Below are 243793 nucleotides of genomic sequence, written 5' to 3'. Positions count from 1 at the left end.
TTAAAAACAAGGCTCTTTTTTTCTTCATTTAAACATTGATTTCTGCTTTTAATTCAGACAGCATTTTAAATTTGAGGCCAATTTCTGACAAGATACTCAGCTCAGAGGTCAAAGCATAGAAGACAGATTTCAAAGCATTTTTTTATAACAGAAATTAAATAATAAGTATAGCAATGCGAATTATTAGATCTCTTTTTGACATCTATTTCAACCCATCCATTGAAAATTCTGTGAATAAGCAGGCTACTTGTTTATGAAACTATGAAAACGGGGAGGATTATAGTTGTGTTGGCAATATAAACAATAAACACTAATTGATTTATATACTATATATATATATATATATATATATATATATATATATATATATATATATATATATATATATATATATATGAAGAGTTCAGATGCAAAAACCTCTAAATGCCATCTGAAATTTTCATCTAAAATTAGGATTTTTATCAAGCTCCTATGCTTAGGTTGAGTCATTTTACTTCAATGGCAATGTGCAGGTCCTTTTCCAGGCTATTAAAGTGAAATAACTGAACATAAATATAGGAGCCTGAAAAAATTCCTAATTTTAGATGCAAATTTCAGATGGCATTTAGAGGTTTTTGCATCTGAACTCTTCATATATATATATAATCTTTACCAGCTTCAACTGTCGTAAACACTCGAGGGTGTGTTTACGACAGGCGCCCCTGCTTTTCACGCTCGGGAAACCCTTCTGCGGCCTCTCTGACCAACGCTCGAGCACTGAACGGTTCGTCCCTCAAGCGGTTCTCATCAATATACTCTTTAAAAGGCCATATAAGCTTTAATTCATAGTTTATTATTCTGTTTTCATTCCAGAATCATGCCAGCAAAAGGTCCCCTACAGTCTGTCCAGGTGTTTGGACGTAAAGTGAGTTTTTGAAGGCAAAATGTTTCTCGTGTTCAAGGGAGCGGCGTTAGCCGGATATGCTAACAGATGTAACTGTTACGCGGCTGTAAATGCCTGCGATGCCAGAGTTGTGTATAGTAAATGGAAGAAACAAAACAGCTCGATGTCGTAAACAAGTAAATGTATAGCCGTTTAAAATATAAGATAAACCTACATTCCTGTTAGAGAGACAGAATGGTGAGGGTTGTGTTGGGAAAGGCTGTTAGCTGACACGTGGGGCACTTCAGCTCTTGCACGTATAGCTTTAATGAATACAAAACGGTTGCTTTTGCATCTGATCTCCATGTTTTCTGTTGCTTAGTAAGTTAGATGATATTTATGAATAAATACGAGCCTGTGGTCTCTTTGTCTGTCTTGCTAACTGTTAACTCTGAACTGCGCTGACTGCTTTAGATAACAATACTAATCTAACTGCACAATGCGACGTGTTTCCAGTAACTTTACCAAGGTTGAAGGGAGCTTTTTATTTTGTTAGTGACCTGTCAAGTAATCTCTTAATAGTGTCGTGTAGTTTAAATTGTGTAATAGCATGAATTTTTAAGTTGTTTCTGACTTCTGAATTGGCTGATCTGTGTCTCATCACTGTCAAACAGAAAACAGCCACTGCTGTCGCCCACTGCAAGAGGGGAAATGGACTTATTAAAGTCAACGGAAGACCTCTTGAGATGATCGAGCCTGCCACCCTGCAGTACAAGGTGCAGTTATCACAGAAATCATGCATGTTCATTCATTCAGATCTCTAGTTGAGTAAACTATCATTTGTAAATGTCATTCACGTGAATGTAGACTGATTCAGATTCATTGTTGACATGGTTATTCTCCTGTGGAAGGCAAAGGTGGGCTTTTAAAGAATGTTCACAATGCCTCTTTCAGTATAGTGAAAATGAATGAGGATGGGTGCTGTCGGTCTCCAGTTTGGCACAAACACTGTAGCTTTTTGTTAGAAACAACAGAGTTTAAGCTTATTTTCTCTGAAAAGCATAACATCCTCAGAATTTCAGAACTTATTTATTAAAGAAATAGTAATTGAATTGAGACCTTTAGGTCTTGTTTATACGCATGTGTACTAACTGAACATGGTTTTGTTTAATTTAGCTGCTGGAACCTCTTCTGCTGTTGGGCAAGGAGCGCTTCGCTGGCGTTGACATCAGAGTTCGCGTGAAGGGTGGTGGACACGTCGCACAGATTTACGGTTAGTGACGTGTAAACTTTTTGCTTTTGGTTGTTTCCTATCGTAAAAGTCGTTGTGCGTAGGTAAACAACGCATGGTTGGATTCCTCCCCAAAACTACTAGTATAAATACTTCGGTTCTGATATTAACATGTTTTATTCTTCATGCAGCCATCCGTCAGGCCATCTCAAAAGCACTGGTTGCCTATTATCAGAAATGTAAGTGTGGATCATTGTGGTCATAATGGAAGTGACATTCGTGTAAAAATTTTAAATAAAAATTCCTATTTCTCAATTTTTCCCTTTTTATAGATGTGGATGAGGCCTCCAAGAAAGAGATCAAAGATATCTTGATTCAGTACGATAGGACCCTGCTGGTCGCTGATCCCCGCCGCTGCGAGTCTAAGAAGTTCGGTGGACCTGGAGCTCGCGCCCGCTACCAGAAGTCCTACCGTTAAAATCTCTCTGCACATTTTCATATAATAAAACTGAGGGGAAAAAAACATTCTGTGGTCTCCAGTTATGTTCTTAAGGAGTCTTGACTTTCTCGGTTCAGTGCCTTATTGGTTTAATTTCAAACAGGTCGCGTTGTGGACATACCATCCTCACTCAGTCTAGTTATCTAACTAACACTTGTTTGAAATGATAGAAAATCGGAGTACATTTTGGAGAAACCCGCAGGAAATAAAATGACTGGTGTTTCTCTGTCTCAGTAATTGTAAACTAAGTTACAATTGTTACAGGTTTGCTGATTTGTTTTCATTGATTATGATAGTAAAAACTTAAGAGAGATGCGTATATGCTGTGAAAGGACTGGGATGTGAACTATATAATGCAAAATAACTGCTAATAACTTGATTAATAAACGTGAATAATATTGAACCACGTACTAGCAATATTACTGCCATAAAAGGATGAACAACAGATAGAGAATAGTAAATATAACAAGTTGTTCTGAATTCAACATTTGTTAGAGCACCTAATGGACTAACTTTAAAATATTCTTATGGTGTTTCCTAAAGCAGCGCCATCTATTGGTGCTGGACATTACATACAAATGTTTTTTTTGTGTGTGTGTAACACAAGAGGGCAGAACATTACCTTTTGAGCAATTTAGCGTTGAGAGCAATTGATTTGGAACCGACTTGAGTTTGAGTACAATAACGTGGATATGTTTAATTCAGAAAAATCAGAAACTATTGCAGTACATTTGAAATGCTCCATACAGAGTATAGCATTCTGGGAATAAAACTAATGAAACCAAAATTTCTGTTCTGTTTAGTTTTGCAAATGTTATGCATATCAGTTTATAACGTTCAGTTTCAGTGTGTAATCCAGTGAGATTGATCGAATTACCTATAATGCCAGTTAAAGCAATGTGTATTTTACATCCACATCAGGGAACCAAAACTGAATAGACCTATCAATGTTGAAGCTTTTGACACTGTTATATCCCAACAAATATCATTGAAATGTATGGTTCAGGTCAGCCAAAATAACCTAGTAAGAACTGATGATGACTGATATCTTAAATTTCCTGAAAAACAGGCAAAGCATTTATGTGATCACAAGGGAGGAAACATAACCGTAATACATCCAGATTAAAGAAGCATGCATGTTTTCGTGGTTTTGGTGGTTTTAATCCCTACAATACATCCTCAGTGTGATTCAGCAGTTGATATGTTGTGTGGCTTTAGCAGCCACAAAGATTCTGGGTAAGACAGTAACAGCTAATGAAATAAGAGTTGGCTTGCTGTGCACTGCTCAGTCTGATCTTCACTTGGCTGGTATTGACCCATTACTGGCAGTTGGATCACCAAGTGGACGCAGATGGCGAAGACACTGTCTCCCAGCTCTCATCTAATATTTGCATCCTGCTAATTTGCCCAAGGATGCTGGTTGCATTCCATTACAGACTGAGTCATGTGGATAAAATGTGTTGTTAGGAAGATATTAAACTGATTAAAAAAAAAAAAGCATGAGTTTGATCCTATGATGCGGTCTTAAAACATGTTAACTGATCAATTCATGCTTTAGGGCAGGCCTTGAGATCAGAATGAAAATGAACAATTTTCACTCTAACTGCTTGTGCACCTGCTTGTTTGTGAAATCTGCCTACAAACGTTTTCAAGGGAAAAAAAGATTAATCATAATTACAGTTCGCACATTAGAAACAATTGTAGTTTGTCATGGCACATATAAAATATTTGGAATAGACGAAGTATGTGAAATATTGTCCTTTCATAGAAACTCAAACTGTATGATCACCGAAAGGAACTCATTAGCATGTTTACCTGAGAGGTGAACGTGATTTCACCTAGTACAACATGTTCTGGAACAACATTCCAATCAACCAATCAGAATTGAGGGATAACTTTTCAGGAAAAGTCTGTTTTAGGCTTACATTCAGGGTTAGGTGCTTCTACACTCTTGTTAATCAGCCATCATTTCACACTGATTTTAGGAATAAATTATGGGTAGGGTTAGGTTTAGAGCTAGAGATTGGGTTAAGTCTATAATATTGGACAGTTATGTTGATCCAAAAGACGTTGATCAAGGAACATGTCTTACTTGGCAAAATCACGGCGACCTTACCTGAGAAGACGGTAATAACCTAAGAGTCATTGTCAGGTTATGAATTTAACTTATGCACAAAATTAGAATATTACATAAAAACATTTGCAAATAAAGTTTCCATCCCATCTGTTCAAAAGAACAAAATCACCAATTTCTGCAAACTGATCCAAAGTATCAATAATAAAAATGAAATTTGCTGCAACCAGTTTTGCAACCAACCAGAAGTTAACCTACATTATCACTTGACTTGCACCAGACGAAATGCAAAAAACGCTGTCATGTGTGAGGTGATTACAATAATTTCAAATCATTTCAAAATGAATAAATTAACATTTTATATGATGCATGACATGATCTAAGGTAAGACTTTTTTGATGCGCAAGATGAATTTATTTTGTAATTGTGTTTTGATCATAGTTTATGTACAGCTTTGAAAAAATTAATAAATATCTGACTTAATTAATTTTTTTTTTTTTTTTTATAATTTATGCACATCTCAGCATTTCCGTCCATAGTTTTATGTGATATCTCAAAAAATTGCATTTAAATAGGTGGATAGAAACATACATATTGAAATATTGCACAGACATGGTGGATAACTTAATATGGATGCAATAACTGCTTTGTGTTGTTAGCTGCATGCAATGTCTCCTCCTCATGTTGCTGATGAATTTCAGCCGGAGTGAGTCCTGACCTGAGGTCAGAATTAACCACAGAGTGCAAACGATTCCCCACTACTGCTGAGCTTCCTGGACAAAGACATGAGAACTCTGCAGCTGTTCGCATGGAACAGAGGAAGTGCATGGACAAAAATGGACTGAGCCAAACTTGGGGATAGATTCCATGCTGGTATCTCTTAGTTAAACAGACAGAGAGACCCCCATATGGTGGGTTTTGGATGCTAGTATGCTGGTTTTCCTAAAAAAGAAAAAGATGTTGGTCAAACCACTCCAAAAAAACTAAGCAGGCCTTTAGACTGAAGTGGGCATCATGAGAAGAACTTTTTTACCAAGCTGTTACAAATGCTTTCAATCAGGAACATTGATGGAGAGTTATAATGATGGATGGCAGTTGTCTTTCAGAAATATTAGCATTAATACAGGAGATTGGCACAAAAGAAGACATGGTTTTGTTGCTTACTGTGGCGCTGATAGTCAGGGTAGGGAAGGTTACTTTTAAAATGTAATCATATACATGTATGCATTATTGCAAAAGTTATTCTTAATAATTTTCTTTGTGTGGAGTGTGTGCAGTCGCAGTTTATTGCATCAATTATCATGTGTCTTTTTGATTAGCTCCCACCTCAGTGTTATCCACTTTAGTTATTGTTTTTATATTTAGTGCTTTCCACTGTCAATTTTAATTAATAGTGCATCATGCACTTTGTTTACCCTAGCAACATTTTGACAAGTTTTGTACCTGCATGCACCATTCATATGTAAAATTATAGTTAATATTATCCATTATGATAAGAAGGCCAAAGTCTGCAAGCCACATACTTACAAACTTGCCAACATCACATGTGACTGATTGATTATGCTCATTACTCCACAGGACGTTGCATTAGTATTAGTAATGATCTCAAGTTTACATTTATTTAGTAATTCATTGCAATTAATTTAAGACAAATTCCCTGTGCATTTACTATCAAAGTGGTTTTATTGACATGCCAATGCATTAGAAACATCTATATAAAATTACCATTGTACACTACTGTTCAATAGGTTTGGGGCCAGAATTTTATTTATTTATTTTTTGAAAGTCTCTTAAGCTCACCAAAGCAATGTCAAAGAACTTTTCAAATGTAACTATTTAAAATTTTAAAATGTAATTTATTCCTATGATAACAAAGTTTCTTCTTCTTATTTCTATTTCAGTGTTGAAACATTGATTTAATTGAATAAAAAAAATTCAGGATTTTTTGATAAATAAAAAAGTGAATGAACAGCATTATTTGAAATATTTTTTTGATTACAAATGGCTTTACTTTCACTTTTGATCAATTTAATGCATCCTTGTAAGAAATAAATAAATGAATAAAAAAATATATATGTTATACACACACACATTTTTATTATTATTATGCTATTATTCTGCTATTTACACTATTTAATTTCTAGGACTTGTTGAGTTCTATTTTGCAGTGTCATCTTCCTATTACCATACCATAGCATATATATATATATATATATATATATATATATATATATATATATATATATATATATATATAAATTTTCTTCCTAGTAATAACTCTCAAGTTTTAACCAACATAACACACAAAGACGCACAACCGTACAGTTGTTTGAGTGTGCTTAAACTGGTCTACTAAGGTTAGTGTGAAATATATCCTTGCAGCTTTCTCTGTGTCTTTGCATCTGCTTTTCGTCAATATCTGTTCAGAGAATTGTCCTCCTCCTCCGCACTCCCTCTCCTACCACCCCCGCTCTGCTTTCTCACTGTGTTTTTATCTGTATTTAACATCTCTCTGGCTCTTATCAAGGCAGCTGTATCACAGTTTTGTAGGCAATCATTGTAACCGCCATCTTGTTGTAGGAATACACACACTTGTGTTCACTAATGCAGCCCTTGTGTGTTTATTAAGAGATTAAGCAAAGCACTAGACTTAAGTATTGATTTCAAACCATTTACATTAAAGATAGAGTACTTGAAAGACGTGTGCCTGGTTTAGTCAGCTCTGAGCTTTATTTGCATCACTTGCTTAAAGAGACAAGATTTGTGGGTGATCATGTGATAATGGCCAGACCGGCTGACTTAATACATCTGACAAAATATGCAGTACATCGCATACTGTGTGGAATACTGTATCCCACAATGCATTGCGCTTAACGTACATTTTCCAGTGTGACAGAAGCGATAACAACAACCTTTACCCATTACTGGATCAGGATGCCAAAGCAAAATATATATCTTATATACCGTATTTTCCAGACTACAAGTCGCACTTTTTTTCATAGTTTTGCTGGTCCTGCGACTTATAGTCAGGTGCGACTTATTTATCAAAATTAATTTGACATGAACCAAGAGAAAACATTACCATCTCCAGCCACGAGAGGGCGCTCTATGCTGCTCTGTGCTCCTGTAGTCTACACTGAAGACATAGAGCGCCCTCTCACGGCTGTAAACGGTAATGTTTTCTCTTGGTTCTTGGTTCTAAATAAATGCAACTTATAGTCCAGTGCGACTTATATATGTTTTTTTCCTCGTCATGACGTATTTTTGGACTGATGCGACTTATACTCAGGTGCGACTTATAGTCCGAAAAATACGGTATAAAGAATAATAAATACAATTTTCTGCAGGGTACATAGTTATGCTAGTACCTGGCAACAAGAGACGTACAGCATGGTTATTCAAATCTTGCCCTGGAGGGCCAGTGCACTGCAGAGTTTAGCTCCAACCCTGATCAAACCCTAAACTCTTGGAGCTAAACTCTGCAGTGCACTGGCCCTCCAGGGCAAGATTTGAATAACCCTGACTTTACAGTGTTCTTACCCAAGAAAGTATGGATAGTTAATGGCAACAAATTAAGGCAATTTCTTATAATGATGCTAGATTTGGCGACTGTTTGATATTGTACAATTGTTTTCTAATGAGATCGGTTTGGAGAAAATGTAAATATTTTATGAAGTGGTGATTTTGTTCTACTGTATGCTAATCGTATGATTTTTGGAGGCTCCACTCCACTCCCCAATTTGTTAAATTGTGCACACGATTTAGCAAATCGAGGGAACAAATTAGTAAATCTTAGCGCATTATTAATAAATCAAGTGAACATAATAGTAAATCGAGGGAATGCAATAGTAATCGCGTGCACGTTTTAGTACATTGAGGGAACGAATTAGTAAATCGTGCACACGATTTAGCCTACTATTTCCTGCATGTCATGTCCGTATAATTCAAACCTTTATAACTTATTTTATTAATAAATTTACTGTTTGATATTGTAGAATTGTTTTCTAATGAGATCGGTTTGGAGAAAATGTAAATATTTTATGAAGTGGTGATTTTGTTCTACTGTATGCTAATCGTATGATTTTTGGAGGCTCCACTCATAAACCTCATTCTTATGAATTAAGCACCAATTTGCCAAAACGCAACATAGTTGCGAATTCCATGAGAATGATGTAACACTGCACTATACTACCGAACTGTAGCATCCTCAGTACTATTTGACATACTATTTTGAGAATAATTAGCTGTATATAATGAACTATTTCAGTATTTCCAGCATAACAAAACCCACATGGCCTGGTGCTGTTAGTCTGCCGTCCCTATCAGCCTCTCCGAAACGATCTCCAGACACTTCTCACAGAACTGCGTAAGTCGTGGTATTCCTGAGGCTACGTCAAGCCCCTGTGTTCTGCCCCATCATCATACTGTATATCTGACCCAGTTCATACATGGAGAAAAGGAGATATCTGCAGAAGCATAAACGGTGATGGCATTAGCTCGCCACCTACAGAAGTGAGCTTGCGCAGTCCGTCCGTTTCAAGCTCCGCAGTTAAACGGTCACCCAGTAAAAGGCAGGAGAATGTCATAAATACAGAACCAGCCATATATGGTATTTTCCTCTGTGTGCACAGTGCTCTGGAAACACATCACCTGAAGAGCCGACCCGGTGACCCCTCGCTGTCACTGCACTAGACGATGGGTGCAGATTTACGCTCGCCCTAGCGCTTTCCTAGGCCTGCCATGTGGTCTCGTTTGACCGTAATAGGTACTGCAGCGGGAGGAAAAGTAATTGAAGTTTCTCTCTGCGTTCGAAGGTCTGCCAAGTGTGGAGGTGGGGGCTCACTTTAGTGAGGGATACAGTGCTGCTGTTGGCATGGCAATAGGGAAGCACTGTTTGGGTATGGCTTATTTAGCAGAAAAGCGACATCCCAGAGAGAAGATGGAGAGACGGTGTGAATAATTGTGGATCGCTGCTTGCCTGCCAACAGAAGTAATGGGTATAGCAACAGTACCTGCCTTGATGCATTTCCCAGTGACTGTCACTCCATCTGACCCTGTACAAAGTTCAAAAGCATGAACTTTTAATAGACAGAGAGATTTTTTTAATTAAACAAGAATGTCAAAGACTTTCCGAAATTATTGATAATCATCTATAGTTCCTCCTTTTTGACATTTTCAGCAAATGTGTTGTGCTTGGTTGCCAGGGTATTGCAGTTTAGTTGCTACAGTGTTGTATCTGTTTTTAATCTGTTATTTTGCAGTTGCTAGGGTGCTCTAAGTGTTTTCTGGCTGGTTGCTAGGTGGCTGCCTGGTCTGCCAGTGAAGGTTGTCCATCCTGAAGTTGAAAGTTGTGAGATAACAGAAATAACAACAGATCTTTTTGTAATTTCACATACATCCGTGTTACACTTGCGTAATTTGTTGATGCAGTCGGTTTTATCCATCTTTTGTTGATTCGATCCACTTGGAGTTCTGCATATGTCACCAGAGAGAAGTTTGTCGTTTTCACCCTAAGATCGAGTGAGGGTTTTTTTTCTACTTAATGAAACGCAGCAATAGACGAATCCTTCACAATAAAAATCAACAACATATAACATTAATAGGAAGGGTGAATTTCATGCCAACGTTACAACTTATTTTTAAGTGGTTTGTTTAAATCCCTAACACTTAGGTACGAGCACTATACTAACAGGTTTGCTTTTTACACAAGTGAGTGAATGAACAGCTCTTGTTTGTCACTTTTTAAATAATTTGTAATTAAAAAGATGCTTGTAATCTAATAGAATGCACTGTAGATTTGTAAGAGCTAAATATAAAACAAACAATCTAAAAGTGCCTTTGATTTAGGATTTTTCAAATAGGCATCAGAGTTAACACGAAATAATCCTTGTCCAGCATGGAACAGCAGTTTATATTGCGCTGTGCTTGTGTCGAGTCTCAGACGGGCTTCTCAGAATGAGCCAGATTTAGCTCATCCTTTGTTAATTTAGTTATTTTATGTTTGCACTCGACAAGTCGCTGCCTGCAGAAGCAGCTGTCCCCTACACTAGGTTATTGAGTTCATCTTGCTTGACCAAGAATCATGTGGAAGATGTGCAGTGGCATGAAGAAAAGTTTTCACTAAAACCTATATATATATATATATATATATATGTATTCAAGTACTTAACATCCCATTTAGGGTGATTTCACACTAGCACTCGTTTGGGGTCGTACCAATTGTGAAAGCATCCTTACTATGTAAAAAGGGCATTATTTTTGACAGAACCAGAATCAAGTATTCCAGTGGGGTATATACAGTCATGTGATTTATTAACAAGCTTGCTTACTGTCTGAAAGTATGATGAGAAAATTGTCCCTAATATTACCTAACCTGGTTTCTCAGTTTAGTCATTTCTGTGCTGTTTATCTAATGGCAGCAGTACAGTGGCCTGTGGAAACGTTATGATTCATATGACCCTCTTCAAATTCACAAAAACCAACCTACTGTTACAGCTTATGAGGAAACACCATGCTATGCCAAGTTTTTGTGTGCAAGGACTGAATGCATAATAGAATAGAAAAGAAATACTCCCCATAGACATTTACATTTTACAAACATTTACAGTTAAATTTTTTTTTATGTTTTTACAGTTGTAAATTATGGCACAATCAATTTAATTTAACTGAATACATAAATAACAAATGAATTGAAAAAGGGAAAAGTGCAAATAAAATTATTTACTTTAATGATGTTAATTCTACAATAAATTGTGCACACGATTTACTAATTAATTCCCTCAATGTACTAAAACTTGCACACTATTACTATTGGGTTCCCTCGATTTACTATTGCGTTTCGTCAATTTGTCAAATTGTGCGCACGATTTAGCAAATCGAGGGAACAAATTAGTAAATCATGCGCATTTTTTATAAATCAAGTGAACAAAATAGTAAATCGAGGGAATGCAATAGTAATCGCGTGCACGTTTTAGTACATTGAGGGAACGAATTAGTAAATCGTGCACACGATTTAGCCTACTATTTTTTTCCTGCATGTCATGTCCGTACAATTCAAACCTTTATAACTTATTTTATTACATGGAAGAAATTTTTTAATAAATGATGACACATGATTGATTTTTATATGAACTATTCCTCTAAAATCATCCAACTGGACAGAAACATGTAGAATTTAGCGTGTTGTGTAAATACATTTTGACTGTATTCTATCCATTTAAAATGCACTTTTTTGTTCTGCTTGTTTTACACAGCATACCCCTTTATCAGTAATTATAGTGAGCTTGTGTGAAACTGGGCCATCTCCTCATAGACTCCGCAGGAGCTCTCCTTAAAAGGCTAGGATGGATGATGTCGACTGTCTTTTTTCAGTTCCTCTTTCTCGCTCTCTCCCTCTTTTGTAGATTTGAGAGGCCCAGTTAGCTTTGGGAATCTCATCATGCACATCAGAGAAACTCATAATATGATGACTTACGGGAGAGGAGGTGTGTTAACACACACATATACGCAGATGGTCATGGTCACAAAAGAACCGTAGAGCTCCATTAGCTGAAGTGGGAGAAAGACATAACCGATATATCTATTTGAGAAATGTTTTTTTTTTTTTTGTAATAATGCTGATCCAGATTGTAACCATGTATTGTAAAATTGGCCCATTTGACTCCTGTTCTATATACTCCAAGTCTTCTGAAGCCATTTGATATCTTTGTGAAATGCACAGACTGAAATGTAAGTCATAATTCTCCGATAATCTTCACTTTAAGTGTGCCGTTAACCAGTGAGTTAAACTGAGGCTTGATTTGTGAATGAATCATTTACACCGTCTTTCAAAAGGATGCAAAAGTTTTGCGAACTATGCCTCTAAGTTTTGTGGTGAATAATTCATGTTTCTCAGAGTGACTCACACAGTGGTTCTGGCTCATTTGCAGTTTTGGATTGAGCTCGGGAAGAGCATGTCATTAATAAAACCATAAGCCACTGCAGCTCAAGCAGATCACAGCACCACTGGACAGGGTCAGCAGGTGCACTTTTATATTAGGGAAGTGAAATGACTTCCCCCTCATTGCAAAAGAACAGAAGAGCACAGTCAAGAAGAGCACATGTCTTTAGAACAGATATATCACAGCTCTGAAAAGTGAATTATGAGAAAATAAGACTCAAAATGTAAATGCAAAAGTAATTGTTTTAAGAAACAAATAATGAATTAATAAAAACCACAAACTGATTTTCCGCATGTTATGTGTTTTGTAACTTTGACTGTGGATTGCTTGATAATGTCAGGATAATTTGGCATAAATCTGGACTATAGGATTGTTAGCCTTAGCGAGCAAGTTTGAGTGGTTGTGCTATGCTAACATTGATTGCTGGCTAAACTTAAAGCCACCATAAAAACAGCATTCACAACCCATTTTACTATACTATACTATAATATACTATACTATACTAGATGTGTTGTATTTCAGTGCAAGCACAGCACACAAACCAAGTTAGCCATGTTCAACGGTTTTGTGGTTACATTAAAGACCCTCAAAATTAAGTTTGGTGGCTTTTAGTACAAAGTCCCAAGATTGTTTATTCCGGAACAATGGAGCCAAAAAACAAACAAAAAAACAAATGCTAACTCCAATTTCCAGGTTTTAAGGACCTTCAGGACTCATGGCCTAGTTCTTGCCTCCAACTATGTAGCATTAGTAGTACATCATAGTTCAAGGCTTTGACAACAGCTATTGGCTCTATAAAAAAAGAAAAGTCCTTCAATGTCCCCCTCGACTTCCTCTTTCAAGTTTATATGTCAACAGAAGAAAATGGAGTCTTCAACTGTGGCCAACACTTTTAGCCACCATAAAAGGGTCTGTGCATACATTCTTAAAAATAAAGGTGCTTCAGGCTTCCAAATAAGAACCTTTTTGTCTAAATGGTTCCATAAATAAGCATCTAAAGAACTTTCCTGTTTCACAAAATGGTCTTTGTGGCGAAGTAAGAGGTGGTTCTTGAAAGAACATTTGACTGAATGGTTCTTTGTGGAACCAAAATTGGTTCTTCTATGGTATGGCTTGAAGAAGCTTTTGAAGCATTTTTTATTTTGAGAGTGTAATAAGGATGAACACAATGAGAATTCAGACTATAGTTGCTAACTAAGCTAGTGCTTTCAAGATTTCTCACACACTTTTCCCACCAGGACGTTTGAGCTGAATGTGAGAATGTCCCCCTTCAGTCTGGAGGACGTATTATGTGTGTGTTTCTGTGTCTGGGAGCAACTGCACCTTGGGCCTTACGATGCTCTTGTCTGAAGTGTGTGCGAAGACTGTTATTGTTTCCAGTGAAGAGTTCAGAATCTGCAAGCCATCTGCTGTTATCTCTGGAATGCAGGACTTCGCTCATGGACATATATGTACCAGGGCGCTGACGTTTCTGCTATTTTTAGGCGCTACCCGCCGCTGGAGGTTGTCTTTATGATGTCATAGCACCTCTCAAAATATATCCGAATGTTTATCTTGGGCTGCTCTTTGGGCTAGCTTCTCATGTCATGTTTTGTTTGTGTTTATTAGTGATTTTAAAAAAAAATCACCATTATGGGGGTTTCTCACATGTACAGTTTTCATTTTCTTCTGGTTGTAACATGGAAAAGATATTAGTTTGAGTTATAAAAACTAGTATTAGTTTGTGGTAAACGTGCTAATTTTGTGAGAATAATATTATTACTTATGGTGCTTTATGAATGACTTGTTGTTGTATGATTTGACTGTTTTGTTTATTTGGGATCAGAACATAACGTCCAAAGAGAGGAGCCTTATTGAGTCATCCCAAACAAACCCATCCCCATCTTAGGAAAGCTTATGGCACAAAATTGCTGTCCCAACTGCTATTTGATATGTAAAATACATCTAATATATTTTGTATTTATTTTTATTTCTTTATTACATTGGCATTCATGTAAAATACTAAATCTTTATTGCATAATACAAAAAAAAAAGAAATACTAAATCTAAATGTCATAATATGTCAGTTTAGTCATGACAGAAATCTTTATTCAACAAAGATGCATTCAGTTGAACAAATGTGAAAATGTACATCTAATTCATAAAATTACTAAATCAAAACTTAAAAAAATTAACACGTTAACATATTTATACATAAAGTGAATTAACTCTCTTCTTGTGAAAAAATGGTATTGTTTGTAATACGTTTGTTAAACCTCTTCAAGGTGAAGCTGGTGTTTAAATTTCTTGTGCACTATGTGAGTACTACAGTTATCTGTGGTATGTATGTGTATGCTATTTCTGTTTTGCTGTTGGAGTATATGAAGTGTATAATTATATGTTTGCTTTTTATTCTTCGATTTATGTGGTGTGGTATAAGGTGATGTATGTGTTTGTATATTTTGTTTGGCATATGCATCTGTAGGTGTGCATTTGTTAGCACTTCTGATTTACGACGTGCTGACAGTGGAAGTGCCCGAGGGAGTTCGAGGAGTAGCACAATGACTGGTTCTGCAAGTGGCATTTCACACACACATACACACAATAGTGCAGTCAGGAGCAGATCAGAACTTGTCACAGGCCACTGATAGATTCCACTGCAGAACTGAGAGGCGTCAGTCTGCAGCAGATACACAAGCCGTGAACTCTCTGCCCGCTGTCATTGGCCTGAATGACCTTGCTCTGTGATCTAACAACAAGTTATATGTCTGTCCATGCTGAAGTCAAAAATTCTGTGCAATGAGAATTTAGCTATTTCACAAATACAGCTTTTAAATATAGCCTATATAACTTAAGTATATACTTGTAAATAATAAAAGGGAATTCAAATTATTTATATTTAATTTTCGAGTTGTGATTCAACTTATGAGACTCTCTGTGCAATTTCAACCACAGCCAACCTTGACCCAGTTTATGCAAGTGACTCTATTTTTAAACTCTGTCCTAAAAATGTCCTTATGCACCCTAACTGTGCCTCTCAGTTTGATCTCGCCAACTAAAATCACTGAGTCAGAGTGGGTTTAGTGGGTTTGTCTTGGAAATATTCAGACCTGTTATTGGCCCAAGTGAAAGAAGTAAATATGATATGGTGTCTTCACTGATTTTTTTTCATCTTCTTTAGCGTCCACCAGTTTTCTGATAACATTAACTGTATTTTCAGAGCACATGGTGCGGAATGTGTCATGTGTCAAATTTTTGTACTTCCTAGGGGTTTCGAAAAATCCCTAATTCTGAAGCCCAGAGAATACTTCAGCTATGCCGAAGCTCGGCTTTACTGCCAAATGCATAGCCTTTCAAAGTGCACTCCATTTGAACACTAAGCTTCATCTCTGTCCAATGTCTGTGTTATTTCTTTCCAGAAGGTATGACGGATAAAAATGTCTTCATACACCTTTTAATTAGTTGTGAGTATTTCTTAACCATCTCACATAAGCTCATTTCAACATGGCTGTCTCTTTATGATGCACGTCAGTAGTTTGTTGTTGACGTTCCATCTCATCCATTTAGCATGCCTTCAGCATGCACATTGGACTAGCACAGTACATTCAATTGTCTTACTGTTCCTCTTTACTTTACCACATTATCCAATGAATGAACAGTTCATTGGTAAGCTTGGTCCAAGTGTGGGTGAATGTCAGCTCGAGAATAAGAACGACAGGAGCTCTGGCGTAAAATAAGGGAAGGCTCTATTCTATTTATACCTGCAGTTAGAGTAGGAGGCTAGCGCTGTTACCAAGTCATGCAAACGTTTCCTGTTTAAAACTGGAAACATGTTACTGTAATCTAATCATTCAGTAGTGGGTAAAATAACTAACCTACTAACCTAACCACAGAGAATCTCAGGCTCAGACAGCACGCCTACAGACTACCCACTGTCTGCTCAATGACCGTCTGATGCATATTCCAAACCTTAAGTTTGCAGGTTAGTGCATTAATTTTTGAACCACTCAAAGCTCTATGTACGTTCAAATACTCTGCTTTGAGTTCTGCTTGTGAAGTAATAATTAAAAACTAGTATTATTTGTTTTATTTTTGTAATATGCTAAAAGGTTACCTGGTTCTATAGCAGGTAACTGTGAGCTGTTTAACTGTTGGCACCAGTGATTTGTTTCAGAGAATGACACCTGGGTGTAGGAAGGAGAATGCATCAGTTTCCTGACCTCTGACTCTTCGCTCCTCGGAGAGACCTGACGACAGATGACACTTTCATTGTTGCATTGTATATTTTCTGATGAGCAACATATGAGCTTTCCGAAAAAGTTGTACTGAAATACAGACTGACCCCTTGAGACAACACTGATTGAAACTGGAAAGAGTTTTTACCAAACATCCATCCAAATGGCCATCTCTCTTCCCTTGAGATAAGTAGCAGCAATCAGAGGAGCTCAAGAGCTCTTCAGCAAGAAAGACTCAAAACACACTCTGCTGGTGCCACTTATCATCCCAAGCCGATAACACAGGTATACACTAATGTGCAAAACTGCTATTGTTTATGTCTGAGGCACTCTTAAGCAGAAGCTCATTAGACTTCACAAATTGCTGTTGTCTTTGCCTGCACCCGTTCGCGTGAATACACCAGTGATTGCTAATGGAAAGGATGATGGATGTAGCTGGTTCACATTCTGCTCACTGCACTCTTGAGGAGTTTGTGCAAGCAACGGTAACCATGGTAATGAGTGGGCATAAGTGCTTAGCAAGAAACATAATTCTGTAGCTGAAAAAGAGACTCATTTGGCCTTGCAGTGCGAGCCTGCTACTGCTGTCCGTTCTCCTCTGGATATACACTATAATTAGCTCACATCTCAATGAAACGAGGTTATTCTATCCATGTCTGCAGTAGGCTGTCACCTCAATGTCTGCCACCTTGAGAAAAAGTGCATGCTGAGTTCGGTATGAAGTGTACTTTATACAAGTATGAATGGAAATAATTTCAATCACCCTGTGTTCAGAAATGTGTCAGCATACATTATGTAATTCAAAAATGAACATTCTGTCATCATTTACTCACCTTCATGTTGTTGAAACCTCATGTATTTGTGTTCTGTGGAACTTCTAAGAAGATATTTGGAAAATGGCTCATATTCCATATACAGTGGCTTCGGGAACAGCATGAGGGTGGGTGAATGATGACAGAATTTTAATTTTTAGGTAAACTATCCCTTAAATGTTAGTTAAACTGACAAAACATTTTTAGCTTGCTAGCTAGATGCCTGAAGGTAACTCTATAGCCCTCTTCCTACTGATGTTTGTTACTGTTACTGATAATGCTAAAGGGATGTTCACACCAAGAATGATTAAGGCACATTACGGAATGATATTGTTGGAATCACATTCAGAATGTTATGTATTTTTTTTCAGTTGACAAATGATGAAAATATTGACAGCCAATCAGAATTCACCTGAATGTACAGAGCTTTTTTAAAGTGTCAGATAGCTAAACTGTATTGCACCATTATAGACGATAATATATTTACTGTTATAACTACATTTATAAACTGAACAAAATGATAAATGCAACACTTTTGTTTTAGCCCCCATTTTTCATGAGCTGAACTGAAAAATCTTTTGAGACTTTTTCCATGTACACAAAAGGCCTATCAAATTTTGGTCACAAATCTGTCTAAATCTGTGTTAGTGAGCACTTCTCCTTTGCCGAGATAATCCATCCACCTCATAGGTGTGGCATATCAAGATGCTGATTAGACAGCATGATTATTGCACAGGTGTGCCACCATAAAAGGATACTCTAAAATGGCTGATAAAATTGTCTTTGTACTCTTTATACGAAAGTTGTGGCTACCTCATAACCTCCTCACACAAGTGATTGTGAATGCGGGCTTCTGTTGTTGTTGCAGTCTGCGGTATTTTGTTGTTGTTGTTTCATCTGATTAATTTTTTTCTACTTTGAAACAACAATGTGGGTCAGTGTTGACACCTTGTGGAACAACAAATTGAGAAAAAAATTCATTGCGCATGTGCGACCTAAGACGTACAAAGCATGGTTACAAAAATCGGGCAGCGTGCGTACTATTCTGGTGACATTTTTGACATGTGCACTGTATGCAGACTCTCACCTCTGCGTAAAAAAATTAAGTATACTTTTGGGGAAGTCGCTCATGCACATGAATTTATTTTTGCAGTAATTAGTTTGTCCACAAGATTGCAACAGTGGCCCAGGGGCGTGGATTCACAAGGTAGTTGAAAAAAACCTACATAAATGGAAGAGACTGAAACGTGCATGTTACAGTGGCAACAGATGCCTACATGAATATATTGTATAAAGATGTTAGAAATCCTCGCGACAGACAAACAAATTTGTATGGATAAGTTTTCGTAATTCACATATGTCGATGCCTGTGTACATTTACACATCAAATGGAGTATTCTTAGTTTGAAAGGCTGTGCGGCTTAACAGTTTAGATGCTTCTTCAGAAGGATGACTATCTCGCATCTTCATTCAAAGTACACATGGAACGATACAAGCCAAGTAAAGACTATTTGGGTGGCAGTGTTTATTTAGTCTTTAGAGACTGTCATTAATTGTACTGTAGCTTTAAATGATGTTAAGTGAAGAAAGGGACCCTATTTCTGGTTTAGGTTAAGACTCAGCTGTTGTCTGAGTAGGGATCAATGCTTGAACACTCATTCACTCATGCTCTAGCGTTCCCTTGGCCTCTGAGGTCATTTTGGAAAAGGCCTAGCCAGTGAGATAGCAGTTAGCACTGATGGCTCCATACAGATTAGCTGAATAGCATACATGGCACGTCTGGCTGGCGATCTTCAGCAACACTTCATCTTCAAGCAAAACGCTGATGTAAACCTCTGCAGTATGTGCTTACCATCATTTTATCAAGTTGCATGCTAAAATCTAATCAAATTTTCAACATTCATGTTGGTGTGAATAGGTCTTAACACAATTCTTTTCCAAACCCTAAAGGTATTTTCACACACAAATTCCAGTCATTTTAATAGAATTCCATGCAATGATGAAAGATGGGTAAAAGATTTCCTCACACAAGCTTAAATTCATCATGTGATTTTGCCTGTTGACCAATAGTGAGCTGCATGGTTTTAAAGTGTCTTACATTACTACACTAAAGACAACAGACACAAAATTTAGCTATTATTTAGCTAATCTCGCAGTTCATTAAGTGGCAGCATTCTCAGAACATGGCAACAGTGGGATATATTTAACTCAGAAACATATCCCAGTCTAACAGTAAAATATGAGAACACAACCCAGGCTGAATCGAAGTGACGGAACTTGAGCCAAAAATGCACACAAACAAACGGACAGCTGAACTCACAGCTGTGATGTCGTAGCATGTGACATTTCCAGTTTAGGATGAGAAGCAGAACTTTCAGTAACTGTACAAAGACTATAAGTATATATGAATACAATTGTCAGCTGATTTATGTGGCTTTCCATGTCTATACACTGACTGTGCATGACTAACAGACTTGCCTAAGACATTTTAACAGTATATGAAACCGCTTTAGCTGGAGGAACTGTTTGAACTGTATGCAACCACAATTCAGTATTACATCAGAAGTGAACTTTGCACATTATGTGGCAGCTTCTTCTTTTAGAAGAGCCACAAATGTTTGAGTTGATTGGAAATGGAATAGTTAAGAAACCTTTTTAATCAAATGATACATGTAGTTGCTTTCATAAATGGCATCATAGGCACCTCATTGATATTTGATTGGAAGGTTAAAATGAGTCGTTGGCATCTTTGTATATAATGCCATTACTCTTACATCTCTGATAAGATCGAAGGTCAGGTTATTTCCATCAGAGTGATAGTGATAGTGAAACGCTTCAGACCAGCTGGGAGTGTGATTATGTCACATGTAGCATGAAAAAAATTTGATGCTGGGATGCTGGTTTAAGATGGTCCTTTGCTGGTTTATGCTGGTCATTTTGCCTGTTATGCTGGTTCGTTGCCAGCACATGACCAGCTTAAACCAGCACATGACCAGCTTAAACCAGCAAAGGACCAGCTTAAACCAGCAAAGGACCAGCTTAAACCAGCAAAGGACCAGCATAAACCAGAAAAGGACCAGCATAAACCGGCAAAGGACCAGCATAAACCAGAAAAGGACCAGCATAAACCGGCAAAGGACCAGCATAAACCAGAAAAGGACCAGCATAAACCAGCAAAGGACCATCTTAAACCAGCATAAACCGGCAAAGGAGCATCTTAAATCAGCTAAGGATCAGCATAAACCAGCAAAGGAGCAGCTTAAACCAGCAAAGGAGCAGCTTAAACCAGCAAAGGACCAGCATAAACCAGCAAAGGACCAGCATAAACCAGCAAAGGACCAGCTTAAACCAGCAAAGGACCATCTTAAACCAGCATAAACCGGCAAAGGAGCATCTTAAATCAGCTAAGGATCAGCATAAACCAGCAAAGGAGCAGCTTAAACCAGCAAAGGAGCAGCTTAAACCAGCAAAGGAGCAGCTTAAACCAGCAAAGGACCAGCATAAACCAGCAAAGGACCAGCATAAACCAGCAAAGGACCAGCTTAAACCAGCAAAGGACCATCTTAAACCAGCATAAACCGGCAAAGGAGCATCTTAAATCAGCTAAGGATCAGCATAAACCAGCAAAGGAGCAGCTTAAACCAGCAAAGGAGCAGCTTAAACCAGCAAAGGACCAGCATAAACCAGCAAAGGACCAGCATAAACCAGCAAAGGACCAGCTTAAACCAGCAAAGGACCATCTTAAACCAGCATAAACCGGCAAAGGACCAGCTTAAATCAGCCAAGGTTGAAAAAGAGCCCTGGTTTCTTTGATAATCTGGTCCCTACAGTCCTCTCTTCAGGGGAAGCTGATGTTTTCGCTTTTTTTAGCATCTGTCCAATTGCCTTATAGCACAAAACGCATAATTTGATGTTGCATTTGAGTGTTTTGCACAAACGGTGTGTGGTAAGTTATATGTTGAAGTGTAATAGGGTTACTAGAAGTTATAGTATAAAAAATATATTATAAATAATAATTCTGATATTTGCTTTAGCCAGCACCATTCGTAAAAGCCTAGATACATGGCCATGTGGATCCCACAACCTAACAAACCTCTGCTACACTGAAGTACATTGTATTAGGTTTTACAGTCAATCAGTAGGGGAAGGTTTTGAGGAAACTCCATAACTCTCCAAATACACCATTGAACAATGTTTACCCTCAACAGAAACCGTTACAGAGTCTTATCTAAGTGACAGAGAGGTGAGTGGAGAACACAGCTGCCTGCTAAACAAAGAGTGATGAGTCTGTCTTTCCAATGTGGCCAGGTTTTTAAAACTGTGTTACAAGAAAGATCATCACAACAATGGGAATACAGAGTAAGAATTATAGAGAGAGATTTCCATTCAGCCAAACCTATATTCATTACTCTATTACTAGAACTAAGGCAATACATAAATATACTGTATGTGCACTACTGTGCAAAAGTTTGGAGTCAGTGTTTTTTTTTACACTTTTGTTAATCAAGGATGCATTAAATTGTTCAAAAGTGACAGTGATGACATTTGTAATGTTACAAAAGATCCCTTTTTCTAAACAAATGCTGTACTTTTGAACTTTCTGTATCATGGTTTCCACAAAAAAAAAATATTGGTTGACATAAGAGTTTTCAATATTGATAAAAATAAGAAATGTCACTTGAGCACCAATTCAGCATATTAGTATTGACACTGAAGGATTATGGCTGCTGCAACAGCTGTTTTGAATTGTTATAATATTTCACAGTATTACTGTTTTTTTTTTTACTGTCTATTTTAACAACCTCAGATTTTAAATAGCAGAGTATGTAAAAGACGAATATAATTACAAAGTATATGTACGTTTTATAGAAATATACGTTTTTACACCTCTTGTTATACACCTTGTGTGGAGATGAGAAACCTGGAAATCTCTGCAAATTGTAATATTTTGATTTCCAGAGTTTATAAAATTAACCAAATTAAAGAAATTATTGAAAATATTTCATGTTATTTAGATTTTCATAGATTTAGCATTTTGATCTGTTGTCATCTATCCTAAAATATTTTGGTTAGACTTTATTTTACAGTACGTGTACTTACATGTACTTATAGTTTACTTACAGTGTATTTATCTAAGAAATATCTGGTAATACAAGGTAAATACATGGGGTAGGGTTAGGTTTAGGGGTAGGTTCAGGGTTAGTACCTAGTTATTACATAGTTATTGTAATATCTATAATAAGTACATAGTATGTACATGGGGAACAGGACTGTAAAATAAAGTGCTACTTTTTATCTGTGTGTTACATTGCACTGAACTGGAAAAAGGGTGAAAAAAAATATATGGAAAAATATGTTTTTTACAATATTTCACCTGACACATTATTATGATGTGTCGCTGATCAATGCCCTTTTTCTGGTTTCACATTTTCAGGATTCTCATTTTCATCACACTTTTTTAAACATTTGTTCCTATCAAGCAATGAAATCACATAATCACACATCTGACAAAACCACAGCAGTGTCATTTTCAGCATGAAAGATTAATTGTTTGGGCATGAAAATGTACTTTTAAGTCATGGAAATTCATTGATGAAAAAGAATGAGTACCGTAGGAGATGTTTGCATTATAGTGTTTTACTGAAATGGCTTAGTTTGACTCATTTTGGGAGTCAACACACCAGTAAACAATCAAATCCAGTGCGCGGACAGTGTTTGTACTGTTAGTTACAATCAGGCCTACTCCCAGATACTGCTGATTAATAGGCCATTTACGTAAATGCAGTGTTTCAGGAGATATCACATGTGTCACATGACAGTAAACATGAGCAATGGTTTACAAATGTCAGAGCTTTCATGGTTATGAAGAAACTAGCATTCAAAATAAGATGAAACTTCAAGGGATAGACACACCTCTAATGTCTTAAAGAAATATTCCAGGCTTAGTACAAATTCAGCATTTGTGGCATAATGTTTCCATTGTGACCTTGAGTTTTTTTTTCATATATAATAATAATAATAATAATTGAAATGACTTGCGGTGGTAATGAACATTATATCACAAATGCTGCTTATTGAGTTGAACTTGAACTTGAAACCAGAATATTCCCTTGAATCTCGACTCATGGATTAGAATGGTGAGGATGGAGAAGATTGGAGGGAGTGGGTAAACAGATGGATATCACAGTTCTCCACCTGCTCAACAGCAGAGGCCAGTTCCCCTCATGTTGTGGTTAAAATTGGCTGGATTGGTCTTTTGCTTGACAGTTTATTGGAAACAATGAGGATGGGAGTTTGTTGTGTAATAGAAAACTTTGCTTTGGCTTTACTGATAAGCTGTAGGAATGATCTAATGACTAAAACACGCGAGCCCTTCTAAAAGTAACACTCTATGACTTGAACCTGTTTGACTGAGTTTGTCGAGCATATATGGATATTACATTATAGCTTATATTAAATTCAAATGAGTGACATCACAGCCATGATTCCTTATGGTTCTCCATGATTCTTCATTCCTCGCGTATCCAGCACCCACTGAGAGTGTGTCTTGGCATGCAATTCTGGCCCAGAGATGATTTTCTAATCAACTACAAAGATCAACACACACGTACACACAGATTTGCCAGCAGCTGATTCAAGCACTGATTGTGTTAAAATCCATTAAAGTAAGACTCCCTTCCTGAAAAGTCCAAACGAGAACCCAGAAGCAAAGAAAATCTCTGGAAACACATAAGATTAAGGAACACATATTCACTATTTTCACTCAATAAACTCCTAATTTGCTGCTTATATATAGTAAGCAAGGTAGTTGTAATAGTTATGTTTGGTTAAGGGATCTAGAATATGGTCATGACTCGTGCAGAATAAAAAAGGCATTATTATGTTCTTTATAAGTACTCATAAACAGCCAATATGCATACTAAATAAGCAACTAGTTCATGGTGAATAGTGTTCCCTAATCCAAAGTGGAACCAAATGTCTGAATATTGTTTTCAGATGTATTTTTAAATATTTAATAATCAGTCAAAAATGCCCCAAAATATTACTAATATACAGTGGATTTTAAAATAAATGTACACAAACTATTTATATTTTTGTTCCCTACATTTTGACAATTTTTATGTTTATTTAGTTTAAAATATATTTTAAAAATAACATTTTTCATTACCCACAATGCTTTTTATTTTTCTCTTCTTGCCCCTTTAAGTCTCATTTTCACATTTAAGGCTAATATATTTGTGCCAAAAGAAAAATGACCGGCTCAGTACAGTCAGGACCACCCCAGTCAAAAGGTTTCTGTCAACTCAATTACCCAGATGAGGATACTTCTAGAAGCCTTCCAGGGGTAAAATTAGCCTTTTAAGTAGTCCGTTAATCATCTGCTTTTTAAGTAGTAATTTCTGTTATCACAATCAAACTTTTTCCCCAGAAGTGATGTTCTCAGCATGATATATAAAAATAAGCAGTTTAATTCTGGTTTGCACCATGATATGATGATGGCTCTATCAAAGCTCCGAAACGAAAGGCTAGCAAAGTAGGTTAATATAAAGATATAAGAAAGATTTTTGGTCCACATTATCATTAAGGTGTCTAGTATTAATATATGAATTCACATATATTCAGTTTTGATGAGTGTGGTCACAGAATGAATAAACATGTTGATGGTCACAACAGTGACCGGTGGGATAACAGTCAAAGGTAGGCTACACAATATAAATCCAATTGCATTTGTTAGTGAAGGTCGCACTAAAATGTTGCAGCGACAAAATACTGCACTCAATGAAAAGTTAAAATCAAGTTAAAATATTGATGTTGTAATACTGGTAGCACTGTATAAAATGTGATGATATAATACAATAAAGTAACAATTTTAAAATACGTTGATGGTTGTATGTGGTCTGGGAAAAAAATTGGGATCAAACGGGTTAATAAATCATGCTTTTACTGTCCCGTGTTTTTTGTCAACCATAAACACCTTTGAATGTTGACTTTTTTTGTTTGTTTGTTTCTCTACAGTACTGCCCCATAAAGATGACGTTATGCTGCAGATCCGGGGCTGACGTCGCTCGCTCTCGCGATACTTCGGCGTAAACCGGGTTTTGAGACTAACCGCCCCCTCCCGTGTCGTCCCCTCCCACGCCCCAGCGCGCTGTGTTGGGATAGTGGCAGTATAAAGTATATCTTCCATCCGAGACAGATAAGAAGCGCCAGGCTAGAGGGGATGAAGATGGCGGACGCCAAGCAGAAAAGGAACGAGCAGTTAAAGCGCTGGATAGGCTCGGAGACGGATCTCGAGCCGCCCGTCCTGAAGAAGAAGAAGACGAAGGTGAAGTTCGACGAAGGCGCCGTGTTTCTGGCCGCCTGCTCGAGCGGCGACACGGAGGAGGTGCTGCGAATGCTCGACCGCGGCGCGGACATCAACTACGCTAATGTAGACGGACTCACCGCTCTGCACCAGGTGAGTACAGAGCGGCTCAGTGGCGGCTGTTGTGCGCGGTTCCGTGTATGCGGACTCTGTGCTGGCTGGCTGTGTTTACTCGCACCATCATCATCTTCACCATCTTCGTCGGGCCGTTTTGCTGAACCACGTCGCCGCTGGCGCCAACCGGGCTCTGATTGAAACTGATATTTGCTTTTTATGCGCACTGTGCTGGATCGATGATCCCGGGATAATCGCATTTGTGTGTAAATGAGTTTGTGAAGACAGGAAGCGGACTGTCTTACTGATTCTCGGGTGTGTTTGTGTTAGCTGTAGGCTAGCTTGTTAGCCGCTCAGCTCATAGATAAGAGCAAGTAGATACAGCACAATAACAGTTGAATCTGTTTATTAACGGATCGGGTGAATCTGCATGGGTTTTGTCATGTGTAGATTCACGGAGCCGACTCGTGAATGTGTTTTGATCCGCTGGTCACCGTTGAAATAACGTTGTTTAAAGCGCATAGCAACCAGCTAGCACGGCTGTGTTTGGAAAGAGGCTTCCCAGCTGACACGTATGTTGCTTTGGAGATTGTTGACTGAAAATGTTGCGTTTATTGGAAAAGACTCCGTATAATATGTTTTCTGTGGGGCAAGGTGAATAATGTAAAATGTGATGAAGAGCGAACGCAATAAACGGTCAAAGCCGCGCTGTTTGTAACGAATAACTAGTTCAAAAAACGAAAACGCTGTCGTAATGTATTCTTTCATGTTGTGACGAACCCGTGTGGCTTATTTACTTGTGTGGAACTTCAAAGATGATATTTGACAGAATGACAGCTCCGGTCACCATTCGCTTTCAGTGCATCTTTTTTTTTATTTTTTATCCAATGGAAGCGAATGGCGACTTGAGCTGTCAGTTCTTAAAACCATTCATGACATCTACACTGTCGATCGACACGAGAAAGTAAGTAAAAAAAAACATAATGCATTTAAATATATCGTGACACAATTGACCATAAACGTTTAGTGAACTGTAGCTTTAAGATGTAGTTTCCTTGCCTTGACCGTAAACATCCGTGAAATATGCCTCAGAATAGTTTAGTTTTCCCATTAATAACTTTGTGTGTGTGTGTGTGTGTGTGTGTGTGTGCAAAAATAATTATGTTGCAAAGATATATTAGTTGTTGCAAACACAGGCACTTTCTGTCAATTTACTAATTGAATTAGTCTAGGAATCTCGGGAAACAATGATAATAATGAAATACTTATTGTGCTTGGTCATAACTGTTAGTGTCGGTATATATTGTCTTAAGTATGATTTCCACAAAAAAAATTGGTGATCATAGACAAAATATTTACATGTTAAGGCTAAAGCATTGCAATTCAACTACATGGTTCATGTTGTCACTCACAACACTGTTTTTTGGCCTTTTAAAAGTGTATTCTATACATATCATGCATTTTCATCAGGCAAAAGTGTCAAATTTACATTGTAAAGCATAATATCTGAGGCCCTGCATTGAGTCTGAGTGGTTTGATGTGGCTGTAAGTGACTGCTGGAGGTTGTCCGTGCAGGCTCATGCGTTTAAAAGCACTTGCCTTTTTTTGGGCCGGTGTTCAGACAGGGGGAGGAAAGAATTTGGATGCAGCTCATGAGACCTAACCATGACTGGAGAGGTTCTTTCTCGATTGAGTCTGCGGTGTGTGTTTACGTATGTGGACGTGTGAGGGAACAGAGAGCTTTAGCATGTGACCAGCAGGCCGCGAGTTCATAGCGAATGTTTTTTGTTGTTGTTTTTTTTTTTTTTTAAACATGCTGATTGCGCAATTAAAGATGCACAGGTTTTGCTGTGCTGGAGGCATTTTGTATGTAAATTATGTACATCTTCTGCTAGGTCTTGAAATCGCGCTTGGTTTGACGATTGCATCAAGAAATGAGAATTTGCATGTTCCCCAAAAATCACATGTCTGTTCTAAAAAGGGGAATCGGTTGCAACTTACAGTATAATACTATGTAGCTTGTTGTATGGCTTATAAAAACATCTAGCTTTTCAAGTAGAATAGAAGATGCTTTCTGTAAATTGATGCTGCGTCAAATCTTTTGCGTCTGTTCAGTCTCTTTTGCAGCAGATTCACCTGCAACTTGGTGATGCAACTGATACAGTATGATCTATTTATTTATTATTCATGTGTTCACCTGGTAAATTGCATTTTTCAAGTTGTTTTTAGTGTTTATTAAATTGGCTGTTCTTCCGCTCTGCCCTAGGGCATGTTAATAATGTTATGTATGTATTTTTTGCACCATTTAGTTTCATTTGCGTTCTAAAGCCTAAATTGACCTGAACCTGTACAAATCTGTGCCTGTGCATTGTCAATGCATACAATATGGATCAGCCATTTATCAAATGATATAACAATATGATGTATTCATGCAATGTAAACATTAGTAAAAATATCTTTAAGATATACCTATACATTTATATATTTCAAAATCCAAAATGTATACTGGAGAGCTTGTTTGACTGTTATTAAAAGCCTGATTTTTTTTTTTTGTATAAATGTGTTAGGCATAGTTTATGTCATTACATATCTCATTGATGAGCTGTCATCGGACAATTTGATGATCTCATACGTGACCTGTTTGCTTTTCCATTTTCTTTTTATTATGAAACCAAACCAAACTGAAGTGAATTTTTTTAAGCTGTTGTGGATGTCCAAGTTACACCGCTGCATGTCCTAGAGAAACCTGAGGATTTAACAAGGTGATTGGCGAGGTGTTGCTCAATTTCACTAGTACAGAATGACTGCTCACACTTTCTTGTGTTCCCCTATTTAAATAGGAGGCCTTTTAATTGAACAATTCCCTTTTATGTAAACTTAGACTTTAATACTTAAAATCCTCAGCTTGACTTTAGAGATATAGGAGTCATATAAGTTTATTTAGACTGCAGTATGACAGCAAAAGTTGGTTCAGGCAGTGTTTAGGTCGCCCTGGGCTCTCCCAGCATAACCCTAATGTCACACGCAGGCTCTAGGAGGAGGAAATAGACAGCTGCGTCCCCTATGTCATGTAGTTTACTCATGGCAGTGTTTTGACTGAGCTACAATTAGGTTTTATTGTTCATGCAAAATGGTGCATTGGCTGCTCATTTTCACATTATTTGCAGATCTTAATGTTATGTTGAAGATTAAAAGCATGATACTGAAGGTAGCACAGGGATACGATCGGGATCAGTTCCCAGCCGGGACTGTGTCACCTCATCTGTGCTGCAACAGGTAGTGCGCTCACTTTCAGTGCACTGCTGTGTTTGTGCAGGGAGGGTAATGGTGTGTTAGTTCCAGTGACTGTTGTAGCAGTACGGCTAAGGGTTATAAATATCACGTGCAGGCTAGTGCAAGAACGCTAACTTTAGCACCCAGTCAGCTCACATTCTGTGTGGATTGTTTCTTTGTCAGAGCCATGTGCTCGTGTGCTGTTTGAATCAGTCTTGCATCATGTTGTGATCTCTTTTGCCGCCCAATTTCTAGAGCTTCTCAACTTTTGTTACAAATGCTTTTTTAAAAATGAAAAGAAATTGACAATAAATGAGTGAACCTCGCAAAGCCCATTGAGAACACGTCCACCATTGCATTTGGATTATTTTCATAATTTATATTTTTAATTAGATTTATAACAAAGTGTACTTAAATTTTAAATATACAATAAGGCTGTTTTTCCCATGAATGAAAACTTTGCGTTATAACATTATTTCCATTAGATAATTTTAAAATATAGCTTATAAAGTTATTTCCAAAGTTAAGAAATATATATGCATCAATGCAGGGTTTTAATAAATGTTTAAAAAGTCCTTAAAATAGATAGATTAAAAAAAAAAAATTATATAGTCAAACATTTTTCAAAAAAGGCTATTTTTACGATCTTACATTTACATTTTTTCCCTAATATATATATATATATATATATATATATATATATATATATATATATATATATATATATATATATATATATATATATTACAGAATTCTATGGTAGGCTACATCTTCTTAATATATATAAACGTTCCAGTTAACCAGTTAAAGAAAATAGCTGAATTTTATCTAGTGGCTCAATAACTTTGTGGAGGCGGTATGCAAATAGAGGGCGAGAAATTGCAGATTACGCCCGAGGCCTGAAGCGTTGGTGTCTGCAGGTCTGTTCCTTAATGTTCTCCAAGGATGAGTGTTCCATAACTGCAGTGTCTTTTAAAAATGTAAGGTTTATGTGCACGTTATCTGTTTGACCTGGTATGAAGGGAGGCCTTTTAGTCAGAAAAATGTAATGTTTTTTGACATAGGTGGAATCTTCCGCAGTGAGGTCAGAGTTTAGGTAGGTTTCAGTAAGAAGGTAGGTGAAGACATGTGGTAGTGTGTCATCCTGGGCCTGCATTCCTGTCGTGTCTCTCTTTGGAAACCATGGCAGACCCAGAATTCCTCAGCTGTCACTTACACCCCCAGCCCAAGCAGTCTCCACCTCCACAGTGGCACACGATGAGGCATAATTAAGGAGCTCATTAGGCAAACAAACAATACATTTTCTCCCGTTGTTTTAATGTGTCATTCTGTGATCGATGTGCCAGACTGCGTATTGTTGCGTGAGTCTTTTGTCTTGAACAATAGTTTCAGTAGTGTTACAAAGAGGTGATGCATAAAGATGGCGTGATAACTTGTGAGCTGATCTGACGGCGTTCAGGAAGTACAGCAGTAGCTCAAGGAAATGGTACCTCTTCAAATGAAATTGAACGTCTTGGATCTCTGTCGTCGGGTTCACCAAAAAATGTGAATTCTGTCAGTTCTAAGGATCTCAATCGTTGTAAGTTGTACTCCATAAAAGCAGTCTATATAACAATACTAAGTCTTCCCTGGCAAGTTCATAAGAAAAGTATCTGTGTTTGATTTCTAAATGAATCAATCTGATATTTGAATTAATGGACCTGATTAACAAAACCTGTTTGAATGATTTGTTCATGAATCATATTGGCTATGTTCACACTGTCAGGTTTTGGGATTGACAGCTGCATTTTCTTTACAGGTGTGAGTGTCGAAATGTTCCCGTTCACACAGCAGCTTACAGTGTGTTTCGAGTACTGTCTACATGAACATGCAATGGGAGTCAAGCCCGTATTCCTTACTAGTAACCAAAGTAAATAAAAGACTGTGACGTCCATAAAACGAAAAAAGACTTTTTGCTTTCTGACACAATAAGAGTCCAGTCGAGGCCCGAGTTCATCCGTCAAAACTTCGTTAACCGACAGCAAATTAAAAATTTTGGTTGATAGCGGAATATTTGAATTGCACACAGAACACAAAACTGAAGGGAGCGGCTCTGGTTGAAAACTGATGGGATCTCAAACTTTCAGATGACACGCAGCTCATTTCTCCATCACTGAAAGTTACCGAAAACACACAAGAAAACACGCAACACTCGATAGGCGCGTGTTTGTGTGGCAGAGGGACTCTCTAGTTCTCCAGTCCCGTTCTGTTCACACAGTGCGTGTTCCCAGAATGCGAGTCCTGAAAATGTACAGGTGTGAGTTCGGTTACAGAATGCAGTTGTCACGCCCGTAAATAACCGTACTGTGTGTGAACGTAAGCGTATTAAGGACTTAAATACAGGACTGACAACCGTAATCTACTGCTGTGTGAACGTGGCCATTCATATGTTCTACTTATTCAGTGTGGTTTATCAGTAAATTACAAAAATGTTCCTCAAACAAATCGATCGTATTATTTCAAAAACATTGCCCGGCATCTGATATGCCTACGTGTCTACTATATAGCGGGCGAAAAACAGTAGGCCATATGTGAAATGAGTAGCATGTAGGCTTATTTATTTATTAAAGAGTAGACAAAATACTCACTTTCTGAAGTGCACATCCAGTGTGGATACTTTACAAAATATGACGCAACAGGAATTGTGTTGAGATATAAAGAAAATACTTTTTTAATGATCTTGAAGTTTATTTGATGAAGAACATAGTAGCTACTTAGACTAAGCTGTTTCAGATGCATACTTTAGGAGATGTTTAGCAAGTGTCATTTGGACTAATTTAATTCCTCTCTAGACTTTAGCATTGTTATTTGAAAGTTTTTTTTTTTTTTTTTTCTCCTTTAGCTATTCATTTAACATCTCTGTCCTCGCTCATAGTCATAGCACTGCGACATGATTATCTCAGCATGCATTGTGAATCCTGAGATTCCCAGCTGTCTTTAGCCGCCCAGTTGGCATGTCAGAGCTGATATCTGGTGTAAATACTCAAAGAAACACTCCTCAGGATTCTTCTTTTTGTTGTGAACCTTTGTTCGCGAGGTCTTGTTTTATTCTTTATGTTGTGAGTCAGTATGGACAACCTAGTCATTCCTGCATAGCTGTATTAGATTCGAGTGATTCAAAACGATCAAAACTAAAGAGAACTTGTGCTGTGTCATTTTAATCTTATTGACGAATTGTCATCATCAAATTTGCCAGCTTTTGCCAAGTTTTAGTATGCCTAGATAAACCTGTTTGTTTGTTTTCCCCAGAAGTCCATGAGGTGACACACATGTGGTATATTTTGAGTTCCACAGGATACTTCTCAAAAATACATTTAAATACCTGGAAACCATATTATAATTTTTTTTTTTACAGGATGTTGTGGGATACTACATATAACCTGCTTTACGCAGGAGATGGTTTGTATCAGGGCCTGAAATCTAAAACCAGGTCAAGGTCATTTTACTTTAAATTAGCCTGTGTCCTGGGAAACAGGGAGATATGATTGTGTTCATTACCTCTTCTCTTAAAGGAGTCAAGAGCCCATCCCTTATGAAAACTTAATATTTCAACATGTTCAGTATATTTCTTATTAGGTTTAATATTTTATTGTAATAATCACCATCACAATAAAATTATTGTTTTAAAGTTATGCAGAATGGGTCAACAACAGTGTGGATGAAGACTTTGAAATTTAAATTGAAATTGGGATATGGCTGGATTACCACTAAATTTCCATCACCTGCTTCCAAATGGAGCGCCATTTAATGGACAGAACCGTAGTTCACTGACAAGCTACGTAGGGGTGGGCGATATCTCGATATTTAAAATATATCGAGATATTTTTTAAACACGATATGGATTTTGACATATCGTATATATCGATATGTTGTTTATATTTAATTCTGATTCCGCCACTTTGCTTCTTTGCCTTCTCTGTGCTGTGCTCGCCCCCGCTCGCTCGCCCCCGCCTCCTTGCTTTTGTCCCCACTCCCTTCGCGTGTATAGAACTAGTCTAAAAAACAAAGTCTAAAAACAAAAGGACAACTGGCTCCATTATATGGAGATACTTTGGTTTTAAGGCGTAGGACGAACAGAAGGCATATGTCTAACGTAGGGCCCAATGATTTCCGCGATGCAGAAAACGCGGACGGAATCCAGTCATAAAAACGGTATTTACAGTTTAACGCGGAATGTCACGGAATTGGTTAAATTTTGAATGAATTATCAAAAGTAGGTCATGCGCTTAAATCAAATCGCAATATAGACTAATATCTGCAAATATTAACCCAGAAAAGTCTATTTAAATATGAATCCTGCATGTTCTGCGTGTCTGTGTTAATGAATGGCGCAGAAGCGCGTCTTCATTCATTAAACACGGAAGCGCGTGATGCTCGCGCTGATTTCAGCGTCTTTCCTATCACTGATAAAGATGTGAACACATGAGGAACATCTCCAGAACTGAACCGAGAGTCACTTCATGAGCATCTGACCATTTGATTTGAGTAAAACTAGCTCATATCACATCATAGACTGTAGTATCACATACACAGAACTGTAAAGGTAAACCCGTCAAAATAAAAGTATTTGGCAGAAATATTTTACTATTGTTCAGCAGAATGTACATAGCCCACTACTACTATTATTAAAATGATAAAATGATAATCACACAACATTTCTTCCATGTTTTATTTTTAATAGTAAATCCCCTTTGTTTACCAAAAAATAAAGTTTGCTTAATTTTAAATAATTAAAAGATAAATTAAATAAATGTTTTATGCCTTCATTTGACAACCAGAAAAATGTAAATACACAGAATTTCTGAAGGGAAAAAATTTCACATAAGGCTATTTTAAGATTTTTTTAAACTAATTAAGTTGTTTTTATGCATTTAAATAATTACACATGCTAAAACACAGAATTAGGTAACAATAAAGCATATGGTGAAGAAAAAAAATAAAACGTTTCATAGGGCCCTAAACATGTAATATTTTGCATATTTGTTTTTGCAGTAGTTTTAGGGGGGTTATTTTTCCTGTAAAGATATCGAGATATATATCGCATATCGAGATATAGCAAAATATATCGAGATATATTTTTTGCTCCATATCGCCCAGCCCTAAAGCTACGCAATATCACGTTCATTATCGCAGATGAATCGCCTTCGATAATGAACGTGATATTGCGTAGCTTGTCAGTGAACTGCGGTTCTGTCTATTAAATGGCGCTCCATGTGAAAGCAGGTGATACTCTTCTTGTAAAGAGTAATCTAAAGTGTAAACAACCAGAGAACCACGTAAGCCATTTTTGTCCCAGTTTTCACTTGGAACTACTTTTTACCTCAATAAAGTCCTAATTTGTTGCTTATTAATAGTAAGCTATTTAAATTAAGGGATTAGTTGGAATTAAGGGATTTAAAATATGATCATGCAGAATAAAGCATTAATATGTTTTATAATTACTAATAAATTGCTAATATGCTAGTAAGCAGCTAGTCTAAAATAACCCTAATAATAGTCAACCTATTTTTTTTTAAATGATTTTGTAAAAAATATGGAGCTATTCAATTCTTAGTAAGGTATGGCACAAATTGTTCTGTCCTGCAAAACACGGCAGGGTTTATTTGACCATATTTTCCATATTTCCATTTGCATTGCCATTTGGGCTAAATCATAATGTCAATTTGGGTGAGGACGGTCATAGTAACGTTATGTAAAGGGTGATGGAGTCATGCTTTCTCTCTGTCAGTGAATAAGCTCAAGCCTAAAGGAAATTAGTCCTGACATAAATTAGGTGTGTGGGCCCTTATTTCCTCTTGGTTGGGACAAGAGCACGCATTGCCGTGAGTCAAAAACTGGCGTCAGCGTATGTGTTGTGGCTTTGATGATACCATAACTAAGGAATACAGTTATAACGAGAGGCTGAAGCTGAAGATTTTACAGTGGTTTTGTGTTAAAGGTATGAAATCATTTATGGATTTAATTTAACATACTGGGTGGTTTATTGAATTGTAATACCATTCGTTTTAGTGTTTTCTGGTCCAGTAAGTGCAAATGTTATAATGCTATTTTGTCTTAAATAATTAATTTGTTTTTAAATTGGTTTGTGATGGGGTCCATCCCATCACCAGGTTTCTCATGCATATAAAATGGACATGCAATTTGCTTGTGAGTCAATTATTCATTGTTTACAGGAAGTGGGAGGAGGTTGTCAAGACGGATCAGTGTGGTACAGATTTTAATCAAAGGTTAGCAATTTGGTTTTTATTGTGTTGGCCTTTATCCTATGAAATATTATGCTAAGCAGGTAATAAAATGATACTTGGCCGCCACTGTGGAGTTGTGTAGTCATCAAAGTCTGTGTACTGCTTGATTGACACACTAATATTAGAACCAGAATGCCAACGGTTCATGTTTTACAGTTCGTAATAAGCAGGTTTGGCCGTGTCAGGCAGGCGGTGTTGAGATATTTTCAGTTGTATGTTTGAAAGGAACCCATAATCAAGGGCAGGAAGTCTATTGAAGAAGTAGAGTTACAGCGTTGTGTCATCTGTTGTCTTTTAACACGTTGATTTGTCTTCCACGCCATTTGGGTTTTGCAAAACTGTGAAGAGTTGGTTTTAGAATTTTGGATTCAAAATTATTTTTGGTTGTGCTGTTGATGTCAATTCCTGTTTCATAGGAATAGTCGTCGACCGATATTGGATTTTGGACAGCCGGTATCTTGGAAAGCAGGGGGAGCCAATAGCCGATATAACTTTTTTTAAAAATGTAAATAAAAATTTAAGAAATGTGAAATGATTTGACAAGGGATTAAACAAGACATTTTTAAAATAAACATTCTTTAGATGACAAAGTATTTTTCGCAAATAAATATTTAAGTAAACACTGTAACCAATGGCACTCAGTATTCTGGGAAGTTTAAATTACATAAATGCATATTTGCTTAATGCTGACGGCAAACGAGAAAGTTCTATAACGTTTGTCTTTCTATTACTAATATGAAAAGCAATCGTTTTAATAGTTTTTGTATATAATAATATTATTTGTCATTTTATCTGATAATTAGACCGACTTCTATCTGTATTGGGCCGAACTGCTGCAGTTGTCATCACTGTCAAAATAAAAGTCTGATGTGCCGTCAAATAAAAGTCTCGAACACATAGGCCAAGCAGAAAAACTCATCAACCGATGCCGATATTTGAAAAATGCCAAATATCGGCCGATATATCTGCCAGGGCATTATATTGGTCGACCACTACAAAGCAGTTTACAAGTGGCTGCTTATAAAACAACAAAATATGACTTTGTATGTATGTATGTATGTGTGTATCACTTAACACACACACACACACATATGTATATATATATTTATATGTGTGTGTGTGTGTGTAAGTGATTTAATTTTGATTGCTTTATAGTCACATTAATTGTAATTAATTCCTGTGAACTGCCACCAAACTCTGGAATGTCCTCCATCAGTTTGGATGACTATATGCTGGAGCAGGTCAACAATTTCAGACAAGCGTCACTGCAGGTTCTAACTGGTTTACTTGAGGGTTGCTGATGCACAATAATTCTTAAGGAATGTTTTAGAGCCTGAAGCCCACCTTGTAGTCCATGAATACACTGTGATTTCTGTCTTAACTTTTCATGGACTTGATTGCCAGTGTTCTCCAATCAGTGGCAAGTTTGTAAATTCTGTGATTGGCTTTCTTATTGGTTGATGAGCCTAGATTTTGAATGTTAACAATGCTTAGTTGTGGACGGTGATGAGACATTTATAGGAGAGAATCACTATTAAGTGATTACCACTCAAAGCAGTTTAGAATTCTTCTTTCAGGAAACTCTAAAACCCAGTGGTTTTCCAGATGGAGCCAATTTTTTTGTCATTGTCACATACATACTGACCCTTGTGGCTGGCACCTTCTGTAGATTTGATTGGGAAAAGTTCTAGTCTAAATCTGACAGCGCCCCCTATACCATCATTCACTATTCACTCCATAGGGAATGACTGAAAACAAGTGAGTGAATTTGGACTGAGCGAGCCGGAAGGGCTGCTGATGCCCTTATCTGCTGAATCATGGGAGTTTGGAGCGACTTGCACAGTGCATTGGGATTGTGTAACCGCTAGCTGTTAAATTTGTACATTGGTTGTGTGCACTGGTTATTGCAGTGCATCGTGGGACTAAATAAGCACACTAGATAATGTCCCCTATGGTTTCGGAGCCTCTACAGTTGGCTGTCCTTCAGAACTATATAAGGCTATAATGGTTGATTTGTAGTCAGAAGTGTTTCACTCTGCAGAATTCCAGGGAAATTCTCAGAAAAAGCAGAGGAACCTCTCAGCTCAGCCGTCAGACATGAGGCATGTCCTCTGCGCTGGATCCAAGTGGAATGACCTCAGCTTAGGTTTTCCTTCGCATGCCTGTCTCTCTCTCTTTTTCCTGAGGGAAGGTCTCTCTTGCTCTGGTTGGAGAGGGGACTGAAGGATAGTGATAAAATGCATGGATGAATTCTGAACTGCTGTGGTCCTGATACGTGTTTGAAAGTGGCAAAGGTGGACTGCCTCTGGCAATAATTGTTAAGCACAGTAAAAAGCTGCTGCTAAATGTTTTTTGAGGCTAACTTCTAGGGATAGGTCAGATTGACTGACTAGTCATCCAATAGCTAGCAGTGATTTAATTAGTTTTTGAAAGCATCTCATGTTGTAAGATCCAACCTGAGAAATGTGTCCGATTGTGGTCAGGTGAGCCTTAAACCAGCCTAATAATACAGGCAACCTACTAGTCATTTTTGAAAGTTTGTAAGTTGGCACAGCGCTAGTACCTTCCCTCTGCCCATCCTTACACAGCGTTTCAAGAATACGTTTAGCAAAGCCGCCTGTTGGAATCAACCTAATTTATTCAACGTTTGTTTTGATATTTTTGTGAAGGTCTTCTTATAAAAAAATCTCATTTAAACTCCAAAGAAGCACTTTAAAATCAGTCCTTCAGAGAAAAAGAACATCCTACTTGAAATGTACTCCTCGAATGTGTTTATAGACCAGCTCAAACAAACTTTTTTGGGAGGTGAGCAGCCACTTTCAAAGAGCTGAATCAGAGCGGTTTATTTACTAAAATGGTATTAACTGTTTGCTGAGGTCTGTAACGATGTGCTGCTTATGGCCTACTCAAGGATGAAATGTAGTTATTGCATCACAGAGATGCATATAGATAGCATTTTAGTGCAAGATTGAACTCCTCTGACATTGCAGATATCATTTGCTTTAATGCAGCAATGTGTAGTAATATATAGAGATATATGGTGTAAGATCAGTGGAGGTCCAATAGAGGATTCATTGCAAATATTTACTCTTTAGTATGAATAATGATAATAATATGTTGCTCGAAGCAAATTGTTGTCTGCCAATTTGTTGAAGGTGGTGCTTTGATGGCTGAAGGGGATGGATTTAGAGATTATTCACCTACTGCTCAGTTGATATATATATATATATATATATATATATATATATATATATATATATATATATATATATATATATATATATATATATATATATATATATATATATATATATATATATATATATATATATTTTTTTTTTTTTTTTTTAATTCTTCTGACAGTCAAATTTTTTTTTCTAGGACTACAAGCACATTGTAGTCTAAGACATCGCTTTCTGAGAAGATGCATTATACTTTTTAATGAATTGGCATTAAACCTTAGAAATCTAAATTCACTAGTTCCTTAGTTGGTTATTGGACTAGTTGATCATTCTGGAACATTCCCAAATCAAAGACTGTATGCTTGTTGTGGTGACTGTTGTGTAGGTTTTATATTATGGATTTAAATTACATTGCCAAAAACTATTTAGAAGCTGCAATGACCAACACAAAAACATCTATCATGCTAACCATGTTTTTGTACCATCTCACACCCCATTACTTCATGCTGATCATTAGGAATCGGGGTCACACTCTTGAAAGTGAGCATGCAATCACGGTTGGGGAGGTTGAGTCACAAACGGAGGAACGTCAACAGCGGTTGACATTATACAGTTACAAATGACTGTCAGCGCATGTGGGCGTGGAACATCATGCGGGCTGTTGTGATCGTGAATTGTGCTCTTGTCCAGATGGAGTCAATCAAATGTTTAGAGCTTGTAGCTTGCAGTCACCAGATGTCGGAATGCTTGTTTGGGTTTTTCACAGATTGGAGATGAGAAATACAAGTGGATGACAGAAAACATGGACACAAATGTGTACAGTTCCAAAATGGCTATGGTGCAGCAGTCACTTGGGGTGAAGGTCAGCTGCTTCTGACCTTCTCCCGAGCTTTTTGTTTCTTGCTTGTGTGCATTTATTAGGTGTGTTCTTTTGTTATTTGTTTGAGTGTGAGCTTATCAGACAGTAACGGGTGGAGGGGGGTGGTCAGTTGAGAGAGTGGAAAAGGGTGTTGAAAAAAAAAAACCCTTTGTCAGAGTGTAACAGGAAGTGAGTGTTTATTTTTTCATTTCCTCACCAAGGCGTTACAAGTGATCTTCACCCACCCCTAAATTTGGCTGTTAATTACCGCTGCATCCATCTATTCTCTTGTACCAGACTTGCATTATCTTGATTCCTACACACTTGATTCAGTTGGGAAGAGTGTTTTGCAAGTATGTGGAAAAAGGTTGTCCAGTCCTGCTCAAGGAAGGTCACTTTAATGCTTAGTTTAATTCCTAACTTTCAAAACGCACTTGACTGGGTGTGTCTACTAGTCCTGAAGACTTTGAATCATGCATGTTTACCAAGGTTTAGAGCTAAACCCAAGGGAACGGTGGCCCTCCACAAACATTATTCGACACACTTGACGTAGAGGAACATAAAAGTGTGACACTTTTTCCGGTAAGCAAAAGTTAAAGGTATTTAAACATTAGCTGCATAGAACTCTGTCGTAGGCATCCATTGACCAATGAGGTTCCCAGACAGGTGGGTCCAGTTGTTCTTTCGGAAATCCAAGTTTTGGTTTCCAAGCTGACCTAGATCTTTCAACACCCTCTTCAAAATATACCCTTCACATTTCCTCTCCCAGATCTTCTGCGTCTTTCCCAGTGTTTACACACTTCCCACTTGAATTACCACGAAACATTGAAACGCCTTTCTCTTGCTCACTTTCTCTTTCTCTCCTGGTGAACCATGTCCTGTCGTCATCAGCAATAGCTCTATCTATGGAGGAAGCCACACAGTCAGCTGGCCCTCAGCATCTCCTAACCCCCGTCTTTCAGGGATGTGTAGTTAAGCAGCTCCCAAGACCACGACAGATCCTAGGCATTGACACCGCTGCAAGCCCTTAAACCTGCCCGGACCCCTAACCATGCACATCCAAACAAACTGGTGACATGGAGCAACAGATTTCAGTTTAGCTGGCATGATCTACCACCTGATAGAGTTGGGTTCAGAGTTTATGTAGGAATCACTTCTTGCAAACAGTTTGGAATTGAGGACCGATTACTTTTCAGAACTGGTTTTAAAAAAAAAAAAAAAAAGCACTGGTACTTGAGCAGAAGATTGGGAAAGGAACACGAGCTGAGACTCAAACTCGGCTTTCCCAAAATGCTGTCCCATCCATACCCATATGGATCGTATCCTTTACTCCGCTTCAAAGGCTTTGTTAGAGCTTTCCGTGTGAACAGCCTTTGACACTTCTAGAGAAATGGCAGTTGCAGATGGTCTGCATTTTTTTGCCATAGTCTAAATGCCAGGATGGGGCACCAAGTGACTACAGCATTATACAAGTGTACTGTTTACCCAGGCGGTTTTAGACCTAACTTCACCCAGCATCCCCCTCTATGGCCACAGCTCATAGAAGCAAACTTGGCTCATGCCGGCCGGTATTGTTTTGGCTGCCATGTGTAAGCCAAAGTGCAATGTATACTTACAATCTCTTCCTTGTTTTCCCTCTACCTCTACAATGCCGTCTCTTTTTCCATGGGAATCCCAGGGCCATATATGGTCTTCAGTGGCTGGCAAGGCAAAGTAAGGCTCTCTTTCTCTCTCTCTCTCTCTCTCTCTCTCTCTCTCTCTCTCTCTCTCTTTCTCTGTCTGTCTCTCTGTCTCTGTCTCTCTCTCTAGTAAAGATTTAACCCTCTCTATAGACTCCTACAGTAGGGTAGTAGCATTTTTTTTTTAAATTAATTTATTTGGTCATCTTTTGTAGTGGTCGACCGATATACCACCAAGGCTGACTTATCGACCAACATTTGGCTTTTTTTTTTTTTTACAAATATCGGCATCGGCTGATAAGTTTTTCTGTTTGGCCGATGTGTTCAAAGCAGGACTTATATTTTGATGGCTTTGAGAGGGGTAGTGCCTGAGCGCACGCAGTGCTCACACTTGATCTCTTGTTCGTCATCATTGTTAACCGTTCTGTCTAATATGGATAAAAGTCTGTCAAATAAAAAGATAGAACAGTTAAACAAAGGAATTAATGTGTACAGAAAGTATTAAAGCGATTGCTTTTATATTAGGCCTATAATTAATAGAAAGGCAAACATAATACTTTCTCATTTGGCGTCAGCAGCAAGCAAATATGCATTTATATAATTTAAACAAATCTTTGAATGACTAATGAGCATTTAATTTCACAAACCTTGCAAACTTAGTTGAATTCAGCTATGAGATCCTGTGAAGTGCGCATTTTTATTCAGCATGATCACGTGTTCTCTGCGTCAGAGTCAGTCTGTGTGAATTGAAAGCTTTAAACTTTAAAATCGTGATTTTAAATTATGCTGTGCTTTATTTATTTTGCCCACTGTCATATTCAAGTCATTTTCAATGTGCGCTGTATGTAAATTGAGGGATACCCTGGCTTTATTTGAAAAATTTTGTTTTGTTCAATTCTAGAAATAGAATAAAAAAAACAATATTAAGATTTCAGATACTAATAAACTATTATTTTGAGTTTGAACATGGTCTTATAATCTACTGTCTGAAACATGGATAACTAATATTTTTAAAGATATTTTAAAGAGAAGATTATTTTCTTCAATTTCAAGTCAAATTAACGTTTAAGCGTTATTAGTTCAGAATTAGTAGTTTGTGTAAAGCTGTAGGTGATGAACAATCACTTTACATTTTTACACCGCTCTGTAATTTCTATTTGCACACATCAACACAAAAGCTGTAAATGATGGTTACCCTTTACGTTAGTGTTAATATTAACTATAACTAGTTAAAGTTAGTGTTATATTCCAGTTATATTTAATAAATATACAGAAAAATATAGAATATTTTCTCTCTTGAATTTATAGTGAAATACGACCATCTAACTTCCCCTCTTTTTTTTTTTTTTTTTGTAGCACAGGCTAAGTCTTTCTCTCTCTGTGTGCTGCTTTCTCTTTCTAGACACACACACACGCTCGCGCACACACACACACAGCACAAGCAGGAATTCCTTTTGTGGAAGTGGCTGTGTTCTGGTGCTTTGATGATGTAGCAAGAGGAGGCGGGGCTCTTGCTGGCTCGGGGCTTAGAGCTGTGGTGTGTAACTTATCTGGGAATTTCTCCAGTGGTATGATAGACTACAGCCTCGCTAGGTGGCCTCTGCTTCTGGAGAAAGCGAGACATGATCGGGTCAGTGGTAACGTCCGGGAGCGTAGTATCATTGCTACGTTGCTTTATAAGGGAGTGAATTGGATATCCCTTTGAAGAAAACATGTGCGTTATCTGACATTAGACTGTATTCCCTATCTTTTGTTATTGCGTTAGCTAGTGCTGTTTCATAAAAAAATGCAGCATTATGGTTTTTATTTGGTCGCATGTGATATTTTGCATTTTGAACCGGCCATTGATCGACTGTGTTTGGGTTTTCGTGACCGATACTTCGTTTATCATGTTCCACTCAGTAATAAACATTTAGAACTAGATAATGAGTTTTGTGATGGCTGTAGGCAGAGCATCATGCTTTAAGATATGAGAACCCATAAAAAGAAAGTTTGCATATGGTTTGCAGAAATGTTTGTTTGAAGTTCTAAAGCTATTGGCAACCAGCTGAGGCTTTTTTGCTGTTTGTAAAGAAACTTGCAAAGCAAATTATGTCACGTTCTGCTTAAGGACCAGAGTTTCAAGTGAGCCTTAGCCTCTGTGAATTATCAGATCCTCTTGATAGTCTGTTTATAATAACAGTACAAAGACAAAGACAATTTTTTTTTTTTAAATTGGATAATATTGGCTGACTGTCACCATGTCAGACCCTTTATTTTGACGTGCGGTTCTATTTTTCTTGAGACTAATAATAAAAATACTTTTCTTCTTCCATTTAAACACGAAATAAGATATTTTGAGCAGTCTCCAGGTTGCTTTTTCATACAACAGAAGCATTTAATGAACGTGGTTTTTATGACATGACCAAAAGATTTTCCTGTGTAGGTTCAAAATAGGGCTAGTATCGTTCAAAAATGTTCAATATCAATACAGATACTTACTTCGATACCGGTTCCGGAACAATACTTTTATTCATACCAATTTTATTAAAAAAATGCTAGCGTGAAAGCCCCTTCGTATTACATGTTCACAAGCCGCCCTTGCGTTACACTTCCAGAAAAACATTTATCGCGATTAAACATGAAGCTGATAAACATGAAGCTAATAAACAGATGATTATGAAAGTATATGATTTTTATGTGATTTTCATGAGATTCTGGTTATTTTCATTACAATACAGTGCGTTTACCTGAGAAATGCTAAGCAGGTGTAGCAATTAGCTTGATGTAAAAGGCTACAAAAACATATTTCTGCAACATTATATGACTAAAATCCTCATTAGATCGCAGTTGAGGGTTATTACAAACACTCCATGGTGGTTTAAAGTGAGTTTTGAGTAAAAGCATTGGATACGTTTTATAAATTGTCTTATGTAGCATGATGCTACAGTGTGAATGAATGGTGAAGGTTTTCCTTCGTGCCTCACCAGAGCCAAACTCTGATTTAGGCACATAAAGCATGCTGCATGCTTATTGGCTCACTGACTTTAATGAGATTAATCTCTTGGGTATCGAAATTTGGTACCGAATGGCAAGACACTCTGTTATTGAGGCAGTTCGGTCTGTGTCTAAAAGGTATTGAACACGATACCAGGCCTTGTTAGCAATACCCAAAGCTCTATATACTGTAGGTGGCTTAACCTGTTGCAAAATCTAGTTTATTCCATGAGCAGTTTGAGGATTTCATTACTCATAAGCAGCTGCATCTAACAAAGAATCAAAGGACTGGAGTTTGTGCACACTCCATCTGACTGAAGGATACATAGTTGGCCACTTAAACTGGGGAATGCCGAGGACAGCTGGCTCACACACCACCTCTGGCTTCTGGGCTTTATCACTTTGCCAGCTGCAGCACACACCTTTTCAGTTTACCTTTTCTGTCAACAATTGTACATTTAAACTGAATGGTAATTTATTGTAATATTTTTATTGAGACAGTATTATTTTACTTTTTTTTTTAAATCTAAAAATTCTCATTGGGGAAAAAAAATCCTTACAATAATGACTCATTACATCTAAATTAATAATCAAATAGTAGTTTTGCATTTTTTAAACAAATGACTATTTTCTGTGTTGTGCTTTATTTGGTTGACACACGCAGGCTTGCTCTAAATGTTGAAGTTTAATGCAGAATCTTTAATGCGAAGTTTAATCTAAATTGCTAGCATGGAGTTTTTACACTTTTCCCCTCTAAAATGCGTTATTTACATTTAAATACAACAAATAAATGTGCATAAATTGTCACTGACTGATGTTCTATGTGCAGAGTAAAATACATTTTCACAATTTTCTTCTGTTGATTACAAATGAAGATATTGTGAAGCATGTTGGAAACCAAACAATTGATTGTAGTCATTTTCTTCCATAGTATGGAGAACATTTTATGGAAGTCAATGGCTACCGTCAACTCTCTGGGTACCGATATTCTTCACAATATCTTGTTTTGTGTTAAGTAGAAGAAAAAAACTGAAGCCTGAAACCAAAGGAGAGTAAATGATGACCGAATTTTCATTTTAGTGTGAACGCTCTCTTTAATGTGCTGATGGTTGTGACTTCAATTTCCGTTTTAACAACTGGGTTTCTATAAATGGTCTGGGTAGACTGGAGAGAGACTTCTGTGTTGTCAGTGTAAATATGTCTACATGGTACACCAGGTCTTTGTTTTCCATCGTGCATGACCTTTTAATATATGTTTACTTTGATTGTTTGCTGAAGGAGGAATGGTGGAAGAGAACTGCAGGATTAGGAGAGCGTCCTGATTTTTCAGCTGAGAGTCTACAGGGGCTGCTAGAGGAAGTGAGATGGGAGGGGGCGTCAAGTGTCTTCTCCTCTTGAAGTGAAGTGCTGCTATAGTTAGATCTAAACGCTGCACGTGATGACTTGGGAGATAATCGCTCATGGGCTTGCTGCTGCTGCCACACACACACACACACACGCACACACACGGGGGAGTTTGTGCTCCTCTCTACTGTGGTGGTTTAAGTCACAGTTCCTTTTAAAGTATGGAAAAAGCCCAGTGTCCTTTTTCTGAACTTGCATTTGAATTTTTTTTTTTTTTTGTAATGGTTAATGCAGAGTTGGTATAGAGTAGTTGTGATGTGATTGTAAATGACGTAGCCCTCTCACTGTATCCATTTATAGCATTTGCTCAAATTGGCATGCATAGACAATTCTATTTATTTATGATACCCCAGTTATAAACTCAATAGTAAATTATTTATTTATGGTATAAATTAAGGTTGGGTGCTTTACTGACATAAAAAGCAATTACATTTTTTTTTTATGTATTTAAATAGATTTAATGGTAAGATCATATTAGTTTTCTTTCATATATGGTTGAAATATTAGCCGGACCTTTGACTCGTTTTGTGAAATTCACCCAGGTCGATATATACTGTGCTTTACTATTTGGCAGTCATTGTTCCTCTTGGTTTTAATCTGTTATGGAGAGACCTCATCAGCTGGTCCATAGAGACTTTTACCCCATGTTCAGGGGTCCGTAATCATGTGTTCAGAGTTTGACCATAAAGGGCCATGAGAAGCGCACTGGTTAAGACGAACTGAAGAGCTTGAAAACACAGCCGCCCGACACCGTTCCAAAAGAAGTCGGACCCCCTCTGGCCATCAGCTGTGAGACTTTCTTTTCATCTCCCCCTCGGCCGAGTCCGTCTCCAGGGGCTGCTGGAACAACCCTGGTGCGTTTTAAATGAATTCCCATCTTGTATTTATTTATGTTAGTTACAAAAGGCCAATGTGACCAAACTCTTTTCTTTTTTTCGTTTCGAGACCCACTTCCATGGAAACAAGCGGGGCTTCACCTCCGCATGCCCAACAGTCGCATGCTTCAGATCTCTCTCCCTCAGCGTAGTCCGAGCTCTCGTTGTGTTGTTTTTAGATTAGGCTGGCACATTAGATTGGCACCGTATTGCATCTAAGCCATATTTATCCTTTGTTGTGCTTTTATTAAGTTAATCTAGAGATAACGCTCTAATCAGCGCGTTTTGTCTTGTCCAAATTGAGTGGCATGCTTGAGGAGATGTAGGGGTCTTCTTTCTCCGTGTCAGAGAGGGTTTTTTCTCATCTGGCATGTTTGTTGGATGCTCTATCATCATCATCATCATCATCTCATGTCCACTGTCCACTGTTTAAAATTAGACATGTAGACATTATGCTTAATTTATTTTTTTGTTAAATTTATTAGTCTTGTTTGTTTCTACTGTAACCAAACACGATTGCAGCAACTTCTTGTTTTATTTAATTAATTTGTTCTGCTTTTTAAAATATTGTTTCTGTTGTGCCAAAGAGTATTGCAACAGTTCATTATCCACAGTAATAATAATAATAAATAAAGTAATTTATTATAAATGTATTCTTTCTTTTTTTAATATCTTGCTTATAGTGTTACCAAATAAAATTGCAGCAAGACCTTTATTCTTGCTTGTGATTATTTTTCGGCCATTTATTCCAAGAACATTCATCATCCTCCATGTCCCCTGCCCTGAACTTAAGTTATTGAACTAGCCAGTGTAACTGCGTCAGGCTTGTCATGATGCTCAAACTAACAGCGCGATGTTTTGATAGGGTCACGGTGTTTAAACACTTCTGGGAAATCATCCTACTAATGGTTTACTTTTAGCTGTCTCTGTGTATTTCGCACTTCACTTTTAACTTACTGACACTGGATGTGGTCGGTCTTGTAGAAGCTGGAGGCCGGTGTAGGATCAGGTTTCATTAGGGTACAGTGCTGCTTTGAAGCATCACTTCCTCCTTTGGACTTTTTCAGTAATGTGGCACTTCAGCAGGTAGTCCTGCAATCACAGACTCACGTCTCACTGTTTTTCATATCCAGTCATATGTGTTTATATAGCGGTTAAACTCTTGCGCTTGTTTAAAATGCGCTTGATTGGTTGGAAACCTTCTAATGTGTCTGTTATGTTTATGAATCTGTGTGATGAGTGCGTTATTGGAAATGAGTACATAGTGTCCCTTCTCTTAGTGATGAGAAGTTCCCTGATGTCCTGGGTCAGATTTGCCAACTGCATTTTCCTGTTTTTTTTTTTTTTAAGACCTTTAGACTAGATAATTTTGTTCACATTATTGTCCACATCCACTTTTATTATATATGCAATGAAGAGGAAATGCTCAGATCTGCAAACTAGAGCCGGGTAATACGCGAGATGTTCAGTATTGTTTTTGTTTTTTTTGACAATATAATAATTGACCAATATGGTGAAATATTGTGCATGCTAAGATGGATTAAAGTTCACAAAACATTCAGTAATTAAAGTCAACATTTACTCATCCTCATGTTGTTCTGAAGCCAAAAGGCTTTCAAAAATCTCCGAAATACAAATATTGGTAATGAAACCTGCGCGATTTCTCCAAAGTTTATTAAATGCTTTAAAACACTTAGTCAAATAGTCATATAAAGCTCATATAAATCCACATGATTACTTGAAATGAAGAATAGGGACATCTATTTTTAGGCTTTTATTTATTCACACATAAACATTGATCAACGCACATCAAATTTGGTCAGTGGCTGCTCAACCGTACTTAGTTGATGCACAAGAACAAGCATGTCAAGTAAGCATGTTTGAGGTTTGTAAACAGTGAGGGTTATTTCTGCATATTAAGCAAGTACAGTTGTTTTACCATATATGCTGAGCTTGTATGTGTCCTGATCTTTTTTGATATGTCATTAAAAGTCTAAATTAAGTAACTGAATATTTTTTTATTTTTTTTTGTCAGTTATCATTCATAAATTGTCATTTTGATTTCATACATGTACACTCAAGATTATTTGCTTAAATGATTTAGTATGCTGGTTAATATTACTGTTGATGTATATAAACAGTTTAATCTAATTCTTTCTTGTGTTCATCTAGGAAATAACATTGTGTAATTGTGACACTGTGATTATTTAAAAGAGTTCAACTAAATGAAACCTCGCAAATCTACTTTGCAACGGTTGAACGAAAGCTCCCCTGATTGAAAAAAATAAGTAAAAATACTCTTTTAGAGCAAATTCTTAAATCTTGAGATATCAAACGCTGTCAAAATGCAAATATTGACTTTTGTTTCAAGCTCTACGGCCCAGCTCAATTATTATTATTTTTTTTACAATAAGCTTCCATAATAACCTTTGGTGAGTGAAGTTAAGAGAATAAATAAAAGCCTGCAACCTTGTTGATTTGCGTCCAGGATTCAAGCATCTGCAGATGTTCAAAAATGAAAGTGTGTCGCCAAACAAAATGGCATTTAGTGTCCTCTCTTGGGATTCTATATTGTGGTCTCAAATACATCCAGTCAAGCTTAAGTCCACTACAGGTAGGCGTTTTGTACACTGACCCCATCTCTAATTAAACTCCTGCTCGGCAGACATATGAAAAAGTTTTTTAGTTAACTGCGGATTGAATTCTGCATGCAGAGGTCTGTCTGCGAGAAATGAGATCATCATAGCATCAGCTGTAAGAGTAAAACCGAGAGTGGACTTCTGAAACCCTCTATTTTTAGCAGTGCGTCACAGACCAGATCCTACACCGCATGGTGCTGGCATTTTTGGTTACAAGGCAGATCAGCAGCTGTTTGGATGTATTTGGGGTGCTTTTGTGTATTGGAGTTCACCACTTGTTCCTTAAGAGCAGCTTAAGTGGTCTGTTGTTGACTTAAGACTGGAATTTAATTGAACGTCGCTCATCTCCGTAGCTCTGCAGATTTTTTGTTTACTAACGGCAACATGACTGTCAGCTGAGTAATTCAGTTTGAGACCAAAGCATCATTATTATTGTTAGTTTGACCATAAAGGGATAGTTTCACACCAAAATTTAAATTACCCCATGATTAACTCGCCTTCAAGTCATCCTAGGTGAACATGACTTTCTTATTTCAGATTTATTCAATCGGAGTCCTATTAAAAAGTTCCAGCAATTGCAAGCTTTATAATTGCAGGGAATGGGTGTCAAGATTTTGAAGCAAAACAAAGTGCATTCACCTTTATTCACCCCCTGGAGCCATGTGGAGCACTGTTTATGATGGATGGATACACTTTATTTTGCTTCAAAATCTCGACCCCCATTCACTACCATTATAAAAACTTGGAAGAGCCAGGACATTTTTTTGTATTACTCCAATTGTACTCCTCTATAGAATTTAATATACATCTAGAATGGCTTGAGTAATGGTAATTTTCATTTTTGGGTGAACTATCCCTTTAAAATGCGTTCTTATTAGTAGAAATTGTGTAACATTTTCCTGGCAAAAATGCTGCTTTGCCAATAGTTTAGCAACGTATGAAGCACAGCTCAAACACAGAAGTCACATTCAAACCAAAGCTTTCTGTTGGTCATCATACATACACCTGCATATATCCGCTGTATCTCTGGCGTCTGGTGCTGATAAATGCTTCTCTCCAGCTCTGTCAAAGAGGTTTAAATGGAGACTTGTTTGCTATTGAGCCGTTATGTGTCTGTGATCTCTGTACGTGACTGTCTGCGACCATCAGTGATGTGGGATTTGAATGTAATCCTTGCCATGATTACTAACATTAATAGTCAGATTAGCTCTCAAATGTCTCATGAATGTGTAGTCTGCTCCAACAGATAAAAAAACAGACCTCATGTCTGTCTGGATCAGTTTGATGCCCACATAACCAAATATATCTTCATTACACACAGATGACGTTCTTAGAGCTACCCTGTGCATGTTCAGAAAGGCATTTAAAGTGCTTTTTTCCCCCTACATTAAACACCAGTGTAGACTCCAGAAACTCCAACATGGCGCTCAGAAGCACAATTACAGAATTAGTTTAGTCGTCCTTTTCTTTGGAGAGTAATTTCCCTTGTCTTCTAGCTCAAAGACCAGCTCTACATTCCCTGATGTGGTGACAGCCTCTCACACCTGTCAGGCCTGAACAATTACAGCCATTAATATGCCAGATTGCCATTGTTGGGCTGTGGGAACTGCTGGGTTATAATAAACATGCTGTGTTTTAAAGGGCAGAGGGAATGCTTACTAGCAAATGACACGAGGTACTGGGCCAAATTTTGACGTCTCTAAAAAAAAAATTCTCCAGATGAATTGGGTTTTGTATCACTTTTCAAAGTTAATTATGTATAATGGCAGTAAAATACAATGAGGTCTTTTTCTTTTGTGGTTGTTTTGCTAGTTGTTTTTTTAATTAATCTTTTATAAAGACTCATTCCAAAAGAGTAGCTGGCGAGGAGCGATTATTGTCCCAGTGCAAATTTAATTAGAGGAGAGATGACATTTTGATATCATGATGAAGGCTGTGTACAAAACAAAAAACAAAAAAAGAGCCGTAAAAGGTTTTCAGAATCCTTGAAGCTAGCTGTTTGGACAGTCCTGGTTTACTCTACCTCTAGCATGACAAGGCCCTGATAAGAGCACAGAGGCCCACACGGTTCTACTACGGTACTGTAAACAGCCCAAATTTGGGCAAGGATTTCAACCAGATAGTCGTGTGCCCTGAACGTGAGGCTGGTTTGCGTGTTTCCCTCCTTGTCTAGGGTATTGCCATGGCAACCAGCTGTAAGACCGGGAGATTTTACGGGCAGCCGTTCAAGAGGGGAGCACACGGAGAACCGAGGTTGGACGCTAGTCAAGGTCACGGAGTTTAGACTGTGAGGTGTTCGAGTTTGACAGTTTGCACTGAAAGCCCCACTCAAACATAAAAGATAATTAGACCGTTCACATGATCGCCAAGACCAAAAACGGTCTCTGCTGACCATAGGAATGAAGTATTTCATTTGTTGAATTTGTTGCATTTATTTGATACAAAAGTACAGTAAATTTAGTAAAATATGGAGAAATATTATTGTCACTTTTGAACAATTTAATGTGTCCTTACTGAATAAATTCATTTGCGCAAATCAGCATTTATTTCTTAAAATCTTATGAATCCCAAACATTCGTAGATCACTGACAAGCTACGCAACATCGCGTTCATTATCGAAGACGATTTAGCTGTAATAACACAAACAGATTGACTAGATGTGCATGATCCTTTCGTTAGATATATCGCCCACTAGTGTTGGGCTATATGGCCATTTTTCAAATCGTCATATAGTCAGCCCGTGAGATCAACGATACACAATATTATCGTGCATGGGTGGAGCAAGAGAGAGAGACTCTTTGTTCTTGTCGTATATTAACTATTTGGTGTTTTAAACCGAGCAGGTGTGCGAGAGAGACTATGGAATCACCAATAATAATAAAAAATATATGCTTTCAAACATACTGATAAACTAAGGTTAAATATAAATATTCTGTATTAAAAACAGTGCCTATATAGTTGGACGCAACTACACATCTGCGCATGGAAGTTATCAGTCTAAATCATCCTGACTATCGACAGAGGCATGTACTTATGTCAATATCTCTTACTATCCTGGAGACTCGATTCTATCATCTATTGGCACAGCCCTAATATATAGTCACTGTATTGACAACACTAGTCTATTTCAAGCTCTCTTGTCTTGTCGAGTGGTGACATGCTTTATTTACAGACCTCCTTATTTCCCTCAAGGCATTTTGGTTACCCGATGATATAATGTGTCTTTGTTGAGAGGAATAGGTTCCCACTGATCTTAATCCAGAGTAAAATGCTAGCCTATATATTGCATGAATACTATTTTGAAAGGGTCTATGATTTGAAAAAGTTTACTCCGAGAGATGCTAAATGGCTAGACAGTAATTTTTTTTTTTTACGATGTTTATTGCTTTTATATTTACATGCAATGCTATGTTAACACAAACTTATAACAAACACTTAAATACATAAAAGAAAAACGAGTCTTGATAGTACTCTTGCTTAGATGTTAACTAATTTCTTCTGTTTTCCAGGCCTGCATAGACGATAATGTGGACATGGTGACCTTCCTGGTGGAGCATGGAGCCTGCATCAATCAGCCCGACAATGAAGGCTGGATTCCCCTTCACGCTGCTGCTTCCTGCGGATACCTCGACATCGCTGAGTAAGTCCCACTTCCCCACCACAGAGAACATAAGTGTTTCTTCATCTTCAGCCTGTTTTTATGTCCCAGGGTTTCATTCTATTTAACAAAAATAAATTTCAACTTCTTTCTCATATTATCACTTTAAACCTTCTTTTATTTTTTTGCTACTTTTTGATTTAACTTTGTCCCAGACCCAGATGTTAAATGCTAAAAAAAAAAAGAAATATATATATATATATATATATATATATATATATATATATATATATATATATATATATATATAGGGAGACAACGCCAGAGGGTAGTGCTGCCAATAACTGTAGAACTGTGGACATGCTCATTTTTTTAAATAAAAACATGAAATAGGTTATTGTTATAAATACAGACGTTAAAATTAAAGTTCACATCAGTGCCGTTATTCAGGCTGTTCACAATATGTTTTAGCGTGTATTGTGTTTTATGATACTCTGTTTTAGCACGTAATGTGTTATTCATGTCTGAATTAATCTGTTCTAATCTTAATCTGTAAAGTTTTTTAAAAATGATATGCTCATTTTAAAAATAGAAATGTCCTAGGCTCATACAACCTTAGCAGTTGATAATACACGGACTATTATGTTAATAAGTGGCGTCATTCGGTTATATTAATATGTTTTAGCAATCATACAACCATCAATTGGCTTGGGTTAGGATAGACCTTTCTCTAATGAATTAAACAGTTTGTTATACAGATGGAAAGTCTGAATAGTCTCTCTCCCTCTCTCTCTTTATATGGGTGTGTGTTTATGCGTGCGTGAGTGAGTGCGTGGGTGCATGCGCGGGATTATCGACTACTAATCGAATAATACACTGCGATTATCGATTATGACTTTTGCTTAAAATGCACATCCCTGTTATTAATACTGCAGCCTGCACTACAAACAGTGTGTGCTTAGGATACACGTCAAAATCAGGTGGCAAAGCTGTTTTATACATTGATAGTAATTAGAAATGTTTCTTCAGCACCAAATCATTATATTAGATTAGTTTCTGTTTAGTTTCCTCTCTCCCTCATGGCTGATCTGTTGATAGGGTGTTTTGCCAGCTATATGTTACCTTGTTAAAAGGTCAGCCCAGGTTCCAAGCCCCAAGTGACCTCTTGTCCCACACTGGATGGATTAGCACCTATCCTGTGCTGAAATCATAGCTGTGCTGCATATGCTTTAACACTCTGACACTTAGCTTGAAGGGAATCAAGTTCCACTTATTAATGAGTCATTCTTCCTGTACTAAGAATTGATAAACATATCCTCTTCTATGAATTGCTGATGAATTTGGCTGTTTGAAGCACGGTTTCATAACCTAGTGAGCTGTGTCGCTGCCTACATAGACAGTAGCCTTCTGAGGTGACCTCCTGACCTCCATGAAACCTTAAAAGTGACCAGTTTGGAGCCCTCTATATGGACAGGACCTCTGTAGGCCACGCAAATAACGCTGAACATTCAAATTTTTTTCTGTACTTCTCAGCCTTGAATACATTTTGATTCATAATCTATATTTTTGCTTCCCCATCCTCCATTTTGAATCTGTGGGGGGTGTTTTTTCCATTTAGCCTTTTGCTGTACATTCTGGGATAGCAATGTGATTTTATAAAGTCATGTCAACCATGATAACTTGTCATGGACGATCCTTGATTGGAGTTTTTTTTTTGGATTGGAGACTTTGTTGCTTTGTTGGCAGTGTCACTCTTGTATATGCTGTGGGTGTTTTTAATATTGAATTTCACGTTTGAGCTATATTGGAGGTTCGAGGTCTTTGTAGAGAACACGGCACTCTAGAGAAAATATCAGCTGACTTTTAAAATAGGGCAAACAGTAAAACGGAACAAGCTTGCTTTTGTCCTGAATATTGCGAGTACTCTGACCTGTTTAGTGTCTGTTGATAGGACTAACATTTCCAGAATCTGAAATAGGAATTGTGTACAAAATGGTAACACAAGCCTAATGACTCAAATATACAAATTAGGCACAAATATCCAGATTGAACATGATTGACCACATGTAAATGAACACTTTCCACATTTTCTTCCTGAAAACCACATTAAAATAGCTTATTTTACACCCTAGGCCTAAGGTGCGGTCACAATCATGAAAGCTCACAGGCAAAAATGGACCATTGTCTGTTGTCAATAGTGTAGCAAGGTATGAAGAACAGCGCACACAGAAGTCACTGTCAAACCGAGCAGCTTTCTGTTGGTCACTTTGCGGCAAATCTGCCTGACCAACTTCCACCCATTGCTAAATCTGTGAGGGAATATTCCTCATTGTGTGTATTCTTTTTCAAAATAACTATTGCCTGCAAAGATTTGCAGAACAATGATAAATGTGTCCCCACACTTAAGATATGTAAATTAAGGATGGGTCAGGGTGAGTAGTTGAGTTGAGAATAACCGAATAGTCAATTATGATTGTTTTGTTTTGTTTCGCACTTGGCTTGTATAATAAAAAAAAAGTTTTATGTAAAATACTGACTGCCCTGCAATACGTTTAATTGTGATTGATGGCGAAAATACGTCAGTTTTGCGCCTCTAATAATCTCAGCAAGCATTGCCGATGATCAGTTTCAAAGAAGATGCTAAGTTTTTGAAGAACTGTAAAGTCGAGGGCTGTTCCAGTAAAAAAAAAAAAAAAAACGCAACTTTTCAAAAAAGTTACCCAAATTCTTTCCTTGCAGCCAAAAGGAGTTTTATTTCTAAGAAGAAACTACTAGTTAAGCTGCTCTTAATATGTAAGTTGATCCAGATTGTAGTAAGGGCAGGTCTGTGTAGCTTTGTTTCCTAGTGCTGCGCTTCTTGAATCTGACACATGAGCAGAAAGGTTATTGAGGGCGGTGTGTTGATCACGCCAAGGTCAATGCTGAAACGATCTTTCAGACAAGAGACGGCCACTCCTTCATTAACTCTCAAGCCTATGTACTCCGTGACATGAATCCACGCTGTTAACCAGTAACTGGTGGAGGACCACTTCACTGAATTTTGATTTAAGATGCAAATCACCACTTGAGGTTTCTGTGAAGGGAGTCCCGTAAAATGAGGCCCCGTTCCATTTCTTCTTCATTTCACTTCCAAATATTCCAAAGCAGCAGTTGTCAGTTCAGTTCGGATGTATTAGTGTCTCTACCAATCTCACACTTTGTCATGTCTTTGCAGGTATCTTATCAGTCAAGGTGCAAACGTTGGCGTAGTAAACAGCGAGGGAGAAACGCCATTGGATATCGCAGAGGAGGAGGCCATGGAGGAGCTTCTGCAAAACGAGATCAACCGGCAAGGTACTGCTGCCTCTCCTTGACACACATTGCACATGCACTCCAACCTTCATCTCTCTCATGACAATGATTTGCAAGGGTGTACAAGGCTTAGTGTCATGTCCACGTCATGCTGTGGTTGAGATCATTGCTTTCTGACGATTCTGAGGCAGAGTTCTTCAAATTATTTGCCTTGCTTGGATGGCCAGTGGTGATATTTGCATCACGCTCAACTTTCCCAGCTGCTGTGTGCTCGAGTCGAGGCTGCAAGTCTTGGCAGGACTCCAGCGGGTGCACTGACTCAGAATTAATATTAGAGCCATGCTCAGCCGGTAGCGTAACACACAACACCCTTTCTCCTGTGTCCACTCTTAACTTGCCTGTTGACCTGGCTGGGTACTTGACGTCCGAGGTATATCATGCGTGTGCAAAGTCATAAAGGATTTAGGGAGGTCTGTGTGGCCGGCTGTAGTGAGGTCCCTTACATAATGGAGAAACATGATCCGTTTGAGCTGATGCCCATTGTAATGATCCTAAACTAGACGGAATGGCCTTTTGCCATTCTTGAAGATGAAACGGAGCCCGGCTGAGGCTCGAGGCTACCTTATTTTTGGAGAATTGAAGGGTTAGCCCATGATTTATTCACCCTCAAGCCATCCTGGGTGAGAGATGTCCACTCCCTCTTAACTCTCAAGCCTATGTACTCCGTGACCACTTCATTGAATTTTGATTATGCAAATCACCATAATAAAAGTTTATCCACACGGCTTTGGGGGTAAATAAAGGCCTTCTAAAGTGAACAGATGAGTTTGCGAAAGAAAAATATCCATATTTAAATCTTTATAAACCGTAATCTCTATATTCTGCTGACTTGCAGACATCCGCGTGACCGGGTCTTTTAATTTGACGTTGTGAAAGGCTGCACCTGAGCGCGCACAGCTCACATTCTCAAATTTTCACTGTGTGCTGTATGTGAAATGAGGGTTACCCTGGCTTTATTTTAAAAATATGATTCCCATTGCACACAAACTTCCAAGAAAACCGAGTGCTCGGTTGATTACAGTGTTAACTTCCTTTTTAATAATTTTTTTATTAGTAGTAATAAAAACTAGTTTGATGTTTATTACAAACAGACTGTAAGATTAAAACTAAATGTACTTTTCTGCTTTGTCTCTGAGGATAAAATTATTGACACTACTCTATCAATAAATTTCAATAAAATATATTGTCGGAAAAACTGACCGGATGTTTAGAATAGACAAAACGGTCTGCTGTGAAGTGTGACGAACAAACTAAAACTTAACATTTCAGTTACTCAGGCACATCATTTAAAATTACACTTCAAGAAGGCTGTGCACATTTTGTGAGGTTTAGTTTCTTTACATCCAGTGGCAGAATAGCATCCGAGACGGAATGCTTACTTGACGTCTTGTAACTGCAGTATCACTCCTGTGATTTGATGGACCAATAGGAGTTGTTCAGGACACACCTGCTTGATTACATGAAGCATGTTAAGGAATGTGTCGAGAAGAATTGGGACATCACAATTGTCCCGATTTCAAATCCAGGCATTTCAGAAGGGTTATGGAGTAACCTCTCATATGTGTAAAGATATATATTTCTTCATTTCATGACCCTTTAACAAACAGTGAAGCTGTTTTGTCCCCCAGTCATGTGGTACAATTTTACATGCAGAAACAAAAAAGGAAGAAAAAGAAGAAATGTAATGAGTTTAGAATGAATCCGATGAAGCGATTAATCCGTTGATATTGGGCCATTTTGGGACTATCACTTAAGTTGATTAGCGTGCAATTTGACCAGTTAATAGAACTGACTTCATTGGTTCCAGAATCTAAAAACAGCCCAAAGCCAGTTTTGATTAGATATTGGTATTAGCCATTTGAAAATTTCGTATTGGCTGACCAAGGCATACAATTTTCTTTTTTTTCTCTCTCTTTATTTTGTGAAGAATCCTATATCTTCCTCAGCCTTTGTGGCTTTGGCTAACAGTAAGTCCACAGTAGCTGCTGAAACGTGAGCCTCAAATTGGTTTTGCGGCAAGACAATTCTCAGAGAGCACAAACTGAGCTTGTGCTCGTCATTTATCGCTCTTAACAGCTCAACATGCGGCATGAATTTGTTGATAATTGCTCTGCCCTGCTGTAAACATACTGCACTCTTTAAGAGCATGTTATATAACCTTGCAATTCAGCCCACGCTCATGGCCATCCAGTGTGGCCCAGCCAATGGCAGCTGTCCGCTTTCGTCTGAGAGTTGAAGGACACTCTTCAGCTTTGGAGAAGAAGTGTCACCGTGTGTGTGATAGACCTCAGCAGACGTCCTGCCACACAATTCCCCCAGAAATCACATTGCTGGTTACCCCTAATGTTTGAACGGCTGAAATGGAATGTCCTTTTCTTTCTGACTAAAGATGCTTGCTGTTCGTTGGTCAGGCTAGAACAGGAGCCCACGCATTATTCCATGTATTGTATTAGAAGACCCTGCACTATTCTCTACTAAGAGATGGCTTTATGTAACAGTGAGTGTTGTATAATACCTTCAGCCTCTTCTAATGTGATCATCTTTTTTCCCACTCCCTGTCTGCTTTTGAACAAGACCCTAGTCAATAAAGGTTAAACTTAAGCAGAGACCCCAACCACCACCCCCTCAACAGGGTTATCCTTCAGACCTATTAGCAGTTGCTCATTTCCACAGGGATCAGGTGAGACGGGGAGCCTCTCCTATTCAACGCAACAGATTTTTCCAGCTCTTGTTGTTCGGAAAATCATACGTCGGAGGCACTAAATCCATCATGGTTGGTGACATAATCTGTCTGACAAAAACTGACTTTTCGGATCAAAAGGATTAATGTACCTTATGTAAAAGAGCCCCAAAGGCTCCAATATACTCTGAGAAGTTATTTGCAGCGGTTTACTTTTAGCAAACATTTCATTTCAATCAGAATGGCAAATACTACGGACCAATTTGTTAGTTTACCAGCTAGATCGAAATTTTCTGTAAAGTAGTTTTTCGAACTCCCAAAGCGAATGCCAACTTTGTTTTGCTCTTATTTTGTTCAAAATTATGTCACACCAGTTTGTTTCTCGATTTCGCTTCAAGTATATCAGGGTTTTACTGAACTGACCTAAAGTGAATGCTTTAGTTGTAAAACCAAGCTCCTGTCCACTGCTTTTGACTGTCTAGTGCTCTTGTGAAGGTCAGTTTGTCTCTTGTTTTTTAAAGAGGCTGCATATTCTCCTGGCACTTTTGTTCTACCTGTTTCAACCTAACCTCTTACGTGGCATCAAATACAAATCTCTCAATTCTCAAATCTCATCACCCATTTAGACCAGAAAAGACTATGATCTTCAGGCTTCACTTATGTCTTCCCACGATTGGAATTTTCTTGCAACATAGAACAGCTCTGTCATGGAATTTGCTCAGGAATTCCTACAGATCTCTGTCCCATGGCCCCATCTTTTTTTCACTCCATTCCAACTCTTTGGTCAGATATGGGCCCCATCTCTTCCACTAAACGGATCAAAATCTGTCACTTTAATCGCATCGCTTGACTTCTCCCAACAGCCACACCTGCCGGCCATTCAGTCAGGCTTGGAGCCATATAAGGGATGTGGCATGATACTCACGCTGTTCGCTCGTAATCTGAGATGCCTCCTTTTACGTTCATTTATTCGGACAAAAATGAAAGGTCAACTAGCTGTCAGCTATATTTCTGTATATACATATAAAGCACTGATCTTGTTTTGCTTTTGCACTCAGTGGAGATGTTGCTAAGCATTTAGAGACATGTTAAATGGTTGCTTGCTTCAAAGTCACATGCTGCAAAGTTTCTATTGTTGTTTCCTGTTTAGCGTAATGCTGTCAGTAAATGTCATGTTATATAGACTAGACGCACAGTGACCCATTTGGCAGTCCTCCAGTGTGGACTAGATTACATGTTGTGATTTTGGAACAATAAAAATATTAAAGTATGCATAGAATACTTTTTTGCACACTTGAATGTTAAGTGAACGTATCAAATTAAACCCTAGAATGCGAACTTCCTGGAAGTTTAAAGAATGTGTCTCTTATTTTGAATGCACTGTATATCAGATAGTAGTCGATAAAAGCTGTTTATTCAACTTTTTTGTATTTTAATTTTAATTAAATATTGAATTTTTTTAGCGGAATGGGCAAAATTGTGTTCTCACAAACTTAACCTTTGACACCATTTAGAGTAGACACACTAGTCATTCCTGAAACGGTTTACCTTGTTACACTGTAGTCAACCTCTGTGGTTGTTAATTGGATTTCAGCATTCTTATCCCATCAAAAAAAAAAACTTTTCACCATGCCGAGGTGCAATATATTTAGCATTTGCGTATAGGTAGCCTTCTTGAATGTCCTACAGTTTGGGCAGGTTAAGTGTACGTACTAATCCTAAAGATCTGCCCCCCCCTCCACCATCTTGCTCCAGGCGTGGATATCGAGTCGGCCAGGAAAGAGGAGGAGCGGATCATGCTAAGGGATGCACGACAGTGGCTTAACAGCGGCCAGATCAACGACGTCCGACACACCAAGTCTGGGGGGACCGCACTACACGTCGCTGCCGCCAAGGGATACACTGAAGTTTTAAAGTAAGTTTGCTTGCCTTCAAAAGAAAGACTTTGCCATTTTGCCTGTGATAATAGTTGCTTTTTGTTGTTTTTTGCCAAAAAGTGCGATTTAGCAGCTAGTGGAGGCAGAAACAAATGAATCTTTGCTACTGCAGGTGTAGAGGCTTTATTGCTTTACTTGGGTCATCCCATACTTCTCCTTTCAACTCTTTCAGTATCCCAAGGGTCTTGTACGCAGGGCGAGACAGTTTGTAACCTGTTTATCTGTCTCCATTACAGTAGATTATCGTGAGCTGTTGAACAAACACAGCTCAGGACGTGTGTCAGGATTTAGGCAGCGTCTCTGTTTATGGTGCCTGTGGATGTCAGAGTTGAATGACTGTGACAACTGCTCCATCTGCCGCTGCACCAAAACAAGAGGATTGTAACCGGATAGACTGCTTATTTTGGGTGTGGAATCTCAGAAAACTTCACATCTAATGCATATTTCTATGTGTGACCACTGACGCCTAACTGTTGGCATGCATAACCTGCCTTCTAGGCAATAAGAAAAACGAGCCCATTGGTCCACGCAATATCCCAGGCTTTTGGCAAATGAGGCCAAGCTTAGATTGCAGCACCAAAATCCAAGAAACCCAGATTTGTCTAATCTCATCATGCTATTTCTGTTGCTCTGACTGTTCGCAGGCTTTTAATCCAAGCAGGGTATGATGTAAATATTAAAGACTACGATGGCTGGTCTCCGCTCCACGCTGCTGCACACTGGGGCAAAGAAGAGGCCTGCCGGATACTAGTAGAGCATTTGTGCGATATGGACATGGTCAATAAAGTGGTATGGGATTTATGGTTCTGTCTGTGCTGCTAGCTTGTGTGTAGTCGTCTTCCAAGGCTTTGAATCGAACCCTTACAATGTCAAGTTTTGCTCCTCAGGGTCAGACGGCGTTTGACGTAGCTGATGAAGATATCTTGGGATATTTAGAAGAGCTGCAAAAGAAACAGAATCTGGTAATTTCGCACTTCTGGTATCGGATCTTCAATTGTGAGTTGCAATTGTTGTGAGCCTTGTCTGTGTTTGTTTCAGCTTCTGAGTGAAAAGAAGGATGTTAAGAAGTCTCCTTTAATAGAAACGACGACTACTGGGGACAATAATCAATCTGTGAAACCACTGAAGAGGTAAATGGCTCCTGCTCACTAGAGAGAAACCCCCATGATGGGATTGATTTACTGATTACTCGATGTCTTGACTTTACCGTGCACCTGAGTTGGCTAGGGGTGTTTTCACACTAGAGCTTTTGGTGTGGAAACAAAATGTTTGCAATCAGAGTTTGGTTGATGAAAATGGTTTTTCCAAACTCCGGTGTGCAGCGGAGTCCAGCTCTGGTTCTTAATCGATTTTAAATGGCAAAACCGAACCGCTTTTGAATGCCAAACCAAGCTGTGCATTTGTGCTTTAGTAAAGAAACGCTTCTACTGGAGCCAGAGAAGACTGTCCCACGAATCGAGACTCTGGAGCCAGAGAAGGTGGATGAAGAAGAGGGCGAGGGGAAGAAGGATGAGTCTAGCTGCTCTAGTGAGGAAGAGGAGGAGGAAGACTCGGAGTCTGAGAACGAAGCAGGTACCTGTTTGAAACATTGTCCGCCACCTACATCTACACGCTTTGTGGTAAACTGTAAGGTCTTTTTTTTTTTTTTTTCAGACAAGACCAAGTCTTCTGTTCCGACGACCATTTCCAACAGTACACCTGCACCTGTGCCTGCTGGTATCACAGTCACGTCCCCAACTACCCCAAGCAACCAGGTGACCACCCCAACCTCACCTACCAAAAAGGTACATACTCCCTTCCTGAGGGTGCTGTACACCTTTCCCTCCACCCAGACTTCTCCTTGGCAATATCATTCATTATCTATGTGTAGCATGTGTCAGGAAGCAAGAAAGTTGCTTTCGAACAAATGTTCAAGGTGACTTGGTTTCATAACACCATGAAGGAGTTACAGATTCATAGTGTTACGTGGCATCAGCGCAGCGCGGTCGCGAAATACTAAAAAGTCAGCTGATTTACGTCTTATTCAGTAATGTCAGTGTGCAGTGAATTCTGGGACTGTGCACTTGACAGGAGAGAACATGTCTTCCACGCGTCTTTACCTCGTACCTGCTGCCCTCTGCTGGACAGTAAAGGAATTTCATCAGTGTCAGGCTTTCATCAGGCAACCACACCATTCGTTAGAAAATGCTGTTGTTCAGAACAAACCTGATCTCACTTATATAAGTGATTCTAAAATTATTCCTATAAATTTTAATAAAGTTTAATATTTTTTGTTAATTTTAACTTGGCTTCATTTAATGCGATTTAATTTTAATGACTTTTCAGTTTCATCATAAACATAGTTTTTCAACTATTAACAACACCTTAACGTCTGTGTGTGTGTGTGTGTATATATATATATATATATATATATATATATATATATATATATATATATATATATATATATATATATATATATATTCGAGGAAGTATGTTTTTATAGTGATGTTTTTATTAAATAAAAAATTTAATTTATGCATTTAGCAGACGCTTTTATCCAAAGTGACTTACAGTGCATTCAGGCTATCAATTTTTACATATCATGTGTTCCCGGGGAATCGAACCCCCAACCTTGCGCTTGCTTGCTTGCTAGTGCAGTGCTCTACCAGTTGAGAAAAAAAATTACAATTAAATTAAGATACATTTATGTCCCAAATATGTGCAGTAAAAATTATTTTAAATGTACAAAATACATTGGTTGCTATACTTCTAGACCGGTGTGATATAAATCGTTATTCTTTGTTTGTAAATGTTTATTTTTTTATCATGTAATTTTGTGTATTGTATTGTTCTCCACGACAAATGCAGCATAAAAAAAAAATCAGCTTTTAATTGCATCTTAAATTTAAACTTGCCTTCAAAATGCCAGGAGCTCTCAAAACGTTGTATGTTGTGACTGGGCTTTCATTTGATCATTCTCTTTGCTGTACCTTTTTCTCTGTTACTCGTGCATCACTGCTTTTTGATTTATGTCATTCAGGGTTTCTTTCTTCCTTTTTCTGGCTTTTTCTTTACACGCATCTGTTTTTCTCTCTCTACTCATCTTTGCTGTTGTCTTGGATGGCTTTAGTCTGATAACATTACTGCCCTTGTGCCTGGGGGGGAGCCAGGCTGTCCTGCATTGTGGCGTCAAGGCTTGCGCAAAACTGGCATTTCACTTGTGCCCAAAAAAGCGATGGTGAGGCCTCGGTGTGTTCAGCATTGTGATTCCCGCCCTCCCTCTATGTTCCCCCACGTGACCACATCCCTAACCAATCAGATAACCGCCTAATCCAAGACCATTCCCTCATCCTGTCAACTGGCTCACTGCATGGTGTTGTGGTTTTCAGTCGCAGGTGTGATGACGTGCTGCTTTGGGTTGAACATCATTATTATATAGTTTTATACTTGAATGTGGTGGACTAAATATGACTGGGTGACTTCAATGCTGTGTGTACTTTGATAAGGGTGAGTTCATTTACCATTGACTCTAAACCCTAACAGGTCACCAGGATGCTGACGAGTTAAAGCTACGAGCAAAAACTAACATCTTGATTGAAATTGGGAATGTTTGGTTTTGTCATCTGTTGTTATTCGGTATGCTTACTATCTTAGGCTATGTTTACACGACAACGATGTTGTCAAAAACCGAAAATATTTTTTCCAAGTTTCACGTATACACAACAACGTTTTCAAAACGATTAGTGTTTACACATATCCACAAAAAAGGCCAAATACGCTGTATTAAGTATGCCAGGCCAGTAATTGGCACTGTCACCTTGTTAATAAACCGTACCTGTAGGGAAGTGACGATTATATGATGTATAAGATGCGTCTCCACTGTTGGTTGTAACATTGAAGTAAATCCACACTTTGCTGAAGAGGCATCAACAAACTCTGTTGTATATGTTTGTTCGTGCTTGCTTTTAAAAATCGACACGTACTGCGGATGTCTAAATACCTAACGCGTACTACGCACACGCATGACGTCACCATTTTCAAAGACTCCCGTATTGTGTGTTAACACGAAAACGACAAAGGTGTCGTTTTCAAGAATTTTAGAAACTTTGAAGCCCATTTTCAAAAATATGCGTTTTCATTCGCCAAAACGCTGTTTATCAGCATTAGGGCTGGTCGTTGATTGATTTGTTTGATTTCTTAAAATAGATATTTATTTATTTGTTTATTATTAAATTTATTATTATTTTAATGGCTATTGATTTTTATTTTTTTTATGTTGGTTTTATTTATTAAATACTGAATGGTCACGCTTTAATTTGGGGACTAATTTTCACTAATAGCTAACTATTAACTACGACTTTTGCCTCAATAAATGCTGCTTATTAATAGTTAGTAAGGTAATTGTTTAGTTAAGGTATTGGGTAGGATTAAGCTTTCTAAAATATGCTCATGCAACATATTTGCTTTATGCAAAATAACAAACAGCCATGTTAATAATATGCAATCTAATAAGAAGCTAGTTAATAGTAAGAGTTGGTCCCTAAACTATTTTATGTATTGAAATATTTGTATTTATTTATTTTTTTGTTTACTTCTATATTTTAAATGTTTTATTTTATTTCTAAAATATTGTATTTGTTTTAAAAACTTTATTTTTACTTAATTTTTTATTTAAAAAATTTAATTGTGTATTATTACTATTACTATTATTTTTTTATTTATTTACAAATATTGAATATTTACAATATACTATATTATTTTTTTGGCCATTTAAAATTAAACATCATTGTGTGTTTTATTTATTATTATTATTTTTTTTTTTTGCCTATTGCATTTTCTGAAGATCGAGGTAGTAGATTTCATTTCGGAGCATATACATAAATATTGAAATATATATTAAAATATCAAAAAGTCGCCCAGCCCTACAGACCAACGCTTCCATATGTATGCCCTGCTAAGACCATGAACAACCCTTAATGTTGTTTTTCAATGTGTACTCTCTGTGGTCCAGTAAACACCATCACTGCACAAATGTATGCTCTAGATATTCCCATGATCAAAATATCATTTGGTTGGATTGTGGGCTTCTTAGATGTTTGACCTTCCTTAATTGGAAATTGCACAAAACAGTCTTGATATACTACTTTGTTTTCCACTCCCTTCACTTTCTTTATCTGTTGTTTGTCCTCCTCAGGTGAGCACACCTCCAGGGAAGGTGTCTCCTAAAGAGGAGGACAGGAAGGATGAGTCTCCTGCATCGTGGCGACTGGGCCTGCGGAAAACCGGCAGTTATGGAGCACTGGCAGAAATCAGCACAACTAAAGAGGCACAGAAAGAGAAGGACACAGCCGGGGTGATGCGCTCGGCCTCTTCTCCTCGCCTCTCATCCTCACTGGACAATAAGGACAAGGAAAAGGTCTACTGGAATTTAGTTGTTTAATTTGGGGCGAAATATTCCTGTAAACCTTGATCATTTTACACTCGTTTCCATGTTTACTTGAACTGACATGTCCTTTTCATTTATTTGCACAGGAGAAGGAGAAGACACGCCTGGCGTATGTTGCACCATCCATCCCAAGGAGACACGTTAGCACATCGGACATTGACGAGAAGGAAAACAGGTAAAGATGGGATGCATTTGTGAGAGCGCCTCCTACTGCTCCATGTTGTGTGTTGCAGTCTGAGAAGCACACGCTCAAGTGTAGCATGCTTTTGTGCAAAACATTCATTTTGTACATCAGAAGACTCTCAAATGTCTCTTCAACTACCAAGAAAGATATTTTGATAGAAGCTAGTTTAGCAGTGTAATAGATTTATCTACAGTTGTTCTCTGGAATCGGAGGTGCTATTTGTAGCGTTTGGTTCTCAGGGATTCGGCTGCTAGTCTGGTACGTAGTGGCTCGTACACCAGGAGACGCTGGGAGGAAGACCTGAAGAACAGCGACGGAACCGCCTCACAAAACAGAACCTCCAGCTATCAGCGCAGGTTAGCTTTTATTCTAGCTCAGACTTTCAAACAGTCGCTGTTTCCTGGTGTTCTGATATGCTTCGAAGACCTTTATGTTGCTGTCAAGCTTTTATAGCAGCTTCTGTCAGCTTGAGTTTGCCTGTGATGCTTTGATTGTAATTCGAATCAGTTTTAATATTGCCATCCCATAACCACTGCAACTATTGTAGTTTAGATGCATGATCAAAACTATGTGCAGATGTTTCTCTTTTTCCTTTTCATTTATAACGGTTTCATGATTTTCGATCCGTTTTTAGAAATGGAATCGCACTTTCATGAAATCTCTTAAATTGTAACAATGCATATGTTTAATTCATATTTAATGCATATATTTAATTCTAACTTTGATGGAAATAAACAAACATTTAGTAAAATTCCCTCAAATTTCCCCCAGTTTGAAAACCCTGGTCTAAAGATCAAAGCATCCCAAAATTTCCTAATGACCCAAGTGCTTGTGTGTCATTGTGTTACAAAGAAAATTAGCATGACTGCACTTGTGCCACCTGGTTTGGTTTCATACTCTGATAAAAAAAAAAAAAAAAAGCATGCTGCAGTTTTATATAGCGTTCTTATGGTTTCTAGATAATAGGTCCGTTTCTATTTTTATGTCTAATGAAGTTATTAATGGTAATTTGATTTATTTATACCTCAAAATATGACTTTATAAGAAACCAAGCACCCCACAAGCGAGTCAGTGCTTCATGCATATATGTAATGTTTTGTCTGTGTGTGTGTTCATGTTTGTCCGCCCCCTGCTAACTCACCTCTTCACCCCGCCACACCCACACGGCAGTACGTCTCACACGCTAGCGTTAGGCCGCACGTCTAGCTCTCGCGACCTGCCCACCAAATCCTCCTCTGCCTCCAGCCTGGAACCTAACAACTGGAGGAAGGAGCAGCCTTCCTCCTACTACCAGTCTAACAGCATTCACCGCAGGTACCTGCCCGAGCACCACCGGCAAACATACGCACACACAATCACACACACACTCAACTCCATGTCCTCCATGTGTCTTTGTGTTCCCCACATGTAGCTGCTTGCCATTCTTGCTTTCTATGGATTTATTTGCTTATGGGGTGTATATTTTGACAATATACTGTTTAGGGCTGCACGATGTGTCGTTTAAGCATCGATATCGCGATGTATGAATCCACGGTAGTCACATCTCAGGATGTAGGCGATAGTTGATCCGTTGTTCATTAACTGTACGGGCCAGCTGCTCCCCGGCCCTTGACGAATGTGATTTGCGGATTAATTGCACAGCTTAACCATCATAGAGTGAAAGTTTTTACAGGGCAGAAAGAGAGAGAGCGAGAGCACGAGAGAGAGAGAGAGAGAGAGAGAGAGAGAGAGAGAGACAGACAGACAGAGGGAGAGAGAGAGAGAGAGAGAGAGAGACAGACAGAGGGAGAGAGAGAGAGAGAGACTGTTGTTTGAATGTAATTTGATTAGATTTCATATCGCAATATATATTGCAGAAAAATAAAATATCGCAATGTCATTTTTTCCCAATATCGTGCAGCCCTAAAGGCCATTTCACACCAAGCGCGATAACTATAAAGATAATGATAAAGATATAGTTCTAAAAATCGTTTTCATTTTTAAAGAATAGCAGAGTCCACACTACAACTATAACGATAAAGGCACAGAGAAACGGTATCGTTGGAATCATTTTCAGAACGATTTTATTCCAGCTGATAAACGATACAAACATTGACATCCAATCAGAATCCATCCTGCTGTAACGAGCTCGAGGATTTAAAGCGGCAGACGCACGTGCGCTCAGAATAAACAGAAGATATCGTTCGCTGGTGTGGACACTAATATCGTTATCTTTATAGTTATCGTTCTTGGTGTGAACGGGGCTTAATACTGTTAGAATGGACTGAATATAGTGCTGGGCGATATATTAAAATATTGCAGCGTATTCGTCAAAGAATCTTTGGTTTTGTCTCTGTTTTGCTGTAGCGGGTCGTTTGGAAGGAGACAGGATGATGCTTTAAGTTCCACTTCTTCCTCCACCGCCACCACAACAACGACCTCCACCTCCTCTGTTACCTCACCCACCGGATATCGCAGCCTGCTGGCCAGGTTTGAACACACACAGCCAATAAAACATCCAAACTAAACACTCAGAGTAGATTCTGTTAGTGAACTGTGTCAATGTATAACAGGTACTGGGCAGAAGAGAGTATGGAGAAGGAGAAGGAGAAGGAGAAGGAGAAGGAGAAGAAGGAGAAAGAGTCAGCCACGGTCATCCCCACAATCAACACTGCAGCAACCACCACCACCACCTCCACTACTGGAACTGTGTTGGGCTCTGACGGACGAGAGAGACGCAGGTACATACACACACACACAAACACACTTCAACATGTTATCACTGAGAGCATTTTTGCATCGATGTATTATTTAACATTGATGTTCTCGATCAGGATTTCATTAAAGAGGCATGAAACCAACCAACCAGCTCCTATTTGATTTGATTTAAAGACAAAAACAAACAGCAATTAGCTTTTTGTGAAAATTGCTTTAAAACTCATTAAACCTCGGTAGGACATCTGGCTCTGTAACATCAAGGAGAAGTTCTCATTTAAAAATGAAAAGTGTCATTATTCACTCGCCCTCACATTATTCTAAATCCATTAGACTTCCGTTCATCTTCAGAACTCAATATTTTTACAATTCTTTTTAAATCTAGCTTTTGGCAATCCTTTGGACAAGTCCATGCAACCAAAATGTTCCAAGTTTTAAAAAGTTACCAAAGGACATCATAAATGTAATCCAAATAAATTGAGTGCTTTAATCCAAGTCTTCTGAAAAGACCTGATCACTTCATTGTGAATAACGGTATACATTTTTTCTTTTGTTTACATGTAAATATTGAGCACTGCACATACATAGACTTTATGAAGTAAACGTAAAACGGAAGCTCAACAGTACTTCATTAACTCATTGGTTTGTGCACATCAAGCAAGCATGTTTGGAAAAGATTTTAGCTTTTGCAAATATATATTTTTTGTCTTATTTTTACAGTAGTATTATTAGGATAAGGGCAGCAGAGAACAAAAGAGGTCTTTTTTAGGAAGCAATTTTAAAATAAAATTTCAACAATTTATGATGCCGCAGTTCCTAATAAAGTAAGAACGGTCTTGTTTATTCTCCAAAGCCTATTGTTGCTCTCATTAAAGCTGTCCCGAAGAGCCTCAACAAAAGTGTGTGTTGCTTCAGCTGGCGGTGTGCCGACATTTCTTTGTGCTGTTGCCAGTAGATCATACCTCACCCCGGTGCGTGACGAAGAGTCGGAGTCTCAGCGGAAAGCCAGATCCAGACAGGCGCGGCAGTCCAGGAGGTCCACACAGGCGAGTCTAGACGATCATCTAAACACCTCTGCTGGAACTCTCTCTAATAATAGACAAGATCCACAGCGCTGTTTACTATATTAGATCACTATTTGTTTGTGAGACTTTTTATAAGATGTATTGATCTCTCCATCAAATATATTGTTGCAGTTATAAAAATAATGACAACGTAATTGAAACCATAACAATTTGTGGGGCTTATTTAGCAGCATCAGAAACTAATGGCATGATTTTGACCCTTTGACCTTGTTTTTTTTTTTTTTTTTTTTTTTTTTTTTTTTTTTAGGGTGTGACCTTGACTGATCTCCAGGAGGCAGAGAAGACCATCGGTCGCAGTCGTCCCACGCGGCCTCGAGAAGAGGAGAAAGAAGAGAAGGAGAAACAGGACAAGGAGAAACAAGAAGAGAAGAAAGAGACGGAAACCAAGGAGGATGACTACAGGTCACGCTACCGTAGCTTTGAAGAGGTGAGGGAAAACTCCTTTCTTTTCCCTGTTCACAGAGAATAGCGCAGTTTCTGGAATTCTAACTAGCATTCTAGTGTTTTAATGTCACATGAATTTCTTTTCTGTTTCTTGTCCTCCAGAAGTACCGGAGCACCTCTTTGGCCTCGACCACCACGGCCTCCTCCACCCTGCCTTCCTCCTCGTCTAGCAGCTCGTCTTCTCTGTACAGCACCTCCTCTCTGAACCGGCCCAACAGCCTGAGCGGTCTCACTTCCTCCTACAGCCGCACCACACGCGACACTGAGAGAGGTACAGCACAAAAACGTACTCAAGACATTATATCCAGGTCCTCTTTCATACAAACAACAGAATAGATTTTATACATAAAACCTGTGAACTTGCCCGTTAATGGAAGTGTTTCTTGTGACATGAAACTTGTACAGACAGCGTACAGCAGTGATTATATGTACTGTTCCCTCTAGTGCAAAATGTAATCTCTGTAGGGTCACTGAGTCGAGGGACATGGCACAGGAAGGAAAATGAGTAATAGGGCTTTGTGGTGCTTCAGGAACTGCCATACAGACAGGAAATTCCTGTAGTATTGTTGCAGACGGACTAAGCCAAGATTCAGTCTTCATTCACTTGGAAGCTAACATTTAGTAAGAAGAGGATTGCTTTTCCATTGTTGATTGTGATACACTATTGTTCAAAATGTCAGAATACTGTTATTAGATTTGTTTTATTGTTTAGTAGGGATGTAACGATTAAACGATTTTTAATTGAAAATCGACTCATGTGGCCATTCAAATCAGTTGAAATGCTTAACAAATCACGATTCATTTAAGGGTAGGAGATTATATGCATTTAAGTCTGATAGGAACCTACTGTCTTTATAAAAGTTCAGCTGGTATTTTTTTTCTTTTCATCTTTCCTCTGTACAATATACATTTATGTTCATAAGCTGCTTTGTTTACAGCCGAAACCAAGGACACGCTTTAAGCGCCACCTGCTGGCAGAGAATGAGCCTGCGTCTTGTTCGGCTTGTCTTCTGTTTAGTTTTCTTGCAGATATTTTTTATGTAAAGTTTAAAAAAACTGAAGTGCGAGCATTCTGTTTTTACTTCAAAATTATACAAACTTATTTAGCTTAAAAACTGCTCATGATGCATGTATGCAACATCTTTGTTTGAATAATGATTAAAATGCAGTGGTTGCTACTAATTTTAAATGCAAAAAGCACAGACAAAGCCTTAATCTTGTTAATATGAAGAGATTTTTTGTATTTGTGTTATTTATTTGATTTGGGGCTTATTTTAAAATTTAAATTAAATGTGTCCTTTTATTGCTTGGACAAATTGCTGCACATTTCTTTGTGAAATTTAAATATAACACTTTAATAATCTACTTGCATATTATTGATTTTTTGTTATTTACATTTACATTCGTAAATTTTTTACATTTGTTTAAATTGTGTCATTTAGCAGACGTTTTTAACCCAAACGAATTACAAATAAGGACAATAGAAGCTATCGAAACTAACAAAAAATCAATAATATGCAAGTAGATTATTAAAGTGTTATATTTAAATTTCACAAAGAAATGTGCAGCAATTTGTCCAAGCAATAATAAAAGGACACATTTAATTTATAATTTGCCTTAAATTTTATTTCATAAAAAACAAAAATTATAATCGCAAATCAAATCACAGATTGAATGGGGATTGAACTGAATCGTTACATCCCTATTGAGTAGTGTTAATTCATTTTCAAAGAATAATTTTTATTCCATTAGCTCAGACAGAATTTCTTGCCTGGAGTCATATCTTTCCTGTAAATAAAAGAGAGATTTCCGCTAGTGGTTAGTGTATGTTCATAGTGTTCAGTTGTACTCCTAAAGAACCACATGTCTGTCTTCTGACCAGAGTCTGATAGAAAAGATAAAGAAGATGACGCTGAAGACAAGTCTCAGCCACGCTCTATACGTGAGCGCAGACGACCTCGAGAGAAGAGACGCTCGACTGGAGTGTCCTTCTGGACCCAGGATGTAAGAAACTTTTGGCCGCTCACACAAACTCACTCTACAAAAGACATGATGGAAGCTTTACAATCAGGCTCCATTCTGTCACCAGCCACGATGGTTGTAAATCTATAAACGTTTCAGATTAATGCATGCCTCTACAGATCACTTACTTCTGATTGGGCAGGAAGAAAAGTTACCTGCCAACTGGTCATTAACTCCATTTTATGTTCATGCCAAAGCGTTTATGTGCATTTAGTGATTGGCGACTTAATTTTGGACCCTGTTTCTTTTATAGTTGGAATATAGTGGAATTTCAAATGTGTTTCTATGTTACAGAGTGACGAGAACGATCCAGATCAGCCTTCAGATGAAGAAGGCAGCACTAAAGGAGAGCCCCAGGTGAACATCATCTCACCTCCTAATGCATCTGCCAACACAAATATACCAATTAGAAAAACGCTAAGTTTCAACAAATTGAATAAATCAGCTGCTTATTTTGTCGGGCTGTTTTTGAAGGACTTCAAGGTTTTTCATCTTGTATAGTCAAAGAACAGATTGACTTTCCTTCATGCTCGGTAGGACAAACAATTCACTCGCATTATTACTGTGTTTCTGCTGACTGCTGACCCAGGCCTCGTCCTTCAACTTCCTGGAATTGTCCTAGCAGCGTTAGTCATCTTTAAAATGAAAGTCGGCCTGATTCACCGCCCGTCGACTGTCACCTATTACAGGAATAGTTAAGTGCTCAGAAATCACACTTCCAGCGATTTAAAAGAAACTACATGGCTAGTCACATGAGTTATTTAGTGTGTACGTAAGCTGTTAGTTGTGTTCGTATTGGTGTGATTAAGATGATATTGTGAGTCCATGAGGATAAGATAAATATCCTGTCTCGGCATGATCCTGGAACCAGATCACTCGCAGTCGGGCGGAAAACTGGGAACGAGGGATTCAAAAGTGGTGACAATTTATTTGAGTCAGGAATGTCAAGAATCAAAGAGCAGGTCCAAGCTCGTTTGGGTCAGTGGAAGAAGAACATGAAACATTTTGCACGTATCAAGTGGAAGAAGCACCAGCTGACGCCTCCAATCATCCCCCTGTTACCAAACCTTTTCAAGTGTGTTTGTTACAGCATGTCACCCAGGTTTAAATTTAGCTCCGATAGAGCTAAAGATCAGTTTTGGGTTGAATGGTTGAAGTGAGCGGGCCGCAGTATGAAAGAAAATCTAATGGGGTCTGTGGGTTCTTTATGAGACAGCTGTTTTTTTGTTGGCTTAATAGCACACGTTTCCTCTTAGTGTGCTGTTCTGTGTCAAAAAGGAAGTTGGGACACAAAGCTAAGTGCTTCAGTGTGCTTCCAGGGCTGTCGGCTAAAGGAAGTGGGCTGCGCTGTCACATGGGTCATTGCCTGAGAGCTTCTCACAGCCCAGGCTCTGAGCTCCAGTTGTATTCTCAATACTGAGGCTTCACACTGGCTCCCGGCCAACTGTTTCCAACCGCTTGCTATGAGAACTGATGAGGGAAGATTTTGGTTGTGTTTAGAATGGAATACTATTTGACTGCATTTTGAAAATAGAGAATGATCAAATATTTCAATACAATTCATATGTTTTAATATAATATAAAACAATAAAATATATACTTTTATGTTTTATATTCAAATATAATTGTAATATAAATAACTTTTTCTAATGTCCAAATGAAAAAATTGGTCAAGCAACTTGGTTTATATATATATAATATAAATATATACCTAATGAGTATAAGCGTATACATATATATTTATTTACATTTTAAAAATTATTTAATATTACTTAATGTTTCTCAGCAGTCAAATTGAATAATTAGTTGAGCAACAGGATTCCCATGAGAAATCTGGAAAAGTCAGGGAATTTTTGTCATTTCCAGACCTGAAAGTATCTAATCTTTATAGTTTATAGGCATGAATGTACTTTTTTCTAATTAAAATCAGCTCTAAAATATTTCATTAGCTAGCAAAGGGTGACTTTGGAGTTCAGGCTCTATAAAATTGGAACTTGGAAACCACTGAATTGGAACAAAATTGGAAAAACTGGAACCATTCAAATTAGTCTTTAGAAGGTGAGAGAACTATTATTACTCAGGTTCATTTGCCACACACATCCAGTATCATTGCCTTATGGGATGCTGTGTCTCACATGATGTGCTGTGGTGGAATACTGCACATTTTGTCAATTGGTAACAGTTTCATGCATACCGAATATTATATTGTGCACAGTATGCATACTGCAGACACAGTGGTTAGTATGCCATTCCAAACTCATTCCAATACACCCTGTGAATTAGTGAAGAAAAGCCCAGCAGGACCGAGAGGTCTCAAAACTCAACCTTTGACTTCCACCTTGATAAATGTGACACTTGCATGGAAGTCAAACCTTTTGAAGCATGAATTTTATTTAGTAGGACCAAATCAAATGGATTACTATCAGATGTCTTCAAACACGTCCTTTACTGTAGAGCGGTAAATGATAGCTTGCCGACCCGTGCAGACTCATTGAATAGCAGCATTAAGCAGGCCATCAGAGCCAGGAATGAGAGCGTAACAATCCATCCCAGACTAATTGATAATCTGCATTTTAGATGCTATGGTAGTCTAGACATTAGACAAACTAAATGCATTATGAGCATGTGATTGATTAACAGCAGGTACAGACTTTGTAATAACTTCCTCTCTCTCTGTTTACATCCACAGAGCGACAGACTATCCAGGTATGTATCCCAAAACACGCCAGGCCACTTGAGTGCATCTTGTGTTCGTGCTTATTATGAGAACCCAAGTGAATAATATAAGTAACCCTCATTTCCCCCCTTCAGGAATGACCCTGTCTCTACTAGCACTTCCTCCCTCGACCGTTACGAGCCTTTGAGTAGCCGTGGCATAGGAGAGAGCCGGCGGCCATATTCTCGCTTCGAAAGAGACGACACCAATGATTATAAGAAGGTACAAACTTTGCGCTCTATGATTATGCCCTGTAAAATAGTGGTTTCCTTATGGTTGAGTGTTTACCCAACATGCCCTTTCCGCTTGTAGCTTTATGAGCAGATTTTAGCTGAAAACGAGAAGTTGAAAGCTCAGTTACGTGATACAGAACTGGAGCTGGCAGACCTGAAACTGCAGCTGGAGAAAGCCACGCAGGTGAGATCCTGTCCACGATTCATTTTCTGAGAGAAGGGAAGAGAAAGAATAGAAATGACTAGAATCATTCAATCATATAAATAAATGAATCCAAATGGACCCAACCAATATGATTTCTAGGCCAGAAAAAGAAACCCGCTGAACTCATCCATTGTGTTGTTTGTGTTACAGAGGCAGGAGCGTTTTGCTGATCGATCGCAGCTGGAGATGGAGAAAAGGGTAAAAACAACTTTTACTTGAATTTGTTGTCTCGTGAAGCATTGAATGTATCAAATCATCGTTCACCATCCAAGTTCAAGTGTCATGGCAGTAGATAAGCAGGTGTACTTCACACTAGTGCAGTGCTCCTTTATGGATAAATGCCCCATATCAGCACATCTCAACTCAAATGCTGAGATGTTTACAAACTGAATTCTGGCCTCCATCGGCCAAATGGTTTGTAACTTTTCCACATTGGTTTATGTCTGAAGGTTGCAGGCAGGTGTCAGGCTCACCTGGGTGCTTTGGGTAACGTTTAACCTGGATTTAAAGTGTTTACAGCTCTGCTAGTGGCTGAATCACGTGCCTCTCACAGCCTCGGGGTTGGAACCAAACCCCATCAGCCAATCACAATCCCTATTTCACTCTTTTTCTTGAAATCACTAAAGTGACACACCTTTTCAGACTTGAAAAGAATAATGGATCCTGTGAGATATAGAGTATGGTGTGGTATCTGCATGTGTGTGGGATATCATCTCTGTGTGAAAATCTTTCTAAAACTTATTAGCTTTTTTGGTTCCGGTTTCATCCATATTTATGTAGTTTACATGTATACTAGTTATTTACATTATTCCTTCAATTATGCACTTCAATGCATACAGACTGAAGTAGTTTAAGTCTATGGTTCTTTATTTTAACATTAAACAAAAACCCACCAATTCATCTCAACAAATTAGAATATGGTGACATGTCAGCTAATCAACTCAAAACACCTGCAGAGGTTTCCTGAGCGTTCAAAATGGTCTCTCAGTTTGGTTCACTAGGTTACACAATCATGAGGAAGACTGCTGAACTGACAGTTGTCCAGAAGACAATCATTGACACCCTTCACAAGGAGGGTAAGCCACAAACATTCATTGCCAAAGAAGCTGGCTGTTCACAGAGTGCTGTATCCAAGCATGTTAACAGAAAGTTAAGTGGAAGGAAAAAGTGTGGCAGAAAACAACCAACCGAGAGAACTGCAGGCTTATGAGGATTGCCAAGCAAAATTGATTCAAGAATTTGAGTGAACTTCACAAGGAATGGACTGAGGCTGGTGTCAAGGCATCAACATCCACCACACACAGACGCGTCAATGAATTTGCTGAACCACAGACAACGATAGAGGCATCTTACCTGGGCTAAGGAGAAGAAGAACTGGACTGTTGCCCAGTGGTCCAAAGTCCTCTTTTCAGATAAGACTAGTTTTGTATTTCATTTGGAAACCAAGGTCCTAGAGTCTGGAGGAACGGTGGAGAAGCTCATAGCCCAAGTTGCTTGAAGTCCAGTGTTAAGTTTCTCAGTCTGTGATGATTTGGGCTGCAATGTCATCTGCTGGTGTTGGTCCACTGTGTTTTTTGAAAACCAAAGTCACTGCACCCATTTACCAAGAAATTTTGGAGCACTTCATGCTTCCTTCTGCTGACCAGCTTTTCGAAGATGCTGATTTCATTTTCCAGCAGGATCTGGCACCTGCCCACACTGCCAAAAGCACCAAAAGTTGTTTAAATGACCATGGTGATGGTGTGCTTGACTGGCCAGCAAACTCACCAGACCTGAACCCCAAAGAGAATCTACCGGGTATTGTCAAGAGGAAGATGAGAAACAAGAGACCAAACAATGCAGATGAGCTGAAAGCCATTGTCAAAGAAACCTGGGCTTCCATACCACCTCAGCAGTGCCACAAACTGATCACCTCCATGCCACGCTGAATTGAGGAAGTAATTAAAGCAAAAGGAGCTTCTACCAAATATTGAGTACATGTACAGTAAATGAACAAACTTTCCAGAAGGCCAACAACTCACTAAACATGTTTTTTTTTTTTTTTTTGATTGGTCTTAAGAAGTATTGCAATTTGTTGAGATAGTGAATTGGTGGGTTTTTGTTAAATATGAGCCAAAATCATCACAATTAAAAGAACCAAAGACTTAAACTACTTCAGTCTGTGTGCACTCAATTTATTTAATTCACGAGTTTGACTATTTGAGTTAAATTACTGAAATTTTTCCATGACATTCTAATTTATTGAGATGCACCTGTGTATATTTACTCATAAAATAAAATGATAATTTAACAATTTCTAAATAGTTATTATTATTACTTTAATTACACTGTAGAGTTATTATGTAACTTCTTTTGCTCAGATCAGGTGTGAGCTTGAACAAACCCGACTATATTTCTAGCTCTTGATCTGCTTCACTAAGCAGTGTGTGGTTTCCTTCACTTTGTTCACTTCTTTCTTTGTTTTGATGTGAATTCACCTGAAGCATCCATGATTCTGTGTGTGCATCTTTCTTTGTTTGCAGTGATGGTGAATCATGCAGATGTTTGTAATTTATGGCCATGTGAGCTAACGTGTGTGTGTGTGTGTGTGTGTGTGTGTCTGCAGGAAAGAAGAGCTCTAGAAAGGAAGATTTCTGAAATGGAGGAGGAACTAAAGGTACTTTTTGTTTGTGTTTTTAAACTGTGTCTGTGTTGTGTGCATCACCAAAACATACAATAAATACAAAAATGTAAAACTTTACATGTTTAAGTGAAGTTTGATCCACTTTTGTAGAAATTCTATGCGTGTTTGTATGCGTTTATATGGCCTAGTATGCTAGCATGTAGATTACCTGAGCTATAACAGCCATGGACTAAAAGGTACAAATTTACCCATTTCAGCCAAATTGTTATACTGTACATTCTTTCAAATCTCTTTTCTGACATGAATATATTATGACAAGTTGGCTCTTGTGATATACTTTTGTAAATGATTGTTTGTGGTGATTACAAAGAAGTTAATGTTAAAAGACGTTTTCGCTAGCCTTTGGTTTGCGTGATTGTTGTATATCAGTATTATAGAGTTCTCCACTGAATTCACCCCATGTCTTAAGTGTGTGTGTGTGTGTGTGTGTGTGTGTATTTGTATGCATGTGAATCTATACATGAAACTATAAATTGAGGACTAAAACTGATATATACATTTTTATAATTTATATTATAAATTATTTATTTTAATTTTTTTTTTTTTTGTATTTTTTTTTTGGTTCGCTAGCAGCATTTCACAACCTTTTTGACTCCAAGGGCCCACTATTGTCAAAGACAATATTCAAAGGTCCCCAAAGATATTTCTGGAACTTGTTATAATGACCAAGCTGCTCATAAAAAAAATTAAATAAATAAAAAATATTTTTATATATAGATATACATATAAAAACTTTTCGTAACTGTTGTTAATGGGTTTATTTATAAAAATGTCAGTGAAATCGTTATTTGGATATTGGATGTTATTTGTGTTTCCAGTTTTGTTTGGTTTTCTATTATTGTTATTTTGTACTCACAGACAGCAATTTCTACCTGATAAAATATTCTAAAGCTTGAAATAACTTATATAAATAAATTATATTTTTAAAACAAATAAATAAAATCTATGGCCTTTTAAAAATTTCTTCAGGTCTAGAAATTACACTTTTAAAATCAGAAATTACATCAGCTAATGTCTTGATTTTTAGCTGTTTTAGCTTTTCAAGATTTAAAATCTTCTTTTCAGTTTCTTTGAATTATTTTTGAGATCCCTTTTTTTCCTTCAGTGATGTATCATTCACTTTTACGTTATCACATTCCTTTTTTTTTGTCTATCATCTTCTCCTCTGTGGTTTTTTGTCTTTCTCTTTCTCTCGTAGAATCTTCCTCAGGTAAAGCAGGTGCAGTCTCTGCGTCAGTATAATGAGCGTTTGCAGGCAGAGAACAGGGCGCTGGCTCGCGTGCTCTCCAAAATCTCACAGGGCTGCAGCCACCTTCCCGCTGTAGACCTGTAGACCCGCCCCCACCTCCCCTTACACTCCTCATGCTTCATTCAGCTCCGCCCACGCCCATATAAAGGCAGGTCCCAGCCTGTGTCTGAGCTGATACCCCACCTTCCTTTTTGCGGCTTTTTTTTATTTTATTTTTTTTAACACAGTACAGTTATTGCTAAAAATGGCTACAAAATACTGTACCTTTTATGTATTTTTAGAAATGACTGATATTTAGCAATTTTTTTTATCAGTATTAAATGTGTTATTAAAACATAAAAAAATATATATTTTTTTTACGGACAGCATTATACAAAAGGCATGTTTCTTTGATTTAAATAAATAATTTTAAAATAAAAAATAAATAATTTTTACCCAGATTTTTATGAATTAGGTTTACAAATGACATCTATAAAAATCTACTTTCATTTAGAATAAAATATTAAACTTTTCGTTTTTAAAATTGTACAAAAAAAGTATGTTTTTATTAAACACTGCTCATATGTATCGTACAGTTCCTGCTATTTTTGAAACTCTTTTTTTTTTTAATATATATATATAAATTGTACTGTTTTTTTTTTTTGTTTGTTTGTTTTTGTTTTCTCAGATTGTTTGATCTTTTTTTGGGTTCCCCCTTCGAATGTGTTGCTGTGAAGTGCAGTTCCGTTTGGATGACTCCAGCATCTTGCATGAGGTGTTTGACTGGTTTTTGAAAAATCAAATATAGTTAATCTGCTTTTTTTCTTTTTTGAGACCCGCACCAACCCCCCAGGCCCAGATTTTTGGGGATCTGGAGCTGAACTGCTATTTATGCTCTGCCTGAGGCTAATCTGGATTGCATGGCTTTTGGAAACTCATGCATTTTAATCCACAGATTGTCGCTGGCAAACGCTTAAATTACTTTGGAGCTTTTCTAGCGTAATCCAGCCAATTGTATACAGAATGAAACATATTTTTGGATGCTTACCTGTATATGTGTTTAATATAACTATTATTTTTTTTGTCTACTTATTTCTTTTTCTCAGTTCCGTTTTGTGACTTACTTTAACACTGTTTTTATGGACCGTTTTCAATGCATTTTTCCAGTCTACAACTGCAGTACTCAAACTGTAAACCTCTCTCTTGGGAAGTATCATTACATCGTTAAAATGTAATTGTCAGTGCCAAGTTTATCACAAGGAAGTTGTTTCTTTGCGTTCCTGCAAAATATCTAAAGTTCTTCACTGGCACACAATTTTTTGCCTTTTATTTTAGAAATAATTCACTCCAAAATGAACATTCTGTCATCGTTTACTCACCCCCATTGTGTTATAAACTTGGATGACTTTCTTTAGTTGAAGTTTGGTAGCTAAAATGTACAGTTAAGCTTACTGGGACTGTAAAACTTCGTAATGGGCAAAAAAAGGGCCATGAAAGTGGTCCATATTAGTCTTATTCATTTTTAGGACCTATGAGGTCACATGATGGCTTTTTGTGAGAAAATGAAGTCAGGGCTTTTGCTTAACGTCCTTTAGTTGTTCACAAATAGAAAGAAAGCCACACAGGTTTGGATCCATATGAGGATGAATAAACGATGATGACTTTTTCATTCATGGTTGGGCTATTACTTCAGCTAGTTGCTCCTAACTGATTCTTTTTCGTAAACCTGTTTGATTGTATTTACATTTTCCAGTTAGTCCAATTAGTAGAGTAGTTTTCCTGACTTCTATCCATCTGTTCAGTGTTGTACGGTCAGTGAGGACAGTGGTGGTGAAATCTCAGCTACAGATCTGTAACCTGAAGACCGACGCAGCTCAGGTGTCGAGTAGCACTCAGTGTTGTGGTTTATACAGACACTTGTGTTCAAGCCTCTTTATTTATTCCGTCCAGTCGAGGACACACAAAAGGACTCTGTGTGTACACACACAGAGAGAGAGAGAGAGAGAGAGAGGACCGTCTGGCCTGAGTTCTGTTCTAATCTTGAGAGTGCATGGCTATGGTTTCCCATTGATCTGCAGTGTGCCTGTGTGGATTCCCGGTGCTTTTTACCGAAATGGTGCTGGTTGTCGTGATGAGGAATCTGCTAACTCAGAACCAGGCTCATTTCCGCTGATTTCAGAGCAACTTTTGCAATTGGAATTATTTTTATGTTTCTTTTTCGCTATAGCAATTATTATATTATTTTATTTTGCTATTGCAATAATTGCACGTATAAAAAGTGATTCTAGATCAGGCACCATAACCATGTCGGTAAAAAGGGGGGTTGTGTTGAATAGGAAGTAGGGCTGAGCGATATATCTAACGATATGATCATGCGCATCTAGTCAGTAAATCTGGTCCCATGATTAGCGCTCAATCGCCATCACCTGCTTTCAAATGGAGTGACATTTAATAGACAGAGCTGTATATCAGTGACAAGCTACGCAATATCGCGTTCATTATCGCCTTTGATGAATACGCAATATGAACGCGATATTGCGTAGCTTGTCACTGATCTACGGCTCTGTCTATTAAATGCCGCTTCATTTAAAAGCAGGTGATGGCGATTGAGCGCTAATCATGGGACCAGATTTACTGACTAGATGCGCATGATCATATCGTTAGATATATATCGCCCAGCTCTAATCGGAAGTGCTGTTCGAAGGAAGGAAGGACGCCGCAATTAACAAACCGCAGCATCTAGAGCCACCCCAACAACACAGCACTTGTCCTTGTCTGTTAATCTTAACCCGTCCCTTTCCTGTTCTCTCTTCCAGACGCTACCAGACTTGAAAGCAGACAACCAGAGGCTAAAGGACGAGAACGGAGCGCTGATCCGAGTCATAAGCAAGCTTTCCAAATAGAAAAGACCCTCTCCACAACCTCCGACAGTAAACGGTATTGCACATCTAGATATTAATACGAGACAACGGCGACAAGAAGGCTCCGTCTCCCCCCCTCGGTTTCTCAGTCCTCAGCTTTCCCTCGCTTCACCACCTCACCCCTCACACAGAACCACTGCGTTTACAGAACTAAGGAAAAGCGTTAGACGAGAGAATGGCATTGAACACTTTGCGGGCGGGGAAAGCCTCGAAAAACTATTTAACCAATAAGCCTTAGTTTGTACATACGTCACTTGCATCAAATTTCTCTTGGCTGTCACAGAACACCTGATTTTATTTGTGCCACTTTTTTTTTCTTTTTGTGATCTATCCTTCTTTTTTGTTGTTGTTTTTTTTTTTTGCTCCGCTCTGTATAGATGAGTTATGCAATGTGCAGCTCTCTCCTTCCATGTCCTCTTCCTGTCCTCATCATCCACCCCTAATCGTGCTAGAAGTCCCGCCTCGTCCTCCGAGGCACTGTCTCTCAGCAGAAGACTTCCCAGCATTCCACAATGTTGGCGCACGCACCGCACACTTCCTCCTCTCTCTCTCTCTCTCTCTCTCTCTCTCTTTTGACGGACCCCTGGCTTTACCAATTAGGTGGACCTTGTGGAATTGAAGCTTTCACTTATGTGCAATATATGCATTTCTTTCTATACAAATGCTTTAAGAATGAGTCCGTCACTAGTAAATGTTCACTCTTTCACCACTTTTGGATTCTTTCCTCTTCCCCCCGACTTCTTTCTCTCGTTTCTTTGAGTTTGTAGTGTAGTTGTTGGTTTATATCTTGTACTCCTCACGTTGTTTTAGCAGGTACTGAGTGAAGTTGTATATACCTGTATGTATCGTTTGAGACCAGCACATGGCATGCATTTATTGGTTCCCTGTCTGTTACTATTGAAATATACCAACTCCAGAGGACAAAGTGTTTTAACTATTTCCTCCTCTTTTTATAGTTGGAAAAGATATTGAATAACAATAGAGCCGCCCTCTTCAAAGAGGGGAGGCTGCACTTCTTAAGTGCATTTTTTTTTCTCTTTTTCTCAGTTTTAAAAGTGTTCGCGGTAATTGTGAGATAATAATATAATTGCTTCACTACATTTCATACATTTTATTCAGTATCTTTGGAAGAGTGCTGTTCTTTTTTTCTTTTTTTTTCACTTTTCTCTCTTTTTTTTTTTAAGCTGTTGTATTAGCCAAGGTGTTGTCACTAAAAAGAAGATCCTAGATATCGCTAACCCAGTCCTTTTTACAATGTCTACATGCACTGTCAATGCCATGTCAGGAGTCTTGCTGTCCGGTTTAGCCAACTTTTGCCACCGTGTCAGATGAAGTCCATGCATCAGAAAAACGTTTTATGCATTTCAGTGGCCTTTTACTAAATACTGTAGTCGGGAAAAAAATGTCGCTGTAGTTGGACTGTCAGCTGTCTCCTCTTTGGTTTAGGTTTTTAATTTGTTGTTGTTTTTTTTCTTTCTTTTTAAAATTCCCATCATCTTGTAAAATAGATGTGTGGCTTCATCCGTGCAAGCTGTGCTGTGACTACCAACCACTGAGAGTTAATTAAAATAAACTTGTACATTGTAAAAATCTCTCTGCTTTTGTGTCCTATTTATTTTTATTTTTTTGATGACTCAAATGCTTTTAGATGTGCGAACTAGTAATCTTATGTCAGATTATTATGCTGTTAAATGTAATAAACTCAGCCTGTTGAGATCCAGAGTCCATTCTTATATGAATAAATGCATACATACAAGTACTTTTCATGAGTTTTCAGGGATTGAAAAAGGATTATTGGATTGGATGCTTCTCTTTTGTTACTTTGAGCAATAAATAAATAATATTAATAATAATAAATACAATTAAATTAATTTTCTAGATATGATTTTAGGAATAATCTTTGAATATAGTCCCAAGTTTTACAGGGATCTTGCACTTGCACTTTTTTTATGATAGTGGAAAAAAAATATTAAATTCTACTTTTTTCAAGTCTATGGAAGCATGTTTGAAACTCGCAATTATTTTACCCTCAGAATTGCGTGTTATAAACTCGCAATTGCGAAATAAAAGGCCTTAATTGTGAGATATAAACTCGCAACTCTAAGAAATAGAACTGCAAGATATAAACTCACAATTCTGATTTTCTTTTCTCAGAATTGCGCGTATATAAACTCGCAATTGTGAGAGAAAAGGCCTTGCGATTCTTAAAATAAAGTCTGAATTGTTTGATATTAAACTCGCAATTGTGAGACAAAGTCGCAACTCTGAGAAATAAAGTCAGAACTACGAGATATAAACTCACAATTCAGTTTTTTTTCATTATTGCGTGATATAAACTCTCAATTACGAGATAGAAGGCCTTAATTGCGAGATATGAACTCAATTCTGAGAAATAAAGTCAGAACTGCGAGATATGTACTCACAATTCTGAGAAAGTCACAATTCAGATTTTTTTTTTCATAATTGCGTGATATAAACTCGCAATTGTGAGATAAAAGGCCTTAATTGCGAGATATAAACTCACAATTTTGAGAAATAAAGTCAGAACTGCGAGATATGAACTCACAATTCTGAGAAATAAAGTCAGAACTACGAGATATAAACTCACAATTCACTTTTTTTTTCAGAATTGCGTCATATAAACTCGCAATTGCGAGATAAAAGGCCTTAATTGCGAGATATGAACTCACAATTCTGAGAAATTAAGTCAGAACTACGAGATATAAACTCACAATTCAGACTTTTTTTTCTGAGAACATGTCAGCCATATATATATGCATTTTCCTTATTCAGTGCCGGAAATGGGCTTCCATACAAATCAGATGCTGTTTTTTTAGAAAAGGTAAAACTCAAGGAACCTAGTCCACAGCAGCTTCAGCACCACTAGATGGCGCCTGCCTGAGCTCAGCGCTATCATTCCAGATGCTCTGCTCCAATCAAATCTCAACCTGGCATGCTTTTGTTAACAGGAAAAGCAGGAAAAGTGTTCCTTGATTAGTATTGTGAGTGTAATTCCTTTTTTTCTGATCTTACATAAGGCTTGTATTTCTCTATGTGAAATCTCCAAGCATATTTTGTTTGTTTTTCCCTCTGGGGCTTGAAGTTACCAAATGTTCTCATGCAAAGGCATTTGTCCACAGACAAATCCAGATAAAACATCTTGAATTAAAGCGATAGTTCCCCCAAAAAGGACATTTCTTTCAGCAAGTAAGAATCATTTTTGCATGAAACTAAATGAGGGTGTGTAAGTGTTGATAGCGTTGTCTATTTTTGTTTGCATTGTCACTTTAAGTTTATTTTAGCATTTCTCACTGAACCACAATTGCAAAGTCATTTCCAGACTCCTTGTTAAGACTGCATTGATAAATGTGTTTGGCATCGAATGCTGCATGTTCTCATTGTGGCATGAAGAGCCCAAATAATGCAGTAATAATTGGAGGATTAAGAGGCTATATGGGCAGTAATTGCACATAGTCATGCAATGGGACTTTTCTCCTTTTTTTTTTTTTGTTCTTTTCCATTTAAGTCTGCAGAGACCCCTTCATTCTTTCTGGTTCTATTTCAAAACTTATTGGACAAAAATAAATGTGGAAAAGATTGGAGTGTTTCCCAGTTTAAAAGTAGGAACATTACAAGAATCCAAAGCAGTTAGAGAAACAAATAGATTGCATACTTTCATTTTTTGGTGATTTGCCCCATGCAGCAGGCCGACGTGGATGAGTTGCAGCAGTGTATGGGTCATGTCACATTTCATGTTAACACTTATGTGATTAAACGGTTCATATACAAGCACACAAGGCTGTGGAAAAGGTAAATGTGAGCATTTTATTGCTTGGTGGAGTTCACTATCCACCAAAACTTGCTGAATGAAGTTCAGCTGGTATTGGCAAATGAAATAAAGAATAGCTATAATGAAGATAATCATCATAAATCACCCATTAATCAGAGCTGTGTGTTCTAATATTAAGGAAAGTAGTGCTGTCTGTCAAATGCATAGTGCCATAATCTTATTATTTCTGCATTATGCTATTTGCTATATGCATAAAATACAGAATACTTCATTGTTTGATTTGACTGCCAAAAGTAAAATCAGTTTTAGACAAAATTTGATGAAAGCTCAGATGATGTTTTTGTTCCACAGAAGACTTTTTGTGCACACATTATTTTTCTTTGCTTCAGTTTTTTTTTTTCTTGCTTGAGTTCAAGTCAGTTTGATTCAGAGAGGATTTTCTTTTCCGTGTAAATGCTAGTTAATATTGGACTAAAACCTAATTTTGCTGAAACGGTATTTAAAAATGTTTAATATTTTTCTACAATTTTATTTTTTGGTTTATTTATTTATTTATTTTCACCTTGTTACACTTGAAGTGTTCCCAGTAAAAGCTGATGACAAAATAATGTTTTTTTTTTTCATTCATTCAAAATACAAAACCTGTGCTAATTAAAAGCCAAGTAGTTGATGCATTAAATAAAAAATTTGGTGATATAGCATAATGGATAGTGTGTGTGTGTGTGTCTATATATATATATATTACACACATAAATGTACTAATTACGCTAGTGATGTAGGTCTGCATCTCTCAGAGTTTATCTATGCAGTCCAGTATTGCAGAATGAAGTTTGCAAGTAAAAACGTTGTCTTATTTGTGTTGCTGGAGAAGTGGCTGATGGGATTTGTGGTGGGAGACTCCAGTGTGTTCCTCCACAGCTGCATTCCCAGTCCATGGGATCCACCCTCCACTTCCAATGGATACTTCAACATCAAAAGCTAGAAAGATTTTATTTTTTATTACATTTTTTTTTTTTTTTGGTGTTGGCTTTTGAACACAACTACATCACAATAAGCTGAACATCCCATAAAATACCAACAAGGATCAAAATATTGACTGATTTGTTTGAAAGTGTACCGAATCACATATACTTAATTATTGCTATAGTGCCGTGTTAGTAGTTATTATCTTAAGTGTTAAATATTTGTGTCATTTCCCTGATAATTATACAATTTCCATGAGATTAGTGAAACTTCTTCAGTGCTTTCCAGTGATTTTATATTCTGTAATGCTGACAGTCAGGCATCACGTCATTGTTGAGTCTCTTAAATCCCCATTCCCCAGCTGAGTTGTACCGGTATATTTCCCTCTAATGAGACCAAAATAATTAGAGATCTTGAGGATATTTGAGGATTTATTCCCCACTTGACCTCCTTTCATTTCTACTAATCTAGCCGGCTCAAACTCAATAATCTGCAGTGTCCTGACAGACATCAGGAACCTCCAATTCCAGGCCATTGGGCTGCAGCTGAATATCTGGCGCAGACCCAGAGATTGGCCTCCAGAGTCGAGGCTCATCTCTTGTTCTCCTGGAACCGTGGCACGCTGTCAATTACAACAGAAATTGTAATTTCGTCTCGTCCCTCAGAATCGTGTTTACAGTAATGCACTTACAATGGAGGTCTATGGGGCAAGACACTCAACGGGATAAGATACAAACTCCACTGAAAGTGTCGCCACTGTGCTTAAAAATTGTGTGTTAATTTAATCTGAATCACTTACTAACACTGTCTGAACAATGTTATGTCCGGTTTTAAACTCCTGTCATGGCTGCTAGATGTTGTTTAACTTTCTAAGGGTACCAAAAAAAGTGGAGAAAATCCACTCAGAACAAGATAATAAACAGAAATTAATCTGCCAAAAAGAACAGTTTAGACAATTTTACATTTCAGAATGACATTTTGTACAGAAGAATTCATATCAGTGCTGAAAACCATTCAGAATGCCTTTCACTTGTGGCCTTATTTTCGAAACCTGTTTTCGACAGAAACACTGCACCCCATAGACTTTTGGGTCAAAATTAATCCCTGTGGTAATCGACAGCATGAATGAATATTTCTTTGAGACGAAATTCCAGGATAGATACATAGGTTAAACTCAGCCGACAACACTTGTTGATAAAAAATGAATAAAAATAAAATACAATATTTGACTCGAGCGGTTACAAAAGAAGTAACTGGCCAGTCTGTGAAAATCAAAATACTGTTTCAATGGTAAAGTTACAAGATATAAACAATGTGCATGTTAATATGAGCTTTGTGTCAAAGATATTTACATTTCCTGTATAAAGTTATCTAGTTTGACAACTTTGTTGCCACAAAAAAATCTTTGAATCTATTTCAGCTGCACTGCAAAGTTCTTTACATCAGGTCTTCCTTCAAAAACAAGCATGTGAAGATGAAAACATGCCACTGTACAGTACAAACCTGACTGGATAAGTTATGTGTTGTGCAAGATTACTGTTATTGTGCGGTTTGATCGTTTCAGTTCATGACTAATATCAGAAGAGCATAACTGGGACATCGAGAACCGAATCAAAAGCATCTGGAATAGACTTTCTTAGTTGTACAGCTTTTGTGACTTAATAATTCATGCTGGACATTTGGTGAATAAATGACAGCTGGTACTTTTTAGCATGTGGTCATTTTGAAATCATTCCCGTGCCTCCATTCAACCAGGAAACATGCTGACAGTAGAGGAGCATCTGAGATGTTTGGGTGAACAAGATGAACAATAAAAAAGCTGACAGTTAATAAACTGAGTTGACATTTTTATCCCATTTTTTCACTTAAATGGTTCTGTGATGTGACAAATTATTTAAATGTACAAATATTCCATTTAAATATATATTTTTGAGACCACAAATACTGTGTTATTTTAAAAGAATCACAAAAATGTGTTTAAATGAGTTTTTAATGAACTAATTATAATTTAATTAGTTAATTATATATTTGCATTATTATATATTATTTATTACTTTGTTTATTGTGCATATGTATCTAATGCAATGACATTCATTTATTTTAAATGTGACTTAAGTGTACATTTATTTTCTTGATGCTGCTGTGTGTGTGTATAATATATATCATTATAGGTATAAGTAACTTTAATGCAGCAGAGCTCAACTACATGAAGTCACGTTTGCCAGAGTTAATATTAAATAAGGAATAAAGGAAATAAATCACTGTAAGTGACAGCATATTTCTGTATGCATGTAACTTTTGACTGTCATATTAATCCTGTGTGATTTTCAGTTCTGAATTGAAATGTGAAGCCCATCAGATGACACACAGAAAACATCTGTCACTCTAGTCCTCACTTCTAGTTTAAAACAACGGAATAGGTGGGTTAAAGGTTTTCAAATATGCTTGTTCTCTAGGTATTTTATTTTACAAATACCTGTTTGAAAAGTATTTTGCATTCACTGTGGGATCCATAAAAGAATGAATCGGTTGAAACACATTATCAATACATTCAGTATCTCCCAACTCTTTTAGGTAGCACATATTGAGAGTGAGGGAATCACTCCGGTGAAGCAAACATATCAGACAGCTTTTGAGAAAAGACTTGACTGATAAGAAAGCAAACTAAATTTAATTCTTAAAGTGGGAGTGACTCTCCACTTATCTGCTCCTTTAGAAAAATGCATTATTGCTATGCTAAGAGGAATCGACTTAAAAGGGAAGTAAAGTTTGTGCTGGAGAACGAGCCAAAGCAGTGAGTGATAGATGGGTGTTTGTGCAATGAGTAAGTTTCCTCAAATCCCACTGAAACATTCTAAAAATGCATTCGCGGGACCTCAGCGGGTACATCACAGGCTATTTATAGACCCAATGTTTCCCCTTAAAATGTCTTCCAATTATCTCTGGCAGTGTGTCTGGCTGAGAAGAACCAACTAGAAAGATCTGATGATATTTTGAAGGATGTTGGGTAACCAAACAATTGCTAGTAGCCACTGATTCTTGTAATATTATTTCAGAATTATAATTGTAGAATGAACTATCCATTTAAATAAAAAGGTATTTTCTATGGTTCTGTGGGCTTTAAAAACTAATTCTTCCTTTAGTTTTTTTTTTTTAGTTCATTATGTCCTGTGGAGAAATCTATCTATCTATCTATCTATCTATCTATCTATCTATCTATCTATCTATCTATCTATCTATCTATCTATCTATCTATCTATCTATCTATCTATCTATCTATCTATCTATCTCTTCCAGAATAACCAGCAACAAACTGTGCAATGTTAAATGATAGCGCAAATAATATACAAAAATATTGTATTATTACTGCAAAATAAACTAAAACTAAAGTGAAATAATATGAACTGACAGTGCAGGGTAAACTAAGAAAATACAAGTAGATGTGTTTATATTTAATTATTAATTAAATTTACAAAAAGATGAAAATGATTGCTAAATGTGAAAATTGTAACATCAACTCCCTATTACCTTCCTCTCGGCTATTTCCGTTGGTTTTCGTAACTACTCGGAAACTGGGGGCAGGACTCGGCGCTCGAGAGCGCCTGTAACTAATCCAGTTCATTCCACCGGATCAGTTCACCTGAACTCCTGACGAAAGTTCGCGCGCGGAGCAGGTGAGCTTCACCGGATACTATCTTTCGAGGCGGCAGTTTACTCGACAGTTTCTTTTAGTCTTTTAAAGCGACTCCATGATAGTTTCGGTCAACTTTAAAAGCAGACTTTGTTGTTGTTTTAAAACAATCTTCAAACACTTCTGAGGAATGTGGCGGATCTGAACCAAATACAGTTGAACTGTTACTGTCTGTGTTTACAAAGTCGCACGAGTCGATCTTAAAAGGAAAGCATGGCAACAGGAGGATTTAAATCTAACAGCGGGACAGACTTTCTGGAGGAATGGAAAGCAAAGCGCGAAAAGATGAGAGCAAAGATGCTTGGAGATATCGCCGCCGCCACAGGGAGAAACACGGAGTTAAACAACAACGGCAGCTCGGTTAACGTTAACTGCGTCTCTTCTACGTCCTCCTATCCGGTGGCCCGGTCTCCCTCTTTGTCCACTCTGAAGCGACCGGACGACGAGCCCAAGAAACCCGAGCAGCTCGGGGAAAACCTGAAGAAGACGCCGGAGAAAGTGAGCGGAGTGCCGCAGGGGGAGAGCTCGAGCCCCGCTGGTGTGGAGGACAGTGATAAGGAGAGTCCCACACACAGCAAGTGCAAAGACAAGAAGAGCTCGGGACCCAGCGCCAGAAAGGGCAAAGGACAGATAGAGAAAAGGAAGTTAAGAGAGAAGAGGAGGTCAACAGGTGTTGTCAGCATACCGTCCAGTGAGGTGAGTCGAGTTCACTTGTTTTAAAGTTAACCGTCTCATCCGGGTAGCAGCAGGAGTTCTATGGTCTCAGATGATATTTAGAATTACAATAGTCATAAACGATACATTTACATGGTTTTCCAATGCATCAGCATTGTACATAAAAAGTTAAAATTTTAAGGATCTATTGGGTGGTCTTTTATTTTGGCAAAACTTGACTAAACGTTGTATATTAAGTATAAAAACATGGCATTACAATAGCAAGTAAAATAGACAAACATTGGCCATTGTACAAATAAAGATGTCAATACCATGAGTCTTTAATAGTAGTTTTAAAAAGCCATGATAATGGATACTTGGCCATGCTACTTTGACATATACCACAATACTGAAAGATTGCCATATTACTATGCCATGCATTTACATGTAATAAAAAAAAATACCATGGTATTACCCCTATGCTAGTTTCCGAATAATCTCCACGATGGCACCATGTCAAACACAGTTATAAAGTGTTACTTTTGCGTAAGTGATCTGTTGGACCACATACCGAGTTGTAACTAAATTTTAACCAGGTTTTGTAAATGAAGTATAAAAACATGGTATAACAGTGGTGCTGTGTCTATAAAATCATTGTAATGGTTATTTCGTATCGATACTTTGATGCATATCATGACACTGAAGAACTGACTGTTCGTGTTCCATGTATTTCCATGTATTTCAAAGCATACTGTGGTATCACCATCATGCTAGTTTCCAAAAAAATATTTAAAACACATTAAAACTTTGGTACTTGGGGAATTTAACTATCTGTCATCCTGTTTCTACTGCCCTGGAGTTGCAAACATATTTACTTACAGACATTTGGACACATTTGTTTGCCATTGTACAGAAAAAGGTGGAAATGCCATTTTTCATAGCACCTCTTTTGTAAGTGATCTGTTGGTCCATTTGTGCAAACTGGCATTTTTGCGACCACAATGGCTTGCATAGATACAACTTCAGCCAAGTTGTGAAACTGAAGTAGAAAAAGCTGTAATCTGAAATCCATCGTTAAATGTCAGTCCCGTCTATTCACTCCTCATGTAATGTATGTGAAATATCTGTTCAAAGCATGTTCTTCTCCCAGCAACTCTCACATAAATCAAGACTAAAAGGCACTGAGTTTGATCAGGAACAGATTGAGATAATGTTATACGTATTTTCTCTGTTTCATGATTTATTATGACTGTGGTTTGCAGAATAGCATTCCATATCATGTGATGTAGATGATGGAGAACATGGTACAGCTGTTCCTCTAGTTTAAGACACTTCATCTGCTGATCATAAAAAAAAATGGCCTCCAAAACATGCCAACTTGACTCATAAATTTCACCTGGTTACCACTGCTACCTCTCGCCCTTTCAACCCGCTACATTCCCCGCATGAGCAAAGGGAGGCTTGTTAACGCAGCATGCCACTGGCGTACATACTGGAGCTGTGAATGTCTGCGTACCAACCAGCTCCACTGACCCGCGGATAGCTGCTGTTGGAGGCTGACCAGTATGTCTGCTTTGGCTGAAGACATCCCGTCATTAGCCTCTTGCGCTGTGCCAAGGGAAAGTAGTTTGGGAAGTGGGCGCAGGCCAAGACTTAATGTTAGGGGGTCTATGAGAGATAAGTGTGCAAGTATACACACTATTGCCCCATGGTCTCTCTCTGGGGCTGTTACTGCAAGAATGCGAATGTGGGGCTGGTTCATTTATCATTTGGACAATTTATTTTTATTCTGTTTAGGGTTGAAGTGAGTGTGAAAGTGTGAAGGCAGTTAATGGCCATGACCTGCTGTCTAAACACATTTAGCCAGTCTCCCATTACTTGAAACTATCATTAATGCCTGATTTGGTGTCCAACCATATGTCTTGCATGTCTTGGACATGTCAAACAGGTCCAATGTCTGCTTGGTTTTGTGGAAATGCACTTACTATCCTTCTTCGAGCTGCTTTTCAAGAAAAGATATGCAGTAAACCAGACATTTGGACTTTCCGTAGGCTGTACTTCCTGCCGTGGCTTCAAATTTATAGGGCTCATTGTTCCACCGTGTGCATTTAGCAGCTCGCTGTGAGTTATTGGACACTTGTGGAGCCTCCCAGCTCTCGTCTCTAAAGCTAAACTTTGTTTCCCGCTGTTGTTGTGATTGGAGCTGATAATGTCTATAAAGCCTGCCCCAAACGGCTCAGAGTAATTAGTCAGTAATGAATTGCTGCTGACTTTGCAAGTGTGCAATCCATTGCAAACACCTCAGCCTCAGCCTTTTGTATATGTATATGTCCCACTGTAACTTTAATCCATAACTTGTTTGCTTAGTATTTCAGATCTGAAAGTTCACATCACCAGCCAGAACATTTGATAAATGTCCCCTTGCTGTGTTATGTTTAGCTAGGGTGAGTGAGAAGTTTGTTTTAATTTCAGAATGTTTGGATCAGTGCTGCTCTAATAAACGCGAATGCTATTGTTTGACGTCTGGCCGAGTCTCAAACTCCTCACGACGCGTTTGGAGATAAAAGCCTCCATGTCCGGTCTGCTTGGCGGTTTTCCATTTCAAATTCCAAAATCCAGAATAAACGGCATTCTCAACTTTATGTAGTGTGAAAACCTTGAGTTGGTGTTAGCACAGGAGAACGGGAGATGAACCAGAATATGGCTGTCCATCAGCAGGGCGATTGTTTTATATTGGGTGCCATTTGGATGGAATTCGCAACCTTGAGGAATAAATATTTATGATTATTTCTTGCTGAAGGAGTTGCTAGCGGCAATGAGCCAGGTCGTTTTTCAATCTCTGAGAAGGAGTTTGGCAATCTAAAGCTTGACTACGCTGACATACTGCAATGCTGAAAGAGATCATACCTTACTCTTTACATTTTGAAGCCACTGGGAATTTGCTGTACATTTGTGACATTTGGACAGGAAAGCTAGACTAACTGGCAAATGTTTGGAATTGGAAGCATGTGGATAAAAACGGTCCTTAACATTTCCTTCTGCTTTCAGAGAACGGTAGGGTCTGGTTAACCAAACAAGGCCTTCATACAGGCATATAACGACTAGAGGAAGTCAAATAGTTCTATAAAAGCACGAGGGCCTTCTTTACGTACATCTTGTGGACTGCTGTGTTTTAAACCTGCGGTTGTTGATCAACTTATTGTTAGCGGTAGGTGACCTGTTGCTAAATGTCAAAAATAAAACATTGCACCTTGGTTAACTGCAGTCGTATCACGTCAAACATAAAAATAAAATTTAGCAGTTTTATGACTTTGTAGGTTTGCCATGATTGTTGGCAGCAGTGTACTGCCTGGAATGAGACTTTGCCGCCTAAACAAGCATGGGACGGCATGTTTTGCAGTCACCATTTTTTTTCCAAACAAGGTCACATCAAACGCTACAAATACCTCTGAGATTGAATCATGGGTAAGCAAGGTAAACAGCCAGCTATAAATGCTTTCTCCTTTTTGTTTTTAGAACATTCCAGGCTATACACCAAGAGTAGTGGACTATTTTTAGTAATCATTTCAATAAGGGAAATTCCTGCATTTATTTGTTACCACTTAGAGGCTACTATGCCTTCATGCTCTCCTCCAGAAGTGTAATGCCATTAAGCGGAGATTATGAGCATCAAGTCTTGATAAAACGGGTAGAGTCTCGCTTTATACTCCGGGTCCCGCTACGAGGCTCAGGGGAGGTTTCTTGGATGTCAAGCCTTGTTAATGTACCACTCGGAAGTCAAAGCACAATGTACTACGTCCATTTAACTGTCGGATCAAATCAGCACACGTAATCGGAGAGCTGGAATGCAGTGAGACCAAGACTCCCTGTACTAGCCCTCTGAGCGGTCACCCTTCTCCTCAGATTACATTTCGCTCCATCTTACCTAGCTGTCCTGTCTTCTAAAGATTGACGCAGACGGACTTACTTTGAGTTGAGCATTTATGCTCTTCCTTGTTTATGGTTCATGACATGTTTTGCCATTTTCTTTGCGAGCCAGTTATTTCCGTCGTAATGATGCATATATGATGATAGCGCCACCTTTTGCGTTTGGGTTTGTCTCTTAGGACAAGAATGGTCACGTTGTGTGCACATGTATTAGCTAGCCGTTTGATTGTCACGGTTGTGCGTTCATCACTCTTCCTCATTGGTGTAGACAGGGTGTAGGTATGAACTCTATAAATAGCCCTTTTCCAGGCTTGTGTGTTTAGACTTGCTCTTTTTGTTTGCTTGAGAAATATCTCGGTGCTTTGTCAGCGTCAGTGGCACATTGCTGCAGATTGAGTTGTCTCTTAATAATGTGCTCCAGCCATCACATAGAGAATGAACTATATGACCTGTTGCTCATATAAAGTATATTTTTCTGTGTTCAAATGCGGGTGCTTCTTAGTTCAGTAGTTGAAGCCTTTAGTATCGGTGGGCAGGGTTCAAAAGAGGAACGAATAAGTTTTACAACCTCTACTGAGATAGGCCACCATGTGTTGGGGAAGCTTCCCATGCAACTCATTCTATAATTAAATGAAAATTAGACTATGGTCAAGCTAGCTTTTTAATAAGTTTTAACCAGATGTGACATGATAAACCAGTTAGCAAGAAAAGGTATTTTAATAATCTTTTTTTGTCAGAACTGAGCAAAACAGCAGAGGAGTGATGCTACATTTTAGTGGTTGCTTGGTTTCTTTTTCTGCAGCATTGCACTGGGTTGTCCTGTATACACTGAGATATCATTGGATGAAGTTATTGCTCCTAATGCATTTTAATCATCAGATATAGAGACTCATTGTGGATAGAAGAGACTAACTCTGTATTTCGCCAACACACAAATTTCCTTGTGATTTATGGTTAATTGTGTCTGCATTTTCATGTTCAAACCTTTTCATGTCGCCTAGTTATATACACACAGTATCTTTTAAATTGTTATAATATTTTATATTAGTTTTTACTGTATTTGATAAAAATTAAAAATTAAATAAAAACATCCTTGGTGTGTTTCCTTCAAAAACATTAAGTTTTAGCATGCTAAAAATGTTTGATTGTTAGTGTACTTTTGTTGTTATGTAAATATATAATGACAAAAATGTAAGTATATAAATCGAGGTATCTCAGGTAAATTTTTTGCATATCAGTTTACACTAAATACAACTAAACAGAACCAGAATTGATTCCTATTTTTTTAATCAAATGAAGCTGCCAGTGATACATATGTGAGAGGATATAGGGTGCCTTTGATTACGGTGTACCCTTAAAACAGAAGGGACATAGAAATGTATCACACTACACAACAGTTCTGGAAATAGCTGAGCTACTGTCAGGCGACTGAAAAACTAGTTAGGTTTATAGTGTACAGTAAATGAAGACTTTCATTTTATCATACCGTATTCAACAAACACATTGACCAGTGTGCAAAACAATTTATCTAATGTGTATTCTTCAAACGAGTGCAGAACTCTTGGAGAGAGATGCCAGCGTGTTTTTAATGATATCGACGAGTGCTTTGTCACACAGCGATTATTTACACGGCTGCCTGTTAGCTTTGGTTGTGTGCGAGCAGAAACGATGATTATAAAATGGCGTGGATTTGGCCCGTAGTTGTTTGAGAACATTCCTTTCAGCAGGGCGCTTGCTATGAGTCCGTGGTAAAACCAGGCCACTCTGCGTGATTAGGCATTAGCCTGTCTGCTTCCATTCTCCATTGCACAACAAGACAATCCAGCTCGCTTTTTGCTTTCTATTTGTCTTTTCTTACTGTCATCCTTTGATCTTTTTCCCCCTCCATCTCTCATCTCTCACTGCGTCGGTTTTCTCTTTCTGTCATGTGGTGTAAAGGTGGTGTTTGATAGGTTGGTATTTCAGGATCTCAAATAAGTTTCACCTGATAAAAGATACTATTACACTTATTACTTATTACAGTAGTTCCTATCTCCACAATTGTTTTTAGTATTGATGCAATAATGTCAAACCATTAACCTCATGAGTATATGTATTATTTATGTAACTCTAGTATCTAGTCTAGTTCATCTAGTTTGGACATAAATCCAATCCTTAAGTCCAATGAGTAATGTTGAGGAAGGTGTGCTTTTAAGAGTGATGATTATTTACAAACGTGTTTGTTTTTATGACCAATACTTTTAATTGTCCTTGAACTTTCTGCAGAACCAATTTTGAGTTATTACTTCTGGCTCAGTGATGGAATGATGACAAAATAATTATACCACAACTACTACGAAAACATTTAAATAATGTTAATTAAGTGTACAATGATATGTTTCAGCCATTTCTGTAACACATGAATGTCTTTTATGCAAAAAAAAAAAGTTAATATAAGTAAATATTCCTGTTGACTGTTCATTGGTAATGTGTTGTTAATGTGTGTTAAGTTTTGAGAGTATAAAAAGTAAATCAAACTGATTATCAGTGCAATTACTTTCTAAATAATCTGGCTTTTGGCTGCTGTATGATGAAACGAGTGAAAGTGAAGTACATTGAAAGTACTTGCATTGAAGGAGGATCCTGAACCATAGAGAGCAGACTATCATAGAGACTTTGATGTTGACTCTTTTGATGTGGACTTAAACAACCACTCACAAAACCCTGGCAACTACTTAGTAATGCCCTAGAAACACCCCTAAAAAAACTAGCAACTGCATAGCAGCACACTAAAATCCACTCACAACACCATAGCAGTAGCTTAGCAATTCCTTGTCAACTTCCATACAACTTTGTAGCTCAGTGGTGGCAAGTTTTACAAAGACAATCACAGCTCCAAATTGCTTCCATATTTCTGTCAGTTCACCCAATACTTTGTCATCATAGTTATAAGTTCTCCGGTATGCCGCCTTGTGCCACATCTCCATGGTTACACCTCAGACTTTGATCTCAAACAAATGTTTGCATAGTTACCAAGCTATGATACCATATGCCAGTGGGGCATAGAAATAAAACACACCTTTTGTCATCTTCTCCTTGTTTTGAGTCACATTACAGAGTAACAGCCTTAAAGAATGTAGAAACATGACCTTTTATCACTGTATGCATTGCTTGATTAAAGATTTAAGTTGACTTTCCTTCATTAAAGTCGCATTTGTGTCTTGACTGTTATGATTTGTTTCACCAAAGGCCTTAAAGAATGCGAATCATTTCTAAGGTCCACAACTACTTCCGTTCCACGTAGCTCAGTGTTCGAGGAAGCCAAATACAATCCCCAGGGACCTGCTTTGAGAAAGAGTTTCTGTGGACACATCAAAAGACAAAACCAGAGCAGAGATGCTTTGGAATGTAACTCAGAGCATCAAATGAAAATGTGCTACCAAAAGCCCTTGGACAAGAGAGCTTGATCAAGAATGATCTTAAAGAACAGTTATGTTGCCACAGGGTTATCTAGGGAAGGACGTACCTCTAGTTTTCTTGGAATTAATTTTTGCATGAATTTTTGAAGTAGTCCTATCCGTTAGGTTGACCTTCTCACATCACTGCCCCATTCTCATGCTGCCTTCATGTGCTAAAATGTTCTAATTCCCATTTATGTCGTAATTATAAGTTTGTTGCAGTCAAATGCTTTGTTGTTGAAAAGAATAGTTATCAGAGGATGACAGGAAGTTCATTCATGCCTATTTCTTGGGCAAATCTTATTAAAACCAAAATATATGGAAGATATTTAGTCATTATCGAATGAATTTTGAATCAAATGTAGCGTCCAATTAAATGGCAACCATATAAACATTACCCACATTATTTATACATTCATCTCACTATCTAGCGAGCCAGTCAGCATGCTGTCGATTCCTACATTTGGGGAAAATAAATGCTTTTTTTGGTGTAGAAAATATGTACAATATATCAAATGGTTATTTATATTCAGGAAAATGCATGACCGTAACAACAAGAGAAAGCAATGTAGATGTCACGGTAAAAAACTAATTTATCTTGACCGTCATTAGAGCATATCTCCAGCATGTTCAGAGTTTATAGTCCGGCCCACATAAAACTCAGAAATCAAAATTATCTCTCTTTTCCACTCATAAATACCTTTTCTCTATAAGGAAACTATCGTGCAGACATTTACAATTAGACATAAGGACATCATCAATGTTCTCTTAAAATTCTGCTTGCTTTGCTATTTCTCAACCTATTCATTTGAATTGTCCTTCAGTTGTGTAAGTTTCTATCCTTGTGGTCTTCACCTTTATCAGCCTTCACCATGTGATTGGGCAAATGCTTAAATATGCCTTTTACCTTGATGGCCACAAGGTCTTGTCTTTCGTGCTTTTGTTTGGGCAATGCCTGTTAACCTCTAGACCACAATTGACGCGAGAGGTTAGGGGGGGTCAGCTCCCTAGTCAACACCTGCTAATCTTCAGGCCTTCCATAAGCATGAGTCAGAAAAGGCTCCAAAGATTGCAAACAGGAGCAGAGTCATTGTTCCCAACCACTGGTTTGCTTTTGTAGCAGGGGACGAGTTTAGGATGATGTGGCAGTTCTGCGTCATTGCCTGAAATATCAGTCATTTCATTTCTGCTGCAGATTAACTATGTTGCTTTAGCAAATGTTATCAACCAAACAATCATATCATCAGGTGCAGGAATGTTTATATTGTTCACACGCCCAGAGCAGAATACTGTTTATTGTCATATCTATGAAGTCCTACCCTAGACATACAAGACATACATTTCTGTTAGGCCTTCTCTTGGACAATATTAAAGTCACTATCATCTTTTTTTTATTTTATTATTCATGAATGCACGTTATTCCAAAGACAAATAAATTTAAGTTCATACTTTTAAAAGATTACAAAATTGCTCCACCTCCTAAAGAGCTGTTTTGGTGAACTACATCAGTGCCCCTTAAATGATAACCACCTTGTGGAATTCTGCTATGACTTCTCTTTTTCATGTACTAAATAATTCTCAATGACCTGCATTTTTTCTCTCTCTCTCTCTGAAATTTGTCGTATTGAGGAAGTATAATGGGTGGTGAATGGTTTATGATGTTGACTCTGAGTTTTTTCCTATCTAAACCCATTTACAAGTCATATGCGATCGTTTGTGAATGATGCAGCTGCTCACTTGCACTTCCTGCTCCATTGAGCGGTAGTAATCGATGTGAACAACCTAATCCTGCTTTCTATGGACCCAGACTCTATGCACTCGCCCAAACTTTAGCTGATGGGGTTCACTCAGGGTATTTCACTAAAAACTTGTATAATAGCCGGCTGCAAATTGATGACAGTCCCTGGAACTGAATGCCAACAAAAGCCAATTGTTATTGCATTTTCATCAAAGTAGTTATTTCAGGCTTTAGGTTCAGTCTGAGGGTAAGGATATTTTATGAGTTTCTCTCTCTCTCTCTCTCTCTCTCTCTCTCTCTTTTAAACTATAATGACAATTCTTGTTAATTTAAGACCTGCTAGCATTGGGATCACCGGGTCAGATCTACCTTTGATTGGCATTTTGCTCTGATGATAGACAGGGTTGATATTCCAGATGGGTAGCTGTTGTAACATTTTGTTTCCTCCTCCTAGTAATGAATTGACATTAAGATTTAGGAATTCCCCCTTTTCTTCCCATTTAAAGAGTAACTAAACCCTAAACCAACTTTTTTTAGTTAATGATCTATAAGAATGGGGCTTTATTAGTGCTGTTCATTGATTCAAGTAACTTTTTTGACATTTGAGTAAAGTGTTTTAATTCTACAATATATGGTGTAAAAACGTCAGAGTGCTGCCCTCTTCAGGTTGAACGGTGGCTACTGCAGTTGATTTTTCCTATTGGATGTTTGCGGTGGCAGGTGACGTAAGCAGTTTCCACCTCACCACGCCCCCTTGGTTACGAGCTACCACGCCCTTGGCAGTATAAAACCATCTTGTTCCATCAAAATCACTGTAGTGAGTCAGGAGTTAGAATTGCGAGTGTTGAAAACGACCAGGATAGACTATTATAGCATCTATTTAGCATAGCAATTATATAGTTATTTAGATTTTTTTTTATTTTATGTAGCCTATGTAGTTAATTAGCATAGTTGTTAGTGTAACGGTAGTATTGTTAGAAGCACAGTTAGTTAGTAGCATAGTATTGCATCAGTTAGGATAGCTTCAAGTTGGCGTAGATTTATCTGTATTTAGTACAGTGGACAGTGGTCAGGATGGTACATAGGTGTAGTGTTGCTGGATGCGACAGCACTGCTGGACTGCATAGTTTTCCAGCAGACTTTAAAATTAGGCGGCAGTGGTTGTATGCACTTGGCCTGGAAGACTGCGAGTTCCCGGCCTAGAGCTGGAGTGTGCAAACTGCATTTTACGCGGGATTGCTTCTCCAACGCAATGAAGGTGGAAATGGGCTTCTCCACACAGCTCGCGCTGAAAAGTGACGCGGTGCGGGAGTTAGGACCTCAGTTTGAGCCAGCGGCCCAAATTGATTTGAACAGATACCTCGACATCCTCCACTTCAGGTGAAGGTGGGGGAGAAAATTCCTCTACTTCAAATGATCGCTCTGTTGCAAAGCTACTTGCGTCACTACAGTCACTCTCCATTTTAGCGATTTTGACAGCAGCTGTCAATCAATCCGTCACTGCGGGTCTCAGGTTCACGCCGCACTCGCTCAGCCCCGCTCTAGGTTCGTCCCCCCTATCTCCGCTGTGATCTGCCCACTTTTCAGCATCTTTCAAATATTGCCAGTGGGTGGAGTCAGGCTCTGACCAGGGGTTTAGTTACCCTTTAATCTCCTTCCCTACTGTAACTCAAACCTCCCTATAAACTTTGGTTTAAACCTATTGATCTTTGTCTGATCTTCATCTTGAATAATACACCTTCAGTTGTTTAAAGTTGCCAGCCTTTATTCACAGTTGATGGGTTTCCCAAGCTCATTTATTTTTTGTCAAATATTCTGTAACCTGGCCCTTTCTGTCCTTTCTTCAGTGAGAGTCAGGCCCTAAATGATGCATTACCATCACACAGCCTAATTTTCACGGGATATTCATCTAGAATTTTCATCATGTCCGTATTGATTCTCGAAGCTTCCTTCTGCATTCTTCTTTGAGCTTTTCATTTTTCTCCCCATCTTCGCCCTCTCTCTGTTGATTCTGTGGTTAGAGTTTGGACTTATTTGACATTCAGACAAACCGTTTATTATTGCCTGCTCATGCTCATCCTTAATGCCCTATTTTATTTTTCTTAGGTTTTCAAAGTCTGTATCACTGCTCTTGTTTCACCCCCAATGAGAAACAAAAGATATGTTGCTACTTCCATTACAATATGAAATCGTAAACTCTATTCCTCACATAACCTTCAGAAAGTCTCTCTATATGAAGGAGAATGCAATCCCATGTTGCACTGCGACAAAGTCAGTGGAAGAAGTTCTTTTAAGTTCAGTACTGAAAATTTTCTTCAAATCAGTATTTGTGAATGTGCCATGTATTTTTACATTTTTAAATCATTTTTGTAAATAGTTTAACCCTTTTATCTTTGCAGTAGACTCTACTATTAAGTCACAATGTCTGAGTCACTGTAATGTAAAGTGTTTGAAATTCATCAGTTACACGGTTTCATGATAGTCAGAGTGCTGTCTTTGAAGACAGCTGCCTGTATGCAGTTGGCAATTCATTTGGAACGGAGAAATAAAGTGCACTGTCTAGTAAACACAGTCTGACTATGTGGGTTTTGTCTAAATGAGAGAGGAGGACAGAGAATGACCGATCTAAACATTTATCCCCTCAACTGGGACAGAGCCAATTACAGCTAAAGCACCAGACTCCGGATATGTGACAGACAACAGCAATAATATTACATTTCACTCTCCCCATTTACTTCAGTGTCAGATGCTAGCCAGATTACCCGTTATACTTCCGCTAATAAAGTTACTGTCCTTAGTTTACATCTGCTAATGGAAAAACAAGATATTTTATTACTGGAGAAACGACTTTGGCCTATTTACATTACCAGTCTCGGTTTATTATAATAGCAGCGGCTAATGTCGTATCAAAGATTTGGCTAATACCTTTGTTTTAGCATTTTTCTGGCTATTGCTAACAATCTGACTGGATGATAATTACGTGCCTTGCATGTGATTCACTCATAATCATATGTTTTGACTGTTTTCTGTCATCTTCTTTCGGGTTTTGGTAAGCTCTTAGAAGTTGGTGGCCAATGATAGCTAGGGAGTATGTGCTTAACAGTAACATAACTAGTGGGCGCTAATTACCTAAGACCAGCTGTGTTTTTGTTAGACGCATATTAAAAAGTGTTTTTTATTTTTATTTTGGATTAACTTCTGAAATCCCAAGCATGAGACCACACGTAGACTCCTTCATGCCCCTTCAAGCATTACCAATGAGGTCGAGGAGTGCTTGGGCTTCACCTCTCCCAGCATTCTGATTGGATGAGGTAGGTAATACCCAGACACGATTTGAAGGTGACTCATACTTCTGTGTCTGTTAATGTTGAAACACAATGGGCTCCATACACCGAGGCCCCTGGTGGGGAGGGCCAAGCATGCTCCAACGATCTCAACCCAAACCGCTGATTAATGCCGGCCTGAATCTGAGAATGCACATGGAATGCTCTTTGCCTTGCCTGGTATGCAGGTGTATTGTCTGACTTCTCTTTCTGTACATTGGTGCTAGCCATACTGAAAGAAGTGAAGGGGATTTTCACTACATTAGGTTTGAATAATGTCTTATCATCCTTTTCAGCAAGATAAACCTTCAAAATTAGAGCTTTGAGTGTAGCACAATATCTTTGCCACATGCTGGAATTTCTTTTTCTTTTTTTTTTCTTTTTTTTTTTTTGAGGAAAAACACTTTTACAGAGGTCACTCTCTTTACGCAAGTTGCACCAGGATCCTACGCCAGGTTTAACTAGTTAACCACAGGACTTGAACCCCTGGCTGCTTTAATACTGTAGTAGAAAATGTTATTAAACTGAATCATTTAAAAGTTTGATTTCAGGTGGACCAAAAGAAAGTCATTACACTGTTAAAAATATTCCGTAAAATATACGGTAAAAAAACGGCAGCTGTGGTTGCCAGAATTATACCGTAAAAAATACGGTAAAACCGTTTTTGGTTTAACGGTTTTATACCGCAAAAAATACAGTTACACTGTTGTAGGTTTAACGGTTTTCCTTTATATTTACAGTTTAATACCATAATTTAACTGATATAATATTAATATATGAACTTATTGAAGCACTGAAATCTGTTTTGTACCTTTGTATTACACTAGTAACCACCAAAAGCAGGTGGTGATGAGAGAGTCACTTGGTGAAACAAAGCCCATCACAAGCAGCTTTTAAATAATAAGATACATAGAAGGTGCACGGTGTCGTTCACACAAGCACTAAACACCATCATGGTGAGACTCATTAAACTGAAATATGCAATAAACATTATTTTAACAACATTTTATGTAACATACAAACCTAATAAACATAACAGATGAGAAAAAATTAAGAAGAAACATAGTTATTTCAAAGAAAAAACATCAAATTCAAACTAAATTTGAAATGCCACGCAGAGAATTCTGGGAACATAAGTTTACGGTTTTTCCCTGTAAAGTTTTACAGGAAATTACCGTTAACCAGTAAACAGGTTTCTACCGTAGCATTTTCACAGTTTTTTACCGTTAAAATCACAGTCATTTTTTACAGTGTAGCCTGACTCAAATTGTCTCAGATTATTTCAGTCAATTGAAAATACATTGTACAATTTTGTACCTGGGTCAGTCATTCATTTGAAAAAAGTTGAAAATATGTTGTGTTTTGTTTGGCATGCTACACATTTTTAGTTAGATGACACTTTGAAAATGTCAGATATTTGTTGATTTTTTTTTCCATTTAAAAAAAAAAAATCTACCAAAATATCTCAAAATCAGGCCTTTTAGAGATGACGTTCAGCCTAAGGACAGCATGACATATGGGACTTCTGTCCTTCACAGAGTCATTTTATTTTTTTTTTAATTAAAAATGATGTCTACTGTGACTTGCTGTCACTAAAAGAAACACTGTCTCTATCTGTGAAAAATCATACCCAGCCTGTCCTCTTAGCGCTGAGTAATGAAAGCTAGTAAAAAATCTTTGGATAATGATGAGTCTGCTTTTTGCCTGGAGCAAAGTTCAGTTCCCATCACACCCAACTGCCAGTGGCTCTTTCCATTGCTTATACACTCTCTCCTCTGATGTTCTTCCATCTATGTTGATGCCCTCTCACTCCCTCCTACTTTCTCTCTTTTGAAATTACGGTTTAAGCATCGAGCTGCATGTTGGAAGTTGCCCTTAATTTTCAGTTTCGTAGCATGTCTGTGCATGTGTTCTGCATGAGTTGGCGAAGTGGAAACATGAATGTCTCAAAGCAAGCTAACATTACACTGGAGTTACATTTAATTTTGTGTTCCTGGTAAAGAAGCCACCACTCCCTGTGGAGAGTTTAAAGAAATACTTTCCAAATGGGTTGTAAGCATTGTGTTTTCTTAATTAGTGGCATTTGCCTAGACAAGTATGATGATGTTTATTGCTCATACTTAACATTAGGGATTTGAAGAAACCCCTAACACTAAATTTTAAACTCTTGTGTTGTTTATCCTTCACCTGTGGTGCAGCAGACCTGGATGAGAAATCAAATAGCTCATTGAAGAGAGAAGTATTATAACTTTTCTAAGCAATAAGATTCTAATCTAGAAGTAGAGGATAAAATGGATGAAAAAAATCCCATGGATTTATATTGATTGAACTCCAGCCATATCTAGAGACGAGGAACGAACACTTTCGTGTGATCATCAAATAAATCTATACACTGCATGTTTTAGAGTGACTACACTGTTACACACGATAAAAGTATTTTTAGTGCCTCTTGAATATTATTTATATATACATATATAACCAGAGTTGGGTATAATGCCTTACACAGTAGCTTTTCTTGGTAATGTAGTGAAGTAATGAGTTACATTTTAAATTAGTCGCACCTGAGTATAAGTCGCATCAGTCCAAAAATACGTCATGATGAGGAAAAAAAACATAAGTCGCACTGGACTATAAGCCGCATTTATTTAGAACCAAGAACCAAGAGAAAACATTACCGTCTACAGCCATGAGAGGACACTCTATGTCGTCAGTGTAGACTACAGGAGCACTGAGCAGCATAGAGCGCCCTCTCGCGGCTGGAGACGGTAATGTTTTCTCTTGGTTAATTTCTCTTGGTTCATGTCAAATTAATTTTGATAAATTAGTCGCACCTGACTATAAGTCGGTAATGTAATTTGATTACAGTTACTTATGCAAATAAAATTAAGTTACTTAAGTTACAAATTTGGCGTTAAAAATTATGAAGTAAAAATCATGTTTTGCGCGTCAGTATACCCTTTAATAAATCACTGGACAATGTGAGCTAAAATGCAGACGAGTCCTACAACATTGGCAATGAAAGGTTGTATTTAAATTTCATATAAATCAGATATAAAACTACTGCACTCTACATATTTTAGTCTGGCATTATAGTTTGGTAAAATTTCAACAAGTGAATGTGCACAAGTTTATGTAACAGTAACACAAATATAAGTAAAAAGAAATGACTCATTATAAATAGATCATCTGCTGCATTAAGCCGTGTCAGCGTCACAATTCAAGGCTTATTCCTCTGAGTGTCTTCTTCCAAAAAACTTAAAGTAGCCGAGATGAACTTGAATCTTTCTTTATATACGGAGGTGATGTGGACATTTACATGTTTGCACATCTTATGCCTGGTTTCCTGTAGATGATGATCTTATAGCACGCAATGTGCACAAACTGAATTAGGAGAGCTCAGATGGGAAAGACTATACCTCGTGTTGGTTTCATACAGATTATTTTAATAGAGAATGTTTGTTTTTGACGTGACTTCATTTAATAACGCTTCAAGCTGTCTTTAGATATACTGTATTTCTCATGTCATTTTCATTCACTTTAGTGACTTGTTTCAGGAAGATATTCACAGAGACTGAATGCAGAAAACACACCCTATTTTTATTTGTATTTTGCAAGTTTTGTAGATATTCAGTCATTATTCAATAATTAAATTTTTGTGAAAAAATGAAAGAATTGAGTTTCTCCTTGTAGTGTATTTTCTAGTTTTGATAACTTGAAAAGTAAAGTAAATTTGAGAGTAACTGGAAAGTAAAGAAATTAGTAATCTGATTACTTTTTAAATGCAGTAATCAGTAATGTAATTAAATTACAATTTTAAAGAAGTAATTAGTAATTTGTAGTGGATTACTTTTGAGTAACTTTCCCAACACTGTATATAATATATATATATGAGGTCGGCTCTTCGGCCCACATCCTTCCACAGACTCTTTAAATACCATTTACCAATTTAAATACCACACATTTTACTTTTCTTTTTAATCTAGATTTGATTTCCTGTATGCTATCAGACTTCAGCTACCTTCACATATACAAGGTCATGGCTGTATAAATATAAATGCTTTATATTTTGGGAGCGTGCAGGTATCCTGCGTTCATGGTGTTTGTTAACACTTAGCACTCTGGTGTTAATTAAATCGGCTGTCTGCATACATTGCCTCAGTCATGATAATCTGACGAACATGTTTCCAGGATCTTGATGAGCGGCCCCTTTCAATAAAACTTTTACCCAGTCTGTCTGCCTACTTTCTCCTTTCTCATGTTCTCTCAAGTGCAGCTATGACAAAAATACCCTGATTGCGTTCTCATTAAACGGTAATGTTGTTATCGTTCACCTGTAATTTGTTGAGTGGCAGCGTAATGTGATACAGTGTGCTTTGTGGAATAGTGTTTCCTTTTGCTCCAGTTCATATGCTCAAGTGCTCATTAGGGCCATTTTCAGAAATGAACCAGCAGACAATAAATAGTTTTATGCTATTAAAAAGAGCGGTCAACAAAAAAATGAAACGCGTGCTATAACTTACTCTCATTTCCCTTTAAACCTGTATTAATTTCTTTCATCTGTGGAACATAAAATATATTTTGATATTAGTTGTACAGGTATTTGAATGACATGAGGGTGAGTAATTGATGACAGAATTTTCATTTTTGGGTGACTTTCCTTGTTCAAACAGACATTTTTTGATGTAAGCTAAATTATGTTGTAGTCATAGCAATCTTTATGTAAGATTGTAATGAGTCATAAAAGTACAATGTCCTAGTTTTTGGCTACCCCACATACCTGGTCCTCGTCTGATTTTCTCCATTCAGTGTTAAACTCCATTTATTAATAGCTTAGTCACAGCTGACCCAGAAGCAGCTCTGCCAAACCCACCGGATCCCAAATTTTTATGCTTTCATCCATGTCCTCTGGAGCAGAACATCTCCTTCAGAACTGTCAGAATATTCCCCTAACCTCTAAATGGAGGTCTAACTCCCTAATGGCTTCTCAAGCCATTATTCTGGATGAGCTCTATCCAGGCGGCAGGCTGCGGACGTGGGAATGCCAACAGCCATCCTGCAGTAGCTCCACCAGGGTAACGGTTTCAGAAAGCTGGGTTCTCGTAGCCTAAGGGGCAATGGGCCAATCACAGTGGTGGATTTCTCATGGAAAAACAAACATTACTTGGCCCAAAAGCATTCGCTCTCTTTTTTTACTCTGGCATTTTTATTGCATATTGATGCTAATATTATTTATTGAAGCCAGTGTCGGGGTGGTACATGTGCAGCTGAATATATAGGAAGACCAGTTCTACTATGGCAATCAGGAGAAATTACCTAGCAACATCAAAATGGCCTAATTAATATTAATTTTTTTATTAATAAAAAAAAAGAAGAAAAAATCAGGAGAACATTAAAGAACATCTACACAAAACTTGATCTGGACAATGTGGAAAACACACACAGACACAAAAATATGAATACATAAAATAACGCATTAATTTAAAAACAGTAAATAAGTTAATAAATCAATCAAGTACAATAGAAAACATTTACCGGTAAAGGAAAGTACATTCATTGATAAGTATCACCAATCAGCTAGTACAGCTACTTTGCTAATTTACAAAGAAAGCCCTCTTTCAGCAGGTCTGATGGGTTTATGTGGAAATCTCTCCAGTCGGCTCTAATAGGTCACTGCCAGTCTGTAGATAGACATCAGCATTCCACTCCCTCATTTATATGCAAATGAGGACTGACGTCAGCTGACCGCCTTTGTAAATGTTCTTGTGTGATTTGAACAAAAACAGTGAATGTGTAGTTGTATGTGTATTAGAAGGTGAAGTTATGATGAACGCCATGGTGTTTGCATGATCTGTATGTGTTGTAGGCATGTTTGGCTTGTTATTGTAAGGTCTTAGGACTTCTTACTGTCTGTACCTTCTTTCATGCTGTGGGATGCATTAATCACTGATGTCTAATTCTCTCTTTCTCTCGGTCTAAAGCGATGGGCTCTAACCTGAGCCGGAGTGTTTAGGCTGTTTGTCTGTTTGTAGAGAGCGAGGGTTTGTGTGGAAAATGTGCTTCTGCTCTGGCAGTGTTTAACACAAATACACACGAAGATAGGGATAACGTGCAATTCTTTAATCTCAGTACATCTGTCACTCTGTGATCCAAGCCAAACAATAGGTGTTTTTCATACTGAATTTCATCCTATTCAACATAAACTTTCCACACACACACATGCATGTTTCTTGAACATCGAATCAGCATATTAGAGTGATTTCTGAAGGATCATGTGACACTGAAGACTGGCGCAATGGCTGCTGCTATCGCAAGAATACTTTACAATTTAAAATATAATAAAATAGAAAACCTGCATTTTAAAACCTGCTGATACCAAACATTTAAATGTCCACTACATGCTGCTGCTGTTGTTGGTGGTGTAAAAGTAAATATTCAAAGTAAAAAAAAAAAAGCGTAATGTTATATTAAATGGTAAAATAATTAATTTGGGGTATGTTTACTATCTTAACATCTTTTTCTAAATACACTAAATATAGCCTAAATGCATAAAAAATACAGGAGGCTGAATTTATTAAAAGGAAATACAAATACTTGCTGTACCAAAATATATTAAAAATATTGTAAACAAAATGCAACCTCTCCATTATGATTGGAATCTTGTGTTTTGATGTATATTAGCTGATTATTTAACACATAAATTATTGATTTTAATGTCAACCATTCCTTATTACAAAAGAATATTTTATAAAAAATAAAACAAAGCCATTCCTTAGCCGGAACAAAGCCATTCCAAAGCCATTCCAAGTAATCTGTCTGTCACAAAGATTATGCACCGCATATACCCAAAAGAGGATAGGCTTCCACTGTAAAAGTGTTTATGGACATCTAATTTTAATACAGACAACAGAGGAGAAAACACTCTGTTTTTCTGTTCGTTTGTCACTTATCTTCCAAACACACATTTTTTTGTCTTTAGTTGGACAAAACCCTTGTCCTCGAGTGCTTATTAAAGTCATTGTTTTCTGTGCTGTCCTTTTAAGAAAAAAATGTAGACCGATCTCAATAGTCTTTGTCTTCTGCTGAAAGAATTTAATGAATATTGATGATATTTTTGATTGACATTTGGAATTGCAAGCTCTGAAAGATGACAGTGGATTCCTTTAGCAGTTGCTTCTGGTGATTATGTGTTTGCTAGTGTAGCAGTTTCAGTTATGTATGTCCTTTTAGAAGGAGACACACATTTGCTGTTTTGAATGACTGGTTTGACATGTACTTGATCCGAAGAATGAGCTGCAATAATGGATTTTTCTCCTAAATGTATATTACATAGATGAGATTGAAAAGTCAATAACGTTATGATTTGCACAGTTTCTGTTATATTTTTGATATATAGCATTGCTATGTGGAGGGGATGTGTGATATTGACAAAAATTATATCTCTATTTTTAAATATAACTCTATTGATCCTCTCAATCTAAGATGTGGGATTTAATTTTTTCTTGTTTTATCATCTGACAGGTGAACATAGATCCAAGTCCAGTTGTTTAAAAATGAAAGGCACACCTCTCTTCAATACGTCAACTGATTTGAGGGGTCATTCGTATCTGTAGCACAGAGTGAGACCAGTTAAAAGCTAAAGGCGAATTCAAATTGAACTAGAATTGTAGATTTTACCAGTTCCCAAGAGTGAGCATTAGGAAACATCTTGGCAAACAGAACTAAATTTCTGTTAAATGTGGTTTAGGCAGTGTATTTTGTAGAATGTTTTTGAAATGGCATCACTTTAAAACTTCACGATGAACAAGTCAAACTGATCACCAAGGACACACAGAACAAATGCTACTTTAGTCATCTAGCATTTTTTTTGGTTTGTTTACTGCAACGAGTTGGAGGATGGAGTAATTCAGTAATTCTTTCAGTTTTTTTTGAGGCCATGTTTGACCTGAGGCTACAAGTGGCCATTTAATTGCGCAAAACAGGTTTTGGAGTTTTTTTTTTTTTCTTCTTCTTCTTTTGGTGGATGAAAAGGAGGATCACACAGTAGAACAGAATTGCAGTCATGCAGAATGAATTTGAAGGCTTACATTCTGCACATCGATTAGCTTTCTCTGGTTTGGAGGAAAATAAATTTGTTTTGGGCTCTTTCTTTGAGAAATCGTTCAGTCTAATCTTGATTCTTCTAGACGAAAAGAGAAAAGCTGTATCAAAAAGACGAATGGAACAACGAACCTTGGTGGTACCGACAAACTTATTTGTTGTTGTCTCTTGTGTTCAGACCACGCTCGTAGTGCCAGATTGAAGCATTTTCGAAATCTCCACCGTCTTAATTAAAAGAAATTCACCTTTGTGCACATCAAGGGTTTTTCATGCCTTACTAAAGCACCTCATGTCGGAGTATTATCTCTTTGATTCACGTCCAAACATATGCTCAGAGAGTCGCATCACTCTCCCAGCAGAATTCAAGCTGCCAAACCAGTGAAAGAAAGTTACGCAATCTTCATAAACGTTTGTGGTGTCAACAGCCTTGCTGCAAGATCACTGTCTCCTCCCTTCACCCCACACTGTGTTTACCCATCATCCTCCACTTCTGCCGCCTCCCCATTGGATAGGTGGTGGTGACGCACAGACTGGTTTTGTCAGAGCCGTATCACGGCAGACATCGTACTTATGTTTCTCAAGACATCACGCATCTGGTTTCAAAAGTTTTCATTGTTGTAATTCCTCGGAATTAATAGTTTAATACTTATGTTTTTTCTTATCACCAGATATAAAATGTATTGGATTTGAAGTCTGTAATGTTGTAATTTGAAGACATTGTACGAGTTTAAACAGGATTTGGACGTCTGGTGATTTGCAATTGTTTGTTTTTTTTTTAAGAGAAAAACTGTGGCACTCATCCACGAGCCAGTGACTGATGATTTCAATAAAGACGGGCGTCCAATTTACTTTGTCACTGAAATGATTTGGGATTCTGTTATTAATTAGGCATCTTTATGTGCCCCGCTCCTACTATTTATATGTCTGCGCGCACATGCAAACCTCACAGGATGAGCGAAGGAAGCGTTTAAAGCTTTGATCTGGGAGCAATGTGTTTCAAGGCGATTCTGTCTTTCTGAATCCTCTCTCTGTAAGCAAATAGGTTTAAAGCCATCAAATAGCTTTTAATATCTGCAGAGTAATGTGAATTTAATTAGACACTGTTATTCTCTAACAAGCCGAAGAGATTAACCAGTTTTGAACTGCTTTTTACATCAGTTTCCCTTTTAAATAATAATCTTAGCTGCCTGCTCAACTGCCGCTTGTATTGAATCCTGTCTTACACATTTATTTAGTTAATGAAGAGAGGTTGCATGGCGTAAATCAAAGCACTCTCTGTCTCTTGATTTGCCACTTATCATTTGATCTCTTAGAGGTTCTTATACCCTGTGGCTCATTACAACTCTCAGTGGGCTACCATGTAGGGTCCGCCGATGACCCAGCTGCCTTGAAACAGCCTTCTGAATCATTCTTTTGTGTTGGTTTTGATTTGCAACTAAACTACAGTATTATACCAAGGCCACTTATTATACACAAGTAACAAGCACTGTTTTATGTTTGTTTAATTTGCACCTCAGGCTAAAAGTCTTTTTTTGATTAATGTGGTTCAGTTGCCCTCAAGAAGGTAGTCTCTATCTATACAGATACTTATGTTGCGCAGTGTGTCTGTTTTCTCAACGGTACTGGTTTTGTGCCAACCAGTTTTTGGACTAGCTTGTGGCAGGGATGCACCTAATGCAGAAGAATCATGTCAAATTGACATCTTCAATTTTCAAAACTGTTGCCCTGAGAAAGTAGGACACATCCACAGTGTACAAGAAAACCAAAGTATCCTCTTTGCTTTGTGTTGTCAGTAGGTGTTTGGGTATAACTACAGAATGCTTTTTGCTTGGTGGTTCAGAATTATCCAGAGATAAAATGTCTGGATATTGTGTCCCTGTGAGGTCTTAGGGTGGATTTCTGCGCTTCAGTTTAGAGCTTCATGAGAGGTCAGTGACGTTTCATAGCCGTACAGACTGTTTGGGAGCGACTTGCCAGCGGTTCTGCAATAACAGGCCTAAAAAACCCCAAAACACAAACGCTCACACTGGCGTTCCCCCAGTCCCACCGCCACGGTCTGATGTCTGCAGTGCTAATGTGTTTTCATCGGCAGAGTGGTCGCAGACTACGCAGTTTGGCTGCTCTCCTCAGCCCACCATCGTCCCAGCAAGTAGTTGACACAGATGTAATCTCTCCAGCAAACTATCATGTCTGGTGGCTGGTGGATGAAACGGGATACATTTTTGTAGTCTCTTCTACTCCTCTCTGCCAATTAGTCCACGACAATCACATGAAGAGCTAAAGCAAACCCTCAGGATGGGAAGCTCTCAGTGCTGGTGATGTTACATGCACCCCTCTGCTTCCTGAAGGAGCTTTATGTCACCATGCCGCCCTTTTGCCTGTAATCCATCAAATCTTAAAGTGGGACTGTGTTCTGCTCTGTTCTCCTTACATTATCTAGCTTGAAGGAATTTGAGGCTTTGGGTCGCTTCTTAAATAAATAAACATCTCTTTGAGTTTAAGGAGCTAATCTGGCCTCTTGGATTGAAAGCTCTTTGTTTTCTCTCTGCTGTATGTTCCTGGATTCTCAGCTTCTGTTATTCTTCAGATTCTTGAAGTACAGAGGAAATGAAAGGGGAAACGGTGAGCTGGATGTGCAAGAAGGCTTTGTTTTAGCTTGGCCTGTCAATCACAGTAACAGGGTCTCAACAATGGCAGTACTGTGCACCTACAGACTTGAGCGTTGTCCAAGAGACATGACCATAAGCACCACATCAAAAAAGTGCACTCAAAGAAATAAATAGTACTTTTGAAAAAATATGTCAACAACAGTAGTTAGTAATCAGACAATATTTTGCTGGGTGGTTATTTCACAGCAGTGAAAGAAATTGATTAAATGTTTTTAAAATAACATAATATTAAAAACATAATAATAATGCTTTGAATATGAGATTAGAACCCCAATTAGTCACTGTTTAAATGCATTATTTTTTCAAAACACTGATCCATTCAGTAATGAAACGCCACTGTGTGTTGCTTGCAAATGGAAAACACTTCTGCTCTGGATTTGTTTGGAAATGTTTTGTTATTCGAAACAGTTCAACAAACAAGAAGTTAATATTAAGTGAGACTATTTTTCAATATTGTCTGTGTTTGCTCGTTTGAATATTATCAGTATCACATTTGCCATCATGCCGACAAACCGGAAAACAGCACACTGCCAGAAACGTGCAGCGTTTTTTTAATAATTAATAGGACATTTACCATATTATATTATTATGCTAGATGGACAATAGTCATACATGACAAAGAACAAAAAAAATGCATAGTCTATTTTTTTACGAAACAGAAATTCCGGTCAGTCCAGCAGACTAAATTGAGTTTTCCTCTTTATCGGTACACTACACTTTTAATAACTAATGTCACTTTTTATTTTGTCATTCATCCATGTTTCTTAATCACTCTGAAGTGCAAATAACTAACTGCTGCCCACTGAAAGTTATGTGGAAGTTATATAGCCTGATATACATGAAATCTGTCGATTTGACAATATCGTCATACCACCCTGTATAAAACTTGTAAAAAAACTTTGCTAACTTTATTTAGTGTCCAGCGGAAGTCTATCTCACGCATCGTTACCCGCTTGCATTTGATTCCACAGACAGGTCCATATGTCGCAGATGTTTGCTTCTGCTGAGACAGTAGTCAGTGGTACAATTCTTTTGTCATCTGTGTTTGATTAGAAGGACCGCAAAACTATTTGGCACCTGGAAATAGTTCCAATGACCTTAATTAAAGTAAAATAAGGTTTCTGTTTATCGGTTCATTCTGAATAAAAGGGACTTGAGGTAAATACAAGTTTAATTTGATGTTTTTGTAAAACCAAGAACATTGGAATTCGTTTATCCTAGGGTTTCAAGTTACATAACAAAATTTGATGACAGCCTTCTGTTGTTCAGGAGTGATCAAATGCTCTGTACTGGAAGAGATTAATGTCATATTTCAGAACAGGGTGTCTCAGTTTGTTGCCAGAGGAATGTCTGCTGCTTTAACACCTTGTCTGCCCAGTTAGAAGGTGAGATATTTCTGAAATTGTTTCTGATTTGTAAAGTCCTCCCTGGAGCATAAAGTGTAATCAAAGATTCACTCTGCTTTAAAATTCATCCACTTTAAAATGGTGCAGCTACAAAAATATAAATATAAATATAAAATATTATTTTTTGCAAACCTCTCAATACAACTTTTTTTTTTTTTTTTTACATAATTTGGATAGAAATGGTCAAATATCCAATGAATCCATTGTAAGCATGAGAGAGTGTTGTCTATGTGCAGCATTTTTTGGTGTCATGGAGTTATGTAGTGGCAAAATGAGCATTGTAAGGTTGAAAGCCGGACACTCTTAACTCAACATTACTGCTGCTCGCAGTGTGAGGTAACCATTCATTCTCACGCAGTAACTGACTGCAGCATCACAGGGTGTCTGGGACTCTTTTGATAGCTCTATGAAACCCGAATAGTCCCAGCACTGAGCTTCTCTGAATACATCCGCGTTCCACAGCCAAGAAACCCAGCACCAGAGGACAAGAAAACTGCCAGCACTTCACAAAGAGCTGGGCTTAAATTTGATTGGCTCCTGAAATGGACGGGTCTTTCGGTGGGAGAAACTCCATCAAAGCAAGCATGAACAGATGGTTTTCCATCTGATGGATGCCAAGACATCTCTACCTCATTGTTGGGCCTTTGTCATCGGCAGCCGCTACTGCCATAATGACCTTCTGTTCTGCTTGATGGGATGGGATTTTCTCTGGATTTCAGGAGAGCAGTAAAGACAAGAACATGAACACAAGCAACTCTGAAGGATAAATGAGAAACACTTGTGTTTGCCATCAGTGTTATTGTGTTGCTTAATGTGCGTTTAGCAAGGGTGGGTCAGGTTGACATTTAGATCTCATTTAGGAAGTGTCTGAAAGCTTGCTGCCTTTCTGAGCAGTCAGTCGGTGACTAAATGGGCAGTGTTTTGATGTATGAAGTACCTGCTAAGGAGGTTTTAGACAGATTTACCAAACAAATTCAAATAAGCTTTAGGCCCTATCGTTTAAAAGCTTAAAATAATTAAGAAATATTTCATCTCTATGAAACTTTGTTCACCAAATAATCCAGAGTTTCCACAAAAAAAAAAAAAAAATTGATAGTAAAAATTGTTTCTTGAGCCCCAAATCGGCACATAATAATGATTTCTGAAGGACCATGTAACCCTAAAGAAAAGAGTAATGGCTGCGAATAATTTGGCTTTGCCTTCAGAGGAATTTACATAAAAATATATATTAAATAAAATAGGACACAGTTTAAAGTAGAATAATATTACACAATATTATTGTTTTAATGTATTGTGATCAAATAAATGCCGCCTGAAGAAAAGACATTTCATAAAAATCTTACCAACTCTGTAGTTTTGAACCGAAGTGTGTTTCTTAGTTAGGTTATAAAAATCTATTTAGAATATATGGATTTATAAATATACATTTATAAATGAATTTACTTCTGACACTTTTAAACCATTTTTTTTTTTAAACCAGAATGCAGAAATGTGTGGTACAATAAATTATAGAGAATCCCTACAGATCCTTAATACTTTGCATCAAGGTCAATGCAAAAAAAAAAAAAATCTCTCTCTCTCTCTCTCTCTATATATATATATCTATATCTATATCTATATATATCTATGTATATATATATATATATATATATATATATATATATATATATATATATATATATATATATATATATATATATATATATATATATATATCCATCCATCCATCCATCACTATATGTGCTCCCACTTACTAGGTTACTAGGTCTGTTTACATGGACACTTTTTGCTTCTAAAGAATGAATTCATTCTGATTGACGAATCTGAATGTAGTGTTACATGACCTCTGAATAAAGTGATCAGGTTGATATGCGCGTTTGTTACAAGGTTTTGATCGGATTTAATCTTTTGACATGTGCACACATAGTCATAGTCGTGCCTTATCCCTAAGTATTTTTACGCTTTCATACAATCCCTACTAAATGGTGAAGTTCAGTGTTAAGGTTTGGGGTGGACCTTCTTGTTTTTTTATTGTTTTTCTTTTTAAATAATACATTCTTGTACAAATCAAATTGTCTGAACTCATATAAGATAGCCTCATAAATTTGATCAATTTTCTCATGAAATCGGGTTGTCCTTACCACAGTTCTACCTTTTGCTTCAGTTCACTAGTTGAATATTGATATTAATTTGTGGTACAAAAAAAATATGAGATGTTAGATGCATTTAAAGCTCTCCATTGTTCAAGAATTGATCTGTTCAGTTTTCCTGTTTGGTGAATTAGGTGCTCGCAAACTCCCCAAAAAGTCCCAGTGTTTCAGGTGGTCTCTCATAACGCTTTAAGTCACACATTTGGGAGACTCAACGCTGTTGATGCCACTGTTCTGTTTGTAGTGACTGAACACTCACCTCCCTAGTCAAATATAGTCTCACTGTGTTTACCCTGCATCAGGAGAACTTGTATCTGGATAAACATTGAGCGATAAGGAGCCTCATCTGGTCAGTAGTCCCTTCAAGGATTATTTAACACCAAATGCCCTCTTAGTCCTCGAGGAGGAACCAGAAACTGGCTGATTAAGAATGAACTCTAGACTAGACCCCTTAAAGCTGTAGAAGGTTACTATAGGGACTCTGCAATGAGATTTATGGCTTCCTGTGGTCGTGAAGACTCCTACTTCATATTAACAAGCATTTGGGCTGTTTGTTCAAGCAGCTGTTTATCCTTGGCTGTAAACAAATGTGATATGTAGTTGTAAACGATTTGGCACAGCACTTCCTACCCCACCGTGGCCATTCGAAATGGTTTTTAGGCCACTGCGGAATATTCCGCTGCTTATCTCAAGTTCACTTCAGAGCCCTGGTTGTTTCTTCATCCATATAATGCGCATCTTCTACGTGACAAATATAGCAAAACATCAAGCAGCCATTAGGCGTGAGGAATTAGAGGCATGTAATTAGCCAATTCTCCATATGACTGGAAAATTACAGAGTGGAGCTTGTGATCAGCAAATTTCATGCATTCATAATATTTTGCATTATTTTTATTGGGTGCTGCAAAGCAGTTTTCTGACTGTCAGTCCACAAAGAATACAAGGTTAATATCAGAGTGCTGATGTTAAAGATGTCAAAGCCTTAAAAACCAGAATTGAAGTCGTCATTGACTTAGTCCCATGTAGTGCCAAACCGACATAAATGGAGATACATAGCAGATTCTAGTCCTAGCTGCTTTTTTCTCCATATAATGAAAGTGGATTGAGACCAGAGACAGTTGCGGTCACTATTGGCTTTCATTTTGTTTAAAAGAGCAGCATGGCCTTTCTTCTAGTCAAATGAACACTCCACTTTAAAAATAAAATAAAAAATAGGCTCATTTTCTAGCTCTCCTAGAGTTAAACAGTTGAGTTTTACTGTTTTCAGCCGATCTCCAGGTCTGGTGGTAGCACATTTAGCTTAGCTTAGCATAAATTATTAAATCTGATTAGACCGTTAGAATCTCACTCAAAAATGACCAAAGAGTTTTGAAATATTTCTTGTGACTCTAGTGTAGTTACAATGTGTACTACTACCAACGGAAGATGAAACGTTTAAACACTTTGGTCATTTTTTAATGAGATGCTAACGGTCTAATTAGATTTAATGATATATGCTAAGCTAAGCTAAAAGTGCTACCGCCAGACCCAGAGATCGGCTGAATGGATTTGAAAATGGTAAAACTCAATGGTTTAACTCTAAATTAGCCTTTTTTTTTTTTTTTTCAAAGTGGAGTGTTCCTTTAAACCGGTTTCTATAGCAGGCTCATTTCTGGATGAACTAAGCATTTAATAAGTATTTGTTTATAAAGCAAAATACAGAAAATAATGTAAAAAAATCAAAAAAACTTTTCCATGAGTTACAACGTGCTCTTAATCAGATTGTACAAACGTTTATGTGAGTTTGACATGCTAGATGTTTTTCATTAAAAAGTAGTCATAGTGATCAAATCAGATTACTTATTGTCCGCTTTTGAGTGCTTTTTATTAGAATTTAGCATACCACATCCATGCAAAGTTTTGCTGCAAGATAAAGTCTTAAAATTCAATTCAGGCTTTCAAATAATGCATCAGTCTGTGGATGGCTGTTGAATAAAATGCCCACTCTGTGACCAGCCGAACGGGCAAGCAGAGAGAATTGTAACCTTTTTATTTTTATGCGGCCAATATCACCTCAATGAACGCTCCATTTACAAGACTCATGATGACAATACCTTTGAAATAAATCAACTCTACTTTCTAACTGCTCTGTCAGATTTCTGTAGCCCAAGTGCCCTGACAGTGAGAACCATTGTTATGGTTTTACTAGTAAACAGATTGCAAATGGTATGTTTTGGTGCAATTTGGAAGTCCTGATTTTGAGATACCACCTGTAACATGTTTATTGGACTATGAAATGGCTGTATGATTTAACAACATATAGTAAACGTAGAGGTGGCTGGACTGATCTGAAGTCATAAATAACTTTACAGGCTGCAAATCTGCACTCAATTCCCTCAGACACAAGATTTATAGACCGACCAGGAAAGGCCTCGGTGGTTTGCTGGAAGTATGTTGTTTGAGAAAGAAGGCTACCATTTTAGGAGAGACGGTGCAAAGCTGTGAATGCTTTCTAAGCTCTCACAAACATTCCTTCAAAACCTCATAATACACCCTGTGGATCATTGTGGTTTCACTAAAAGCAGCTCTCCTGGAACGTTTGAAAAGAGCTCGCCGGCTCTCTCAGACCTGGCACAGACCAAGCAATGGATTAAGTCTGATGTCCCGACTGTCGTCTTCCTCTGTTTTTTATTATTTTTATGTCTGACTGATGCTGTGTCTGTAATCAGTAGTGGGTCTGGCTTATGCTTGCTTGAATCGCTGTTGGGGTCATTTAGATTGACAGTGCTTACTCTCTGAGAACATACTGTGCTTTGGCCACACACAAGTCACGAGGTGAGGGTACGTCTTTGTGGTGACTTGTTTAAACAGAATGTTTTTGCAGACACTGATGAGAACGGGGACTTGTGTGACGTGTTTGCGTACGATTTGTTTTGCTTGTGTTTCATTATTAAAGTGGTTGACTTCATAAATCAATAATATATCTGATTTTGGACAGGATTCCTCTAGCAGCATGATGGTTTAATTGATTTACAATGAAAGCAAGAGCGTTTTGGTGATAACCAAGCACATCACTATAATATTCAATTCTCGCTTGAAATTAAGGGAAAAGTTGACAAATGTATACACAAACTGAGTGGCAGTTGACAACTTTCAGACTCTTGACCTTCATCTCAACTCCCACAGAATCGCAGGTGTATAATAGTGGGATGACATAAGCAGCGAAAGATTAATTTGTGCTGCCTTCCAAAACAATCTTATGACGGTATCTCGGTAGACAGGATGTGACACGATCATTGGATCCCTTCCTGCGGTGGCAGCATTATACAGCTTTCAGAAGCAGCCTGAATTAATGTTCAAATCTCACCTGGTGCAAACTGTAGCAAAATTCCCCAGTCTAAATCTTTCTCTTCGTTCTCTGTTTTCAAATGAATTGGAAAAAAATATGTATTTCTTTGGGGAACAGAAAACAGGCAATGACATATTTTTGAGCGTATAAAGGGAAAAATATGCAGTGTTGAGCTGAGCATGACCGCTGGGCTGTCAGAAAATGGTTTATGATTATATTTAATAATAAACAGAGAATGCCTTCCTTCCGATTCGGCCATACGGTTGTATGTGTGTACGTAATTTAGAGCAGGCTAAGCCGTAAATATGTGTTCACCTGGTGAGGTTAATCTCTAGTCCAGTGCAGGATAGAGATATGCAAGGCTGCCATCAGAAATCTCAAGCAAATTCTTGCACAACATTTGCAGGTGGATGTTTCTGCCTCAGTAAGCAGCATTTTAAGGGTTCTTAAAGGTTTGGAGTCTGTAAGATTTTTAATTGTGTAATAAATGAATACCCGCCAAATATTCAATTGATCAAAAGTGACAGTTAAATTATTTAGAATGTTACAAACACTTTCATTTATTTTAAATAGCCTTAATGCTGTTTTTGGAGTTTCTGTTCATCAAAGAATTTCAACATTGAGAATACATGAAAAAAAAAAAAAAACGTTTGAGTACCAAATCATCACAGCTCAGCGTGTACATGTTTCAAACTATACTCCAGTTGATAATCATCTTTGTCCAGTGTCTTCACTATTTCTTGCCTGAAGTTATGACCGATAACACTGCCTTTAAACTGGACTCAGAACCCCCTCACACAAGCACTTGTCAACGCTGCCGTCCATTGGTGTTGAGGTCTCCGGTAGATTGTTGTTTTTGCTTCTCTTCTTTTTATTTTTTTCGGTTGTCAAACAATGGCCCGGGCCAGTGTTGCCACATTGTTGACAAACTAATCGGTGCAAAAACAATTCAAGGTGTATGTGTGACCTCGGATGAAGATGATTGTTGGGCAGCTAATTGAATAGCCCCGGTTTGGGTATATATCACGTCCCATATCTGATTGTGTTGTATTAATGTGGAATGATATGTTAATACTCCGAACCGTGTTTGACACATAAACCAAAAGTGTCTCCACAGCCCTCCAAATTAGATTCTAATGTGTGTGCCTATTAACAAAAATGGCTTTAGTTGTGGCCGGAATAATCTTGGGATTCTGGGTGAAGTCATTATGTCACTCCAGGAGACTGTGGCTTTGTGATGATTAAAGGACAGTTACTGCATCACCCACACACTTTTCACCTTCTATGGCTGTAATACATCATCCTAATGAACCTGTGAAGCCAGGGCAGGCAATACTTGATTAATCCACCGTCATTAAACTCAGTCTGCCGAAGACATCAGGAGGGAAGAGCATCCAGACTCAGAGCCCCTCAGCTCAACTCTCCATTAATCGACTGCAGAACTGGCCTGAAAACAACAGACACAAACTTTGTTCCCACACTTTTATTGTTGCAGTTTTTCGAGAGAATTCCAAAACCGAACCATCATGTGTAAAACAAAATCAATTCATTATTAAAACTGGATAACACGCAAGAGTAGATAATAATGGGCAAGTTCTGGATGCTGGTTGGCCAATACTGTGTTGCAGCCAAGATAAAATACACAAGAGAAGTCGTCATTATTTTTAGATTGTTCTCCCATTTGAGATTCTACATTTTAAATATGTCTATTTTTGAAATGTTAATTGTATACATGATCGATGTTAGATTTAAATGTATGAAAATAACATTTTAATGAAAACGTCATTATTACTACTATGATCATGTAATAATGTATTATTTCTATGATCAGTAATAATAATAATATTGCATTATAAAGATTTTAAAGTACTTGAAAATATATCATTTAAAAAATAAATATTTTATAAGGAAGTAAAGCACGGTCTCATTTGTATCACTTATTTTGGAGACAGTAATGTCATTGGTCCTTTAGTACATTTGAGGGAATATTCCATACGCATAAAGTTTCAGGTAGTTCAGCTTGACTGTTGAAAAACAACAAGAACAAGAACGTGGGATGGGCTGAAGTCTTGTGGCAGATATTGCACATTCCTTCTTCCAGGAAAGGGCTGTTAACATGATAGATTGTTGATCTTTCATTTTTCACTGGCTGGATGCAAAATTTCCACCCGCACATAAAGCAGAGGATGAGTAGAAGTATTTCTAAGAAAAGCCACTCTCCTTCATGGCAAACCCGAGGAGGTTAAAAGTGTGATCACCTAACCTGTTTACCTGTCCACTTATGCGGCGTTACAAAGAGTTTTTAATTTGCTTTGTAAACAAGAAGGTAAAAAGGAGCCGTTATTTTCTCTATTTTTGCTCAGTACTTTCTCCAGACCCTCTTCTATGAAGCCACAGACCCGCGTTGTACCTGTTCAGCCTAATAAATTTTTTCATATATTTATGTAATTTAATTCTAAATTGCGTAATTTTTTTTTTTTTTTGATGACCCTTTCCACTGCTTTCAGACCCTTAGAATTAAACAGGTCATTGTTTGCTGACACCTGTATGAAAATGGACTTTTCATCAGTCACAAACATTGTTTTTTTTTCATAAGAAAAGAACAGAACGCATTTCTCCCGATATGACATCTTTCCACACCTCCTAAGTGATTAATAAAACTCCCTAAACTGGCATAGAAGTTTCAAGCCAAACAGATCATCTTTATACACATTTAATGCTAATAAGTCAGTGTTTTCAAAAGGTCACTTAATGTGAGCCTGTTTCTCTTTTAGACTTGTACAATAATGGCTTCCTTTTGAACATGTCTTAATAATCCTTTACTGTTGTGACAGTCATTTGCCCTCAGGTTTATCAGCTGTCTTAATTGACATAAATGATTGTCATTAGAGTGTCTCAATTTGACTAACGGGCAGCGGAGTGCGGACGTGACCTCTTTAAGAGTGCAGCAGGGGCTTATGAGCTGTGTTTATTGATCCCTGGGGAGGGGAGTGTGTGTGTTTGTGTGTAAGTCATAGTTTGTACATTCATTTGCGTTTAACGATGCCTATGAGAGGGTTCAGAATTTGCCCCATCCCTAGGAAGTGTTGATAAAACTGACTGGCTGGAAAGTTTGGGTAAATTGTTACATTCCAGTCTAGCCTTGTAAGGATATTTTTTTCACCCTCCCAGCCCTGTTCTGAACCCCACCTTCACTCTCTCTTCTTCTTCCAGAACAGGAAAGACTGGTTTACGTGTAGCCAGAAAACCAGTTTCTCTCTCTTGTCACTTTTGTCATGTAGGGCAGTGGGTGTTATCCTTCATAATGAGCTCAAACTGTTAGTATTCTCTAAATGATCATGTTTATTGCACCGTGTTTAAGGTTGTCTGTTTTAAGACGTGTAAAACGTTCCATTTCCAGTGTGCATTGGGACATTCCACTTCCCCAAAATCCCCTAGACTCATACCACAGAGGATGTTTGGAAGCACACTTCCTGTGTGTGTGTGTGTGTGTGTGTGTGTGTGTGTGTGTGTGTGTGTGGAGAACACAATTAGACTATCTCATCATGTGGAAATAATCAACAAAACCCAAACTCAACTGACCGAGGCTGAAATTTCTCTGCAGAGCCTGGATGAGCTTGATGACGATGATGGAGAAGAGAAGAAGATGATGGAAGAAAGTCTCACGCAGCACAACACAGTCCAGAACGAGGGGATGACCTCTGACCCCGGAGCGGCCCACTCGATACAGGTGAGAGTGTTGTTTTTTTAGTAATGTCCTCTAGAGGATACTGCCTTACAGAGACAGTGCTGACCAAAGGAACAAACACAGAACTCAGGGCAGTCGACACACATTCTGCCTCCAGTCACAATACAGCGCAAGAGAATAGCTCTTGACACTAGACATGGCTGTGTACCTTGTGTTACCACCCATCTAGAGAGGAAACATGACCCAGGATCACATCGGCAGCAACTTTTGCACTTTATTTTGGAGTTTTAAACTTCAGGAAATCCACGACAACATACCAAACAAACAAACACAAAGCTATAAATTTAATTGCCCAAGAAAAGAGAAATAAAACAAATGTGTGTATTAGCGGTGTGATTTACAATATTAACAATGAATACATATCAAGTTCATTTAGTGTGTATACAGTGTCTATAAAAAGTATTTGTTAAACTGCTTTAAATTATTATTTTTTTCTCATCAATCTACACTCCATACACCATAATGACAAAGCAAAAAAAAAAGATTTGTGACAACTTAACAAATTAATTACAATTCAAAAGCTGAAATAAGACCCAGACCAGAGAATCCAAGTGTGTTTTCATGCGTCTTCACTGAGGAGAGGATGGAGTTTAGCCACATCACCATAAAGACCGTTTCGGAGGAGTGTTGTAGTGAGGTTTGTCCTTCTGTAGGTTTCTCCTATCTCCACATATGATCTTCCAGCTCTACTACAGTCACCATCAGGTTCTTGGTCACCAGTCTGACCAAAGCCCTTCTCCATCGATTGTGGATAATAGAGGCTACATGCTTCTGCCAACCTTCAATGCAGCAACATTTATTTCTGAACTCTTCCTCAGACGTGTGCCTTGACACAATCCTGCCTCTGAGTTCAACAGGCAGGTCTCTTGACCTCAGGGCTTGGGTTTTGCTCTGATTTGCATTTTCAGCTGTTAGAACTTTTATTGAGAGGTGTGTGCCTTTCCAAATCATACCAATTCAAATGAATTTGCCACCGGTTAACACCATTTAAAGTGTAGTAACATCTACAAGCAAAATGAATGCTCCTGAGTGAAATTTCAACTGTCCCAGAAACTGTCCCTGTCAGTTTTTATTTCTAATAAATTTGCAAAGTTGTTAAAAATCTCTTTTTTGCTTTGTCATTATGGTGTATGGGATGTAGACTGATGTGGGGGAAAAGTTATTTAAAGCAGTTTTACGTAAGGCTGCAACATAAAATGTAAAGAAAAAAAATGAAGTGGTATGAAGACTTTTTATAGGCACTGTATACAAATATTTATGTACGGTACATGTGTGCATGTACGAAAACTGGAAAATTAACATGAAAATTAAGTATTTTAAACACAGTTTGGGGAAATCACCCTCAGATTGTTTCAAATCTGAATGGCCGAACACAATATAAGATGATATGTTCACACTGCTCTTTTTCATACATCATATCTATATAGTAACAAGGGGCTGATCTAAGTAAAGCAAGTAGTCCATAAAATTTAAGCCTTATTCCAAATCTTCTGACGTCGAATGATAGCTTTGAGTGAGGCATTATTCACTAAAAATTCTGCCTACATTTGTCATTGACGGATGAGAATGGCTAACTGTCATTGTGCCATCAGTAGAACTCTGGGAACATGATTACGTATTTTTCCGAATTATGTAACGTTTTATTATATCTGATTTCCTGCTGGTGGGTGGTTGATTCCATGTAGCTTCTGGTTGCTGAATGCATAAAAGAAACGACTAGGATGTGATATCTGCAATATAATCACACTGGCATTGTGTGAGTGCATGCCATCTTGTATTACTTTCCCCTGGAAAGAATAGCTACTGTATTATTCTGTGAATTTCAAATCTATTATTGTAAAATATGAAAGGACTTTAGCGAGCAATTGTTTGCAACTAAAGACATGGCGAAAAGTTCTTCTCTGAAAAGCCATTAAAACGTGCTTCAGTAAGAGTCCTAATTTTGTTTAAATAAAGAAACATATAATTGCTCGAGTCGTGAGAATATGAGTGGTTACGTGTTTCTATGTTCAGCAGTCTATGCCGACCCCTGGTTCTCCAGATGTTGGCCTCTGTTTTATCAGACACAGCTCACACTGTATGTAGGATATTACATGACCGTCTGGTCTTCTAATTTGATTGCCCAAGGGTGATGTACAATATATAGTCTGACTGACAATACAAATAACCCTACACAAATCAAATCGCTGAGCTGATAAGCCTTGTGGTTATTTCGCAGTTTTGTTAATCAAGGTTATGGCAACCAAACTTTTGGACCAATTTTTTAACATTAAGGGAACAAGGTGTTCTTATGGTACATCTAATTTGGATATTAGAAAATATTAATTACACATATTTCCTTCACGTTGATGTCAATATAGTGTGCTGCAGTGATTATTTTTGTATGCAAAACCAGAAGTCAGCACCACCTTGGTTTTCTCTGACAAAAAGCTGTTACCGACAAAAGTTTGATTCTTACGTTTTGTTCATTATAATTTTCATAAATGTACAAGTCGTCTTTTATGAGTTTTGAAGCCTAAATGCAATATCTAGAAGTGAAAAGCTGAACAGGCTAAAAACAAACTACACAAAATGACCTGAAATCACTTTCAATATTTATTTAAATCCCTTTTCCTTGAAAGTTTGAGATGGAAAGCTTGATTGCAATGATTGCATGATGCAAGATCATGATTATAAACGCAATGAGACCGTAAATATGGATCAGAGAATGAATGAGTTTATTTGTTCAGTAGGCCTGTCACGATAACAACTTTTTATTGTGCTAATATATATAAATATATAATTGCGATAAACGATAATATTGTCATTTTAAAGGGGGGGGGGGGGTGAAATGCTCGTTTTCACTCAATATCCTGTTAATCTTGAGTACCTATAGAGTAGTACTGAATCCTTCATAACTCCAAAAATTCTTTAGTTTTATTATATTCATAAGAGAAAGATAGTCTGTACCGATTTTTCCCGGAAAAACACGACCGGCTGGAGGCGTGACGTGTGGGCGGAGCTAAAGAATCACGAGCGCCAGTAGGCTTTTGCGTTGAGAGCGTTTGGAAGCTGTGACATTACAGTGAGGGGAAAAAAAACATCATCCAAAACAAACCATGGCTTACAGTCAGATTCAGCCGTTTATTTTATGATCCAGAATCAGATCCAGAGGCTGAAACTGAACGAGAGCAGCAGCAGCAACGACTCGCTCCGAGCGGGGCTCGAACCCGGGTCTCCGGCTTGGAAGGGGACGCACTAACAAGGAGGCAGAGATATTTGAAGCAGTTTTACTCACCGCCTGCGGTTCCAACACACAATCGTGACCCTTTTTCATTGGGATTGCATCATCCTTAAGAAATAAACGATACGCAAATCCGTCGTCAAACTGGGCTTTGTTTGTAAAACAAGCATCTTCGAAACTCCATCCACTTGTCCCTCAATGCTGTTTTTTTGGTAATCTGTGCAGGGTTGTCTTGCCCTGGCAACCAAAAACACACTCCTTTTGTGACTTTTCGCGACGCTCTCGCTCTGATCAGTGAAATGTCTGTGCTGTGCTCTGCTACACGGAAGCGCGTGCTCTTCCAGGCAGAAGTTCCCTCAGGACCCATATAAGGAAATTCCGCTCCATCTAACGTCACACAGAGCCATGCTCAAAAAAAACTTGCCGAAACGTGTGACAAACCGGAAGGAGTATTTTGGGAACAAAAATACTCCTTCAAACGTACAACTTAATTTTTGAGACTTTGTCCATGTTTAGCATGGGAATCCAACTCTTTAACAGTGTAAAAAACTCAGTATGAATGAAATAGCATTTCACCCCCCCCCCCCCCTTTAAAGACCATTTTATGCCATTTAATATATAATCATAATGTAACAGCATAATAATGCAAGAAGGCCTACACACTACACAACAAAATTTTAATTCATAAGAATATTTAGATCATGGAAATGAAGTATGAAAATACTATATACCTTAAAAAACCTGAATAAATAGTAAATAAACATTTTCTAACAAAAAGTGCAAAGTAACAAGTAGAAGAAAAGAAAAATGCACAAAGAACATGAATGGACCTTCTTTTCTCTGTAAATTAAAGGGTGCACACTATCACTGAAAAACACAATCACTGCTCTGATGTCCGTATACACAAAGGCACAGGTCCCTAAACAAGACCATATCTACAGATGAAAGGGTTTTTTGTAGAAGCACTTTTTAAAATTTGAACTAGCACCTCATAACTGTACCATGTTATGTACAAGATGCAAAAGACACAGGTACAAGTGGAATATACAAAACATTCATTTTTAAGTAAATATAATGGGCGATGTATTTCCTCACCAAAAATGATTGATGTCATGTACATATATTGCGTGATAAGTCGATATATTGATTATTGCGACAGGCCTACAGTTCAGCTTTAAAATTAATGTCCCCAACAAGCTCTGTTAGTCCCATTTAGCCATTTGCTTTAACAACAAACCTTTTCAAGGAAATATTTTTTTTAACATGAAACATAACATGAAACAAAAACTTGCACTTTGTTTTTTTGTTGTTGTTGTTTTTGTATGTGTGTGCATTTTATTCCAAAATCATCAGGTGCATTAGCAAGCATTATTAAAATTGTAGTTTTTGAAAAACAAGATGGAGTACCTGCCCTTAAAAAGCACTGGGTGTGGTTAGTTATTTACTGTCGTGAGGGCAATAGTGCTGTTGTACTGAATATTGGCACTCCCTGAGGCACTGTTCCTACAGACGAATCACAGCCATTCAGCACAATTGTGTGTGTGAGAGAGTGGCATCCAGAAAGGTTTTGGAGTGTTCCCTCATTTTATGAGAGATGACAAAAGAAACATTATCTCCCTGTTTTTTTCGAAGCATCACGTTTAGAGTGGATGGCAGATTTACACGTTCCTTTCAGACACGTAAGCATAGAGTGCCTTGAAAATTTGCTGCTGCATTTATCAGTTGCTTGGAAAGGCGTTTGTGAAATTCCATGCCATATTTCACTGCTCTCTGACCTCCCACCGGACATGGCTGTAATCTACAAGCTTTCTACAATATTAATAGGATGCCTGACAGTTCTCAGGTTCACCGATTACAGGGTTGGATGCACATGTGTCTCTGGATATTCACTGTTGTCTGTTGAAGGCCACTGGTAATTTAGGGATGCAGTAAATTAAAAGTTTTGAAATAAAACTTTGAGTATTATTGCTAGATATGTTTATACTGGAGCAAGCATTTCCCTTCTGGTGGTGGTGTGTGTGTGTGTGTGTGTGTGTGTGTGTGTGTGTGTGTGTGTGTGTTGTTTTGCTGCTTCTCTCTCTAATGAAGTCCTGATCAGCTCAAGGCCTCCATCTGCTTCTGCTTAAGCTGTGCTTTACCTTTCTTCTCTTCTGCCATACAAGGAAAACACACTCTGATACCGGTGAACCGCTAGAACTCGCAGTACCGTACGGAACATTCCACAGGATCATCTCGCTCCAGTGTGCTCTGTGCAGCTGTCTTTTAGTATTTTGAAGCTGTGCCTCAAAAACCTAGTATGCTGCCTACCTAGACATCAGCTTCATAGGTAATTTTGCATATTATTTAATGGTCAAAAATAATGGACAGAAACTGCTATTACTGTACTAATCATAGGTGCATCTGAACATTCAAATGAATTTTGCAAAAAGGTATCTAGGTGGGAAACTCAGTAGGGTTTGATACAGCACTTGCTTGACAGTATATGGAGTACATTTATTGATGTTTTTGTCAGAACATCTACACTAGGGTTTGAGACACAGCCTTTGCGTGAAGATATTGGGTAAATTCTAAACCAAAGTGTTCATGCTTATTTGCATTTTTAATTGGCACTTCTTGTGTGAGGACGTTAGAGGTGATGGGAGGGACTTGCTATGCATCACCGAGCTGACCCCAGCAATAAAAGTGATGAAATGGTGGCAGTGTAATTTTAACCTGAAAAAGGCACCCAGTAGAAATGTTATGGAGAAAAGCAGAATTTGCATATTTGCATAGTACAATTAAATGCAGTTTGCTTTAAAACGCTGGAATAAAAAAAAAAAGCTTGCTCTGTAAACTCAAGGCCTTCGGCATTTCCATTTAAAATTCCAAGGGCTACATATGTGGGTAAATAGGAATTGTCTATAGGCAACAGGCAGGGCCATTTGTCTCTGGAAGCATTTGAATGATTACCGCACAAAGCAGAAAAGATTTTGTGCTCATCTGCCCTGCTTCAGAATGCCAGACCAGGCCTGTGCAGGACTTTATTAGACTGGCCTTCTAAGATCCTGAGATTTTACCTTTTTAAATTAGCTGTCAGAATCACAAAGCCCGTCAGATCGCAAACAGCTATGAATTCCTTTTTAAGCAATGTGCAATTTATCAGAAGGGAAACCGGGCTGAATACAATGCATATATTTGCTTTCTCCATTTCAGTCCCCCCAACCCCCCTGCCCCCCACACACACAAACAAAAAGTTTTCAATGATCAAAATGACTAATTTTTTTATGGTTAAGGGTTCCAGCTTTACAAACAGTAGATATGGTAAGAAATATAGCACTTTGTATCAAATGACCATTAGGCTCTATACTTTGTATGGATGCATATTAATGTAATGTACTACTAGGTGAAACAGTATAAGAAAGAGATTGTAAGAACATATTTTTAGAAAGATTTTCAAGATACACTATAGCATTGTTCAAAGATCTTGTGCGGTTCCTATGCATGTACTGTATCTGTTGAAACCTGCGCTGGGTATTTTGCTTTAATTTCTCAACAAGCTCAGGCCAACAACCACCAGCTTAATGCAAAGACGTTCAAAAGGATTTTGCCTCTGAAATATGATGGTTGAATATATGTGGTGGTGTGGAATCAGACTGCAAACATCTTGCTTCAGCCAAACCATATTTCAAGAGGCTTTGAGGCAATAAGAGGAATGATTAGTAAAATCTGATTGTGGTGGAACTCAATAAATAGTGAACCTTGTGTTGCGGAACATATGGGTCTGAAAGTGTCCTGTATAACTGTTGTTATCAGCCTCCATTGAGAGTTTGAGAATGATAACCATAACCAGTAGACCGTCACAACTTGTTTCTTTGGAGCAAACATAACTGTAAGGTTCAGCTCTGTTTGAGTTCTAACGCGTGGATTTATTGAGTTTTGATTTATTTGTATTTGTATTTTTTTTCTGGTTTAGCTTTGGTACCTCAGAATGGGGCGTATGAATAGAGTGAGTCACACCATTCAAAGGCCAACAGAAACTATTGGGAGGCTGCTGTGTGTGGGCTTGTGTTTGTGTATGTGTCTGTATTTAGGTCTATCTGTTCATCCATTTAACAAAGGGGTTATTCTCATTTTTATGCCTCTGTTTTATTTTTCAGGACACTCCGAGATCCAGAAGTCATAAGAGGTGAGTCTGACTGTGTCTAATATCTGTCTCTGGATAAGATATGTCTATTCAGACTGCATTACGCAGACAGAGGGACAATGAAGGGATCAAACCATTGTAGCCATTGACCACAACTCTGCACCGCTCGCTCATCTGGTGGCTTCTGTCAGATGTGAAAAACATTCTCCTGGCTTAAACATGTCCTCAGTATAAATGCTCAGTATAAATGTTGAAAAAGAAGCATCTCATCAGAAGAAAAGGATTTAAAGCCAGTGAAATGACAGCATGGCTTAACTGGACTCATTTTCAAGGCCACTGTAAGAACGCCAGTTGCTTTCGGACTCTCAGTTGGCAGCAAAGTCATTTTTGAATTTGTTTCCACTTGAATGATACTTGTGGACTGTTTGTATCAAGCTGAGCAGACAAAATTAAGAGAAGTTCTAGGAAGTAAAAAAAATCTCTTTTCTCACTCCAAACCATGTAACCTCTCACGTAAACACTTCCTGCCCCAACAATGGCTATTTTCCTTAAATATTTCCAGATGTCTCACATTTATTTTTATACAGGTTGCAGCAGCTGAGTTGTGATTCACAAACCAATTGTTCTTTTGAACAGATTCATTAAAAAAAAAATCATAAAGACATTAGTCTTTAAAGAAATTTTTAAGTAAATCTGTAAGGTTAATAGTGGTATTATCTATATTTAATTTACCACACTTTTATCTTTATACTGTGCTTAGAGTCCTTTATACTTTGATGCAAAAGTATAGTTCCCGCAGCACTCGTGCTACACACATGAACGATTTCTCAAATTGTGCATCTCACTGATTTTTGCATGGCAGATGATCAAAGGACAGGTTTTTTTTTTTTTTATGTGGGAACCCTCTAGTTACCATTATATCACAGTGGGGTCTAGATACGACAAAACGACCACCCAAAACATGCTAGCAATAGCATAGCAACATGCTAACAACCACTTAGAACACCTCAAAATCCTAGCAGCTGGATGTCACATAGGAAGTTTTTAAAAATCCATCCAATCAGTTGAACTAGTTCGTTTAAATGAACAAACTAGTTCATTTAAAATTAATCTGACTTCCCAGTTTACAACTGCTTGGACTTATTTTGCACAGAAAGTGCCAGTGCATTGTGGGTCCAGGGTGATGCAGACAAAAGCCCATCTGAAGCTCGGTCTAGGCGTTTGATTACTTGCACTCAAACACCCAGGGCTCTTCCGCAGCCAGCAGGACAGCGCCTGAAACTGCAACAGTCATGATCTCAATGCATCAGAACTAAAGGAAGAGCTAGCCATAAACTTGTGTAATGATAGTAATGATGTCCCATTGCAGATAATGAATTCATATTTTGGTGAGAAGTAAAATGTCTACTATGGCTAATTGAGTGCTAGCCAGAAGTTTATTCTTGAGGAATGAACACAAAATAAATTAAATCTGCAACCAGCTAGTATGGCCGACATATTTAGAATTGACTTCTGTCTGCCCCTCTTTATCTCTTTCTCTCTCTCTCATCCACACAAAGCCCCCTGCCGGGTTTCCAGGAGCAGATCATTACCTCTGCCTCCTCCTGTTTCCTCTCCACAGGGGACTAATGCAACAGAGTGGCTGTTACATTCCCAGGACATGAACATTCTGATTGGACATCTGCTCCGTTGTCCATGTCGATCAGATTCAGACTACTCTATAGTGATAGAGCCACAGCAAATTACATTACACACTTCATCTGGACACCATAGTGGACCTTTTCCTTTAGGGTTTCTTTTTATTATTATTATAACGTATACGGTGTTGAATAACAATAGCTGTCATCTTTAAAAAATCTCAGGGACAAATGCATTTGTTGAAATTACAGTTCTACATCTTCTAAAGAAAATGACCTTCCACTATGCTAGATTGTTGCCAGAGCATTGCTATGTGGTTGCTAGGTGGGTTCTTTGTCAAGAAAAAGAAGTAAAAAAAGAGCACAGATGAAAGGTCATGCTCATGTCCATAACACAAATTTGCGGGAAGAGTTACTCTTAGGGTTTTTTCTTCATATCTCTAATCCTAAGTATGAGCAATAATAATAATAAAAATTATGCTTGTCATACCTAAATAGTTTGGCTCCATGAACATTTGGTAGGGTGGTTGCACATTGTCTCCATTCTGTACGTATGACCTGAATGTCCTTATTAGATGAAGCACTTCACCGTACCTGCTCGCCATGATTTACTCACCCTCAAGCCATTCTAGGTGTATCTGACTTGATTCTTTTAGACGAATACAATCAGTGTTATATTTAAAAATGTCCTGGCTCTTCCAAGTTTTATAATGACAGTGAATGGGGGTCGAGATTTTTAAGCGAAATAAAGTGCATCCATCCATCCATAAAATTTACTTAACACAACTAATTTTATAAACCGTAATCTCTAGCTTCTTTCTGTTTGTACGTGTGTTTACGAGAGAGTGGTGTCCGGCGGATAATGTAGGACGTAGGTGTAAAGTAAGTACATGATGGGGTAATTTTCATTTTTGGGTGAATTGTCTCTTTAACTAGGAATTTTCCTGAAGAACCTGAAGGCACTAAAAAATCAACAAAGAAAATAAATAGGCTCAGTGTTGATTTCATGATATCCTTTAAAGTGAAAGTGAAGCAGTCAGTTAAGTTAACATTGTTTAGTAAAGTGATTTCCACTGATTAAAAAACACTCCACTGGCCAGCAGAGGGAACCAACCCTGTGACGTCACACATGGTGTTACTGCAAGATGGCTTTGCCCTTGCTCCAAAATTAGTTATTTTCCTAAATAATGCAAACTTGACTGACTGCTTCTTTTCCACTTTTAAGAGGTGTCTCCAGATGATTCTCTGGATGAGACTAGCCACAGAGATTCTGATTAAGGCATGTCACTTCCGCACTGTCAACATCACAAATCGGAAATGCAAAAGTTGAGGTTTACATCTTTCATTGGTCAGGCACTCCCCAAACTCTCACCTTCGGTCTAAATTATAAAAAAAAAAATCAACAAATTCTTGGGCAGGTGAAAAAAAAAATAAAGACACCACATACAAAAATTTCTCTGATTCGTTGCCAGTTCTTTTCTTCCCGCTTTTGTGGAATGTACAGACCGTACAGACTCAAAATAACACTAAAGTGAAAAGAAGGCATAATAATTTGATTCCAGGAAAGGGGTTATCAGCCGAGTGAAATATTATGAAGAAATCCTCCCTCAAGTCTTCCACATATGTAATCACTGAAGAGAAGCTGGTTAAAACAAGTTCCACATGAATATTTCCAGAGTGTCTGGCCTAATTGAAGAGTGAGAGAGCTGAGGAGAGGGTAAAACAAATGGATTTTTTTTTTTGACTAGCTGCACGGCGTTGTCCCAAGGCAAAGTCCTGTAAGGAGCAGGTCTGTTCTCCTCGCTAATGAAAGCACATTGCTCTAATGCCTTCTACTGTGCCATAAAAAGGCTTTTCTAATAATTTACTACTTGAGCTTTCTTATTTCCGCTCCTATGAAATAAATGACGCACTTTCTGAGCCATTATGTTAGAAAAAGGTTGAGGTCTCATTTGAGGGGAGAAAAATGTGTGAAAAGATGTTTTAGCGAGGCATCTTTTGTAATCAGAACACAGTATTAAAAAGTTCGCACCAATGTTTTTTTTTAATGCTTTTAAGAAGGGTCTATATATGAGGTGTATAGTACCATCCACTATTAGTCACAAATGGGGTACACAGATTGAAAGTGCTATTTCAGCATTAATAAGCATGACCCCTTTTAATTTATGTGTGTGTGTATGTATTTAATTTATGTGTGTGTGTATGTATGTATGTATATATGTATGTATGTGTATATATATATATATATATATATATATATATATATATATATATATATATATATAGATAGATAGATAGTTTGGCATTAGAAGTGGTTTAGCACTCAAAAAGTTGATATTTTTTTATGTGTACAGCGATGAAGACGGAAACAGACATCGTCCCCGATACGGAAAGGAAGGCAGTGGCACCGCGCCCACAGCCCTGGAGAGAAGGATAGAGGAGCTAGAAAGGGTACGTTTCTGTGCATTTACCATCAAGATAAAGCTGCCTGTCCCACCTACAGCTTTTCAAATAGGTCCTATCCCAAACGGCACACTTTCCTCACACCAGTCGGGTCAAATTTTTGGCATAAACTGCAAAAATGTCAACATTTCAGCTTGTTTCTGCTATATTTTGGCTGAAGCTAAATGACTGGTACCATTTCGGACTGTCTCTCTGCACAATACTGACCTTTCTCTGGAAGATATCACCATCGACAGTGCTTTTACAATACTCCACGACACCAAAACCTGTGTCTCTCACTCTCAAATGGCAGTATACTTAAGCTCCCTTCACACTGAGAAAATACATGAGTAATTTGTCCTGGCAGTTGTTCCCAGATCGTTAGATTTTGGTTCATTCACACTACCAGTGATTTTCCCGGAATCTGTGCGTGCGTTTACACACAACCCGCATCAGGATGTGACGTGTAATGTACGAGTCAAAATGCTAGGATATATTGGAACATAAATCATAGAAAGGCCAATCAAATCTTCCAGTGCTCTTTCTGTTGTGATCCAGCACTTGGTGTTTTTTTTCTTGTCTGCTAAAATCACAGTGTTGTATTTTGTTTATAATTTGCTCATACACAACCGCATCACGTTACACTGAGCTGGTGAACGATCTCAGCTTCAGCGCAGATACTGAGGAGCTCCGTAGTCTCGGCTTAAGTACAGTTTGCACACATTTCTATTTATTGTATTTTAGTTCTTTTTTTAAGTGATCACCACTCTCTTCGTTTAAAGCACATGCTAGCCCCTTTGGCACTGCATGGTTGCATTATTGAAAACACCCGCTCAGTCGCACGATAACTACGTCATCACTATGTTTCGGCATTGGTTCTGGCTTTTGTTCACACAGAGCTTGTTCCAGGACTGAACCCAGCAATGTTACTAGGTCCCGGATTGATCCCGGAGTCAATACCTGGATGTGTTTGCGTTTGCACAGAGGGCACCCCGGAAATTTTAGGGGACCAACATGCAGTGTGAAAGGGGCTTTAGAGACCTGGAACCCACACAAATTCGTTGTCATATACTGATATAAAATTTCATTTTAGCCATATTCAAACCTAGTTAGCCCTGTGTTGTTTTAGTGCCTTATCTAACAGCGGTTTCATATGGTTTCACATATAACTCTCAGCCGGCACTGTAATAACCTTCAATTTAATTGACCTCAGATTTTTCACGCAGCACATTTACATGCAGTGAACGCTTTATTTTAATGGCGAGCCGAATATTTCTTAAACATTAAGATCAACCAAACAGCAATCTTAAAGACTCACAACACATTAAGAGCACATGATTCACGATTGTAAGAGGAACATCTAAAGTGACACAGTCAAACCAGGTACCGCTTTATAGCCCTGCATATTAGTCATAAATATTCATGTGTCTCAGAGGATGTAAGAACATATATTCACATGCTCCTACATGTAGGTGTGCTGGAGGATGAACATCTGTAATGAGGAGAATTGAGAGGGGACACGGACGGCAGATTTCTGCGTTGTTTTTTTTTATAAAACAAACAGCACATCCTAACCATGCCTGATGTGCCAAGTTCAAGGAAATGATGTCACTATTTGACCATGCTTGATATTTAATACGTCGAATAATACAATGTGGAGCAGGATTTTAGAGCAAAGAAATGTTTTGCTCAATCAAGCTCAATGCTGCAGAAATATAACCAAGCAACTTTCTCTTGTACATGTGCAGAGAGTTATATGTAAACTATGGTGCAAAATCATTTGGAAAAGATCACTATATTGACAATCACCACATTTCCATAACATTATGTATCAAGTATTCAGCAACCTGCCATGCTTGGCTTTAATCATTTGACATGCTAAGAGTTCAGTCAATCATAACAGTGCTTATATATATAGATATAGAAGTATGAAAGTAAGCAAAGCTCTGCACACTACATACTGTTGTAATTGTGTTTAAGGCATTGGATCTGATGAAATGTAACTTTCACAGGAGTTGGCTGCAGAGAGACAGGAGACCAATCACCTGTTGAAAGCCCACCAGGACAAGGACGAGCTGATCGTTAAGCTGAAGGAGGAGATCGACCTGCTAAACCGGGTGAGAAGCCAACAGCGTCCTCCTAATGCCTGAATGAGAGATTTTACAAGCGCACGTGCAGAAGCGTCATTACAAATAAGCGTTATCTGTCATTTCCCCCTCAATAACCGTATAGCCATTTCATTTGCGTATGGAAACGATGTCGATATAACCGCTATTAACAAGTTTATTAATTAGAAGAGACAATTTAAAGGCTACTTTCACACATGCTTTTACAGCATTTTACCTGGAATCAGGGTTCCTAATCATATGCAATTTCCATTTCCAAATTCCATACTGTTCCAGAATGATCTGTAGCTTTGACAGGGCATATTTAACCTGGTTTTAAAATAACCCAGCCATCACAATCAGTATACTTGCATGATATTTTTATGAATTAATTAGACCAAACCATTTAGACCTATTTGACCTTTACAAGGGAATCAGTTAAAGAGTAATTATTTGAACCCAGTAAAAGTAGGCCTTTATAGCAGCAAATTGGTAAAGAAAGGCAACACATTTTTCAGGTGGCACGTGAGCAGAAGATTTCCACAAAACAGCAAACATTTTATCGTGAAGTAGCCACTATCATTTTTGTTATCAGTGCAAACAAGAGGTGCTTTAGTAATTGTATTTCAGCAGTATCTGTGTGTTTGTCACACGGAGCATCCCATTAAGCAGAATCATAATTAAAAGCATCTGCGTCTGACATGAGCACAGTTATATTTATACTCGTTTACACCACTAATGGACATTACTCATCCTATAACCTATAACAAAGGCATCTTGCAGACTGTGGTTATGTCTTCCATCCTGTTTGCAGGTGTTTTGCTTTCCGTAAAGCTAGTTTTTCCCCTTCTTTTGGCCTTCCCCAAACAGCCGTGTGTCACATAGGCAGTAAGTAAACAGAAACGATTATCAAACGACCACCTCGCAGCATTCAGCACCATATTGCAAAGACGCTCAATGGTTTAGCGGCAGATTACAAATACAATTAATTTGTTATATTTTGGCTTTACAATACTATAATACAAATGTCATGGCAATAATGCACAAACTGAAAAAAATTGAGAGGGCTTGATTGCAATAACTTTTATTCACAAAAACACAACACCACAAAAAAGTACAAAATAATTCCCCTTCCACTACAGCAAAACAATATTATTATTATCAACAGCCAGGTTAGCTTCCCTAATCAGGAAATTAATCAACTGCCATTTCAACCTATTTTTTGGGGGGGGTAGCCTGCACCCAAAATCAAAGCACTGGGTGTAAACTAAAAAACACTCAGCAAAGCAAAAAGTGGAGTGTGTCTTAAGGGGGTCGCACACTGACGAGAACCACAGCGCCACATCTAGGGCAAATCGAGGTATTGCACACCGGATGCGCATATTCTATACGCTGGAGCTCTATAGGTTCGGTGGAGCAAGATGAATGAGTTTTAACTTCATTCATCATTATTATTTTAAATATATTTTAATTGATAATAGCTGAGTTTTGAACGTTAATGAAAAGAATCGGTGTTATAATTTAGTCTAGATTATCATATGCATTCTAGATTGCCATTCATCAATTATTAGCTTTGTTTTGTATTATTATTAGCAATTTCAACATTTCTTATGCTATAGCTACTAATACTGATTTGTTTGCTCCATACAAACAAAGAAGCTAATTTTTTTATACAAATGCTTATTTCTTAACGTTTCTATCACTGAACATTTTACCTCAATTTGAAAATAAGACATTCTTACCTGAAAAACCGATGACAAATGTTATCTTCCTCCACGTTCATGACTTCCTTATGTCTTTGAAGAATCCATGGTTGGTTGCATATAATTCTGGGTATTTCCCTACTTCGTTTATTAGTTTTTCGTCTATTGTGCTACTCCGCTTTTTCAATTACCTGAAGTGTGTTGTGACAGTTGTGACCTGGTAAATCCAGTAGGTGTTGCCCACGACATCGAATGTAATCACAACAAATGTTACACGGGCCAATACTGTAATATTTTGCGTAAACATAAGATTAAAAATGACTGTTTATTATACATTTAATTATATGCAGTGGTAGTATCTTTTGTATAATGTATTGTGGGGGAAGTCGTGGCCTAGTGGTTAGAGAGTTTGTCTCCTAATCCTAGGGTTGTGGGTTCGAGTCTCGGGCCAGCAATACCCCAACTGCTCCCCGAGTGCCACAGCATAAAGGGCTTCCCAATGCTCTGGGTGTGTGTCCACGCACTTGGGTTAACTGCCGAGCACCATACTTGGTTATGTCATGTCACATCACATTTGGGGAAGTCGTGGCCTAGTGGTTAGTGGTTTGACTCCTAATCCTAGGGTTGTGGGTTCGAGTCTAGGGCTGGCAATTTCACGATGTGTTTTCCCCAAATGTGACATACAACCAAGTATGGTGCTCGGCAGTTAACCCAAGTGCGCGTGGACACACACACACACACCCGGAGCAGTGGGCAGCCATTTATGCTGTGGCACTTGGGAGCAGTTGTTGTGTGTGCGCACGCGCACTTGGGTTAACTGCCGAGCACCATACTTGGTTGTATGTCACGTCACATTTGGGGAAGTCGTGGTATTGCCAGCCCCGAGACTCGAACCCACAACCCTAGGGTTAGAAGTCAAACTCTCTAACCACTAGGCCACGACTTCCCCAAATGTGACGTGAGATACAACCAAGTATGGTGCTCGGCAGTTAACCCAAGTACGCGCACACACAACAACTGCTCACAAGCGGCACAGCATAAATGGCTGCCCTCTGCTCCGGGTGTGTGTCCACACACTTGGGTTAACTACCGAGCACCATACTTGGTTATGTCATGTCACATCACATTTGGGGAAGTCGTGGCCTAGTGGTTAGTGGTTTGACTCCTAATCCTAGGGTTGTGGGTTCGAGTCTCGGGCTGGCAATTTCACAATGTGTTTTCCCCAAATGTGACATACAACCAAGTATGGTGCTCGGCCGTTAACCCAAGTGCACGTGGACACACACACACACACACCCGGAGCAGTGGGCAGCCATTTATGCTGTGGCACTTGGGAGCAGTTGTTGTGTGTGTGCGCACGTGCACTTGGGTTAACTGCCGAGCACCATACTCGGTTGTATGTCACGTCACATTTGGGGAAGTCGTGGTATTGCCAGCCCCGAGACTCGAACCCACAACCCTAGGGTTAGAAGTCAAACTCTCTAACCACTAGGCCACGACTTCCCCAAATGTGAAGTGACATACAACCAAGTATGGTGCTCGGCAGTTAACCCAAGTACGCGCACACAGAACAACTGCTCACAAGCGGCACAGCATAAATGGCTGCCCTCTGCTCCGGGTGTGTGTCCACGTGCACTTGGGTTAACTGCTGAGCACCATACTTGGTTGTATGTCACTTCACATTTGGGGAAGTCATGGCCTAGTGGTTAGAGAGTTTGACTCCTAATCCTAGGGTTGTGGGTTCGAGTCTCGGGGCTGGCAAAACCATGACTTCCTCAAATGTGACGTGAGCTACAACCAAGTATGGTGCTCAGCAGTTAACCCAAGTAGACGCGCACACAACAACTGCTCCCAAGCGGCACAGCATAAAAGGCTGCCCTCTGCTCCGGGTGTGTGTCCACATGCACTTGGGTTAACTGCCGAGCACCATACTTGGTTGTATGTCAATTCACATTTGGGGAAGTCGTGGCCTAGTGGTTAGAGAGTTTGACTCCTAATCCTAGGGTTGTGGATTCGAGTCTCGGGGCTGGCAATACCATGACTTCCCCAAATGTGACGTGAGCTACAACCAAGTATGGTGCTCGCAAGTTAACCCAAGTACACGCGCACACAACAAATGCTCCCAAGCGCCACAGCATAAATGGCTGCCCACTGCTCCGGGTGTGTGTCCAGGTGCACTTGGGTTAACTGCCAAGCACCATACTTGGTTGTATGTCACTTCACATTTGGGGAAGTCGTGGCCTAGTGGTTAGAGAGTTTGACTCCTAATCCTAGGGTTGTGGATTCGAGTCTCGGGGCTGGCAATACCATGACTTCCCCAGATCTGACGTGACATACAACCAAGTATGGTGCTTGGCAGTGCGCGCGCACACAACAACTGCTCCCAAGTGCCACAGCATAGATGGCTGTCCATTGCTCCGGGTCTAGGGCTGGCAATACCACGACCGTGACATACAGCCAAGTATGGTTAGTACAGTTAACCCAAGTGCGTGGACACACACCCGGAGTAGTGGGCAGCCATTTATGCTGTGGCGCTCAGGAAGCAGTTGGGGTATTGCTGGCCAGAGACTCGAACCCACAACCTTAGGGTTAGGAGACACACTCTCTAACCACTAGGCCACGACTTCCCCCATTATACAAAGATACCACTGCTGCAAAATACTACTTACAAATATTGCAAATGTATACATTAGCTGATAAACTTACAGTGTAAGGCTCGAGGCTCTTTCCATCGTCAGGTGTGCTCGTTCCTGTTGGTGTCGTCAATCTGGCAACCTGCGTGTCCATCTAGTCTGAGAAGGAGGGGTTAGTTGAATGTCAATCACACATACAGCACCTTTAAACCACAAAAGCACATTTATCAACAACATTGGAGCTTATAACAGACACAAAAGAATTTACAGCAACAGCACCATGTAATATTCCCCACTGCAAATCGCCTGAATGCATATTCAATGGTGGTTTATCAAGCACCCTCCAAACTGGCTTTATTTAATCTCCCAAACCAAGCTTATCCCATTCAAAATACCGTTATCTAAAATCTTAACAAAACACTAATAGTCTGCAAGTCCACATTTTTTTAGTTCATCAATGTTCAACCTAATACCAGAAACATCCTTCAAGTCTAGCATAATCCCATGTACTGGAAAATGATCTTTTTCATCATGAAGTGAAAGACCTGTCCTGTATTCTCATAAATCAAATTACTCTTGACCAAGCTTTTGCTTCCACAAGTCCACAATTGGCCACCTTGCTGGGACTGAAATCAGTTTGCAATACTGTGCTGTTCAGGTCCAGCTAAACTAAGTTCTTCAGTTTAAAAGTGTTATTGGTAGACAGCATTTGTGTAAGGCCTGATACGTCACCCTTTTTATCCAGTCGAGTCCCTTATATGAGCAGTTCCTACAGCAGCCAAAAAAGTGTCTATTATCTCCAGTCTATTAAGATTAAAGAATCCCCTTTAAACAGAAAGCAATCCATTCAAGCACAGTTCCCTTAGGGTTCAAAAGAAGAGAAAAATCAGTCAACGGTGAAAATCAATAGTAGATTTCATCAAGTCCAACAGTTTAACACTAATATTGGACATAAACGAACACGTTAAATATAAAGTATTTCCAAACAGGTAACATTATAGTGTGGAGTTCATGAAAATCATGAGAACCACTATGCATGATAAGTTCGCTCTGCCGCCTTATTATTTTGTCTTTATTTGTAACGCCAAGCAAGAGTTATTTTCTCATGAATGAGAAGAGCATGTTGCCGTGTACCAGTCATTAAATGTTTGGGACACCAATTCCTCGTTTTCTGTCTCTTTCATTTCATGGATTTAACGAGTTATCCGAGACAACGTGTTACAACTTCTTCAGCGACTGGATCTAATCCTCTTTTGCTGAAGTGAAATAGCTGGGTAGTTTGATAGCCGAATTATAATAGGTCGCCTAATAAAAATAACAAGTTATTATCATTATTATTATTTAATACATTAATAGGAGAATGAGCCTAATATCGTCTTGACTATTGACAAAGACATCTGCTTACGTCGATATCTCTGACTATCGTCGATACATGATTCTATCGTATATTGGCACAACCCTACTGTCCAGTCCATCCACTTTTTGTAGAATAATTTTATCATAGATCTCATATTAGGGACAAAGGCTAAACCCTCCATTGCAGTTGCTCTCTTTTTCCATTTACCTGGTCATTCCCGGTTTGTTTTTTTACTTGTGTATAATATGATCATGTATATGTGTTACATGCCCCCTCCCCTTTTTGTTTATTTGAATGTTGGTATAATATATTTGTATATGACATCTCCATATTACTTATATATTACTTTTCTATGTTGCCCTAATGCTTTGGCAATACAAAATGTATTTTTGTCATGCCAATAAAACTATTTGAATAGAGAGCCAGAGATTTGTTCTCATACTTTGATCGACTGTGTAACAATCTTCAACATGGGAAACGGCACACATCAAGACACTGCAATCGTACTTCTTACATCTCAGCCGTGTTTTACGCATTATTGCTAACTAACATTGAGAGTTTAAGACACTGACATGGCTGGACTACTGAATCACTAGAGTTAGCCAATCACAGTCTGCATTAGAACACGGCTCTACTTTTATACTTTCTGCAGGGAACAGGTCTACACCCAGTAGGTAGTTTTGACCCTTTTATATCAGGACTGTTATCTTTGTCTGAGCTTGCATTCTGTTCTCTCATTTCCTCCCAATACAAACAGAGCTTCAGAGGCCCATGCCAACAAATACAGTTGGCTCTGCCATTGCTGAACTCAAACCTTTTCCCTGCGTCACACTAACACACACACTAACAGAATACAAATAGAAAGAAATAAGCATTGTAAACCCAGCCTCAATTTCATATACAAGGAGGTCGCCTTTCAACTAAAAAGAACACCACATTTATCTTGACAGTTTGCAGCTACAAAGGACAACAAGATGTGTTCTTTACTTACTCAACATCTGTGACCCAAACAGGGCCGTGCCTCCCAAACTCCAGCATGTGCACGCTTTAATCACGCTATAATTGACCACTCTCCCTGAAACACACAAACATTTCCTTCTTCAAATCTTCCATTACTCATTGTGTACCTATCATGTACACTTCGACAGTAGAACCACACTTCAATGGACTCTAGCAGAAATACAACAAAGTATCCTATAAATACACTTATAAAATCTCATCTAAGCATATTTTTACATGACACTCATGTACTATAACCAGAAAAGTTTCACATAGACTACAACATCGTCAAAACAATCCCTGTTCACACAGATCCACCAAAACAACTAACATCACTGTATTATGGTTGTCAAGTGCTATACGCTGAACACATAATACACATGGACACGACAACACCGTTTACACAAACTCATGTTTTTGAAGTTTACACGGACACAAAATGCACCCTTAGTACATGGGATGTTAGTTTTGAAAAGTAGTTGAATAGTTGTTCATAGTTTCTGAGCTCTTAGAAAAGTGTGCTGTGAGTAAACCCACCGACTGTCCGTCATCGTTAGTGACTGAGGAAACTTTACTTATTATTAATACTGCTCTGACAAAAGGTGACCCGAATGAGATGCTATGATTTAACTTTCAATGGTAGTGTAGCAAGCAACGCCACCAAATGTGACCCTGGACCACAAAACCTTAAGTCACCGAAGTATATTTGTAGCAATGGGTCAAAATTATCTATTTTTCTTTTAATGCCAAAAATCATTAGGCTATTAAGATGTTCCATGAAGATATTTTGTAAATTTCCTACCGTAAATATATCAAAACGTAATTTCTGATTAGTAATATGAAATTCAAAGAATTCATCTGGACAACATTTTTTTGCACCCTCAGGTTCCAAATAGTTGAATCTCAGCCAAATATTTTCTGATCCTAATAAACCATACATCAATGGAAAGCATATTCCAAATCATAAATCAATATTTAAGACCAATTTTGTGGTCTAGGGTCACAAATACATAGTTACGACAATGATAACGTCCTTGTATTAGTGTACTTTACAGGGGGAAAAGCCATTGCTTACAATGTATAGATGCCATTAACCTCACCACACTAACTTGCTCAATTTACACTTTTAAAAACACTGACTTGCAACAAGAAATTACTTCCTAACACCTCCTACAAAACCAGACAATACTGAACAGCATACATAGGAGCTAGGGATGTGCGAAACTACTCTATTAAAGAAACTGCTGCTGCTAGTTGATACTGTAAATATTAGTTGAAATCAAATCATTTTAATAATACTTTTTAGAAATAATACATTATTATATATTTCTGTTGCTCTCTGTGGGATCACAGAAATGTCCGCTAGTAAGACCGGTATTTCACATCACATATACACACAATGTTTTTTTTTTCTTCTTCTGAGGATTTCTTACTTTTAGACTTGTTGACTAGTCAGAACAAAATTTCTGTTTAAATGACTGTGAAATTAATTGTAGCACGCATCCCTGAGAGGAGCATCTTGATTTACTATTTCAAGACGAATTTCTGTTTAATACATATCTATGCTACAGATATATTGTTGTTGGGTTTTTTTTGCAACACCTTAACGGCAAACTTGGAATCAGTTGACAATCGAGTATCCCTTGTGCTTCGTGAGAAGAATAATTCAGTCTGCATATTTTCACCTTTTTCAGGATCTGGATGATATTGAAGATGAGAACGAGCAGCTCAAACAGGAAAATAAGACCTTGCTCAAAGTGGTCGGCCAACTCACCAGGTAGAACCCGGCGACCCGAGGATGGCTGAAATGGATTCTGTGTCTAGCTGCCGCGGCCGGAGGGATTCTTGAACGATGCGACCGCCTTTCGCCTCTGTCCTTTACATGTTCTGCTCTGTCTGTCCTGTTGTTGTCACTCTATGGAAGAGGATGCGTGTGCACTTTGGGGAGGCTTTGAGAACCTGGACCTCTGGATGTTGAACCAGGCCACCCAATGCGGTGTTACTCGAGGCCTCCCGCTTTTATGAGGGTTGTTGAAGGAACTTGCCTTCTATTTAATGTAAATGTGTGTGTACATAGGCTACGCTGACTTTTCTTTTAAGACTTACGCGGGACAATGAAGGAAGAGAGAGAGGAAGTGCCTTTGAACATATGGGGCAGCACCAAACTTATTTTCTTTCCTTTTTATCCATCTATGTCAAATCACTCATCGAATCGCACATCTTTGCTATAGTGGGATGACAGACGCATTCTGCACGTTTTTCTCTCACACTTTCAAATGACTGCTTTTGGGATATTTCAGCTTCAAGGGCTCCTCTATCAGTTAAAAGTGGCCACCATTGCCTTTAAATGTAAACTGTGTCTCTTTAACACACATCACTTCTATTACCTGTGAGTCTAAGAAGTGCCTGTTAGTCAGGAGCCCACATCTAAACCTAAGGCCTCGTTTTAAACTGGGTGACTGATCCTCCCTGGCGGTTGGTGGTACTGGGTGCGATTCTGTGTTTCAGCCTCCGAGAACATAGTGCTACAAAGGTGTTTCTGGCTTGGAGCTTGCAAATGCTGTAATGAATATAGCTTAGGCTGCTGCTGTGCATCTTCAAAATAACCAAATCGATTGAAGATGTTATTAAGCATGTTCATGTGGTCTCTCATAGCTGAAAAAAGACGGAGATATGACATAACATTAAATTGCGATTGCGAGGTCACCACTTTGGGGTACATATCTACATTAATGCTAATATACAGTGCTAATAAAATGTATTCTGTAAAGTCATTTTTAGGGGGTCATTTGTTTTTTTTGGTTCAAGACTGTACTGGGGTGAGAGAAATCCGCATCCCACTGCTTTACATAATGCATGTACAGAAGATTAAATAAAAGTTTCATTAAAAAGCTTTCATGACAAAGCCTATTTCTTTAGTAACTTTTTTCATTACTTTATTGAATTTTATTTTTAATGAATGAATAATTTACATTCTTACATTCATTAACTGTATTAACTACAGTTCAATTAAATTATTATTATTAAAGTACACAAATTATGGGCTATTCAAAGACTGTTATGAAAATCATGAATTGAATACTGACAAATGTGGAAAGGGATAACAACGTCATTTACTCTTAATCATGTGATTCTACTCCTACTTTCTGATTACTTTCTATATACACGCAGCATTGAAAATATTAAGAGACAGCTATTTTTTTTTTTTTTTTGATAAGCGTCTCTACATGTATGGCAGCCATTCTATTCCAGTGTTTGTTAAATTACATCACAGGCGCACTACATTCTGCTTAATGAAGTAATGATTAGCTGATAAGCATAACCAAATCTTATTTAAAGTTGAAAAATATAAAAACCACTCTCCACTTCATGGGATGCACTACACCTCCATTGGTTGGGGGGGGGGGATTTTATTTTAGATTTTATTTCAGATGAGAAGTGTGCAATCTGCAAACACGTGCAGTTGCTGATGTTTACGTACAGTGGGTACGGAAAGTATTCAGACCCTTTGCTGTGACACTCATATATTTAACTCAGGTGCTGTCCATTTCTTCTGATCATCATTGACATGGTTCTACACCAGGGTTATTCAAGTCTTGCCCTGGAGTTTAGCTCCAACCCTGATCAAACCCACCTGACCCTGTTAATCAATGTCTTTGGGATCATTAGAAAAATCACAGGTAGGGCCTTTTGAAATCCCTTTTATTTTTTTCCAAATTCCGTTTTTTCTGTTTTAATTTTTCTTGATTCCATTTTTATCTTCCAAAAGCATGTCCAATTAATAAAAATTATAACACTTATACATTTTCACATCAGTTTATTAAAAGTTTATCAAAAATGTTTAGGGCCCAATGACATGTTTTATTTTTTCTTCACCATATGTTTTATTGTAACCTAATTCTGTGTTTTTGCATGTGTACATTTTTAAATGCATAAAAACAACTTCTTTTCTTTAAATAGCCTCATGAAATGTATTTTTCCCCTCTGAAATTCTGTTGTGTATTTAAATTTTTCTGGTTATCAAATGAAGGTATAAAACATTCATTTAATTTATCTTTTAATTACAGAAAATTAAGCAAACTTAATTTTTTTGGTAAACAAAGGGGATTTGCTATTAAAAATAAAACATGGAAGAAATGTTGTGTGAATAAATATGTTTGTTTCATTTTAGTAAAAGTAGTACTGGTCTATGTACATTCTGCTGAACAATAGTAATAGTACAAATGGCAAATACTTGTCATTAAATTAGACTTTTATTTTGATGGGTTACCATACCTTTACAGTTCTGTGTATGTGAAACTACTATTATGTGATATGACGCTAGTTTTACTCAAATCAAATGGTCAAATGCTCATGAAGTGACTCTCAGAACAGTTCTGGAAATGTTGTTCATGTGTTCACGTCCTCATTTAGTGACAGGAAAGATGCTGAAACACGCACTTCTGTGTGTGTAATGAATGAAGGGCTCCGCACTTCTGCGCCATTCATTAACACAGACACGCAGAACATGCAGGATCCATATTTAAATAGACTTTTCCTGCTTAATATTTACAGATATTAGTCCATACCATGATTTGATGTAAGTGCAATGACCTACTTTTGATTAATTCATTCAAAATTTGACAAATTCTGTGACATTCCACATTAAACTGTAAATTCCATTTTTATGACTGGATTCTGCGATTCTGCCCGTGTTTTCTGCATCGTGGAAATCATAGGGCCCTACACATGTAGGTGTGTTTGATCAGGGTTGGAGCTAAACTCTGCAATGCACTGGCCCTCCAGGGCAAGATTTGAATAGCCCTGTTCTACACCTTCATTTGAGTCCAGCTGTGTTTGATTATCCTGATTGGACTTGATTAGGAAAGCCACACACCTGTCTATATAAGACCTTACAGCTCACGGTGCATGTCAGAGCAAATGAGAACCATGAGGTCAAAGGAACTGCCTGAAGAGTTCAGAGACAGAACTGTGGCAAGGCATTGATCCTGCCAACGTTACAAAAAAAATCTGCACTTAAGGTTTAATTCTGCTGCACTTAAAGAGCGCAGTGGCCTCCATAATCCTTAAATGGAAGACGTTTGGGATGACCAGAAACCCTCCCTAGAGCTGGATGTCTGGCCAAACTGAGCTATCGGGGGAGAAGAGCCTTGGTGAGAGGGGTAAAGAAGAACCCAAAGATCACTAGCCGCAGTTCCACTGTCCGGCCAGTGCGAGCCAGGGCTTAAAGCGGGCCAGTAGCACTGAGGCCAGATTAGCGCAGGGTTTCCACCGTCAGGCCTGAAGCTCCGCTGCACGTCACTAAAACACGCCCTTTACACGCCTCTCAGAACAATGTCACGAAACCCCATCATTTCAGCAACAAAGAGAAGTTATCAGAAAACTAATGAGAAATAAATCACTGGAACATGCGCGATCACACAGGAACATGATAAAAGCAGCCGTTTGTTTGCAAGCTTTGTTAAATATTCAAATTCAAAAGCATCGATGTTTTAACTATAGTGGAATAAGTGATAAATTGATCATAATGATTTAATTTATCAGGACTCAAAATTAATCACACATAAATACACTTATTTCTATTATATTTATTTATTTTTAATGCTTATTCAAATAGCCTGCTTATTTAGTTGAGTCTGTTTCTGTTTATTTGTAGCCATTAGGGGTGTAACGATATGCGTATTCGTATATAACCGTTCGGTACGAGGCTTTCGGTTCGGTACGCGGTACGCATTATGTACCGAACGGTTCGTTGGAATAATTCATTATATTTGGAAAATAAATTAAAAATTGTGAAATATAATGATATGTGTTCAACAAGGTAGCCCAATAACACAAACGACGTAACAGGCGTAACCTGACACCCACGAAGAAGAAAAAAACACCAACTTATATGTTTATGTTAGGCTACTCAGTCAGGCGCTCGTTCGCTCACTCAGTACGCGTCCTTTGTGAAAGACCCTTTAGCCATTTTTCCACGAGTCTTCAGCGTGTACTGAGTAAGCGAGCGCCTTACTCTGTAGTGGAAAACGCAGGTTTTAAGAACATGCTTAATGTAATTGAGCCCCGTTACAATATTCCTTCACGAGCCCATTTCAGCCGGACCGTAATTCCTGCTTTAGTTATAGAGTTCCGTATAAAAAGTTACATCTTTGTATTAGTTCATAACTACTACAACAATATAACATTTTAATTTTTTTTTTTTATAAGGAGCTGTTTTTGTTTTATACAGTATGCTGCTAAGAAAACACCATAGAAGATGGGTAAAGAATAGCTCCATCATTGTTCAAAACAAAAAACATACTTTAATTTTTAATAAATAATTTTTTTTTTAAAAAATCAAGGAAATTTATCTGCCAATTTTTTATTTTTGCTGTATCTAAAACATACCGAACCGAACCACCAGTGAATCGTATCGAACCGAACCATGAATTTTGTGAACCATTACACCCCTAGTAGCCACAGTACAAATAAACAGAAACAGACTCAACTAAATACCTATACGTCACATTTAGAATGAGTGATATCTCTATTTTTATAAAAGCTCCCGAACAAAAACATTATTATATTTTTTATGATAGGCAACATGAGCTAAAACTCTCAAGATGAGGCTTGTGACAGATAATATAAGTTACTAAATAAATACACGATTTTGATCTAGAATAAGAAGCTGACGTCTGGTTTCTTCCGAACAAAAATGTTATAAAAATTTGATGATACATGCTACGTGGAGCTAAACTCTCAAGATGAGACTTATGACAGACAATATGTTAAATAAATACACAGTTGTGATAGAGAATAAGAAGCTGACGCCTGATCTCTCCTGGCTGCATTTACCATGGTAATACCATGGTTTAGCGTGCATAATCTTTTACATCGATTCTTAATATTTCTGTCTTGTTTAGTGATTATAATCAACATCGGATCAAGTTATTTCAAACATTGTTTAGTTTGAAACAGTGTTTAGAGAATATGTCAGGATCAAAGTTCACCCCAAAATGAAAAAAATATATAATAATAATTATGTGTGTGTGTGTGTGTGAATATATATATATATATATATATATATATATATATACTTTTTTTTTTTTTATTCAGTTTGGGGTGAACTTTGATCCTGGCATATTCTAAACACTTTACAGCATTCACCCAGTGATTCCCAATGAGTGATTTTTTTTTTTTTTTTTTTGTCCTCTGTGAATAGAACGGACCCCAGATCGGCACCACTGGAAATCATGAGGCGTTCATAAAACCAATCAGATGCTAGTGAACAGAAGGCTTTGCTATCTAGAGGATGCAGGGACTCTGCTATAGCTCGCCTGCATATTAATAAAGTGACGCCTCTGTGGTCATTAGAGCCCTCACCCCGAGAGAGGAACGCCTGCTATTGCGCTAATGCTTTAGTAATTGCTTCATCTCCCCCTCTCCGCCACTCCAGGACAGACGTGCATCTGGATTAGCATTTTGATGGAGAAAGAGCAATGCAGATTTTTCTGGGAAGAGTGGAGACACGAATGCGTCCATTAGTGAACTTTAACTCCCTCACCTTTGAAAATATTTGTTGCTTGAGTGACTGTGCTGGATGCTGAAATGACTGTATTGACCCCTTTCACATTTCTCTTCCTGTGCAAAGTCAATGAAAGCTCAGATGACAATCACTGCATTATGACCCCGATTTTGTCAAAATGTATAAAAATTAAAAAAAAAAAAGCAGAAATCAATGTAACTGGATAGTTTTGGCCCTCCTTAAGAGTCCTTAATGTTTCAATGTATTAACGTGCCTCTATTATGCCATTTTGAATATTTCCTTTCATGCAGTATGTAATGTAGCTGTATATGAATGCGAATGATCTGCAAAGTTGTAAAGCTGAAAGTGCACGATAAATAAAGTTTAAAAATCGCCATCGGATTGGTTGAATTATTCTGGACATGGACAGTATACCGTACACACAGTTTCAATGGAGGGACTGAGAGCTCTCGGACTAAATCTAAAATATATTAAACTGTGTCCCGAAGATGAACGGAGGTCTCACGGGATTGGAACAACATGAGGGTAAGTTATTAATGACACAATTTTCATTTTTGGATGAACTAACCCTTTAACGCTCCACCTGGAAACAAAGATGCCGTTTTGCCAAACCCCTCATGTTAGAAGAAAGCGGTCATGTTAACTGTGACAATGAGCGCTGGATTTTCAAAAGTATGTGAAATATGTAAAGTTCGCAGCATAGACTCTTTAAAATACGTACGAGAGTTTTACACAACAGTCTGTTATTGTGGGGACATTTCCACATCCCTAAACATGACACAGCACAAAAGGAAACGTGAATGGTTGCTTTACCTGTCATTCATATGGCCTCTTGGGTGGTCCTTGTCCAAAGTTCCCAGACCTTCTGCCGTCAGTCTGAAGTCTGACCACGCAAGACTAATTTGGACGAGCTGGCTCCACTATATCGCAACCTGTAAGCATGATAAATAATACATGTTTATACTTTCTATTGAGCATTCAATATATGAAACTATGGCAATAGGCATATTGTTTTTGACACACACTACGAAAGTGACAAACAGGTCATCTCATAACCCGCGGGTCAGGTTGAGGCGGGTAAAGAAATTGTCACTTTATATTTGCGGGGCAGGTTTTGGCAAGTCATTAAAAACTAAATTAAAAAAATCCATGTATGTTGCGTGCGATTCCCTATAGCCTATATTAAATATTTGGAATATCTATTTTCGTATTTTATTAGGTTCTTTTATAAGCTTACAATACTAAGGCCTAAGTAGCAACGAAACTTGTGTGATGTCCCCCCGATGTGCGGGTCATTGGATTGAGGCGGGTTAAGAAATTTGACTTTATTTGCGGGGCGGGCCAAATAATTTCATAAAAGCATGACCCCCGGATTGGAAATAAACCAGACCCGTGCATTACTACTGTAGATGGTAGACCAATCACAACAGACTGGGCCATCTGACCAATCAGAGCAGAGTAAGCTCATGGAAAAGAGGGGTTTAGTTAGACTGAATCTAAGAACCACTTCGAACAAATCATTTGATAATCGTTGGAAAATTAGGTGATATTAAATGCATATTTTAAGAAAACGAAATAATTTTTTGACCATGCATGCATGTAAACCTCATGTAAGTGACTCCCAAAACAATATTATAAACCTTAAAAATGGCATTATAGGGGCACTTTAAATAAAAGTTAAATGATTTAATTGATTGACTGCCATTTATTCATTCTTTATTAAGAATTTTCTGTTGTCTCGGTCTAAAGGTGTGGGAAGTGTTTATAGAGTGGGACTGACACATGATGGATAAAAGATACAAATCATTTTTTATTTAACTGTTCACACTTCAGTTGCTGTAAATATTTACATTTTGTGCTAAACAGCTGCATGGAATTATTAGCAGGTGTTTTAGAAGTAGTTGTGCAGTAGTTGTTGCACGATTAGGTTTAATTGCTCAATGTCACTAAAACAGATCCAGATTAGATCCCGCTCCTGCTATACATCAACTGGCACAGAACTGGCATTTGCCAAAGGAAAAATCAATCTGAAATCTGAAAAACTGAGAACCAGAGGAGAATGGTGAAACCAACCCAAGACCAAAAAGTCGAAATATACCATATTATACCATATGATATTTCCACTCATAATTTAGTAAATAGGGGTGGCTGATATGCCAATATATCAAAGCAGAAATCTTATCACAATTCATTTTTTAAATGTTGGTTTTTACAGTCAAACTAGTTTCCATACAGCCTTAGAAGGTAGCAGAACAAGTAAGGAAAAAAGATTGACAGACCATTTAGTCCAAAGAAGGGTGGGCCAATCTGTACAAAACCTTATTTCACATTATTTAATTTTTGTAATTAAACATAAACTGCTTTTAAGGCAGATCGTAGAGGCATTTAAATTGTTCACAATCTAAGATTATATATACACAGTAGGGGTGTGCAATATGACAATGTAGGTAAGTAACAGCATATACAGTACATATGGTTATGATGCAACCTGCAGAAAGAGTCACTGAAAAATCCCCAGCACTAAAAAAAAAAAGTAAAATATGATTACTTCTTATATGCATCGTGCAAGCACAGGCCGCTGCATAAGATGGGCCTCTACATATACAATCAAAAAAGTGACTCTGCTATCTTTTAGTTGACTAATTAAACTACTTTTATGGAGACATTTTCTCAATGCATACAGTAGACTATAGAGTAGCAATCAGTATAATATTGTTTCCTGCTTCCACTGATTTGACGAGGGGAGACCAAAGGTCACGGCCGGATTCCCAGAGCAGTAATCACAATCCTACAATCCCTCCACTCCATTTCAGATGAGAATGCTACAACAGCCGTTTATGAACACTGGTCATGTCTAGCACTCTTTACAGCGAAGCTTTTAAAAACTTGTCATGTACACTGCAGTCTTTGGGCACACAATGTCCCAAATACCAATTTGTTTAACATTTCAGAAAAGATGAATCAGTCTGGCCAACTGAGATTTTGATGTGGAGATAAAGTTGACGATGACGGTTTTTTAGCAGTTCATTAGCACTGCTGCTGCTTGTTTGCTTTTAGGAAATACAGGAGCATTTGGACCCAGAGGCGCGTGACGTCAGACTTAACCAACTAGACTGCTATCATCCGAAGTCATGTTTACATACATCATGTCCATGGCTATCATTTCCCACATATCAGTCTCACACACACACACACACACACACAAGGGTGTGTTTAGTGACAACATTCCATACACTTCCACTCAAAAAGTGGAGCTGGGAAAGGCACAAGTGGACCTTTTGTATCAAACCCTCAATCCAGATAGGACGAGATATTTTGACATAAATGTATCACTGAAATTACAACTATTAGTGTGTCATTGGAATGTCCCTGAACAATAAAACTTACGATTAATAAGACAAAAAACGTTTAACTACAGACCGGCCTTATTAACACACACACACACACACACACATATATATATATATATATATATATTTTTTTTTTTACGTCTAATAATAACACATTCTTAGTATAAATAACCCCAAATGCAACACATAACGTTACTGTATATTACCTCATACTTATAAACCGAGACTGTCCTGTATTGCTGTAATTTATAAAAGGCCATACGCAGGGTGAAGATTAAAAGGAATATTTTGAAGAAACTTGGTGAATAAAGACGTTTTACTATCAGGAGGACATGTTCATGTATTCATAAATATTAATACATGAACCGTTTATTATGGTAAATGACTTTCCTTCACGGAAGGACGGTTAGCGTTCGTACCTTACTTTTTTTTCACACCCAGGCGCCCATTCAGGACGAGGTTTTGTGCAAAAACGGAATGGAATAAAAAAAGATATGGGCCTCAAGAAGTGGGTTGAGTATTTTAAAGCACATTCCTGTCTCTTCAACACCGCAATTTTGACTTTATAAATTGTTTACGCACAGACACGCACGTGTGAGGTGAGGATTAACCCCGAGCGCGCTTCCTCTGTTCACCTCAGTCTACTGTTCACCTGACATCTTTGGAAAGCGACGACAATCGGCACTTCGCAGTGTGCATTAGTTTACATGCATTGGGACTTCATGTGTTATTCTATGTCTTACTTTGAAGCCGAGGGCATGATGATGACACCCTTGTGATCGTTCTTGTTGACACGCAGAACCAGAGCGAGCACGTAAAAGTAGAGGAAGACGTACGATAACGCGACTCGAAGCTTCAATAGCGAGTAGCGCCCACTGTTGGTCATGACTTTTCCAATTTTTCGCGATTTACTGGATAGGAAAAGACTTTATAAACAATTTCTCCCTGATTGAATATTTTAGACCTTGCTATAGCCTTCCTAAAAAAATAATAATAATAAAAATAAAAATAATTATTATTATACATATATATATATATATATATATATATATATATATATGTGTGTGTGTGTGTGTGTGTGTGTGTGTGTGTGTGTGTGTAACTAAATGCCTAAATGGAGTAAAAAAAATTAGGAAAACATTTTAGGAATTTTTTTAGGAAAAAAGAACTATTTTTTTTATATTTTATATTCGTTTTTATTACAAATAATTTTAATTATCTTTAAGGTCCCCTGGTTCCATATTTATTATTGTTTTACTGTCTGGATTGTTTCGAAAATAAAATAAAAGCTCTAGTCAGGAACCTGACAAGCAGCAGCAGTTGAAATGAACAATGATGATTATTATTATTTCCTTTTTTTTTGTATTATAGACCATCATCCTTGACTCAGGGTCACAAGAGATGTCATTGTCATGCCACTTTATTAATGTTTTAAGGACTCCATAACAATTCGGACACATTATCTGTTATTGTAGAAACTGCGTGAACAGATGAAATTTACTTATACAATGTATGATACGTTCATAACCACATTAGGCATATCTGCTTAGCCACAGAAAAGTAACATGAGGTTTTTCACTGGGAGGATTTGTACCTTCAGATCATGACTAAATTTAGCACTCATGCTTCAGTTTGATAGTGAGAAGGCGCCTCATCTTGTATTCATTGCTCTTAAGCAGACCTTGAAGATCTACGCAGAGATGAAGTGGCCGACTGCTGAGTAATATGTACTTAATGGTGCGAGATGGTCAAAGTCATGTATACCGAAATGCATTTGATCCTGTGGAGCTGATAGCCCTGAGACCCCCACACAGCCCTGCTCGTATCTTGTTCTTGAAGGAGCCCATATTTCATTATCAGCGCTTCCGTGTGCACACTCTTGAGGGCCAATCGGCTCAGAGGATATCTATGTGGGCTTCTTCACACTCAGTAAGCCTGAAATGAAAGATATTGAACTAAAGACACAGAAATGTTGTTTCACCTTTGACATTTCACACTTGACCCTCAAGATTCAAACTTTTTCTTATTTCACTGTTATAATCCCTATATAAATCACTTAGTGACATTTACGACCCATTATCAAATGTAAGATCCAGAGAAAATGCTACTACGCTTGGCTTACCTTTTTTTTTTTTACATTTATAATGTGAATTAAAATCTCTTTTTCCAGCCTGGGATGAAGCGTTCTGACCAGCAGATTTCAAAAAGATGACCTTGCTGAGAAGGTCAGGGGCATTTATCGATGTTATAACCTTTTTACTCGTTTCATGCAGTTTGAAAAGCGGAATGAAGGTCATTTAAGACAAAAAAAGGCTCTTGAGAAGGTTCTGTATCAACAGGAAATAAAACATTTTTTATTGAACATTTGTGTATATGAAGTTATATAACAACAGTCAGAAACTCCACAGAGTGAATCACTACACAAAGTGAAATGAAATTGTAAAACACCTCATCAAAAATGAAGGTATACACAGCAATATAACTGTCGGCCCGCCGCTGGGGCGAGCAGTATGGCAGGAAAAACACCCCGAACAGTTCTACAAGATTACAGAGAAAATTTCCACACACAAAAATACTCAAGCAGGCAGTTGATATACACAAAGGCAACTAGGATCTCCCTACAGCATCAGATTCTAATTCTTTACACAGCTTTTTCTTGAAAGGTGGCTTTTCGTTGTTGTAGAGTATCGGAAGGTTGTATGTGTGTACTGTGCTCACCGATTGGGTTGTTTTTCTTCATTTTATTAAAATTTTTTCCTTCATTTTTTAAGTTGTCGGAGCTGTTTGCATGCTTTGGTAGGCTTCAGTATAAGATATCGTTGCTCTGCAGAGCTAGAAATGGCTTTTCAGACTACTTTACAAACCTCTGAGGTGCAACGAGCAATGCTGTCTTCAACTGTACGTCCAGTTCTACACCTGATGTGCAGACACCTGATAGTACAACACCCTTTTGGTGTACGAAACGGGTGTAGCATCACAATCAATTTGAGACTCTAGAACTGTATTTTTATCCTTGTTTTATAAACAAGCCTCTTGTATTAAGATATCATAAATACTTGTATAAACGAGAGTACATGTATAAGTTCAGGTAACGTAGGAGTAGCGGAGTAATAATTGTACTTATAGTTGCGATTACATGTTTTGGAGTTCTTCTCTAGGTTCACTTCCTCCGACAGGGTAAGAAATCATATTCGGCTATGAATAAAACACATGAATCAATATTTATTGCAACATTGAAATGAAAGTGGCAACTATACTTGGTCCCACGATAGAAAGTAAAAACAAAACACAGTCCATACTGTACATTCTGAGTTCAATAATAAATATAAAATGGTCTTCAATGGGGCACAAAAGGAACGATAACCAGGTCATAGTCATGAGTGTAATCATAACAGCGATAACAAAACGGTACAGCCAAATATATTAATAGTACAACAGATAGTTTCCATAACAGGATTGATACAATTCTCTTTTATACGGGTGATCTCAATAATGAGGAAATTATATTAAGACAAATATAAAAATATATATACACCTATTCTGAAAGGGAAGGGTCTTTATATATATATATATATATATATATATATATATATATATATATATATATATATATATATATATATATATATATATATATATATATATATATATATATATATATATATATTGTATATATTATGTATAGATAGATAGATAGATAATCTCATATTTGGGGTACATCCTTTATATAAGTTTACCCAAATGTTTGGATGGTTAAATTTGTGTGCAGAAAAACTCAATGGGAAAAATGGAGGAATCCTTAACAAGTTTACAGATGTTGAGCTCCAGACTACACACGTGTGCTATGACCTAACCAGACTATGGTCGATGAATACATCATCTCGCTGTTTAGGGTTGCGTTTTTTTTTCCCTTTTTTTTTTGCTGCCTACTGCGAGATGCCGCCCATTTAAACACTAAGAAATGAACATACAAGTATTGCACAGTGCTCAACAAAATGGTGTGTGAATTGACCCCCGCAAGCGCACGCTCTGTAACGGTTATTGGAAATTGTCGCTCTCTTTCGTACTCTCGCGGTGTGATGGGGGATGGCAGCACAACGTCACTATAGTACAACATGGCGGCTACCTACTGAAAACTACAACGCTAAGCACACACCGCAGTCACAGTGATACACAACTCAGTCCCTAAAGACTCGCATGGAATGACGAATAGCTTTTTTTCTCCTTTTATTTTTATGTAACAGGGCTATCACCTACACAGTAACATTGAAAACAGTTAGAAACTCCTCCTGAAGCTAGCATCTAGTGTACGCGAGAGGTTCCTCCAAGATAACTCATGGATTTAATGGACTATACGTCTACTCGCCCTCTTGTTTGACCCGTAGTAAAGGACATTAGAATATTATCACCTGTACAGACCATTAACATTTACGGTTATTGTTAAAGATTCGCTAATGCTTGTGGTATCCAAACCGGACGGTGGCCGGTTCGCTTTCTTGCGCTATAGACCGAACAGACTTCTCAACAAGAAATTGTCCATTCCTAGACTGTACAGTGCAAAACAGTAGCCACGGGGGAAAGGATTGGCAGTTAAGCATGGCTAACTCTATTGTCACTGTGAAAAGGCAACAGAAAGCAAAAACTGCTGTTTAGGGCACCGTTACGGCCAAAATACATTGTTCCCCAAAGCTACAACCACTATCTGAGTGGCGTGTGCATGGAGGGAGGAGTCGTACCTCCTCGTACCTCCCTGAAATCAATGGCAGTGTTTAAAAGCTCGCCTCTCCTACTTCCCTCATCATTATCGACTCGTTGGGACCAACCGCTTCAAAACCTTCGTTCCCACAACGTTTGATTACTTCTGATTGAAGGCAAGGGAGTCTTTTGAAAGACGCCCGGTATAAATAAATCCCCCTGTTACCCGGCCTTTAGCAAAGATCGTTAAAAAAAAAAAAAAAAAATCATGCAGTTACCAAAAATATTCAGACGTTGACTTAATCTAAAAAATAGTTGTCTTAAAGCTAGTCAAAACTCCTGGTTTCCTTCTTTTGGAGGCTGAACTGTAAATTCCTAAACAAAATGAGTTCAAAGACGAGAAAAGGAAGTGATTCACAAATTCAAGGACACAATGGTTACAGCTCGAGACTGTCCCATAAATGGTCAATTTACGGTTTCGCGAATACGCCGGATTCGAGAAGATTCGGGAATTGAAGGACAGAAAACAAGAAAGAAGCAAACCGGGAACCTGTTTTAATAAAACGTAACAGCATCACCGTTTGAGAAATCAAAAGAAAAGGCTGATTGGTCTTCATCAAGTAAGTGGTTTATGCAAAGCATACAGGTCCTCAGTTTGATAAATTAGTACAAAAAGTTCTTACGAAATCATGTGCTTGTATAATTGTCAGCAGCATATTATATTTATACCATGAAACCATATTAGTTAATGGCCTTTGTGTTCAGTGTGTATGTTAATCATGTACGGTACATCTATAAGCTTTTTTTTTAAATGTAAACATGAAGCGCAAACCGTCCTTTACGAAGTGCGTGTACCTCCACTAGCGTTTTGCAGGTTGGAAATCTTTAACTCGTAAATATTTATATAGAGATATATCGTATAATTTATTGGAATGCAATAAGGTAAAATTCTTAAAACTCCTGTTATATATAATATTGGCTCTTTTATGTCAGCATTTACATAATTTAAAATATAACATCTTATTAAAAACATCAAGATATACACAGTTTAGGAAACGGGTAACAACATACGAACACAGAAACTAGAAATCATTTTTCGTCTGCATACTGATATATACACCTGTGGTACAATAAATTCCTCCAGTCATGCTCTATCTATACAGATCATATTGCTTAAAAGAAGGGGGCATTTGGTCGGGGACTTTTAAGGTCGTGGATGGAGATGAAACAACAAAGGACAGAGAGTTTATCGATGGAACGAAGGAAGGAAGGAAGGGGCGAGGGGGCGAAACCGACGTAACAACACAACATCTCAAGGGGGTGGTCCGAGAAGGCGGTTTACTTAAACATGAAATTAGGAGTGAGGGTGCATGAATCCTTTTATCACTGAGGTATTTACACGCACTGGGTAAAGAGCACAACACGGGCAGGTTTGTGGGAATGGGGGTGGTGGGTTGAGCTCGGGCTGCTCTATTTTTTCTGAGCTGCCAGCATGCCATCTATTTCCTCCTCTGGCTTGAGCACGTGCCACTGAGCGATGGGTCTCCTGGGGTTGGCCAGCATATCTGACCAGTGACGGAGCTCGGTGCCTGAGCTGTTCAAGCCCACAAACACTTTGCCGATGGCATCGTTCTTGCCAATCTTGTCATAGTCCAGAACAGTTATAACAACTTGAACTTTCTGCAACAGAAATTAGAAACACACATTTACAGACACAACGTAATGTTTGTGTTGTTCAGAACATGTCCTTGGTAATAGTATGATAATGATGATTCAAAAGTTTGGGGTCGGTAAGAGTTTTTTTTTTTATTGTTTCTGAAAGAAGTTTATTTGTTTGATCAGAAATACAGCGAAAACAATATTATTACAATTTTAAATAACTGTATTAATATAATTGACTACACATTTTATTATAGTTTAATATATTATATTAAGAAAATGTAATCCTGCAACGTTAAAACAAAACTGCTTAATATTTTGCTAATATAATGCTATAATTTTACAAATAATAAATCTTCTGAAACAATATAAAGATTTTATTTCACTTCTGATCAGTTTAATACATCCTTGTTTACTAAAAGTATTCATTCCTTTCAAAAAACTCTCATTGACCCCAAACTTGATGGGGGTCAATAAAACTGATCGGTGTGAGTTCGGGGTCAGTGGCTCGTAGCTCTTAGCTTGTTTACTTTGAGCCCGATCCACCCGTGCAAGAAATGCAAGCAGATTTCACTGACCGGTGAGAACAGGCCTGAGGCCATTGTTCTCGTGAGGCAAAGCTAATTTGCCATATAATGAAATACTGAGGGATGTACAATGAGTGAGGAACTGTTAGTACGGGATAATCGCTTTTAGAAAATCATCTTCTGCTTGGTGTGAATGGGAAGGGAGGAAGGCCTCTTTAGTAAACCGGCCCCCAGACACTCTTTGAATTCAAAGCAGCTCACTAACCTAAGCATAAAATGTTTAAACTCTGAACCGTAAAATGCTTAATCATTCTGAAGCAATTTTACTCTTATTCTCCAACTAATTAGCAACAAAACTTTTCTAAAAGCCTCACACCGAGCCTTATCGCATTTCACAAGTTACTCTTCATCTGTGACTTGCCAATTAGTCTCTATAAATGTACAACACAGCGTTCATTTAATTAGTTTTTGACGACAATGATGACAATGGGAATTAGCATCGACTTTGCTGTCGCCATATTAGTTTCAGAACAAGTAACAAAACCAAATGTCATTACCTGGATTTGTTCGAATGGCACTTCGAAACTGAAAGATTCATTGTAGTAAGGATTAAGGGTGTTCTTTTTGATTGTCGTCTTCTTCTTCTTCAGCCGCTTGCCGTTCTGCATCAGGTGAATCTTGACGTAGGGATCTGATAACACACAAGAATAGGATATAACATGAGAAATAGAGCAGTTGTTCTTCTATAATAAGCTGAAAGGGCTAAAATCAACATTTTAGAGAATGAGAATGAGGTCTATTCAAAATCTTGTAAACCATGGACATATCAGTTTTTGAAATGTCCAGAATTGTATTATTCTAATTTCAATTATTATAATTACATAATTATTTTAATTACATAATTTCTGTAAATACAAAAGGTTGAAATGAGCAGCTTTGTATTTACTGCAGAAAAAGTTTGAGTACCACTGTACCAGAGTCATGTTTTCAGAGCCAGTCTTTGTGATTGAAGTCTCAATGACAAGAACATAAGACTCCAACTTAGGTGAAAGCTAGATATTGGATTAAAACTCAGATCTAATCAAGGATGGTACCAAATTATTTGTATCAGTTAATTAATCCATCTTTTGATCTTATTTTATTTATATTTTATTTTTAGGTTTCTCCAAATATTACTAAATAACAGTGCATGTGACGCCTGCAACCCCTGACTGAAGCTCTACCACAGAACAGATCTCTTGTGGTTCGTGTTAGGATAGTACAAGCTTTTATTGACACATGACAGGTGTGTGCCCTGAGAAAATCTTCCCTGTTACATTACTGCCATTCAGGCACATCAATCTTTGCCAGGGCCTTAAAATACTTATCTATCATTTCCAGCATCTATATTCTGTTCCCATCATGCATCTCTAATCATCTGTTTACCTCACCAACTACTGATTCACACTCACCTTTCTTCAAATCAGTATAACATACATGTTGAAGGCATCCTAAACTCTGTACCCATACCATATTAGGAGCAGGGCAGCACAAAATCTGTGGCATGCAGTTTTTGAAAGTGTAGCTATCACAACTCACAAGCTGAGGGTGCACTTATATAAGGAATGTAACAGATCATGTTTAATGTAAATGACAAAACATTTGGTAACACTTTATAATAACTGCATGCTATTAATCATTAGTTAAGTATTAGGAAACAGTTAATTCATCATTTATAAATCATTAATAGACATTTATAAGCAGTTCATAAATACAGATATAAATGCTTTATACCTGATTTAAAAGCATATCTATAATGTATTTAAGATTGTTTTTTCATACTTTATTAATGATCAATTTATCATTTCTAAATGAAGTATAACATTATTTACACACCAGTTATTAAGGAGTTGTCTGTGGTTCATAAGATCACTTAGAAATTGTAAGTAAATGATTAATAAACTATTTAAATGTGCATTCATACATCTTATTATTCAGACATATAGTAATAGTTACTTATAGTGTTAATAAATGGTTTATTAACATGTATTTCTACTGTAATTCAGGGTTAATTCAGGTAGTTATAGTTAATACAGGTAGTATTATTTACTGGTTTGTAAATAATGCTATACTTCACTGACAAATGATAAACTGATCATGAATAAAGTATAACAATAAAATTATTAAACATATTGTAGATATGCTTTTAAATCTAGAATAAAGCATTTATATCTGTATTTATAAACTGCTTATTAATGTCTATTAATGCTTTTTAAATTATGAATTATCTGTTTACTAATGCTTAATTAATTATTAATAGTGTGCACTTGTTATAAAGTGTTACCAAACATTTTGATTTACAGCATTCACTTAAGTCATGGTGGGAGTCTTTCATTCAATCCACTGAGTATGCATCCATGAAGCTTCACAGTCTGACAGTGGGATCACATGTGGAATGCCTGCTAAAACATTTTATTCAGACTATATGAGATGCAAAGATTTCTCATAATAGAGCATTACAGCACCTCCTGTTGAACTTACACTAACACTACAAGATCTTCAGAGCTCTGGCCGCTTGCTCCATCTACTTTTAATAAGGTGAAAAGATGCAATATGGCTGTTTATGATGTTGAACTTAAACAGAACTTCCCTTGGTCTAACACTATTAAAGGTGATGCTTTTTCCTGGTTGCTTGGCAACATAGTGCCTGAGGTTCGAGGTTGTTAAAGAAATCTGTGGTAATCTATACTCACACAGAAGCCAAGCCAGAAGTTTGTGGTTCAAGGAGTTGGCAGTCCTTGTAATGACTTGTGTTTATGGCTCATATAGTCACTTGAGAAGCTCATCTTGACTGAAAATCCAAGTGAAAATAAAAATGCCCCTTGTCTCTGATGTGGTATGTTTTCATTGGCTCTGGAACACAGGCATTCAGTCACTGTATGGTCTAGGGACTCATAGTTGTCTCCCAATGGTGGACTGCATGTACTGCATTCACCCTCAGCTATATAAAGGCTGATTTATATATACAAAAAAGGTTATAGTGTCGATTTCAACCCCTATTATGTTACGTTGTATAATGCATAAACAAATACAAAGAATGGTCTTTCATATCATAGTACCTGGGAACCTTTTTTTTTTTCTTAAGCCTATACTATGAACTATAAAAATTAGACGTAAAACTACAACTTAAAAAAAACCCTTTTATTTTAAAATGAGAAATAATACCTTGGCATCCAATCTAACTAAAAATAAAAAAAATAAAAATAAGTTAAAGTTAAGTTAAAATTACAAAAGCACATAACATTACTATGACTAAAATTTAAATGAAGAATCTAAATATAACAATATAATTGAAGATTTCAACAAAAACATTTTTTTATTATATTAAAATAACACTGACTTTACCATTGTTTTGTTTAAATATATGAAATACATATATGTATTTGTATCTTTCCGCAGTCATACAGTGGCCCCTCAAAATATCTTATTACTATACTTAATATGTATCATTTTCATTGCATTGCATACAAAATATTAAAACAAGTGGCAGCTGCAAACAATGCAAATGATTCCATAGCCTTTTCTTGCAATGTCTTTTTTAAAGTCTAAAAACATATATGTATATGTTGTTTTTTTTTAATTAATGGCACTGGATTTGATATTTTTATCTACTTCTGATGGCATTCAGATGACAGTCCTATTCACAGAACACATTACATAACATAAGTGCAATGCACTCTTCTGCCAATGCATTATATGCATATTCAATTAATCATCTAAACCATAGTTATAGACCTAAAAGCATAATGAGAAAAAATACGGAAATTGGCAAGCACTGCTCTTCTGAATTAATTCAAATTACATTTATTTTAGCTGCAACAACCACGTCTTGTGCGATTACAGAGAGTAAACAGGGTTTGAATAGAGAAAAGGATAAATGATAGTGTTCTGATGAGTCGTCCTCCCTGTAGCTGAATCACAATGGAAACAGTCACTAATTATTGGCATGATCCATGCAGGCCTATTGTTTCTAATCATGTGACAGCTCTCTGGACATGCTATGAAGGGATTCCTGTGGGAGAACAACTCCCCCCGTAACAACAATTAAATCCAAGCCATTTTAACCAACTTGGAATGAGAAGAAAAACAGTGAGAGCGAATGCAGGGACAGAAATGTTCTTCCAGTAAAATCAGTGGAAACACTGAGTGCTTTGTTAAAATGGTTTAATCCACAATACAAACTGTCAGAGTCTGGCAAAAACTGGCAAGTAATTGATGGTGAAAGCACCCTTAACTGCAACATTTTCGCAGAGGTTCTGATTGATCTGGCAAACGACCAATTCAACAAGCCCAACGATGAAATGCGATAGGAGGTTTGGGGCTTGTAGTTATCACATCGTGAAACCTATAGTCCTCTAAACACGAACCACTAAATAGAACTGTTCATGGTGTTAATATCAGCAGCGTGTTGAAGTACCTGTTGAAACGTGCCTGACAGTTTATAGCCAGCTTTAATCTGGATTGCTAATGGACCGGAGGGAGCGAGAAAGTTTGTTCTAGGCTGTGCTGCTAATAGCTGTTGTTCTCTCTCTGAGTGAGAAGGAAACGTCAGGCCTCTCGGCTCCCAGCAGGTGGGTCTGGTACTGATGGCTTGTCTGTCTCTCTGACAGCAAGGCGAGACGGAGCAGGTGCGAGAGAACTGGTCAGGGAGGTGGGCAAGTATGGGTGGATAAGACCCAGGTCGTTATTCATAAGTGGTTATGACACAGATAAGGACTGATTTCTGAATGCCGAGCTGTAAATTTACTCAGCGAAAATGTATTCATGTATTCACCAGAGCCGAAGATTACTTCAGCTGATAAAGCGCAGCTCTCCGCACAGCCGTGGGTTCGAAAAGTGTCGGATCATTTCATGCCACATTTCTACGGCCTTGGGATTTGTAGCTGCGAATGACTGTACACGCATTACACGATTTTAAAAGTGAAAGATATATTAAAAATGATTTTACATTTACATACAGACAACCTTGTGGAGCTATGAGAAAATGAAAGGGTCCTGAAACACTGTTAAGGACAACATGAAAAGAGCATTCGCAACACATGATGCATCTTTCTTAGAGTATTCAGCTGAAAATTGATGTGAGGTGGGAATTTGACTGGATGCAAACGTGTTATGCTACGACATAATTGCAATATTTTACGATTTTTTCGAACGACTTTGATGTTTTAAAGATACGACATTGATGTTTTAAAGATAATGTGCACTATATAACCAGCAACATGTCTTAACCCTAAAAAGCCTTTTAATGTGACAACTGATTTACATGTTTATGTAAGTAGTCTGCTATACTGTTCTTAATGATTTACATTAGAAACACCATAAAAAAAAATATTAGTAAGTGAATTTCATATATTTTGATCAGTTCTTCTGGATAAAATTGAGTTGTTGTTATTTCTCTTCGAGTGTGAGCTCAGTTTTCTCCTTTATCATAATATATGAGTCCAGCTGACAGTGTGACTCAGTAACTGGACTCACCTGACAGGCCACCGACATCCATCTTCTTCAGGTTCTTGGCCTCCAGAACGACCACGGTCAGTTTGCCAGCAGTGGGCACATACCGTAGAGAGAAACAGATGTCACCCAGCTTCTCTTGCTGTGAGTGGCAGAGAAAATTTCAATCAGAGACATCACTGACAAGGTAAACAGAAAAAATGAACCTACAGTAAAAACCTGTTCAGGTTTATTCAAGAGAAAATCAATTGAGGAGCATAGCATTAAATCGGATTACTTTTCCACAAATGTAGCTTCAATTGTAAACGCATTAAAACGCATTGAAACACGTTTACATGTACACATATTCCATTTATATTTCAGGAGCCATTCTAATAAACATGGACACAAACACATGTGACATATAGAAAACAACAGGAAGGGGGAAAAGGTTACATAACTTTACATTTGACTGGCTGATGCCATTTCCACACAATCAATTTCCTGTCAATTAAAAGGTCATCAGAATGGAAAAATAACATTTCATACTGTAGTTTAATTAAATGAGTCCTACACAGAAAATAAGTTGAATCAAATGCCAAGATTTCTTTTTCCTCTTTTTCTTTTTTTGTGTAGAGGAAAGAAAAGAGTAAAGAGGACTGAACTGGATGGAATTGAGAGAACGCTACAGCATTTTGTAGTCAATTTTCATTTCGTTTTTTTTACAGGCACTTAAAGTGCCAACCTCAGGACACCACTCTAGAGATTCTTTGATAAAAGTCAATACTCTCCAGCTTTCACAAGCGGTGTTTGAAGTGCTCCACTAGCTCATCAGACATGGAGTGTAACAGCTGCACAAACTCAAAGAGCAACCTTCAACATATGTAGATAGCCGTCATCTCTCTGCCCTCAGCAGGCTTTTGACAGCGCCATAATTAACCTTTACACCAAGGAACCGTGGCACAAAAACAAGATTCCCACAAAAACCGCAGCTTAAATGCTATATTCCATGACATTTACCATGAAAATTGAATCTCCCCAACCATTTCTCGGAAAGTCACACTTTTTTATTACCAAGCTGATTAATGGACATTTCCATTGAAGATGGATAGCCCTCAAGTCTTGCACTTGTACTTTTCCACTTTCCACAAATTTCCACTTGCACCCGAAGAACATGCCAATTGCTATTCGTCTGGATTTGTAGTATAGAAATAGAGTATATAATCTAGTTTTGATTTTGTACAGAATTTAAGTGTTTTTACCAAATCTTGTAAAGGTGCACATTTGTTCTTATTTTAGAAAAAAGTTACATTTATTTTTAAATAAAAAATTATATATTTTACTATGTTCAAAATCTGTGAAGACGTATCATTTGAGTAGCCTACTACAAACTCTTTCATTTTACACAAACAGGATCTCCAAATGGGGGATGTTTGTATAGAAAAAATAAAACCAAAAAGATTTTGACTCGCTCACTTACGTGTTGTAAGTGTTAACTTATCCAGATAAGCAAACAAATCTGAATGTGAATGAATGTTTTTTTTCTTTCAGTGGACTGAATCACTACTAGTGAACAACTCAACTGGCAAACTTTCAACCAAGGTCAGGCAATAAAGATATATGCGCTCAAATGCTAATATTTAATCACATAACCAGAAACAGGTTATTGCCACCCATGTTAGCTTCTTACCTCTTCTTTCTCAGCGCTCTGGAGGTCCCTCCACTCTTCAGTCACATGACTAAAGTCGACCTTGTTCATGGGCACCTTCACGTCTCCAATGGCGTCATGTTTGGAGAAGCGGTCAAAATCATATACCGTCATCATCAGAGTTTTCCCTCCAAGCTCAATGTAGGGAACCTGCAGGATAAGAAGGGTGTGAAATTCATTGCATGCATACCTACCAGCCTAATCCCTCTCGATTCCAGTTATAGGACTCTAACACTGAGATGCTGGGATGAAACTATAAGACAATTGTGAGCGCGCAAGACAAAGAGATAGAGATTTGATTCTTGATTACCTACAATTGAGCTGTTTTTCAGACAAAACTCATTATCCCGAAGGACTTGTTCAAACATGGCGACAAACTGCTTGATGGGTCGGGAAAGAGACAAGACCCAAGGGTTGCTATTTTGTCTTTGATGCTATCACACACACCAGCTCTCAAATTTCTTCATTTCAATAATGAAGCCACTTCTGATCTCTCTCGATGTTGGCATCTTGTCTTCAAGGTACCTTGTCACAGATGAAACTGTGCTAGGCTAAACAAGAGCCAAACACACAAACAGTCCTTTACCCATCTTGCCTGAATTAGTTATATTTTTGCAATTCTTTTAAGAATTCAACACTTCACTTAGCAATTTAAAAGAGGTAGAGGTCTGACTGCGGTAATTACACAAAAAGGTCTTTCTAGCTGCATGATGTCTCATAAAAACGAACTGGAAAGCTCTACTGAACATTCAAAATAGAAATTATACTACTTTCCGGATGACAGACACCTGCAGGAGTCCATCTGCATGTTTACATGTAATTACTCCAACGCCTCATGTCACTTACTGTCTTGTTAATACGCCAGAGGAAGTAGTCACAAATAACTTGATAAACTGTATGAGTAGAATGAGCATGGATTCATGGAACACATGGATTCAATCAGAAATCGCTTGTTATTATATAACGCTGTTAGGTTTGTGACCTACCTTAAAGGTGAATTGCTCATTGAAAACAGGATTCAACGTCTTCCGGTGGACCTTGGTCTCAAATTTCTTCTTCTTGTCTGGAAGAAGGTAGACCTTTACATAGGGGTCAGAAGTGCCACCCATATCCATGGCAGGGAGCTCTGCTGCTTGGATGATCCCCACTATGAGCTATGAAGGGTCAAAAGTCAAAGTTAAAGAGATCCTGAGTAAAAGTCTTTGCACACCGAAAAGTTTTAGTTTTTTTTCTCGTATTTATTGATTTTTTTTTTTATGATGGACGAAAGTTTCGGCGGCAGTGTGTAAACATGATTGACATGACGTAAGGTCATGTTTATTTTTCAACGTGCAAACATTTTGGACGAAAATTGAAGAGGAGTGAAGTCTTTGTCTGGACCATCACCCCACCACCATTCTGTAGGAGTTCACTGTAGTGGTTTCAAGCTGTCAGACAGTGTTGTTATTGTTAACTAAAACTATTAAAAAACCTTACGTTATTATAATAAAGTTGACATTAACACATAAATATCAGGGGGAAATTAAAAGTATTAGAAATGTAGCCCTTGAAACTAACTGAAATAACAAAAACAGGAAATATTAGTATTGTAAATATTAATAGAAGTAATACTAAAACGACACTACTTTCAAATAATAGGTGTGGTTCTCATTTCACATTGGTAGTCTCAACAAATAAGGTTTTTTCTCCACCCATTTTTTCCCATGGTTTGGTGGATGCGTCTTCACTTTTTGAGAACTTTTTTACTCTCAAAATTAGTAAATTAGTTGTGTCCTTCAGGCCCCCTGGCTGCATTACTCTTTAAACAGTCCCAACATTAAAGAGGCGATGGGGTCAGGCCATGTCAAGCGTCGCACTGCTGATCCTATCTCCCCATTGGCTCTGATAATTGATTGGCCGGCTGGCTGGGCTGAGGTCCTGATTGACCTGCCAGTCACCATATCCCTTGCATGGCCTCATGGGTCCTTGAGTCAGTCAATCAAGCTCCCATCAGCTTCCCATAAAACGCCCCATCTCTGTGTCAACACAGGCACTCGAGTGTAGAGCTCTCTCTCTCCTCTCACCTTCTCTCTCTCTCCAACCAGCTGTCAAACTTCAGTTGTGCTGCCACGGGAAGGATTGCATTCAGTGACCAGCTTTGCCAGTGTTTTTCTGGTTTAGATGGGGGCCATCAGAGAATCCTGTGTTTGTGGTTTTTTTTTTTTTGACAAAGGAACTATAAAGATTTTAATATCCTGTCAGGCTGTATCAATGTTTGATTTTTTTCATTAAATGGTGGTGGGTTTCAGGTCTGGACAGTTTTATTGCTTTACATTGTAGTCGTGAAAAAACGAAAAAAAAAAACCTTCTGGCTTCAAGAAAGAAACACCCCCACAAACACTGCTCTAACACAGACATAACCGAACAGGACTAAAAAAAGAAAAACATCTGTATTTTGAAAGAAACTGTTGCAGAATAGAAAATGCTCCACAAATAATGCCCATCGCTCCTTTAATCACTGCATTCAAAAAGTTATCTTTTGTCAGTCATGCTGAAATATGACCATTAACTTTGTGGGAACTGTGGAATTGTATTATATACTGAATCCAGTCTTTAGCATTTCATACTCGACAGGAGAATACTTCTTGTGTTACAATTGTAACACTTCTTTAAAGGTATTTGATATTAATGCTATTGTTGTGACATATCTAATAATGTTTCCGGTTCCAAGCCTCCAACTCCATTATGATTGAGAATTCTAGCTAAACTACTTAATTTATTTATAGCACACATTTAAGCTCAGCTTTTAAAAACTCACAATGTACACTACAGTCTCTGAACTCTAGTGTTCCTGACACCAATAATTTATTGATTCAGAAAAGATGAATCACCGTTTGGCCATCAGAGATTTCGGTATGGAAATAAAAGTTAGAATCATGATTTTTCAGTAGTATTACAACAAGCTGTAAATGTATATTACCACCATTTTTGATCTGATGGAGAGTTTGGACATGAAAACAATCACACGTGACATCAGACTCACAGTAAATTGAGTATTGTTCATCACGTTGACCTAAAGTTGTGGTTGCCAATTTTCACTGAATTTTGTCAGGTTAAATCAATTAATTTCAAGAGGAATCTGCAAAACGTGGAGATTTGTGTGAGGTCAAAATATTCCCCCATGCAGATTTCACAGCAGGTTCATGCTGGTCACCTAAATTTGTAGCGTTGAGCAATTGAAAGCCGCTTGGTTTGAAAAGTGACTTCTCTGTGAGCTGTGCTTCACACATCACTATACAGTAATATAGACAACGGACAATGCACAATTTGTGCTTGCAAAATGTTGCAAATGTCACTGCACATTTAGTCCCAATTATGCAATGTATTTGTCAGTGGCACTGCTGTCGGTCTCACGGGAAGTTTGTGAAACACATGTGATGCCATCTTTGAGTTTAAACAAGAAGTCTTTTGTAAGCAGCTCCGTGCTGTGAGTTAGAATAGATCTGGACGACAGCAGCAGTATGAGTCAGGGTGGATCTGTCTCCGATTGTTTTGGCCATTGTTTCGATGAGACTTTGACCAGAATAACCTTCAGTCGCTCTGCAGGATACAAAAACCTCACACTGGCTGAAGAATCAGACTGATGCAAGACATGCTGGAGGAAGATTCAGCTGTATCACTTCACCTCAGTGGGTGCAGTGCTCACGATCTCTCATCTGATGAAGGCTTTCAGCTGTCATCTTTAATTACTGCTGGAATGTTTTTCAGAGAAAACCATTTTCATAGGGGGGGTTGTTATTCGGCATGAACAAAGAGGGGTTTCCTGTCCTTAAAATACCTGGAATGTATTAGAAAACAGGCCACGATTGCAATGAACCACATCAGTGAACGTGTGGATTCACAGTTCAATGCATATCTTTTTTTCTATCCTCATTAATAACATCGCCCTTATCTGCACCCTGTCTCTCTGTCTCCCCAAGGAGCCGGCCTGGATTCCGTGATATTGTGCTGTGTGGTTTTGTGAATGCCATGTTTTGTACTTTTCTATTTTTACCCTTGCTCAGTAGGGTTGGAAAGGTCCAGATTGCCTCTAAACAAACCCAGAGTTTAGCTGAGCTCCCTGGAACCTTTCCCCTTTAGAAAGGACAAGAGTTGCAGAAAAATCTCCCAGTCCTCTGAGTCTCCCTGAAGCGATACTCAGCTTTATTTAAAGGCAGACGGGAAAGAAGCACATATATTTCCTGTCGGCACGAAGGGTGGAGATACACTTGTGTCTATGGGTATGAGTGAGTCTGTGGGTTGAATCTGGGTCAGGTTGATGTGGATTTCTTTGCATCTCCTGCTCTTTTCTTTTTTCTTTGCATCTTCTGCTTTTTTTTGCAGGTGGTTATTAAACATGTTGTAGGGTTTTTTTGCTAAAATACAGAGCACAAAAAATTACTCAATTTTTGAGTGAATTTGCTCTTTTGTGTTCATGCTGCATTTTATCCTCACATTCTTATACCTCCTATGAATACTTCAGTAAACCTAAACAGATATCTGAAATATTTTGTTACACGGCAGAAGAATAGAACAAATGCAGTATCTTGAACATCTCGTTTTTGTTCTTAAAACTCTATTATGCCATAAATTTAAAGCATTGCCGGTCATTTGCAGTCATTTTGTCATCTAAATACACATATATTGCTGGCATACAATGAAAAGGCGGAAATGAATTTGTGTGTGACTGTGGATAAACTGGCTTTTTCAGGTTTGTATCTTTTTTTTCTGCTCAGTCTCAGCATGAGACTATGCACAGCTTCAATTATCTGTCACCCAGGATCTGACAAAAGCAAGTGTATCTATTCTGGCATTCGCTCGTCTTTCAAGCTCAACCGCTTGTAAGAGGCGCCCAATGAATTTCGGCTTAGCCTCAGAGTTGAAGACAAGCCAGCACCCTCTCTCAGTCAGAATGGAAGTAATCCGATTCAAACTCAAATCTAACTACTGTGATGTGCTCTTGACATTCACAGCTATGGTGAGTTTACAGGATGAAGGGCATTATTTTAGAAATGCTAAGTCTGAATTTCTCTGGCTTTCATAGATAGCACAGAATAATAGAGCACACTGATAAAAATTACTCTGAAAAGTGATTCGTACACTCAAAGTGTAATCTATCTTCACATTTTCAGTATGTCTTTTTTTAAACACAGAGTTTACAGTGATCATTCAATTATGCTAAAGAGACACGCTGAATAACCTTAAGGCGTAGAGGAATGAGCATTATTTAATTGGAGCTGGTTACAATTTGACAGACAAACACACTGTACTTACGAAGAAGACCTCACTAAACACCACACACAGTGACGGTGATTCGGAGACAGCTCCTTACCGTATTCTCTGTGAAATTGTAATCCAAGGAATACTGTAATTTGCCAAGTTTCTCTTCTTCCTTAGGCTCCACTTCTTTCTCTGTATCCGTCAGCCCTGTTTCCGCATCATCCTCATCCTTCAAGGCCTGAAGGAGACACCCACTAACAGTCAGTCCTTTCGGCCCAACGCTGGCGCTGCCCGATTGCCCTCGCCAGAGCGCCGGGCCAGCCCTGGACCAGCCTGCTCTTCAACCGCACCTCTATTAGGGGGGGAGCAAGCTCTAAAACACCACAGCGATTAAGACCATGACATGCTCAGTGATGCACTAGACTTGGGCTGTGAACCCCCTTCTCTCCTATGATCTGCTATTGTGAAAAGAGTTGCAAGAAGATGAACTGAATGAGTGCAAGCAATTTAGACTGGTGGGAAAGGAAAGGCTAGGGCTGGGTGGTATTGGCTGCACATATGGTGCTGGTTATGGCTATTTTACAATGGCTTAGAACTTGGCTCTTCCAACCAGTGGTATTTATATTATATTATATTAAATATTTAAGCCCACGTTAGGATTATGAAAAGTTTCTGCACAGTTGTCAGATGTATTGTCAGATGTCAGATGCATTTTTTATGAAAATCTTCGTAATAATCAACGTATGATGCTGTCAAAATTTGTAAAAAAACAGCAATGACAAACATGTTTATATATATATATATATATATATATATATATATATATATATATATATATATATATATATATATATATATATATATATATATATATATATATATATATATATATATATACCGGTACTGTGATAAAAAAAATTACATGTATAGTTGCTTGTCATACCACCAACCCTAGACAAGATGATCAGACAGATGTTCTTAAGAAATACATTGTACAATACATTGTCCTTTATGTTATTTCAGGCAGAACATTCTCTGGCATCAACGAATCAGTGGGTAAATGTTGTGGATGGTGCGGCATTAGCTCCGTAGCTAGCTTGAGTTTAAGACGGTGGCAGTGTTAAGGGGATGTTGAGGGAGGTTTGTTGTCGCTGGAAAGCATGCGATTTTCGAGGCAAACTCAGCTCTCAGTTCATTCACTGTGAAATAGTTGCCTTCCGAAAGGGCAGTCTTGCTCATCGGTAAAGCATGCAGGGCATTCAGGTTCTCAAGAAGAGTGCTCGTATATTGACCCTCATTCTCTGTGATCTTCCACACACAGTGGCATTGTCATGACCCTTAGCTTTTGCTGATAAAAACCACACTCATGGAAGCTGTAAGCATCATGCCAGCAGAAGGTGTTGGTGGGAGGGATATAATGTTTACAGAGTCTTATTAGTTGTTGGGTAACAAGTGTGAAAGCAAAAGGCTGAACAAAATTGATTTCTTGACTCTCATGTCTCCTTATGAGTACCAGACTATTTTCACAATTCAACAAGCACTTTGGGGTGCTTGTTAAGTCTTGTGGTGCCTTTAAAGACATAGTTCATCCAGAAATTATTTATCCACCCTCATGTTGTTGTTGTTCCAAACCCGAATAACTTTATTTTTCCAGCAGAAAGCAAAAGGAGATGTTTAGCAGGACACATGAGCTGCTCTTTTCCGTATAATGAAAGTGGATGGGAATTAAAGGCTGGTAAAGCCAAAAACTGACTAAAACAAAACACCACAACAGTGGTCCATAGGACTCAGACACTATATTGAGAGTCACATGACGGCACTGTGATGAAATATTAAGCCATTATTCAGTAAAAAACATGCTTTTAAATCTTGCTTAATATTAACTTTCATTGAACCAGTTAAAAACCAGTTAGTATGCAGCTGTGAGTGTCCTTTATTGATACCCTTTCCATCTGACTGGCAAAAGTGTTCTTAAAAAACATGTCATCCAAATGAAGATCAGTCTGGTCCTCATGTTCGAAAATTGCTTCTTGAACAAATTTGTCCTGCTAATGAGGGGGGTGCTGTTCTCCTCCAGGACATTTTTAAATTTTAATTTCTAGTGGATCAGGGGCCAGTTGCACCAGCTGTATGCAAATTACAATTTAGCCTAGTTTCGATGCAAATAAGTTACACACTACTAAATAGCTTTTCTTTGGACCATTAAACTTAGTTGAAACGTAACTATGTATAAACCAAAACATTTTGGAAGCCTCCAGTCAGGAGTAACTGTTGGAATAAAATACCAATCCTTTAGACATATATGATGGCTTACCTATAGGCCAGGGTTATTCAAATCTTGCCCTGGAGGGCCAATGCACTGCAGAGTTTAGCTCTAACCCTAGTCAAACACACATGAGCATGCTAATCAATGTTTTGATCAGGGTTGGAGCTAAACTCCAGAGCAAGATAACCCTGCTATAGACTATAATGTTATTTATGATTAAGTATCATTTTTAATGGAAACTTATTTTTACCGTTAGTTACTGGAGAAAACGGAAGTCAGAATGAAGGATAAATTGCATTTAAACAAGTTCTGCTCACGTATTTGAAGGCTTCTATTGGATCATTTAGGGTAAACATCACATGCGACTATGCATTATTTGACGGAGAGAGCTTACAAACTATTAGCTAAGTCCTGCATTACGAACAACTGGTGCAACCAAATAATGTATTGATTTAGTTACAAACTAACTAGTAGTTACTAAGCTTCTAGTGTGGGTCTAACATTCTAATGTAATTTAAGTTAGAACCTACGAATGGCTGGTGCAACCCTACCCAGATTAGTACTAATAATATGGCCAAGGGCAGTCCGTACTTTAACAGTCTCCTCAGTAACTTTATTTTTATTTTTTACACTGGAGAAATTATAATCTTCTGTTTAGGACCTCAAATAAGAAGTGAGAAATCAATGGTGTTCAGCCTTGCGTACCCAAATGCATTTTCTCACTTCATATATATGTGTATATGTAGACTTACACACAAACACACACACACACACACACACACATATATATATATATATTGTAGATATACATGTACTGTATGCATAGTAACATATATTTTACTAGAATAAACCTGTTGTCAAGAGGCTATTACAAGTCATTGCAGCAGGCTATAGAAGATCCAACAGCAATTGGGAACCTACCGCCAGTGGCAATCCCGCAAAGTCATCAGACAAAACATAGATAAGGAGGACATGGAAGGAAGAGACACAAATTAAAACAACCACACACAAAGGTGACTACATGAGTCCGGGCACACCAGGAGAAATGACTGCTGAGAAGCTCAAAGCTCCATCTGTTAGCCATACAACAAAAGTTGTTTGTTGTGCATGACTTTGTACTCTGTACATCCTGATTGTTGTGTATCATTCTCAATACCTGCACTAATTGGCTAAGTAAGAGTGACGATTCATTAACCTCTCATTTTTATCCATTTAGCATGGGTATTACAATCTATATTTAGGTGTTGCTAAAAACAACAGGTTAAATGAGTTAGTGTGTTAGCCTTAGCTGGTTTAGCTGGTCTCCTAACCTGACCAAGATGGTCTTCAGATAATCTTCCAGCTGTTGTTGGGTAAACATCATATGGTTCAGCTATAGTATATCTGTTTGCATTTGGTTTGAGGCTGATAAACTGTGACATTCTGAATTTCTTTTAAAGAGTGTTGTTAATTATCTGTGTCTGTTCCTCTTCACTGTGTTTTGTGCTTGAAAATCAATGTCTCTAATTTGGGATCTGAGTGGTCTTGGCATGGTCTCAAAGCCAGCATCCTTACACCGCAAATTAAGCTGACTTTTTCAATTACTCTGGTAGAAGTGTACTATTGCGAACATGTTAATGCAATTAGCATGCTAACTAGGGTTAAAGTGCCAGTGTTCCATATAATTTGTGGGAATGTGAGAACAAATGTGTTGCATTAATGTTCTTTCTCCTATTGTTTTCATTATATACTGTCATTTCTCTGGGTTGATACCACTTCATAGCACATACAGTATGCAACCCTACAAAGTGAATTAAGCTAAAAACAGAAAAAAAACATAATACTTTTATGAACCGTTAGCATGCCCAGGTTTTGCAGTCCTGCAATTAAAGTAAGCTGTGAAACAACATCATCAACAGATGACTCCATCTAGAGTTGTCTTATGAACATTCTTAATTTGCATCGTGCATTAATACAATAATACTTAAGGAAATAAATATATCATGCAACCTCTGATGACTAAAGAACAAGGCTAATCAAACAGCACTTTGTTTTTTTATTTACCTCGGTTTTGATACCGTCATTGACGTCTTTCATGTTGATTGCATTCTTGCCCTTGTCTTTGCCCTTTTTCTTGTTCTTCTTCTTGAAAATCCACTTTTTGCAGATGCAGAAGCAGCAGGAAACAACTAGTACAACAGCAACAAATGCAATGGCGACGATGGCCCATGATGGCACTGTGTAGACAAAAACACACAAGAAAACTAAATGTACTTATACACTACATTTGTAACTCTCAGAATTTAAATCTTGAGATAACCATTCATTTATTCAACTTTCTCCTTATTAAACTTTCGAATGGACTGAGCTGACAAGATTCCAAACAGCCATGTGCTTTACGTTTCAATATCTTCCAAGAGCAATGAGGAAACACAACAGGCGAGAAGTGAAAATGATGAAAAGTTTCAGTCTGTTGTTTGAAACTCTTTGATCAATTGGCTGGAGACCTTCATGTCTGCTGGTCACACAGGGTTAACAATATTCGCTCACAGAGAAATGGCTCTAGTGAGAGTAATCAGCCAATTTAGTTAAAAATAGGAGCTGCTGGCATTCACAACTTGCCATTTGATCATTCTTGGAAGACATTTTGAACTTGACATTGTTAAAGCAATCCAGCTCAGTGGTGGATTTATTTGATTGTCAAGGATAGCATGGAACCAAATGAACAGAACGAAAATACTCCAAAAAGTATGTTGCTTAATAAGGTTTGAACTTAACATTCAAGAATTTATGCACACTGACCAAATTGCTTAGCCTCTAAAATCTTGTTTTAAAAATATTGTGAGCAATTTACATCTGTGCAGCATAGTGATGGACTGTGTTAGAATAACAGAAACTAGTATTTCGTCTTCTGGTCATGACTTTATAAATACAGCTCCGAACTCCAGCGAGAGCTGTCAGGGGTGGACAATCAGGCTCCTCAGCTTTTCGACAAGATTAACAGCCTCCTGCCAAGAGAAAGAGCGATGCCTCTATACAGCAGGACTAAAACTGCATGCGTCAACAACAGAGCACAAGCACCAGATTTGGGAATGTCAGTTTTCGAGACGTGGAAGAAGCTTCCTCCTCGAACCAACATTTACTGGGAATAATTGGTAGACAGATGTGGTGGAAGAATTCTGCATTCAGAGACTCTTACAGTAATTACGGCTTTTGCTCACAACACAACAAACACCTGGCAACTGATTGACAACTTTCAGGGAAGCGGATTTCTCCAGAAAAGCAGCAGATTTTTCCACTCCAGATCTGAATGTGCTTGATTTGCTCTGGGACAATGCAGAGTCAAGGACTGTATAAATAATGTCAGGCTCCAGTGCACGAAACACATCTTGTATTCTGCTTTTGGGAAACTAGCAAGCACTCAAACTTATAGTACATCTCAAGAAAACTGCCAAGGTCATATTCCACCTGAAAATTGGAAGAAATAAAAGGGCATTTTTTTGGTAGAATTTGAATTAGATTAAATCTTGATTATCCATTCTTATGGAAATTTGGGAGTTAAATGTACTTAAAGGGTTAGTTCCACCAAAAATTAAAAGTAGCCTGTGCTTTAAGGGTTAGCGGGTTTCAATGGGGGTAAGCGGGTGTTTGTTGTCAACAGTTTAGAAGACGTGAAATAAAGTGCGCGCATCTGTGATAAAATGTCACACAGCTCTGGGGGGTGAATACAGGCATTCTGTAGCGAATTCATGCAGTTTTGTAAGATAAATATCCATATTTCAAATATAATAAACACTTTTTTTCTCACTGGAGGCGGATGACATACTGTAGGACATATGTGTCGTGTGTACGCCTCTGAGAAATGCAGGAGCAAAGGAAATCAAAGTTTTCTTACTTTAGCAAAGGAAAACCAGTCTCCTCTTGGGCTTATATTGAAAACTTCCAACATTTTTCTTTACAAATCCTTGTCCTGTGCTTCTAATTCATGACTGGCGTTTTGTTTTGTTTTGTCTCCACATCCACTCCACTAATCACGCAATGGCAACGAAAATTTGTATTTTGAGTAAAATTTGATCTGGTCACCCTTTTCGGTAAGTTTTACCCAATTTATATTTGAAAATAAATTCCCTCCAGAATAGGGGGCATTTGGAACACATCTAATATCCTGACAGCCTTTCCCCCTAAATGTCCTCAGTTTGAAGCATCTGCTGTTTCTCTTATCGTGGTGTGAGGACTTTATATTTGAATTGGCAGTAGAGAACTATTTAAATAAATGCTAGCATCTTTGTCTCCCAAAAGGGTTAGACTTGCTATCACAGGACACATTTCCCACAGCAAGGTCTGAAGAGAAAGTGATGGGGGAAGATAAAGAGTGAGAAAGAAAGAGAGAAAGAAAAATCAATCGGCTGTTGACAAAATCGATAAGCACTCTCCTCTGAAGAAAAACAGTGAGTGATAGTCTAAAGTAACTTTGGGATCATCAGCCCACGGCCTCAAATTGGCTGAGGTAATGGAGATGACAATCCTCCACTTTTTCCTTAGATTTTTTTTTCTTCTTAGCACAACACCCTTCATTTGACTGCATCACTATATCCTTTTAAAAAAAACAATAATAGATCAATATAATAATCAAATGGACAGACATAAAGTATGTTTCCAGATGGTTCATTCAAAATAAAGAGCAATTAACAGGGACCTGTAGTGTGTTTCTCTCAAATGCATTAAGACAAGAATAACATTTCTCATTTTTAAATCCTTTTTACATCATATTATCAGCAAAACTGGTTCATGAATAGTGTCTCATGTTGACATTAAAATCTAATTGGTTGATATCTTGAAAAGCTGAGTTTTGCTTATTTAGCATAACATTTCAGCATGTTAAGAGACATGAAAATAAAAATAAGGATAAATAAACAACCCACATCCCCACCCCCACCACACCCCAACTTGGCCTCAAAAAGCTTTTTTCCAAAGCCCTGTCATTTCAACTCTTTTCAAACAGAGAAGAATCTGTCAGCCATCTTAAAGGCAACTCTTATTTGTCAGTTGCCCCGCATCTTCTTTGAAAGCTTGCGGCTTAGACCATAATTGCACCTGAAGCTTGTCTAGCATTAGACCCCTCATTCATACCTGTTCAAACTTGCTCTTTGGCCCACACTTTTTTCTCCACCACTGGCCTTAATATCAACCTGCTGAGGGAATAAAGAGCCCCTTTCATCTTCTAAAGCAAACCCTGCCACATGGGACTCAAACTGCACAAAGCACTGAGCCGTCCTGGGCTTAGACCAGCCAGTGCTCCATTAGTTTTCTTGGAGTGCTATCATTGTTAGACGTGTCTTGACAGCTGTGTCATGCAAGCTTATATTGCTAGGTTTCATTCAGTGTTGTACTTTAAAATGTGCAGTTGAATGCCATGTGAAATCTGTCAGTACACAAGTCAGAGATTTTGCCAAGATGAGGGAGTATAATTTTGTATCACCATGGTGACATCGCGATGTAGACAATAAAAAAAAAAAAAATTCAATTTAATAAAAAGCAAAAGAATGTGCAAAGTAATGCAGCATTCCATTTAAAGTTGAGTGTTAAAAGTTTGACTTTGTTCCGACTTGGGGTTGAATAGAATGCAGTATATTTAATGTCTGATTAGTCAATTATTTATGTAGAGCTTTATACAACTCAGATTGTCAAAGCAGCTTTACAGTATCAAACAAGGAAATAGTGAGTTGATAATGCAAATGTGTACAACAGTAAACACTCAAATGTAGTAGTAGCTAATTAGTAACTGAAGCTATATCTAACATGTAACTAGAACTTTTGAATATTTAGAAAAACATACTGTAAAAACACGATTAAAAACCTCTTTGGTCCAAGGGATACAGGATTCTGTGAGCTCATATTAAAGGTCTGTAAAGGTCATTGATGAGAACCATTTAGTGCTTCAGCAGACACTGATTAATTCTGACACTTTTATAATGAAAGCTTATGAAAAAATTATGTTTAATACAACAAGCACAGCTTGAGTCTGAGTAAATTGACTGCTATGAGTACGTTAGCTGTATTTTTAATCACACAGTCTGCGGTAGCAATAAAAAGGAAATGCTTCTCATATCTTGCTTAGTTGTTTAGAAAGAAAATTGCATTGGCTGAGCACTAATAGATGCAAATAAGTCTAATGTTGCGCCGTCCAACGCAATAAACCAGAGTGCTTATCTTCTCAATCGAGGAAATGTCTTACTCTGAAAGACACTTTTGTGTTTCTTAATTAAAAGAACCCAAGACCCATAAAGCAATAGAAACATTTTCTAATTAACTCAATTGTGTAAGTGTCCTTTGGGATTGCGGATCAAGCATGTGCTCTTCAACTTTAAGCAGCTATCTCTCGTTCCGCTCTGCACATGCACACACAAACCCTCAACAGGGAGCACAAAATGAGGTTTTGTAGCTGGACTGTGTGACTGCACAGAGAGGAACATTATTCAAATCCAGAACACAATTCAAAGCCAAACACAGCTTAGAACAGGAGGTGGATGCCAAAGAAAATCTGCCATCTCACTTCTGCTTTCAAGGAAGCGAGAGAACTTCTGGCTTGACCTCATCCAATCGAGTGTGTGAATAAGATCTTGAGCGCTCGCCACCTTTTCCGTGACAAAAGAATACAGCATCAGACTTATCAGACTGGGCTCATACAAAAATCTTACCAAGCTGCTTTGGGAAGCCATGCCAGGGAATCGAGACAATAATGACTCTGAGATTGGCATCTTAGATTTACAAAAGAATGTCCTATTTCCGTTTGCAGTGCAGGAGTGAAAGAGTTTTGGTACCGCATTTATAACTATGACTCATGAAAACATTGTAAAAATGAATGTACTTCATTGCATGTGCATGATTGTACTTTATTCTGCATTTGACAGAATTCTCACAATGAGTTTACTCAACTTAGTTTACTTAAACACAATTATTTCTAATTTATGATCTTATTCAAGTACTTAGGTGCTGGTTGAACTACCTAATATGCAACGGGATTTTAAATATGGAAATACATTTTCACAAACACCCAAATAATAATAATAATAATAATAATAATAATAATAATAATAATATACTTATGTAAAAGGAACACAGTGAATCTCATGAAACGTTAAAATGAAGAAAAAATTAAAATGGACAAAAAAATGGAAGTCTATTTAATTAATTCTATTTTTTGCACAGTGCCATTATTTTCATGAAAATTAAGTTCATTTCTCTCCCAATTCACATTTCTCATTATTATGCAAAATTGTTAATTATATTATCACACAATTCTCAATATTGCAAAATTATTTAAATGAAGTATTTATACACCATGTTTTAGCCGTGCCTTTTAATTTAATCAGATTAAAAAAATAAATAGTAGCGACATACTGTATATGAAAGAAAATCTTTTCAAATAAAATAAAATAAACAACAAAACAAATTAAAGGTGTGAAAAAAACTTATTTTTCTTTATGTAAAATCTAATTTCTACACATATTTGTAATTATTATTATTTTATGTTTTTCATTTCTGACTGTAAGGTGAAATTTAGGGTAACTTAAACATGTTTTCACGAGTCATTAAATTATTCTTCAAGCTAAACAAATATATGAATCAATAAATAGTCAATTTTATCAGCAGTAATGGCACCATGCTGGGATTCTCTTCTGCAGCCTGGGGCTCATTACCCTGCTGTTTGTCTGATCAGAATGTAATGTTAGTGTCTCTGACCAGCGAGGTTTTGTTGCCTGCTAACATGACGCTAACAGTAACATGATCTATCCCTAGGCGACATGCCACAGGGCCCAGTTACCCACACTCACACTTGTTAACACGCCAAAATGGAATGAGAAACTCAATGTCTTACCAGGCATGATTTGACTGAGAGAGCGCCGTGATTGTGAGCACATGGGCCAAGAGGGGGAAAATGATCCATCGGTGTAATACACCACACACTGGCAACCCAAACTAATGTGTTTTGACAGCACGCTGTTGGTCAATTAACCCTGGTACTAGAGCATGTTATACAGCGTGAGAGAAAGACAATCCTGTCGCTCTTTCAAAGATACTCTCTGCGTTAAGAGAAATTACTTGGATGTGATTTTTCATGCCATGTGGTTATGTAGAAGTCCAGCAGATGGGCGGTAATTTCAATATCCATTTAGTAAAGATTCAGGAGTGAAGAAACAATCTGAAATAGAGCCTGGCTCATGAATATTAATTGTGATCTAGATTAATTGTGATGTTCATCTAGTATTCAAAACTGATATTCTAAAAAGGAGGTGAGCGGCCACTAACCATATGAGGACTACAGATTTTATCCCCCTTTTTTATTTGCAAAACTAAGTGTAAATAGTGGTGGAGACAAACCTAAAAAAAATATTAAAAGCAGTCCAAAATGTTTGAAAACCTCAATATCATATTGAATAGAAACTTTATCAGGTTTTCATTCCATTGCCGAACAGCCAAGCAATATCGTATCATTCAGTGTCCTTCCCAAACATGCCACGAGACTCATATAAGAGAATAATTGAATGGAAAAAGAAAGAGAAGTGTGATAATAGTTCACGTGATATTGCAAGCAGATTCATATCCTCCCTCTCATATCCTCTGTCAACAGGTTCCAGATCAGATCATATCTCTTGTTATTAGTGATTATGCTGTTATTTGGTCTGTGATATACGAAGCGCTCGGACGGTGAGTGACACCAATGATGAGACTCTGACTGAAAACTGATAATATCATTGATTATGGTGCTGAAAATATCAGGGATGGCAGCTACAAGGGACAACAAAACAAACCAAAGCCCTCATTCTCCATCTCATTTGTCTGTTCTCAGCTGTTGACTGCTAATTTGACATCGGTCACTCCATTTTTCAAGATAATGTGTTTAGAGAGACACAGAGAACAACTAACTGAGAGAAACAAACTTCACTATATGTTGCAGTAGCAAGACAGTACCTTGGGTCTTAAATAATAACAATCTACTTTTTATTTTTTAGTAATGTAATGCTATGTTGCTGGTTTTCATCACATGGTATTGTACATCAAGTTGTAAACTACTGCTCAAAATTCAATGGCAGGTAAGATTCTTTAAATGTCTTCTGTGCTCACCAAAGCTTTAATTATTTGATCAAATATACTGTAAATATACTACAGTATATTTACAGTTCTTGTAAAAATCACAGGAACAAATATACTGTATATATATATCACTATATTATATATTATTATATTTGTTCCTGTGATTTTAATGTCACATGATCCTTTAGATTTGATGCTCAAGAAACATTTCTTGTTATTATTAATGCTGAATACAGATCTGTAACCCCCCCCCCCCAAGATCCTTTGACAAATAGAAAGTTCAAAAGAACAGCATTTATATGAAATATAAATCTTTTGTAATATTGTAATCGTTTTTCCTGTAGCTTTATATAATATCATTTTGAAGCAGCGTCTACACTGCAGGGAAAATGTCTCTTTTCTCATGTTTGTTTACTACTGTAATGCAGTTCTAACTTGTTTTAAATGAGATTATCTCTTTCTTCAAATGGCTTTATAATGCGAAGATGGCAGACGGAGAGGACTGGGTTTTTATTTTTGTTTGTTTACATACAGTAATTCAGTTTCAAGGGAGCAGGGCTGACAGGCCTGGCAACCTTCAGACGTCCTCTAGGGCAGCAGGGAAAGGGGACGAGAGGGAGATAGGACTAGGTCAAAGGTCATCAGAATGGGAGGGCTAGCTGCTCCATCTGTCAGGCTGCTGGCTGATGGTGTGTTTGGCACTCTGCTCCAATTCGCCTCCTGTTGCTGACTATGACTGAGGCTTTCTACACACTGACAAACAATACAATCCTGCTAAACAACTGATACACACCTGACTCACATCTTGTCATGTCTTGGTATTCCTGTAGCTAGTAGAACATGCCAACAGAGCATCCGTGGTCATGAGTTCCCAGCAAATACACATAAATACTGACAAAATGAGTGAATTTTTAGCAACTGGAAAAGGAATAAATACAATGTAAATGAGAGAGATTTAGCTCGTGACAGACTGTATGCTCAATTTCATAATGCACTGCTATGAACTAAGGAAAATTTTCCTTTTTTTCAGAAAGAAACATATCTTTAAAAAGAAACTAGAAAAAAGGTTTAAATGTTTTCAGACAATATTTACTGTAGTTTATGCCAGTTACAGATTACATGCTAAAGTTATTACTATAATGAGGACAAAATAAAGAGAAATGTTGATTTAAAAAATATTACTATGTAATTTAGTAGAGTAAAAATATTTTGGGTCGGGTGACCTCCAGACCAGACTTGGGGATCCTTTGCTGATCATTTCAGGATTTCTACTTTCTTATCAAAATAAAGTCAAAAGAGCCAACAAAACATACACATATTTTAAATTATGTATATAAATATACATAAATATTTGAAGCAAGTTAGTGAAACTATTTTCTAGTTATTTTTAAAAGGTTTTATGTTTATTGAAATTAACTTTTGCCCAATATTTGTGGATATTATACACGATCCAGTTGCAGCTTAGCAAAATGCTAATGTCAGACTTTTTTTGCGATCCCCTCATGAGCTGCGGTCTAAAAAAGCATTTGAATTCAGACACTAATAAGATTTCATTTACAATATAGCTGCCTATGCAGATGGTAGACAGCTAGGCAGCTCAGGGTTTGAAACAGAGCCAATCAGTGTATAACAATGTGACAAATCATTAGAAAGTTGTAATAAGTTTTTCATGGCTGCGATCCAATTAAAATGCAAATACGTGTAGATTTCTTGCAATAATGGCAATTGATAAAATTCGATTTGAAGTTAATGTTCAAAGCACATTGCCAGTTAAGTTCGCATTTTAACGAATGAAATGAACATGGATTGTGGTGCTTGATAGAACATCAGAAATTTGCTGAGATAAAGGGGCATTGTGTTGGGGATAAGGGTTCCCAGTGTTACAGAGGCTGGACAGAGTGTGTGCATTGTTCATAGTAATTGTGGCAGAGCTGAATAATGTCTTGAATAACTGTCTCGGCTAGGTTAATTATCATCAAAAACAGATGCCTTGAGCTTGAGCTGCAGAGCGTTTTGGGAGAATAACCAGATCTGTTGTGTAACAGTCATTTTCTTTGGATGCTCTGAGTCAATCGAGCTATGTAACCGCAGCGGTGCAGAGACATTTCTGAGCCAAGATGGTTAGGTTCAAACTGTTGAACCCATCAGCCAGCCTCGAGGCTTGAGGGGAAGGCTCTCAAAAAAGACCGTGACAAAGCAAGTGTGGCGTACTGAGAGCTACCTGTCGGAGTGATTCTGCACGCAGGACCGTTTGTGACGGGTGCTGCAGAACGGATGTAATGTTGTGTGACCGCAAGGGTTGAGGGAACGTTAGTAATCACAGGTTATGGATAAACCCTTTTGAATATATATGACCATCTGAGACTTTGTGCAAATTGGAATGAAAACAAATTGCCTGTTCATTTACATTTATCCTTGGTCTGAAGTACCAGGCAGTAATTGGGTGTTTCTTTGTTTCTTTGGGCATTAGTTTTTTTCTACTTTTAAATTGCCTTTTTATTGCCTGACCCTTGTGCCAGACAAAAACTTTCATTCCTAAATTATGAAAATGTATTATAAAAGTATGAATTATTACAATTATATTTCCCATTTCCACCACAACCAACTATTTTCTTCTTTTAAGATTGTTTACCTAAAAGAAAACAGTGTCAGTGTACAACAGGACATATGAGAAATGTAAGAACACAGGAAAATAACAGAACGAACAAAGAATTTTTATGTGTCCGTTTCTTGGTGTAATTTGTTTAACTTTGTGTGGATATATATATATATATATATATATATATATATATATATATATATATATATATATATGCTAGCTATGAAATTATCCTTAAAGTCAGCCATTTTATTACCAAATAAAACTCTATATAATGTCATTTCCATCACAACGTGCTATGAAACACAACATATCATTAGAAATGACAGCGGTGTACATGGTCATTTCAGGAATTCATTTACATTCATTTCAGGGAATAAAGTGACAAAAATTATTTCTACCATGCATGCAAGTCCAGCGAAGTAAACAAATTAAAATAGTGAGTGAAAAGTATGTTTTAAGAAAGTATTTTTAAAGAGCCTAAAGTGCCAGAGAAGCACATGGAAATAGATGTCAAACAGTATTCATCTTCATGTTTTGCCTACGTAGTGCTATGACAAAAAGGCAGAAGAGTTAATGTAAAGTACTTTTTTATCCTCACTAAGCAGCATCTGTCTGTGTTTCTCTGTTTTTTTCTGTGCTAGATGGCAGACTTTGACAGGTCCATTCATCTTACTTTTACAGGCGGCACTTTGCACTTTTTTTAACACACTGGAATATACTGGCACAGAACAGCTCAAGTATTCTGCATCTGTCCTCGCCTATTCATCACTAATGCAGGTCCGTCAGGGTTCCTGGACACCCCGGTCAATACAGCACCCATCTCCCAAGACATTCATCAGCCCAGGCACCAGTTGGCAAGGAGACATTTGCGTGATGGAGGGAGGCGGCTAAAACAGTAATTTAAGCCACTTTAATGGAGTGTCTTTTTCTGGCTGGATCTCAGTAGGGGTATATCTGTCTGAGTCAAATGCAGCAACCCTTTATTTTACAGTTGTCTGCAGGAAGGCAAAGTGATAATTAATGTGGTGAATGTGTCTCCAAGTGTGAAAGCAAGAGTGGAAGTGAAAGTGTAGGTGTGTGAGAGTGTGAGTTCCATGTGTGAAATTGAGTATGAGAGATAGAGAGATGGGTAAAATGACCAGGCACCTATAGTAAGGTACCGTAGGTGTAGAAGAGGACTCAGATCTTTCTCAGGTCTTGCCAATGGTGTCATGACAGGCACAGTATCCTTTATGTAGCTCTAAATGTAATTCTGCCATCAGCAGTTAACTTTAACACAATACTGTAGTGGGCTGGTTGTCAGTTGTGGAAACAAAACAAAACAAAACATGCTTATAAAAGTGTTGAGAAATTAGCTAAGCAACATTTGAGGTTAAGATTTTTGAGCCCTTCTTATTCATTACAGCTTAGAAAAAATGTCTCGAAAAAAGAAAAAATGTATCCATTCGGGGGCTCAATCAATGCCATTCAGGGTTTCATTTTCAGTGTCAAATGAGACTGAATTTTGGTTCTAATGCTGCATTAGAAGGTAGCTGGATATTAACAGAATAGGTTTATTAGTTTGCCAAATTTTATGGAGTTTCTTTTTGATTTGTAGCTACTTTACTTCTTATCTTAGAAACATCGCCAAGCTACGAAACCTGTTTTTGATGCAGAAAAGCTAGTTCATGCATTTACGACCTCTATACTGGACTATTGTAATGCACTTCTAGGTGGTTCTCCTGCTTCTTCAATAAACAAGCTACAGGTAGTCCAAAATGCAGCAGATAGTCCTTACCAGGTCAAGAAAATATGATCATATATAACTAGGATTTACACAAGCTCCAGTCTGGATCCAGAACACCTAAGAAGAAATGATGCTGACCCTCAGAGGACCCCAGATGATGCTGACCCTAAAATATACAGAATTACCAAATATTGCTACAAGCTTGATTGCATCATATAATAATTGCTGTTAATAGTGTTCATCGTCTGGTTGACTACGTCTTGTATTCATTTTTCTGAAAATGTATACCATATGCACATAAACTGACAGCCACACTAATAAGCAACTTACTAAAGTTCTGTAAAGGTTCTTTGCAATGATTTGTATTGTAAAAAGTGCTTTACAAAAAAACTTGAATTGAATGGAACTTGCAACTAAACAATAATATTTTTTGTAACTATTAAAAAAAAAATTTTTTTTGTTTGTTTTGGTTCTCTTTTAGTTTCACAGAGACCATTTGTTACCAACATAAGTTACCATTTGTTGTGCACTGGTTTATTATTGTGCTTCCTTCCCTGGGACAAAAAAGCACCTAGGTGAGGAAACACCCACACACAAAAAGCTGCAGATGTTTCAGTGTTTAATTGAAAATATGAATGAGTGAATTGGTTGGTGGTTAGATGCCTGAATTCAGCCCCATGATTCACAGTGAGTGTTGCTGTGTGTTGTGGACTGAGGCACAGAGCACTTAGTCAAACGAAGGCATGCAAATGACAAAACTCATTTACTTGCTTATTTACAATTAGAATGACAAGGAACATGTTTGGTGGCTGCCTGTTTCTCATGCTCATTATTTTTCACCACTGGGTGAACAATGGAAAGTAAAAAAAAAAAAAAAAAAAGGGAAACAAAAGAATAAAAAATGGATCTGTCAGACCTTGCCATTCACTACCCATTCTGAGTTTCATTTCCAGTGCAAATTGGAAAGAGTAAATATAATCATGGGAAGACCTTTGAGTGTTGTGTTAGAAAAAAAAAAGTCACTCACGTGGGATTTTGTGCAGTTCATTCATGAACTTGTCTTTGACTTTGGAGAACATCTCATCTTTGGTCTCACGGGGACCGGGTCCTGCTGCCTCTGTGCTGTTGCCCGATACCTCAGGCGCCGCACTAGGTGCAGGGTTTCCCACCAAAGCCTCCCTTCGACTCATCGCTGGATGTGGCAGCCAGGCAGAAGCTAACCCAGGAAAGACAAAATAGGGTTACCCATATTATCTGGAATATTAATAAGGAAAAATCAGGTGCATATTCACAATTCTTTCAATATCTTGTTTTAAAAATATATTTTTAAATGCATACCACAAGGATTTGTAGGTGCCTACAAATATGGCATGACAAATTAATGTTAGACAGCTACAGGACAATAGTGGGAGTTTTGATTCATTCAACTGATTTGAATCTTTTGATTCTGTTAATCAAAGGTTTTTCAGACCCGTCCCAGTGAAAGGTTTTTGTAGGTTACAGCAATGAACATATAGGTGGCACCAATGAGTGTCATAAGCGAGTCACTGAATCATTCACTCAACTGTCACCCAACTAATTTCGAATTCCACTCTTGAAGCTGACAGCCAAACCTTGATGAACAGGAGTCGCTCACATTTGGAACTGAATGAACATGATAGCTCTCATGTTTAGTCATTATTGATTAGAAGATTCTTGTTCACAATTGATTTTTCAGTAATGAACATAATTCTCTTATAAAGTGAGTCTAGTTCAGACAGAAAACACAGATTTTCCTAGTGAAAGGGTGTATTTGTTAACATCGCTTGTTTAAGCAATGAAATATTCTTTCACAGGCCGCACAGGAAACTGCACAAGTCAAAGCAGTCACACACTTTACAAGGGAAAACCAATGCATGAAAGTGACCTGAAGTCTTTCACTAAAAGATAATTTCAAAAACACTGGGCTGTTCACAACACCACTAATGGGGATATAGATAGAAGCAGATAACAGGGTCAGGAAGTGAGAGATGGAGTGAGAATAAGAAAGATGAAAACTCCAGTGTGTGAGCATCTAATTTAGTGTGCGAGGAAGGTGAAGAATGAGGTGTGATTTCAACGGGAAGCCTCAACTGCAGCATGCACTGAAAGAACACGCTATGAGGTGAGTTCAACTGTTTAAACATCCTCCCATCCGTCCTTTCTAATCTCTCGCTTGCGTTTACTCAGTCCTCTGTTCATTTACCCACTCGCATGCCTACAGACTCTCTCTGCCTCACCAGTTCATGTGCAGTCAGTGTTAAATCTCTCTCGCCAGTATCGGCATGACCCCAGGAGGTCCTGAAGGCCCATGGTAGGTCGTAGAATATGTGCTGATGAACAGTGAGCAGACTGTGAGCCTTTTTCTCTTCTAGCCACAGGACATGTAAGATCTGCCCATTCCCACACAGTTGGTGTCGCTGCCATACCTGCTCTGTAATTACTGCCATTGTCAATCACACAGATGGAATAATAATAGATGGAATGAATGTGGCAGGTATGAAACCTCAAAGTTTAGAGGAGTCAGAATGAACTTGCAGTAAGTTTAATTAGACTTTCTATCGGGTGGAACAGCTCTCCTCACTTCTCTGCAGGTGACTGTCCGGAAACACTATGAATCCATTGGAGCTGTTGTCTTGAACAACAGCTGCTGTTATCGCTGTGCTCATGTCACCATGCAGCAGGACGTAGTGGGTTTCTTTTAGTTTGAAAGAACGTTTAAGGGCATACTAGAGCTGAAATTTCAGAAAATGCTTTAAAAACATTTCAGAAAATGGGATGCTTGTTGTTTGGTCTGACGTTTTGTATGAGCTATCAGTATCAAAACATGGCCAGTCCCTGATTAGTCTTCAGTCTAACTACCAACTACAAAAATCCTAAAGAAACTGATTTTGATTTTGAACTGAGATGGGTTACCAAAGCTAGTCCAGCATAAATCAGTCATAATACAGTTGTATACTTTTTCAGGACTCTTTGATGAATAGAAAGTTTAAAAGACCAGAATTTAGCTGAAATAGAACGCTTTTGTAACATTATAAATGTCTTCAATGCCACTTTGATTTGCATGCACGAACCGTCTCAAACTCCATCTTTGCATATGCTGTGAAAATGCTCATCTGGGAACACTGTGCACCATTCCATCAGATTTATAAGGTGCTTGGACAATGAAGATGGTGCGCAAATGGCACCCATGGCGCTATGCTCAGCAATTCTTCTGCTGTTTTTGTTGGATTGTTCTGTGTTTAATCATTCTTCTTCTGCTAGTTTTCCCAGAGATGAACTCCTTAACATTAAGCAACACATCCCAGACTATATTTTTTCCAGTCTTTGATTATTCAGATGTCTTGTCGGACAATCTAGTCTGAGGAGCAGAAGTGCTGAAACCTGGTTGAATGAAGCTATTGCGGACAACCCAATTCATCTGCTGGGCTGTTCAAAGTGGATTCTTGGAGACCTTTCCATGATCTGCCAAGATACAGACAGAATGTTGCATGTTCCACTAGAGATATTAACATATTGGATCACTGTTACACCACAATAAAGGATGCATATCATCCTGTCCCACAGGCAGCTTTGGGGCTCTCTGATCACTGCCTAGTTCATCTCGTACCAACCTACAGACAAAAACTGAAATGAACTAAACCTGTATTAAGGAATGTTAAAAGATGGACTAATGAAGCAGAGCGGGATTTACAAGCCTGCTTCCACTGCACTGATGGGAATGTTTTTGAAGCTTCAGCCACCGATCTGGATGAGCTCACAGATACTGTAACTTAACATATCAGCTTCTGTGAGGATATGTGCATTCCTACCAGGGCATTCCTATCGTTTACTGAGAAACTCAAACAGCTTAGACATGCCAAAGAGGGTGCTTACAGAAGTGGGGATAAAATCTTGTATAGAATCAGACTAACACATGAGATCAGAGTGGTTAAAGACAGATACTCTGAAAAGCTGAAAAAAACTGTTTTCAGCCAATGTCTTGGCATCAGTATGGACTGGTCTGAGGAACATCACCAAGTACAAGACACCGTCCCCGCAGTCTGTGGAGAATCAACAACAGCCTGACAATCTTAATGTGTTTTACTGCCAGATTGAAAAACCCTCACACCCCACCCATGCTCTCATCTGCACTTCACACATACACCTACCCAACCTGTACCCCCCCTCAGGCACTTCAGAAACAGTTCTACTCGGCCATCACAGAGTTCGTCCTGTATCATCCATAACTGCAGCTGAACCAAACCAGACATCAAGAGACTACAACGAACAGTCAGGACTGCTGAGAGGATTACTGCTTCCCCCTGCCCAACCTCTAAGACCTTTACACCTCCAGAGAGAGCAAAAGGGCTGAGAAACCCTTTGGTCCTCACAAACCCAGCCCACTCTCTCTTTTGGCACTACAAAACACTGACCACCAGAACAGCCAGGCACAAGAAAAAATTTCCAACAGGTTATATTCAGTCTGAACAATTACAACTTTCATAACTGTAACGGAGGCCAGCGAGTAGTGCTGTGCAGGTAAAACCTCACTCCCCGATCTCAAGAGACGCACTAGCAACAGACGTTAGTGGCTGTAGCCATTTAGCCTCCTTGTTAGTGCGTCCGCCTCCCATGCCGGAAGACCCGGGTTCGAGCCCCGCTCGGAGCAAGTGCGAGGAGCGTCAGAGAGGACCCGGGTGAGAGGGGTTACATTGGCGCCGTGGGACATGATCAGCTCAACAGCGTCAGGTGAGCAAGAGAGAGAGAGCGCGTGTTTGAGCTTCGGAGGAGTCTAACGAGAACGCTGATAATCAAGGAATTCAGGTGATCTTATTTAATTTTATTTGCTCATTAGAGTGAAGTGGCCATTTGTTGTTTCACGGCCTCAACGATCTCTAGCAACGTCCAGGCCTGCAACGTTGAGGGGTTGGGACTTGTGAGGTGTGTGTATGTGCGTGCGCGCACACGTGTCTATGTGAGTGGCCACTCAAACGTTAAAACCGGTACTGTTTCAACTATTGTTTGTGAAACGAGTATTTATTGATATTATTTGTTTATTTGAGATATTAAGGAAGTGTTGATCTGTCATAATTGGTCATTTGAAGTGATTGTATATTTTTCTTTAAAGGGGAAAAAAGACACAAGACAAGTGTATGGTTTAATTTGAAGTTTATTGAACATTTGATATTTAAACATTTATTTAAACATTTATTTATTTTGTTTTACTGTGTATAAATAAACCTAAAGGTTAATTTTGTTATACTTACCCATTTGTGTTGATTGAAGTCATTATACAGTGACATTTCCTAGCTGACATAGGGGAGGATAGCATTAGTGCATAGTCGAGAGACACTTTAAGAACCCGGTGCGCTGCTCTGGTTATAATCAGAGCATAGGGGCGCTACATAACTATACATTGTCCATTATAACTGACACATTTATACATAGAATCTAAAAAAAAAAAAAAATGTATCTTTCCAAACTACATAAACTGTACATTTATAAACTGGTATGCTAAAAATACATGGACAAGCAACTAGCATTTCTCAAAGTTTCACATTGCAAATTTGTCCATGAAGCGTATAAGAGTAAAAAGTTTGTATCAGGTTGGTTGGGTGGCTCCCAGGTTTCTGGATTACAGAGCTTGACAGAAGCTTCTGCTGACAGTCGAAAGGCACTGTGTGTTTTTTGGAGTGCCGTGTCACTCTTTAGATATGATGTGGGCGGCAGTTGAGCTGGCAGCCAAGCTGAACTTTGGGAAGCTGGAGGAGGATAGGGAAAAAAGAGGGTGGGGGGGTGGGGGGGGGTGGTACGTACGTCGCACATATGAATAGCACTGCTGCACACCTGTGAAGCTGAACTGCTTCACATGGTGATTCAGAGAAGTCCATTATAGACCTACACAAAGAGCCATAATTACTCACAAACGGGTAGAGGCTGTGCAAGAATGTCCATTAGGCCATTACTATTTCTATCACACAGACAAAAGCAAGTTGCACATTTAAGAGCTAAAACAGCAGGATACGAGAGACTGTAGGAGGCAACTTTGTGTAAATCAAATGAAAGTGCCCAGTGAACAGACCTCACAAGGATAACAACTCTCTCCATCCAAACAGCAAAACAGACATTTTAAAGCAAAACTTACAATTGGGAAAATGTTGCATAGAAACTAATCATCCAGATTTTAAAAATACATAAAATGTTAATGATGTCTATGCGGGCCTCTATTAGATTTCAGAGCTCTAATAGCGGGAACAGTTCTTGAATTTGAAGATTATTTTGTAGTGTGCTTTTGTGATGAATGATTTATTGAAAACATTCTCTATTTTATGATTTGCATGTTCAAAGCAACTCCAAAAGGAGTTTTAACACAATGGCTAAAGAACATGTTAATTTTCAAGGCCATTCAGTGAACAACAATCGAAATCTATGAATTACAACCGTAGTCTCAAATTGCCAGACTTTGAACTATCAGCATAAGACATCATCTACTTTGCAACTTATTCTGTATTCGAGTGTCGCTTCTGTCAGCTAACAACAGGAAACAGAGGCTACAGTTCACACAGGCTCACCAAAATTGGACAATAGAAGATTAGAAAAATGTTTTTTGAAAAATGAGTCTAAATTTCTGTTGCGACATTCAGATGGTAGGGGAAGAATTTGGCATAATGAACATGAATGTCCATCCTGCCTTGTCTCAACGGTTCAGGCTTCTGCTGGTGGTGTAATGGTATTACCATTACCATTGTGTACGAAATGTGCTATATAAATAAACTTGCCTTGCCTAACATTAATGACAGACGGCACAGCTATATTATAGGCTGCCATTACAAGACCTATTTAATGGATCCAATAATAACAGGCCTACACATGCGTTTTATTTTACAACGGTTTACATTAACTTAAGACAAAACCTCAATTTGGTACTCGCAGCAAGACCTTTTTTTTGCAGCAATTTCCCTTATTTTAAAGTTGAAAGCTGGAATGAGTAATGCGATACATGCGCAATCTGGCAACAGTTTAAGAAACTGATTAAACATAATAATATTATATACAGAAAGTTGTGAAAAAGATTCCAAATAGGTGCCATTTTGGGGCAGGTTTATCTGAAATAGTTGGTGGTACCAGTGGGGAAAAGCTCAAATAAATGTACGGCCTGACATGCTGTATAGTAACACAGAATAAATAAGTGAAAATATGTATAGATTCCGTAATGACAACTTTTTTTCTTTCCAAAAGTAACAAGTACTATTTATTTCACAAACCCAACCAGCAGAAAAGTTATCTTTCTTCATATCTAAATAACTGCTATTAAGTGCCTCAAACAAAACTGATTATCTAAAGAATTTACGCAACCAACCTGCCAGACCTTGACAAACCCACCCCAAAGTCTGGCAGGTTAGATGCCTTAATTTGTGAATAAGTACAGACTAAACCACTTCATTGCAAGTAAACTATACAAACTACACTGACTGAATAATGTGCTCCCAGGGTGCACCATACTCTCTTTACCCAGCCCAGAGTAGGCTGTGGAACTGAGTAGGTGAAAAATCCTTACCCAATTACCACTCTGCCAGATGGCTCAGCATGGCTTTCATTGCTCTCGCTCCGGTGCTCTGAGCATCAAACCGCTCCTCTCCCTCCTTTCCATGCTTCCTGCTTCATCCCCATATTTTCCCAACTGGGTTGTGCTCCTCCACTGAAACTTCCACTGCTGCCACAACAAAACTACAGCTCTACACCCTTTCCATTCCAAGCAGTAATACACACTGAGCATTGCTTTCATGTACGCTGGATTGTCATTTGGTGCTTGAGTTGCTTCTACTTTGTTTGGACTCTTGGTTTCTCACTTATAAGTGAATTTTCTGAACTGTGGTTCTCAAAACTGCGTCAGAGTGATACCTCAGCTCATAACCACCCAGTCGATAAATTTTTGTCATGTTATCAAGTGAGGGAGGGTAGGTGAGGATGCTGGGGCCCACGGCATTTCACTTTTCTTTCATCATGCAGAAATTAAACTAGCGGTGCAAGCACACGCCTTGAATCACAATGAATGTCTTTCGCTTTGGATTTTCATCTTGGCCATCTATATGTCCTAGTTTAAATTTGGTGCTTAATCAAGCATGTAATCATCAATTATTTCCACTTAACTGGAGTTGACTTCTATTTGTCACCAGCGATTCAGCCCTGCAACATGTTTATTGCATATTAAAAAACAAATGCATGCATAATGCAATCAAGGAATGGTAGTGTGGATTTGCAACCGAGAGAAGACACTTAATATTCTCTGATTCCCTGAATCTCAATGACCGATCAACATGTGCGTCTTCACAGGTTCGATTATGTGTTTCAGTCATTTCTGTGAAATACTTGCAGATGCACCGGTCTCTCAGCACTAGGTGTGAAATAGTGTGGAGGGCAGTGATTTTGATGCAGTTGCCATGAAAATGTCTACAATTATATTTAGGTGCTTTTGCATGTGTATGTAAGACTGTGTACTGTAACATCAAAATGTATTCATCTAGTTGATTACATATTGTTCTGCTGTCATGCAAAACCAATTAAAGTTTAAGAGCCATTTAAAATGTATGAAAAATAGAAAAGCATATCTCCCACACTTATAAATATAATAAAATCTGCTACCTAATATGCATAGCCTTGTCTCTTTCCAATGTTGTGTTTTCATGAATAACGTGCACTTGTAGATAGTTTACTGTTCAAAGTGAGTCAACTACAAAGGAAAGGTTCAAACCAAATCATTATTTGAGTGAGCAGTGGGGTGCATATCTCAACTGTAATGACTCTGGAAAAAGGCTAATGGTGTGGAATCATTTTGTTGAACAACAGGTCAGAAGCAGAGGAAGTAGAAAAGAACAAAGAAACGGGACACATTTGGTTGAATCTTAAAACACACAGACACAAAAAATGTCTGGATGAATGCTGTAGTTTGGATCAATAGTACAAATCAATGAGATGAGAAAGAGAAAGAATGAGGAGGAGAGATGAAAAACACTGGTAACACAGAGTGGCAGAAATTGGATGTTGCATGCAATGAACAAGCGTGAACATAGATAAGCAGCTTCAACTTCTCAATGGCAACAAAAACAATCATGTTCTCTGTAGTTAGATTTGATTACATAATGACCCGTTGAAAATCAATTTAGACATTTACCTTATTTGGTTCTTTGAAAGATTTTCTCTTTTGTTTAATCAAACCCAAATTATAGTCAAACTATCGCTTTACAGCATATTTTCCTTAGCCTTACAATACATTTCCCCAGGAAGAAAACTACAGAAATACCAAAAATAACTGCCTGTGGCTTTATAGATAAAGCGTGTAATTTCTCCACCACTAGCATCACAAATATACACAGGAATATAATGAGTATTTTAATGTCAAACTCTTGTGTTTACACAGGTAAGTTTTAATCTAGTTTTGATGACGGCATTCATAATGTTGCTTCATTCGAAGATAATGTTCACCAAGATGTTCAAATTACTTTCCAGTTGGGATAAAAGCAATAATCATAACAAGGGAAACCTTTTGATTCATGAAGGAGAACCAACAATGCAATTGTATTAAAATGAAATTAAAAAAATAACAGAATTAAAGGCTGTATGAAAGCAAATAAATAGTTTACTGGTGTTGCAACAAACAATTAAGAGCACTTTATTGAACTGCATGACGCTTATCAGACAAATAATAATCAAAGCCTCTAAAGTAAATGCCATTTTAATTTATGATCAAAGCAAGTGCTATCTCTAAAGGAACAGTACAGGAACTATATGAATATGCAAAGTGCACATTAAAATTAGTAGATAATTAGCATCAGTACATTTCAGTACTTTTCTACTACTGTTTAAAGGCTGGAATAAACTCCAGAACTTGAAAAATCTGAACAGATTTTAAAACATTAGGCATTATACATATGTCAAAGTTGTAAGTACACACAGAGGAAAAACTGTGAAACATAAACTAAACGACTGAGGATCACACACTACCAGACTTTCAAGTTGTTCTTATCATAAAAAAATCACTGAGAAACATGCCTCATTGCTAGGAGACCCGTGACAGGTGAAAACAACTTGTTCTAAAATCAGCACAAAATATCAAACACGTTTGGACTGGATGGAAACTGGATGGAATCAGTGTCAAGCTAAAATTCAGCCTGCTACCATTATATACTATGGGATTTTCTATGAAATCTGTCAACTCAAATCTGCAGACTGGCTCTAAATTTCAGCAACTAGCTTTGACACACTGGGCCAAAATCTGGTCAAATAATGTTTTTTTTTTTTTTTTTTTTTTGTGTATTCCAGCCTTAACCCTCTGGAGTCGATTAACGCGTATACGCGTTATGAGTCATTTTCTCCTGATAACCCCGAAAATAAATGAAATGACACGTTCAGTTCTGATCTTACAGATAAGAGAAATACATCAATCAAATCTGTAAAGGGTCTACTTTTTTGTATACAGACATAATAACAACAAAACTTTGTGCATTTATAAAATAAAGATAACAAACAAGGTGTGCTGCCTGCAGCCTTTGTCTGCGTGATCTTCATTTACAAACGCGTTATTAAAATGAACTTTAACTCCGTGAATACTCAACGAAGAGACATGAGAGAGATATCTATAGAAAGCCTGACATGTCTAGTTTTAAACTAAACAAGTGCTGCTAAAAACAGATATTCTGTCATAAAGTAATCCATATGAAAACAACTAAATATCTGTTTTTCATGTCTCCCTTCATTATCTTCTAATGTGAACAGGCCCACACGCTGAACGCTCTATTCAGATTCTAATGTTTCACTGAAGCACACGGCTTGAATACGTCCACACAACAGAAGTCAACGCAGCAAGACTGTTCTTCATGTTTTTATTTTACTGTTTGCTTCGCAATGAGAGGAATAAGACATAATTCACCTCAAAAAGATGTGATGTTTAGTGTACTAAATGAACACTAATAAGGGATTGTCTCTATTTCCCAGATGATGTCTGTTTTCATGAACTAGAGGTCAGTTGAATAATTATTCCATAAGAAACAAACTGGAATGTCAAGGGCGAAATGTACAATTTAAAAATATAATTCACAATTTTTTTTCAGCAAAACTGTCTGATGGGGAAATTTTTGAAATTAACCTCCAGGAGATTTTAACATTGAGACATATGTCTGTACAAGCACTTTAACAAATATAAAGGCAAAAAACATACATTTCAGAAAGTTCAATTATATTTCCCACAAAGAAATTCTGGGATATCTGTCTGTACAATCACCCTATCAGGCTAAATTGGCTGACCGCTAATAAGGCACTGTTAGTGTCGACATTTATATGTGAACAAATGAGTGAAATAGAGAGAACTGAAAGTAAGATAAGAGCAGTGGAGTCCTTCGGAGTCCAGGGGCTGTGCTTAAGTCCCCTACAGTACATCTCTAGGGTAATGAAAGTGGAAAAGTTATTAACCTTGCTTTGCTGAAGGGCCACTGGCTCTCTATTTATCCCATGCACAAAATCCCTCCCTTTTTCAATTACCCCTCGCTACTGCAAGGATGATGGAAAAACTCCTAAACTCCTCTTTGTTGCTTATAATTATATCAGAATAGCATCAACTTGGGCAGAAAACCCGGTGAGTGTGAGGAACCCTCAGGGAATTGCACGCTCATCAGCTCACAGCTGCTCTCATTTAAACCCTGAACAAGTGTAAATAATGGACGTTTCATTGAGGTGGGGCAGATCTGCTGCGAAAGAGGGTTACATTATGGAAGCATGAAGTGATGGGAGTAATACCGACAGATTTTCTGGCATATGACCATTTTCTTAAGAACAAGAAGCCAGCTGTTGCCCCATCAGACAACTTTTGTCCCCACAGAGTCTCAAGTTCAAGCCAACTGTGTTTTTTTTAACACCCCGGCTTATTTGTGACCAAAAAGCACCAATCGATTATTTATTCACATGACACCAGTCGAACACTCCGTCATTAAATGCTATTAGTCATCCAGTGTAGGCAATGGCCCCAGGCCAGGATGTATTTTTTTTTTCTTCTTCTTGTTTTTAAGTAATTGGGCTTGTAGGAGGCCTGAGCCTCTCTCATGCATACCCACACATGCACATTTAATGGTATAAAGGGACAAAGAGTGACATCTCATTGGGAGATCCTGTGGGAGCTGGCATCAAGCTGGGTGTATGCACATATGCATGTATAGGTGGGCATGTATTTCCTAAAGAAATAAATAAATAATGCAGGCCAAGCTTACTACAAATTGATCAGCACGTTTAAAGGGATATTAGTCTGTGATATTAAGTGTCTGATATTAAGTGTTTTCTGAACACTTGTGAGAGTCTTTTTCTCAGGAGAAACATCTGAGAAGCAGGGGTCTCTCCACTGGCTATCTATTTAATTTCACTTCGGTAGGAGAAACAACTGAGATAATAAAAAGATCCCATTTGTTATTTTTAATACATCAAATAAATCAGTGACTCATTTCACACAGCTCTCCATTTTGTTCTATGCCTGCTGCCATTTTACGACACTGAGGTGAACAGACAACAGGCTATGTAGGTTCAAACAGGATAAAAAAGGTAAAAAAAAACAAGAGGAAGTGGGACAGAAAAAGAGTGAGGGGAAAAACAACAGCTGACAGTAAAGGGATGGAAAAGGGACTGGAGAGAGCAGGACCCTTGGGGTTAGATAGAAAAAAAAAAGCTTGCTCAAAAAGATCAGAAGTGACAAGGTGAAGCAGAGCATGATGGGTTTCCACTCAGCCTGTTTGGTATTTTTTGAGAAGAGGCTTATAAAAGTGTTATGAATAATTAACATAAATCTATAATACAGGCAATTTCCTGCAATGAATTCAGCATGAACTGCTAAACATAGTTAGATCATTTCATTTTAGGATTTTATTGAAGAAATCTCTCATTGACCCCTTTTGATAAATTAAAATTTAAGTTTAACTGGAAGTTGTTAAATACGTTCAACACAGGATGTTTGGTTTTGCAACAGTAGTTTAGTTTAGTAGTAGACAAACCCTTTAGGTTAATTGCGCTTTTAAATGCAAGTGATCTAATAATGAATTTTCATAGTTCAACTCCTTTCAAACACCCCTTTACTTAGGAACATTCTTTAACAATGATTCATGCATACGGAAAAAGTACGGGTACACCTTAAGGGTACATTATCACCTAAATGGTACAAAAGTGTACCTTTTGAAAAGGTACATTCAAAAAGTGAAACTTGTATATTATATTAATTCATAACACACGTTTTTTTATTTTATTTTGATGATTATTAACTTTAATGTGTGTTCAAGCAAGTGCTAAAGAGCTCATAATGTCATATAAGGGCAGAGGGGTGATTAAGTAACAGCAGCAATCTGATTACATTTGTAGCCAGGTTAAAGTTGTGCTTGTGAGTGCTTGTGTATTAGTGAAAGAAAGTGAAAATAATTACCCTAATAATACCCTATTACTCCTCTTTTTATTCTTTACAGGTGGGTGTCCAATGTGATGCAGTGTGTGCTAGTTGATTACTTTTGAACCAAGGTCTTTGGCTCTCTCGTTCTCTCCCTCTCTCTCCGCCCTTCACACCTGTGATTTACAGTGCCTGTAAACCTCTCTAATTGAAAAGGAAAGAATGGGATGTGCTAAACTGTCAGTGCACAGGACACCTGACCCTCCCATGCCACTGGTCCATCAATACTGGCATACAATATGGCAGTTTAAGAAAGAAGTCACTTTAAATTGGCAAATTGGACCATAACATAATGGGCTGAAAACTCTGTGAGCTTATGATAACACCCATAAATGACATCAATACTTGTAAGCGGAGCCCGTCTCATGGTTCGCTGGGGCTCCTTCCACAGATGCAGCTTTTAACAACTCATTCTGCTCTCTCCATGACTCCCACATTTTCGAGTCTTTAATTTTTTGTAGATAAAGAGGGTATTTTGCAGCTGGCACTTCACACACACGAGCACAAGCAGTCAGTATGTACTTGTAACGACTGTTTGTCCTGAAAGTGTGAATTTTAATATTTTTCAGTTTTGCGTGACACTCTACATTTTAGGATTTTATCCTACGGAGTGGCTTTATGAAAAAGATGAATCCACCGCTGCTGGCAACACTCTGAAAGCACCGGTTTTGTGATTTACATACTTCTGCAGGCAGTCCGATAGTCTCTTCAAATCTCAGAAGGCTTTGGCCTAATCCAAACCTCCTTAGGTTGTTCCCCTTGATTAATTTAGAAGAATAGCAGAAAGGTTCAATTCACAGTGCTCACCTGTCCCTTTTCATTCAGTATTAAATTTAAAGGTGAGTTTTTGGTTTAAGACCTCGGTTTTGTTTTTGCGATTGTTTAATTCAATACACTTAGGGTCAATGGGCAGCTACTTATACAGACAGTGAACTATAAATGCAAGTTTCATATTAAAATGTATCTCTTAAGAAGCAATTGATACTATTTGCATTCTTAATACAAATTTCAGATCTTAAAGTTAATAAAATAATGATTAAAAACTATATTCATTTATTTTATATTATTAATCATATTAAATAATAATTAAATAATTCCCCAAATAAAAATAAATTAATAAATCTATGTAAAACATAAAACAAGTGGTTTGTTAATGCAGTTTAATTTATATTAAGGCAATCAACTGAAGTACCTACTCTGTTATAAGTACAAAATACAGCTGCCACAAGAGGGTCTGTCAGTCTGAAAATCTTAATTTTGTAATGTAACGAAACACTATTAGTGCAAACACCTTGCTTAAAGGAAGCATGTAAACTAGCTTAACCATGAAGACTTCCACCAAAACCTTTGTTGAACAGCATGACTATTCAGCTAGATCAACCCCAAAACAGCAGTAACCAGCCTCATTTGGACCATTTTGTAGGCACAAGCACATTTGTGTGGCTTTCTTTTTGTTAATAAACTAAGTTCTGGCATATTTTAAGTTCTGGCATATTTCTTCATATGCTAGCAGACCGAAAATGTGAGAGACGAAGATAGAGAGAGGTGAGGATGAAAGAAGAGGAAGTGTGATGGAAAGGATTCTGGTGATGGTGTGTACAGTGGGTATAAAAAAACCCCCTTTAAAATAATCACATTTTGTTGCTTTGCAGGCTGAAATGAAGACGGGAACAGTTTTTTTTTAATCCAGCTGGATTGACTCTATATATAAACTCTCAAAAAAATCATTGAGTTGGAAAAAGGATCATTCCCTATTGTCAGTATTTTGTTAAACCATCTTTTGCTTTAATTACAGCCTTTAGTTTGTTAGGATATGTCTCTGTCTCTATGAACTTTGCACATGTAGGCTTTGCAATACTTGCCCAGTCTACTTTGCAGAATAAGAATCAGTTAAATTGAATGGTGAGCATTTGTGGACTGCAAGTCATTGCACAGATTTTCAGTGGGGTTTAAGTCTGGGCTCTGACTAGGCCATGCAAGGACATTCATCTTTTTCTGCTTCAAAGCTTTTGAATTTTTTTTTTTTGTATCCATCTCCTGACTTATGCCGGTCCACAACTTTATCTCGGAAATCTGTTGACATTGCCCTGCCACCCATAGTTGATTGTTTGCTTCAGTTGTGCTACCAAAAAATAATACTCCAGGAAAGCTCTTTTCATGCTGAGCTGATCAAAATTACCCCAGATGATCACATCTAGAGATCAAATGATGTGTGTGCCATTGAGAAGGTGATCAGCTACACCTGATTGAGTTTGCAAGTCATTTTTGCACTTTCTCAGAGTAAATCCAGCTGGATTTCTTCATTTCAGGCTGCAAAGCAACAAAATGTAATTATTTTAAAGGGGGGGCAATTCTTTTCTATCACTGTACTGTACATGTGAGGGATGGTTGAATTCTGACAGGTAATCTAAAGTGCAGTGGTTCTAGTGTTCAGCATTCTCCTCTCTGATGTGAATTGACAGTCACAGGACAGTCAGACTGATGTTTCCACTTCTCACTCCCTGCATGTCACAACAAGCTGTAACATCTCTTTCCCCCTCTTTCTGTGAAGGACAAACTGTGCTCGAGGAAACTGGAAAAAAGAAGATGAAATAAACACTGCTGAAGCCAGCAGTTGTACTTAATTTTCCACACTCCTTCAGAATCTGTCAGATATTTTATACCAAAATAAATGGACACAAATATAAAGAGTAGAACTGCATTTTTATTGTAATACGATTATTTGATGATTAAATTAAGTGCATTTTTCTTTTATATCTATTTATTTGTTTACTGTTAATTGTTGTACAAAATCTGGAAGCGGTATGTCAACTTATGATCGTAAAAAGTAAGATGCTCAGAGCAGAAGGCAGATCCAGAGCACTAGAGGCTTGTGCAGGTCTCGAGGCAGAAGGATCCATCCTGCTTTTACGATTTGCTCATCAAAGATAATTGGTATTATGATTATAAGTAGACTGAGGAAATAGATAGAGAGAGCAAAAGCTGTCAAGCTCATCAAGTGAAGACTGTTTTAATTGCTCTAGTCAAGAATCATTACAATCATTTACATCTGCACCGGCAAAACCATGACTGACACTAACAAACACGTCAGGGAGGGACTCAGTGTTAAGATCCTCTTTGTTATTTCAGAGATTTAGATTGCTCGTTGCAGCACCGTATTTTTTTCTTTCTATGACTTGAGAAAATCTTTTGATAAATAGTGGCAGTGTTTATATTATTGAATGTAATTATTTATTTGGAGGATAATTTCCAATAATATAACTTCTCTCATGCACACATGGCAATTAATTTAATTCATTTAAGAGGGCAAATAAATTTTTTCGATGGCCATTTTCCATGTTAGTGAACATAAAATTAGTTTGTGTTAGTGCACATGCACACCTCACCCTTACATTGCCAAAACAAACAAACAAAACAACTACAAAACTCATATATAAAGTCATTTATAAATATTCAGAGATTCACCAAAAGCATGCTATAAGCTGATATGCACAGAAAGAGTTTGTGTGTGCTCGTATCTGTTCTCTGTTCAAATGCTATTTTAGATGCCATTTGACTAATGCTGGGGGTGGGGATATTGATCTCGTCGAGTGTTTGTAAAGGATTTTTTTCTTTTTCTTTGTGTGCAAAAAACATTAGAAAGATCTCCCACTCTTCCTTTCTCTTTTTATCTCTCTTTCTGAGTAGGTTTGTTGAGATGGTACTGGTAATAGCAGCAACTGGATTGTCAAAAGCAGAGGGTGTCTTGACGCTTCAGTGTCCTGTCAATCGACTCCACAAAAATAACCTCGCCTGGCTCGTCTCCAATTACAATGCCAAAAATGGCAGGAGAAATGTAATTCCTATCGATCCCCACCTCTTTTAACAGCCCAATGACTAGGACATTGGCCCAGAGAAAGGGAGGCACAAGTTAAGAGAGAATAAGGAAGTGAGAGCGCCACCTGGAGTCAGACCTGAGAGATGACTAGGGTGAATATGACACTTTCACTGCCATAGGATCACATGGACAGTCACAGTGCTACCTTTAAAAGCACCATACTCAGGTGTGAAAACTCCAAACGGTTTCCTACAGCAGTGTCATCACCGAGCAAAACAAGTGTTAAGCGTTTCAGATGGCTGGTCCGTCAAATAATGCCATCTGCTAATTCCCAACAAATTAATCGTAAGGCGACAGGCTTAGCCGTTCCTTTATAAGCACCGTCGGCATGGCCTTTCTTCTGAACGGATTTCTCTAAACGTCTGCATGTGCAGTATACAGACAGTGGGAAATTTAAATGAGCCTGTAAATTAATTAGGCAAGGCTGAGTGGGATTTTGGAAATGGGAGTAACTGAATAAGACAGAGAGACAGAAGACAGACAGACTTAGCCAAGATCTCTGTTAGGGTGTGTTTGCTGTGGAGGAAAGATATCGCTGTTAGTCTTTGTGCTGCGGCACGAAGAAAATATTTCCTTAGCAGTCATTTCATTATGTCCTGCACAGTCAATCTGACCTAATTTTACCTTTGGACACATCCATTTGAGTAAACACCAGCATTGTGCGCAAGTCTGGTATAAAACTAACCATTGCAAACGTTAATGTACTGTACTTTCGCTGGGTACAAAGTAAGCCATTTCCAGAAGTGGCTATTAGTGGTATTCACAGAACGTTTCTTTCTAGTGATCTATGCAGATAAGAGGTCCACTACCAGAACTGAGCCCATTGAGACCCAGTAAACAGATGAATTAGTATCAGATTCATTTTGTTTTGTTTATGAACCCTTTGTTCATACTTATATTATATATACTTTTTTGGTTGATTAGGTATCACGTTGATGAAGCAGCACAACTGTTTTTAACATGTTTCTTAAGCACCAAATCACCATATTAGAAGCATTTCTGAAGATCACGTGACACTGAAGATTTGGCAACTCAGGAATAAAAATAATTGTTTTCACTGTATTTATGATGAGCCTTGGTGAGCATACGAAATGTACTGTACAATAACAGTGAATTATACTACGTATTCTGAGTTATACAGAAATAAGAAATAATAAACAAATAATGAAAAATTTAGTTTTCCCACACACAAACACACGCATTTGTGGGCCAGTGCAACAAGTGTGCTTCCTCACATCTGGGTTGGTTAATGCCACGGGTTTTAGTTTACAGGTCATGTTCAGGCTTAACACCCATGCGGACCTTTTAAGTAAATCTCTTTTAGCAATCAGAAAAGTCTGCCTGAACAACTGCAATGTGTCTCTGAAGATTCTGGCAAATTATATTTGACTTTCTCTTACTTGTTCTTTTTCTTTGTGTCAGCCATTCTAAACAGGCCATTAGCATCAGCAGCACCATGAGGCCGGCGCTTCCCATCAACCCACCCGACCATGCTCAACAGGGAGCTTCCTTCCTGCCCTGTCCAGGGTTTGCACAGAGAGCGTATGAAAGGAGGATAGGGTGATGAGAACTAAAGAGAGGGTTTGCCAGAGGCACAGCTGAAATTGCTCCATTAGGAAACTCTGTTTGAGCTGGGTGAATGAGACAGGGGTAGGATAGATATATGAGCTTATATGCCACAACCTCTTTATCTCAAAAGATTTCTCTGATAGTTTTAGGACAACAGTTTGCATGGAGTTCTCATTAATGTTTCTTTATACTTCCTTTCAGAAAGACTTATTTATAAGGAACATCTTTCTCAGTCCATCAAAATTCCTGTATGACTGAAGACATATTTTAATATAAGTCATTATAAAGCCCAAAAAAAAAAAAACAGTCCAATAGATTTATTAGGACTTCAATTGAAATTCCAGTTATTCATCCCATAGTATAACTACTGCAGTAGCACAAAGGCACAATGTGAATTTATTAAACTGAAAACATTGTACTCTTTTTAAGGGGTTAGCGTTGAGAGCGCCTGAGACTTTTGAAGCAGCAGAATCATTTTTTTCATAAAGTAATAATCTTGTCATCTTCAGAGAAAAGAGACTCATCTCATTCGGACAAGGTATCATAAAACGTACCTTTCCTCCTCAGTAGTCAAAGGTGAACAGCAGTTTTTTTCCTTTTCTTATTTGAAAAGTTGTCTCTTTTGCGGCACTGCATTTTATTTTCATGTTCAAATGATGAAACTGGGAATTAGATTTCAAGACTAGAGCGACATGAATTTAAAGACCTCATCATGCATGGTTGCAGCCTCTGACTGAGGATGCCTGTAATTTCACACCAGATGCTCCTGACAGAATCTATACAGAGCAATACAAGTCTGTTGGACAAGGACTGTTGGAGAAAGACCTGGGAAATATGGCCAACAACTGTAAAGGCTGCACATCAGTCTTGTTTAGGTAGGGTTAATGAGTTTTGATACTGTTTGAAAGAAATCCTGTGGGTAGGTCGAAATAAAACAAAAAGAGAAATGAAGATGGAGGAGGTGGAGTGCAAGTCTGTCAAGGGGGTTGAAGGGGTGCACGCTTCAACCTTGTCTTGCAGAAGCTGCTGCATGCAAACCTTTGCAATTGACCTCAGCTGGTCAGCTGACAAAGCATGTTTTATACTGAATTACATTAATTAATGCATACTGAATACCATGATTAGCACTGACTAACTGGGTGATGTGTATTTGTATTTGTAAAGAATCAGCAAACTCTTTCAGTAGAGCCAAATCGGCTTAATCAGTCGAGAGGCCACTGAGGTTTGGAGAACTGCAGCCTTTGAGAGAATCAAGCAAAAGTCTGCCACAATTAGTCAGGCCATTCTCTGTGCTGATTGGTTGGGGTAAACACAATTAATCACTGTAAATGTGTTCAATGAGGAAGGGCTGAGGAAATAAGTGGATACCCACTTAAATCATGTGCAAGGTTTTGCTCTACAAACTCACTGAATAACTGATCATTTCCATTTACAAAGGCTGATATATAGTAGATGCACATAGTCTTTTTGGTTTCTGTCATTTTTCACTCTTAATCATGTCACTGAAAACCAGTTAAGACTTTATTCAGCAGAGAAGTATAGAAAATTTCTTAGGTACACTTATCTATAAAAAAGAAACTGAATGGTATATGACACTTTGGAACTCCAAAAACGACAAAAAGCAAGTCCTTTTACACTATATTACAGGTCTTCTGAAGTCAATTGATAACATTGTCAGGAAGTTAAAAGTTGTTATTCACTCAAAAACAATTGAGAACTAATTCTATTTGGAATCACTGACATCAAACATGACATAACACTTTAAATCTACCTGGATGCGACCGATGTACTAGATTTGGCTTAACTAGTCCTTTAGCTGTTCATAGCCAGGCAAGACTCAGTACAGTACTCAGACTCACAAAAAATTTTTGAGTTATTTTCAAAGATGATGATCCCATCCATTCCCTTGCGCTGAAGTTCTTGCCAATTGCTTTATTACTGCATTGTCACATTGAAAACACAAAGGTCTTTGCTTTAAAAGATACCTTGAGTGGAAAAGCAGGTAATAGACTGAAGCACTGCACATTCAGAGTTCCTTCTTTCATCTTTTGATGAGTTTTATCTGTGCAAGCTCTTGATGTCCTGTAGTGAATAGAACAAATTATACAATGGAAATCCAGAAGATATAAAAGCAGACAGAAAATGAATTGATTAATGAGATAGAAAGATGAATGAATAAATCAAATGAAAAGGGATGTATAGAGACCAGAGATCGTCAAAACCATGTTTCAGCCAGGGCGCCTCGGCAAAACCGCCCCCGTATTTGATCATGTTTATTGTCTGAAACCATCTGCAGCTGATAACCCTTGACTGAACAAGCTGTTAGTCAGCCTAAGAGGCAGCTGAGAGAGAAATCAGCCATGCTATAAAATGGCATCTTCGGACAGTATATGCTTCCTCCACAGATCACACTAACTGCAAATGACTGCTTAAAAAAAAATGCACAGCTTTATGTTATTAACTTCATATTTATCTGGTTGTTTTATTCACGCCCAGTGAAATTGATAAATATCCAACTGTATTAAATCATACATTATTCTTTTTTAAAATGTCTGATTAGACCAGTATTTGACGTTAGTTGGTTAAGCTGGTTTCTGCTGGTTAGACTAGTTAGAACCAACATGTTCTTTCCGGTGAGGCTTTTTGACTAAGAAAGTCTTAATGGAGACGTCAGCATCTAGAACTGGGCACTGTCGTCTAAGAAAAACTTTTTTTTTTTCAATTTTTTTAATAAAAATAAAAAAAGACTGAGAAGCCATTTAGAGCATGTTTGCCTTTCTCAGTAAAAAAATGTCAAACCTAACATTTTAGTCAATCAAACAAGTCTACACGGTCTTTTTAAACATGTTTTAAACATGTAAACATGCATTGACTTTACTTCAGTTGCAATTTACTTTATGACAGTAAATGTACTGTATGATAGAACAACTGCAAGCTTAAGTGATGTCTCACAATCAATGCTAGACAAGAACAAAAAGTAATTGTATACCTTTGCCAGAGAGGGTGCCATTCAGAGAAAGGTAGTTATTACCAACACAGCTCTTTTGCATGCACTCTTGGTGATAGTCAAGATAGAAATTTTCATTATGGGCAGGGAAGCGAGGGATAAGCAGTGCAATTGTGAAAAATCAACTTAATAGCTTCAGAAGTGTTATCAGGAGAGGCTGGCCTAAATCTGCACACTAATAAGCAAGTATTGCAAGGAGGGTATCACCTCCAGCCAATTGCCACAGGAGCAGAAAACATAGGACCAGAGATAAGCATCTCTCCCAACACACTTGGTGCAGGGGTATTTTTAAGCCTAGTGCTATGTGGGGCCTTTTGAAGACAGCTGAGCGAAAGAAGCATTTACAGAATCGTTTCCGAGCAACAGGGGATGGAAGGCTAGAATGGTGCTGCCTGCTTTGAAAGGACTTTGACTCCTGACTGTGCAGACAACAGTTTTAGCAGCCTTGTTGAATGGCATGTAAATGTTGAAGAAAAATAAAATAGGTGGACAGATTTGAAATTAAATTACAGACCAAGTCCTATCCATGCATATTCTCTAGCTGTCACTGACAGAGTCTGAGTTCAAAGCTTTGTATAGTTCAATGAATTCCATAAGGTGTGAATGTAGTTAGCTGCATCCGTCACCCGCAGAGTGGGTGTCGGTGTAGCCCCAAAAATAGACCTTTCACAGCAAGGAGCAATCTGCCATTTCAAGTCCGTGTGCGTTTGCAAGCTTGCCAGTCTCATTTCCATCAGCGTGCATCCGTGACACTTTGCATCTTTCTCTCATGCCACTGTAAAGTCCACCAGTCATGCCAATCTGGCAACCTGCGATTCCATACGCTGTTCTGCCAATCCTTTTGTATATGTCACCCTTAATCTGTAGTCTAGTTAAAAAGCAATCTTACTTCTGAAGCCCATGCTGAGAACTTCATGACATTCATGACCTTGTTACAACCTTCTGGTCCGGCTGGCTGAGATTGACCATTGCTGGGTTGTATGAAGCAAGTGCCCGGAGCAGCCAGCTCAGCGGATCTCAGGTGCTGACAGGCTGCATAAACATACTGTGAAAAGCTGCCTGCCCTGAAGGCCATGGACAAGCTCAGCGAAAAAGAAAACAACAGCGCAATGGAAATGAGCTGTATATTTCACAGCTGTTACCAAGGGCAGGCGACCTATGTGCCAGCATGCAGCAGCATCTGAGTGAGAGATCAGAGTGGAACTCCACATTTGAGTTTCTTAAAGTGACTTAAATGGCAACCGGCACACTAATCATCAAAGAGAAAACCTTTTATTACAAAATGCCCCAAGCCACACTACACACTGCACATTATATATTCAATATATTAAAAAAGAGTGTCTAGAAATTATTTTTTTCCCTCCACAGTTTATAAAAAGTATAATAGGTTTACAATTACATCATTTTTTCTTTTGGGGTAACCAATCCCTTTAAAATCACAAATCTCTTTAAACGACTCAAATTAATACACTATTTAAACAGAAAGCATATGTATTTCCCTGACCTTCTGCCCTTTGATCTCTGTGAATTCTCACCAGTTACATCCTCCATTTGCTCTTGGGAGACAAACCAGTGTGTTTACTGGTGTAATCAAATTTTTAATGGAGGCTGTTAGCAGATGGTCAATGCGGGAGGGGATGTTTTCTAGTGCACACAATGCTGTTTGATTCTCATACACAAAATAGAAAGTAATCACTCCTCATCTAGTTAATCCCATAATTATGCACATGGACACTAATTTCCCAGCAGGGAGAACACTGTGTGCCTGGCTCATCTCTCTTTCATTTTCTGCTCTTTTACTATTTATTTACTACACTAGAACAATCAAACTGAATGTTAAGCAAACAAACTATCCAATATGGCTTCAAGCTTGTTTTACGTGTGTACTAGCTATACTTGATCAGGAAATGTTTGAGGTAGTGTCATAGCACTTCTACTAGCCATGATACATCAGGGAGTAAATATGGAACCTAGAGAGCTGCCTATGGAGGGAGCATTTTTAGGCATCATAAGTATAATCTCAATTTGAAGGCTTTAAAAAAAAGTAGGAAGCATGAATATGATGTCTTCTGAATTCTAAAACAATCTTGCATGCAGGATTTGGGACACTAGGACTTGGAACAAAGTGGAATCTGACAAATCATTCATTTTCACACTGTGCATTTAGGATTAAATGTAGATTTTCAACAATATGGTGAATTCCACCCAAGACGGAATTCCCTCCCGCATGAGATGGAGCAGTTTTAATCCTGAATTCATTGTTTATTTCTATGTGCACAGCACCACTTGACAATTTCTCTGAGGTGTGCGGAATGTATCGTGACCTCTCTGTACTTCAAGCCACAGGCCTGTATACTTTTGAGCTGGCATTTGCAATGCTTGAGATGACCCTATTTTGAATGGCTCCTTCCAATAATAAGACCATTCGTCTTGTGCTGAAGGTGGGGGTCGTTAGTTGTCATATAGCCCTGAGGATGGATGTGACAGATACAGGCTACACTTTGCTGAAAACGTCCTGCCAGGCATTGAGAGCCTTTCCCCTCTCTGCACCAAATCAGCATGCATTTGCAGCTAAAAAAGCTTCTAAAAACCAATAACGTCATATTTCAAGTCAGGCGGACAGAATGAAATGGGAGGAAATGCTCTGATTATAGCCAGAAGGGTGCAACTACACCCTGGTTGGCATATTTTTATGGAGAAGTGACAGGATGTTGCTGGAAAAATTATTGTTTCAGTGCTCATAAAATGGCAAGGACACAGCCCCCCTGCTGCGTAATGGCACATGGCAAGCCAAACACTTCAATGAAGTTGTGTTTTAGAGGCATGTTTGCTGCCATTAAATCATTCTGAGGAGGAAAATGCAGCAATGTTAGATTAGATTATGTAGCTTGTGCGTTTCCTCAAACAAGACTTAATCTAATTCATTCCGAGAGTACGTCCTTCTTCCTTCAAAACATGGATGACTAAAATTGAGCTTGTCTTTGAAATAATCTTTTTAACAATCTAGGTGGAGAATTGTAAGGCAAATCGGACTCTTTTATAGATTTTTTTTACATCAGTGCATTTGTGTTTAACTGAATGACACCCCCCTCAACCCACACATCTACCCCTCCTTCTACCACAATTCTATAAATAATCTCGGCTCTGCTTTTATAGGTCAGCTGAACTACAAAGTGCATTTTTTTTCTTGTGTGTACAGAGTTGAGGTGAATCGTTACATAATTCCAAGAACTAGTAATTAGTTACCTCAACCATGTACAAGGGATTGTTGTTACCATGACAACAAAAAAAATCTTGGTGTAAAGCCCATAATAATATGTATGCACAGCCACAATTCTATTTGTGATGTATTCAGTAAACGCATTTTGTTATGGACTCTCCAGGCATGGATCAGATTGAAAGAATAAAAGAGTGACACTTTGCTAAAGAGATGCTCAAAGTTGTGCTTCTAAAGTGGTGAATTGTGCTTCTAATGTGGTGAATTCTTTTTATTTCTATCTCTCTATCTATCTATCATTTTAATTTGGTACAAGTGCTGTAGTGGTGCTGGATATCCAGGGGATTTTTTTGTAATCATATTATTTCAGAAAAAAATGCTTTTACCTATAATTTTAGGCCATTTTTTGAAGATTCTTTGATATAGGCTTTTACCAATTTCTAGGGGTTTGCAGCTAGCAGAGACTTTCTCACTTACACCCACATACTAAAAAAGCAAGCCCTGTTACAGGGTTGTCAAGTCAGAAAATACTATTTACATTAGTAAACAGAAACAATATTTGTTCAATAGATCTAAATGCAGCAACGACCATAGCCAAATAAATAAAATGACCTTAATCTGTTTTTCTTCCACATTATAACTAGGGCTCTGTATTGCCAAGAATCTGGCGATATGATACATATCATGATACAGGGGTTATGATACAATATATTGCGATACATTGTGGTACTGTAGCAAGGCGATATATTGGGATATTTCTTATTTTAGGAATAGGATAGATTTTTAGAAACGCTGTCATTAAGAACACACCACCATATGCAAACCTTGGCATAAACAAATAAAAATTGTTTAACCAAAACACACTGTGATATGCATTTGCAATAATATGTCCCTGTAACATTCAATGTTATTGAAGCACTTATTGTGCAGTATGGGTTAAGTGGGAAATTTTTTTTATTGATTGATTCTTTGATTCTTTGGTTAAATGTATATGTATAATATGTATTTTATGTATATATAGATATAAATATATAATAGGTATATTATAAAAACACCATATATACTCTTAGGGCCCTATTTTAATGATCTAAACGCAAAGTGTAAAGCAGGTGCACTCAGGGAGTGTCAAAATCCACTTTTGCCATTTTAACAATGGAAAAACGGTTTGTGCGACCGGTCTAAATGAGTTGTCCCTATTCTCTTAAAGCTGCAGTAGGTAACTTTTGTAAACATATATTTTTTACATATTTGTTAAACCTGTCATTATGTCCTGACAGTAGAATATGAGACAGATAATCTGTGAAAAAAATCAAGCTCCTCTGGCTCCTCCCAGTGCTCCTATTGCCATTTGCAGTTACGGACCGCTCCCGGTAAGAAATCAACCAATCAGAGCTGCGGTCTGTAACTTTGTTTGTGTTCAAAATGTAGAAAAATGTATATAATAAGCGAGTACACCATGAGTCCATTTTCCAAACCGTGTTTTTAGCTTGTCCTGAATCACTAGGGTGCACCTATAATAAGTGTTTATATTTTAGATTGCTTCGGGGGTACCGCGGCGGAGTAACCCAGAACCTTTGTGATTCTTCATAGACATAAACAGAGATTAGCAGATCCGGCTACGATGTTCTTCCGCAAGACGCAAGCAGTTCTGTTTATTAACCGCTAGAGCATCAAAAGTTCCCTACTGCAGCTTTAATGAGTAATGGTTGTTTTTTGGGCATAAAGTGTAATAAACCGATCAGAGTCTCATCTTCCATTCCCTTTAAGAGCCAGTTGTGCTCGAGCCATGACGGATTTGCTATTTACACAGCGGAATTTGACAAGCGCGAAGACAGGACGCATCCCCGAGATGAGATGGCCCATATACTCTGCCTTACAGGTTCACAGTTTAACTCTACAATTGTGACATACAATGTCATAACATTTTGATCAGAACAAAATAATTGCATCTGCTAAATATCAATGAAAAATAAAGTTCTTACAGGAATCCTAAAAAACAAAAAAAACTATGGTAAAACAATAAAATAAATACAGGTGTTGAACATTCTCAGAACCTTTCAACTTGGATTTCACAGGTTTTTCATTTTGTATTTATGTGCATTTAGTCGGGATACGAACTCAAAATGAAACAAATCGAGCGCAGCGTCAGTTCAGTCAGGCCACGGAGGCAAGGCTGTGAACAGCTGATGCGGTCAGCTGTCAAATCGTTCCAATCACCACATCTCTCCTATTAGACATGGGACATATATATATACGTGCCACTACTGGTCGGTAAGTATGCTCAACAACTCGCAACCCTCCCTCCCTCCCCATTATATGCATGAGCACATTACTGCGCACCTTCTGGCTGTTGTCTTGTTTGTTTCAGATCACTAAGGCTTCCAAAATCTTAGCTGGGATGGACCTCTTTGCGGAGAGACACCCATCTTCATAACCAGGCTACAGGATAGACGTACCACTGCCACATCTATATGATTATCACCGTTTGCTTAAAGACTTTATTAAAAGTCTTAATTATTATGTATTTCTAAATTCATGGTTCCGGGGGGTTAATGTTAAAGCTCTTGTATGTTCAATTATTCTGGGAGCAAGAACCCCCATAAGGAACCATACCGCCAAAGATAAATTGTGTTCAATAAACTCAAGTAAACTTGCCAAAGTGGTTCCTGTCTGAACTTGCATGAATCTTGTATGATTTATATATATAGGGCTGATTCGAATACCATTTTTTGAGCTTCGAAACTTTGGTAGTAATCAACACCGAATTAGGCTGAACACATTCTTCTCTCTAATAAAGGCAAACATTCTTTGTGTGTCTGCCTGTTTACATTTGCATGTCGAGAACCGTTCATCCAATCGACTTCACTCGTGGCGGGTGTGTTGCTGGGCACCAAAAAGGAAGTGTTTCGGTTTAATATGGACATGCTACACGTTCAGAATTAAAAAACTATCAGCACAGATATGCTTTCATTTTCCACTGAGGAGGTTATAACGGAACTTTTTAGAATGCAATACAAATGCACATTCACTCTTAACAGCACAGCTAAGCATGGTTGTCCTACCGTGCTGAGAACTCCGGGGGGAGAGTGTTTTTGAATTAATATTTGTTTTGCGGGGGATGACAGGTATTCCAAAAAAAAAGGTTATTCCAATCTCAAAAATGAAAATTGAATTCTAACCCACCGAATTAATATTCGAATAATCTAAATATTCTGGTCCATCTCTCTCTCTCTCACTTCTCCCTTCTATTCCCCGCATGATATCTCCCAGCATGCTTTGGTGGTCATAAACACACACATGTGGCTAAAAGATTGCTGAGAGATGACTGTGCTACAAAAGTAAATATAAGCTCAGAGGGATTTTATTTTTGTGGTTCTGCTGAATATATAAGCAAAGGGTGGCATTTGTAATGGGGGATTTATAAATGTAACACTTTACAAATAAGGTTGAATTTGAATGAGCTAATGAGCTAATCAGTAATTGTATTATGAAATATAAAAGAATAATACTTTTACAGTGTTTATTAATTTCTGTTAATGTGCATTTCTACATTCATTAAAGCATTTGTAACATTTCAAGTGATGTGAACTAACATTAGATTATTATGAATAAACATTCAGTATTTTTATGAATTAACATTAAAGATGATAAATAAATAAACGCATGGTTACCTTAAAACAGTTAAGCTAAGGGATTATATAATTTCATTAAAATGTTTATTTTAATTATTATTATTACTAGTGCTTTTATTATTTCTCTTTCAAAAATAATTATTCATATTAGTATTTTTGTTTGTTCATGCATACTGTTGCTTTGTATTCCACCCCCACCCAAAAATATATTCCTGCCAGGAAATTGCTAAAAGCTCTTGCACATAATGTAAGCCCAGGTGGCCATTGTCCTCAACCTCCAGATTACCTCTGTTTTGCCACTGCGTGCAGTATCCTGACATGGCACAGCAGCCATTGGCAATGGTGGAATGACAGCAGAAATGGTCATGTGGTACAGGCTACATCTTACCCTGTTTGCCCCCCCCAGTCTGGTTATCCTCTCACTAAGCCAAATAGGAATGTCTTTCACATCCTAGGATTTTGCATGATGGTGTTTGATGAACGGCGCTCAAAAAAAAAAGTATATATATAATAATAAATAATAAAAACAACAACAAAAAATAAACTTGGAAAGGTGACATCACTCATGCAAGGTATGTGGACCAATTTGTAGTAGTTGTACTTTAGAAATGGAATGCGTTTAATTTATTTGTAGTACTGTATGTTCAAACATATTTTATCCCTATATCAAAGGGGGCTTTGCTATTTGGAAATCGAAAAAGCGACCCTATCATTAATGCATCTGCAGTGTGCTTGGCTAAATGTCTGAATTCCGTGACTGTTATGAGTGCAGCCGTGCGTGTGTATGTGTGTGTGCATGTCCCCAATAGACTGCATTATGCACAGTACACAGGATGGCTCGCCTGCAGCACTAATGCAAATTTCTGTCAAGGGCTCCATTAAAAGGTAAGGCTGGGCCCTCATCTGTGCCACTTCACCTCAAGGCTTTCATGCCATTTATTACAGTCACGCCATACACACCCCTCACATTTTCCTTTCATTATTGACCACACTACTACTGGTGATCAGCTCTTTTCACACTGGCTGAATCCAGAGATTGAGGAATGGGTAGGTGGGCAACATTAGCCACCATCTCATCCAGTCTATGCCTGGCAAACGCGGAGCATCCTGTGTAATTCATTTCTCACAGGCTTTATCATCTCTGTGGACTAGTGAATGATTTACACTGACAGGCAAGCTATGCCAATACCTAGTGCCATGACATGTGGTGAACGAAGGCTTTAGTTTGAACAAAACTGTTATGAGTACAGAATGACATGGATGATGTTGGTTAATTTTAGATTAACAAGGAACAAAGCTACAGTAACTGATTTATAGAGGCATACAAAATAAATTGGGTAAAAAAAAAAAAAAAAAAAAAAAGATTTAAATATATCTGGCCTGCATGGCTTATTATATACTTTCTGTTGTCTGACCAATGGCAGAAATAAACATAAATACAAATATTAATATACTGTAATTCCATTTTGGTGGCATGGTGGCACATTTAACTCAAGAGTTACATATATTTGCACTGATGCCAAACCTATTATGTAATGCAAGATCATATATTTTATTTTACACAAAATATATATTTTTAAATAATTTAATTATTAAATTAAATTAAATTTTATTTGTAAAACATTTAACTTAATACCCCCCCCCCCCCCCAAATACACATTTTGTTTAACACAAATGTGATATAAATGAACTTGTCAATATGGATTAATGTGGGTAAAATCTGAAAACATTAAGGACTGTAGCATTTTGTGTTGAAGCTGATGAATGCATATTTTTGATTTTGATCTTTTTTGTTTATCTCTCCAGATGGAAAAAAGCTTGCGGGCAGATCCACAAGCTTTAGAAGTGACTCGGCCCGCCAGTAAGAGCTAAATGAGTGAGAATACTGGTGCTGAGGGAGCTGATTTGATCAAACTGTCATTGTGGCTACAGTTTTTTAGGAACAAAGCGGCACCTGAAATCAGCCTCCACTCTGCAGGTGAAGGTGGCAGAGTGGATGAATAATGCATGAAATGTATCTGCTGCTGTTAATCATGATGAGATGGTGTGAGAAAGAGAGAGAGAGCGATGTGTGATGTGTTTTTTCTCATTTACTCATTTCTCTGCTTGACTCAAGACATTGGATCCAGAGTCAAGGTCTTTAGAGAGGTAAAAAAGCTTTTGATTGCTATTAAATTTAAAGCCACAGTTCAGGCAAAAAAAAGAGAAGAAATTTCCGTCATTTACTCAACCCCGTGTCATTACGTCATATAGAGCGACATAAGGTTGAGGAAATTATGACAGCATTTTCCTGTATGGTTGAACTATCACCCAGCTCCTGCAGAACTGACAAGATTATAACCTTTTTACATACATCAAACCACAAGTCTCTTCAGACTTAAGGCCATGTAAGTAAATGGATATGACACAGCACCAAGCAAAAAACTATATCCTACGTGACAACATATATGAGCATACAGAATTCTTTAGAAATTTTGTCAGCTATTATGAAACAGAATTTATATTAGCTGTGGATGAGCCACATTCGAAGCCATTCAGATGGCTGCAGATGTAAGAATATTATGGTGTGTTCACACCAAATGCAAAGCGAATGTTCCCATCGGGTCCCTCGCTCTAGATTACTCGCAGGATGTTTTATTATTTCAAAATTTCTGGATTAAAAAAATTAAATAAAAAACTATATTGCCATTTGAGCTTACTCACATTCTAAATATAATTTTGTCCAAAAAATTGGTCAAGGGTCATACAAAATATTCTGCCAACAGAAGATAAGATGGAGTAACGTGTCATGGGAAACTGCATTTAGGACATGCCTAGGCCTTTGCATTTTAATGTGATCCACACCACGATCATTTGACTGATAAGGCCTCTCAAACGGTTGGCTTAGAGTCGTAATTACTCTCTACTCCCACATAATCTTTCTCCCCAGCGAACATGTCAATGCTGGCAAGCAGGAGCATGCTTGCAAATGGAGGAAGAAAAGAAGAACATTTAGAGATAAGAAAGGCTCCTTTACTCTCATCGATACAGTCATGACTCTTAAGATTTCAATCCATCACAGGGCTCTTAAGAAAGCACTCCCTTGCCTTTAATTAGGGCATTGTGACTGGAAGATCTTGACTTATTTGACGTGCAGCTCTGAGACATTGTAAATGCACAACTCTAAAAGCTACTGGAGACTAGAGGGTGTCAGAGATTAGAGATCTTACAATCGGAAGGTCATTAGTGTTATTTGGAGGTCAGGAAGTATGTGTCATGTGATTTAGCTCAATGACCCATGAACAAGTCAACATATGACTCAGGTGTAAGGCTGATGCACACTGTGTGACCTCTGTTAAACATTGAACTAATCACAAACAAGCTTCCCTTCTTTATAGTCAACATATTTTATGATTGTGGCTTATACATAGGCTTCATGTGTTTATATACTATATCTACGGAAAAAAAACAATGCATAACTTTCCCAACAACAACAACAAAAAAAGTTACTCCTGAGACGTGACAATATGTCTTGCATGCATAACCCACTGCTTTTTAAATCTAATTAATGTGTGCAGGTGTTAAATAAGAATGTATAGCACAACATTACTCTGGAGACACATGGCAACATGGCCTGCATGCATTGCATAACTTTTAATCAAACTAATGGAGTGGAACACATTTATGTTTGAAATACTGTAGCATGATAACAGACTACTAATACTGCCACAGTATGTAGTATGTATACTTAATGTTTACTTAATTGTTTCAGATATAATCCATTGTCTTTTTCACTTCTGAATCTTCACAGTCGACAGCACTGGCCAAGACCTGCAGAGCTGCTGGAGTAAGAGTGGTCAAAATGATCTGGTAGACTGTGGACAGCATGTATGGCATTAGACACCCTCAGGGGAAGAGGAAACCAACCTCAACTTTATTCTGCTCACCGGCAGAGTGAAGGACACAGAAAGAAGGAGAAAAGGACTGAAAGCAAATGGATACTTGGTGGTATAGATGAGAAAAAACAGAAACAAATGTATCTGGTGGTGTGGGGGCCATGTTATTAACAGCCTGCTGAAATGCACTTAACTCCTGCCTATTCAATTATGCTAATATACACATGCAAATGACCACAGCCTGCAACATCATGCTGCTTACAAGGGTTATTGTCCTTCTATCTACAAGCAAACAGCTTTTGACCTGTGATTATCTTCATGAGACATCAGTGGGGTGGGATGACGATGAGAAACGTTCTGATTGCGTGTGACTGTATGTGTGGGACGCTATGCATGTGCATCTTCACATTATATTTACTGGTTCACTTCAGCATTGCCACTTTTCAGCACTGCCGCATTAACTCAAGAATGAATCACAAAGTCCAGCTTTCAGGGAGTAAAAGGTAAACTTATGTCATGTGCTTTTATTTTTCATATTGTATAGATCAAATAGAACAATTCTGGGAAGTGTGAGTCAAGCTCTACAACATTAAACTATCAAATGATTGAAGCACAGCATAAAATTACTCCAGACATTATCTCTGAATCGGTGGGAACTTTTAACTGCACAATAAATCTGAATCACTGGTCTACATTATTGCTCAGCTTTCATGTCCAGCATGTATTCACGATGCACGAAAAAAAAGAAAAAGAAATGAAAATTAGGTATTAAAATCAATACGGTGAATTGTCAGAAGCTTGGTGAGTAATACATCATTCTCAGAATGACCAAGGCCAGATTAATTAAATCGATTCTGACCGTGAAATACACCATGCCGGCTTAAAAGAAACAGCTTTAGACAAGAGCTTTACACAAGATTATTTCATTATTTAGCATGTCCCATTCATATGCATGACCAACACGATATAGCTAACATGCTAAACACATATGCACTACATAGACGCCACAAGTGATCTTCATCCTGCTACAGTGAAAGAAACAGATGAGTCTATAGAATGGCAGCATGAGTCAACATCAATAGTCACTGCGTTATGGAATGCTTGAAGGTCCCGTCATTTAACACCGCAAACTACTAAGAATGAAATGCACATTACATCTGAAAATGTTGATCACACAGCATTCAATCATGAACCAGAATAAAAGCAGATTTTTAGGATAACTTTCACCTTTTCGAGGACAACTTGCATCATCCCTAGACTGAGGATTTATTATCTCTTTTTCTATAAAATGAACAAATATTTTATGCCAAAAAATGCTGCATACTTTATTATATTATAACAATGCATACTATATTATCTGAAGGTTGTTCTGGCTGGTTGCTAGGAAGGTACTTAGATGTTCTAAATGGTTGCTAGGCAGCTGCTCCTGCGTTGTGTGTGAGTTTAAGAACAATAAAGAAAATAAACAATGATGCCTAAGAAAGTACAAGACACTATAAAGGGAAACAGTCAGTCTACAAAGGGTTTGCAACCACTAAGCATTAATTTCTGACCCTTTTATGGAAAGAGCAAAACATGAATGTAGAGGAACTTGTATACTGACAGAATAGCCACTGAGATCGTCGCTGTCCTCAGAACAGTGGTTTTTAAAGCAGCCCACTCACTTAAAGCCTGGAAGTGTGTCGCTGTCCAGTGCTGAAAGAGTCGAGGCAGGTGGCGCTGTCCAAAAGCAAGAGGTGCTGAAAGCTGTGTGTTGTGTTGAGGAGTGTGGAAAAGCGCACACTCTGTGGGCGGCTATGAGGCTCGTTTGCTCAGAGCTGTCAACAGTATCCTCAGCACCTATGAGGGCGTTTCTTGCATTGCGTCTGTTGCATTTTTAAAACTGTTTATTTACATAAGCCTCAGACTGATGTCTGTGTCTTTTGTCTTATGCACATTAGCACTTTTAAGACAATCAAAACAGAAGATTTTGAGATTTCAGTTTTCAGCTACAGGATCTTATTTGATTTATAGAGAATTCTTATTAACAGCATCCTTTTGGATAGGTTCCAAATTATGTAAAAAAAAAAAAATCTAATAGAAATACTGCTATACTCATTTCTTTGTGATTTCATTTTTATTTAATTTTTGGACAAGGATTATATGCTCCCTTGCTTCTTTGAATGCAAGTGAAAGCACTGATGTTGGGGTTAACAATAGACAGAACAAATTAACTGAAAAAATAAATAAATAATAATTCTTAATTCCTGGAACTATAATACAATGCTTAGCTTCCATAGCTGTACAGTATACACATGGTTAAGACTACACACAGTGCTTTGCTCCAATATGGTCATCTGCAGATATGTATTTTTATTTCCCTATTTATTTATTTTTATTAGGAATAATGCTTGAACCAGCTGCTTGGTAAGCGTATACACTAAGCAGACAATCATACAGCTAATTTTTGACAGCAGGATAAATCCGTTAGATAATACAAATCCGCAGCAACAGAGATACAGAAAGAGAGAGTCTATAAGGGAGATTAAAAAGAGGAGATTGTGAGCGCTGAATCCCAACATCACTGATCATGTGACCCTAATTCCACTCTGTCATTTCTTCCCGAAGAGTGTTGGAGAGACGACCAATCACAAGGCACAGTTTGTGAGCTCGTGAGGAGTGGGAGAGAGAGAGAGAGAGAGAAAAAAAAAACATCCCGCTAACAGCAAGTCAATCGCAAATACAGTCCAAAAAGGGGGGAAACACTCATACAGACTCACACTTGTCACTGCAATGCATATGTAAAAAAAAAAAAAAGCAACCTTTCACATGCATTTACACCTAGTTTTGTTTCAGTTTGGTCTTTCTTCCTGACAAAAGCATGTGGGTTTTCTCTCTGCATACATCTCATACAGGTCGACTCCTGTCCTCATCCATGTCATTTTACAGCCCTGCTACTGTCATGTTTTGTTCTACCTTCTGTGAAATTCATAGCTCATACAAATAACACAGCCATAAGAAAAAAAAAAAAGAAGAAGAAAAAAAAACATCAGTAGAGCTCTTGCCAGCATCACTCATTAACTATTGATGCTGTATGAGATCTGGTGCAACAGCTGGACACACACACACACACAGATTGTTTATTTCTGAACTCATTGACAATGAACTCAATTCAAACCAGTCTCTATGGTACTAAACCAAACAAGAGGGGTGGCAGTTTAAACTCAGGCAGAGGTGGTCAATCGTACTGTGGTGCCAACAGCCATACTGAAATGAACCTCTGTGATGCCTTCTTTACCACCTTAAAAGTACAAATTAATATTCAAACACAAGGGCTACAAAATAAATTGATGTAAAAACAGCCTTTTGGGGGGTAGGAAATTAAAATGAATCAGAGTACAGTTTGCTTTGATTAAGAAAAGATCCATTTAAAAAAAAGGGATGGATGGCATGCAGTGGCTTTTTAGGATTATGCCAGGCAGGAGAATGGAACCAAATGGAGATAAGTTGTTTGAAGCTCCGCAATAAGCCACTTTTCCCCTCTTTCATGTTTTGAAATGAGGAAACAACTGTGCGTGCTAACCGCAATCCGAAAGCCCCTTTGTTCCTTCTTTAGATTGCAATCTAATGGAGGAACGGGGCTTTAACTTGAACTGAGGGGCTAAAATATAGTGAAACCAGAAGATATCTGTCATTTAGGTGTGGTTTGACATCACTGAAAGGCAAGTAAAACTGACTACACACAAGTTGATAATGCCTTGAGGTTTGATAACTCTGTACGTTAGGGGCTGCAAACACCATGGGGAAAACGGGGTATGAGATGAGAGCTACAGTACATGTGGGAATGTGGTGGAAGGGGTGTGTAGAATACAAACAAAAAGCATATAACAATTTCACCACTGTAATGATAGACAATCTATGTTTCTTTGCCTGCCTACTCTTATGTCTGCTCTTTCAGAAAAAGCAGATAGTCCGTCCTCTTAAATGCTCTGTGTAAATAACAGTCGTGTCTAGAAAGACCCTCTTGCTACCTTCAAGCTGAGAGTTTTCAAAGAAAACGTTCAGGCAGGGGGAGAGATGTGTGGAGATCGCCAGTGTCAGAATTAGTGAGAGCGTCAGTAGACGGCAGGAAGCTAGTAAAGTTATTCCTCCTGGAATCAGCCGTCACGATGCACTGGAGGTAGGAAGCAGTGTGTCTCATGTTCTAGTTAGTGCTATTATTGATTGTTTTCACTCTGTAATGAAATGCAAAAGCCTTTCACATGGCTGAGCATGTAATCACAACACATATGCCTGCAAATATGTAAGTAGTGTTTTATTCTCATCATATGAGTAGAGTCAGATGTTGATATCTAAGCCATTTCAAGACTTTAAAACCCAAAGCAGCGTCTATAGAACTAGAATCTTCTTAAACAGTTCAGTACACTTGACTAAAGAGGTTATAGGTAACTAAAACACACAGACCCACAGAGGGAAACTGTTCTCAGCACAGTCAAGTGTCCCTACCTGGCGGTCTGTAGTCACCCCTGGGTTTTTGTTCAGAGCTGGATGTCAGGAAGAGCAGGAGGTAAAGGCTGAAATAGAATTAAGTGAAAACAACTCCGTTTGTCCTGCAGAAAAATATGGATGCCCTGTACACACACGCTCTCTCTCTCTCTCTCTCTTACACACCGCTCTGACACGCAGCACTGAATTTCTCTCTCTCTCGCAGCCTTCCTACTCGTCTTCCCGCCCACCTACCCCCGATACCCTCCCTTTTCCTATCTCTTTCTTTCACACACACTGTCATTCTCTCTCGTCACACATGCGCACGCACACTCTCTCTCTTTCTCTCTCCAGGCACTCACTCATTCGCTGTGACACGAGCACTCTCGTGTACACACATTGGATTTCTTTACTCAACAAACATTCTCATCTTCTGCTTTTGTCTTTTACGAACAACATCTCTCTCTTTTTCCTTTTTAAATGACTAAGGCAATATTTGTAAAACAATACCAGCTTGCTATTAATAGAATACTGAGAGGTTCTCAACCAGCATCACATGCCTGTTTCTATAGGGTCATAGATAGCCACATGATGTAAAATATACAAAATCGAGGTCAATATGATCAATTATATCAATAAAATCTAAAACTATACATACTTTTGTGTGTACATTATCACACACACACACAGCTAGATTGACACACCAGTTCACAGCTGATAACTGAGAGCATCAAGACTACAAATAGTCTAATTGTCTAATAATCTAAAAGTTAGTATAAACATATGCTAGACGAAAGTCTTGGGTTTAAGGCTCATCTCACTACTATTTATTAACTGAATTTATATAAAAAACTGTAAATTAAAAAAATGGTTAGTTATAAATAGAACAATTTGTTGTTTAACATGCAGTACAGCAGATACATAAAATGTCAGTTTAAAAAAAAACAGACCAATCAGAATGGAAGAACACATCCTGTGTGAATGCCTCATAAGACTGCCATTAATTCCTGCTCTTTTATGCCTTTCTATCTTGTAGTGTGGATGTAGCCAACATCCCCTTGAGGAGTCAGTCAAGGGCATTCCCAAAGAAGCTGTATGCAAATGCACAGTGAGCCCGGAGCAGCTGCTTGGCCCCTCCCCTGGTCCAGATGTTTGGCCCGTTAGGGGAGTGGGGGCGGAGCGGTGGCCTAAAGGAACTATAAAAAGCCACCGCAATAAACACAGCTTGAGCACAGCTTGCCGAGAAACCAATTTAGAACAACACAGGCATTTTCAAAATCAGCTGATTTGTATATTTGTTGTTTTGAGTTTAGGTGCTGTTTGAGCCTTGTGATTTTTAGGCATTACCAAATGGAGGGTTTGGAGTCAGATTGTTTTGAATTGTCGTCAAGGTCATGCCCTTCAGTGAGAAACACTCATCACTGCCCGAGTCTGCAAAACAGGGAAAAGTTAGTGGGGGTGGACTCACTGCAGGTTGAATGCACTTCAGAGAACTCAGGTCTGATGCATGGAATTCCAGGATCGCTCCCTTTTTGCTATATCAGTCTTTGCTTCTCTCTCTGTTTCTCTCTCTCTTTTGACCTCATTCTCTTCCCGTCTCTTTTTCACACTACGTCTAATACTGCTCTCATGCTGTGACGGTTCATTTTTCCATTGTACGCGTACGCTTCAGGCAGCAATATGTTCTATCTGACAGTTTACATTAGCAAAAGCCTCTCAGCAGCAGAATAAGCTGCTGGCCATTAATGACATCCACTCAGTTTCTGAACGCACAGATACAGGTCAGGTTTTGCTTTTCATGTACGCTCTCAACACCTTAAATATTATCCTTTAACCTTTTCCACAACCTTGAGTTTTTTTTTCCCTTTCTGTGTTGCAATAATTGTCATTTATTTTCCAGCTTAAAATGCAACATATCTGAATGTAATAGGATATCCAACAATAATACACATAAGATGGGACTTGATTGCGTCTATTAGGATTGGAAGGTGATAAGTGGTTGTTACATAATGGTACAGAGCCATGCAGAATGTTTGATACAATAATGCCTAAGTTATGCTATTTGGCTACTAGTTAACATTATCCAATGGCTTATAGTAAAAATTATGTAAACGTAAAAGGAAAGTCAGCTCCAGGAAATGCAAGTATTTGCATTTTGTTTTGATAAAAAAAAAAAAACATAAACCATATAAATACACTGTAAACCATCTATCTGCACTGCAATAAGTAAACCATTTGCAAACCTCTGTTTGGTTGACTGTTTGTGGTTTGTGCCATCAGCATTGTCCTGTTTGAAACATATAAACATAGAACTTTCATTTATCTGACCAATGGCAGTGTTTAAAAAAAAAAAAAACAGCTTAAATATTGTCTTAGTGGAACTAGAATTACACACTTGATCTTTAAAAAAGGACAATCCAAGACTAAGTAGTGTGGAACGACTGTTTTTATTGATAAAAGACCTTGAATCACTTCAAGTGAGACCAGCTTTTAACATAATACAATAAGATGCTAATGCAGTATCCTTTTGGGACAACCATCTCCAAACAGCTCCCTAAACGTTCATGATGTAGAGTTTGGGATGGTATTGATGAAACAGGATGTGTGTGTGGTTACACAGGCAGCCAGGCAGGAAATCAAACCCAGCACAAACAGACTCAAATCTTAATGATTACCCTCATTAAGCCGTCTGCTCCAAACAGCAAACTTTTAGAGGGGGACGTGTCTCTTGCTGTCTTTTTTTATTTAAACAGATGTGTATTGGATCTCGCAGTGCACTGCAGGTAGATGGTTTATGTTCAGCTCCTTGACAGAGAAAATTGAGAGTCAGCCAACTGGCGCTAGAAGAGAGGTGAGAAAGACAGCGACCTGTGCGTACACTCGCCACATAAATGTAAGCTTATTGATCCAAGGTGGGGGAATAGGTTTTTTTCCCCACATTTTCACCTCTGTGTTTTGCTAAAGGCGTTATTATCTCATGCCACATTGGGTTTATCTGTTGTATCTCCCCAGCTCACAGCCTACTTCATGTCTGTGCACTCCCTCTGTCGCTTAAATGTGCACGGTAAGCACACACACGCTTCTCTCGCAGCAACCACAGAGATCTGCCACTGAAGATGATGGATTGCTCAAGGAGTAAAACAATAGAGCAACATTATCAAATCTCACATATCAGTTGCTACCAACAATCAGGACAGATCCCAATGTGTAATCAGTGACAGCTGATCACTATGCAGTTTACATAGAGCATAATACTGCCCTCTTGGGGAGGCTGGCTCAAAATGAGCAGAATGTTGTATGACCTTTGAACCAGATGATGTCTTTTGAAGCAAGACAATGTCCACCTTGCAAAGAGTATCCCAATCTGTGTTCTCAGGTCAGATGGTTCCTGGGTGGCTAATTGATTGAGGCATAGACTAATAGCTCAATTCCCATGGGCACATCTGTTACCAAGGCGATATCTATATAAACAATAAATACCAGCCATTGCTATAATGATCTGCAAGCACAATGGAGCTTTTAAACTGGGCCAGATCTTTTTGCATAGTCTAGTTATTTTTCCAAGCAAAGATTTCATCTGTGTTGAAAGCTATTTCTGAGGCATTTGAGAAAGACACACGAGATTTTCTTAACTGTCCTTCATTGATAAATAAATTAAAAGTAAATAAAGGTTGCTCAAATTATTTACAATATTTATTGACATAAAGATCATCAGCATCAACTAATAACTATTTTAACTGATAATTACTCAGATGGACTGACTAACAAACATGTTACTCGCACATGCATCATTTCCACAATATAAATACACCCTTGCTTGCACATCAGTCATTTTTTCTACTGATTTCTGGGGAAAAACTCCAAAGTTTACATCTCATTCACTGTCATGGAATGGTCTAAGCTTAATGATGCACTTCAGTTTTCAAATACTGTACTGTACTGTACAAGTACTGGTTAACGGTTTACAAATATGTATATTTTTTAATGTGCTTCAGCCACCTAGAAAACTAAACACTGCTTAAAATAAGTGTCTGCAAGATTACTTAAAATCTGGACATTTTCAGGAACAAGAGAAGATATAACCTGATGATATATATATATTTTATTATTAAATGTTTTAATGTTTTCTCAAATGATAATCATAGTAGTAGTAATTTATGTGTTTATGCCCAAAGTCTTAATTAATATTCATAGCAGTAGTGCTGTCAATGCATTCATCTTTGAGATTAATTAAATATAACATTGTTTAACGTTTAGCATTGTGTTACATTTCCTAAGGCAGGGACCACATTCATTCAAACTATGGACTGGAATAAGAGCACAACAAAGCAACACACAAAAGCAAATCCTTTGTATGACGCAAATTCAGTTATAAAAGGAAACCAAACCGGTCTGAAATATGAGACATACTTAAAAACAATGCTTATGTGAAGACAACCACGGGACTGCTACAGGTTAGTAGGGAAATTTATCTAATTATTCACAATGCGCATTTGGAAAAGCTAAATATTTATAGGAACATTTCAGCAGGTTCAATATAGTTCATATTAACAGAGGGAATGTGATTCATTGTTTTAATCAACTGACAACCCTAAAACGTAATAATCGGTGTTCTTTTGTGTAACTGTCTATATGTAGGAGTGCTTCCAGAAATGCCTCAGCCATATTATTCATTGTATTATGTACCTATCTACAATAGATTGGCCACCCAGATTTCAGAATCAATATCAGCCATAATTATTCAGTACCATGGTATTACTATCTGATACCATCACTTTAGATTTTGTAAGGGATTTTGTAAAGATTGTTTGTCTAAAACTACTAGGGCATACTAGGGCATCAGTTCATTCCTAAAGTCGGTTGCCAGGATTCAGCACGGCAGACAGATTTGAAGAAATGGTCTACAGAAGAGTGTTTAATACAATAATCTCAGATGTGCTGGTGGCAGAGGAGTGTCTGCTTTAGCACAGAAAAAATAAATTAAGAATGGAGCTCTCAGCTGCCACATTAATGAGGCAAACCAGGAACACAGAGCTCACTTACACCTGCTAACCACAACTGAGTGCCAAACTCACTGACTCTTCTCATATTAGAAAGTGAGAAAAAGAAAGTAAGAAAGAAAAGAAATCGAGAATGTGCTAGGGAAAACAAACACTGCCTATATCTTAAACAAAGTATTACTGAGTCTGCATGCTCATTACGAAAATGAGGCTTTAGTCAATGTTCCATTCCGACAAATCCCATTTTCGACAAAAGTTTTTGGTGGCAAAAAGTATTCTTCATAATCCAAGACTGCCTTGTCCATAAGACTTGTATATATATATATATATATATATATATATATATATATATATATATATATATATATATATATATATATATATATATATATATCCAGGGGTAGAGAAACAATCTGAAAAGTTGGCAGGCCATATTATAAACCTTATCAGCTTAGCTCATGAATATGAATTAGGTTGCATAAAATTCCAGTAAATATGTAAATAGTTTATTTACATAGCAAAATGCATACACAGTGGTACTTAAAAATTATTACATAAGCATAATAAAGAGAACAGCAATAGTAAATAAAATAGAATTAAAAATACATAAAATAAAGTTAAGAAGTAGTCTTAACTGATTTAGACCGATTAAGTCCAGTGCCAGTGTAACAAGAAAGAAACTTCAGTTTGGTCTTAACATTGCCATCATATGCATCTGGATAGAACATTTTTTGTTTGCACATTGGCCAAGCAAAATTATGATGTCCTAAAATAGTGGGTTTTACAGTTAAAATTATAAAGGTCGAAGCTCGCTTCTGGACTGCCATTAACATTGAAATACTACTCATCTCCTCAACTCAAGCCCCTGAATATCCTCCAGACATAGACAGAATTTTACCCCTCATTCAATGTAAAACCACAAAATGAGTCTCTCCTTGAAAAATAAAACAGCCCTGAAAGTATGTCTCCAAACTGGAGAAAGACCAATATGAATGAAGACTGTTCTCAACTTGCATACAGTACACACACCCTTACTTTACCAATACACCTATAAGGCCACTGCTAATAAATAGAAGCCTTTGAGAGATGCACTTTTGCACTTTGCCACAAGTGTAGGTTTAGTTATGAGAGTAAAATTTATATTCACTCCTTCATTTGTTTCATAAAACAGTTGGGTGTCACATGAACTATATTTATATAATTGTTCCAAAGGTGGCTTTGCACGATTTTGTAGACATAATTTAAAAACTGTCAATTCTAACAGAGTTATAATCAGTTTAAAATGAGCTGAAATGATAGTGTGTTCGCGCTTGGATCTGGAACAGATACATGCAGGAGATTTGAAATGCATCTTAGGCAAAGAAACATCTCTTAATTACTTCTGATAGTTTAATTATGCTTCCCGTTTGCCAGGAGCATCAACCTGCCAGACTCAAGAGAAACAGCTTTATTTTCATCATCTCATCACTGTCTCTTTCTGTGGATGCCTGGGCACCCTCCATGTTATCTTCAATGAACGCAGGTGTTAATTTCAGAGTCGTCGTTGGCGAAAGCTACCAAACTAGACGCAAACACACAAAAATACAAACCCCCTCTCTTCTCCTCCTGACACCTGTGGAGGCCATTGTTTCTGACAGGAGAGGAGGACACGTTGCAGATGTTAATGAAGTTAATGAAGTTGGGATGGTAATGAAGTGTGAGAGAGGAGACGTCCAGGGTGTCCATTGTAATCATACTCAGCACTTCCAATCCTTGGGTCCTTAATTTATGCAGATATAGTCTGGTTAGGTTGGAGATGTGTAAACTCAGACACTGCCATTTTTCTGTTGCCCATCCTGGTCTCATGCCTGTCGACAAGGCCAGTTTGAATTTTAGTATATGAAAAGTAAGTGATGCGGTTCAGGATTTATTCCAACACAAGGCTAATAACTGTAGATGAAAGCATAGAGTTCTTCAAAGATCTATATGTAGTAGGATTCCTTTGTCCAGGAGCATCTGGTAAACACCTGTGCTGCTCTCCACGTTAACGAGGAAGACTGAGGGAGTCTGTCCCACTGGGATCAATTTAATGGAGACATCAGAGAGATGGAGTGAGCTGCTGTGATTTAACATCTACAAGAGCTGCCTCATTGACCAATCCACTCAAGATGAGCAATTAAGTCTTTTTCATAGCCCCAATTTGACCCCAATGACCTCAGACAAAGGGGAATTCCATAATCGTATAGCAAATAAAAGCTCTTGTTCATATACACTCATACAGAGTGCCCCCCTCTTATTTGTACTACACATTTTATACTCTGCTTAGGTCAATGACAAATAAACCATCACAATATACAAAAATTATCATTTCAAATGTGCAGAGTTTTATTCATGTCGGTTTCAAATGGTTTTGAAAGACTTCTAGTGGATTTTCAAAAATGCTTAAGCCTAGCGTTGTCATTAAAACACATTTTTAGAAACGTATTAACCATATTACACACTTTTATGAGGGTAATTTCCTGTTTAAATTGTGTTTTCTGCATGACTTATGTCTTCCCAAAAAATAACACAATGAATAAAATTCTGGAAAAAAAGAGAAAAAAAAAACTGCTTACCATAGTAGATGGTTATACAAGTCATTGTAGTTATAAATGGAATTTTGATGTATTTCTGAATAATTAAAAAGATCTGGAAATTAAAAAAGGTGTAATGTTACTGATCCAATTATCAAGCACAAACCGGCATAGTATGCTCTCATAGTCTGGACAGCTGAGGCTATATTTGTGTGGGTCTCTACAGGATCAGTGCTGTGGATTGGGCCGAGGATCAGGTCGGCTTTGGAGAGCACTCATTAAATGTGTTTGTCAAGAGTCTGATAATTCAATTATCACGCATACAACTGCTGCACCATCCGGTTAAATCCCGTCCAAAGTAATGAAGCTATGCATTAGAATCCTCCTCATGCTTTAATTGTGACTTCTGGAGTTACATCAGCGGTAGCCTTGAAGTCAACTGATCTGAAATTATTCCTCAAGAATGACGTCCATTCAAGTGTTTGAGGACTGAAGGTTTCTAGGAATAATGGGTCTGAAATGCGCATACAGTTGCGTGCGTCAAAGCAAAGAAACAGAGCGCAACCCACATAAAAATACATCCGTAATTGTAACATAGGAAGTTGGGGGAGAAAAACACTAAATGGTTATCTGTAAAATTTTTCACTGTTAATCTTCTCAGCTGTAGCACTCACTGCACAGAAAAATAAATACTAATTGATGTCAATGATTGATGTCTTGAGAGTTACAATACATAAGAGTTAAACATTTGGGATAACATGAGGTTTAGTTAAAGAAAAGGAAAGGTAGTGAGTTTGAATACAGAAGCTTCAAAAAAATATAAATAAGTGTTGAAAGCTTGGGCTTTTAACACTTGCAATTTTCATTCATCTCCACATGAACTTCCACTACAAAGTGGCCTTTCCAAAGCAGTGAACTAGGTGTTGGAATGTAATCGCCTCTGTTCTCTTTGCCTGACGGTAATGGTTAATAAAATGCATGTCATGTCCTTAATTGCATGTCAGTCCGAGATGATTAAAACTACGAGGTTAAAGTCCACTCCTAAACTTAAGTCATCCATAGGATATATTGGTTTTCCACTTTCTCAAAGGTTTTTACAGTTGACGGTAGCACACACACATGCACGCAGCAGGCGATGGATGCGTGAGAGAACACGGTATTTTAGCACTCCCCAGGATCCAGTATTAAGTGAAGTAATAACCCAACAACACAGTCGGGCCTTGGTAATACATCACAACACTTAAATGAATTGCCCTGTCCCACAGCAATGGGACATCAATAGATTCCTTGTAAAACACAGCAGTCATGTGCGGAAACCTTCATAATGGGAAAACGTGCTTAAACATGCAAGTAGGTCATTGCTGAAAAGATCAATGAAAACAAAATTGACCCCATATACTTAGGTCAACACCAGTGTTTGGCATGAAACGCTGATCCAATTTTTTGCATGTTATTTGTCCGTTTAAACCAATGCATAAAAATGGCAGACAATCCAAATCATTGAATAATGTAACTAAATGTTGATGCCACGACAAGAATCATTCACAAGTTTCTGCATGGACCTAACTGGGCACAGGTTTTCAAGCCCTGGGACAAAATGGGATGCTTTAAGGAAAATGTATAGCCTATATAAGTAATAGGCAAAAAAAAAAAAAGACTTAATTAAGATTTAAAACAGAAGTGTGGTAGTGCTCCATAAGTTCACAGAAAGAAAAGGATGACAATGTGCATGCTGTTTGTTTTGGCAGTGCCAAAAACCCTGACTCAAGTGAAAAATTTTCTTGGGTTCATTTAGTTCTTCGGCAGTAATGACAACACATGTTATCAGTGTGCACTATGGGTTTTCATAAGACAATGTAAGCCATGTTGCTCTTACACAACCATGGCACCATTGTAGCCCATGTACCTGTCCTTTTGGAGGTGTCTTTGGCAATGCTAAACCACCATAGGACGTATATAACTCAGCTGTGCTTGATCATTTACTAGCAGTGACAATCAAAACAATTAAACAGTTGGAATTAGAGTTGACTTGGGCACACCAGGAACAGGAAGCTGATTTGGAACGAGAATAGGAATGACAGGAAGAGGAATTTACTGGAATGCCTCGATCAACATGAAAAATTGCATTAACATTAACTGATTGTTCTGTTAAAAGTGAAATTTATATGAATTTCATATACTGTATTTCCTTTTAAATTTTTTTTCCTAAATTCAATTTCTGCGGTGTGTCTCATGATAAACTGATTGTTTAGTTAAAAATACTTGGAATTTAATTAAAATTCTACTTCCTTGCACTGAAATTCTGCATTCTGTCTGTCACTTCAGTACAAATTAATCAAATGAATGGGAATTTCCCTTGTGGAAAAAGAAGTGGGCTTATTTATTTTCATTATGCACTTGTAATGTAATACTATATATAAAAACAAACAAACAAACAAACAAACAAACAAACAAACAACAACAACAATGTACTTGCAAATATTAATGAAAAAATACACCACTTAATTGAGGAGTACACTTTCATGACTGTTTAACAGTAAAATATCAATTAAAATATAAAATAGCTTAAAATAAATTCAAAATTTACATTGTTTAATAATTTATATATATATATATATATATATATATATATATTTTTTTTTTTTTATTTTTTTTTTTTTCTCAAAGTAGTCCACATATTTTGATGTGTTGATGACCATACTAAGTATACTTCTAAGTATACTAAACAAGTATATATAGTATACATCTTTTTCCAAAAGGGATAAAAGGCATTCGGTTGAATGACGCACAACCCTGGCAGCTAGTTAAATGCTGTACTGCTACCAACACTTGTCTAGAATGCGAAAGGAAAGTACGAGATGTGGGTAAGAACAACCATGAGCTTTTGTTTTTAACCCCATTGACTGTAATAGCCAGCAGAGAATTGTGTTGTCGTCACGACTGTGCAGAAGTCCCTGCAGGGACAAATGTGCCAGCGTTAGAGTTTCCTGCCCGGTTGAAGCATCCACTGCTCTCCTTCTAGCCCACGCTCTGCCACTTTGGATATGTCATGACCAATAATGATGAAAAATTGGACTGTTCGCACCAATCCTGCTCTTAGACCACACTCCGCGTCCTTCTGCACTCGCCTGGAGGTGCAGAGCCCCTTGCACTCAAAACAAAATGGCATTTTAACAAGTACTGAATCAAACACAATACTTCCCAAAATGACTACTCAGCTTCCTTTACCAGGCCAGCTATACAAAAGATGCTAAGCTTGCAGGAGTACAATGGTACTATTCACAATCAGATCCTTTAACCTGCTGGTTTACTCAAGTATGACAGTGCTAATCAATTATTTGCACAATTAAAATCTTTAATAATACACGTATGTGTGTGTTTGCAGTTCTTTTGACCTTTTTTGGACATCTACATAGTTTGACCTCAAAAGTGTCCTTGCTGACTGTGTGGGCTTTTCTACCTACTCAGTTTGTAACATTGAAGGACAACATGCTGTGTACTGAAATGCAATGAAAAGAACAGAGAACCACACAAATGTTGACATTAAACCGCTTTGACAACTGATGAAATTCTTCCTTTATCCTTTATCAATACAAAATGTTTTTGTTGTTGTTGTTTTTACCCTTTTCTGTGGCTGAAGGGTAAAATTCTGCTTAATTTGGACTTACCCCTCCCCCTGAAGACTTTAATATTTTCTTCACAGCTTGGCTATCCATATTTCACTAAGGTGTGTTTGTGTCTTCTCCATCCAGAGAACTCTTTAACCCATGAAGGTGAAACGGATCGCTAAAATCACACAAACCTTTTCACTTTAGCACCTCCCACATAAGAGCAAATAGGCTGCTTAGAAACTGAGTTGCAGCCTTAGCATTTGACATATTGAATGAGAATGACAGATTGACAGAGGCAGAGCATTCTGTTTTTATATTATTGGGAGCATGTATTGATTTCCTCAGTGACTCAAAATGAGGTATTTGAACCAGGTGGAGCTCTTGGTGTGAGAACTGCTGAAAAGACCAGTTATCAGAATGTTTAGGGGAAATTGCTTGACTAGTTTGGTCAACTGAGCTGGTCAAGAGCATGGTTAAGTGTCTTTACAAGTCATGACGTCATGTTTCAATGAGTTTGATGATACTTCTCAAGAATCTTCTAATGCTTTTTATAATATTCTTTGCAGACCCTTAAGTATTTGGCAAAAGAATGAGAAAATAGGTTTATCCAAGCCAAACTTTAACATGAAATAATATGTTATTGTTTGCAGCCTTGCTGCATCATGCTTGGTTAAGATGCTGTGGAAATTAATTCTGGTCTAAGATGACCTTTTCAGCAAGATGTGTTGCAGTGAACACTTGCTGTGTGAGGCTGTGCACAGAAGTTTTGTGTGTTATTTGACTTGTGTGTACCATGCAGCTGTGTGAATTAGCAGTGTGAGGGGCGTGTGTATGGTTGGTTTAGATGGGGGGCAGGTGATAAAGGCTGAGTGGACCGATAGAGGATGAAAGCCGTGCAGGTGTTTGGCTGTGAATGGACAGGGAACCTCTCCAGCCCCCTGGCATTTCTGATGAAACCAAACGGATGCATGCGTGTCTGTGTGTGTGTTCACATCTGTTCTTTGAAGCAACAGGACAAAGACTAACCTTTAACTCAAGGTAGCGTGCTGCTGAAGCTGGCCACAGACTCTCTCTCTAACTGAAGTCACAGGGAGCGGCGTTCTTCTGATCTGAAAACGAAAGAGCCAAGGGTGAACTAAAACTAATATATACATGACGAAATTCTAGATTTCATGGAAAATAAATAAATAAATAAAATTAAATAAATTCTTTAAAAAAGGAAGTAAATTCACTCTGTTGCCATCTTGGTAAGATTCTCAGGAAATACTAAAACCTCTAAAAGTGCTTGCCAAGCTGACTTCTAAGTAACATTTGTCAAATAATATAAATTTTAGCACAAATCAGGCAAAAAAATACACATTTAAACACTTTTTTCTTAGATAAAAAAGAGAGGAAAAACATCAGAGACATTGTGTCCTGTTTAAACTGTTCGACATAATGTGCAGAAACAGCTGAGACGTTCTTATAGCACAATCAAATTTCTGGCCACAGAGCAGGTGAACTTCGATGGAGTAACAAGAAGGGCTCTGGATAATAAACAACAAAAAATACATAAATGTCTATATGAATTATGCAATGTATTCCAAGTTTTCTGAAGTCATACATATGATAAGAAGATGTAATGGTAGGACATTGTTCACCTCTTTTTTGAATACAATGAATTCAGACATAATCCTCTTTTGGGATCCTGTTTTTGACATACTACAGAAACAGTAGGGAAGTCAGCATATTTGGCTGTTTGATTATGATATTTGTGAAAAACATTGTTATTTGGTGTCAAATGGCTTGTGAACTTACTGATCTGGTTTACAGATGTGTTCATGAATCAGAATTACACGGTTCTCTGGTCAACACACATTTGGATGAGCTATCCCTTTAAAAACTAAATGCAGAATTCTCCTGAAAGCAAACGGCAAACTCTTTTCAGAGTGCACACATTTAGCTAAAGCTACTTGTATACTAGGATGAATTGTGCTATTCGACAGGTGGCATGTGGCTGCCAAGCAGAACAGATTGTTGAGGTGACTATTTAAAGTAATCATATGGACAAGCTCACACAGATTAGATCGTTTTTGTGTTTTTAATGTGAAAATGAAAAAGTGATTTGTCTTTGTCAGTGGTGAAGCCCAGTTATTGATAACTTGGCACGTGCACAGCAGCCGTGAGAAAGAGAAGGCCACGGAGGGAGGGGGAACAAACCAAGTTTCTCATCCATATCTTCTTTCTCTCCTTAGAGACTCTTTATCCAGGCTTTGATGCACAGATTAAAAGCTATTACTTTAGACTGGCAGATGTGGAAGAGCAATGCATGGATAGACAATCACATATGGAAAAAAGAAAACAAAAGCCTACGGAATAATTTATCTTGTATCAACATAATTGGGGGAATTCGTGAACAATGAAGCCTACATGCTGTTACCGTTTATTTGCACACACTGCCTGCATTGTTTAAATGCAGATTCGCAAAAAATAAAAATAAAATTAATCAGGTAGCAGCTCAAACTTGTACACGAAATCAATCCTCCTGATTGGTTCTCTGAGTGCAAGGTTGACATCATTATCATGATTTGGCATACAGTATTTTACAGCGTCACTTCTACATGATCCAGACTGCTGTCACAAACATATATATTAAATAAAGTTTTTTTTTTTTTATTCATACACTACCATTCAAAAGTTGGTGGATGTTATTCTTTATCAATTTTTTTATATAAAAATATATATATTTTGAATGATCGTGTAAACAAAATAATTTAAAATAAATAAAATAAGGACATTAACGATATTAATTGTAATAACACAAATAAAACATTTTAATTTACATACTGTAGGAAGGACAGACACAATTTCTTATTAATAACCCGGCAAGGTCATATAAATGACTAACAGGGTGTTTTATGTCAGAAAGCTCAAACTGTTTAAGCAAGCTTGCTTCAACTGTTTAGTGAATTTGTCATTCAATTTTGAAGATTTGCCAACAATGACGGAAAATGGCTCCCTTATATGACGTGCTGGTAACACAAAATTTATGTAAACTCTGTTGCAATAAAATAAAAAATAGCTATAAATAATAAATCAATGCGAGTATCATTATACTGTAAAATCAGAAGAAGATGGAGTGTTTCTGAATGCCGCTGATGTTGACCCACACTTTGCGGTGTGCTTTCGCTATCACTTGTCCCTGTTGCCCGGCTGTGGTCGTGTTCCAGCATCGAGTCCATTAGAGTTGCTTTGAAACTACTTATGTGAGGTCTGAACCGCTGCCAAGAACGAACAGCTGCTTCTGCGTGTAAATCATCCTGTATAACGCAGAGGCTGCACGCATGAGAATGCCCAGCTTCCCTGCCCACCAATCAATGAAGCACCAGAAATCTGACGAATCCTATTGACAAGCTCTCGAAGCAAACAACACGAGTGGCACAGTGATGGTCCCCGATGCCCGTTTGTCTGCCGTCTACCTCACCAGTTAATTAGTTTCAGCTGTTTTGTTTGTGGCCATGAGAGAATGACTTGTCATTCAACATCCCTGTCTCTTACAGTTTCCTCTCACGACTGGCTTCTCTCTTCATCCCTCATCCTCTTTCATTTCTTCAGTTCTGCTCTACATCATTGTTTCTGTTTGGGAAACTGCTGTGTCCTCGTTTATGTTCTTTGGAGTTCTTGCCAAAAACAGGGTCACAATTAGGCATCAGACTACCAAGTTGTTTTAGTCAGCCTTTTGTTGACCTTTACTCACATTTTCATGAAGTATGTTTAGTTTTCAAAAACGATCCTATTTGAAAATGTTCCCATTGATCTGTAAAGTTGAACTTATTCCACTGTTACATCATCAGGTAATTTCACGCCCCATAATCTGCACAATCTCACATGCATGTTAATTATATACCATATGTTTTCACTG

General features: G+C 37.9%; 4 protein-coding genes and 1 long non-coding RNA gene across 13 annotated transcripts; 3 read left to right on the top strand and 2 right to left on the bottom strand.

Moving 5' to 3' along the window:
* Positions 1-680: 680 nt before the first annotated feature.
* On the top strand, positions 681-2618 carry rps16 (ribosomal protein S16). The gene is made up of 6 exons (XM_026209826.1): positions 681-763; positions 853-904; positions 1537-1638; positions 2039-2135; positions 2285-2332; positions 2426-2618. Exons 2-6 carry the CDS (start codon positions 857-859, stop codon positions 2569-2571), a joined length of 441 nt encoding a protein of 146 aa, XP_026065611.1. The 5' UTR covers positions 681-763; positions 853-856; the 3' UTR covers positions 2572-2618.
* A 23136-nt stretch (positions 2619-25754) lies between these two features.
* On the top strand, positions 25755-84223 carry ppp1r12a (protein phosphatase 1, regulatory subunit 12A). Of its 8 annotated transcripts, none has more exons than XR_003276414.1 (28): positions 25755-26090; positions 52732-52862; positions 56035-56153; positions 60607-60766; positions 61433-61577; positions 61676-61750; positions 61827-61918; positions 62200-62360; positions 62442-62572; positions 63901-64008; positions 65965-66186; positions 66303-66391; positions 66640-66756; positions 67571-67714; positions 68747-68869; positions 68953-69120; positions 70047-70140; positions 70427-70606; positions 70726-70894; positions 72506-72627; positions 72940-73002; positions 75335-75351; positions 75457-75583; positions 75674-75778; positions 75950-75997; positions 78405-78455; positions 79681-79879; positions 82527-84223. XR_003276414.1 is itself a non-coding variant. In XM_026209825.1 (28 exons), the coding sequence occupies exons 1-28, from the start codon at positions 25854-25856 to the stop codon at positions 82611-82613; spliced, it is 3294 nt and encodes a 1097-aa protein (XP_026065610.1). In that variant the 5' UTR covers positions 25755-25853; the 3' UTR covers positions 82614-84223. The 8 variants fall into 8 exon arrangements, 5 of the variants coding, with proteins under 5 accessions (XP_026065610.1, XP_026065607.1, XP_026065608.1 ...); XM_026209825.1 differs by having other exon boundaries at positions 70050-70140; positions 79681-79692; XM_026209822.1 differs by lacking the exon at positions 79681-79879 and adding an exon at positions 76249-76285.
* A 6764-nt stretch (positions 84224-90987) lies between these two features.
* On the top strand, positions 90988-148672 carry pawr (PRKC, apoptosis, WT1, regulator). Its single transcript, XM_026209819.1, has 6 exons — positions 90988-91771; positions 125409-125534; positions 132912-132940; positions 136890-136986; positions 138990-139094; positions 147469-148672. The coding sequence occupies exons 1-6, from the start codon at positions 91289-91291 to the stop codon at positions 147553-147555; spliced, it is 927 nt and encodes a 308-aa protein (XP_026065604.1). The 5' UTR covers positions 90988-91288; the 3' UTR covers positions 147556-148672.
* LOC113048193 (uncharacterized) lies at positions 139037-157530 on the bottom strand. Its single transcript, XR_003276413.1, has 4 exons — positions 157396-157530; positions 154116-154234; positions 143492-143577; positions 139037-139123 (listed from the first exon to the last, which is right to left on the bottom strand). It is a non-coding gene; the product is annotated as an uncharacterized LOC113048193 (long non-coding RNA).
* A 4042-nt stretch (positions 157531-161572) lies between these two features.
* syt1a (synaptotagmin Ia) lies at positions 161573-228965 on the bottom strand. Of its 2 annotated transcripts, none has more exons than XM_026209817.1 (9): positions 228751-228963; positions 192645-192833; positions 180258-180430; positions 176061-176186; positions 171697-171864; positions 170693-170860; positions 169048-169165; positions 164091-164224; positions 161573-163027 (listed from the first exon to the last, which is right to left on the bottom strand). In XM_026209817.1, exons 2-9 carry the CDS (start codon positions 192805-192807, stop codon positions 162818-162820), a joined length of 1260 nt encoding a protein of 419 aa, XP_026065602.1. In that variant the 5' UTR covers positions 192808-192833; positions 228751-228963; the 3' UTR covers positions 161573-162817. The 2 variants fall into 2 exon arrangements, with proteins under 2 accessions (XP_026065602.1, XP_026065603.1); XM_026209818.1 differs by having other exon boundaries at positions 162818-163027; positions 176061-176177; positions 228751-228965.
* Positions 228966-243793: the final 14828 nt, after the last annotated feature.

This window comes from Carassius auratus, chromosome 29, assembly GCF_003368295.1.
Source record: "Carassius auratus strain Wakin chromosome 29, ASM336829v1, whole genome shotgun sequence".
Taxonomy (NCBI): Eukaryota; Metazoa; Chordata; class Actinopteri; order Cypriniformes; family Cyprinidae; genus Carassius; species Carassius auratus.
The sequence above is the reverse complement of the archived record's forward strand: the minus strand, read 5'-3'. Positions and strand labels throughout refer to the sequence as shown.

Coding starts and splice junctions, on each gene's coding strand:
- rps16 (XM_026209826.1), top strand. CDS start 857: ATGCCAGCAAAAGGTCCCCTACAGTCTGTCCAGGTGTTTGGACGTAAA. Junction 905..1,536: donor TCCAGGTGTTTGGACGTAAA/GTGAGTTTTTGA, acceptor ACTGTCAAACAG/AAAACAGCCACTGCTGTCGC. Junction 1,639..2,038: donor CTGCCACCCTGCAGTACAAG/GTGCAGTTATCA, acceptor TGTTTAATTTAG/CTGCTGGAACCTCTTCTGCT.
- ppp1r12a (XM_026209825.1), top strand. CDS start 25,854: ATGAAGATGGCGGACGCCAAGCAGAAAAGGAACGAGCAGTTAAAGCGC. Junction 61,919..62,199: donor TCTGTGAAACCACTGAAGAG/GTAAATGGCTCC, acceptor TTTGTGCTTTAG/TAAAGAAACGCTTCTACTGG. Junction 67,715..68,746: donor TCTAACAGCATTCACCGCAG/GTACCTGCCCGA, acceptor GTTTTGCTGTAG/CGGGTCGTTTGGAAGGAGAC.
- pawr (XM_026209819.1), top strand. CDS start 91,289: ATGGCAACAGGAGGATTTAAATCTAACAGCGGGACAGACTTTCTGGAG. Junction 91,772..125,408: donor TCAGCATACCGTCCAGTGAG/GTGAGTCGAGTT, acceptor ATTTCTCTGCAG/AGCCTGGATGAGCTTGATGA. Junction 125,535..132,911: donor GAGCGGCCCACTCGATACAG/GTGAGAGTGTTG, acceptor TTTATTTTTCAG/GACACTCCGAGATCCAGAAG.
- syt1a (XM_026209817.1), bottom strand. CDS start 192,807: ATGAGTCGAAGGGAGGCTTTGGTGGGAAACCCTGCACCTAGTGCGGCG. Junction 171,865..176,060: donor ACAATTTCACAGAGAATACG/GTAAGGAGCTGT, acceptor GACCCTTCATAG/CTCATAGTGGGGATCATCCA. Junction 163,028..164,090: donor TGCCATTCGAACAAATCCAG/GTAATGACATTT, acceptor TTTCTGTTGCAG/AAAGTTCAAGTTGTTATAAC.